Source organism: Pimephales promelas, chromosome 20, assembly GCF_988280905.1.
Source record: "Pimephales promelas chromosome 20, fPimPro1.hap1.1, whole genome shotgun sequence".
Taxonomy (NCBI): Eukaryota; Metazoa; Chordata; class Actinopteri; order Cypriniformes; family Leuciscidae; genus Pimephales; species Pimephales promelas.
The window spans coordinates 15,295,510-15,539,302 of NC_142788.1; the positions used below are offsets into that span (position 1 = coordinate 15,295,510).

Genomic DNA, 243,793 nt, shown 5'->3' on the forward strand with positions numbered 1-243,793 from the left:
CGACTGATGCTGTCTATTTGTGTGTTTGGTTGTAGTTTTTAACCTCCGTAATAATTTGCACCATCACACTGGAATGTCTGAAACCACAATTCCAGTTGCTGTAGGTTCATTTGGGGTTTTGTCATATAATCTCTTCTAAGTTGCCATTTCCCAGCAAGTGGACTGCACAAGTTCTTACCAAATAATCACTCATTACCAATGGCCATGTGTGTAAAGAAACAGATGATCAACATACCAGCAGTGAAAGCAGTGCCTGATACAAACAGATGTATTTCTCTCTCTATTCACCTCATCCCTTTGGGTAAATCTGTTCTGTGCGTGTAGTGAATGTGAATATCTCACAAACAGGAAAGACAGTAGAAAGGTAAAAAGCGAAACTATGACAAAACAATATTATGCTGCTCTGGAAACATTTTAAACTGCAAATGATCATTTAGCCGAAAACATGCACAGTAGTACACGAGAACTGTTTGTCCGTTTTCTCCGTTTTTTTCAGCTGCTTTGATTCGAATGAACATTTTATGAAAAGGGTCTGAAAAGAGACGCAAAGAAGTCACCAGCCTGGTCTTTGACATTCAAAGCATGGGACATTTGATTGGGATATTGCCTAGTCGTTTTGTCATTATATTATTTTCTGTTTGTTGAAACAGGACCTCAAAACAGCACAACGCATCACCTCATTTATTTGTTTTTCATACCAAAAACCTGGGGAGAAGAAACTTGTTTTTGCACAACTGACATTAAAGAGTAATCAAGTACGTTTTATACTGTAAGAATGATTTCTTAAAATAATTGTTTCATAACAAAGCCAAAAATATTAAGTTGTCCCTACACTCTGCTCCATTTGTAGGCATTAATGGACTTTTGGACACAATTTTTAAAATCTATAAAAGTAACTTCCTTTAAAATGGATCGAATTGAACATTATGAATGTGTACAGAGTACAGACACATTTGTAAAAATTGGAATTCAAAGCTTAAAGAGATAGTTCACTTTGAAATACATTTTTGATATGTTTTAGCTTACCTCAGGGCATCCAAGATGTAGCTGTCTTTGTTTCCACAGTATTTTGATATTTTTAGGTCAAGCCGTTCTTGTCTGTCAGTCATAATGGAGGTTTCTGGGGTTCACCCTACCTGAAAAAGCATGCACAGAGAAGTCCAAATTAAACATGATTTAATGATTCGTAAATGTAAGTACACATTGATGCCCTAAGTCATGAAACCAGCGGTTTGTGTGAGAAAACGAACAGTAACGTTATTTGTATCGTTTTTACCTCTTGTAATCACAGTCACGTTGTGATCTGGAGGCACGGGCGCTTCGGTCTGCGCATGCGCCGGGAGTGATCGCTCTCTCTCGCGCGCGCGTTTACGTCACTCATTGTTTACACAGAGATTTCGGAAGTTTTACCTTTCACTGTGAAGATCTAAACATATTTAGATATACAGGGAATCGCAATGGAATACGATTTCTATATTTAGATTTTCACAGTGAAAGGTAAAACTTCCCTTCCCAAAAATCTCTGTGTAAACAGTATGTGACGTACACGCGCGAGCGATCACTTCTGGCGCATGCGCAGACCGAAGCGCCCGACTGTACCTTCAGACCATTTACTGTCTATGCTTCAGACGTGTCTGTGATTACAAGAGGTAAAACGATACTGTTTTTTTTTTTTCTTACACAAACCGCTTATTTCGTGTCTTAGGCCATCGATGTGTACTTACATTTACGAGTCATTAAATAATGTTTAATATGGACTTCTCTGTGCATGCTCTTTGAGGTGGACCCACCACGGGTGAACTCCATAAAGCTCCATTATATGACTGACAGACAAGAACAGTTTGACTTTGACCTAAAAATATAAAAATTGAAAACACTGTGGAAAAAAAGACACCTATATCTTGGATGCCCTTGATGTAAGCTAAAACATCAAAAATTAATTTCAAAGTGAATTATCTATTTAAGCTGTCAAAGCATTTATTTAAAAAAAAAAGGTAATTTATTTTTAAGAAATGAAATATTAATATAAAAAGGTAGATATGTTTATCAGAATGAAATATGGCTTTTGGCAATTTTTGAGTTTGTCCTCCCCGGGTTTTCTGTGAGCTGATCTGAATTCTAGCACTTTTAAACCTTTAAAAAGAGTATTTTTCAGCCTTGTATGTTTGTATGTTTTTAATTTTGTATTTGATCTTGTATGTGCCATTAGTTTGATGTGTAGAGTTTATTCATCTTTATGTAATTGTTGTTTTTTCTCCTTTCTCCAAGAGTAACAGTATTTTAGATAGATTTTCACTAATATTAACTGCATCGGCCATTTTCCCCATGTTCTCTTGTCATGCATTTGAGGAAGTCATGTAATGTTAAAATAGATTTTGTTAGAGTAACATGCTTAGAAATGATTCTCAGTGCCTGGCAAAATCATCATCACCACAAACCAACGAAAAAGCTCCATCTATGACTGAGGTGTTTTCAATCAACATTAATAATAATAGCAAACTGGCAGGTTTGACTGGTGGGAAATTTCCTCCAGCTCTCTGCACCTCCCCCCAAAAAAGCACTTTTGGTTTAAATGAAGTTTTATATAATAACTGCCTGGATAGGTGGAGCTCAGCATCCGATTGTAGTTTTTTTTTTTTTTTTCTTTCTTCAAAATACCAGCAATATTCTGCAACAGAATTAGTCAGATTTTCCTCTTTTGTAGCAATGCACTTGTCCTTTATTCCCAAAATACTAGTCGGTTCCTATAACAAAAATATTGAGGGAAATTATGAGGTAACCAAGCTAGGGCAAAACAAAACAACTGACTTTTAAGAAAAGGAAAAAATGATTCAATACAACGCTCTTCCGGCTTTTAGCGAGAAAATGGGTACATCCGCAGAGGACAAAATCCACTTGTAGTTTGATGTATTTTAGCTTAATGTAAGTCTTGCATTCCAAGCTTTTTATGTAACTTGTTTAGCAATATAGTCGTTTTATTTTTAGTACTTGCTTATTACCACGACTTCTGGAAAAAAAAGGTGAAAACTAAAAAAAATGGAATATTCATCCTTACACTATTTTATATAACATGGAGATGATGATTGACAGGACGAATTGTACAAAAGAAATGCATAACAGAGATAAACAGTGCGCTTTTTTTGTTACACAGCTCACCTGCGGTCAGTTGCTGCATTGTAAAGTTGACAGATTTGTATATTGGTTGATCCAAAGAGATGACATTACAACAAACCTATTTACTTATTGTACAGTACATTGTACCATTTGACTTGTAATGTGTTATGTTAAAATGATTAAAAGACAAACCCACGGTTTCATATTTCTGGTGTCCTTTTTTTTAAGCGTTTGAGTTCCTGTCTGCGGCGGTGGGAAAGGGTGCGAGAAGAAACGGGCTGGTTATGGCTGAAAACTGCCATTCGCATACTATACAGCCAGAACAGGAAACCACACCATAGCGTACAAATGAAAAGACAAGAACGCCACAATTCCAAGTAATAAAAATCTGAGCTATAGCCAGGCTTAATTATAACGCATATCTCAAGCCTATACTTTTACATCTCAAAGAGTTGTTTTAGGCCCAAAATTCCCACCAACAATACATAATTTCACTGTGAAAAGGACTTAAATCTGGAGGAATTTGAGGTTTTACAGTCTTTTCTTGCATTCCATGAACAGATAGGACTCGGACTTCCTAGAAATTCTTCAGAGAAAAAAAACGAATTTCGAGAAAAAAGGTCCTATGTAACAATGTTCTCAACAAAACCTGGAAGGCATTTCAAATGTCAACATATTGGCACTTTTATTGTTTTCTACATTATAAATGGACATTCTTAGAGAAAGGGAAAGAAAAATGAACATGCTTCTGCCTAAAACAAAAACAAAACAAAACTAAAATGCAACAATACAAAGCACCGTATTTACACCATTAACATACACAGACCCATCGACCCCACGCAACAGGAAGAATAAAGTACTTCTGTAGAAAATATATTCTGTAGTCCTTGCATTTATTCATAAAGTCACTGGTGAATTCAGAATCCACCAAACCAAAAACTGACCAAAGTGTACACTGTAAAAAATAATCCTGTAAAAATATGGCAAACTACTGGCAGCTGCGGTTGCCAGCAGGATACTGTAAAAATACGGTGTGTTACTGTTTTTGTGTTAGAGCATATAGCTTTTAAATTAAAGTTTTATACTGTAGCTGACAATACGGTATTTAGCTGTTAATTTCAAAAAGAGTAACACACCGTATTTTTACGGTATGATGCTGGCAACCACAGCTGGATTTTTACAGGATTATTTTTTTACAGTGATGATGATGATGATGTTTGAAGACGATATAAAGACTTTGCTATGATGTTTTAAATTACTGAATCTTGCAGCTGCTTCACTTTAGGTCAGAATTTGGGGGACCTAAAAATTATATAACCATTTAAAAATAAAGCTAAAAAAGCACCATGGATGCAAGAAAATATACTGCTACCTGCTGGGCACTGTACACATTTGTGTTGATACCCTTGCATTTTGGGGTAAATCCACCAAGATACATCCGTTTGTGGCTACAGCAATAGTCCATAGGTGAAACACCACCATCAAGGCATGAGGAAAAAGAGGTTTAAAAGAAAAATGCCATGTCGAAAAATGTATTATTCCATGTTGCGAAGTGGGAATATGCTTATAAATTGTAGATTCGAAATGGAGCTGTTGAAATGAAATATCCAATTAATGCGTGACCATAAAAAGCAGACCTATTTTTTCAATGGCAAGGAACAAATGAACAGAAATAAAGTGATACTGCATCATTATAAGAGTATTTTAGGTCTAATGACCAGCAAGCACAAGGAAACAAGGAAATCTACTTCTTTTTTTTAATGTCCCTGCATCATCATGTCTTCACATCCCATAATTCCAATCCATGCCAACACAATGACCACACATTCACTCTCACACACACACACACACACACCTCAAGACAACAAGCATTCAAGAACTCAGTTCTGAATCAAAGACATGGGAACAAGTTGAAAATAAATGTTATATTAAAAGGACACAAAGTTAATTTGTAAAATGATATAATATGCAATCAACACTCAATGTCTTCAAAATGAAAGACCCAGCCCAAAAATCCAACATCCCCACCAAAACAAAGAGAAAGTCAATCGACACACTTTGGCCCGTGTTGTGTGTGCAAAAGGATATACAGACATTAAAAATGGAACTGTTCATGTTGTTTCTCTACATCTTTGCAGAGGCAGAGAGCAGGACAGAAAGGTTTTGAAAACGGTGTACAAAACACATCGCTGTTCATTCCTCCAATCCATAGGGTGGCACTGCTGCGCCTCACGCCAGCAAATCACACACGTCAGTGCTTGCTTCACAAAACAGAAAGAAAAAAAAACTGAAAAAAACAACTGAAAGACATATTTCAGTCGATTTTGACTGCGGCGTAAATTTTCCTTATGAACACGTATGCGGCGTAGAAACCAATCGTTCCCGTTAGCAGCCAGAAAGACAAAACCATCAGGGTTGTGTAACCAAAATACAGCAGAGAGGGAATGAACTCCACAATGTCCAGCTGAAGGAGGAAGAAAGAGACAACCACGTAAATGCCGAGTACAACAAAACAATGAGATGAGTGTGCAATTGGAAACTCAATCTTCCACTTAATTTAACTAATAAATATCCAACTATTTTAATTGACACTGGCTGATTGAAAAAAAAAAGCTAAATACAAAAACAGAATTTTTGCAATGTTAAAATGTATTTGTCCTTTTCAGATCACATAAAATGTAAATAAGCCCCCAATTAATTAATTTATTACTCAATTACATTATTCATAGACACGACTTCCATAAAATCCCCATTGTGTGTGTGTGTTTGTGCGATTGTGTGATAGGAAAACTTTAAGCTTAAAATGATGTTGTAGATTCCCTCTGCCATTAAAAATGCTTAAAGGGATACTCCATTTTTTGGAAATAGGCTCATTTTACAACTCCTCCAGAGTTAAACAGTTCGGTTTCACTTTTTTCGAATCCATTCAGTTGATTTTCTGATATTTAGAAGAATATCAGTAACCAGACCGTTTCTGGTCTCATTGACTTCCATAGTATATATTTTTTCCTACTATGAAAGTCAATGGGGCCAGAAACCATCTGGTTACTGATATTCTTCTAGTTCTAAACGTTAGAAAATCGGCTGAATGGATTCGAAAATGGTAAAACTCGACTGTTTAACTCTGAGGGAGTTGTAAAATGAGCCTATTTCCAAAAAGAGTGGAGTATCCCATTAAGGTGCTACACAGGAAAGACACTGCAGTAAATAAGAGGTCTACTGTAACATGCTTAAGTAAAGATAGTTACCTTATTGACAAAATAGAAAACAGCATAGACTAGGACATAGAAGGCAGAACCTCCGGACACGAGAAACGTCCTCCACCACCATCGATAGTCCTGTAGGGGGAGGAGCCACGATGATTGACAGGTGTTTATTATTCAATTTCTACTGACAGTGAGTGAGCTCTACTCAAGTTCTACTGGACTAAGTGTGGACACCATTGGCCTTTTTTAAGAGATGATTTAGCATGCATGGTGGCCATTCAAATGAAGTGACCTTTGCTTTTGTTATCATAACTCTTAACATTTGCCTATTTATCTTCTGTAGGGGTGAGTGTATTTGTGTGGACAGTGTGTCAAAGATCATAGACCGCAATCGATACAACAGGAACACCAAATAAAGGCACAGAGCAGCACTTTGACACACAAGGTGGCCAAAACGTTCTCTAGGGAAGTTCTTAGAGTGTATTTATGGTAATGTAAGAATCACAACTGAACTGTATTACACCTGTGGTATAACTATACATAACAATCGGCATATATTTACAGCTAGAAGTACTAAACGGCTCAGTTCCATTTTGTTCTAGGATACACCCACCTCTGCACAAAGCTGGAAGTACACCATCACGATGCTGATTTGAGAGCAGGAAACAACAAGAATTATGAAGACAAGGAAGAGGAAGCCAAACAGGTAATAAAACTGGTTTTCCCAGATAGCCTATAAGAGAGTATAACACACAACAATGAGCTGATATTCATAGACTCGCTGAAAAACACCAATACACAAGTACATTTAATATGTCGTACTGGATGTATGCACTTGTAAACGGTGTAGGTTTGATTCAACTTACACTAAAGATGAAGAAAAGCTCGATAAACATGGCGCCGAACGGCAGAATTCCCGCCATCAGGATGCTAAAGGGAGAGAGCAATACAATCCCATTAGCATGCACTGCTAATCAACTATTCACATACTAACAAAGACAATACAACTTACCCGACAAACTTGTTCATGTACCAGCGCTGCTCAGGGACCTGACGGGGGATCTGATTGGTACGAACTGGATTGTCATACGGTTGTTTCCGGAAACCGAAATAGTAGCCCAGGTACACGAGAGGCATAGAAATACCAAACCACATACACAACAGAGCCAGCATTGTAGTGAAAGGCACCTGAAATATGTGAAAACACAATGGCAGTCAGTTTAAAAGAACATTCAAGCTGAATAAGAGGAAATGGTTGAAGGCAGCCATCGACGTCCATAGTAGAAGAAAAAATACATTGCAAGTCAATGGACACCGTCAAATGTCTGGTTACCAGCAATCTTTAAAATATCTTATTTTGTGTTCAACAGAAGAAACACACGTGTACAACTTAAAAAAAAAAAGTAAAACTAAATTTTTCGGTGAACTATCCCTTTAAATCAGCAATTACTAACGTATACTACAGTTTAATAGTTTGTGGATCAAGATTTATTTATTTATTTATTTAAAGAAATCAATCATTTTTTGCAGCAAAGATGCATTAAATTGACTGAAAGTGACAGTTAAGACTTTATATTGTCACAAAAAATTTATATTTTAAATTAATGCTGTTCTTTTGAACAATTCTACTCATTAAAGGATCCCAGGGGAAAAAAATTATTGTTGCTTTTACAAAAATATTGAGCTGCACAACTGTTTTTTTAACATTTATAATAAGAAATGTTTCTTGCACAGCAAATCAGGATATTAGAATGAAGATACTTACAGCGCCAGAAGAGTGCTCTCCCCAGATGAAACAGTTCAAAACAAAACAGATGCTAAAGACGGCAGCTGGGTACAGAGTTGCCGTCTAGAAGGACACACATACACAATGTCTTTAATTTCTTATTCTTCCAGCAGGTGTAGTCTCCAAGCTCAACTATTTTGATGCAACAAATGTTTCAAGAGTTTGTACTCACACAGAAAGCCCCTTTCTTCCATCTGTGGCCTTTAAGAGTGCGGTAGAGTCTTCCTGCGAAGTATCCTCCGAACAAACTGCAGGACAAGACATGACGCCGACAGTTTAGAGCCGCACATGAAATTAGTTCGAAAATTAGAAAAAGTTGTTGGTGTTGTGCAATTTACCCCATGAACATGAAGAGGAAGCAGGCTGTTGTCATGAGAGCTCCTCGGCTGGATGGAGACAACATCCCCAGCATAGCCACAACTACAACACACACGCACAGTTTCATTGTATTTAGAAGTCATGAAACAAATGTTTAATGAATGAACATTCAACAAGAAAGGGATACATGATAGCACTTTATCAAAAGCATTCGAATTCTGTGGAAACCTGCCGTTTTATGGAGTTGTGTGGCCCAGGATTGTGATAGTACCAAAATTTCAGTAGTTGGTACCAACACCAGTAATATTTTGTGGTTCTCTGAACACATTTCCATACTAAAAGTACTGAAGTAGTTTAGAAAAAATGTTTTGCTTTCGCGGTCAATCATCACAGTTTCCGATTCAATCGCGCAGATAAACATGGTTGTCAATCCAGAAACTTCGCAGTTTACTTAGTAATGATGTAAAGATTCAATCAACTCAACTCACAATCAATGCGATATGATTCACAAAACCGGTTTCACGATACGATTTTCTCACGATTTTTAATCGTTAAAAATGAAAAAGTATCCCTTTTATTATTTCTCAGAAAAAAGGCTACACATTTATTTTTAATTTTAAAATATATTTGACTACAATAAAAAAACTACATAAAGATTTTAATTTTGTTATAATGTGTATCATTAACTAGCAAGAGTTTTTTTTTTTTTTTTTTAAACACATATAGAAAAATATGCCATAACCATAAATACACATTTAGAGAAAGAGATAGTAAAATAAATACAACACCTGGTTGCCACGAATGCGACTTGTGATCTCCGTGGCTCTCGCACTTGACGTATTAATGCCTTTTACATGAAAACGGAGGTGACTGGTGCTTCTCGGTGGTGTTAATTATTAGTCTATGGAAAGTCAAAATGCCGCCACACCTCCGATTTGATTGAGTCAACAAATTTTGCAACCGGCTATTCAAATAATCTTACCCTAATTAAGTCTAACCCCAATTAATTATAAAATATAACATTAACATGACATTAATTTAAATGTAGCCTTGGTAAAAATAGCAAAACACTAAATGTGTAAAAAAAACAAAAAAAGTAAGTGACTGGTATTTCTAAGTCGACTAGCAGCAGCAGCATCCATTCATTGACTAGCGGTGCGTTTAACAATAGAGTGGATGCAGAGTCATTAGCAATTAGCTAAACCAACACAAAAAAACATAATACTCACCGATAACAATGAGAATCATGCAGAAGAGCTGGATGCCAGATCCTAACAGGGAGCTAAGTATCATGGGATACTGAGGTGGGCGGAACACATCACCATGGACGTTCTTCCAACCAGATTCCTCCATTGTGTCCTCCTAGTAACAACAAAAAAAGAGAGCAAGAAAGCACTGAGGTAACATTATACAATAGATGAATATCAGAGGGCAAGCAACCAATCAGAAAGTAACATCTTACAATGTCATCTTCTCTGTTGTAATTGGCAATGTCCTTCCTCAGGGTCCTGATGATGATCATACTCAGGATGCCTGCAGGAAAACACTTACTTAGATGCCATTGCAATCGAAAAGTGCTTCGAAATAAACAGGATGAAGATGAAATCAGTCACACCTGACAGAAAAAACACCACGACTACAGAGTTGACGATGGAGAACCAGTGGATCTGCACGTCGCTCATGGTGAGGTACGTGTCCCAGCGAGACGCCCATTTCACTTCACTCTCCTACAATGAAGAAGAGAGCAGCAACTTATGAAGCCAAACAAAACACGTAAACCACAGGAAGATGTCTTGGAGGCGGCGACGCGTCTCACCTCCCAGCGCACAGAGTAAGTGAAGAGAATGCTGTTCTCTTTGGATGGGTCGATCTCCTGTGGGACGGGGGCAACCGTTTCAGGTAATGTGCATGTACCTCGCTCATCTGCTTTTATATCTAGAACATGTGAGAGAAGAAGTCATTTAATGGTCGTAAACAAAGAAAATACTGTATGTAATGGTGACAGTGTTTTTAGATGTATACAGTACAATATTTTCATAATAAATTAAATTAATAAATATTATTTTCAAATTAAATTAGTTTAAATATAATTATCTAAACACACTTCAGATAATTCAAGTTTCTTCTGCCCACCAATATCTAAAAACACGGCAAATACAGGAAAAACAGTAGCATTGAGAAATGTTATTACAATTTAAAATAGCTCTTTTCTATTTTAATATAATCTAAAACGCATCATTACATCATTTTCAGCATCATTACTCCAGTGTCACATGATCCTTGCGAAATCATTCTAATATGCTCATTTGCTGCTCAAGACATTTCTTGTTATTATCAATGTTGCATTTATAATCAATGTTATAACAGTCATGCTGCCTATAATATTATTAAGAACACTTAAATAATTTTTTTCAGGATTTAGAACATTCAAACGAACAGCGTTTATTTCTATTTTTAATAGAAATCTTATATAACATTACAAATTATGTTACTTTCACTTTTGATCCAATTTATGTGTACTTGCTGAATAAAAGTTCTGACCCCAAACTTTTGAATGGTAGCGTAAAAATAGAAACAAATAAAGAAAGTAAACATGCGTGTATTTATATATACTGTAGTTTATATATATATATAACTTCAAGGAAGAACTGTGTAATCCTAACTGAAATATAATAAAAATAAAAACAGAAATCTAAAAGTTATTCTAAAGAAAAGCTAGTAGCACTTAGGGTTGGGTATCGAGAATCGAGTATCGATTGGAACCGGGACTAACTTTTCATTTTTCCCGGAATCGTTCAAAAGTTAAAATTTCGATTCCTAGTTTCGATATTCACAGTCCGCCGAGCGGAAGAAGAAACCACTGAACAACACCAAAGAAGAAGCGTCTACCGGAAGTGTTGGCATAATCGCGTGAGTCGAACATGAGTAGCTTACGTCGGTGGTCCAAAGTGTGGCTTCACTTTTCTAAAAATAACAAAATCTCGGCAAAATGCAAAATTTGTGACAAAAGGAGTATTTCCTTCAAAAAGAATTATTTCCTTCAGAAAGACCATTGGTTAGCAAGGTTAGCTAAACTTTTTTGACCCCGCCTCTTAAAAGAATCGCAATCGAGAATCGTTAGGAACCGAAATCGAAACAAGGAATCGGAATCGGAATCGTTGAAATTCAAACGATACCCAACCCTGGTAGCACTTTACAATAAGGTCTCATTTGTTAACATACAATGAGCTATATATTTGTTGCAGTAATTATTCATCTTTGTTAACATTAGTTAATAAAAATACAACTGTTCAGTGTTTGTACTTGTTAGGTTCACAGTGCATTAACTGTTAGTAAATACAACATTTTATATTTAACAATGTATTAGTAAATGTCGAAATTAACATTAACCAAGGTCAATAAATGCTGTAGAAGTATTGTTCATTGTTAGTTCATGTTAATTTATGTAAACAAAGGAAACCTTATAGTAAAGTGATACCGAAAAGCTTTTTTTCTGTTGTTGGACCAATCTATCCAGATTTTTTGATTTGTGCAATTTTAAATTTCACTGCATTACTAGTCGTGACTTACCTTCTAATTTGACGCTCTTTGGCATCACCTCGAAACGTACAACTCTGTAATTGTGTTCCACATCCTCCTCCACCTTTTCTTTGTGGTAGTACAGGATGAATGACAGATGGTTGTGCAAATAGAACTGCAGAAGGGAACCAATCATGAAAAAGAACAAATAATGACATCACCAAAAACAATACGATTTTTTTTTTTTAAAGAAACCCACAGCCATTTGTATTTATATTAAGTTGATAGACACAGTTTTCTGTTATTGAAAGCAATGTTAATAAATAAAATATGATAAGTGGTTGAGGTAACAAAACTAATTTCTTACTGTAGTGTCAACAAATTTAAACTGGGATAACATTGAGCTAGTGGGAAAGGATGCCCTTCACGTTTACCTTGTTATTTTCAGAAAAGCCGAGCCTGTAGCCATGCTCGAACTGAATATCCTTCAATGTGTCCTTCTTCTGTTCTTCTTCCGTTCCCTCCTCTTTGTTGGGATAAAGCTCCAGCCGTGTGGCCACAGGGAGGTTATCTGCAATGCTGTTCATATGCATGACCTGTTAATCAAACTACTACTGACAGTTTTAACTTTACAGGATAGGTGAAATATGCATACATTAGAATATACAGCATAAAACATATTTATTTATATTCAAAAGCTTGGTGTATATAAGCTTTTTAATGCTTTTGATAGAAGTATCTTATGCTCACCAAGGCTGCATTTATTTGATCAAAAGTGAAATATTGAGAAATATTATTACAATATAAAATAGCCATTTTCTATTTTAACCTAGTGCAAAATCTAATTTATTCCTATGATGTAAAAGCTGAATTTTCAGCATCATTACATTCCTTCAGAAATCATTCAAATATATGTTAATATATTGATTTGCAGCTCAATAAACATTTCTAAATATTATTTATGTTGAAAACAGTTGTTCTGATTAATCTCTTTGGAGACCTTGATAGATTTTTTTTCATGATTCTTCAATGAATACAATGTTAAAGTATTTACTGTAATTTTCAATTAATTTAATGCCAAATAAAAGTATTAACTTCTTTTAAAAAAAACAAACATTTTTTTTGAATGGTAGTGTATATATTTGTTTTTTTAAATTACATTGTTCATGCCAATCACACTGGTTTAAAATAAACGTATTGCACTTTTGAAAAGTGCAAATTTTACTTTTGAAAAGTAAAAAAAAAATAATTCAGCACTTTGTATTGGGCTTCTTTCAAGGAACATGAGCAGAAATAAAATGTGTAAACTGATGCATTGCAAGAGACTAAGAAAAATGGCGTCAAGAGAGGAAGGACTCACAGGTGGATATAGTACTCTTCTTGGATGCGCTCGGCTAGCAGCTTGCTCTCCTCCACGGTGAGTTTGATGGGATCATCTGGCTTTTTACACAACACTTCACATTTCTTGTCCAGGTTCATGAGAACCGTGTAGAGTGTGTTTACAATACGGTCCCCTCGCAACACCTCACCTGGTCACATATCATCATCATCAAAATGAGAAGCATGCCACACAGTAACTAATAAGTCAACCTTCTAACTGCAAGGCGTGGGTTTTCTATCACCTAGCTACACTTAAAAAACGTCAGATGTGTGACTGCAGTGAAACTTCAACTTACCGAGGTTCTCTGCCTTGTAGACGATGTTATCAGGCTTACAGAAAGGAAGTGAATAGTACTCATAGGGCAGCTGGGTTCTGGAGCTTGTCAATTTCACAGCCTGGTAATTAAAAATAGGTATTTGTTAGGAACACCAAAGCACAAATCTAGAAACCTTTGGAGAAGGAATCTGTGGAATGAAGGATAATGTTTGTGCCAAACACAGATTCATGGATCTCTAGATTGATAAGAGCTGGGCAGCTAGTCTGAGGAAAACAGGTGGTCAATACAAGAGTAAATGGCTCTAAAACCAGCAAATGTCTAGGGTCATAGAGTAAAAACAGCAATGAACAGGAACAATAATGTCAGAGTAAAAAAGTGTCGGAGTTTTTTGCAACTCAAATAGGAAAAAAGAAAGAAAAAGAGGCCTCACCTTTATTTCAACAGGGCTGTTTTGTTGGAAATTCATGGGCGCAACCCCTGGTACATAAAAGGGTGTTACTAAAGGCAGCGTGGACACCAGTAACAGTGTCCACATCTCCTACAAACACAAAAAAGACACACAAAGTCAAATATCTTTAGTTACCTATCTTTAACCTTGTTGCAGTGAAAAACAGAACACTGACAGTCAACTTGTTTACATAAAAATAATATACATCCACATGGAACCGTAACTAGGGTCAGTCAGTGCAGTGCTGAAAAAGAAAATCCATATTATTGAGCTCTGTTGTTCAATCAGATAATGAATGATCCATAAACCACCTCAACAGTTAAACAAGGTGAATCTGAAACAACCTCTAAACAATATTAATACGAACAGTCCAACTTTTACCCAAATAAGCAATTTGAGGTTGTTATTATCTATTACACAGTTAAAGTCCTCAAAATTAATTGGCCGAGCATTGTTTTAACAGATAAAGTGAGCTATGTGGAGTGGACACGTAGTGGAGTTTGCCATATTAAATGCATAGCCTACAAGTTGGTGTTTTATTGCGTGCTTTTCAGTAAAACATTTTCAAAAAAAAAGTAAAAACTGTGTGTGGGGACTACTATCAGATTTTGAGATGTGGTCACTGCAGATGTGATCGTAAGAAAGGGGCGGGGTTTAAGCAGACTTGATGATTGGAGAAGTCCTGCTTGCGTCACTAGAGAGTAGTTCGCAGTTTCACTGAGTCTAGTTATTACACTCGGACTAACCATTACCAATACCAGGTCAAAAAGAGTCGTTCACATTATGACTTACGAGCAAATAGACACACTCAAACATCATCTTATCACAAAAGGAGTACAATTTACAATCAAAATTAATGACCCAATTGGTGCCCATTTAATAATTTGTAAGTTGTCGTGTAATAAGCAGTATAATGTGCCGTATTGTTTTGCGTCCTGAATAAAATGGCGGAGTTATTTTACGATGGTGACCCATTATTTCTTACAATAATACAGTAATAGATAAATTCACACATGAATCTTCTTGTTAAGTTGAAACTCCAGTTAACTGTCCACAAGTGTCAAAGTACACAATCACAGTGTCATCCGGCAAGAGTAAAACATTAATATATTCTGGAGAACATTAAGATAACAACTCTGATTTAATCATTTTATCATCATCATCATCATCATCACATTTGCTTTGATTGCGATAGGCAGTGAATGCTAAAGCAGCGCAAACGCATTAGCCTGACTGGCAGACTCCATCGTGTGAAGCTGTTTACCATGAAACACAGTCGCGTATGTTCGATTAAAGAGATATGTCTGCTTCATATGGCTTAGGTGTTAGATTGGATGGGGACATTAACTCTCACTCTTCACAAACACTCGATAATTAGCTGCCTGCTAAGTGTTTAGGCTAGCCGGCTACTTCTCAATCGGCATCCACTGAGCGAAAATTGTAAATCATATCATAAGGCACACTCACAAGAAGCAACATAAAACAAAGTGGTTTAAAGCAAGTCATCTCTATCCGTGTAGAATTAACATTTGTGTGCATTACAGCAACAGAAAAGACTTTAGCATTGGTACTCACCATCGCCGCCGCCATCTTGAATACACGTGTCATTGCGGACGTCACAGGCAGGATGTCAATGCGTCATCATGCTGCTGTCAATCATTCTCAAAGCTTACAAGGAAATTGACATTACAAGTTTCAGATTTTTAAAATGTTATTTCCTATTACGAAGTATTTATATTTTTATATATATATATATATATATACATATATATATATATATATATATATATATATATATATATATATATATATATATATATATATATATATATATCTGTATATTTACCCATGATTTAATTTTCTTATTTTGTTATCAGGCCCGGATCTGGGCCGACACTATTCTGCTGTCTGGGTCACTTTTTCTTTTCATTAATGGTCTTTAATTCTTTTTCATTAGTAATACAATAAGCAAGCAATGGTAATTAATGCATCTTCGTAAGTTTCTCCCCCCAGTAACAATAGGCCTATATGCCTAAGCAAAATGTACGTTTTTGTAAGTCAGCAACATAGGCTATGAGAGTAAATTAGATTTTCCCTCTATGCCAGACTCAAAATTAAATACATTTATTTGTTTTGTGGACTAATTGTATTTGTAACAACATACAAAAATAGCAACAGGATCATTGTGCTCCTTTTTATGGGGAACTCTGCAGAAGCCATTACATCAGGGTAAAGTATATTGAAAATCATCTGCATAATCAGCATCATTTTTATTTTATTTTTATACAAATGAGATTAATGTTAATGAAGCAACAAATGAGGTGCCTCAATCCGCTTGCAGGAAAACCGAATGAAATAAAAGACTGTTACATTTCCTATTCTATTATTGCACAAAAGTTCAAACAAATATCAACAAAACCAAAGACGTGAAAGCAAGACACATATCAAACATTAAATTGAATAGCTTCAAGCTTGTAAAAGTACCAAAGCAACCTAAAAATCTCAAAAACCAAGCATAATTTACAAATGCATACAATCACAATACACAAAGACCTTTAATACAAGTTCAAACTGTACTTTTTAAATCAGGGCTAAAGAGATATTCATAACTACCTTAAGCATAGATGTTTTTCTAAAATGTTTGGAGCAATGATTCAAAATCGATTCAATATCCTTTTGCTGGACTAATATATTTCTATACATTTAATAATCCAGAATAACTTATTTGAAACCTAATGTAGGTTGAAGTTTTAGAATTAATCTTCTCATAAACAATCAAAACTACAATTTATTTTAATGCCCTTAATGTGTATTCTCAATGGCAATACGCATAAACAAATAGTTTTAAAATACATCAGACATAAGGTTTTTACAAATAAATCAGAAAAATGGTTTTATATTAAAATAATAACTTCATATAGCTTTTGTTGTGCAACGCGCAGAGTAAGGCAAAGGGCTCTGCGTGATAGGAATAAAACTGCAATGAGATTTTGAAATTATATTAATTTACATGTCATTTAAATAACAGACAATAACATTTCACATATGTATAAAGTCAACGGGTTGGGAGGGATATGATATATATGTCTACATTTCTTTGAAAGCTCCTGATATGAGGGATTTATGCAAGATGTCATGACAAAGTGTGTGTGTGTGTGTGTGTGTGTGTGTCTCAAGGCTGTTGCTGATACTGGCTCTCAGTGGCCGTGTAAAAGTCCTCCAGTACACTCTGCAGGTACTCAAAGGTGGGCCTGTCCTCCGGCTTGTTCTTCCAGCACTCCAGCATGATGTCGTAGAGCTCCTGAGGGCAGGAGTCCAGACGCTGCATACGGTATCCTCTCTCCAGAGCACGGATCACCTCTGGATTTGTCATACCTGAACACCGTAAACAGGTAGAAAAAGGAGTTTGCTAAGTTTCTAGCATCTGCTGTTACCAGAAAGTTAGTTTTGGTTCTGGGTTTTCCCCAGTAAATAATACTCTTAAAATGATTATTTATGCAATTTCAAGGAATTAGACTTTCTCACTTCAAGACCATATAGCCAACTAATATTATGTCATCAGCGTCTTATGCCACTGAAGCGGATTGACAACAGAACCGGAAGAGAATATAATGTTAAATAAAGTCGTAGTTTTTCTTATTTTTGGACAAAAATGTATTTTTGATGCTTTGAAACATTGTAACTAACCCACTGATGTCATATGGGCAACTTTGATGATGTCTTTATTTCCTTTCTGGACAAGGACAGTTTACCGTACACACATTTTCAATGGAGGGACATACAACTCTCAGACTAAATCTAAAATATCTTAAATTGTGTTCCGAAGATGAACCGAGCTCTTACGGGCTTGGAACGACATGAGGGGGTGAGTCATTAATGACATCATTTTCATTTTTGGGTGAACTAACCCCTTTAAGCGTACTTATGTTTGAAACAGGTGGTCATTAATAGGTTACTTCTTCAAATATAATGACAGTAAAATCAAACTTTTAGAATTAGTTTGAAAAGTTACTGTAAACGTTGGACAGAACTTTTCTTATTCTATATATTCCAAATGTAGTGATGATGACAGGGGACATGCAGATTAGATAATATTCCATTATTTCCATAAAAAACAAATAATATTCCATAAAAAAAACAAAGATTTAAAAATACACTGAAAAGTGAAATTCATTAAATATACTACTGTATGCTCAAATGTTTGTGGTCAGAATATTTCATTTTTGAAAGAAATAAATACTTTTATTTAGCATGGGTGACAGTAAATATTTGTATATTGTTAAAAAAATTATTTATATATATATATATATATATATATATATATATATATATATTTAAAGTAAATGCTGTTTGTTTGAACTTTCTATCCATAAAATAAAATAATTGTGCAGATGGTATTGTAAAGTGAGTGTGTTTCACTCAAATAAAGGTCAATAAACAGTTATATGAACTCAATTGATTACATTAAGCAGAATTTAAACAGATTTAGTTGCTAGAATTTGCTAATTAAATGCAAGAGATGTGCGTAAGATGATGTCTAATTAATGTTTTCTTTACTAAGTTATGTTTTATCGATTTTGTAAGTTAAGTCACAATTTTGAGCAGTTTAATTTAATGTCAAAAATGCGAATCTGACTTTTGTGGAAAGTATAGTATATTTTATAATTCTAAATGATTTAAGACATTCGGTTTCCTCAAATTATTTGAGTCGAGTTAACTTGAGTTTGTCAATGTAAAATCAATAAAATAAAAGTTCAGGATCCTGTTAACTGTATAAATAGTAATAATAGAGACACAAAAAGAAGGCACGAATGGCACCATTACCGGAAAATGAAGCTTTTAGCATATTCACTGTGCACTGAGGTGTCCACTAACCTGGGTACGGTGTGCGACCATAGCTGTTGATTTCAGTGAGCAGAATACCAAAGGACCACACATCTGATTTAATGGTGAAGGAACCATAGTTTATGGCCTCCGGAGCGGTCCACTTTATAGGGAACTTAGCACCTTAGGTTAAAACAAAAACAAAATATTAACACAACTTCTGCTGACAATAACCTATATTATAAAATTTACCAACTTATATTAAATCTATTTCTCTGTTGGTCAGACTAACCTTCTCTCGCAGTGTATTCGTTGTCCTCTATGATACGGGCCAGTCCAAAATCAGCGATTTTACACACTAAACTCTTGTTGACCAGGATGTTGGCAGCACGAAGGTCTCTGTGAATGTAGTTTCTCTGCTCAATGTAAGCCATGCCTTCTGCTATCTAAAGTCAGGAAAAAGATCCAGGTTTTAGCTACTTTTAATGTGTATGTACTGAGTTTGTGTAACAGAGATCAAGAGAACATAGATTGGTCAGCAACAGGTGGTACAATAAATATGAGTGTGTGTGTGCGCGTGTATGTGTGCGTGTGTGGTCCTGGTAAACCCATGTTGTGTGGACCAAATGTCATCACAAGGATAGTAATACCAGAAATATTTGACCTAGTGGGGATATTTTAGGTCCCAATGGGGAAAACAGCTTATTAATTATACGGAATGAAGATTTTTGAAAATGTCAAAATGCAGAAAGTTTTGTTTGTAGGTTTAGGGGATAGAATATACAATTTATAAAGTGTAAAAACTATGTCTGTGGAAAGTCCCCATAAAATATGGAAAACAGTATTATGTGTGTGTGTGTGTGTGTCCTCTTATCGGTCAGTTCAGATTCACATCAGTCTTGTTAAGTGCTTGCAATTCGCTTCCTCTTTCCAACCTAGCGTCGCACCCTTTTTTTGCAAACATTACACTTGCTTGAATGAAACATGACTATTCTTATGTCGTGCTTCCTCAACCCCAATATTTCTTATAAATCTTTTAGTATAATTTTCTTATTACCTGATTCTGAATATATATTTGACTGTTTTAAAGAATCACTTGCACAATAGAGAGAACAAACAGATATTATCTTGGATTATCAGTGACAAAGAGAAAAGGGAATAGATTGTCATGTTAATGACCGTCCACCCTCTCTCACTCGCACACCCCTGTACACAAATATTACTGTCTGTCGGTTATCAAATTTGAATATTGAAATCTAGTAGGACAAACCTGTTCTCCATGACAAGGGAACATGTGATACTATATGGGGGAGGAAAGCACGTTGACTGAGCAAATGAGACCTTTAAAGCGTCTCACCTGAGCTGAGAAGTCAATCAGCTTGGGCAACTGGACACGATTCCCTTCATCGCTTTTAATAAAGTCCAGTAAACTGCCTGAAAAACACATACACACAAACAGATACATAATAAAGATATGTAAGGCTATGCAATATGCATTTCACACTGAAGTGGCTAAAGTCACACACACACACACCTTTCTCCATGAACTCTGTAATGATGTATATGGGCTCTTCTTTGGTGACCACAGCGTTGAGACGGACCAGTTTGTCGTGCTGGAGGGATTTCATTAAGTTGGCCTCCATGAGGAAAGCTTCCACAGACATACTGCCAGGCTTCATAGTCTTCACTGCCACTTTTGTGTGCTTGTTGTATGTTGCTGAGAAGCAAACAGAGACGGGTTTCACTACTAGTATTCTTCATTTTCACTTATTAGTGTTTGATACCTGCTCAAAGTCTGACAGAACCCTGTGTCAGGGTTTCAGATAAAGTTTAAAAAAAAATAGGTGCAGCTTTGGGTTTGTGTTTTTTCTGAGGCTTGTAATAAATGAAAAAATAATTTGTTACTGTCTTTGTATTCGGTATTCATTTATAGAATACTTGAATTTTAAGGCAACACCAAGGAACTTTTCCTCTGCGGTCGCCCTACAGGTTAGAAGCGGAATTGTCCTCATTAGAACTACAGAAACGCAACCCGATCTGGCAATCTTTCAAAGCGTGGATATACTAGATAAAGGAGCGCAAAGCATTGGCATAAGTGCATTTCACCACGCCACAACTTGATGAACCACTGAAACGATTTTGGAAACATTATTTGAAGGTAAAAAAGAAATCTTCTTAATCCATGTTCTGTTAATAAAGCAATACGACATCATTGTTTAATGTTTTATTTATAATCTATTTCCAAAATATATTAATATATAAATAAATGTGATCAAACATGATAAGACATCAAGTTTGTATTTATTTATAATACATATTGAACATAAATTAATAAATATAACATATACTAATATACTAATGTATTTTTATTTATGTATAATACATTATAAAAAGTTAACATATATTAATAAATAATTCATCAAAATGACACCAATGTGTTTTAATTACTTATATATGAAATATTAATCATATCTTAAATATTAGAGTAAATACTGTATGAATAAAGACACCAATGGAACATCTTCAGGTGCATTTGAAAAATGTGTACAATATAAAATGGATATATTAAAATAATATAGGTAATGTTTATATGTACAGAGTATTTATTAAAATCTAGTATTAACATATTTTAAATAATAATTATATTAATGTTTTATAATGAACAATTCCTTCACCAAGTAATATAGTTCATTACATAACGTACATAGTGTAGCAATGTATGAAGTAAGTCACTTTCAAACCAAGCAACTTTCTGTTGGTCAATCTGGAAATTCACTTTACCAACTTGAACATGATGCGAAATATGTGTGGGGAATTTATCAGCAAACGACATTCCTAAATCATAGTTTTCACGTTTCACGTCACAGTCGTCGCATACGTCACACAGGGCAAAACTAGGCTTTCCTCAATTACCCTCCAATCATTTTTGCCAGGTTGGTATTAAGGACCAATCAGGTAAAACGGTGAAATTGGAGACGGGGTTTAGCGTACACCTCGTTAATGATGTGTGCCATAGACCAGCAGGCGGATGAACCCACAATATAAATGCAACAAGCGTTTGTCCATAGAAACCCATTATAAAGAAAACAACCATTTAGCAAGTTGCGTTCATATTCTGGGCTCCATCTGCTCGCATGTAGTGTGTATCGCTATGAGGTGTGTACCGAGTTTGATCTTTTATAGTCACTGTTTTAGTACATTAAAGCACTTTAAAGTGTTTTTAATAGTTGTTTTCAGTGATTGAAATACTGCAGCAGGTGCTGTATATAAATCTCAAGTCCCCAAAACGTGCATTTTGTTCAAACATTTGAGTTTTTCTTCTTTTTTGAGAGGGGATCTATCTAAATATGTGTGGCTTAAAACGTTGTGTGGATGTTTTGCCCTCCAGGGTATTCACGCCGATCATGTGACTGAAAACTATTAATTGCATGGATTCCTATTGAAATTACTGTAGTCCGCCCACGAAATGTCACTGAATAATGGAAAATATGACTGTACATTAACTGTATTAATATAGAATGTGAGTCCTAACCATTCATTTTATTCCTGTATTTTTCCCCTGGTCAAACCTAGAAAAGCTATCAGACCCTTGTAAACAACCCACACTGCACGACATCATTTGTCAGGGTAGACAGACACATAAGACACATGTAACAGCAAGCTGTATGCGTCTTACCCAACCAGACTTCACCAAACTGGCCGGCTCCCAGACGTTTATCCAGTTTCAGGGACTCGCGTGGGATCTCCCAGGCATCTTTCTCCCAAGGTTTCTGAGGTTTGGGACTCAGACAGGGAGTGGTGAGACATTGGCACAGCCCATCGCTCTGCTCTGTAGATGTAAATGTTAAATGTAAACCAATTGAGAGAACAATCCTTCAAGAAAAAGGTTGATAAAATGATCACCTATTACAAAAAATAAAAAATGATGTCTATAATCCAATGAAATGTGATATTATGAATGTTACAGTAGCCCACATCTTTGCATTTCGAACTTACTCTTGTAGTGGGCAACCAGATCCTGCAGGGTGTTGAAGGTGATGCGTGGGGAGATATAGAAACCGCCATTATCCAGTGTGCGGATCTTATAATGCTTGCAGGCGTCTCCAGATTGAGGGTCGCAGTCTTTGACAGACAGAGAGTAGCTTCCTGAGAGGAAGAGGTACATGTGTTTTTAAGAGCAGATAAAAGCAGGGTGGATCAGCAGCTGAAGTAAAAATGTTACCGATATAAGAAAACAACACTGCTAACGCTTCAAGATTACAGCTTTAACACTCTGGATGTACCTTGGGTGGTCTCACTGTCTCTGATCATAAAGGATCCTGTCTTGTTTCCAGAGGCCAGCAACTGTCTCTCTGCATCCTTTCTGCTGACACCTTTAAAAAACCACCTGAAGACACAGAAGTCACCAAACAGAAGTGACAAACATATGGAGAGATTGATTACAGTGGCCAGATGTAAAAAAAAAAAAAAAAGACAAATCATTTCCTCAGCCACTGTATTACACACATGCTATTACGAGTGGTAAACACCCACGCAGCTGCGATACCTTGTTTTCTGAAATGCCATGCCAAAGTAATGTAACCCAGTGTGCCATTAGTATACTTCTTTTAAACTAAAAATAAGAAAGTATACTTTTAGTTTATTTTTCCTGTACTTCTCAGAAATATACTTCAAATTACACTTAAGTGTACTTGATTTATACTGAGAGAAAAGCAAGTATATTTTTCATGTTCTTGTACTCAATCTTTTGATCCAGAAATACTTAAAAGTATAATTAAGTATTCAAAGTATACTTGTTTAAGTATTACAGTAAAAAAGTAAACTACTAGTATACCCATAAATTCACTTGCAGTACACATGAGATACATTATTATGAACTAGTTGTGCACTTACTGTTACACTTATAGTACACTTAAACATATACTTTTATGTACTAAAAGTGGGCCAATTTAGTCACAAGCGGTATTAAAATAGTACGCTTACAAGTTTACTACTAGTACATAGTGACATTAGTATACTTACTTACTACATAATGTATACTTAAAAATATACTTGAACATTACTTAATTATACTACATAAAATGAACTTGAAATATACTTCTTTTTCATAAGGGAACACAAGTTTCCTTTTTTGTTAAATGAAAGGATCCACACTGTGAAATATTTTCACTACATAAAATGGCTGTTTTCTGTTTTAATATATTTTAAGATGTACTTTATTCCTTTAAAGGGTCATGAAACCCCAAACCAAATTTTCTAAGATTTTAACAGAGGTATGTGTGTTAAACACCATTGAAGACAATGTTAGCATCTGTTAGATTTAATAGTAGGGTTAAAAAGGTTCAATTTGAGGGTTTTTTCCCCCGCTTTTTTAGTCTTCTGGGTTTAAAATCTTCATCGTGTCCACGTCATAAGCTGTGACGTAGCCGTGCACTGTGAGTGCTTGATGACTCATTGGTGTCTCATAATTATTCAGAAGACTGAGTTTTCATTTCCAATAAGAAGACACTGTCCACCACGTGAATATTTACAAAGACAGACATGTAAAACTAAGAGAGGCAATCATGGGACACAAGTGTTTGTTTTCATGGTGCAAAAGTCCAAGTGCGTTGAATATGTTTCCATGTGATGCTGACAGGGCTAGACTCCGGGAGACTCCACAGACACATCTAAACAGTCCATGATCTAAACTATAATGTGTGCCGCAAGCATTTTCGAAGTGGAGAATGGTGGACTTCGTCTTGTTGACAACCAATTCAAGTTGCGTCTTGCGAGTGACGCGGTATCCTGAGGACTTTTCTATCCATTCAGATGTGTGTATGTGTGTTTGTGTGTCTAAAATGAGAAGTCCTACACCTCCACAGAGCCATCTTTATTATGGGGGTTCAGGGGGCGCGTAGATCTAGGCTATGCACGGAACGATTTTTTAAGCGGAAAATTAATCATTTTCAAATGCATTTATAGTGTCTATATATTTTAAAATGACATTATAATTATACATGCAGCCAACATTAATATGTTTTAAATAGAATTATGATTACTGTAGGCTAATATATGTAGCAGGGCATTCAAGGGAGATATTTCACTTTGAAATTAATTTTTGATATGTTTTAGTTTACCTCAAGGGCATCCAAGATGTAGGCGTCTTTGTTTCCACAGTATTTTCATTTTTATATGGGGTCATCCTCAAAGAGCATGCACAGAGAAGTCCAAATTAAACATGATTTAATAATGACTTGTAAATGTAAGTACACATTGATGGCAACCGCGCAAGAGATCACTTTCGGCGCTTTCCGGCGCTTTCCCATGCCTTCAGATCACTTGGACATGGCTGTGGCTTTTACAAGACGTAAAAACGATATAAATACAGTTCGTTTTCTCACACAAACCGCTCGTTTCGTGTCTTAGGCCATCAGTGTGTACTTACATTTACGAGTCATTGAATCATGTTTAATTTGGATCTCACTGTGCATGCTCTTTGAGGTGGACCCCATATACCTCCATTATATGACTGACCGACAAAAAATATCAAAATTGAAAATACTGTGGAAACAAAGACACCTACATCTTGGAATCCCGCCTTGAGGTAAGCTAAAACATATCAAAAAATTATTTCAAAGTGAACTATCCCTTTGAGTTACTTTTGAAAGGAAAATAATAAAGTGTCAGTGTATTTCGGTAATATCTCGGTCTTATCATTGACCATAAATTAACTTGGGATCAATGTGCTGATGCTGTTTTTAAAAAGGGCCAACAAAGGTTATATTTTCTAAGGAAACTTAATTATTTTAATGTTGATAACAAAATTCTGACTCTTTTTTATAAATCTTTTATTGAAAGTATTCTCTCTTACTGCATAGTATGCTGGTACGGACATTCAAAAACTACCCACAGGAATAAATTGGGGAAGATTGTTAAAACCTCTGGAAAAATCATAGGTAAACAACAGGCAGACCTGTACAAACTATATCTGACCAGATTGGTACAGAAGGCAGACAAGGTTTGTAGGGATACAACCCATCCACTTTCATCTGAGTTCAAGCTGCTACCTTCTGGTCGTAGATATAGATATCCGAAAGTTAGAACAAATCGAGCAAAAAACTCATTTATTCTGATGGCAATAACCCAATCAAATAAGGCGGGGGGAGGGGTATGATTGGAGAATACATGTGAAGTAATGTGAAGTGGTTTTATTTTGTATTTTTACCTATTTATTTATGACATTGTGTATGTGGAAATGTTTGTGTTGTGGATTATGTGTGAGTATGTGTCAATATGCCTGTATTGCACAACAAATTGCCTTTCGAAGTTCTAAGTCTAAGTCTAAGTTCATAAGACTTTAACTTTGCCAGATATACACAAAAATCTAGCATTTCCTCACGTTTTACCACTGCTTTTTAGTGACAGTCGATATGCATGGGACATTGGCGATGATGGCCATACCACACCCACTCCCCTCCCTTCTTTTCACAGCTATCCACGCCCGTTTAAGTTGCACTTTTCAAAAAGATTGTGAGCTAGACTTGAGCTGAAAGTGCGGGGTTTCATGACTCTTTAATGACAAAGCATCATTACTTATGTCTTCAGTGTCACATGATCACAGAAATCATTATCATATTATATATATCAATTCTCACAACTTTACAGTGAGATCAATGGGACTACTACGAATGTACACAAACTATATTTACTCACTCTTCAGTTTCCAGAGTATCTTTGGCAACATAGTTACTGGGGATGAAGCCCTCTTGACCACTGCTGAGAGACGCTGCTTTCCACCACTCACCTGACCTAAACACAACAGACAGTTCTTCAATCAATCAAAGCGGCGAGATATTCAATCAGATCAGAATCAGAGTCCTACTTACTCCAGAAGGATTCTGAGTCTGTCTCCTTTCTTGAAGCCCAGGTCACCCTCATGCATTGCTTCATAGTCATACAGAGCTATGGCAATGTTCTCAGAAGCTAAAGACAAATGGAATATTCAGCGTGAAAGAGCTGTGATCACACATTCACAACAATTCTGCTCTTCACACTCTTTTTTTAAAATTATTTTTATACCAAGCAGTGAGCCTCATTAGGTTAACCATAGTAGGAGTGTATTTTTTAACAATTATTTTCTAATGTTGTGCTAATCTTACTTTCTGAATGAAATCTCATAACAATGTTCTCAAAGATACTTTCACTTACTTTCTGTTCCAGGATTCCCTGGTTTGGGAGGCAATCTGCTCTGTAGATGGAAAAATAGAGGTGCAGCATTTAAGACACCAAACTAGACATTTCAGTTCTCTTTTCTGTGTAAAAACAGACTAAGTTTTACTCTTTCCAAACAGAGGATGTGTGTTCAAACAAATAAACACTTCAAACTCTTTTTATGGTTGATATGCAAATCAGGTAGAAGCAGGTGGAAACCATCCAAGTGCAGAGCGGCATGATAACTGATGCATATTTAAACATATAACCACTAAATAGGCTATAGCCTGTTAACCGTCATTGTTTTTTTTTCCTATCACATATTTTAAGAATTCATTTGAAATATTCTATTTCATTCATAAAGCTTAAACACTTCAAATTCAAACATTTTGCATTGCGATACAATGGAAAGTATTTTAAAAAGCTTTTAGCAGGCTTAATTTCTGATATCAATTTCAAGTTTGGAGCACAACTTGGTTAGACATTTTAGGGTCCAAATCATTTGTCAAAATATGTATTTTGTATGAAATACAAAAAGTTTATTGCAGTACATTTGCTTTACAGTAAACTGCTTTCACTTCTGCACAAATCTGCTGAAGTTTAAGTTTAAGATTCTTTAAAAAGAGACCAACCGTTGGTCCGTATTCCAAAGCATTCATGAATTACAACCATTTAAGTTCAGATCTGTGCTCAAAAAGGGGGGTTGCGATAAAAAAAGGCATATTATGCAAAGTCAAGATGATATTGTTAAGCTGTACTTTAAAGATATGTTCACTCTGCTCTGAGAAAGTGGAAGTGCACTATGGAAAAGCACAAAATATGCTGAAACAACCGTTACTCACCAGTAATAGCTCACCTCAGCATTTTTTTCAGTAAAGTCATGCTCAGGAATTACCCGAAAATATGTATTTTAATATAACCGAAAACTCCACAATGCTTCTACTTACATCCTTCCCAGTCGTGGGGTCTTTGGAATAATGTGTCGTCAGGTTGCGGTTGTCATCATTGCCCATCGATTTGCCAATAGGATCCGGGTCCGGTTTGGTCCCCACACAGCCCATGTTGAGGCCTAAAGAGTTCACCACACAGGACACTAATGCAGGTTATTCTTGAACATGTAAAAACAACACAGCCATTCAGAAAGAGAAAACAATATGCAAATCATGAGCTGTTCCATCCAAAACAACGCCCGTTTTTGTTGCTAAAAAAGCATCTATGGTAGAGATTGTGATGGGAAAGAGTCTGTAATGTGCAATACAAGGCTTATTTTGTATTAAACATATAGCTAACAAGCAAAGTGGTAAGTGGTGAGATGATTAGATTAGAATTTCCAATGCTAAATGGAAATCATTTGTCATAATCATCATAAGCAATCATACAGTAAGTAGATTGTAGAGACCATCCCTGTCGCTACAATCTACTTAAGCTTAAGATTATTTTGGGAAATGCAGCCATGACCGATAAAGTAGTGAAAGTCGGAATAAAAGTCAGTTTCTCACACTGACTTCCACGTTGTAGGCTGCAGTTCTCACTCGCCTGTGGTTTTGTCATTAACTCGCTTACACACGCACATGCGGAAGCTGCTCAGTGGAAACTGTGGTTGGTTAAGGCCTAATGTTCAAAGCTGATTTAAATCAGCTAGCCTTAACACCCCAACATATTTTTGAGTAGCAGAACTTACAAATGAGAAATTTAACCAAACAAAACCCACAGAACTGCCTCCATCACAAACAGATTTCCAGCTGGGTTCATAGTTGGAAGAAAAAAGCAACTTTTAAATGTGAGGTGAACGGAAAGCGCACGTTTCTGAGCTCTTCGGCCTCTTTATTTTCGAGTCAAACGGCAGCAGCAATGTGCTGTTCTAGTGATGTCGGTTTATGTCCTTTCCGGTTTGATGATTAACTCATTGCACCTTATGCAGGACACACATGACCTTCCACAAAACCACAACCAAAACACCATATTTCATATTAATGGCCAGTCTGTTTGTCCTGACGTTAAGCAGGATAAAGACGTAAATAGATGTTATTTGAGGGTCATTGTAGCTGAGTTCTGTCAAACACTGAATTGTAATTCATGAACAGCCTAGTAAAGTTGCGTCCTCCATTAGACGCAATTAGTTTAAGAAATATGTGATGCATTTCGAACTTGTTTCCCTAAGCTCGTTCACCCGTGTTCTGCTTTCTCTTTATTTGGAGTGGTACTTTGGGGTTGTTTTTAATTTCAAATGCTTTTTTAATCCAACTCTTTAATAGGGGCAGGGCCCTTGTGACAAAGAAGGGCACTTAATTGTATTGAATGTACTCTTTTAGTGTACTTCAAATCTTTTAAATGTGTATTTTCAAAAAACTGTACTTGTGGATAATATAATTATTTTGATGTGTTGACTAACATACTTTAATATTATAGTAACTTCTAGTTTTTGTTTTTACGTACTATGGAAGTCAACGAGGCCCATCTACTGTCTGGTTACCCATATTCTTCAAAATATATTCTGTTGTGTTCAGCGGAAGAAAGAAATTCATACAGGTTTGGAAGCAAATAGTTATGGCTTCAGTTCTACCTTTCGGATTCAAATGAGACCAATCTATATTCTTATAAAGTCGTCAAATAAATTAGAGACTAACTTGCAATCGAAGCAGTTAGTCGAAGCAACTATAGGCCACATTTTCTAGTTGACAGAGAAATGTCAAAAACAGTCCGGGAAAGTATCGAGTACCTTATTAAGGTAGGCCTATATAAGATATAAAATATAGGATATTATTTAATATTAAATTCTAGTAGCTAAGTTGGGTATGAACGAGGCCCATCTACTGTCTGGTTACCCATATTCTTCAAAATATCTTCTTTTGTGTTCAGCGGAAGAAAGAAATTCATACGGGTTTGGAAGTTGAGGGTGAGTAATTGATGACAGAATTTTCATTTCTGGGTGAACTATCCCTAGGCGTATTCGTTTAACCCTGGTTTCACAGACAAGGATTAAGCAGTCCCAGACTAAAATGCACGCTGGAGCTGTTTTAACCGACAGCAACTTGCACTGACATTTCTTAAAATATATCAGTGCCATTGCTTTGTCTCAACACAGCCGGTAATGTTTTTTACATTACCACACATTTATAAAAGCTACTTAATTGGCCTAATTGAACTAAGGCTTAATCCTGGCTTAATCTAAACCCTGTCTGTGACACCAGGCTTTAAAGTATATTAGTTCTGAACTAAAACTTTTCACAAGAGGGGTGATAATACTTCAGGCCTTTAGTCAGGTTGTTTCCCTTTTAACTTGCTTAATTGCTGGCTTAATCACAAGTACATTTCCTTCTTCCGTCTCAGAATCCGATAACCGATCATTCCCGGAGGAAATTTTCAGATTTGCCTTTCAACAGTGTCGCCCATTCCATCCGAATAATGTTTTGTCCCTCAAAGGCCCAGAGCTCAGACGAACCACCTCCACTTATTATCCCGAGGAGCGTGAGGAGACTACAGAACTACAGGTCTTTCCTTTAACCACACACATGCAAATTATGAGATATGTCAGTTCCAATTTCCTTCTCATTGTTTTTTGTTTTCTCTCCCAGAAACATACTGTAGGCTAGCCTATGTGCAGCAAACTGCCATGGCATACCGCAAGCTTATTTACTTCAGCAGGCAAACAGCCAATAGAGATGTCAAATGTAACTGTAAAGAGGGTTTAGTGTCGTTTTACATGAGGAGATTGATCCTCTGAGGAGGAAGCTAAATATTAAAATGTGTCCTCTGATATTGATATGTATGTTCTGTAAAACTATAGTGAACTACGGAAGTAGCAGTATAACTAAGATAAAGCCTGGTTTTATTTCAAAGAAACATTGGGGTTCCTCAAACACATGTGACTGCGTTTAAATAAAACATGTTACCTATTCGAATATGACAGTTAATTTTTACATTAGAAATTGATCCATAAAGAATTTAGAAAAATATTAAACAAAAACGATTATGGCGTAGCCTATAAGTCCGACTGAAACAAGATAGGCTATCAAAAGAAGAGAAGAGGCACCAGGGGCTATTTGCATAAACATAGGTTAAGACTGAAGCAAATAGTTATGGCTTTATTAGTTCTAGCTTTCGGATTAAAATGAGACCAATCTATATACTTATGTCGTCAAATAAATAAGAGACTAACTTGCAATAGTTAGTCGAAGCAACAATAGGCCACATATTCTAGTTTAGCCTACATAAACGTCAAAAACAGTCCGGAAAAGTATCGAATACCTTATGACAATCAACATTAAGGTAGGCCTATATAAGATATAAAATATAGGATATTATTTAATATTAAATACTAGGCCTATGGGGTCTACTATTTAGCCTAAACTTGTTGGATATGAAAAGTAGAAATCTCATTTAAAAAAAAAAAAAAAAAAAAACGAAAATGGGAAATTCAAATGAAAGGATATAGCCTACACGTTAGAAAAAAAGTATGCTAACTAAAAATAATAATAATAAAAACTAAATATAGATATAAAATCGAAATAAATAATAAAATGAAGTAAAATGATCAAATATACTTGAAGCGAACTCACCACTTCAGTCGCAATCCAGTCAAAAGGTATTTTCTTTATTCACAAAGTTTCTCCAATGAAGAGATGTAGAAATGAGTCGCTTCACACCGGCTATTCCATCAGTGATGCGCATCAGTGCCTCAGTTAGTGAGACCGATACTGTCGCGCTGTCACTTGCTGTCCGAAAGGAAGTTAGCGGCCGCGCCTCAAATACTACTGAGATGCCTGCGTAGACAACAAGCTTAGGGTATCAGACGTGTCCTGAGTGAGCTCAAGCTGCTCAACTCATTCATACACACTGAGCTCACAAGACACATAGCGAATTTATGACGGACAGAATGTCGCAAGCGCCGGTTTGAACTAGAATGCTGTCTAGGTAGGGAGCTAAGTGAATATTTAGACACATTCTGTAGTCAGAGGAAATCTGTCATGAATATTCCGCTTCAATATCCGCATGCCCTATTCACGCAATTGTCTTTAGTACAACACTGCGAAACAAGTGGTTTGTGTGTATGTGTGAAGGTTGCAAAAAAAGTTGTTCAAAAATTATTTTGTAATATAAAAACGCCCTTAGGCTAAGCAGCACTGTTCACTCGGCCAAATAAATTAAGGCACAAATAAGTGTGTGCGTTTGAAAATATATATATGAAGAGTTCAGATGCAAAAGCCTCTAAATGCCATTTGAAATTTTCTTCTTTAATGATGATTTTTATCAAACTTGTACATTTAAGTTCAGTAATTTCACTTAAATAACCATTAATAGGTAATTATCATTGCCATTTAGGCTAAGTGAAATCACTGAACTTAAATATACAAGCTTGATAAAAATTATCATTCTAGAAGAACATTTCAAATGGCACTTAGAGGCTTTTGCATCTGAACTCTTCATATATAGCTATAATATGGGCAGATTTAGACCGTGTTTGCTTGTCAGATCTGTGTGAAGCTATTAGTACACACACCGAGATAGAGAGAAGTATTATTGGATTGGAAATAGAAACAGTTGGTCTGGCCTCGCAGTTACATAATGACATTGAAAAACAGTGAGCCTCTAATAATCCCCTATCAGATTGTGGGATTAAACACACTCTTCTTTTGAAAGAAACCAAGAAAGAGAGACATAAAAACAAGGGAATGGATAAATCTACTGATTCTGTAATAATACTAACATGCACTAAACTCAAAATACTTTATCTTATAGGTCCAAAAAATTTCAAATATGCTAATAATCCTAAAAGAAAGAGTAAATCTGGACACCTAAGTATTAACCAAGGCATGTCCATAGATCAAATTTACAATTAAAACATTCACATTCAAATTTGAAAACTTCACAGAAATTTCACAGGCTTTTAGCTTTGTAATTTTACTCCTTTCAGTATAGTAAACAAGCTAAATACTGTGGTAATTGGCATGTAAAATTGAAAATTATAAATTATTCCAATGATGGAAAGCAAGCATGTTCTTCACAGTGAAACGTGCAGCACTGTAGGTGTTTCCCACATCCTAAACCATTTACAGGATGATAGTTCGCATGATATGACCACAGCCATTGATAAAAAAAAAACGACGTCTATGGGAATCATGGTAAGCCATCAAAATACCTTTATTTGTGTGTCCATTTTTTAACAACAAATTGAAGCTTATCTAATATCTCCAAAATAGTTTCACCTCAGATAATAGCAAAAGGTATAGTAATGGTACAGAAAGTTTTTTTTTTTTTAAAAAGTATACTTTGTTCTTCACAGTTTTACCTTCCTCCTTTTACACTCGGAAAGCTTTTACAGCTGCAAGTGGAAAATTCACTATTACAAAATATATGCTTGACATCTCAAAAAACAAAAAAAACAAAAGGGGAAGCCGAGGGTTTTTCTTTTTGTCACATCTACAAGAAGCAGGCCATGGTGCTCAGACAGACAAAAATAGATGAGATGTGACTCTCGTACGGAAGAGAGAATGAACACAAACTCAGGGTAGGCATGAGAAATGTATAAACACAAGAAAGCAAGCAATTATATGTACAGTCTTAATAACGCATGGTATAAATGAAGAAAGAAGAAGAGGAAACCAAAAAAAAAAAAAATCTAGCTGATACATTTATTGACAGCCCCCCTGACAGCTGGCTTCCTGTTGTGGTACAGCTAAATATTACTGGATAATCTACCCTTTGAAGGAACATATTCTGTATTTGTGAGCTGAAGGTTTGAGGCTTATATACACAAACTATTTGCACACAATAATACTATTTCTAATTGAATTGCAGTGAGTATTATGTTGATAGATGTGCAGTTAAAGTCTAGAGTTGTTGTTTTTTTTCTGGGAAACTAAGGTGAACACCAGTGATTTGGACTGATTTGGGCTGGTGATGAAGGGTGAAATAAAATGGATAGAATCCATTGCCTGTAAAAAATAAAAATAAAATTAAATATTTGAAGCAAACTGAAAAAGAAAACACTAAGGGCAGACAATTTACATAAAACATGGAAAAATAATAAAAAGAGACCTTCATCCTTGATCTGGGGCTGCATGGTTTCCTTGAGGTCCTCTGCTCAGCCGTATTTTCTTCTCCTTTAGCGAGCGCAGGAAAAGAGCTAAGACGGAACAATGAGTCGAAAGTGAAATTTCGGAAGAAGCTTAATGTATTCATTGAATGAATGAAAGATGACCTCTCACCATCAGTGTCCAGCCCAGGTCTTTTTCTGCTTGTTTCAAGGTTGTTGTTTTCCTTCTCCTCTTGTTCTATTGGTCTGCTCCCAAGATCAGTGATCTTCAAAAAAGATCAGTGACCACAAAAAAAGTCACCACTGATCTCAAGTAAAGCTGCATGCCATATAATGAGATATAACACAAATTCAGTGCTGAGTTTACCTGTCCTCCAGCTTTAAGCGGTTCCATGACCACAACTGGAGAGAAAAACAGATCCATTAAAGACAGTCGAATTAAACTTAAACTGACCAATGAGAGTGAAGCTTTACCTGGTTGGAGGGAAAGGGTTAGTGACGGGATTTTCTTGATCTCTGAGCTGAAAGAGGTTTCAGCGGCTTGAGATGTTTCACCCTCCTTTACCTCTTCCTGTTCTTTACATCTTTCCTGTGCTTCCTCCAGCTGTGTAAACATCACAGTCTGTTTTATTTTTATACTCATTAATACAAACATATATGCACATGGTATTTCAAATGATTTGTTCCCAAAAGTAATTAATTTGTTCATTTTAGGCAAATTGTGGGCATGTAAAATTAAAACATCATGGCTACAAACCATGTTTGAACTAAAATGAGGGAACAAATGAATAAAATGTGGCCTCTAATTTTTAATTTGTGGTGACAGTCTAAGTTTTTTCCTATATTTCATGTGCGGGGCTCCCTGAACAAGCACAGCTTGCTAATAATGAGTAACTGACATTTTAGAAATGTAGTTTCTTTGTTCTGAATAGTTCTAAACCAAGCCAAAGCAGAAGTAAACTTTTCACATTAGCGAGCAGGGAACACTAGTCGTGCAAGACCTTAAACATGTCTCTTCCTCAATGCCTGATACAGTGAGTTACTGCCATCTTGTTCTGATCAGCTTTTCTTAATCAGTTAGCACTGTGCTAAGCTGTTAGGCTACGGTGTTAGCTTGCTTCCAGAAAGAAAACTGAAGACCCAAAGAAAGAGAAATGTTTCATGTGATATTGTGGTTTAGCTGAGCTTGTTAGCTTGCAAACAGAAGACAGAAAGAAAACATTCACAGTCTTTAGCTTTGGTAATATAATGTGATGTGCAATTTATGATTTTTTTTTTTTTGTTCAAGTATGATTAAAGGAGTAGTTCACTTTTGAAAAAACTTTTGCTGATAATTTACTCACCCCCATGTCATCCAAGATGTCCGTCATTCTTTCTTCAGTCGAAAAAAAATTAAGGTTTTTGATGAAAACATTCCATATAATGGACTTCAATGGGAACCAAACGGTTCAAGGTCCAAAAGACACTTTCAGTACAAACTGCAAACTGTTCAAAGGGCTTTAAACGATTCCAGACAATGAATAAGGGTCTTATCAAGCGAAACGATCGCTCATTAAAATAAAGAATAACAAAGTTTAAGTTTTATAAGCTCAAATGGTCGCTTTGCTCTGTACTGCGATGCACGTTCGTGACTTTCCTGTTCAATCTTGTTCATCAAAATGAATGAATCTTTTTCCGAGTCAATTCGTTCATTTTGCTCGTTAAATGAACCAAATGACTCGGAAAAAGATTCGTTCGTTTTGAACAATAGAATCCCGAACGTGCATCGCAGTACAGAGCAAAGCAAGCATTTGTGCTTATAAAACTTAAACTTTGTTTTTTATTTATTAAATGAGCGATCGTTTCGTTTGATAAGACCCTTATTCATCATCTGGAATCGTTTAAAGCCCTTTGAACAGTTTCCAGTTTGTACTGAAACTGTCTTTTGGACCTTGAACCTTTTGGATCCCACTGAAGTGTTTCGACTGAAGAAAGAATGACATGGACATCTTGGATGACATGGGGGCAAATGTTTTTTCAAAAGTGAACTACTCCTTTAATATTTTTTCATTATTTAAAAATCATGTTACCATGATAATCATTTTTAATCAGGTTCAGCCAATGGAATGGCTTTATTGATGAGGTTTGAAGTGTACCTGTGTATTATTATCTGATGTCTGCTGGTCACTTTGAGGGCTCGATGGACATTGAGATGACGATGAAAGTGTAGCAGGTGGTGAGGAAGTCAGGGACGAAGATGCGTCGCTCTGTGAGTGCGTTTTCTCTTTCTCTTGGCTTTTTGAGCGTCCTGACTCGGACAGGTCCAGCGGCGCTTCCTCTTCCTCCTCTCTTAAATTCTCGCCAAAAATCCTCTCTGACTGGGGAGGCGCTATAACGACTTCTGTCACTTTCTTTTCGCTACTCTCTACATGCTCTGAGAGGTTTCTGCGGGACAAGGGCCGCGGGCCGCCAGGCGTTGAGCCGTGCTTGCGAGAGTGGAGGGCGCTGCTTGGTGGGACCAGTTTAGGGAAACGTAGTATACTTGAGCTTAAAAATGGGCTCTGGCTTATCCCACTACTAAAACCAGAGCCGGCTGCTTCTACTGTTACCCAGTCAGTGGATTCAGAAAGCGGCCATGGGATAGACAGGCCACCAGTCTTGATCGGAAGCGGCCGGTAGGGGACGGGAGCGTGGATCTGTTGCCGGCAACTACGTTCCTCAGAGGCAGCAGAAGAAAAAATGGAATTATTTTTCAGTAGTCTAAGAGGAGATGTGACATGAGGAGACAAAGGGGAATGCCGGTGCTCCACCAAGTCCACGCTGGCAGGTCTGTGGACACATGAGGAGAAGCATTAACATGGGTCACACTCTTTTGTCTGTTTTCAGTGTCAATGCGTCGGTCTCGTCTGCCTGTCTCACCTCCTTTCAGTGCCGTGTTCGTTCCCCCATCTCACGGGGCCTGAGGTGGGCAACAATGTCTTATTAGATTCCTGAGAGAAACACACATTTCAGCAACCAATGAGACACAAGGGAACAGAAAGAAATGAGAGTTTCGATGAAACAGTATTTAAAAAACACATTTTTTGCTTACAAATGAAAACGCCTTGCCCCAGCGTTGCATGAAACTGTGTTCAGATGGCTTTTCTGAATAGAAAAATGATATTACAGATGTTTTCATTAGTACATTTGGGAACGTGCAAAGAATGTTTGCCAGTACCAGGCAAACTTCCTACACTGTATACAGCCAAACCAAAATGTATTCAGACACCTTCAACATTTCACACATTATCACAGTTTATTCGCTATAGTTTAGAATATGATAATAAAATATATGACAAGAACTCAGACTTATCAAATCACTTGATATTTCACTGGTTTTGGCCATCCTTCTGTTAGATTGTCTCACAAATGAATTACACTGTAAAAATGAATATGTTTATCTAATCAATAGAATTAGTAACTAACCCTAACTAACCCTAACCCTAACAGATTACAAGCAATATTATTAATTAAATTTAACAAATTAGAATTGAGTAATAATTAATCAAATTATTCCTTAAAAGTTAATCATTTAAAATGAGTAAAGTTTACACCAAAAAAATGTGACAAAAATATCTCACTAACAGACAGACGTCAACGATTAATTAAGAGCTCTTTATTTTATATTGCCAACATTAAAGACACCTGATGTTAACAAGTAGAATCACTGAAGGAGAAAACTGTAATTTTAAAACAAGCCTAAAACAAACACCGATCACCATAATGGTGACTTAAATTTATGTTTTGTTTGGTTGTTGTTGTAAGTTTTACTCATTTTAAATGGTTAGCTTTTAAGTAATTGATTTGATTAATTATTTCTCAATTCTAATTTGTTACATTTAATTAATAATATTGCTTGTAATCTGATGCCACAATTTTTTTGATTAGATAAAGTATGTTCATTTTTACAGTGCAGGTTGAATAGCTGTTAAATTTAAGTACACAATTAGATAATACCAATTTAGGTCAACTAATTACCAAGCAATGCTAAATTTTGTTCAGTCTGTGGTGTAAAAAGGTCACATTTGCAATTAAAAACATGGTCAGGTCAAAGTGTCCCAAAAAGATTTACTAAGAATAGTAATGTTTCCAAACTTTTGACCGGTACTGTTTAGTATATAGCACTGGTTTTCATATATTTCAGAAATCAATGTTTACTGTGACTTACCCTGACTGTCGGTCGGGCTGTTGACCATCTCTCTTTTGACAGTCGCTACAGGTACAGTGGCGTCCCCTGGTGGAGGTTTGCTGGACTTCAGCCCTGAGGTCAATAGAGTCACGGCAGCCGCTGCTGTGTCAGGTGACATCTTGATCTCTGGGGTGATTTTGTCCTCTGAATGACCATTCTGCTGACTGAAAGGTAAAGGAGGAAGTTTGCATTTTCATGCATGACTATTAAATCCAATACATGATCGCAAGCCAAAGTGACCATTCGGTGCAGACCGCAATATGTTGGCCAATGTCGCATAACTACAGTTACGGTAAATCAGATTGTGCCACTGTGTGACAGGACCTGACCTTTCCCATGATAATAAACAACAGAACAACAATTCTTGCACACAAATGTCAAAGAAACATGCCAAGAACTTACTCCGATAGATCCCTCATGCCCTTCAGCTCTTCTCTTAGTCTGTCATTTTCTTTCTTTAAAGCATTCATCTCACTCACTGCAGCAGTGAACAAACAGGAATATCTTTAATATTCATATATTTCTCTGTTAAGAACATCATATTTCACCAAATATCATTTGTGATATTTTTTTTTACTAATGGGTGCAGGATATTATAGTTCATTTATGTAAGTGAGGATAGCAAAATAAAGTAAACTATGACATATTATGCCCAAACATTATTCATAGAGTGGACTACCAGTAAAATTTGGGTCCAAAAATGATTCAGACACTTTGACATGACCATGTTTTGCTTAAGTGTTTTTTCTTTAATTGCAGATGCGACCATTTAATACGGAAGCCCTGAACCGCAACCTAAAAAAAAAAAAAAAAGTCAGTAAAAAAAAAAAAATCTGTAAAAAAAAAAAAATCTAGCATTTCGAGATTAAAGTCGAAATGTTTCGAGATTAAAGTCGAAATGTTTCGAGATTAAAGTCGGAATGTTTCGAGATTAAAGTCGAAATGTTTCGCAGTGCGCGTCCACTGGCTCAGAGCGCGCGCGTGTGTGTGAAGTCGAACTGCCATGGATAAACACAAAATAGTAGCTTTTTACTTTTATCTGGGCTTTCAACAAAATTCTACACACGTCACACGTGCTACTGAGGTGTTTTCGTGCTCGTCTAGTCAACACTATCTGGGTCGAGAACACAACAGTAACTGTTCGGTCTCCTCTTCCCCGTAAATACGCTCTGGATACATTTTAAGTGCATCATTCTGTATCCAATCATTTGGCCGGATCCTGTGATTTCCTAAGATTTAATAACCACTTATGGTTGAGGAGAGATTCTGTGATATGATTGTAAAGCACTTTGAGTGTAGGCATATATGAAAGCGCTATAAATGCCCTATTCATTCATTCATTCATTCATTCATTCATTCATTCATTCATAAAGCTGGATTTCTCCATCCAGTCTGAAAAGTGTTTTCCGTGTTGGTTTTCCTATAGGCTAAAGTCTATTCCGGCGCAGTATATTTTATAACGTCCTATAATGGTAGCCTAATGCTGGTAGATTGGCACCTGTTGAATTTCCTTTGATGAAACAAAACACACACACACACATACACAGTGTGAAACTCGCTATCGCGTAGAAGCTGCGCGTGTGTGCTTTCCATTGTCTCACATTGCCGCACACACAGGCATTCATAATGGCCAATAGCGAGTTTCACACACTGTGTGTGTGTGTGTGTGTGTGTGTGTGTGTGTTTTGTTTCATCAAAGGAGACCGAAAAGCTACTATTTTGGGTTTATCCATGGCAGTTCAACTTCACACACACACACGCGCGCGCGCTCTGAGCCAGTGGACGCGCACTGTTATGAATGCACAATGTTTCGACTTTAATCTCGAAACATTTCGACTTTAATCTCGAAACATTTCGACTTTAATCTCGAAACATTTCGACTTTAATCTCGAAACATTCCGACTTTAATCTCGAAACATTCCGACTTTAATCTCGAAACATTTCGACTTTAATCTCGAAACATTTCGACTTTAATCTCGAAATGCTAGATTTTTTTTTTTTTTTTACAGATTTTTTTTTTTACAGATTTTTTTTTTTTTAAGATTTTTTTTTTTTTTTACTGACTTTTTTTTTTTTTTAGGTTGCGGTTCAGGGCTTCCGTAATTTTACACCACAGACTAAATAAAATTAAGCATTGCTCTGTAATTGGTATTATCTAATTATGTACTTAAATTTAACAGCTGACAGCTATTCAATCTTTCTTGTCATATTTTATTACAATTTTCTAAACTGTAGCGAATAAACTGATAATGTGAGAATTGTTGAAGGTGTGTGAATAAATTTTGGTTTGACTGTATATACAGTTGGGCCCAAAAGTCTGACCTTTTGTGTAAAAGGAATTAACATGGTCAATGCAGTGTTATTTTAGTATTGCAACTCCTTTTTCATCTAATATTTATGTTTGATTTTCATTTCACAAAACATTTTAATAGTTTTAGTTAAAAATTACAACACTATTTCTTCTTCACATAAAGGCTCTATTTATAGCTCACCCAGTAAAGAGATGTGCTGTAGACTCTGGAGCTGAGAGTTTTCATACTCCTGTTGTCTTTTTTTAGCCACGTCCTGAGTGACTGTACACCTGTCACACAACCCGGCCCGCAACCTGAGGATCGACAAGACACGTCCAGTGTGCGCAGCGGTATGTGAGATTACATTTATGAATGAACCCTTACAAACCTGTTCTCCAGTTGTTTGATGTTCTCAGTGAGAATGCGCTGCTGTTCTCTCATCTGCTGGTTCCTGTTGTAAAGTTCTTCCATGCGCTTTGTATCACTACAACAGTACGCACATAAAACATTGATGTCAAATTGATGTCAATCGATTTTAGCTTGAAAAATATGGTACTCACACTCACATATTCTTTTTATTTGTCAGCTCCAGTACTTTCTCCTGCCACACTGTAGAGAGAGAGATAAGCATAAATAGTGAATGTGGACAACTGGAGTGTGAAGCTCTGGATGGCACAAAGGGAAGCAGTGTTCAAAAAAGTTTTAAAAGAAGTGCCAATTTCATACTAAGCAATGTCGCGTATTTATTAAAGAGTTTGCGAGCTCATAGCATGCATTGCAGAAAGAATAAATTATGTTGTTTATTGTTTCTGTTTTTTGCAAATATTGTTGTGTTTTCGTTTGCTGTTGTGTTGCTCTCTATAAAACTAATAGCGTTAGTTACTTTTTATGGAAACGTTACTTTTATGAGCCTTTTTCCCACCTGGGCTGGGCTTGCATGTTTGTTTTTTTAACAACAACAACAACAACAACAGAAAATCTATTTTTTGAAAATGTAAAGACCCTATCAGACCAAAAGTGTAGTGAAGCATCAGGCTGAAGGAAATGCAAAATCACGGCAGTACAGTAGATGGCGCAGCTTAAACAAACCTAAATAAACTGCTGCTATTCTGGATTAAAGAAGAACATGAGGTTGGAGAAGAAAGTTCAAAACTCTTACTTCAGAAAAATAACATTTAAATAATAATAACTAAACAAATGTGATGTAGTTAATTTTTGCTTATAAGTAGGCCTATGGTTGAAGTGGATCATCAAAGGTCAGCAGCAAAGACATTGGTTACCAAAGTGAGATTCACAAGTTCACACTTATATACAATTAGAGGGAGTAAAGTTGAATGTGTATTTGGTGTGCCGTCCAGGGGAGGGCTCCAAGCTCGGAATTTCGCCAGAACCCAGAGTATCCCCCCCGTATGTAAATGGTTAGGACTAGAAGGGGTGGAGAAGGGATGCTGCAAAACTGTCAATGGATTGATGTGAGACTGCACAATCTATATAGGCTACACCACTTATTGTTGATTGCTGAGTGCTCTCCACCCGTGTTAATTATCTGAACATGCTCCTCTCAAACTTTGTTAATAAAACATCAATCAAATACATAAAATAGCTATATTTGTATAATTGAACATATTCAATTATTGCAGGTTCGCGTAACAATTTGCAGTCACATTTTTTATTAATCTTGAGGAACAATGGATCTGCTTTTTCGTTAGGCTTGTTTGAGATGATCAAAATCTGTGCAGAACCGATCACCGCAAGATGCATTCCGGTTAAAAATATGTCCGAGTGTAGTATTTTATGTGCCTTATAATCCAGTGCGCCCTATATATGAAAAATTTTCTAAAATAGGTCATTCATTGAAGGTGCGCCATTAAGTGCGGTAAATACAGCTATATTTTACCCACGTTCTGCTTTCTATCATATATCGTGCTATAATTTTTTGCTCCATATCGCCCAGCCCTAGTAGATATAAAAACTTTTCTGGTAAGGAAAAAAGTCAATATCAGGAAACAATGTGTAATCACCATCACATCCAGCCGGCTACCTGACACAGCTCCCATGAGTGGGTCTCGAATTTGTGTCTCTATGGTGTGAGAGGCGGACACGCTAACCTCCATTTTATTGGTTGTTGATTGTTTTACATCACTAGGACTACGCTAGGACTTACGATAATATCAAACATGTTTGATATGAAAGACTAGAGAAAGACTGGCGTAAATCAGGTCATCGACTGCAGATTATCACCTCACATTTAAAGATCTAGACGACGGGAGCGCACCGAGACTCCAGTGAGATTCCTACAGACTGCCGGTCTTTAGTCGGGGACTGTGAAAAACCTTTGGTGTAAGCCCAGCATCAGACTTCAGTGATAAAGACTTCAGACTTGACTCAGACTTCAGTGATAAAGACTTCAGACTTGACACAGACTTCAGTGATAAAGACTTCAGACTTGACTCAGACTTCAGAGATAAAGACTCCAGATTTGACTCAGACTTCAGTGATAAAGACTCCAGACTTGACTCAGACTTCAGTGATAAAGACTTTAGACTTGACTCAGACTCCAGTGATAAAGACTTCAGACTTGACACAGACTTCAGTGATAAAGAGTCCAGACTTGACTCAGACTCCAGTGATAAAGACTTCAGACTTGACTCAGACTTCAGAGATAAAGACTCCAGATTTGACTCAGACTTCAGTGATAAAGACTCCAGACTTGACTCAGACTTCAGTGATAAAGACTTTAGACTTGACTCAGACTCCAGACTTGATTCAGACTCCAGCTTAAAGACTTCAGACTTGACTCGGACTCCAGTGATAAAGACTTCAGACTTGACTCGGACTCTAGATTAAAAACTCCAGACTTGACTCAGACTCCAGTGATAAAGACTTCAAACTTGACTCGGACTCCAGCTTAAATACTCAAGACTTGACTCAGACTCCAGTGATAAAGACTTCAGACTTGACTCAGACGCCAGCTTAAAGACTTCAGACTTGACTCGGACTCCAGCTTAAAGACTTCAGACTTGACCCGGACACCAGCTTAAAGACTCCAGACTTGACTCGGACTCCAGCTTAAAGACTTCAGACTTGACCCGGACTCCAGCTTAAAGACTCCAGACTTGACTCAGACTCCAGTGATAAAGACTCCAGACTTGATTCAGACTCCAGCTTAAAGACTTCAGACTTGACTCAGACTCCAGTGATAAAGACTTCAGACTTGACCCGGACTCCAGCTTAAAGACTCCAGACTTGACTCAGACTCCAGTGATAAAGACTTCAGACTTGACTCGGACTCTAGATTAAAAACTCCAGACTTGACTCAGACTCCAGTGATAAAGACTTCAAACTTGACTCGGACTCCAGCTTAAATACTCAAGACTTGACTCAGACTCCAGTGATAAAGACTTCAGACTTGACTCGGACTCCAGCTTAAAGACTTCAGACTTGACCCGGACACCAGCTTAAAGACTCCAGACTTGACTCGGACTCCAGCTTAAAGACTTCAGACTTGACCCGGACTCCAGCTTAAAGACTCCAGACTTGACTCAGACTCCAGTGATAAAGACTTCAGACTTGACTCAGACTCCAGCTTAAAGACTTCAGACTTAACTCAGACTCCAGATTAAAGACTCCAGACTTGACTCAGACTCCAGTGATAAAGACTTCAGACTTGACTCAGACTCCAGTGATAAAAACTTCAGACTTGACCGGGACTCCAGCTTAAAGACTTCAGACTTGACCCGGACTTCAGCTTAAAGACTCCAGACTTGACTCAGACTCCAGTGATGAAGACTTCAGACATGACTCGGACTTCAGCTTAAAGACTCCAGACTTGACTCAGACTCCAGTGATGAAGACTTCAGACTTGACTCAGACTTCAGATTAAAGACTCCAGACTTGACTCAGACTCCAGTGATAAAGACTTCAGACAACTCGGACTCCAGATGAAAGACTTGTGAACATCTCTGGAAGCAACACTCTCATAGAAGTTACTGTTGAACTAAGAAGCTTTCTATGGGTCTATAATTTGAACACAAGCATAATCTGCATTGAACACTTTTTCACCCTCACAAGAAACTACCAATTGCGTAAAAAAAATTGCTTTTGCAAAAACTGTATTTGGCAGAGAACTGTAAAAGACACCTTATCTTTTTAGTAGTTGATGTAATGATATTTTTACTGTTGATTGTTGCTGTTAATGAAGTTTGGGAAATGTGCATCTACATTAAACCGAGTTTTTGACATATTTTGTGTCAGTAATACAGATACAGTCATACATGCTTTGGTGTAATCTCAGTCAAGATTGTTCAAGACAAAAAAAAAGGAGGGTGGTCTTACCCTCTAACTCATGGTCATGGACCTCCCGCAGTTTCTGCAGGAGCTCAGAGAAGCTCTCCACAGCCATGCTGGTGTTCCAACACACCAGCCACTCGTCTTCCTACGGATAGGGAGGATTTTTTTTTTTGAAAACTGTAAAAAAGATGCAGATTTGTTCAATTAAATCTTGATTAGAGAAAAATTTGTGCCAGTTCACGTTTTGCTGTTGCACTAGGTGAACTTTGGAATTTCTTCACTCATACTATACCAAGGCTATTAAAGGCTGGTCTTGCTAAACCGGTTTTGCAAGGTGAGAACTGAGCGGCCTAACTTTATTTGTGTATGCATTTATGAGTGTGTGTAAATGAGAGAGTGAGAGAGTAAGAAACAAGGAGAGATGGCTTTTTCACAACGTGTGTGTGCTAAAACTTAAAAAACAAACATGATCTGGAAGGTTATTTATGACCCATGTAATGCGCCGAAGGGTTCAATTCGACACATACTACACTAACATCTACATATGACATTCACCTTATTTTTCTTGACCTGTGCTATCTACAAACATCCACTTGTTCGTCTTATAAATGACTGCTTCAAAAACCCTTACCGGAGCACTGAAACTAAACGATTCCTGACGATTGTCATGATTGACGTAAAAGCTTAGTCACATAGAATGATTGCAATGCGCTGAAATGAGAATACATCATTGATATATACACTATTGTTCAAAAGATTGGGGTCAGTACATGACCCATCAAAGTGACATTTATAATGCTGCAAAAGATTTCAAATTAAAATAAATGCTGTTTTACGAAACTTTATTTATTTATCAAAGACTCCAGAAAAAAAAAAGTATGGTTTCAAATCAGCATATTAGAATGATTTCTGAAGGATCCTGTGACAGTGAAGACTGGAGTAATGATGCTGAAAATTCAGCTTTGCATCACAGGAATAAATTACATTTTTAAATATGTTCAAACATATTTGAACAAAAAAATCAAAAAATCAGTTCTTTTTTAAATTGTAATAATATTTACATTTATTCATTTAGCTGACGCTTTTATCCAAAGTGACTTACAATTGCTATATATATGTCAGAGGTCGCACGCCTCTGGAGCAACTAGGGGTTAAGTGTCTTGCTCAGGGACACATTGGTGTCTCACAGTGGATTCGAACCCGGGTCTCTCACACCAAATGCACGTGTCTTATCCACTGCGCCATCACCACCCCAAATATTTTGAATATTTCAAAATATTGATGTTTTTACTGTATTTTTAATCAAATAAATGCAGCCTTGATGAGCATAAGAGACTATCAGAAACATTTAAAAACCCTACCAACCCCAAACTTTTGAATGGCACTATTTATAAATTCTGTGACAATTAAAACAGACACTCAGTTTAGGCTAGGCACTGTAAATTGTGCCAGATACAAATGTTTTCCTGCACAGTCAATTTTAAGTATCAACTTGCAAGTAATTTCAACTTAAATGACATTTAAACTGACTTCTTGTATAACTTATTTTGATGAGTTAAAGCAATGTAAAAGCATACGTTGTCATAACTTATCGATCATATCATTTTTTACAGTGATATTTTTACTTGTGTTAAAGCTGATGGCAAATGAACACATTTTCAGGGTGCAGAGTGTTTAATTCCGAATACAAAGTGGGAAATGTGCTGCAAAGCTTCATATAAGCAAGACTTCTGCCTGCAGAGATACACAGCCTGCTGCTGAGGGCTCTTGAGAGGGTGTGGTTACACTCCCCCCCTCCACCCTTCCCCCATACAATCGTTTTTGCATTTTGATCTGAGTGATTTTCGGCTGCTCCTTCACTCTCTCTACATGTCAGGATATGTTAGCTAACAGTTGTGAACGTTACAGCAGCGGGAGCAAGAGGGAACCTGTCTCTCAGATCTGCAAACTTCACATTTCACACACAACTACACACACACACACACACACACACACACACACACACTAATGTTTTAAACCGACTGCTTTGAGCTGACTTTGCAAATATGATTACAGATTTTGCAAACACAAACAGGTGATAAAGATTATATCTGAGCTCTCAGATCTAATCAGACATTTTGGGGTCAGAGGTCATACATGCCGTCACTAAAAAGTGGAATACTACATAATACATGCAATTGATCTAAAACATACAAAATCAGTCAGTTAGTCAGCGAGATGTAAAGGTGGATTCTGAGCAGGCCTGGGGCATAATTACAATTTTATCAATGTTAATGAGACTATGCTTCTGAAATAGATTTGTGGATCAGGTTTGGCATTACAAAATCCCTTCCTATGATTTAGCTTGTTTTTTGTCATTTGATGGATGTTTGTGTTGTACATGTTTTACATGCTGAAGTCAAGAGGAATATCAGTTTAATATCACTTGGTATATTACCATGGGCATGACCATTAAAATAGGAGAGAGAGAGAGAGAGAGAGAGAGAGAGAGAGAGAGAGAGAGAGAGAGAGAGAGAGAGAGAGAGAGAGAGAGAGAGAGAGAGAGAGAGAGAGAGAGAGAGAGAGAGAGAGAGAGAGAGAGAGAGAGAGAGAGAGAGAGAGAGAGAGAGAGAGAGAGAGAAGCAAGCAAGTGTAAGGGAGGAAGTTGCAAGCAAATATTTAACTTGAAAATGTGAACATGTACTGAAACTTATGATACAAAGTTAACCGACACATTCTTATTAGCATCCAATAATTACTTTTTAATAGTTTGGTTGAATAAAAGAGTATTGTTTATTATAAAATACCTGTGTTTATTAATATGCTCAATATTCTAGGTAATTTAAAAACATAAAAACGCATGAAACAATAATGTCAATAAGAAAAATAGATAGACGCAATGGAATTAAATGCAATACTACAAGCAGATGAATTCATATCACTGATCAAATAAAGAAGAAATATTAAGTCACTCCACCCAAATGAAATAGCTTGAATGGGTGATTGTGTTTAATCTGGAAATGTATGAGTGAGAATTTGAGTTGCGTTATTGATAATTGATCGCATTATGCAATCGCTCAATACATATCTACCAAAAACACATGACACCTGATCAATACAGAGTGTTCAGGTGAAATGAGTTTCACTCACCCCGTGCCACCTTGTGGACGTGAATCACGTCACCTGCCAATCACGCGATGCTGTCGGTCTCCTCGTCACACCAGTGTCCTCCGGAGCCCCTTGGAGAGTTAAATCGGATGGAAAACTATTGGGAATGAGAAAGACATACAGAGGAAAGGTAAAGAAGAGTTTTTAATACGCCCTACGCTCCTCTCCTCCCGCTCCTCCTCCCCACTGACGAGGAGAACAGGTTTGAGCAGTTCCTCTCGGCAGCACACAAACACCAGTTCTCCCCTGGATAAACCGGTCCTGCTGAAATCCCACTAAACCTGCCTGACCACAAAGGGGAAAAAAAAAAATCCTCAGAAGGATATAGAGAACCTTTAGACACACAAAGCCGCTTTATTCTGCTTTGATTTGCTCTTTCAATCTCAAGGAACCAGAGGCCTTTATTCAGCTTCATTGCAGGGGCATGGGACAATTGTATGCGTTTATTTACTATGTACGTTCCCTGGTGTCTTTTTAAATCCTCACATTTTATGATAATAATTATCAAACTGAATGACCTTTATCAAGACGTCATACGTTGCTTTGCAAAACCTTGAAGCAGCATTTGAGGTTCCTCCGATTGCCCACACAGGGCAACCTCCATACGCTCTTTTTAAGGTGAATAATCTCACTTTTGGCAACTGTAGAAAAATGAATGCTGGTTTTATTATACAGTAGTAGCTAGTGTAAAAACAATGATATTTGGAGTAAAAGCAAAGTAACCACACATTTAACCATGGTTTTACCAGTTAATTTACACTCACTGGCCATTTTATTAGGTGAACCCGTTGAACTGCTAGTTAACACACATCTAATCAGCCAATCACATGGAAGCATTTCAATAGATTTAGATCAGGATTTTAGGTCGGGATGATCTGCTGAAGTTGAAACTAAGCAGAGGTGAATTAAGTGACTTTTAAAACTAAGAAAGGTGATTTAAGTGACTTTGAACGTTGGTGTCAGATAGGCTGGTTATTTCAAAACCTGCTGAGCTTTTCACACACAACCATCACAAGGGTTTGAAAGAGAAGGGTCAGAGAAAAAGAAAATATCCAATGAGTGACAGGTTTGTGGGAAACCAGAGGTCAAAGGAGAATGGGGAGACTGGTTCCGACTGATAGAAAGGCAACAGTAACTCAAATAACCGCTAGTAACAACCGAGGTCTGCAGAAAAGCATCTCTGAACACACAACACGTCAAACCTTGAAGCAGATGGACATCAGTAGAAGATGCCACTTCGGTAAGCTAAGAACAGGAAACTAAGGCTACACTCTAAAAAATGCTGGGTTGTTTTAACCCAACTTTGGGTCAAATATGGACTAACCCAGCCATTGGGTTAAATTTTTACATTACATTTTTAACCCAACATTTCGGGTTTGTCCATATTTGACCCAAAATTGGGTTAAAACAACCCAGCATTTTTTAGAGTGTACACAATGACTCACCAAAATAGGACAATAGAAGACTGGAAAAACGTTGCCTGGTCTGAGTCTCGATTTAGATAGTAGACAGACATTCAGACTGAATTTGGCCTGAACAACATGAAAAAATGAATCCATCCTTCCTTGCATCAATGGTTCAGGCTTCTGGTGGTGTAATGGTGTGAGGATATTTTCTTGGCACACTTTGGGCCTCTTAGTACCAATTGAGGATTGTTTAAATGCCACAGCCAGAGTATTTTGGCTGTCTATGTCCATCCCTTTAATACCACAGTGTACACATCTTATGATGGCTGCTTCCAGCCAGCCTCTCATACTGGTTTCTTACCTAAATGGCCTCTACAATCTCCAGATCTCAATACAATTGTGAGTGCATGTTTGTAACAAGGTATGATGGTTCAGGAAAGAAGGTTGCGGGAACCGGTGAACATTTAAAGACGAATTATAAAACAAACAAACGCAAAATGAAAGTAAGAGGCAGCCCCTCGTGGACTACTGCCGCACACACAAACAAAACATAACATAAAGTCTAGGCCTGGTTCTCTCTCGTCCTTCACTTTATGCCTCCGTAGCTCCTCTGTGAGATACAAGGCCGGTGCGGCACGCAGGTAACGCTCATTATCAACCGCCACTGGCCCCACACCCTTCTCTCACGGGCTTCGGCCCTGCCCTGCTTGCCACAATGTTATTTGGAATAAAACCATATTAACTACATTTCCATAATGGTTTTACTGAAGTAACCTTAGATCAATTATGGTATTTGTTCTAAAACCATAGTAATAATATTGAAAACCGCAAGGTTAGACTGAAAGCATGGTTAATCGTGGAATGTATACCATGTGCCAAAAACCTGTTTTACAACAGTATGCAAAGCCATTGTTATGTTTTGTAAAGGTATACTCAGGGAAACAATACATATTTTAAGAAGGCATGAAACTAAATTTCAGCTTCTATATTTGTAACTGCATGTTACTGATCTTAGACATTTTCATTTAAGTACCTAGACCTTCTCTCTGGTGAAGCATGTTAGACTTCTCCAATCATTAGTCCAATCATTAGTCCTTTCTCACAATTGACTAAGCTCACATTTTGATCAACCTCCATCCAACCAACAATCCATTGATAGAACCCTGTCCTTTACAGGTTATCGGATTCCTATAGCAGTTCCATCTACCCCTGTTTAAACCCCTTAGTTTACACAGATTTCCCAACCAAGATTTGTCGCTGCGCAACTTCAAGATAGAGCCACTTTATGTCTCCTGGCCGATGCATTTAAAATTAGGGCTCATAACTCTCAATCCTCCAAAACAAAGAGTCTGGAGTGTTGAGGCTGATATAAACTTGGGTCTATGGGAGAATTAACGGACCAGGTCACCTTTATGCTTATTAAATATGATGAACCAGGAGGGTTCTGGCCCAGCATGAGCTATTCATTAATGCAGCAAGATCCTGGTAATGTCTGTCGGTCCATTGATTTCTGATTCCTCAGTAGACCAAGTCAGAGCGCTGTGGGTCTCCTCCTGACTGAGGACACAAAGAGGACAGCAATAGACTCATGTGCTGCTCATAGCACACTTTTTCACAATATAGTCCCTTCCCTGTTTACTGAAGTCAGCCGGATCCCAGCCGTATCCTGAACAGATGGTGGACCTGTGCCTGGACCCATCCACAACGCATCCCTGAAGTTCCAGCCTCATCAGCCATGTGAAGGCCTCATGGACACGACAGACATCGGCACTGATCCTCAACAAACTCGTCTCCATACTGGCGTGATGACTCCGACCTCCAACGATATGGAACTGGATAAATATTCGGAATGTTCTGATCCAATCTGACTTCTTTTGACCTGTAATGCTGCCTGGATCATAATCATACACTCTTCGTTCGTTGGCCAGAGAACTGAGCCTGGCTTCTCCCAAGGTTTTTCTCTCCATTCTGTCAACTGATGGAGTTTTGGTTCCTTGCCACTGTTGCCTTGGCTTTTGGCTTGCTTAGTTGGGGACATTTAACATTATTTAATATTATTGATCTGCCTTACTTAAGGTGGATGATGACGCAGTTTTATTTTATTTAAGGCACCTTTCAAATCACTCGAGGTCACCATCATGTAGCAGCAACAATAACAATATTAAAATAAGAGATAACAGTAAATAACAATGGCAATAAAGTAAACGATAAATTAGGGGAGAGCAACAATTAAAAACATGGATTTGTTGGATTGGACATGGATTTGACATCTATTTTATATCATTTGGAGAATATAACAAACCATAACAACATAACTTAGGCAAATGACTTTGATCGCATATATTAATGATTTATAGAGGGCCATATAGAGAGCAATAGGCTATACCTTCAAAGCAAATGGTGACCTATCTATGTAGAGCAATAAAATATGCTACAGAACATAACTAGAGCTCAGAGATGTGATCCGCTTTATGTCCACTGTGGGGTGTAATAGCGCATGTTTTAAAAGTCTATTGGCCTACGGGATTTACCCGGGAACCATTCATCATTCTTCACATATGATATAAGATAAGGGATTGCCTTTAAATATCACAGATGCAGTTGAATTATGAATGGCTTTCAATACTAATAATAAAAGAGTGTACAATTACAGCAAATTACTGGGTGTGTAATTACTTGTCATGACTTGACGTTGAGTTGTGCGTTCAAAAATGCAACGGCTTTTAAATAAATAAATGAATACCCTTTCCTGCTAATTTCCTTTGCTACAAATAATAGTTCATCACTGATAATAGAGTGATGCCCCTTAACGAAACAATTCAAATTTCTCAATTACTTTTAAATGACTGATTAATGTCCGTCATGTACAAATTCAAATGACTACAAATTTAGTTTTTACATTTTATATTTGATTAATGACATGACAATCACTCAGCAGTAAAATAGGGTCTCCTGGGGCCCCTCGTAGTGTAGGAACACACACACAGACTCACACACAGAGGCCTGGGATTCCATAGGATCACTCCACCATCAATGTCTCGAGCCAGATAAGACTTCAAAGAATGAGACAGATTTACAAGACATGGTGAATCTCCCTTTAAAAAATACTGCTGCATAAATGTTTATGTAACTCAAAAGACATCCAACACTGCAGAAACAAGCTCAGTCATCATAAAATGCCAACTCGCATGAAAGAACAATGGGCTACCTGTGTTTTGTGAACAAAGCAAAAATGGGATCCAAGCTTCTCAGTCCACCAGTGAAAACGCTTACATTTTGCATCATACAAATGTAATAAAAAATTCGTATTGACTATTATTTGAGTGAAGTAAATATTAATATTAGTACAAAAAACATACCATATATACTATTAATGACGTAAAATTAGATTCATCTTCATTTTGTTTTCAAAAAACTCAAGCTACATGAACTTCATAAGATTGTACAGAGTACAAAAGATCTGTAGAGTCACACGATCAATATCACTAGTGTGTAATCTGAAACATTTACTGCTCCTTTTACATCACAATGTTTCTTTGGTTTCAAATCCTAAAGATTATTTTCTTTATTTGATTCTGAATCACAGATTTTCCATGTGGTCTCAGACTTTTATTCACAGAAGTTGATTTTTTTTTTTTTTAAATGAAGAAAAAAAAAATTGATTTTTGACAAACCAGTCCAAATTCTTTCTTTAAATCACAGTGCAAGTGATAAAAAAAAAACCTGAATCAGCAATTCTTGCAAGAGTAGTCACTGGTTGTGGCTGTACCTTGGCAGTTTTAACGCAATTCTGTAGTCAGTCACTAGAGGGCGCTGTGTAATTGACCTCTATAGTAATTCACCTGTACAGAAATCACACATCCTTGTCGACCAAAACAAATGGCCAATCTAAACTCAAAATGAATGCGTCTTAACATTTTTATCACGTACTGTGGAGATGCTGGATATAAACAAACACACTCACACACAAAAATGATTTCCCATTGGAAGCTGGGAAGTTGTTTCTGCTCTTAAAACTACTTTTGATAATCTCAACAGTTTGTCTTTAAACCTGCCAGTACAGGAGGGATGGAAACCAGGACCATTGCCGTTTAACAGCATATGGCATATCCAGATCGCTCTGTTCCGCTACAGAGCAAAGGAATGGATGTGTCTTGATCATTTGTCTGTAGTGTTGCCAGAAAACAACATGATGGAGCAGTCAGTCAGTCCAAGACCCGATACCGTCCAAGCCCACCCAGAGACTCCACTTACAGTGACATCAAACAAGAACGAGAGAGGAAGGGGAGAGCGAAAGAAAGATACAGGACCGGGGTCGGGAACAGGGGAGCTTTGGTTTCCAATCCCCAAAGAATACTGTAATCTTAACACAGAGATTCACAAGTCACAATTTCTTCGTTTCTAATGATGGAAAATTACCGTAGCATAAATAGATATATTTCACGTTATGTGTAAATGTAAGCCCATATCCTAAATCATTACAACTTTTGTTTGGACATGCCATAGATTTAAAATCTTTTAATCTGTCACATGCTTGAGCAAAATTCAGTGCGTTTTCCAGGTCACAGGTGACCTCAGCGATCCAGACGGTGTGTGTTTGCCCTTCAGAGGCTGTGCTCGAGGATCATGTGCTGTGTGGAAGCCATAATGACAGAAAATAGTGTGAACCAAAAATATCTAGCGCAAACCATGTGCTAAGATCTTAGAAAATGTAAGCTTTGTATTTCTTTTGGTTTCATATGGTTTGATACCACTTTCGAGAAAAGTTTCAATTTAATAATCTAAAAACGTTATTTGGTTTTGAAGTAATAACACATATCGGATATCCTCAGATGTTGAATACATGCGAGTGTACACATCTTAATAATTATTTTCAAAAATGTTTTTAGATATATTGCTGAAGATAAAAAGTATTATTTAGAAATATCATGAATTATTAATTTAAAAATATCACTAAATATCTGCAGAGATGTACCACATGACATCTTACATCCTGAATACATGTGAGTGTACACATCTTAATAATAATTTCAAAAAATGTTTTAAAATTTATTTTAATATATTTTATATTTTTTTTCTCGTTTTGATATCAAGATAGTTTCACCCTGGCATTGTTTTACTTTATCTTGATTAAATATTAAAATGAATTTTAATTACTTAAAATAATAATAAACATATGTTAATCATAGACTGCATTTTTAATGTATTTTTGAATAAATTAACAAGTTGGCATGTCAAAAAAAAAATCGTATCATTGACCCATACACGTTTGCCCAACTTGCCAAGCATTGGTACCCAAACTCCACTGAACATAATAAAGTGACTACATTTTAACAGTGACACCCTGTAGGCAAACACTGAAGCGGCCTAAATGACTACAGCCTGTAGAGAGAGAGAGAGAGAGAGAGAGAGAGAGAGAGAGAGAGAGAGAGAGAATGCTGAAGTGTGGCAGGTGGCAATAACTTACGCTATGCAAGATGTGCACATCCATACACTCAATCCGGTTTAGATGTGGGGGGGAAGCTGGTGGGTCTCTTTTCACGGAACTGACACAGGATGTTCTGTGGCATAGAGAGGAAGTTGATTAAAACAGAACACAAAAACACCCCCTCCTGATTCCTGTGTCCCAGGACGTGTGTCTACCCACACGACAGGTCACTACGTCCATCTCCGCCCCATAGACCACTGGACACGTCATCTCTCAGTGTGCGTGCGACTTTGTATGCTTGCGCAAAAGGAATAATTCACCCAAATGTTTTTCAATTTTCCTTCCATGGAACAAAAAAGGAGATTGTATGCCCAAGTTTTAAGGTCAAAGATAAAAGAACTGTAGAAAAATAATTTTCAAATATAATAGCACAACAGGTAATGTGAAAAATGCCCAGGACATTAACGAATGGCCCTAATCCATAAATAACTGACTGTCCACATCCATCTTCATCTGGACTAATAGGGATGACGAGAGATGGTCTGATGAGCACAGAAAGGTAGACTGAGAAAGAGGGAGGTTTACAGATTTACATCCATCACAGTGTATTTTCAGCACTCCTGTAGGAGCGCTAGATGGAGTGGTGAGGGGAGGCTGAGCAGAGGGCAGCTTGTGACCTTTGACCCCAGAACATCTTCAATATAAACTTTATTAGCTTGCTGCAACATGTGTGCGTGTGTTTGATTCTGTTGAGGCTTGTCTTGGTTCCTCCTGCAATTGAACTCTTGAAACAAACTGATTCACTCACTGGCAAAAAAACCCTCACACTTGAGGATTTATACAGATGTCCATGAATATGATTCATCACGAGCACAAAAATGCATAAAGACTAATGAAGGGAAATCAACAAACATAACACATACCCATCAGTGAAAGCTCATAAGATTTGATTAGTGCTCAAGAATGCGGCGTCCCATATCTCACCCGGCTCACCCTCATCTGGCCCCATTGGTTGTCAGCATGGCCATTCATCCTCAGCCCAGCCAATGGGATGCGGTGCCAGTGCAGCCCTCAGCCAATCGCAGTTCAGGAAGCCTTGACAGTGAGGGAGATGCTCATATGTGTTTATGGCCTCCTGCCTCTATGACACAACGCAGAACCCTTTAGAGAAAAATAAAGCAATTAGCCAATTACACCACACAGGCCTATTAAAAACCAAACATCCCAGTGTTTTCTTACCCTTTGTACACAGCGATAAGACAGAGCGAACGTATCATGTCCCATGGAGAGAGGGAAAAGTGATGGTTATGAAAAGAGCGGTAGGGAAGATTAGACGTATTTGCAGGGAGTCTCTCTTTATTTGAGAGAAGACAAATGAACTGAACTCTCAGTAACTCTTCGACTCCTGAGAAAGAGATGTGAAAAATTAAGTGGAAAAGACAGTGCTGTATCTGGATTATTAATCTAAAACCAATAAAAAGCACTGTTTATCTAAGGACAGACTGATCCATCACATTACCTCATCGAATTCCCTCGAAATACTGTTCAATAGAGCTTAAAATAAAACAAAACGCTGTCCAAAACATCTTCTGAAAAAAGAACCCTTCATCAGTGAGGACACTGGGATGTCCCAATCACAAATATATCAAATACACACTTGTAAATGGAGCAAGTTTAAGGTCATTTTTTGGTAGTTTGTGTATTTTTCAGACTGTAGAGATGGAGACAGACTGTCCCATTTATGTTCTCAGTGCCTCGTTGTCCTGACATACTGCTGTGATGGATTTATGCATAACTGTACTGGTTACATAATGCGGTTTTGCTAAATCAGAGTATGCATTGGTCTTTTCGTGATATCGAGATCTTTCTAAAAACCTTCTAGAAAAATATAGATAACATATTATATTGATATTAAACTGATCCAAATTGTAATAAAATGCTCTTAGTACATGTACATGTTTTATGACAGCCTCTGGAGGAAGCAGCTGCAATGCAGTTGTGATCTTATTTCCTGATTTTAGAAAGACAGAGACAAAAAAAGAACCTGCAGTAATAATTTTAGCAATTTCAACTTTAAGTGACTTCTCACAACAAATTATTAATAATAGCATTGTGCTGGTTCCTTTAAAAGAGAGAGAGAGACTATATTAGTCATGGGGATTCATTTGTGTCTATAATGTACGTCATGTAAAATAATTTGAATGTGATTGCTTGATATAAATGACTATTGCTAGAATATGATTGCCCGCATAGAAATGCATAAGATGGGCAGGAGATGCCAGGCTGTATATTGTATTAGAATATATATTTCAAAATAAAATGAAACAATATGAATGTCTTTGTCCTGTTACAAATAATTTCCCTCTTGTCACCTCCAGAGTACACACAGTCGTGTGGAAAAAAAAACTACAACGAAAAATGGATGAAAAGAAACATGTATAAGATATTTTTAATGATTTTCACATTTTTCAGAGAATGTTTCTTTAAGTATAGTATATGACCATTTTTTTTTTTACTTTAACATTAATAAATATCTTCCAATACAGCAATTGAAAAAAATGTCAACTTGGAAGCCAGCAAATATGTTCCAAAACACAGCAACCTGTTTAAGGTGAATTATCCAGATTTCTGTGAATTATGTTTACCTCAAATCATTTTTTCAAAGATTTGCCCAGTATTTAACTGCTTTGTCGTGCTGTCCCTTTGCATAAATGTCAGTTTCCTAATGCTCTTGAGGCGTTTATGCAGCACTCTCTTAGCACTTCCACGGGACACTCAAAAACCTCTCACAACCAGTAACCATTGCTATAAATCTCACACACAATGAGCTCTTAAAAGACCAGGGTGGTCTTCTCCCTGGTCTCTGTCTTCTACTGTGCTCCTCTGTGACCATCTCAAACTTTCTCTAGCTCTTACTGAAACATTCACCCTATCCATTACTCCATCTTTCAAACTCCCTACCCCAGCAGTCCTGAGTCTCCTTTTAAACTCTAAAGGTCTCTGTGACTCACTGTCATGGGTCCAGCTCCTGAGGAGGAGGGTTTCGGGTGAGTTTTGAATCGCCCTCTCCTCAAAAGCGACCATCTCAGAGAGTCTGATGTCCACTAAAGCCGTTTCAAAACTAATAAACAATTGTCAAGCGAGAGGTAAAGCAGAGAGCTGTATGGCCATTCTAAAAGCACATCAAAGGGTGCACACTAAGAGCCGTGTAGACGAGAGATGTGGATGACCTCTCCACCGCACACATGCACACATACACAAATCACATATGCACCTCACAAATATCACAAGCATACATAGCAGACACTGGGATGAAAGTATTTTTTTAAAATTACACACAGAACAATGACACATAAGTGGAGCTGGATCTGGAGCTGGAGTTACTGTGTGAGTCACTGGATGGAGGAAATGACATATTTGGTGCCTGATGACTCTGGTCATAGTTAAGGGGCAAAGATTCAGACTCAAAGAATGGAATAAAGAAAAGAATACAGCCCTCTTCACATATCATTGGATAGGATAAGTCATGGTAGGACAGGACAGGACAGGATAGGATAGGATAGGATAGGATAGGATAGGACAGGACAGGATAGGATAGGATAGGACAGGACAGGATAGGATAGGATAGGACAAGACAGGACAAGACAGGACAGGATAGGACAGGATAGGATAGGATAGGACAGGACAGGATAGGATAGGATAGGATAGGACAAGACAGGACAGGATAGGATAGGATAGGACAGGACAGGACAGGATAGGATAGGATAGGACAGGATAGGATAGGATAGGATAGGATAGGATAGGACAAGACAGGACAGGATAGGACAGGACAGGATAGGATAGGATAGGATAGGACAGGATAGGATAGGACAGGACAGGACAGGACAGGATAGGATAGGATAGGATAGGACAAGACAGGACAGGATAGGATAGGATAGGACAGGATAGGACAGGATAGGATAGGATAGGATAAGACAGGACAAGACAGGACAGGATAGGATAGGACAGGACAGGATAGGACAGGATAGGACAAGACAGGACAGGATAGGATAGTATAGGATAGGACAGGACAAGACAGGTTAGGACAGGATAGGACAGGATAGGATAGGATAGGACAGGACAGGACAGGACAGGATAGGATAGGATAGGACAAGACAGGACAGGATAGGACAGGATAGGACAGGATAGGATAGGATAGGATAAGACAGGACAAGACAGGACAGGATAGGATAGGACAGGACAGGATAGGACAGGATAGGACAAGACAGGACAGGATAGGATAGTATAGGATAGGACAGGACAAGACAGGTTAGGACAGGATAGGACAGGATAGGATAGGACAGGACAGGACAGGACAGGATAGGACAGGACAGGACAGGATAGGATAGGACAGGCCATCAAAGGACGTGATAGGACAGGATAGGATAGGACAGGACAGGATAGGACAGGATAGGACAAGACAGGACGTGATAGGACAGGATAGGATAGGATAGGACAGGACAGGGTAGGATAGGACAGAATAGGACAAGACAGGATAGGGTAGGATAGGATAGGTTAGGATAGGATAAGTCAGGACAGGACAGGACAGGACAGGATAAGATACATCAGGATAGGGTATGGTATAATATGACAGTAAATGATATATCAGGACAGGGCAAAATTGGGAAAGGATAGGATAGGCCAGGATAAGATAGGATATGATAGGCCAGGATATGAGAGCCCAAGGTAGGATATATGCAGTAGGCCAGGACATGATAGGTTAGGCCAGGATAGGATAGATCACGACCAGGTAGGATTGGGAAAAGATAGGACAGGCCAGGATAGCATAGGATAGATCACGACTGGATATTGGGAAAAGATAGAATTGGCCAGGTTAGGATAGGCCAAGCTAGGAAGGGATAGGATAGGCCAGGAAATAATAGAATTGACCAGGATATGATAGGGTTGACACGGATAATATAGGATAGGCAAGGCTAGGACAGGCCAGAGAAGGAATGGATTTGGAAGAAAATGTATAGTTTCATGACTGACAGAACATACATCACTATCTTTGAATGTCCACTAGATAACGGCCATCTCATTTGAGACCCTCCCACTTTTTGCTGCCACAAACAACACACCCTGCTTACTCACTCTGGCCGGGTCTGGATGTTGGGCGGCAGAGGAGCCAGGTTGGCTGAGCCTTAGAAAGTGGGAGCCATCTCCTTAGTGTGTTTGTGTGTGTGTGTGTGTGTGTGTGCATGCATGAGAGACAGAGAGTGAGAGAGAGAGAGAGAGAGAGAGAGAGAGAGAGAGTGTGTGTAGGGGGAGGAGATAAGTAAACTTCACAGCCCATGACATAAATCACATCAAGACATGACAGTAGGACACTGAGCAGGACCACTGATAAAACCAGCAGGAGGGAGGGGGAGAGACAGAGAGAGAATGGAGAGAAAGTAAGTGGGAAGAACAAGGGTCATCGTAATGGGCGAGGGGGTAGAGCCAATGGAAAGAGAGATATAAAGAAAGTCTGAATGTGTTTGTGTCAGTTTGTGTATGTGTGTGAGAAACAGAGAACCAAAAACAAAAAAAGAACGAGAGATGGACAGAGTGGGGGGAGTGAGAGAAGGATAGTAGGGCGTTTTTAGATTCCCAGTCCTCCCGAAGGTGTAGATTATCCAAAGAGCACAAGCTAATTTCCAGGTTCGTGAATACATTCCCCCATTTCAAACAGCTGTCTACCTAAATCTTCACTGGCTGAGAAAGGATGCACCCCCACTGTATGTGTTATGATTCACATTGATCCAAGAACACTTTTAAACTAAATTTACTGTTTTCCCCCCATTTTTGCAAGTGCTAGCTCTTCATAACTAAGATGGCAGGTGATACATCATTTGATATACTGATCTTTCATTGACATGCTAACAAGGCCATTAAAACAGCTGAACTAATGTTACTGCTATTTAGCAGCTCACACAAATCAAGGACTGTGTATCATTAACCGAGCCACTTTGGACGTCTCGGACAATTTGACACGATGTTCGTCGTACTTATTAGCTGTTGGCTGAATCAGACTTGACCGTACATGAATGAAGTCTCCGTAAACTATCTGACATCTCTGCTCCACAACCTAACCTCTGTGTTTATTCTACAGCCCAATTATGGAGAAAAACAAAACGTCTAACTGTGTACGGAGAGGGTTCGCTGCTTGTGTATGGCGAGAACACGTCAATGCCAGCACTTCATTGTGTAGCTGACGTCTGCGGTTGAATTTATGATCTCCTATTTGTGTAAAATGTAGGCCATAATTTTAATATGTGTGAAAGTAAGAAGTAAACGGAAAGTGGGAAGTTTATGAATTTTCAGGGCTCATTTGTCTGTATTGAAACTGGTTGAAGGAGACTGTGCTGGGTTGACCTTTAAAAGAATCACTGTGGCTGTACAGTCCGCATGATGTTATCAGATGGCAACACCATGACACCTTGATACCAAGGTATTGAATGATTATAAAAATTATGCACCATCGCAACTTAAAGACAATTCAAAGATACACAGGGTATTAACATGGTGCATGTCAAAGAATCATGGTATTTACTTAGTCCATATACTGTAAAAAAAGAAATATGATCAATAAGTTATGACAAAATGTGTTTCTTACATTGCTTTAACTCATCAAAATAAGTTAAGCAATTTTCAAATTTTTCAAGTTTTACAAAATTAAACTTATTTTTTTAAGATAGTTTAATGTAGTTTAAGTTGAAATGACTTAAAGGGTTAGTTCACCCAAAAATGAAAATTAAGTCATTAATTACTCACCCCCATGCTGTACCAACCCCGTAAGACCTTCGTTCATCTTCGGAACACAAATAAAGATATTTTTGATTGAATCTGAGGGCTGGATGACTCTTCCATAGACAGCCTGAGGGACTGCCTCTTGACGGCCCAGAAAGTCATTAAAAGAAAAGGTTTAAATATTCCATGTGCCTACAGTGGCTCAACTATAACTTTATCAAGCGACGAGAATACTTTTTGTGCGAAAAAAAACGTAAATAACGACTTTATTCGACTTTCCATTACTTCCTTATGGGCGCATGCGCGAGAACTGAGACGAGACCGTTCTTCTTCGACTACTTTTTGTTACCGGCTGCTCACCGCTTAGGAGTTTTACCGCCCCCTACCGTATAAGATGACGTACTGATATAGCCGGAGGCGCAAAACGTTCTGTTTACAAGCAGTACGTCATCTTATACGGTAGGGGGCGGTAAAACTCCTAAGCGGTGAGCAGCCGGTAACAAAAAGTAGTCGAAGAAGAACGGTCTCGTCTCAGTTCTCGCGCATGCGCCAATAAGGAAGTAATGGAAGTCGAATAAAGTCGTTATTTACGTTTTTTTTCCGCACAAAAAGTAGTCTCGTCGCTTGATAAAGTTATAGTTTTATAGTTGAGCCACTGTAGGCACATGGAATATTTAAACCTTTTCTTTTAATGACTTTCTGGGCCGTCAAGAGGCAGTCCCTCAGGCTGTCTATGGAAGAGTCATCCAGCCCTCAGATTCAATCAAAAATATCTTTATTTGTGTTCCGAAGATGAACGAAGGTCTTACGGGGTTGGTACAGCATGGGGGTGAGTAATTAATGACTTAATTTTCATTTTTGGGTGAACTAACCCTTTAAACATCCAAGTTGATTGAACTTAAAAAATTACGGCAGCAACTTTCTTTACATTGTATCCAAAAAGCACTAAAGTGATCCTTTTATGGTACTCTGCCTCAGAAAACATGATAATAGTAAGTGACATGGCTTTTTTGTATTTGTAGGCCCACCTTCAGTTCACAAGCTGTCATGAATTGACATAAAATGACACTAAATGATGCTTTACTAAGTAATGACCGCAATGTAGTCCAACTGACTAATGCTACACACCCTCCAAAAAAACGAACATGACACAGTGACATTCACACAAGCACAGGTACAGGCCCTCCTCTCTTATCAGACCACTATAGCTTGTTTTTAAAGTAGGAAAAACTAAGCAGATCACATTAAAGAAAATAGGAGTGAGTGTGTGTGTGTGTGAGTCTGTTTTCCTGGCCAGACTTTTAGTCTTGTAGCTGGAGATAGCAGCTGGAACAGCCATGCAAAGCAAGTCTCCACCATTCCCCTCCCACTGCCTTATGCTACCTAAAACACAATACTGCTATGTGTTACACACAATCTCTCTCTCATACACACACAAAGAAACTTCTCTGCCTTTATACAACCATGTTCACTGCAGTTAGATCACTCAAACCTGTTATGCACTGTTACGTCTGTTCTTAAAAAAAAAAAAAAAAACAAGGATAACATATCTTTGTATCTTTGCGCTATAATTTAAAGGAAGCAAAAGGATATACTAGACTCTTATACTAGATATGTTTTGGTCAAACTCAAACATTTAAACTTTAACAATTATAACCTTGTTTTAGAAAATGTAGAGGATGGATTTTTTTTATAAACTGTAATGTCATAATTTAAAAAAAAAAAAATTAAATTGAATTCAGAAAACCCATTGCTAACACTAACTGATGTTTATGTTGTTATTTTCCACCAAAACTGATGTCACTTCCTGGAAGATGATGCAAAGTCAAGATCTGCTTTTGTTAAAAGGATACTGCAAAAGATGAATAGGATTTTAAAAAGTGAAGTTAAAGGAGTAGTTCACTTTTGAAAAAACTTTTGCTGATATTTTACTCACCCCCATGTCATCCAAGATGTCCATGTATTTCTTATTCAGTCGAAAAGAAATTAAGGTTTTTGATAAAAACATTCCAGGATTTTTTTTTTCATATTATAATGGACTTCAATGGGAACCAAACGGTTCAAGGTCCAAATGAGTTTCAGTGCAGCTTCAAAGGGCTTTAAACAACACCAGACAATGAATAAGGGTCTTATCAAGCGGAACGATCGGTCATTTCAAAAAAGTAAATAAAAAGTTTAAGTTTTATAAGCACAAATGGTCGCCTTGCTCTGTTCTGTGATGAGCGTTCGTGACTCTCCTGTTCAAACGCATTCGTCAAAATGAACAAATCTTTTTCCTAGATCTTAGATAAGACCCTTATTCATCGTCTGATGTTGTTTGAAGCCCTTTTGAAGCTGCACTGAAACTGTCGTTTGGTTCCCAATGAAGTCCATTATATGGAGAAAATCCTGGAATGTTTTCATCAAAAACCTTCATTTCTTTTCAACTGAAGAAAGAAAGACATGGACATCTTGGATGACATGGGGGTGAGTAAATTATCTGCAAAAGTTTTTTTAAAAAAGTGAACTACTCCTTTAAGAACACAGGAAAACCCTATACATGATTATGAATTAAAACAATATGCAAAAGAAAAGATGTTCAATAGATTTTGATTAGAGTCAAATGAAGTCAATGCTTAGCAGCCAGTGAGCAAAAATCATCTCAATCCACAGTACTGAATAAAATAAAATTATATATTTATATTTAATTCCACATTAACATATATGATGAGGATATGAAACCGTAATATAAGATGTTGGCGACTTTATAACAAAACTGTACACACAGTCGTGGTGATAGAATAGAGAGATGAAGTAATCCTTAGAGAGAGAGAAAATTTGAAATTGAGTAAGAGGCAAAAGTGAGGAGGAGTGTTTGTGTGTGCGTGTGTGTGTGTGTGTGTATCTGGCCGTAGTGGAGCCCGGTCCCTAAAGTCTGCATGCTGTCAGTGTGAGTGGCCTTATCTTCCCCAAACATTTACTTAACCCTTTGTCTTACAGGGTCCAGCACAATGAGACACAGCCAGAGGAATCCCAGCGGGACTTCAGATGGACAGGCCTGCCGCTCACTGATACACTCACAGTCACACTGACTGCAGTCTAATCGGCACATATTAAAGTGACATCACAGCGATAACTACAGCTCACCAACCTCGCTTCTCTTTTAATGACATCATTGAAATCTTGCTTTATCCTCATCCTTTTCATTTAAATGATAACAGCAGCTGACAGACAGAAAAGTCTTGCCAATCAACTCCGGCACATAAAACAATTTCCGTACAATGAACTAAAAGAACTATTGCGTAAATGCTCTTCTGTCGTTTAATGCAGCATTAGTGAATAAGGTCTAGATTCAGGCCGTTTTTCTGAGGTAACAGTGAAGTGTGCTGTAAATACCTTCCTGTTATCTGAGCATGTGTTAAACCCTAGGTTCAGAAGAATGCAGCAGTCGGCCTTTGTCTCTGCGTCCACATCATCAGGACAGGAGGCCGTCAGAGAGGAGCTTATCAAACCCTACAAATACCATTACAGTGAGAGAGAGAGAGAGAGAGAGAGAGAGAGAGAGAGAGAGAGAGAGAGAGATCCATACCTTTCAGACAAACATTTCTCCATGAGACTTTCAACCTTCCTTTTCCCTAAGCCTAATCTGAGAATGTTTTAAAATATTTTCTCAGTCCATTTTGACGGAAAATGTTCATTGTTCGTTCATGTCAGTTCACTGTGAATGAACTGATGTATACAACTTTTGACTTTAAAAATGTATTAGTAAATGTTGAAAATAACATTAAAGGAGTAGTTCACCCAGATTAAAGGAGTAGCTCACAGTAGCCCCCCATGTCATCCAAGATGTCCATGTCTTTCTTTCTTCAGTCGAAAAGAAATTAAGATTTTTGATGAAAACATTCCAGGATTTTTCTCCATATAATGGTCTTCAATGGGAACCAAACGGTTCAAGGTCCAAAAGAGAGTTTCAGTGCAAACTGTTCAAAGGGCTTTAAACGATTCCAGACGATGAATAAGGGTCTTATCGAGCGAAACGATCGCTCATTTAAAAAAAAAAAGAATAACAAAGTTTAAGTTTTATAAGCTCAAATGCTCAGCAGCAGCTTGCTCTGTTCTGTGATACACATTCGTGAATCTCCTGTTCGAAATCTTTTTCCGAGTCAATTCGTTCATTTCATTCGTTGAATGAACCAAATGACTTAAGAAAAGATTTGTTTTTTTGATTTTGATAAACGAGTTCAAACAGGAGAGTCACACAGAACAGAGCAAGGTGAGCATTTGAGCTTATAAAACTTCCAAGACTAAATGAGCGATCGTTTTGCTTGATAAGACCCTTATTCTTCATCTGGAAAAGCCCTTTGAACAGTTTGCACTGAAACTGTCTTTTGGACCTTGAACCGTTTGGTTCCCAATGAGGTCCATTATATGGTTAAAATCCTGGAATGTTTTCATCAAAAACCTTTTTTTTTTTTTTGCTTTTTTTTTTTTTTTGCTTTTAGTTTTTGCTAAATCACCTGAAATAAGGTCTGTGGTGAACAAAGCCTCTAAATATTTTCACGTTTTGATCTAAGACATAGAACACAGTTATAACCTGCTTGTGGTTTTTTTAAACTTTATTGTGTCTGATTGTGTTTGTTTTAAAAAAGCTTTATATAGGCTTCAAAATGTATAAATTTTGTATACATTTTGCGATTTTACAAAAGTGTATGGGGAAAATGCATAGCTTTTCGATTGAGGGATCCCATGCGCCGCTAACTTCCGAGTTGTCCTACAAAGTGACGTAATCACTTCGGCACTCTATACACTGTAAGAGCTCGAATCGGTACGATAGGCAGTGATGTAGTGTTTGTGTGTTAGGGGTTGGGTTGTGTGTTATATGTGTGTGTGTGTGTGTGTGTGTGGGGGGGGGGGGTAGTGAGAGACAAAGAGACAGAGGACAGAGAGAGAATTCAGTATTAAAGTACTTCCAGCTCTCTATCCACTCCCCCACATAATCAAACAAATCATGATTACAAATATTTCAAGGTCTAGAGTCACTTCTATAAATCTGGAGGGCTCTCTTGAAGATGTAGACACACACACACTTACTTTCAGCCAACTTCTTTTGGATTTAACCCACCAGAATATATGTGTCTTTGGCTTTCTCTCTGGCTCCCTGTGTCTGCCGTGTTCTTACAGTAAAATAAATAGGCTGCATCTATCTGCAAAGTGCAGCGGAGGTTCTGAAAACAGGGTTATCCAAAGTGCATGTTCAGAAGCAGCGAGAGAGAGAGAGAGACAACAGTATGAGAAAGGGTGAGAGATTAACCCGAATGGAGGAACATGAGAAACAGACAGACAAAGAGAAAAGAAATAGATAGACAGACAGAGACAGGAACATAAGGAAATCCTGCGTGGAGACGATGAAGAGGGGAGAGGGGAGATAATGAAAGAGAAGGCAAAAAAAGAGAGAGAAAAGAATTCCACATGTGCAGCAGGCCCTTGTCTTTACGATGGCTATGATTATAATTTAGTGCTGCTGTTTCAGGGCTGACATCATCAGTGCCGCACCAATCAGATGGCACAGAGTCTATAAATTAATGAGTGGGCTAGAGTTCAGCTGACCGGGGCAGGGTCAAAGTTCATTCCACTCATGAAAACCTTTCTAATGGAATGTGACTATGCAAAAATCAGCCCTGACAAAACGTGCTTTGTGATCGTGTTTGTATGTTTGTAGCTTTCACGTGTCTTGTGATCATGGATATTTGACTAGCAAGTCATTATACCCATAACACACACGCACAAACACATTAACCACAATTGGTACATATAATATTTAAAGGGTCCATCATGAATGTATAATTAATCATTTTATTTAGCAATGAAAAGTGACGATGAAGGGATTTATACTGTAATTTAAATAAATGATCTATTTCTATTCATCAAAGAATCCAGAAAAAAAAATTGTATCTCAGTTTCCCGGAAATATTACGCAGCACAACCATTTTTTTAAGATTAATAATAAAAGAAAATGTTTTTAAGCACCAAATCATCATATTAGAATCATGTGACACTGAAGACAGGAGTAATGATGCTGAAAATTCAGGTTTGATCACAGGAATAAAATACATTTTAAAATGCATCACAATAAAAAAACAGTTGTTTTAAATTGTAATACTTTGTCACAATATTACTGTTTTATTTTTTTATATACGGAAACTATTTACTGACTTCAGACTTTTGAACGGTAGGTTATATAACATTATTTTTGTTTGGTTGATAATTAATAAATCAGGGATTGAATGGCTGTATTATTAACGTAAATTATTTGATTTGCTTATTGATTGACACATTTACTGTATTATTTACTAGATACACAGAGACATTGAAGATTATAATTTATGTTTTTTATGAAGTGTGCGTGAATGTGTGGTATCTTTTGGCATACTCAGTCACTGATTGCCCAAATGGTTATTATCTCCAGATTTATTAAGCAGTAAAATAATGAGGCAGGAATGAAAGTGCTCAGAGTACAGGAAACATTGATGAACTCTAATGAGGTGTATATATACATCACATTTACATTAGAGGTGCCTTATGTGTGAAACTAGTACATACTGTATGTTTGAGTGTGCATGTGAGATCATGAACCCATAGGGGGTGTGCTTACCTGACTTGATTGACAGGCTGATGGTGTTGTGTATGTTACTAGCTGTGTTGACTCCTGCTCCCCGCTGGAGGCCGACATCAAGAATAACACACACCTCGGCAACGTCTCTCACCCTGCATGAAATGCCTGGCACTTTGGAGACGAGAAGGCGAGAGAGAGAGAGCAGTCCTGGGCCTCATCACTCCACACTTCACCTGAGGAGACAGAAAAGAAGACAGACAGACAGACGGACACACACTGAGAGGGCGACACAGAGGACATTACTTACAACAGGGTCATAGTGTGGCACAGGGTCTCAACAGCCTAATGAACACAACTTAGACACTATAATATGCAAATGCGTAAGAATGATTGGAAACCGAGCATATTCAGGTTCGAATGCACTTAGAATTGAATGCAATTATGTTCCAACTAAGATTGTTTGAAGATTAAAAATTCTGTGAACGTTCTGGAAAAGATGCTGGATGCTGTCTCCCTAACAATTATGCAAAATACAGTCTTTGCCATCAGAACTGACATGTAAAATTAAGACTCGCAACCATAAAATCATAAACATTCAACTTACAAAAAAACCCAGATGCAGAAGCCAAACATGTTGGCTACAAAATGTAAAAGTAAACTGTTTTTTGTCCATAATATCCGTTCCCACTGTTCATCATCTAAAGCATCAATCTATCACTTCAGGCTCATGTCCTCTCCTCCCCATCCCTTCACGCCTCTCCCTGATTCTGTCCATCTCTCTGGAGCGGAGGAGAGCGGGAGGGATGCTGGGGGCTGGGAAAACCTGGACTTGACCCCTGAGTTCTGGGCTCCACGGAGTCTCCTTACCAAACCTCCCTGATGACAGATGAATAGACACACACACACACACACACACACACACCACATAGCTTATACACACACAATACCACAACTTTGGGTTTTTTTTTTTTGGGTATTTATCTCACTGGCTTGTTACAAGCAGATTCAATGGGTCTTTTTTTGCCAAGTACTTATTCAGGGTTCAAAGTTGAAGGGGGGGTGAAGCTACTAGCCTCGAGGAAACATCGAGGCTATTTAGAAATGTAAAAACAGAGAGATGTCAATTTCATAAACACATCACAATAAATTGAGACTTCGCCATTAACATGCCACCTTTTCGTGACAAAACACAATAAATACACGGTTTGCATACAATATACCTGCAAAGCGAGCTGCCAAAGTGTGAAGTCTGTTAACGGAGCTTTACCGGGAGGTGTGAGCCAAATAAACAGCGAGGCATCGTAAATTACGGCCTGAGAGATGGCAGTGACATGGGGGAGGAGGGGTGCATTGATTGTAGACGTAGATGGAGTTTTTTCTTTCTCTTTACCTACCCCTCAACTTTTTTCCCCTTCCTGACTCTTTTTCCACGGCAAGGAAACGATCTTGCTCCCGGCCACGGAAGTCATCGCTCTCAGACGTCTCCGTCTCGTTTACAATGCTATTTTCCTTCTTATTTTGGCATTTTCCTCGTCGGTCAGGTTATTTGTTGCCACTTATTTTTTGTCCATTCACGGACAAACTTAGAGAATGAATAACTTGTCTTAGAGAATGAAGCTAAGTTTAGTAACGCCCACCTCTAATAATACCCATGTGAAATGGCATTAATTCCCATAACAGGAAAAATCCACGAGGACACACACGCGCACAGCCCCTCCCAAATATTCCACTTAACGTCACCTTCACACACACACACACACACACACACACACACACACACACACACTCAAGAAATGGCAAGCTAAAAGTTATGGCACTCAAGTTAGTAGGCCTACTAACTAGCCGACTAGTAGCCTAACTTGTTTTCTTTGTACCACCAATTTAATTTACGGGTAGGACTAAGTAATAAAAGCGTCACTATATGACGCCCCAGGATGATAATGCGTTGTAAGACCAGTAGGCTAACCAACATTTTTTTCAATTTCTCTAGTAGCCTAAATCTTCATTAGTAGTATGAATATAACTCATTCATTGGATGAAAGCTACTTATCGAATTGTGACTAGGCTATATTGTTTTGCTATTGGTCATTTAAAATATCATGTGCACAATGGAGAATTGTACTTGAAAATATTTATTAAAAATGTTATTATAAATAATTAGAATGTAAAATACAAATATTAATATTTTTATAGACTAGTAGGCATAGTGATCTGCAGCAAAATGAATAGTTGGAAGAAAAATATTCAGTTAGTTATAGTGAAATCGAATATACTGTAGTCACTACACATTCATTTACAATTAAAAATATAAATGTTAAAATCACTTTCCATATTCAAGACAGGGATAATTGGTAAAACATATACCCATGCTTGTGGACATTAGGGTTTAAATGGCCTAAAGTTAATACAGATTTGTATTTTTGAGCTTATTTTGCTTATTTTGAGCTTATTCGCAAATTTTGCTCATAGCTTCCATTTTACATTGTCTTGCAATCTGTTGCAAAATAAATAAATAATTAAAACAGAGAAAAGCTGGCAAAACTGATTTTAATAATATTAGCTAAAATGACATGCACCATATGCAAACATCCAAGCAATGAACTTCACATATTTTCTTTAATAAATCATAAATTTAATGTCATTTATGATTTCAAACATGTTAATGAGTAACTCACTGTTGACTGTGACCGTGTCACAGGCAGTGAGTATTTGATGCCTCTAATGAAGCTGACTATTAGCCAGGTGTGTGTCCGGAAAAGTGTGTGTGCACGTGTGTGTGTGTGTGTGTGTGTGCAAACACCAAAACTGAACACCTGCCCTACTTTGTAAATGTGAACAGTGTAGTTGCAGTAGCTTGTGAGCATGTTCTTGCATTAGATTTGAGTGTGTGTGCATGTGCCATTTTGCTGTGATAATTATGTACATAGATGTACTTTGTTTTATGGGCCTTTGGTTGTAACACAACCTTTGGCCTGTGCACACCTTGACCTTTGGATGGGCGGGGTCACCCTCTTGTTTTCGTGAGTGCATGAGGGGAGAGGGACTCTCCTTTAATCACCCTGTCTTCTAGGACACATCCAAACAGGGACTGGAAATTATTTATTTATTTTTACTACATTGACAAAGTTCACCCAAAAATGAAAATGTACCATGATTTACTCACCCTGATGTAATCTCAAACCTGTATGACTTCTGTTCTTTCTTTTACATACCTAAACTTAGTGATTTGTTTTGTTTTGTTTTGTTTGGGATTTGAATTTTGGGGTGAAATATAAGTAATAATATTGAGCATGCTGTTATTTCATCTGAGATTAGGGTTAATTCAAATTATTAGTATTATTATGGTTGCCCCATAAAGAATGGAATCATTATCCTCTGATTTGGACCATTTGTCCCAGTTACTCTGTATTCTTCCAGAATGCAAAAGGTGGGGCCATATTCAAGAACAGAGTCCTCAATTACAATATAATAGGAGTCCTGTGGTGAACCCCCAAGAGCTACTAACACAAACACACTAGTGCCAGTGACAGTGTGTGTCTTAGGGAATTCAGGGGTGTTTTTTTTAGTTGCAGGGGGCCTATAAGGCAGTCAGTTGTTGTAATGCTGTGAAGAAAGAGAGACAGCAAGAGAAAGAAAGCTTTGGCAGTCCTAATAGTTCACATATAGCTTAAAGTACACAGGGCACCTCTAAGGTCATTTTACTGATAGTGCGTTCTGAGAGCCAGAGGCGTTGGTGTTCTTTGAGAACTGCAGACTGGCAAAAATAATGACGCAATGAGAACACCGCTGCTTGATCCTTTTTGTTCACCTCTAGTAGTACACAACGACAGAGTTTGAGAAAAATCCTCTCTTGAGCATTTCCGAATGAAGACATAAGCTGGATACACCTTTGGAGCAAGACTCATTATTATTGCTGCATTATTGTTGATTCTCTCTTTCTCCCCCACACTTGGCTTGTTCTCTGGCCCAGGCCTTTTAGTGGGGTCATTTGAGAACACATTGCAGTTTTAGTGTGTCCCGGCACTGGCATCTCTGGCAGCTTTGCTATCTGACGGCTCATTCTGAGGAAATCCCCAACACAAACTGCACTGACTTGTACACAAGTGCACACAGGTGAACAAAAACGAAGCAGGCTCAGATAATTTTTAATCAAAATTTCTAGTTTTAAATCTTGATCTCAGTGGATGCAGTCATTTGAAATGATTCACAGAGATGTTGTAATACGTGTAAGAATATAATGTACCTCATATACCACTGAGGTTTATCAGTGGTATATGAGGTACATTATATTCTACCACTGAGGTTTATGATTGACAGCATTGTAGCCAATTAATTTTATCTTGCGTACTATTGAGTGTGTTTGTGCAGGCAGAACTCGGTGGTTAAAAAAAGTTATGTTTTAAATCTGTAATTTAAATTTTTATTTTATATGTGTTAGACCCTGGACCACAAAACCAGTCACAAGTCGCAATGTATATTTGTGGCAATAGCCAACACATTGTATGGGTCAAAATGATCTATTTTTTCTTTTATGCTAGAAATCATTAGGATATTGAAGTAAAAGATTATATCCTATAAAGCTATTTTGTAAATGTGTACACATTTTTATAAAAAAAATATATATTTGTGAGTGGAAGCAGCAAAATTGTGAAAATGAATGGACAACTTTAAACGTGATTTTCTCAATGTTTAGATTTGTTTGCACCCTCACCTCAGATTCCACATTTTCTCGGGCAAATATTATCCTTTCCTAACAAACCACACATCAACGGAAAGCTTATTCAGTCAGCTTTCAGATTATGTATAAATCTCATGTTCAAAAAATTGACCCATGTGACTGTTTTTTTGGTCCAGGGCCACACACACACACACATATATATATGGTATATATTAATTATTTTATTAAGCAAGGACAAATTTGTAGCATAGGCTACATAATAAAAAAAATAATATAAAATACACCAGTTTCCAAACAAAATAATAATAATAATAATAATCAGCCATGAAAAAAATGGCTGCTGAAAATTTAGCTTTGTCACCACAAGAATATTTAGAAAATGTTCATATTTTTACATATAAAACAGTTTGTATTTGTGTTTTTGTAAATTGTAATTATATTTCACACTTTTACTGTTTTACTGTATTTAGATCGAATAAATACATGCAGTTCAGAAACAGTCACTGTAAAAAAATATTTTCATGATTTGTAATCACATCATTTTTTCTTTTGTCAAATCAACTTAAATAATTTATGTAGTTCAGATAACATAATATTTTGAGTTTCTGATGATTAAATCATTCTCCTTCATTGTATTAACTCAATTTTTCCAGTTCAATGAACTTAAATTTTTAAGGCAACCAGGTTACTTAATTTTTTAAGTTAAACCAACAATATTTTTTTTTACAGTGATTCATAAAAATATATATATTTATTTGGAAAACAAATCAATACTGATAAAGAAAGTGATCTTTAGCAATCTAAAGTTTAAAATAAAGCCTGGGTTTTATAGCCATTTTAAAGGCAGGTTGGAGCCAACCCCAGAACTCCCAGAAGCCAATATTCTGGTGATTTTTGCAGCATGTCAGATGCGGTTACAGACACAGTCCCAAATCTGTACAGCCATTCATCACGTTGTGACATGCACACTTTTACATTCACAAAGCAACAATCCTTCAGTCCACTGTCACGCTGAAGGATGAATCGTCACCCCCTCCATAACTTCCTTCATGGTCAGAACTGCTCTACAATATCCTGTTGTTTAGCGCAATGCAGAGAAAATGAATGGAGGGTGACCCTGGGAAAAATCTGTCTTTGCCTCAGAAACGCTCAAATGAAAGAGAAAATGTTGAAAATGGAAAACTGTCTTAACCTCAAGCATTTCTGAAACCATCACGGTCTGTCCGTGACCTTTGGAGATGTGAAATTATCTTTAAATAATGATGGAAAATCATGGAATCTCCATATCATTGCCAGACATATTTGAAATATTTAATCACAAACACAATAGCCAGTCACTTGTTAACTTTTTAATGTCAGAGCAGGCTCTTTTCCTATCGCTTGCCCCTCTGATGAAGACTGTCTGAGGAGAACTGGATGCGTTTCAATGATTCAGAGTGATAACTTTCTTACAAAGCATACTTGCTCTGCCCAAGCTCACCACACCTTCATTTCAGAAGAGACAATTATTCGGCGAGTTGTGGGATGTGATGATGATGATGATGGTATGGCCGTATAAAATCAGTCAATGAAATACTGCTTATAATGCATTACTCATGAGGCTGAGGTTGTGAACCTGATGCAACAGTTTCTTAGTTTCTTGAACCAGCACCTCATCACCTGGGCAACAAAACTAAGACACCAAGAGATAAAGCCAGCTAATTCGGCCAATAGCAATAAAGAGGGATGGCGGTGCCTCTCTGTCGCCATGAGGCTGTAAAGCGGGTGGGCTTCATGCTGACGCGCCTGCCAAGAGCCAACATGTTCAAGCCCAACCCAAAACCTTAGCACCATAAAGCCAAGCTGGAACGCAACCTTTGATCGCCAACACTCTGCGGAGAGAGGTACGCTCAGACACCGAGAGTCATTCTGGCAAACACTCAGCAACACCTAGGAGGATACAGGTTGTACAAAGGAACTATATAAAGTCATAAACATCAAAACCTTCAAATGCAATGTCTATATATGGCCCAAGTCTTGGCATTATAAAGTCAGGACATTTTAAAAATTAACAAACCACCTTTGAAAACAAAACAAGTCATGTTTTGTGGGAATGAAGCACAAAAAATAAAACAAACCCAGCTCAAATATTCTGAGATAATCAAGTCAAACAATGTGTATATATCCAACCTGATCTCATGAGGAAATGTGAATTCGTATGATGCGATTCATATGAAAACCTAATTATTAGCTAGTTTGTTAAAATAGTAGTTAATTGCTATAGGATTGTGTTGGTAGGTCAGATTAAAGTTCACAGACACACACTGAAACCATGAATATAAATCCATTGATATCACCCCTCAGCCCCTCAGTATTATACTTCTGCTGAACACAAAAGTAATTTTAAAGAATATATGAGTAAACAAACAGTTGACTTCCATAGTATTTTGTTCTCCAAAACTGTCTGGTTACCCCTATTCTATTTGTGTCCAGCCGAAGAAATACATTCATACAGGTTTGAAACAACATGACATTTCATTTTTGGGCGTACTGTCCCTTTAAGGAGAATTTCTACAAACACATGCAGAAACAAAGCAAATGTTTGGCAATTTTATATGCAATAAAACAATGATATAATTCCAATATATATCAACAAAATACAGCAAAATAAATTTAGGTTAACATATTCTGACAAAACAAAACGCAAAATTTCGAACAATTAAAATAAATGTGTGCCTTTTCAAAAATCTTGCTGGAAAGTGAGGGTCATTGCACTTCGGATCATCGGAGGAATACGATACAGCATTAAACAGAGTCTGGAATCAGCAAAAACAACAAGGAAACTTTTAAAAGCCTCATCCAGGCAAAGTATGCGATCTAAAGTCATAGCGACCATAAAGACGCATTCCCTGAAGGATTATGAGGGGAATTATGAGAAAGACTTGTGTGCCTCCACCATCCTTATCTCAACATAAATAATGTATCTTAAAAGTTAATCATTAACATCTAAGCCATGAAACATGTTCAGAAGCCATAAAAAGCATGTTTTTGTGTCCTCCCGATCATCGCTTAAGGAACTTGAGAACTGCGGCTGAGTCGCTGCTTGTCGTCCGCAGTGTTTTGGTGCGGAACTGCATGAATCGGCCGTGTCTCAGACAGATATGCCACGATAAATGGTAGCTCAGATTACAGTCGATCTCTTGCATTCCTAAGCTCCGTCTGTCTACATTTAGGTAAATGTTCTATTAGGTAGATCTTGTTAAAAGTCTTTTCTCCCAGAATGCACTGGGAAGGTTTAGAGAAGGTAGTAGCTCTCAGATCACGCTTGGGACAGCGCGCACCAGGAATTCTGTGGGGCGATTGACGTCGGGGTGTATGTGTAGTCCTCATATTTGATGTCCACATGTGCTGAACTGGCACTGTCCAACTGTGTTGATGACTTAAACAGAACAAAGACAAACACTGTTAGTTGACAAACGCCAAATCTACAGTAAACGATGACAGAATTTTGATCTCGTTTATTTTTAATGTCAATAACTTTGGTGCATTTAAGTCAATAACTGTCATTCTATGGACCAAACAGCTTAAAGGAGTAGTTCACTTTTATAAAAACTTTTGCTGATAATTTACTCACCCCATCATGTCATCCAAGATGTCCACGTATTTCTTTCTTCAGTCGAAAAGAAATTAAGGTTTTTGACGAAAACATTCCAGGATTTTTCTCCATATAATGGACTTTAATGGGAACCAAACAGTTCAAGGTCAAAAAGAGAGTTTCAGTGCAAACTGTTCAAAGGGCTTTAAACGATTCCAGACGATGAATAAGTGTCTTATCAAGCGAAAAATCATTAAAAAAAAAGTTGAAGTTTTATAAGCACAAATGGTCACCTTGCTCTGTTCTGTGATGCGTGTTCGTGACTCTCCTGTTCGAACTCGTTTATCAAAATGAACAAATCTTTTTTTCGTGTCATTTGGTTCATTCAACGAACAAAATGAACGAATTGACTCGGGAAAAGATTCGTTCATTTTGATAAACGAGTTCGAATAGGAGAAATCACAGAAGAGCAAGGCGAGCATTTGAGCTTATAAAACTTAAACTTTTTTTTTTTTAATGAGTGATCATTTCACTTGATAAGACACTTATTCACCGTCTGGAATCGTTTAAAGCCCTTTGAACAGTTTGTACTGAAACTGTCTTTTGGACCTTGAACCGTTTGGTTACCAGTAAAGTGCATTATATAGAGAAAAATCCTGGAATGTTTTCATCAAAAGCCTTAATTTCTTTTCAACTGAAGAAAGAAAGACATGGACACCTTGGATGACATGGGGGTGAGTAAATTATCAGCAAAAGTTTTTAGAAAAGTGAACTACCATTTTTCAAAATATCTTATTTTGTGTTCCACATAAGAAAGTAAGTCATACAGGTTTGGAACGACAGGAGGGCTAGGGCTAGTAATGATTTACGTGAATGATCCTTTTAAATCAATGTTCCAAATGGGGATTTTCTTAAAATAACTTTTTTTTCCCATTAGTGTGAAGAACATTTTAATAGTCTGAAGAATCTATTTTCCAATATAAATAACCTATTGTGCAATGGAAAGGTTCTATGGAGCCATTGATGCCAATAAAGAATGTTTCTTTTTAAGAGTGAACTTAAACTCCGGAATCAATCATTTAGCCAACCCAAATTTAATAACTGGCTTTCATTGATGGTGACATCTACAAAGAAAAAACACACTCCTATCAATCACTTGAGTGCATACCTGTGTGATTGAGACAACAGTTTGGCCCGCATACGGAGAAGCTGCGATATTGGGTTCGCTCTTTATTGTAGAGGCGTTCTCTGACACAGGCAATGAAGTGGGAGACGTAGCGCCAGACACTGTTGACCCTGAAGACAAATAGAACAAATTGTGAATGACAGACACAATAAAAGATCAGCAAACTCGACATGCTGGTTATTGCAAATGACAATTAATGGTGTTAAACATCCATTTGTGTTTGTGCTGGTGCCACATCCGCACCACATGTGCATTGATAACAGAAAAAAGTGCTGTTACTGCTCTCTCTCTCTCTCTTTCACTCCCTTCCCCTCCCTTTACTCTCTCGCTCACCCCATATTTCTCTCCACACATTCTCTGACTCACTCACTCCCACACTTCCATCCAAATCATTCATGTCCGCTTTTGTCTAAAAATCTTTTTCAAAAATGTCTCTTTTAAAATGCTTTACTCCACTCTTACCTGAGGATGCTTTGGTTTTGGGCATCTTTGGTTTGCGTTTCCTTGTCTGAATGCTTTCTTTCTTCATTGCTAATGGCCTTGGTACCTAAAACAAGAGTAAAGGAAAAAAAAGAATCGAATTTAACGACTGATTATTCATTTACCATTCAAGAGTCGCAAAGAGTTAAAAATGAGTTGGTGGTTCAGGCACTCTTTAAAAATAAAGGTTCATAACTGGCATCAATGGTTCCATGAAGAACACCTTTTCTTTGCGCAAACGGTTCTTTACAGAGGAAAAAGGTTCAATTTTGTTCCTCACTCTAATAAAAAAAGGTTCTTTTAAGAAATGATCACTGAAAAGTTTTTTTGGTGAAACCAAAGATGGTTATTCAAAGGCATCACTGCAAAAAAAAAAAAAAAGTTTCAAGAGTGAATGAAGACTATTATAATGGTGATTGAACTCAGTTGGGAATATGGGTCTTGTTGTTTAAAAAAATGTAACTATAAATTGTAAATAGATATTTTTTACCGTGAGTTTTTTACCGTTTAAGTTTACAGAACAAAGATTATTTAAACGACTCCCCTTCCTCTCTTCATTCACATTCTCTTCCGATAAAACACACCTATGACCTCTGCATCACGTGGACTCACACAAGCAAACATGCACACGCACCCTCCCAAATGGAGCTGTGGTTAGAAACAGCGGTCTGAATCCCACACTCACCCCGTGAAGCTTCATGTACAGTCCGCAGGCGTTGCAGACGGGCTCTCCCTCTGCATTTCTCCTCCACAGTGTGGTTGTACTGGTGTGGCAGTTAGTGCAGCAAAGACCTGCTCGTCGCGACGTGCTTTGCTGCAGAGAAAAATAGTTGAGAAAGCGGTTAAATTGGCGGACATTGAAAGAATCTTACAGAGTAGTAGTCTTAAAGAGAGAGGGAATGAGAGAAAAATACATGTTCTTGCTTATGTTCATTTAGTGGTACATGTTGTAATACAAATATTTTGCTGTTAAAAATATAATGCAGTAGCTAAGTTTAGTGTAAACATGCACTGTAAAAATTATGTATATATGATCAATAAGTTTTGACAACATATGTTTTTGCATTGCTTTAACTCTTCATAAGTTAAGCAATTTTAAGCAAATTTGATTAGATATACAAGATTTAACTCATTTTTTAAGTCAGTTTAATGTACTTTAAGTTGAAATGAATTTGACATCCATGTTGAACGTACTTAAAAATTTAAGGCAGCAACTTTTCACTGCGGTAAAAGACAAAAAAAAAAAAAAACTCTGCGAGCAGGTCTTCCAAGCATCACTTTATGAATTCAAATTAGGATTTTACTGGCACATATTACTATTCTTCTAGAGTAAGAATGAAACTCAAAGCTCCATAAAGTTTGGTGTTGTTTTGAGTTTTTGCGCTGCTTGGGCTAAAAACAGTCCGACCCAAGGACAAGGTCATGAAAGCAAAAATGAAAACAGAGAGGTAGAGTCGAGTGAGAAGATTGTGTGTGAGAGAGTATAAAAAGAGAATGAGTGAGAGAGAGAGAGAGAGAGAGAGATTCCTGGGAAAAAGGACAGCAGTGAAGGCTTGCTCAATTGGCCTTCCCAGTCCTGACCCTGAAATCAACCCACTACCTCTCCTATATATAAGCAAAAATAATTTCATTTTATGAGACTATTTTGTAAAAGTAACTACAAAAAACCTGCAAAAAAAAAAAAGTGTTTATATATTGTCTGGGAACATCAGGATATTTTGTATACTAGTATATTCATGATAAAAAAATCTGGTAACACTTTTTTAAATTACATATTTAATTGCAGAGTAATATTAATTAACATAATGTACTATTACTATAGGGTCAGGGTAGGATTAGGGTTTGGTTAAGGGTTAGTTACATGTAATTATGCATATTTTACTGTTATTACCATGGTAATTACATGTAACATGACAAGGAAACTGTAAAATAAAGTGTTACCAAAAATCTAAATCGACTGCTAACATTGAAGTAAAAAAACGTTATTTGATATGATTGAATCAATCTGATTATTTCAGGCCAAACCAAAGAAAGTAATTTAATTAAGGGTCCATAGGTCAGGTAGAAAAAAAAAATTGGTTAGGTAGCGTCTACAGGTGTCCATGCATTTAAAAGTGTTGGTTTTGAAATGGGCCTTTAAAAACAAATAACTAACAATAATTAAGAAATGTGCATGTACCAGGCGTTTCTGTGGTTTGATTAGAGGTCGGTTGATGCCGTTCATCTTGTGGTAGAGTCCGCAGGCGTTGCACAGGTAATGTCCGGTCCCGTCTCTCCTCCACAGCGGCGTCGAGATGGAGCCACAGTTCACACATTCGCGCCCTTCACACGGCAGGTCGTCCAGCATGTCTGAAAGGACATGTAGTTCGTTTTCAATTCATTGGCCAAGAGTTTCTTCAAGGTTCAAAGTGATTTATGAAGGGACAATGTTCGTTAAAATCATAAAATAAAGCGCGAGACGAAATAGGCTAGTCGTTAAATTTTAAATGAAGGGAACACTGATGAGGTGCGTTCAATTTTGTCATTTCTGCAATGTCGCCATGTCTCATTTTTCTAAGGCAAATACAATAACCTTAACTGAATAAAACGTCGAAAGTCTTAATGTTTCAGTTGAATGTCAAAAAAGCTGGGATCAGAAATCCGTTTCAATTTTAAAGCAATGACTATAGCAACATTTTCAAATATGTTGAAGCCTTTCAAAAGGTATCACTCACTGTATTTTAAAATACATTCTCTAAAATACAAATATAGCCTAAAGAGATATTCAAAGTTATTATTTTCACATTCAAAATGTTTGTTTGCTAACAGAGCAAGAAAATAACGAAATGAAATAATAAAGTAGAATAGTTCTAAATTAGAAAAATAAAATGATTGGAATTTGAATGATGTGTCAAGAAAAGGCCAACACAATTATAGTAGTTTTTATTGGTAAAGCCCTGGAAAAACTCAGCACTTTGGATGGATGCAAATAGACCCTTAGGTGAGGCCTGGTGTTTTCTTGAAAATCAGCGGTATGGAATGTGACAAAACACTAGACGGAATGAAGAATGGATTAATACGAGCATATCCAGGGTCACTGGAGTCTCTATTAGGGCCTCTGACGAGGCACGAGGGCCTCAAGCGAACGGAATGTCAATGGAGCTCTTATCAGTGTTAAAGATCCAGGGGTCACCAGTCAATCAAGATCTGACACGTGACGCCCTCCAACAATTTATTTCAAATAAGACGTGGCATTAATAATCACTGTAATAATATTCAGTGTTTTTGTTGTTTCAATTTAATATCATATATTAATATAATAAAATATAACTTATACGTTGTTTAGGCCTATCTCTGATGGACTGTTGTAATATAGATTTAGGCTACATGTTTATTAAACAATTGTGGAATACGCAACTGCTCAATATCAAACGCCCGAGCCCTTATGGACGCCCGAATAAATCGTCCACAGTTGAAGAACGAAATGTGACATTTTATGGACTATCAAAGAAAATGTGTCCGCCTAAAGCACTGATCTTCAAAGGGAACGGCCGTTAATGTGTATCTGACTGTAATGGTCTGTTTAGAAAAGTTTGATCAAGGTGACAGTAGCTTGGATAGTTCTCACAATTATGAGGTGCGCACGGGACCCTTTTATCAATCGACATGTGGACAGACAATAGCAGGGAATTAAATTATCATTTAAATTAAAGCGATTGCATTGCCCATTAAAGGATGTGTATTAGTGGAATAAGATCAAGTTTTGTTTTGATTAGCATTTGCAATGTGCCCGTGTAGCCGAACCCAAACTAACTATGCCGTATAACAACGAAGGGTCTAACATAAACACCAAGGCAGCAATAAATAACCCTCAACACCGCCGCAATAAATTGTGAGATCACAGCATCAAACGAAACCCCCTCCATTCCAACCATTTTTGCCTGCTGACTTGAAAGATGGATTTTAAACTATTGCCAAACTAACGACCCAAATGTAATATGGTAGATTTCACTTTAACATGCACTTGTGCAAAAGGATAGTGGCACAGAATCAAAGGCGACAATACATCTTAAATAAAGCGTTAAATAAAGCGGCGCAGACAAAATGACCGTGAAGGTGTTGTTATTTTAGTATGCATACATGTCCCATCAAGGAGAATGGGCAATTCTTTTTACCTAAACTGGACCTCCTTCCCGGTAGACTTCCCTGGCGTCCCTGAAGACCGATCATGCCGCCATCGAAGGGCCCTGGCGTCCATGAGGTGGCCATCTCCGGGCTCATGTAGGCCGCGTATGGGCTGGAGTAGGAACCCCCGACGGAGCGCACTAGAGCACTTCCATACTGATCTGCCCGGCCGCTATTACTCAACATAAGCGAATTCTGGTACGCGGCGTCCCTGCCGGTGCTGCTGCTCACCGGAGGGCTGTGCGAATAAGAGAAACCGGGCGGAGGATGAGGGCTACCAGGGTTAAAAGAGGAATTCTCCGTGCCAGTCTGTGGCCAGGCGTGGTGACTGCCGAGCCCGTGGGCCTGGTGTGTGGACTCGCAGGTCTGTAGGTAGGGCAAGGTCTGGAGCATGGCAGGTACACGGGTGGTGGGCACGTACACAGGTGAGCTCGCGGACGGGTGGATGTAGTTCCCGGAATCGTGTGCGTATGGGGACGGGTTGGAGGATAAAGCCAGGCTCGAATACATATTGTATCCAATGACTAGGCTATCCTTTCAGATTTTGAAATCTTGAAATTCGCCCAGATTGTAGTAAAAGCCTCGATAACGTCCAAAATCTCCAATGCAACGGTTTCTTGAGCAGCGGCCTCAGGGAAGAAAATAAATTCACTCCTGGTGACAAAACAAAAATAAACCAAATTATTTTTTCAGTATTAGATTAGGGAAAAATAATAAAGTCTATAGCCAATAACAAAAAAAAAGTAATGGTAATACTTTTAAATTTAGAATTCGAGAAATTCTTAGCCTACATTTTCCACAGACACACCAACACACACATAATATAGGCTAAAAATAAAAAAAGTTGTTTATTGATATTGATGGATCCATTAAGAACTTTTAACATCCAAAGTTTCTTTATATTATTGTTATTTAGCCTATTATGTTGAAAAATGGCTCATTGAAAAGTTGCGAAAACACCTTGGAACGTTTATTTTTGGAGTGTATTTGAACGATGCACTAATAATGCGAGCGTTTATAGACTATATAGACTATATATATGCAATTGGAAACAATCAAGATGGACAACCCGTCCAATTGTCATGATTTTTCGATTATCTGTATCTTATTTGTATTTAATAGACTAAAATGACATTAATTACTTTCCATATCTTTACATAGGCATATAAATAATTATCAGCAGCAGTCTCAGATATCTTGGGAAAACACTATACTGAACCCATTAAATCATCTACGGGGATCGAATCAAGCTGGACTGTAATCTCTCCAACATCTATATTTTATCATTGAAAACGCAGATTACATAAAAACGTTGATAGCTGTAAGCAAAGGGCTTAAACAATTTAATCCAAGAGCTCTCGTTGTATTATCTCACCAGATAAGGACGTCTAGAGATAAAGTCAGGAACCCTCTTTTCCAACTGACTTGATTGAATATCGCTGTAGAAGTTCCCCCTCTCTTCTTTCCGTCTTGATTTTAGCCCAGAATTCAAACTTCAACGAGTATGCGATTGACGAAAAAAAGTGTTGTCCTCTGCGTTTCGAGTTGTCACTGTGCCTTGTCTGTATCTGGAGGTATAGCTGCTGCTGCTGCAGATAATGCCTAATATAACTGTTCTCTGATTTGCTCTCTACTTTACTGCGAGTTATTTGTAAGAGCAGAACCACGTGACGCACTCCAAAGGTAGGACCCATGGAGGAGGAGAAGAATGAGAGGGATAGACGGAGGAGGGGTGTTCTCCTACCTGAAGATCTATATTTGCTGAGTCCACTGTATTTTAAACGATTGCATTTAGTCGATGAAAGTTAAATTTTAAGAGACATTAAAAGCAGTTGGGAAATTGCTTTGGTAGAGACACACATCAAACAAGAAAGGTGTAGTATAGAAAAGTCACATATGAGTGGTGTAAAACAGTATGCCATTTTATTTATTTAAAATAAATTTCAAAAGTTTGAAATAAAGGTATTTGGTAGCCTATACTGGGTTAATAGGCACACATGTTTTTGTTGCGCAACTGTAGCTAATAGCTTTTGATTTTGTTTTTACTTTATTGTAAAATAAAAATGTTGCAGTAAAATAACCTTGCTGTCTGTGCGAGAACGTAAAGCTCGATTTTATGACCCGATAAATCTGGATGTGTTCTCTATAAAAGCTGTAGAGAGATAAGAGATACGAGCGACAGCTTAGTATGATGATACAACAATAATCACACTCATTATACTCAGTTGGAAATATTGTTATCTTAGCGGTATTGTTTGAGTTATTATCACCCCTCCCTTTTTTCGGATAAAAATAGCTATTAATGTTTTAAAGATGTAAACAACAATACTTGCAGAAGCTAATGTAAAGATAATCAATTCTAAATTCTTTAAAAAATAATATGGGATGAATGTGACGCACGCTTTAGATTATTTTTAAGGGGAATGATATATTCTGCACAATGAAAATGGCTAAACAATATCGAATAGGGGTTTTACTTCTGTGATAGGCCTATTTAGAAATAAATTTAAGTAGGTAATCAACTGTTGAAAAATTCTCATACATTTTAGAAAGGTGGTCGCCAATCAGTCTCCTCGACAGGCCGCTGATAATGAGATTAATAGTGATGTTGCGACCTGTGATCTCATTGCTCGCGCCACAAGCGCGTGTAGAGGGGGACAGTTGAGCACACACACACACACACACACACACACACACACACCCTAGGCCAGCGACTGTTTGATCACCGGGAACTTACAAGGCTACAGGGGTTAAATAAATCCTCCTTTACCTCTCAGGCATTTCATTTAGGCTAATCAATGCCGCCTTTACTTGAGTAAATCAGGATTTTCAACTGAAGCCGTTTCGTTTTGTCAATAAATGTGCAAAATTTGGTCATCATCACAAACTTAAAATAAAAAATAAAAATAATTTTTTTTTTAATTATTGAGTTAGGTTACAGTAGCCTATATTGTTCTTTTTTTTTTTAATCTAGCTATTTTGCCTATCAACTGACATCTATTGGAATATTGTGAACGATCATGCCACACGCAGTCGCCTTGACAAACAACCAAAGCACCTAATGATGCAGAGAAGAACTGTAAATTCTGTTCTGCGTGAACGGCCACTCGCAATGCCAAGTCTTTTAGTGTGTGTGTGTGTGTGCGCGCGCGAGCGCCTGTGTAATTGAAATCTCTAGTGTTGTCAAATGTATGTCATGCAGGCTATAGGCTATGTGAAACATTTGGCTAAGGATGATCAGAAGCAACCCGTTCTGTTACAGAACGGGTTGCTTCTGATATTGCATTGTGTAGGCTATTGCATCACACTATGCGTCTTTATAGCACGCAGTGTGTTTATCTTGCAATTTATCCGCTAAAGTGAGTTATTACGATATACGCATGCTGGTTCAGTATTGGTGTGGGGTGCGTGTGTATTATACGTTTGGGTAGAATTAGTGGTGTGGGGTGCATAGAGATGCTTTTACGTGAGAACAGGCTGGTGTATGCCTATATTTAATATGAGGCCTGGGAATATAAATGTAAAGACGCGAGAAAACAGCAAATAAAGTGTCATTAATGTGTAGGCTAATTACACACGAACGATGACTAACAATAAATACAATAAAATACGTTGTATTTTCTGGAATTCATTCAAAAACATGAATAGTAGCTATAGCCTACAGTTAAAAATGTTTATAAAAAATGTTTAAAACGCGGATTAAAAATAGATAAATCTGTAGGCCATTAGCTAAACAAAATAAACAATTGTCTCAGTATACAAATGTGTTTGTAAGTAATAATTCGATTGATTATTCTGAGATAAAGAAAGATTGTCTGACAAGTGATACCGAATTAAGTCAGACACTGGAGGACTGTGACGAGAGGATGAGGATGGAAACTTGAGTTATGATTTCACCAAAGACCAATTAGCCTACTTTTATTAATTGACGAATGACTGCTATCCTAATTGATTCAGCATTTCATATTCAGTTAGAGGGCCTTCTTCAACTCAATTTATGTTAAAAGGAAAATAAACTTGCCAGGATCCGTCGAGACCTTGATCAGTCTTTCAGTTCAAAGTAATGTTGGTAGCCTATAAAAATCGTTAGTTTTTGATTTAAAAACAAAACAAAACAAAAACAAAAAAACATTCTGACCCGTTTGCAACATGGCTGACTTTATGAGGTAGAGATCTTGCAACTAATTACACTTGATCCCCTGACACTTTTCTGTCATAACATTTTATTATTAACATGATTTTTATTATTAACATGAAAATTTATCATTAACATATGGAATATTATTATTATCATTATGGCAATTAGAGCAGCACAGGGAGTATCGAAATGTAGGCTATACATCAACATACGAATTGAATAGTCAAATAATAATAATAATAATAATAATAATAAGGGCAACAATTGAACAATTCTTAAATATTTAGACGGGAAAAAAATAATGTAGGCTATAATTTCAAAGAACAAAGACTAATCAAACGTAATTAGAATTTGTTTTGCATGGTACTGTAAAAAAAAAAAAAAAAGCTATAGCCTACTTCAGATCTTCAAAATAAGTTAAGCATGAAATGAAATGACATCCAATTTGATTGCAGTTAGAAATTTTACAGTGTTTCCTTACAAATATCTTACTATCCGTTAGCATATTTTTCACCAAAATAACATCATTTTTGTATTAGCCTACAGTTTTCATTACATTATTACAACATTGTGGTCACTATTATATCGCTTTAAAAGTTACCATGGTAATTTCGGTAAGGATTATTTACATAACCAGAGACTGACCGGGGGGAAGCTCGCGCTGGCGTGATGGACAGCTAATGAGGCTCGCGCGGAGAGGGCCTCACGAGGCACCTCATTCATAAGCGCGCGGTATCAGTCCTCGTGAGAGACAGGCATTAAAGCAAGCCTTAACCCCCAGCGTTTAGTAGCCGCTGAAACACTCACGATGAACCTATTCCAAATCATGAAGGGATCAGCAGGCTTTTATTAATGCTCAATGCGTCTTAACGACTGCGTACAGGAGACAGTTGATGTGCTAGTCTTACCTTTATAATTAGACAAGCCCCAAGAGTGATTGTGACGACCAACACCATTAATCTTTATATAATATCGGTTTAAGCCTACAGCATATACGTCAAAGTTGTGAAGCAATTAGGGAAAGTGCTCACATGCCCTGCAATATTTAAAAGAAACAATGTCTTCTTCTAAAGGAGATTATAGTTTCAAACTATTTAGTGCGTCTTTATCTAATTTTTAAGTTTCAACTTGATCTCTATCATCAATAACTGAATTTAAAGTGGTTGAATGAAGCTAATCACCGCAGGTCCTCCTTTGATTTTATTTAACGACAGCAATCAAACGCACGTTTTCAATTTTAGTGCAGTCGACTTTGACGGAGTCGTGCATTCCTTCAAGGTAAACGGAATTTAGTCTTCAAGTTTAGAAGCAATCTGCGATAACTCAAGAATGCTTAGAGGTATTTACTGTCTATATATGGTGCTTCTCGACTAATTTGACTAGCACTGGGACTTTACATTGTGTTTGCACAGTAGCCTCATTTATTTCCCCATCTCACTGTAAAAAATAAATAAATAATAAAATCGTAATTTTATGTAAATTAATTTATGACAGATTGTGAACTGAAGGTGGGCCGACAAAAAAAAAAAAAAACATTGTATCCTACGTATTCCTACAAATAGCTCTAATTCCAGCTAACATCATATTTCACACACACTATAGGCTACAATTCCTACACTCTAAAAATACTGTTATTTCAACCCAAATTTGGGTTAAAAATGTAATTAAAAAATGCACAGTTGAAAGTGAAAGTTGAAGTTGGGTTAAAATTTTAAATGCCAACATTTGGGTTTGTCCATATTTTATGGGTTAAAACAACCCAGCATTGTTTAGAGTATGTATAAGTTATGTATAGATGATTTTATATATATTAATTATGTAAATAACATATAGGCCTAACTTTAAAATGAATTAGAACTTTTGAGATTATATATTATCTCAGGCCTATATCTGTCCTTTATTTTCTTGACATTTGTTTAATCAAATTTGTATGACGTGAATGAAGCGTTTTTGTTTTATTGTTTTAGTAATTCATATTTATTTATCAAACAATAAATAGATTAAATGAAATATTGTCCTTGATCAGGTCAGATTTTAGGAACGGTTCAGATCACAGCTATAAGACCCAGCAGCCATAATCAAAGTTTATGATACAGTGTGTGAGTGTTTTGACGTTGTGTGTGTGATAATGTGGTTTTAGCACCGAGATTATGAGCTTCTGAAGTAATGTCATGACTTGTTTGAGATCGTAAGTGATTTGAGTTTGACGCTTGTGTATTTTGCACATTGTGATTAGATCAAACAATCATGATGAAATTGAACGTTCTGATTTGGGAACTGTGATTGACTGATGGCGGGTGCGTTGGCGCTGTTGGTGTGTGGTTTGGGGAATGTGGAGCTGGAGTCATGCTAATCTGTGTGAGCAGAGAGACTGGCTCCTGTCTGCCTGTCTGCCATGCCTCTATCTGTGTGTCTCAGTTCACACCCTCCCTCCCTATCTCTACTGCAGCGCTGGGGCACAGCATGGGATTCAACATGGCCGGGGACTACCAGTGAGAACACACACACAAATGCAAACCATCTCCTCTGCCATGAAGAACATCCAACATTTACATTATCACGAGTTGTACATCCTCTGTACCATTAGGCAGTCGCACATACACTGAACAAATACAACACAAACTTCACATAACTAACATTTGTGTGTTCCATCTAATTATGTGGATTGAAGAGTTGATTCTCATTAAAAAGCCCAATACACAAGCAGGCAGTGAATGTGAATATAATCATCACACACAGAGACTAAGATTATTGGCTTCCCAATAATGTGTTGAAAATAACACCTCTGGGAATCCAGGGGTGGTCCTGAAGTATATTGTGGGGCTCAAAATCTTGCACTGTAAAATAATATTGTTGATTGTTAATTGAAATTTGATTGAGTTGGAAAAATTGATTGATTTAATCATCAGAAACTCAAAATAATAAGTCATCTGAACTAAATAAATGATTTAAGTTGATTTGACAACAGAGAAAATGTTGTGATAAATCTTGAAAATATTTTTTTTACAGTGAAATATTTTGCATTCTTTTCTAATATTTGTTATATCATTAATATAAATGTTTAGTGTTCATTAATTAGAGAATGCTTTCTAGTTTGGTACAACCATTCATTTTTTAGAGAAATTAAAACTTTTATTAAGCAAGATGCATTAAATTGATCAAACAATTTATAATGTTACAAATTTTTTATATTTCAAATAAACGCTGCTCTTTTAAGCTTTCCATTCATCGAAAAAAAAAAAAATCAACGTATTACGGTTTCCACAAAGAAGCAACACAAAAAAACAGCATAATAATAACATTTCTTATTATTATCAATGTTGAAAACAGTTGTGCTGCTTTTTTTGTATCATATCATCATTTTAGAGTGAGTTCTGAAAGATCATGTGACACTGAACAGTGGAGTAAAGATGCTGAAAATTCAGCTTTGACATCATAGGAATAAATTATATTTTTAAAAATGTAGAATTTTTTAAAATTGTATTTAAATGTTTTTAAATGTTATCCAGCATGACTTGATAATGATCCAATGGAAACAAGAACACCAAGATCAGTTTACAAACTGACTGCATATTAAATATTTATTTATTTTATGTAAAAATCACGAGACTTTCTGTTTGCTTCCGGGTTTAAATGATAAGTCCGATTTTAATGAGGACTTTTGGAGGTGGTAAAGGAACCTTACCTGTCACCATCAGACATGTGGGTCAAAAAAGAGACAGATAACATTAAATCTGTGCATTTCATCAAGAGGGAAACTGGCTTTGTAAAGCTCCACCAATGGTGACTATAAATGCAATTGTAGCAAAAGTGCAAGTTAAGAGAATGTCTGACATCTTTCCAAGCCCACTCACTCGTTCCACTAAAAACTGGAAAACTGCTTGTTAAAATCAGCACCCCCGCCAATGTGTTAACTACTAAATGCCAAACTTTCAATTAAGATCAAGGAAGCTCATGTGTTAATGGGTGGTTAATGCATTAGTGTATTGGCACAACATCAAGGCTGCTTCATTCAGTGGCTCAATAGGATTAAGTAATGCAGTATACGGTGTGTAGTCTGTGTATAGAGGAAGTTCCTCTCCCTTTCTAAACAATTAGAAATGTGTAACTGAATAGCACACTGAAGCTGCTCTTCTGGGTGTGAGGGAGGAAGGAGGCTAGTGATTGTGAGGTCAGCGTCAGGTGATTCGGTGTCAGACAGGTACGGCTGAGTCAGAGAGGTGGCACAGGAGTCACTGGGGCACAGGTCACATGAGCATATCCCAGCCAAAGAATGTCACTCTTAACTGTGTCTTTATGCTCTATTTGTAGTATTGAGTGGCGAGTACACACTCACAGTCTCAGACCAAACGCTTTGTGTGTGTGTGTGCAAGGTAAAAGAGTCAAACATGACATTTATTCAGTCATACAAACATTTAACATGGTTCCTTGTTTCACCTAGTCTGCTTATTCATTTCTTTCTTCTTTTGTCAATGCAATCAGCCAGAATCACGTGAAGGAGATAAGCCTGTGTAAACCGGACGTAGGGGTGAACAGATATGATCATGAATGGATATGAAGTATACAACCTCTCTAAAATACGACTAGCCTCCCATAATCCTCAATGTAACCAACCACAAATTATCAAACATTCTCTACTATATATATACAGTATATATACACACACACACACACACACACACACACACACACACACACACACACACACACACACACACACACACACACACACACACACACACACACACACACACACACACACAAGATATGTATATAGCATAATGCTGACCTGTGAATGTCCAAATGTTTTGTAACTGTACATTGTCTAATACAATCATACTAAAATACTACAATTTTTAAATAAATACAAAAAACTAAAAACAATTATTTTAAATGCTACATTTCAGCATTATGATGTGCAGTATTAAAAATGGATAAAAGTGTAAATAAATGGTTCGTGCTTTAAAGAATAACTTTGAGTGAGAGATAAAGGTTGATATTGAATATTGCTATTATAAAATTGTAATGTAATATCTCCACACTGTAAAAAAAATATGATCAATAAGTTATGACGACGCATTTTTGCATTGCTTTAACTCATCAAAATAAGTTAAGCAATTTTTAACTTTTTTAATACAAGATTCTACATTTTCAAGTCAGTTAATGTAATTTAAGTTGAAATTACTTAAAAATCCAAGTTGATTGTACTTAAAAATTGAAAACAGCAACTTTTTTCAGTGTAATATTGGCCAATAACCAATATTGCACAACTCTGATGAAAACCATATGAATATATAAAATATCCTCACCAAAATAAGTTATAAAAGATAAGTATAATGTTGTGACAAAACAGAGACGCCGTGCAGCCGTGAAAGTGTTTAACGTTGCTTAAATTCTGTGAGAATCCTTTGAGGTTTCCGTTCTCTGAGCATTCAGATAACTCGCGTTATCTAATGCAACTGAATGACAAGAAGGAAAACAGACTCGAGCACACAAAACGAAAGCCATCTTAAGAGTCTAAAGGAGTGAGGTAAGAGGCATTTGAACAATGAGCTCACCAAGAATAGCTCTGGACCACAACGTCCACACCAAATGCAATGACCAAACTCTTGTAAAATTGTGTTTTACGCTCAAAAAATACATGTCTATAATAGGGCAAAAATGTATGAAGCTGAACAGTGTAGATGGTTAAGCTCATTTTCCCAGTAATCATTAGTTTCAGGAACTGTCTTTGTTCTGCTTTATGTGCTGTAGATTAATGCGCTCTGTCGTGAACATTTCACTGCATAATTGTCCAAACACTGCATAGTGACCAGCTGTAATGAACAGTTAAATAGGGTGTGAAATATCTCCCCCGGAGGCACTATAAAAAACAACTTATACACACCATTTAACCCAACACACACCAAAACCAGCAGTCAAAAGCCAACTACTTATCACTAACTAATAGCGTTGGAGAAACGAAAATGTGTGTGGGGACACTGACAGGTCTATAAATCTTCACAGATAAAATACATGGGTTTACCAGAATCTGCCCATTTAGCACTATTAGTACTGTTTTAGGAGTAATGAAGATCTGTTTTTCATCCTTCATGCCAGCCTTTCTTTAGGTCCACCAAATGGAAATATGGCAGAGCAGAACATAAAAAGTTTCTAGATGATTCTGTGACAACTTGTGAAAAGAGTTTTGGGAAGGTCACTGTCCCGGAGATGGGTGTGTGTTTTCCTCCGCAGAACCCAATATGAACGCACTAAACAAATGGTGATGGCCAGCAAGATCTCAATGCAGAAATTCAACATTCATCTAGAGGGATATTCTGCAGCAAAATAGACATAAGATTGGTTAAAGTCAGAAGACGAAATATATCGGAACTAACTAAATTCAAAAGAACAGCATTTATTTGAAACCTTTTGTAACATTATAAATGTCTTTACTGTCTTGCTGAATAAAAATATTAATCCCTTTAAAACGAAAATCTTACTACTTTTGAGCAGTACAAAACTCATGAACTTGTATAAGCGGTAGAGTTTTAATGCTATAACATGAAAAAAAAAAAATCAGAGAGCAGTTCAGTATGTTTATATTTAAGCATAATTTAAAACTTTAATAAAATGCCATTTTACGAGTTGTAACAATTCTGACTGTAAAATGGCCTTTGATGTCGGTGATATATTACTGCCATAGATCATGTCCAGGTTTTTTCCAGATGAATGCAGTCACATTTCTCTCTCTCTCTCTGTGTGTGTGTGTGTGTGTGTGTGTGTGAGAGAGAGAGAGAGAGAGAGATAAATAAATAATTTGATTTACGCACATATACTTTGATACTATAGGCTTAGATTTGTATAGAACAAGAACAACTATCAAGATTGTAGAATTGCTAAACTTGTTGACAAAATGAGATCATTCATTATTAAAATGGGGGACATACGGGGTATTAGTTCATTAGATTAAAAAAAAAAAACATCAAACATGGACATCATAATTCAGGAAACCTGGCACAGAACCCTCAGGATACTGTGAAACATCTCTATCCTCTAGAGAGAAGGAAGGACTCACATGTGGGACAGACTCAGGGGGAAACATAATCTGGCACAAAGAAGAAATTAATAAATACATCTGTTAAACAGTTAATTAATTAAAAATCACACATCTAGCTCAAAATCAACAAGCACCTTCTCCAAACAACAAAACATACAGTGGGGCCAAAACGTATTTAGTCAGCCACTGATTGTGCAAGTTCTCCTATTTAGAATAATAAAAGAGAGGTCTGTAATTTTCATCATAGGTACACTTTAACTACGAGAGACATAATGAAAAAATATATATATATTAATATTTGTAAATTATGGTGGAAAATAAGTATTTGGTCAATAACAAAAGTTCAACTCAGTACTTTGTAACATAACCTTTGTTGGCAATGACAGAGGTCAAACGTTTCCTGTAAGTCTTCACTAGGTTTGCACACACTGTAGCTGGTATTTTGGCCCATTCCTCCATGCAGATCTCCTCTAGAGCAGGGATGTTTCGGGGCAACTCCACAAATTTTCAATGGGGTTGAGGTCTGGAGACTGGCTAGGCCACTCCAGGACCTTGAAATGCTTTTTTTACGGAGCCATCCCTTCGTTGCCCGGGCTGTTTTTGAGATCATTGTCATGCAGGAAGATCCAGCCACGTTTCATCGTCAATGCTCTCACTGATGGAAGGAGGTTTTGGCTTAAAATCTCACGATACATGGCCCCGTTCATTCTTCCCTCAACATGGATCAGTTTTCCTGTCTTCTTTGCAGAAAAACATCCCCAAAGCATGATGTTTCCTCCCCCATGCTTCACAGTAGGTATGGTGTTCTTGGGATACAACTCTGCATTCTTCCTCCTCCAAACACGACGAGTTGAGTTTTTACCAAAAGTTCTATTCTCCCAATCCTCTTATCGATCATCCATATGCTCTCTGACAAACTTCCGACGGGCCTGGACATGTACTGGCTTAAGCAGGGGGACACGCCTGGCACTGCAGTATTTGAGTCCCTCTCGGTGTAGTGTGTTACTTATGGTAGCCTTCGTTACTTTGGTCCCAGCTCTCTGCAGGTCATTCATCAGGTCCTTCCGTGTAGTTCTGGGATTTTTGCTCACCGTTCTCATGATCATTTTGACCCCACGGGATGAGATCTTTCGTGGAGCCCCAGATCAAGGGAGATTATCAGTGGTCTTGTATGTCTTCCATTTTTTTATACAATTGCTCCCACAGTTGATTTTTTTCACACCAAACTGCTTGCCTATTGTAGATTCCCTCTTCCCAGCCTGGTGCAGGTCTACAATTTTCTTCCTGGTGTCCTTCGACAACTCTTTGGTCTTGGCCATGGTTGAGTTTGGAGTGTGACTGTTTGGGGCTGTGGACAGGTGTCTTTTATTCAGATAATGGGTTCAAACAGTGCCAATAACACAGGTAACGAGTGGAGGACAGAAAAGCTTCTTATAGAAGAAGTTACAGGTCTGTGAGAGCCAGAAATCTTGCTGGTTTGTGGGTGACCAAATACTTGGGCCACCAAAATTTACAAATAAATTCTTTAAAAATCCTACAATGTGATTTCCTGGATTTTTTTTTTCTAATTTGGTCTCTCATAGTTCATACACTCTCATAGAAGTGTACCTATGTACCTATCTCATAGAAGTGTACCTAGTTCATACTCTCATAGAAGTGTACCTATGATGAAAATTACAGACCTCTTTCATTATTCTAAGTAGGAGAACTTGCACAATCAGTGGCTGACTAAATATTTTTTGGCCAAACTGTATGTTCTAATGTTCATCTGAATCTCCATAGTAATGAAGACATCTTTGAATCTCTCAGCAGTCAAATGAACCCCTTCCAGGGAAGTGTGTTCATCTGTGGGGATCTCAATGCCAGAACAGGATCCCTTCCAGACTACACAACAGATAATGGGAATAACTATATTTTTGGATAGAACTTCACACAAAACATTGTAAACTTCCCATGGTATAATTCTGATGCCCAAGTGAATAAAAAGGAGTCCTGATTGAGCCCTGCCAAAGCCTCTGTCTGTACCTCTTCAATGGCAGGGTGTGGGTAGATTCTCTAGGAAGATCATTGGTTATTCAACAGTTGACTACTTGATCACAGATTTAGATCTATTCTATTTCAGAGCATTCACGGTCAAAACCACTAACGCCCCTATCGATTTATATGAAAAGGACATAAATTCAATTGAACTGTAAAACGACGAGGACAAAACTAAGACAATTATCATATCAAAAACACAGACAAGCAAACGATTCTGATTTGTGCCATCAATACTGTGAGGAACTTAAACGGTATAAAAATACTCTCAGAAAAAGAGAGAGAACAATACAGGCAAAATCAGTTAAGAAGGATCTGTTCACACACAAATGTGTCTCTATAACACGCATTGTGTATTGTCGTTCAATTTATACGCGTAAATGAGTTTTTACCTGCATATGATACGCAGTTTTCGCGTGCATTTGATACGCGGTTAATTTGCATGTAATACACACACACCCCACACCACTAAACCTACCCTAACCAACCCATGCATATCAAAAACTCACTTTAGCATATAAATTGCATGATAAACACACTGCGCTCATTTAGTGTGATTGGGTTGGAAGATTCTAACAAATTCTGGGACAATTGGAATTCCCTTGAATAAAAAACAACAACAACATCATGATCAAACAGCCATACAAAATGGAGACACCTGGAGAAATCTTATTGAAAGTACATTCTAGAAAAGACCCAGATGTCAATTTCACCCTTGGTATGATCAAAACTATAATCATGCCACAAACTACACCTTGAAATTCAGTGTGAATGGAAACCTCAACTCCGTGAAAGAACTGAAAGAGAAAGCAAGAAAGGCTTTCATTAAAAAATCTATCCAGTTTAAAATACCAATTAGAGTCTGGCTCAACATATTCCAATCATTAGAACCTATATGACAGCGAGAAAAAAAAGACCAAGCTTTTATTGCAATGAAACAACACAAAAACAAAGTAAACAATGTTATTCGGCTCTTAACAGACATTACATGAGAGCAGAATACCTGAGCACAGTCAAAGACCTCAAACTGAGGAAAAACATGACGAGGTACAGACTCCGGATGGTGATGCTCCTGCTGTATTGGTCAAATAGTTCACGGTGAAAAGCTGGTTAATGCTTTGGAGATTAGGAAAATATCGCAGAATGGCTTGCTTCCCACAAATGAGAAGTTATCTAAAGAGGAATGATCAGATGTTATTTTTCAACAAGACAATCTGCACAAATTACAGAGACAACCAAGAAGTGGCTCGAGAACAAGTCCATCAGGCTCATGTTCGGCCTGCTCAGAGTCCAGATTTGAACCCTATTGTGAATATTTGGACTCACATTAAAATCAAACGAACTGGGAGACATTTTCGAACTGTTTGAAGCCATTAACATTAAGTGGAACAACACTTTAAAATCTTTACATACACGGTTTAAACATTTGAAGAAAACAAAGGGGAAGATTATTCTGTGCTAAGTTACTTTACAGTATTTCTTGATAACTTCCTCAACAGTCATTTGTGACTAAAATGGTTAAGACCATTAAAAGACCACTAAATGTTTTTGACTTGGCCCTTTTTTCCCTCTTTGGCCAAGAGTCTGTATGTGTGTGTGATCTCAGCTCTCAAGCAGAAAACAGGGGAATCCAATGAAGGAAGTCAGCACTACGGTCAGAGACCCTATGGTCAGAAACTTTCCAGATACAGAGAAAAGAATGTAAGCATAAACTACATACATGTATAAAAGAGAAGCACTGAACTGCTCCAAACTACCAAAATGATCCGATTTCTAAACCAACATGCCAGAGCTGGTCATTTTCATCTCCCTCAGTGAATGAAACCATTACTACGAATGACAGCTGACTGACTTGTGATAGTGTTATCTTCATCAGATGTTTTATCTGTTAACCATGATGTACGGGAATGTATCCAAAACGAACGTGTCCTCCTGAGATTGGAAGGAAAATGAATCAGGAAAAGCATGTAAAGAGTTACAGACTTGTATGGGGTAAATGATTGGGGTCAGTTAGATAAGTAATACTTTTATTTAGAAATTAAATTGATCAAAAGTGAAAATAAAGACATATAATGTCACAAAAGACTTATATTTTAAATGAATGATGTCTATTCATCAAAGAATCCTGACAAAACATTTAACATGGTTTCCAGAACAATATTAAACAACAAAACTTATTTGGACATTTATAATGATAATGTTTCTTGAACATCAAATCATCACATTAGAATGATTTCTAAAGGAGTAATGATGCTGGAAATTCAGCTGGTTAAATTTAAAGTTAAATTTTAAAAATTGTATAGAATTTTACAATATTACTGTTTTCACCGTATTTTGATCAAATAAACAGCTTTGGTAAGCATTAAAAAAAATCGTAAAAAAACGGTAGTGTATAAATACTTAAAAAAATGCTATTATTCCATTAATTCAGTCTATTTATTGATAGACATTTAATTACAAAAATAAATTATATGTATAAGTCTCAATACAAAAGACAAAATGTCAAAGTTCACTCCATGTTTTCTCAGTTCTTCTGGTTAATTGATGTGACAATAGTGACTCATTAACAGAGAGAAGTGAATTTGCATTGAATGGAACTAGAATGGTGTCCTTCCCCACTGGTGCTTTAAATATCCTCTCATCTGTTTACTTTCCCATCCATGACTCTGAGAGAGAGAGAGAGAGAGAGAGAGAGAGAGAGAGAGAGAGAGAGAGAGGGAGGGAGGGAGAGGGGGTCATCTTTAACTGAAATGAAAAGGTGTATATATGAAGAGTTCAGATGCAAAAGCCTCTAAATGCCATTTGAAATGTTCTTCTTTAATGATGATTTTTATCAAACTTGTATATTTAAGTTCAGTAATTTCACTTAAATAACAATTAATAGGTAATCATCATTGCCATTTAAGTGAAATCACTGAACTTAAATATACAAGCTTGATAAAAATGATCATTCTAGAAGAAAATTTCAAATGGCACTTAGAGGCTTTTGCATCTGAACTCTTCATATGTATCTGTTATAAATGCCATTCACACTCCCCATGTAGATTTCTCTTGATTTGTGGCATGAGGAGTTCCGCAAGTGTCACTGGGCCTGAGTTGGCAACTTACCTAAGTCATTCTGCTGAGGGGTCACATTTCTTATCACACACACACACACTTCAAAAATTATGCTGTACGCAGGTCTGTACACGTGTAATATTTGTTAAGTTTTGGACCCTGCACAGTCATATATCATTCAAGAGACAGAGAAATAACCACAACTAATAGTGCTGACTAATAATGAAATAGCATTGTCCTGTCACAATACAAAATACTTAATGAACTGAACCAAAGATGTAAATAAATCCCAATAAATCCCAGTGGCCACGGCACTATAGCCTACGTCACCTCACAAAAACACATTAATATGAACATAAATCTGTGGATAGTGTTACACTCCGATCATCATGAATTTGCAGAAGGGTTTACAAAGAGTCAGATTTATCATGCTTAAAACTACAACATGACTCTATGCTGAAACAATTTAGCCAAAATGTCCAAAAGTTTGATTTCCACCAAAGGTTACTCGTCATCGTGTGGTTTTAAGGCTGAAAGTAATTAACCAAAATATGTCTACATGAACAAAATAGCCTGAATAAATATGGCTTTGGTTAAAAGAGCTTTGCTACTGACACTACAGGCTGTGCAGTTACTTTTAGCTTACAATTCTGCTCCTTTAAAGGACACTTTAGTAGCTTTTTTTTAGTTGGTTGAGAAAAAAAAAAGGTAGCCTACCTGGTTGACTTAAAATTTTGTGTTCATTGACATAAAGGGTTAGTTTACCCAAAAATGAAAATTATGTCATTAATGTCTCACCCTCATGTCGTTCCAACCCTGTAAGACCTCCGTTCATTTTCAGAACACAGTTTAAGATATTTTAGATTTAGTACGAGAGTTTTCTGTCCCTGCATTGGAAATGTGTATGGTATCCTTGTCCAGAAAAGAAATAAAGACATCATCAAAGTAGTCCATGTGACATCAGTGGGTTAGTTTGAATGTTTTAAAGAATCAAACATATATTTTGGTGCAAAAAATAACAAAAACTACTACTTAATTCAGCATTGTATTTACAATTTTTAATTTTTTTTAAATTTTGAGTTCGTTGACATACAAACTGAATTAGTGATTAGTTAAATAGTGATTGGTTTATTCAACAGAAACTCGAAATATAATGTTATCTGAACTAGGCCTACATTTATTTGTACAAAAGAAAAAATGTTGTAATAACAAATCATGATTTTATTTATTTATTTATTTATTTTTTGCCTCATCTTGTAAAAAAGTTAATCAGATTACAATATTATTTCCGGTTTGACGCAAAAAATATAAAGCACCCTGTTAATGTCACAGAGCAGGTCATTCTCTGGTCATTCACACGCTTATCACCGCAGTGAATGAGTTTATTCACCTTTCAAGCAGTCTGTCATTAACTTAACATTTTCCACGAACATCTTATTTTAAAAGCGCAAAAAAAAACAAAAAAACGTTTACTTTCGCATTTTTATACTGCAATGTTTCAATCATAGCCCTATTTGCTTCATTTATTTTTATTAAAAACAAAACAAAATTAACTTATAATTTAATTGACTCCTGACAATAATGTGTCAGTTTAAAACATAGGCAATTCTTTATCATTGTTTGATAAGTAGCTTTTTCTCAACTCACTCCAGTCGCAGCCACGCCCTTGCATCATTAGCTCTATCTGCTTCAGTAATATCAAGCAGCCGTTTCTTTCTTTGTCCACTAGGTGGCGCACTTTCATAGTATTTCCCGAGCATTGCTCGTGCAGGCGCAGGTTCCGCAGAATACGCCATCCTTCACTCTGAGTTAGGAATTAGACGAAATTGAACTCATGTGCAGTTATATATGTCGTCCCCACAGGAAACACAATTTTTCTCATTCATTCAAAGAAAGTTTATCGTGAACTGCAAGGAAGGGAGAAACGTTTCATATTTCCATGCAATAATAATGCCACATCTTGTAAAGTTCAACTAAAGATCGTTTTGAAAAGTTGCTCTCATTTAACTCAATATTGGACACAATTAAAAGTGGTAATTGATGAGGTGATCGAAACGGAAATACCAGTCTTGAAATTATGTATCTTGGGAGAACGGAGACAATTAAAAAGAAAGGATGATTATAAATTGCTTTGAATTATGTTGTTGTCTAATAGGAAAGTAATAACCAGTAGATGGCAAAGTGATTTGGTGCCTAAAGTGTAAGAATGGGTAGATGTAATGCTAGCTTTTACAATATGGAAAAGCTAACTGTGTCCATAAGATTGGAAGTCAGTACATTTGACAATATCTGGAAAGGATGGCTCAAATATATTAGGCAACATAGAACAGATTTTGTTTAGAGACTTGTAAGGTCTGAATGTTTTTGAATACCTCTCAAATTTACTATGTAGATGGTTGAAGAAAGCAAATTTTACTATGCAAGGATTGTCACTGAGAAAAATAAATACCATACCCTGGTTCTAAGCTACAGTTTTATTTTATTTTATATATATATATACTTTTTTGAGTTTTGTGTTTTTCTTTGGTTTATGTTTCAAAAATGAATGTCTTATCATTAAGGGCTTGATGTGATTCTAAGTTTGCTTTAATCTGACTTTACTGGGATAAACAATAACCGTTTTCCATTATTGTCCTCTACTGTTTGGGCTAAAAAGAAAAGGAAGAGAAAAAAAAGCAAACTCTAAGATGTGTCAAATTCAGAGACCTTCACTGCCACCATTCATCCATTCATCCATCTCTCTCTCTCTCTCTCTCTCTCTCTGGTCACAGGGGACTGATTAAATAGTTGTGTGTGTGAAGAGCTGAGACAGGCAAACAGGGTGCTTTAGTGAATGCTCTGTAATCATATTAGCTAGCACTTCAGCAGATAAAGCGGAGGGAGCAAATCACCACCAACACATAATGGACCTCAGAAACCTCATCAAACACAAGGGATAGATAAGTCTTCCATTGATTTCCATCATCCTAGTACAGTACATATACAGTACCTCTAAGTCAAATACACACATAGACATGCAGGCACACACACTCGCATGCCGCATTTTGAAGAGCAGCTCTTTCAGATGGTGATGTAGATCAAATACTGGCACAGGCACCGGCATGGACACTAGTAAGGACACAGGCACCGACACTGGCACGACAAACTGGCATGGACACTCCGACATGGTCACCGGCAGGGACACCGGCACAGACACGCGTCTGACACATCGACAGTGGCACCGACATGGACAATGGCACCAACAAGGGCACAGGCACCGACATGAGCTGAACCAAACCAACCACCTCCAAGTAGTCTCAACTACAATACAACATTTGTATAACAAAAGTCAGGAAAAGTTAATGTACACTTTTTTTGGGCATAATATAAACCTTTGAACCAACACATAAACAAACAAAGCCACACACACATTCTCTAATGTTTCTGTATAGCAATGGAGTCATTATATTAGTGTGTGACATGTGAAAGTAACCCATACTCAGAATCTGCATTTAACCCATCCAAGTTAGTGCGCACACATTAGGAGCAGTGAGTAAGCGAATAACCAATAGGCCTAAACTGCCCTGTTTATTTTTTTGAGAAGAAACATTGACCCCGACCTGATTTTAAAGTTGATATGCAGTTGTTTATCAAGTAACCACATGCAAAGAAAGGCAGCTGGAACAATGTCCAGAGGGAAACACGGTCTGAATAGAGTGGAAAAGCGGTGCGTATGCAGTTTGTCAGAGATCCCGGTGGTCTTTATCAGACCGCTGGTGCGTGTGTGTGGGTTGAGGGAGTTCTCTCTCTCCTGATCTATTTTGGGGCACCACCTTAGTAAGCACAACTGCAGAGACACATCACACACAAGTGTATCCCTCACACACAGCATATCATAACAACAGTTGAGCTGTGGGCACATGCCAACGTTACTCATTTACATAAGTTTACAGGAGTTTTCATTGAGTCTCTGGACTATAATGAAAAAAGATAGAATAAATAGTCTCAGGCAGAGTCTGTTTGAGATTGAAAAACATTAACAGGCCACTAACTTCACTGAGGAAAACTGAATCATTCACTCATACAGTGTGAGTGACAAATGTCCACTGTTACGCTGATCAACCTTTTCCAGAAATCACAGCAGAACAATCTTGTTTGTAGTCAGTCATGATGAGTATAAAATAAGTGGACTGGGCATTTCCTGGAAGAAGTCATTATAATCAATGTGTGAAAGGGTCAGTGTTTGTTCAGAGTAATGCAATCTCTAGTGTCCACATTCATCAGATGCCACTGGAGAGTATCGACCTTCAAACATATGTTTATGTTATATATATATAAAACATTCACACACAACCTGTAAAGATCCCGGAAAGACACATGACGTCAGGATGAGACGTGTAACGTACGCGGCAAAAACGTGTACACATCCGCGCTGAAGCGGAGATCGTTCACCAGCTTTGTAGCTTTGTGGATGTTCCACAAAGCTGGTGAATGATCTCCGCTTCACCGCGGATAGTGAGGAGCTCCTGGTCTCTGCTTTGTTCCAGTTTACAGACATTTGTTCGTCCTTTCTTTGTTGATGACTAACGCAAACTTTCTTCAAAAAGTGTTGTGCGATGGCACGAGCGTCATCACTATGACACACACGTTACGGCATTGGTCCTTGCTTTTGTTCATACAGCGCGCGTTCTGGGCAAGGGGGTAATCCATCGACTGGAAGTTGAAGCTGGCCGGGTGCCACCATCTTGTAGCAGAACTTCACTTGAGTTAGCATTTCCATTGACTCCCATTCATTTTGGCGTCACTTTGACAGCGAATAACTTTACATCTGAGGCGTTTGAAGACTCCATTTGTCCATCATTTATTTCTAAAGAAACACGACAATGTATAAAATGCTCCATTACCTTGTAGCTTATGTTATGGCCCCGTAGAAGCAGTTTTTTGTAAAAGTAGGCTAGCGATTGCGTCATACCCACGCGACTCTCTGTCGCACAGTAGAGAGATTACCGTATGGACAGGAGGAGAAGCTCACACGCAATCGGGGAAACGTGGAGGCAAAATGACAAAATAATTAATCAGAATAGCTAGCAAAAGTTTCTCCTGCTCCTAGCTCATGGACAGCTCCTTCTCACACTCTCCGCCTCTGCAAGTTTCGGAAGGGAATGATTCAGATTTCTCATGCCACAGCCACTGGAAGACAGACGGGTTGCTCCAGCGCAGTCTCATCCCAAGACGTCATACAACTGACGCTTTTGACCATACGTCAACATCCGCCGTCTAGGGTACCCTTAAACGTTGGTTAGATGACGTTCTCGAATCCTAACCCTACCCCAGACCTAAACCTACCCCGTCACCTAACTGACGTTAAAGGTAAAGCGTCGGTTGAATGACGCCTCAGGATCGTAATCTAACTGACTGGTACCCTAAAAAGGCGGATGTTGACGTATGGTCAAAAGCGTCAGTTATATGACGTCTTGGGATGAGACTGTGTTAGTTGCTCACGTCACATCTACGTCGTCACAGCCCATTCTCACTCCCAAGGCGTCACCTAACTGACGCCTTGGGAAGCATTTGGACATGCTTCAATATCTGACGCTTTAGGCGCCCTTTAGCGTCAGTTAGATGACGCCCTAGGATCGCGTGTACCCTACCCCCACCCCACACCTAAACCTAACCGCGTCCTCTAACTGACGCTTTCCTTTAGCGTCAGTTAGATGACGCCGTAGGATCGCGTCATGTAAGTGACGCTAAAGGGCGCCTAAAACGTCAAATATTGAAGCATGGTCAAAGGTGACGCCTTGGGGTGAGAATGCGTTGGTCGTCAAGCTCTGTTTGAGTTGGTTCAGGAACGCAAGTCCTAAAAAAAAAAAGATCGCTAAAAATGGGCTTCACTTGTCTCAATTGAGTTCCAATGAGATGGCTCTGTCCACTTCTTATAGGCTACTGTCTATGGTTCCGGGACTGATTCCGGCAATGTTACTAGGTCCCCAACCGGACATCGATGCCAGTATCAATCCCGGATCGTGTTTGCATTCACACAGAAGGCGTTCTGGCCATTTCCCGGGATCAAAGCGCTGTGTGAAAGGGGCTCTATGGAAGCACGTATAATCATTTAACAACCTCAGAGCTCAATGCAGGTCAGTTTTGAAAAGTTTTTTAAGGTCAGTATTTTAAAAATCAATGTCACTATTGAGAAAATGAATTTGATTTGTATAGTTAGAACCCCGCAATAATGAGCAATCTTTGCATTAACCTTTAGCACTGGTGGAGTCCTAAATGAGGTTTCTGAAGAACAAATCCTGTATATAGAAGAGAAATACTCCAAAATCGCAGATCACTTTCAACAGATCATCGCTTCTCGCGGACAACAACGACTTCTCGTGATAGTTCATGATTTTGCCAAAAGCGAGGCATCAGCATGCTCAGTGCGCGGGCGGAGAGGACTGACAGAGGGACGCGTTGTAAGTCGACACAAGAAGACAAACTCACTGTCTCTATAATGAACGCTTTACTTGAAATAAGAAGGACCTCGCTGTCTTGATCTCGGTCCCAGCGGCCCGTGAAATGAGCGTGTGTGCGGGGTGCGAGGTGACGGCCGAGTGGCAGCGCGCGCTGTAAGCACATTTTCAGCGCGAGGCTAATTAAACCTCCACAGAATAAGTGGCGTCCTATTAGCGCTTCAGAAGCACGCCCCGTTAATAAAGCAACCTGGATCGATGCCCTTCATTACCTTGTGTACGGTTCCTCTCTAAAGAAATGCTTAAAATACAGGATATTCCAAAGCTGTTGCTGATGAAATGGCTTTCTAAAAAGATATGCAAGAGCACACAGCTATTCATTCAGTTTACGTCCCATTTGAATGAGTTCCTGACATGGCACATGCCAAAACTGTTCTAACGAAGAGATAACTTATATAAATGATATATAAGCAAATAAAAATGTAATTTATAAAATAAATAGTGCTAATAGAAGAGCTGATGTAGGCTTATAGCGATAAGAAAGGCTTGTACATTTCCCTATAGTAGGTGTATGACCCTCTCGGGTAATATTTTGCACTACAGTCTATCTAAGAAGGATTGTAAGCAAAAAATGTATAGAAGAAATTAATAACACACAATGTCATCAGGGAATAACATTGTGTTAACACGGGCACCATGCGCATTTTCTTTTTAATGCCCTCCGCATCAAAAGAATAATTTATTCATTGAGAATGAATTTACCAGAGTACAGGCAAGAACCTTATTTTCCCAAGCTCCCCTGAGGCCGTCATGGCTGACTTGTGTCATATTTACTGTGTAATTGATTTTTAAATGCATTCTTCATCTTGTTTGCCTCCCGTTTCCCCACCCAGAGCAATTGATCTCCCTGCACTCATCTGCCTCGCTCCTTTCTTTTTCATAAAGGAGAGGAGTTTGATAAAGAGCAATTTTGCTCTCCTTTTCATTATCACTTGCCCTCTCTACCTCATTTGCCACTGCCGAGAGGACACTCTTAGGGACCCGGAGCTGAAAGGGAACTAAAGAAGGGAGGTCAGTAGAAAGCAGGCACAGCCTTCTCACCCCTGGGAGAGATCGCATGAGATCAGAAAAAGCCGGCATGCACAGTACTTCCTGTAAGAGGTGAAGGGGTGCACAGAGAGAAAGAGAGAGAGGCATTGCTAATCAATCCATGGATGCATTGTAAAATCAATGCACTGTATAATTAGGGCAATCCAAGGGTAAAAAAAAAATTGCTGCTCTGCAGTTTAGTCTCTGCAGTCACAGGCCTCTCTCTTGAGGTGGACGCCACACTTTACCTAGAGCATGCTTTGTGATATCTCAGATATTTACAGATATATCTATATTTTTGCTGAAATATTTGTCCCTTCATTGCTTGAGCCTCTTACCTGGAATCAAACATTTTGCATATCCAGAGGCAGTCCAGATGTGGCCTGCAGTGAGATTTTTTTGGAAGTGCAAACATATGGTATATATATGTGGTTCCAAGCCTATTTTTTTTCTCTGTAGAACACCAAAGATTTTTTAGACTTTTTTAGTGTCCGAACTTCAACGATTTTAGTGTTGTATTTTTATTCTATTTTATGTCCGTACAATGAAAATGTATAGCATCACAAAATTCACTTCTAGATTTTGTTCTTCAAACTTAAGGTTTTGTTTCCAAAGCGTCAACAAATAACTTGTGTCTGCTGCAAATGTTCTAAAGAATGTGGGAGTACATTTTTGCTGAAGGGGAGCAGAAATGAGATTCTCTGTAGTGCATCAGTCATTGTACTTTTGTACTTAAAAAAATGTACTTTTTTTATGTGGGGGTGCTTTCACACTGGCAGTTTAATTCGGAACGGGGCACGATTTGCAAGGATCAATCGCTCTCGGGCTCACTCCGCAGCAAATAAGCCCAGTGAGAAAGCACCCTCATGTACGGTTTGTGGGTGCGCACTTGAGTTCAGAAAACAGTGTTCACCGAATTCTGATGTCAATCAAACCTGGGTGCACAACAAAAGTGCTTAGTCCTTTAGGGCGTGTTCACACTTGGCATGTTTGGTTCAATAAAATTGAACACTGGTGTGATTGCTCTGATAGAGCAGTTCACTTGATTAAGGGTGCTATCACATCTGTAGTTTGGTTCATTTGGTCTGGACCAAGGGCGAAAAAAGATTGCTTTGGTCTGAATCAGTTGATGAGATGATGAAATGAACCAAAAATGCTGTCAAGTGACAACATCCACATTACTCGTTGGCCAGATGTGTCTTTGATTGGTCAGAATTAACGTGCGGGAAAATTCCGATCAATGAAACCCCCTTCGTTTGCTAAACAAAGCGAAGATTTCGCTGCTCTTGTGAGTTTTTGAGAGCTGCGACTTAATGTGGTCATCAGACCAAATTTCTATGACAACTCCAAGTTTGTCTGCGAGCTGCCATGCTAAAAGTGCAAACTGTCAACAAACATTAGTCCTCATCCCATAATGCACAGCGCAGCTGACTACGGCAGCTGGTTTAGTCCAGAAATGCGCACTTCTTTGGCAATTGGTTCTGTTCATGGTTGGATCACGTTCTCACCACAAACAAACCACTCCAGTTGGTTTGGTCCGCTTTTGAGGCGGTTGCTGTATTTACAACTGCCCAAACAAACCGCACCAAGGGGGACAACAAACTCTAGTGCGATTCAACCAAAATGAGGCGGGTGTGAAAGCACAACAAAGTGTGAACACTTCCATCCGAACCCTGATGCGCACCAAACAAGCGGACGAAGCAAACTCTGGTGCGGTTCGACTGAACTTTGAAAGTAAATTGGACCAAAGACATCTAAATGAACCCTAAAAGGATAGGGTAAAAATGACCCTAAAAGGATAGAATGCTGAATCACCTGTTTTTCCTCATCATAGTTCAGTACAAGTGTCAGAACTTGCAGCAGATCTTCATTGGAGTGACAGAGCGATTCCTGCCTCTGTTTTGACTCCTTTACATATTTTATAAGCTCTTTTCACGATTTCTCAGCTGGTCAAAATATCATCATATGCAGACAACACACATGCAACGAGTGCATTTAGCCCCAACACAACATTGTTTTGGATGTTCGTTAAGTTAGGCCTTCTTGTCATCTTAGAAATGACAGTTTGAGTGAAAAGTGAACCAGGACAAAATTTGGATGCAGTCGAAAATGTGGTTTTACACATTTTACACAAATTTACTCAGTAAATTTGTTGCATGTATGAAATTACTATTTTTTTGGCATGTACACAATACCATAGTATTGTACAATGTGAATGTAACAATTGAGGATACAACACCTTCATGAATCAAATAAATCAAAAACAAAAACACACCTGGCCATGCATTCTTTTTTCGTCATTTTGTAGAAGCAGTGTTAAAACACATTGCTTTATTTTTGTAGAAAATGTCTACCACCATCTTGCTTTGACCAAAGTTTGAACACCTCTGGTGTCATAATTAAGACTTTCCAACAAGAAAACACAATTTTGTTCTCATTTATGCCATTCTTTGACCACATTAAAGCTAAATGAAAATCAACCGGGAAATTTGAAGTTTCTCATTTCTTTTAATGCGTCAGATTTAACACAAACCCATGCAACTTATGTTCAATATTGACTGTACAATATAAACATGAATTGAGATCTCAAGGACAGGTTCTTTAGCTGGCATAACCACCTCTATCATTCTGAACACATGCTTTAGCTCTCCTTGACTCAAACTGAGCTCAATGCAGTGGTGACCAGCGACTTTCTCAATGAATTCCCCTATAGAGGTCCATTAGCAAGACATTTTGCTCATATTAAAAACAGGGCCAGCTGACTTAATCCAGGGGCTCTTCAGGGATTTCTTCTCCAAACTGTTATCCACCCCTTTCCTCCCAATCTTCCACACTCTAACGCTTCCTTTCCTCCTCTTTTACCTCTGTCTATGGTCTCATTTCTATTTTCAGGTTCTATATAAGTAGGGCTGCTATAGTGAGATTCAAGTCTCAGGTCTCTAATATTCAGTTTAACCTTGTACAGGACAGTGCAGATTCAGATTTCTAGTAGGTCAAACCTAAATTGACATGCCTTGTTAAACAAATTGTACCATTAACTGTTATAATCTGAAGTAATCAGATGTTCAGTAAAATCAGAAGTTTTTTTTTTTTGTTCAAATTAGGAACGTGTGAATTTTTCTATACATTTTCTCACACATAGAAAGCAGGATGTACAAAGCTTGGCACAAGAATGTTTACTAATTTATATAAATTAATAGAAAATAGAATTTAGAAATAGTATTTTTGCCTAAATTTTTAATTTTGCCACTCGATTAAGTTTGATTCTTTTCCTCCACCTCAGTGGCTTTTATCTCACATTCAGTATTTTTTTTTTCATTTTCATTTTTTTTTGTCATAAATTCAAATAAAGTTTAGTATAAACTATACATCATTTGAAAAGTTTAGGGTCAGTATGGGGGAAAAATGCAACAAAAAAAAAGAAAAGAAAAAGAAATTCACTAAAAGTGACAGGAAAAACTACAGGAAAAACTGCATCAGGATTTCGAAAAAAAAAAAAAAGAAAAAAAAAACTATTTTCAACATTGATAATAATGAGAAATGTCATATTAGAACCATCATATTAGAATGATTTATGAAGGATCATGTGACACTGAAGGCTGGTGAAATGATACTGAAAATTGCATCAGAAGAATTAAGTACATTTAAAGAGAAAACAGTTATTTTAAATTGCTAAAAAAATATGTTTCACAATATTACTGTTATTAACCCATACTGTTAGGCTGAGTAGGATGTTGATGATTAATTAGGGTCTGATCCATTAGTAGAACCAGAATTAGTGGGGTTTTTTTTAACTATTAGATTCCACCTTTAATATATTTGTTAGACAAAATGTCATTTTCTAGCTTAGACGCATTCACGTGCTGTTCATAAGTCTATAAATTAAATATAAGAGATGTGTGAAGCATCATTGTATTATTTACAGAATAATTTCCAGGCTGGATATATAACTTATTTATTAAACAAATAACTAAAATTGTCATTTTGATTAATTTTATGGACACATTTTTATTGTAACAATTTGTAGGGTTTATGGAGAAGACAGAGAAGAAGTGACCACTGATTGGTCGGCAAAAGCATTTTGTCAATGTAAGCAGGTTACAGTGTTTGCAAAGGCATGAGTGACATCATCATCTAGTGTGGTGTATTGCGGAGCTCCCGTGTAAAGGAGTTTTGCTGCAGTGTTCTCCATACTGTTGTGAAAAAGCCTTTAATGCAGGCGATCCCTGCCAATGCAGCAAGACACAGCAGTTCACCTACTGGGATGTATGTAATGTTTCCGTCTAATAGCATACCCTCACCCCAATGCACAGAGCGAGTGAGAACAGCAAACAGCATACACGCGCACTATACCAACAGATAGGAAATCACAATATAAATACTCTATATATTCTGTTCGGTGCATCCCACTCCCTTTTGTGGATGTGTGTTTATTTATTTCTTCACTCTGTACATTAGACACTACACTGACTGTGTCTCCCAATGATGCAAGACCTCGCGCTTGCAATGTGAAGTGATGACCAGCAGAGGGAGACTGCCATCAACCTCAAACCCTCTGAAGAGTGCAGAAGAACAGTTTGAATCGATTGTAATTATCTAGTCATGATGTCTTACAGGTATATTGGCTTTCCACACAATCGGAAGCATATAATACAAGAACAGCAGATTTTGCACTTGAATGAACGTGGACACAACCGTCCCGTCACCAAAAAACTGCAGGAAGTGAGATAAAGAGGGTGGAATTGAAAAGATGTGCTATTAACTTCAGTGAATGAAATGAAATGAATTGGAAAAATAAGGAGAAATAGGTTAATGGTAGTGTTTCAGTGGAAGATGGTGATGCAGTGGAGGATCATGGTAAAGAGGAGGGTGGAAAGAGTGCTGACTCCGGCCTCCTCTCTCTCTGCCTCTTTCTTAATTACTGCATTGATTGCTAAAGCTTAAGGCTGAAGACCTGTCGTAGAGAGAGAGAGAGAGAGAGAGGTAGGAGGTGGATATGGGTTGATCGGAGGGTAAGCAAATGTGTGTCAGTCCCATCATGCAACCCGCTGTCTTCATCTGAGGGCATCTGTGCGTCTGTCCTGGGCCTTTTCCCCCCTGTGATTTCTAGAGGTTAATGTCCTGCCATTTTTACAGTATAAATAAACTCATTCTCCTCCATTAAACAATTACAATCAATATGTATCAACAAGGAACCTAATTAGTTTTAAGAGACAACCAATTAAATATTAGTGCCCTCTATAAACATATTTACCGTCCTAATTCAATAACACTAAATTATCAAAGGCGATTCACGTTCAGAAACGTTCACTGTTCAAAACTGATTTGCTCTAGCACACACATACAGTTCCAAAGCGGCAACATAGGCACATTGGAAAAACATACTTCCACCTATGTGTTTTTTGTACTTACCAATTCCAAAAATGTACAGTCTCTATTATATGCTGTCAAACGATTAATCCCGATTAATCGCATCCAAAACAAACGTTTGTGTTTACATAATATATGTGGGTGCACTGTGTATTATTATTTTATATATATATAAATGCACACACATGCTTGTATATATTTAAGAAATGTTTTCATGTATACTGTATATAGATTTATATATAATTTATATTATATAGAAATATAAATATTTTATATATAAATCATATTTTTTTCTTAAATATACATGCATGTGTGTGTATTTATATATATAAAATAATTATACAAAGTGAACCCACATATATTATGTAAACACAAACTTTTATTTTGGATGCGATTGATTGCGATTAATCGTTTGACAGCCCTATCTATACATACAAGTCACTGCGGTTTTCAGTTTATAATCTTTTCACTGCAGATTATAAGATACACTCTTAAAAGCTTCTAAAGCGCTACGTATTTGGAACCCCTAAAATGCAATGCATGTGAATGATCACAAAATTCAAGATATAGTGGTTAAACATGTAATTAATATCACAGGAAGAGTGCCATTTCAGTTTTTATTCTCCAAAAAATCTGCATGATTAAAATGTGATATTAAGTTACTACAACAGTTTAATAAACAATAATTTCATTACAACAACAAAATGCTGCAGAATAATGTAATATATGAATGAATAATAGCCTTTAAAGAACTTTTGTGCCAAAAGTGTTCTTTCTTGTCATTATTGAAACTTTTTTAGCATACAATGTCATTTGGAGTTGAGTAAAGAACCATATGCTACATATACCCTTTTTTCTAAGAGTGTACATTACTTTGACATCAAAATATTTTTACCTTAGTGCATTATTAAAGTAATAGTGCATTATTGCATAGTGCAGGGGTGGTGATGGCGCAGTGGATAAGACACATGCCTTTAGTGTGAGAGACCCAGGTTCGACCTCCAGAGGCGTACGACCTCTGACATACAGTATATAGCAATTGTAAGTCGGTTTGGATAAAAGCGTCAGCTAAATGAATGTAAATGTAAACTATTACATGTTGATGTTTACATCACATAATCCTCCCCATTTTATGGATTTTTGATGTAATAAACTTGCTCTGCTCACCTGCACATGTCACACGAAACACAAATCAAAATTAAAAAAGTACTCACCATTATTGTTACCATTATTGTTACCATTATCGGTTAGGTTTAGTGTAGATGCGCTACGATATTTTCAAACATTAACGGCCGAATTGCCGCAAAATGTACAACCAACCAACGTATTCGTTGACAGATTTACGCTAATCTGTTACGCTTTAGCTCCACTCAATCGATATTTATTTCACTTTGAAAGTGCTGCTAAATCTGTAAGAAGTAATGTAATATCTTCAAAATTTGGCCACAGGCACATTTTCCCAATGAGCCGGTCGGGAAATAATTTATTAAAAGCTATCCTTGATAATAAATACACCTATTTTCCATTTACTTAAGGGAATTTAAATGAGTGTTGTGGTAGGTCATTAATTAGATGGTCCCTTTGGGTAGAGAATCAGGTTTGACAGTTTGACCTCTGACCTGTTCAATAGCCACCTGAATGATTATACATCAAGCTGCCTAATGTTATTCTCGGCGGATTTCTAAAAGCACAATCAATTCCGGGATGTCCGAAATGCACAAACTCAAACATACGGTGCACTTTTACCTATAATTGTAATATTTTATCTGAAGGGAAAACTGAAACACTCCCAGTAAAACTACAATAGGCTTGTCAGTAATGCATCCAAAATACCACTGCATGCTGAACTAAAACAAACACTTGACATTTGACTGTAAGACAAAGTGCCGTACAGCTCTGAGAACTGAAAGTCAATAACTCATGCTCCAATGACTTCATCTTACAGGCTGCTTTAGTATTCAATTGGGCTGCCCCTGACATTTGGGTTGCCCGTAACAGTCCCCTCCCTGTGTGGGTCTTATATTCTCTCTCATGAAGAGAATGCCTGACATGCTCCATCAAACAGGCATAAATTTAGCATGTTCCCCAAATAAACCGCCGGCTACAGACGCTCTCAGTTGTGTACTTTGTATTAAAAGGCTAAGTTTCAGTGTTAAACTTTCACATTTTAAAGCTTAATGTATAGAGACAAAGTAATTTGTAGACCGATTCCCCAGAAAAGTCACTTTTTTTTTTGTTTGAAAATCCGACCACCAACAGCTTAGCCAATTGAGTGAGTTTAGGCTTCGCTCTGCACACCCAGAAAGGGTGGTCTTTCTGACTATTGAATGTGGAGTGCAACAGTGCCCAGTGCCCACCCACCTTTTCAGTGGAATAGCTATTTGCTATTCCATTAATTTCCCCTAAAGGTATTTTAAAAAGTATTTTTTTAAAGCACTATGCCATGAACCAAGCCAACCAGCTAAGAGGTGACTGATAACATTACAAACTTTGATCTAAAGCAAGAGTAATTGAAAATCAGTCAAAAATACAACGAAGCATTGCGAACAGAATAATCAAATTAAAAAACGATAGAGAAAGATAAAACTACTCATTTAAAAATGTTGATATTAACAATATATTTTAAGTTTATTGTAAATATGCATACAAATATTGAAGCATTTTGGGAGCTCAAGAAGTCATTGATTCGTCATTTGCAGTGCTTCATTGAAGTGGGTGGAGCCAAAGAAAAGCTAATGCTCTTTTGGTGACTGATTGGTGGAATGTTTGTACAGCATCATGGGTAATGTAGTTTTTCACCAGGAATTCTGTTGTTAAACAATTATTTTAAAAAATAAGGTGAAATAATGCAGGCTGATGGCTTCAATAGAAGCAATATTATCGATTAAGAATTTCGCAGCCCACAGTTGTCTGTTTATAAGTTATCGTTAAAAATCTGGCTCTGTGGGCATTATTGTCCAACTCCGGGTCGAAATGAACACCGATACTGAGAGTTTCTGTTTTGATATTATAAGATGAGATTAACCTGACCATAGACCAGGGGTGGGCAACAGTTTTAGTCTGAGGGCCACAGTTACTTTGGCAAAGAAAAGAGAGGGCCACACTTTGGACAATTGCAATTAAACATAGTTACATGATGAAATGGTACAAATTAATTACAAATTAAGGGAGACACACTAAAACGCGTTTTTCTGAGCCCCAAAAAGTGAAAATTTAAACATCCTGTAAACGTCTGTTAGGTTTTTTTTTAAGCTAAAACTTCACATATGCAATCTGGGGACAGTACTAAGTCATTACTTTCCATTTGCCGATTTTTTTTTTAAGAAGGTTAACCAAGGCAGGCTGCATTTATTTGATCAAAACTACTGTAAAAACAGTAATATTGTGAAATAATACGATTTAATTTTTTTTTCTGTTTTTCTGTATTTTAAAATGTAATTTCTTCCTGTGATGTGAAACTGAATTTTCAGCACCATTACTCCAGTTTTCAGTGTCACATGATCCTTCAGAAATTATTCTAATATGCAGATTTTCTGCTAAAGAAACATTTCTTATTATTATCAATGCTGTTGTGCTGCTTAATGTTTTTTTTTATTTTTTTATTTTTTTATTTTTTGTGAAACTATAATTCATTTTTTCAGGTCTCACTGATGAACATCAATTTAAAGGAACAATTTATTAAAAACAAAAATCTTTCATAACATTATGCCCTTACTGACTCTTTTGATCAATTTAATGCATACTTATTGTTTCTTTCACAAGAAAAAAAAGCTTACTGATCACAGATTTGAATGGTAGTGTAACTTGACAATTCGTTCCAATATGTGACAGCCATAGGCTGAAATATTTATTCAATAGAGCAGCACAATGAGTGTGAAAGTATAAATGTACATGGGGACAGAGAGCAGAGAGGGAGAGCACATGGGACTGAGTGACCTGAAAATCTCAAACAGAACTCACAGGTAAAACTGCAGGCTCGCACGCAAATGTCAGGCAATAGGAAAGGGGTGGCGGTTAGGAGACAGAAAAAAAGAAAGTGATGCATTGTGCCTGATTGTTTTTTGTTAAACGATTCAAGGGGCCAGTTGCCCCTAAGATAGCCACTAAGTTAAGACGATCTTAAAAAACTAATCTGACCAACTAACAATAAATAGGGATAATTAGTCTTACATTTCAGACCATTTTATGTAACTGACTTAAAAAGTTATGATCAGTCTTGAAGAGAAACATTAAATGACTAACTTGTAAGACAAGCCACAGGAGATGGGACACAACACAGTGTCTTTCTATCTGTTTATTAGTTAGTATATATTAAGGAAATAGTTGACAGGTGAAACTTCTATTTATAGGAATAATCAGACAAGACAGGGAAACGATGGGAGGAAAAGAGGGCGGGCGGAAGCACAGCTTCACCCACATGACCAGTGTTGTGCTAAAAAAAAATGCTAGGCCACAGCTCTATAAAACAATTCTGTCAACAGTTCGATCCTGTATCCTTTCCTTTTTAACATAATTTCTCTATATTTATAAATACATTTCCGAAAGCTTTCATAATATCATCACAGACAGTCCTTCACTTCTCTGCATCATCTTTTCTAATTACACACACACAGCCTTAAAAAACACTGCCATAAATAAAGCTAAACTGCAGCCTAATGCGAAAGCGAGAGAATGAGAGGAAATGAAAGTGTCTTCCCCTCCCAAATAAATGCTAGCTGTTGTCCTGCTAATTTGTATCTAGCCATCCTCTGGCCTGATGGGATACAGTGATAGATCCATACTACTGTACATTAACTACAGTTGTGTTCAGCAGATATTGTCCCACTGTAATTTCCAGTGATTTAATGCTGACGACTCAATATGCTGAAGAATGGGGCTGCAGACACAGTCAGTCAATCAGTTTAGCATTAGCATGCAGTGAACATGATAAAAATAAGCATTATTTTTCATCATCTTCAAAAAACTGGACTGTGACACTTTCTACATGGCAAGCAAGAAATGCAACAAAACCCACTGTTTACAATCAATGAAATCAAGCATGCGGCTTGTATGTTTTTGGATCGAATGATTTTGTTGCAAAGGAGAGTGTAAAGGAGACGTTTTCTCTTACTCTTGGCTAACTAAGTCATGTAACCCCTAGAACGTGAACTTTTGATTTTATTTATTAATCAATCACATTCATTTGACATAATCGATTTATGCGAATCAATACAAACAACCACATCGGTGGCTAATTAACATAAATAAATGAATCAGAGATTTGAGCTCAGGTGAGTCAGTGTGAATCTGGTTTATACTGCTGCTGTCCTTAATGGCGACACTGCAGCAGGTCACGCTGTGCCGTATGTACACCACAGAGGCCTCAGCGGGGCCAAGGGCTGGATTTAGACGCTTTCCCCGCTGGAGGGTTCCCTGGTCAGACAGCGCTTGGATTCACTGGCAGGCATGCCCTGCAACATTCCTCAAGGGCCTAGTTTGGCCATGTTAAGAGCGACCTTGAAATGCGACACGGAACAATAAACTATAAAATGGCATCCAAGCGTGTGGAGCAAAGGAGGGAAAAGAAGGAGGGACGGAGGGAGGGGAAATTGGGTGACACCTGTCATTCTGCGTTTGTATTATAGATGTCAGTGGGCAGTTGGTTCGCTGGGTTTCTACAGTTTTTTATTTCTACACCCCCCCTCATTCTCCCTCTTTGGTTGGAGTTTGGCAGACTCAGCAGAACAGGAGTAATGCTTCAGGCAGTGACCTTCAGGGGCGAGAGAGGGAGGCGGGGCCAGACAGAAGGGTAAGAGAGAGATAGAGATAGATAGAGATGCCATTGGCAGCTGCAAGGAAATGCTTTACACGAATGCTAGGGCACAGGCCACAGAGGTTCAACAACAGATAATGTGATCTACTGCTGCCCTCACTATTTTACTTTACTTACTTTTTTTTCTCTCTTTCATTCTTTCTCTTTAACCTCTGCCTGTACTTCTATGACCCCATAAAAAAAAAAAAGATCTGTATAAATAAAACCAAGGACAACACACACAGAATATTCAGGAAATGTACATACTTGAATGAGGGACCACAATGACAAATTCATTCAGATTTCTGTCTTTACAAAAACATTAAATGACAATATTGGCAATGACTTTATATTGTGCTATAGTTACATAAATGGATATACTCATTTTGCTTTGGTTTCATGAGGGATCTACAGAATATTTATTATTTGGGTAATGAAACAAACATTTGTAAATAAAATATTACCTGCATGGACTTTGCCCATGAGTAACTAATTACCAACAATAACAGTCATAAGGCATTAATATAATGAATGCACATTTACACACTCATTTCCACAGATATCTAAAATGTATATTAATATTTAATCATTTTTTAAGACACCTTTTTCCAAAGTAGAAAAGTACCAGCAATTTATCATACAAGAGTCACCAATATAAGCAGTGCTGCAATATCGTAATTCGTAAACCATATAATACAAAGCTGGAGAAGTTTAAATTAAGAAAAAAGTGGGGAAACGCACAGGAAAGAGGGGGAAACAAGGTTTCCAGGATAGGCTATTAAAAACCTGAAACTGGGCAAACTGTGTAATAGAGCAGCAAGCTGAATTAAATTAGTTACAATGGGGGGGAAACAGATATGGATTAATCAGGGTTTTGTATTTATAAAAAAAATAAAATGGTATTTTACATGTATACTATTTAAATAAGCAAAACAGTTATTTTAACACATTTGTGATATTGTAGGTCTGACATTATTGGAAATTGACATTTTCAGTAGCTTGTTCCATCATGTTTCCATAAAAATGTGTAAGATTATTGTGATGAAATATTTTGCTTGTTATACCATATCCAACCCAAAATACATAAAAGCATAAAAGCACAAATATATTATGAGGTAAAAAAAAAACAAAAACAAAGGTCCACCCCTAAACATACCCCTCAATGGGACGGGAGCAGATAGAAGAAAAACATACAAATAAATTCATATGATTGTCACCACACATAAGGGAAAAGTTGTTTGAACGTGATTTCACAAAGTACACCATGTTCCCGGATCAACATCAGATTTGAGGGACAAGTTAACAGTTTATGGCCTTGTTTTGTTAGTAGACCAGAAGAGGAGTGAGTATGAGGCATTTTTTTTTTTTTTGCCTTCGTTGAGAGGTCTAAGGAAAGTAAGAGTGTGTAAAGAAGGGAGGGAGTTAGAGGTGATAAATCTCCTACAGGAACAAGCATGTAAGAAGCTGCCATGTTTTATGAAACGCAGTCATAAGCAACACTAAGTGAAATGCATTAAAGTGGCTTGAGTTTGCCACTGCAGCCATTAATAAGCAGAAATACACGCGTGGCTAATTTATTAAGACTCCATGCCTGACATTCATTATGAGCCTCAGCGCTCTCTCTGGGCATATAAAAAGAGAACAAGATTAAAAAATGAAAGGAAGCATTTGGAATGGGAAAAATTTGGCAGAAGGACATGCAAGGGTGTCAGCGATCTCGTCTGATTCACGCACGGTTATGGTGGAACTTAAATCAATGCGAGACCCCCGAAAAGACAAATTGGATGGTGGCCAAATTACAGATGGCGTGCTCTTAAAAATGTGGAAGTTTTTAGGTGCTTAAACATAAATTAGTACTGATGGGTGGGAAAGGGAGAGGGAAAGCTGGGGCAAAAGTAGCTGACAGAACAGAAGTTGAAAAGTGTAACAGATCAGGGGTCAGAGAGCACACGGTTTGCTTGACTGATTGTCAGTCTCATTATTACAGTTTCATTTGGGAAGATGGAATTGGAAACTCCCCGAACCCATTTGATGTCTAAAGTGGAGTTATGAAAGGTGCTTCAGTTAGGATAAATCACTGATTTATCGAAATAAATCTGAGCCAATAAGAAAATCTTTTATTTTTTATTTCCCATCGCACTGTGCATCTTCGTGCTGAAGACGTGTTAATATCAATCAGCTGAAACCATATTCAAGGGCTTTCCTCATTCTACCCAATGAAGCAAATCTGTTCAAAGCTTAAAAAATAGCCAGACTAAACTGCTGACAGCTGATACAGATAGCATCACGTCACAGGCCACACACACACACACTGATTTACAGCACAACACGGGGTCACTATGTCAACTTCCGTATGTAATTTCCGCTCACACAAATTTCTGTTTTGTAATATGCTAACACACAATTTAAAGCAGTGGTAGCTGTTTTTTTAATGTATTTTTTAAAATTTTTTTACAAAAAATATTCTGTATATTCTTGTCACAGTTTCTGACTTTTATTAAAATATCTCTTTATTGAAAAACTTTTTTAACAAAAACTCTTTGAAAATCAAGCCTTTAAAGGGGACATAACATGCAAAATCCACTTTTTTAGCTCTTAAATACATTCTGTTGTATATTTGGAGTGTTTATAAGTACAGAAAAGATGAAATAATTCTCTTCAGGTGCTTCATTTATATTTATATTCTGTTTTGGTCATATTTTTCAACCTGTTCAGATTTTTCTGTTCTCTTTGACGCTTTTTGAACAATTATACGTCACCGTATTTGCAGCCGAACTGACAAATAAGGACACTGACTACTGGCCCATCACTTTGAGCAATCCGCCATTATTATTTTTCGCTCTGATTTTGTAGTCCAAGCTCAAGGATGCAGAATTTACGAGAGGATAAGTCAAAATGTTCGGTTGTTGGATGTAGTGACCTGAAACACTTCAAGGATTCTAACTTCAACAACCTCCGCCAGTATAAAGAAGGGTTTGCCGATGGACTTCGTCTGAATGAGGGGTAAATTCCTTCTATATTTGGAGACGACGAACAGAGCATTTCGATAAGCTGTAAATATCGTTAATAAAAATAGTACTTTACTTTCTTAAAACACATGGTGGCCATGGTATAGCAGTACCTTTGTCTTTCTTTGTTTTTGTTTTGAAGTAACGTTACACGTCTGCAGTATTATTGTTCTTGAGTTTCATCAATGGTCATTTAGCTGCTGTGTTTTCTGATGCTTTTATAAACGTATCATAATGTTCTTTGAAGCTATAGTATATAATCGTATATCTCTAATGAAACTACAAAAATGGCCGAACGGGGTGGAGTTGAACTGACTGTGAACTCAGCGCCCTGGAGAGCTGGCGGGGTGTGACACATCTCCTTTTTATTTAAAGGGGCCGCTTCAAAACGAGTTGCTCACAGACGCACATCAGAAAAGGGGCTTGTGGAACCATAATAATGAGGAAATCAGACCCAAGCATTGCAGTTATGCTTTATATAGACCACAAATGTATGATTTATATGTAAAAATGAATGATTTAAAAGCATGATATGTACCTTTTAATGTTGTTTATCTGGTGTTTTTATTTTTTTTAGACCAGTGGTTCTCAAACTATTAAGAAAGATTTTTTAGAAATATATCTTTATCGTTAACGTCCATTGCAAACACTATTTAAATTTTTTTTTTTTTTTTTTTTACAAAATAAACCAGAAACGTAAATTATTTATGTTGCTAAATAACAAAATGTCACAAATTCTTTCTTAAGACTAGGGCACTATATATATAACTTGGAATATTTCTTCAGGTCAAACCCAAAGGACCAGGCCTGCAGTTTTAAAACCACTGCAAACACTCACATTTTCATGTCCAACAAACTGGATTCACTAATACATGACAAACCACAATAGCTCATACTCTAGAACAATCCCATAACCCCTTTGTGCTAAAACATAATACATCTGAGCTCCAGTCAGATGGGTTATCACTGCACAGTTCAGGGTTACAATCAGGTAATGCATTATAAATCTGCTACATCAAATTCTATTGAATTTTTTAAGGTTCCAAAGTGGCAGAGAGCAGCTCCGAAGCAGTGAAGAACATGCACAAAAGCCGTCTATAAAACACCAGTGTGTGAACTTTAAAGCTGAGTTGATATGCCAGTCTCATAAATTTGGACCACATGACATTTCTAAGCGAAGAAAAAAAAAATCCCCATCCGTTCTTTGTACTCACTTGCCAAGCGTGTTATTGATATTGCTTAACCCAACAAGAGCACAATATGAGGATGAGGCTTTAATGACTAGAGTATCTGCTGTCATTTAACTTTAAAAAAAAAAAAAATAATAATAATATGGTTGAGTGCTTTACAACCAACTACTGGGAATATGTAAGAAAATGAGAGCGAGAGACATATCTCTACAGAAAACTTTAGCTGTGTTGCTCCACTACAATTTGAAGGCCATAGGGAACACCTGAAACGCAAATTAGATAAAGAAAATATAAAAAATTACAGAGTATTTTAAGTCACGGTATAGGTGCTAATGTAGGCAACATAGACTACATTCACTAGGGAGCAGGTAAGTTAAAGGGATAGTCCACTTTTTTGGAAATAGGCTCATTTTACCACTCTCCAGAGTTAAACAGTTGGATTTTTACCATTTTCAAATGTATTCAGACGATTTTCTTATATTTAGAAGAAAGGTTGCAGTAACCAGACATTTTCTGGTCTCATTGACTTCCATAGTGGGAAAAAAATATATATATACTATGGAAGTCAATGAGACCAGAAACTGTCTGGTTACTGATATTCTTGTAAATATCAGAAAGTTGGCTGAATGGATTCAAAAACGGTAAAACTCAACTGTTTAACTCTGGGGGAGTTGTAAAATGATCCTATTTCCAAAAAAGTGGAGTATCTCTTTAAGCAGCTCATTGTAAGCGAGTGGCTAACTAAAAATATAAATGCTTAGTAGACAATTACTACAACAAACTAATGTATATTTTCATTTTTTAACTTTCACTACTTTTTAAAATTATGAAAAGCTTATATTTTGGCATGCTCTGATTTTAAAGCAGCATCCACAAAATGTCTATGCTTATATTTACATCCTCACCTGAAATATCACCTGATATATCAAACATGAGATGGTTGTTGATTGGCCCCATTGACTTCCAAAGAGTATTTTTCCCTATCCTATGGAAGTCAGAGGGGTCCATCAATAGTTTGGTTACCCATATTCTTAAAGGTATGTGTGTTCAGCAGAAGAGAGACATTCATACAGTTTCGGAACAACTTGAGGGTAAGTTAATGATGACAATTTTCATTTTGAGGTAACTTATACCTTGGCACTAGCAACAATATATTATTACATTTATTAAATGTGACTTAACACATTTAAAAAAAGTAAATACTTTTTAATTGTAACAAACAATTTCAATTTCAATTAAATGCTATTCTATTCATCAAAGTATCTAGAAACCATGGTTTCTTAAAAAATGTTAAGCAGTACAACTTTTTTCAACATTGATAGAAGAAATGTTGCTTGAGCAGCAAATCAGTATATTATAATGATTTCTGAAGGATCATGTGAAACTGAAAACTGGGGTAATGATGGCAAAAAATCAGCTTTGCCATCACAGGAATAAAATACATTCAGATAGAAAACAGTTATTTCATAATATAACTATTTACTGTATTTTTGATCAAATAATGGCAGCCTCTGAGTTTAAGAGACGTCTTTCAAAACATTTAAAAGATCTTACAGACTCCAAACGTTTGAAAAGTACTGTATTTTGACTGATATCGTATAAAGGTATATTTGAATGACAAAGTGCAAGAATAGTACAAAAATTGTGATTACCCTCAATGGGAAAAATTGATATAGATTGATCTTAAGAAATATACAAAGTCATGATACTCTTGGGAACATCCTCTTTGCTGTAATTTTCAGAAATAAAGTGGCCCATTCATATTCAATACAGTACTGTAGATTTTCTAGTCGATGACGTCACAGCTCTAATAAAAAGTTTCCCCCCATGGAGAGAGATTCCCACCTCATTATATAGCTCCTCATGGACAACTGCTTCCACATTAAAAAAATCTATCAGTATTCCACATCCTGCTTAAACAAGAAACTTACATAAAATGACATTTTCATTGTTCCCAGTGGGATGCTTTGGTTACCCGTGCAAGACACACACTCACACTCGCATATGCAAAGCTATCATCAGCAATTCACACCAAACTCTTTTTTTTTTTTTCAGCACATCTCATTTCATGTCATGCTCCAGGACCAAACACTGGCAGCAGGGTGAGGTGGTAAAAAATGACTCGAGAGAGAGACAAGAAAACAGACAATGGACCCCTGGCCTCAGTTTTCTTAAATTTGTATAAAATACAAATATACCAGATCGCATAGTATATATAAAGCCCATGAAATGCAATTTTTACAAACCCAATCCAAACCACACTCATATTAAATCGAATTTCAAGTATTTTTTTCATTGTTGCAGAGGCAATGGGCAAATGGGTATATAATCGAATTCACAAGAGCTGTCGTGTCTTCAAATCATTTATTCACTCACATGTGTAATCCACTGTATATTGAACGGTGAAATGAACAAACCAGTGAGCATTTTTGGACACAGTATGAGCAGGTTTTACTTAGGTTGCTTTACACTTGTCTCAGACCCATAATTAAATCTTAAGCATTAAAAAAATGCTTTAAAACTATGATGCTGTAAACATAGCTAAATTTGTAATATGAATGTAAATGTCATGGAAATGGAAATGTAATATGTATTGTGTAAAACATCCATTTAAACTTAAAAAGACTTTCCCATAGTTTATTCCCATAGCCATTATTTCCACCAAAGTTTTTTTCTTTAAAAAGTGTACTTAGAAGATGTCACGTTACAACCAGACACAGGTAGATCCAAAAGCAGCGTGAGTTTATTACAGGTCACAGACAGCAAACACAGCATTGGAGACAAGTCAATCCTCAAGATCAGAAACTGTACCAGGTGAGCTCCTGAGCAAGTTAAATTGAAAAACACCGTACGGGCAAGAACATAATGACCCAGGCCTGGTCCTGGTCCTAGACTGTTGTCACTCCTCTTTTTATGCCTCTATATCTCCTCCGTGAGAGATTCGAGGCCAGTGTGGTGCGCAGATGACACTCATCAAGCATGCCACCAGCCTTGCGCCATTCTCACGGCTCTCTGCCCCGCCCTGCTTGCAACAGTTAAGAACATCTTAAAGAATTAAGAAAATTAGACTAACTTGTGAAACTAACTTTTAATGTGGAAGTCATGCACCTTGGTGTATGGGATCATGACAATTTTGTGCAAGGGATCACGCAAAAATAAGTCCTTATTAATCAATATAGTCCCATAAAAAGAATAATGTAATTTATTTTTGTTGCTATTTTATTGTCTGATATAATCACTTACAGATTTATTCCTACTGATCAGATTTAATCAATAAACTGGAGTTAGGTGCAGTGTCACAAAACCAAAACCAAAAATTTTATTTTCAAGTTCCATATTTCAGAGCAGATCAACTTTTATCAGAATTAATTGCGAATCCTGCCTTTTTGACAGTTTCACGGCTGAGAATCGCTATTGATTTTTGCTTTCCAACTCTCTAAATCTTTAGAGGCTTTTTCACATTAAGTCCTGGGCAGTAGATTCCAATGCGCCCAACATATAATTAACCTCAAGGCCCATTTGGGCTCTTAGAGTGACAAATAAGTCAATTAATAGTCAGATAATTGGCTGATGTTAATAGCATTAACTATGATTTCTGCAAGTGTCTGCTGCCAAAAACCTAGTGATAGATCCGAGTGAGAATGCAGCGAAATGATTCAACACACACAGGAATTTCACGTCAAAGAGAAAAAGAGGAGAAACTGTGAGAAGGGGGAGGGGGTGCTAGTGTAGTGGAAGTAGTTGTAGCAGTTCATCATCAGTGTCTAGAGGAGGAACACGGCGTAAATGAAAGACAAAGAGGCGTAAACAGCTGGCATGCTGCTGCAGCGTCGCAATGCCAAAGAAAAGAAACTTGCCTGCCAACATCCAAAATCAGGGCTAAAGAAAGACACCGCCAGAGGAGAGCCAAAGGATTGTGGGATCCTGGCGTAGTCAATAGGGCCAATCCTCAGGGACATCCTGCTAATTACAAAGTCAGACAAAAGTCAGGTGACCAACTCCTGCTTTTCTTACACTCTTCCACCAATTAACTTCCCTCTATCACTACCTTTTCCTTCTGAGTTTGTCCTGCTTGCTCTTGCTCCTCAAGCACTCTGGACGATTCCTCGGCGGTTCTTGTCATTATTCATGTTTTCTTTCGTAAACAGCTTCTGGCACAGTTGCGTCATCATTTGGACTCTGCTTGCTGAACCGGTGTGGTGCAGTGGCAGACGCGGAGGCCCATCCCGGGGCAGATGCACTGCGACTGGAGAGATGAATGAAAACCACTTGGATTAATGAAGCAAATTCAGAACAGTTTAAGTTACTGACAGCTTCCCTAAACTTCTCACCCTGCCTTCTTTACCATGAGTAATAGTCTCACACAGTTGCTGATACTTAAGATTACTGCAGTAAATGCTGATTCACACACACCCGTGCACAGACAGAGAGCTGTTCAATAAGGAATGCATCATCTATTATTGGTATTATTATAACTAAAAATTATTCATAATTTATTATAAATAAATATCAATACTTTACTAGCTTTACTTTCAAATGTTAAAATACTATTGGGAGACCTTAAGCGGGTGGTAAATAGCGATTTCACTTTTTTCATTTTAAATAGTGTGTAATGTTGCTGATGGTGCATGAATAGTATCTGCAAAGTTGCTGCGCTGAAAGGTCAACATAAGCCGACATATCGTCTTTTAAAAATCAGGAAGTTTAATGCCTACAAAAACGACTCAAAAGGGACTAAAACAAGATACTTCCCGGGTTTTATATGTAACTAACCCATGAATTTACATCAACCCTCCCTCCGGATTCGTAATATGCAAAAAAGGGGGCATGGCCATATTTCTGCGGCTTTGTCGAAAGAGTTATAGCGGAGAGCTGTAGCCATGCCGTCGAAACTGTGTTAGTTTCAGCCAGCTGTTCGGGCTTTCCACTGACGCTGTAGTTCATCAACAATGGCTCTTGGCTAAAATTTATGTTTGATTATGTTCCTGAAAATTACAATAGCAAGACAGCTTCCAGAATCTCCTCAAATTCAATGCCGGGTTCAACAAGAAACTGTTACTAAAACATGAAGCAGTACCAACTTTAAAACCAGAGGCAGCAGTTGCTGGGCCACAACCTGTGAGTAAGACTTAATCATTTTAAATGTATTTGCATGTATAATTTCAGATGTAATGTTTTAGTCTGTAATGTTTTATCAAGGACGTAAACAAATGCCAGCACTGGCATATTATGTACTTATTATATATTTTCATTGATCATCTAATAATTTTGTAAATGTATTTTCCATTTATACTTTTGGACGATATTACTTTTGGACGAAATTTTTCGAATTGATGAAGAACGTAATGCCAACACTGTTTGGGTTCTACTTGACTCTCTTCATCGCCGCTTTCTGGATCTGATTCTGGCTCAAACTGGCAGTATTGACAGACACCATTATTTACATTTGACTGGAGAACATGCAACTTTCGCCCGTAAAGGTAATGGGCGTGAAGTTTCCGAAAAACGTGCACTATGTAGTTTAGCCAATTACAACACACCGGCCTTACTAACCGATCTGAGCCCATTGCCTGTTTCTGAGGGAGTGGTTTCATAGAATCAGGATGTAAACCGGTCGTTCAAATGACAGAGGAGAAAGTGGCTTACAATAAAGGTGAAATTTATGAAAAATAAGGCTTAAAAAAAAGCCACGAAGACATGTTATATTGCACCCCATAAACATAATCATGCAAAGAAAAAAAGCAGTAAACCACCCCTTTAAAGTTGGCATGAAACTAAAATTGTGATCATTGTTCTTTCCAATTGTGACATATATTACTGAACAAAACAGCTTCTCAAACATGAGATAAAATGTAAGATTGGACTTGATTTTGTCCATTGGGGATTGATTGGTTCATTGTCGTTTTTTTTTTTTTTTTAATTGCTGGGATTGCTGCACTAACGTGCAGTATAGTTTTAGTAAAAGATAATGTTTTGGTGAAAGATAGCAACATGCTAATTTTAAATGCTATTAAAATAAGTTGAGTCTGATGTGTGGAATGCTATTTGTGTGGCATCTGCAGTTACTGCCTACAGAATGCCTATGAAGCAGCTCATTATGCCAACAAAGTACAGCACTACAAAAGCAGCTATTATAGAACTAAAAGAGCTCTATATATTTAATATGGCACTGCGTATATGTGTGTTTGTGGGTGGGTGTGATCACTCCTGTCTGAATCTTCTCCACTGTCTGTTTACTGCAATGCAGGAGTTGTTCTTTGACTGTATTCAGCGCACCAGGGAATTTCACTGAGACCTTTGTCAGTTCCTACTGGTGCGTGAGAAACATCATTGCTTGTTATCTCCACTGTTATTTACAAACTCTGTTCATTGATAAATGACTTTAGAGAGGCTTGAACAGAAGTGACAACATTGAAACACTAATTTGTCCTCATTCCTTGCCTTTCTTTCTCTCCCTTCCTGTTTGTCACTCTCTCTGTGCCACTCTCTACAGAATTACCAACATGGTGTTTTTTGAAACCATAGCTCCAAAGTACATTCACAAATAGCATCACAAACTTGTGTGGTTGGAACTACTGCTGTATAATCTGATTATTCATTTTATATCAAACCAATTAATTAGCAGACGTTATTACTCCACCACCTGCGTGACGTCATTAACAACAGTTCTATATTGTTAAAATGATGAATGTGCGAAAAAGTACTGATGTTTCTGGAAATAGTTGTGACAAGCTAGTTGATTTCTCCAATGATACATCATACTATGATAGTTAAATGCTCCGTGGGTGGTTGCAAGGGTGCTGTTAGGTGGAACCGTAAGGTGTTCTGTGTGGTTGTTCGGTTTTTCCATTACAGTACCTATTTATGGTTACGTCTATGTACTTTTAACATATGTTATCATCCACCAAATTAAACATTGTAAGTCTCTTATGCCTGGTTCAGATTACACTTTTTTTTTTTGTCTGTTACGATAGTCATTGTGTCAGATTATGCGGTTTTGACTCCTAAAATCTTGTCGTGTCATGGACAAAACACATGTCAGACTACACGTTGCTTCCTGACCAGTCATCGCACGCCGTCTTTAACGGCGCGCGTGATGTCATCGAGAAGGCGAAACTAGTAGCGAGTGACTTCCAGAAATGAACATAAACAATGAATTACGCGGTGAGTGTTGTATTGGCTGTCCTGTGTTCAGAAAAAATAAAATAAAAGAAAGAAAACCCGACAATGGACACGTTCCTGGATTGCTCGAAGAAGACAGTATGGGCTGTCAATCCTCCAAAGAGAACTTGAGGTAAAATATTTCTTTCTTATATATTTTTACTTTTATATATGTTTAGTTTTAACATTAGCACCATCGTCTCTCTTTCGTTTCGCCATTTTTGAAAGTTGTGTACGGAAAAGCTTGTGCTCCTATTAGTCAACTTCATACATGTGACGGAACCGTCGTGGACGACCGTTAAAAAAATAAAACATGCTAGTCTTTTTGTCATGATGTCGTGAAGCATCACAGACGCAACGTAGGTTGTCGCCCACTATACGAGATGATACGATCGAATCTTGCGTCCTGACGCCCGTTGTCGTTTACGAATCCCCACGACACCCTACGTCAAACGGATCGTGCCAAAATCGGGCTAAAATCGTGTAATCAGAACCAGGCATTCGAAAGTCTCTAAGATCTCTTAGAAAAGGAACAACTTTAGTCAATAAGCCACATGATTTGTATCATTGATGTCTGCAGCAGAAATGCCGTTAGAGGAGCAACGTGCCAAATTTGAATACATTTAAGTAATTAAATCCCTAACTCACACAATCCACAATAATAATACTGTAGTCAGGCTTGCCTTAGCAAGCACCACTAATAAAAAGAATGTAATAAATTGAGGGACATTAAGCGTGTTGAACAGGAGAGAATACTGTGGTGCAGCACTGCGTGTCAGTGTTAGGGTGGGGACTCGGGACTGCTGCTGGAATGGTGAGAGATATTAGCTGAGGATGCGAAGGCTCTATAGAGGAAATGCTTTGGAGGTAGAGGGTGAACGAGCAAGTGCCACGGCAAGGTCTTATATTGTGCACTTAGCACTAAAAAGGCAATGTGCAGCAAGGTATAAAATTGACCTCATCAACTTAAAGATCAATGTACATCTGTTTTGTGTATGCTAGAATATGGTCATAGAGCACATGGCGTAAATTTCATCATCAGCATAATACACGCACACAATCGGATCTTTCTAACCGAACGTAAGCTGTATGCTCAGTTTGCCCATGTGCCTTTTTTTTGCACAAATAAGTTGGCCAAGTTAATAAGTTGGGGTTACTTTGGTGCATCTTTTTGTTCCATCTTGTCAATTGCTTGATTTCTATTTCTGTTGTTTTGCACCGAATAGCCCCTCCAACTTTAAAAATGCTCCAGTCCAATTTTGAAAATACTTAAAGGGGTGATGAACTGGGAAATCAAATTTTCTTGAGCTTTTGACATCTAAGAGGTCATCATGTTATAAGAATATCTTGTAAGTTTCAGAACTGAAAACATCCTTGTTAGTCCAATAAAAGCTCTTATTGACACCAGCCTAAGAAAACGACTCGTTTTTCAAAGTGACGTCAAAGTAGGGCTGGGCGATATATCGAGTTTGTACGATGTATCTCGTGTATCTCGTTGTATCAAGTGAATCTCCGCTAAAATTCATGCTTCCTCGAACGAGCGCCGGCGCGCGCATGCGCGTGCATAGTACTACGTAGTACGCAATAATTCTGACTAAAATAAACATATTGCTAAAATATTTGTTGTTGGAGAAAATAAATGTGCCATATGTGGAATTTTAAACCTACAAGTATATATTTTTAATGAAAGTGAAAGTAATTATAATGGGGTAATCAAATGCAGGCTAATATAATAGTTTGTGCTTTTGTTTTTATTTTCATTTTTAGTTTAGCCTTTAGTCAATATAAAAACAAAAGCTTTTTGCACATAATATATTGCATAGCCTATATTATATTTGTTTCCATATCCTTCAATATCAACATTGTTTGTAGGATATCATTGGGCCGAATGTGAATATATATATATATATATTTTTTTTTTTTTAAATATAAAGATTTTCTTTATCTAAATAGAAAACGTAGAAAGTACCGAGATATACGTATATCGTATATCGCCATTTGACCAAAAAATATCGAGATATGATTTTTTGGCCATATCGCCCAGCCCTACGTCAAAGAGGATAAAACACCACTCCTGCAGAAGAAGATCAACGCCTACTTCAACATGGCCGGCTTAGCCCGGCCCACTGATTCGCACATTACACGCATAGCTAAATAACATAGGCCTGCCTACCTCGTGATGACAAACCGGATCGAGCTACCGAGCAATACAGAATATTGTGCAGTACCTGGTTGTGGAAGAACACAGTGGCTGCAAAAGCTTCCTCTGGATTCCAATAGGACCGCATGGATAAACTCTATTTTTAATGACGTTTCAGCTGATGAGGAAAAACATTGTCCGTCTGTTCGCTTCATTTCATTGAGGATTGTTTTGTAAACAAGACTGGATTTGTAGACTGATTAAGAGTAAAGAACGGTGTTGTGCCGTCTATTTTGGATCTAACAGGAATGGTGCAACACACAAACTCTGGGTCGAACATGTATGGGCGAATCATTCCGGTTGCCATTTTACAACATTGGAAGTTTTCAAAACAATTTTCCCCAAGTGCATCGACGGGTGAGTTGAAACTCATTATAATATGTAAAACTGTTATCCACTCACAGCAGTGGGCGTTTAATTCCAAGTCTTTAGTCGAGACGCCAATAAAAACCCACCGTTTTTCAGCTAGGCTCAAAACTAGGGTACAAAATAGCCTATTACTTATTCATTTTGATGTTTTTGAATGCAAAAACCAAGCGAACGTCATAAGTTGACCTCAGACAACAATATAATAAAATTTAAAAAGCCAGTTCATGACCCCTTTAAAATGAAATTGAGAAGACAAAATTGTATGGAAAACCTACAAACCGAACCTAAACTCAACGAAGCCCTAAACCTAACCCATAAGGTTCAGCTCCATACCCTAACCCTAAACCTAACCAAGATGGGGACCAAAGCCTGCTTACACCAAGACAAACATTTGGGTTGTACAATAAACATTTTCAGATCATATTGAAATGAGCATTTGCATGCTTTCAGTGGTTTTTTTTTTTCTTTTCCATAACACTCAAACATAACTGGCTATCTGATTAGATTTGGCCTTTGGTTGCATGCCCAGAGCAGCTGCTGTTACATTAAACCATGACTTGCTGCTCACAAACGACTATTTTGCTAACTGAATAGCAGTGGAAGAATCTGGAACCAGCTCTTTTGTCTCTGTACTCTTGTATTTAGTGTTGTTTGATATAAACCATAGTGAATACAAAAATCTGAACGGCTGTTTGAAAACATTCAACCTCCTTTCTTCTTGGTGACAAGCGGGTGTAAAAAACGCTTTCCTGAAAGTGTATTCATTCAGCTGTTGGTTCAGCTGCATTGGTCAGAAGTTGAACAGACAAATCAAAGGCAAAAATCGGACTGAATTTCTGTCAAACATTCACATTGGTGTGAGCAGGCCTTAAAATCCATTCGGTTTCGTACTTGACTTAAGCATATATCTTTCGATTTGAGCAAATATAATCTAAATATATTTTATATTTAGATGTAGTAGGAGGTGCCAAATACAGTTTGGATCACGCCAAACCTCAACAGTTTTTTCGCACTGCTAAAGGTGTGTACGTTGGTGTTCAGTATAGTCACTGAAGTTGAGAATTGAAGATATTAATATTCTAGTGTGCATGAGAGTCTATGAAGGTCTGGTATCAGTCAAGCTGCCCTTTTCAAGCCTGAATGACCGGGCAGTGGCAGAGGAGGTCCCACGAGAGAGAGGGAGGGACACCCACACACTTTCCTGCGACAGCCCGCTGAAGAGGAAGAGTCAATTTAACAGCAATCATCCCCCTTGATCACAGCCCATCTGTAACCTGCCACCTCAGCAATGATTTTATCATCTTTTCTCCCTCACACGTTATCTCCGTTGTTTCCATTTGGCTTTGAAAGTCCCCCTTTTCACTGCAATATCAGTGGAATAGAGAGGCCTTTTAGTTTTGCTGTTTTATCAATTGTTTCATAATACTGAACACTCTATAATAGCCTGTTTTTAATTTGACATCTTACATTTTCAACAGCTTTTTTTGAAAGCCAAGAATTGTTGATGTGCATATACAGAAATATTCACAGACTAAACTAGCTAACACATTGGAGTTAAAGTATGACAACTAGCCCCAGTCTCCCATATTTCTATAGGCTCACACATAGGAGCTATTTTGGTCCCCTGTGAAGTTTAGTAAACCCAGCTGGCCCCCTGGCCCATATCCTGCAGGTCTGTGGCAGTGTGAGAAGCGAGAGCTAAATCATAGGCTGACAGGGACCTTTCCTTTAATAGATGCCCCTGTGTTACCAGCCCAGAAAAGGGAAGAGAACAGCAGCCATTGCTACGCACATATACAAGCATTTGCTTGTATCTATAGACAGGTACAGGCTCATATGTGCATGCTTACCTGTGTGCACATACGTGCCTAAAAGTGGTAACTGGGGCTTGTTGTCCCTTTTTAGTCTAGTTGATATTTCTGAGGGTATTAGTGCATGCAATGAACTGGCTTTTGAAAGCCAATTGCTGTATAGACACACACCTAAAGGTCTCGACTTATAAATAGAAAGCAAATTATAATATAACTTACTACTGCTAATTAATGTACAGAAATGATGCGGTGAGTATGTAAGATATGCGGCTGCTGCATAAATAGACATACATAAATCCAGGCAGATCTAGTATCAGTAGCAGACATCAGTATGACTTGTGCTATGAAGTATGCAGTATTTATATTAATGGCATTTTTATGAAATATTTAAATTATTAACTTAAACTATTAACAAACAAAAAACATTGCAATTAAATAAACAAGACAGGCAGGAGAGGAGACTGTAAAGTTTACACACAAACACTTCATCCATGACTCAGACACTGAGATAAATATAAAACTTTACACACACACACACACACACACACACACACACACACACTCTCACAAATGATCTCTGGGTTCCCAGTATAGTCTCAAACAGAGAAAAGCAATGATTTATCTTTTCCTTGGTGTTCCTGCTGCTGGCAGTGGAGTTAAACAGTTATAGAGGCAGTATTTATAATTGTTATCATCTCGATATGCATTATAGTGCAGTTTCCCATATACTGTAGATTTGACTGTAATGCTTTGGGCATGTTATGATGATTCAGAAGCATTTCATGTCCTCTTGGTCTGCAGGAAAGATGAGTTAAACCACTTTTTAAGGAACAAAATTAAAGTGCCCTGGGACGAGCACCTCTGTTTTATGTGCAAAGGAAGCTTTGACATTTGCATAGCACTGAGTATGTGAGTGTGTGTAAAGGTCTAGGTGCATTTCAAATAGACAGCAACAGGTGATTGAGAAGTTACAGAAGTGCACACACAGAGACACACACATTGGTACTCCTATCATTATGAGGACATCCCATAAGCTTAATGATTTTTATACTGAGCTAATAACATTTTCTAGCCCCTAACCCTAACCACACACCTACCCATCACAGATAACTTTCTACATTTTTAGCTTTTCTATAAAAAATAGTTTAATATGTTTATTTAGCAGTTTTAATTTCAAGGACATCGGCATGTCCCCATAATGTAGGGTCATTGCCTGAAACCTGAATACACTGCAGCTCCATAGAGACCAGTCACATGACATTACATAAAATGTGGATGATAGATGGCACCCAGGTCTAAAAAATTATTGACAGGGCTGAACAATGTGTGGGAAAAAAAAAAAATCAAATTGTGATTGTTCTGATACAAATTGTAATTATGATTAAAGAAAATGTAAGTTTGCAGTGCTTGACTGCAAGGTTGCACATTTAGTCAATCATTTATATATCAATATGACAATTATAAACAATAATAATAATAAAAATATGAAACAAAAAATTAAATATTACTATTATAGCATTTCACAACTAAATAAAACATGTCAGAAAAATAATATATTATGTCACAGTACAACTGTAAAAGTACTTTGCTAATATTTATGGCTGTCTATGTCTTAAATGTTAAAGCTTAATTTTGGCTGCTTTTATTTTTGCGTAGTATAGCGCCGTTTTGTCATATAGCGTCACGCTATATGACAAAATGGCGCTATACTACGCACATGGCACCTTTTATCGTTAATATAACATGCAAACCCAAGGCGTCGTAAATCCTTTAGCCTAATATGAGACTACCCTACCCTACCCCACACCTAAACCTACCCATCACAGAGCGTGTTATATTAACGATAACGGGTGCCATGTGCGTATATAGCGCCGTTTTTTCATATAGCTTCACCTATATGACACTAAAGCATGATAATGCGTTGGAAACACACACTGCATACATTTAATTCAATTTCAGCTTTTGCGATCAGTTAAATTTGTTTGGGATTAACCTAGCAACACAGTTATAATCACTGTGAAAAACACTGATCTAAGCCTTCAGGATTGACTGGCATTATGGATGCAGAATGGAGTTTGGCAATTACACCTCTTGGATAAAATATCGAGGTCACAATACCTTGATAGTGTCCGTGTCAACAGATCATTTTTCATTTCCCCAACCGTGTCCCCATAGGGTCAAATGCATCTGAAGTCCATTTGTTACCCTTAAAGTGTTGGTGACTTGAGGGAGGGGTTTAAAAATGATGGAGATGTAAGAGGGGGTGAAAATAAGAAGAGATAGACAGTGACATCCTGTCACTTCCTCTAATGGAGCGTCTCTCTCTATGTCGTGCGGTTGGAGGAAAGGAAAGTGTGCGGGACAGAAAATCCACATAAACTCAATTTTTTCTCACTGTCAATACACATTAGAGAAAGAACAACACTGCTCCACCGCTATACGGGCACAATAACATTCTATATTAAAAGATAAAAAAAAAAAAACAATGGTTATGCAGGGGATCATATCCAAATAGGTTTTGAAATTTATATAGGAGAGCTTAATTTCTTTTCATCAAGTGGACTTATCCAATACCAATCTAAAGGTGAGATGAGAGCTGCATTCAAAGATTTATTCACAATAGATTCAAGAAAAATTGTAAATCAGTTACAAAAAGGGATCACGACATGTTTTTTTTGTTTCATTATGTTCCCTTATGCCGAGTTCAGACTGCATGATTTTAGCCACGATTTTGGCTCGCCGACAAGTTTTGAGAAATTGCCGACAAATGCCGAAATCACAGGTGTGAATGAGCAAAGACGCGATCTGAGAGAATCGCTGACGAGTCGCCGACGCCAGTGAGATATTTGGCATGCTAAGTATCTGGACCTGTCAGCAATTCAAAATCCTGCTGTGTGAAAAGTGTTCTGACTGAAAACTACATTTGAGATTTTAAAGATTTGACTTAGTTATAGAAGTTACCAGTGTGATTACTGAAATGCATTCTTTAATGTCTGTATTTGATATTTGAATGCAGTAAATGTGCTTGCTCATTTAGCCCGGCTTCCAGAAATGAAAAAGGGACGTGTTTTTGTGTTTGAGAAAGGTCTTAAATGTGTTAAAACATATAGGGGTCATTGAAGCCAATAGTTTAAGGCGCCAATCCTTTGTTAAAGCCTTACTTTCCAGTTAGACTGAAGTGTAGCTCTCCTTGAGAGAAAGAACGCATTATCTTGATGTTTTGAGAGGACTCTCCTGTTTACAGTTAGAGCTGGCCAAATCCAACCTTAGAAAATCTGTGTGTCGTTGTGCGTGTTAGTCTTTTTGGATACAGGTTAAGAAACCACTGGCATTATTCGAGATTTACTATAAAAAAATACTATGTTTATCTATTTCTTAGCCAATGAGAATCATTCAACCTGTAAGCAAGGAGCTTAGACCTTGGAAATGGTATAACTGCTGTGATCTTTGTAACAGTAAGAGTAACAGTAACTCCTGTGTGAGTCTTGAAGTTGGCTTCTGTTGATGAAACTGCAAACAATTTAAATTAATTTATTATAATTCTGACTCCCGGTCTTCATTCATCATACCTGGTTCTGGGTCTTTTAATGTTTACCCCAAACACAACAATGAACACCCAGAACATAACCTCCATTCATTTGATTGGATGAGTTGACAGGCTGACTTACTACAATCATCTACCGGTTTGTTTGGAAAGGGCTCTGTAATGAAGTGCAACCATTAATATACTAATATTCAAAAATGGTTAGTGAGGAGAATGAGGTTAGAGGTCAGGATGTTCCCTGTTCTCACACTTATTCATCTGGTAAAGTAGTGGAGATCATTTGATAGAGAGGTAGATGTGTGCTGACCGCCTGTCCTGTCCCACCACATCATGGGAAAATGTTGTGAGCAGCCCAGCAGAGACGGAGAAAGAAAGAGGGACACATAGTATCGCTGACTAAGCTCAGCCCTGAGCTAGGAGGGTTCCACTGGCACACATAAAAGTCAAGGAGATCCCTTTGACAGATCAAGAGAGAGATTTAGAAAAGGCTCACTGTATTGAGCAAAGGGCAAAAGGATAGATCAAACCACAGCTGCCCTCTTGAGTGTGAAATGCAGGTCTCTGAAGCTTTCCAACAGAAAGTGAGAGAGTGAACACTTTCTCTCCTCCAAATATGCAGTAAACGATAAAATGGGAAGTCAGGGCAGAGCAAGAGAAGATATAAAGAGGTGGTAGCAAGGGCAGAGCGATAGAGAGGCGGCGAGAACAAATAGGAGGAGGAATAGGTGCTTTCTGAAAGATTCTCCTCTCCATTTTTATATCCATTTTTTGTAGCGATAAGAAGACAAGATGAGGGTTGGTGCTTAAACGGAGGCAGCTCATGCCATTACTAATGAGATGGAGGCAGCCTGTCCTTCACATGTGACCATGGGTTTTGTGCCTGCTATTACGTCACGTCTATACGCACGCAAAGGATTGCATTGTTTTAATTGAGTAAACTTACTCAATTTCTTAAGTGTGTCTTTAATAATATTGTACTAGTCTTAGTTAAAATTAGTAATATTTGTTAGCCTGGGTTTCCCCATACTGCCTTGCCGCAGTGCGTAGTTAGGTAATCTGGATACAATGGACCAAATTTTCGCCGCCTCTAGGGAACCAATCACAGAACAGGGAGGGAGCAGCAAGACGATGACGACGTCTATGCGACACACCGAAGCAGTTTGTTTATACCTATTGACGCGAAGTTACCTTTCGATGCAGCCTCATGGCGCGAGCGGCACTTGAGCAGCGTGTCAACGTAACTACATCGTCACTGCAGCTGCAGACGCGCGAGAGTATTCACACTGGCAGCGTTTGTACGGTGCACAGCAGCGGCTTCAAAGCTACAAATATAAGCGAGCAATTCTTTACAAAGACAACTATACATTTGTTTTTAGAAGTTGGTCATTTATAACATTGATAGTCTGGAAAGTTTGTAATGGGGAGGTGTACAACATTCGCATATAAATGTTGAACAACAAAACAACCCAGAAAATGGCTCCAATCTATTAGTTTCAGTTATACTTTCGATATGTTTACAAGACTGCAACTCCGCGGATAAAAAACAAAACACACAAATAAACCACACGTTCAGGTTTGATTTGGGTTGTGCTAGCCTATGTAGCAGTCAGTGTGTTACATAAACTAAAACAACATTTATATATAATATTTTCTAGCTAGTTTACTTTAGTTTTTTTTTTAATATATAATACATATCTTTCACCCAAACTGAATAATTAAAAACAAGTTTTTAGGTAACCTAAATATTCTATCAATATTTTTGAGTCTTTATTTTCTTTTATTTGCCTACAAAGTTCTTGTTAAAACTCACTAGACATGCTTATGCTGTGCATTTTGGGCACTTTTTGTGTGAAATCATATTTCTTTTTATCCATCAAATGTGTGCTTTCACTTTAAATGAGCGTGAGCAGCGCAGCAAAAACAAACTCAATGCTGAAACCACCGCTTCACTGCTGCTCACGCGCGGTGTGAATGCACTCATTGATTAACATGCACGCCAAAAAAAATAAGTGCCACTCACGCATGCGATACACGCCATCGTGTACACATAAATCTCTGACCCATCATCTTCATCCTCGTCTAATTTCTGTCGCTCTATATACGTCATCTGGTATAATTAAAACGATTGGCTTATGATGAGCTACGTACAGGCGCATTTGATAGACATTATTAGCACCCTATAAAGGGAGCTGGGCATTCGTAAACCACACCTCAAATACGAGAAAATGAACGTGGTTCCCAGACCCAAGTCTTAATGAAACTTGGGTCTGACGTTAACCAGGCTAAATATTTGTGGTTCTTGAAACAGATCAGATTAATTCCCCATTCTCAGATACTTTTATAGAAATTTCACAGATATATTAAGTGTATTTTAAATAAATAATTGGTTAGTCAAATACTAAATGCTTTTAGGGAAGAAAAAAAAAGAAAGAAAACCCTTACTTATAACTAACATTAAAAATTAACATTAACTATTGGATTTTTAGTCAGGTACGTGTAACTCAAACCATCAAGTAAATGATATTCAGAGATTTTATAAGTTAATAAAGTTAATTATTACTGTGATATTTGCTAAGCCATTGAATATTTTTAGAGTGTAGCCTTTAGTACCTATTTTAATTTTTTTTACTAGAACAAATCTTTTAAAAAATTCACTCAACCTAAATGGTTTTAAACTCCAAAAGATTTCAAAGAAGTCAATTTTCTTCTTCTGGCCTGCCTCCATCCACCCTCTGCATTATTATGTATGCTTTCTCTGCAAGGGCCCATGGGTCTGATCCGGTTATGGTGACGACAGATAGGGAGAGTGGCTGATATTGGATTGTGTTTCTGTGTAATCCCTTCCCCAATCATAGTCTATAAAACGCCTCCCTGCCCGATAGTCCTTCTCAGAGGAAGCGCACTAATGCTGATACTACATCTATTCTTTCATATTTTCCACACCTGGGTAGTCTTCTTTGAGTGGAGAGTAAATTCAAACGTAACAATCCTTCCTTCTTATAGAGATTTTACAGTCCTCTAGAGTTTTGTGAGATTTGTCTCTTCTGTGCACTGCTATCATCTAACATTGGCAGTTTTCTTCAGCTCAGGACACTGATCAGAATATTCATAAGCGATCGATCCACTTGGATCTTGCTCTCATTGCACCCTCTAGACTGTAATTCCCTTCCCCCTCTCATTTTTCCCACCCTCACTCTTTCTCTTTTGGAGCAAAGGTTAACTAATGAAAAAGATAAAAACGATGAACAAACGGTCCATAAATCACAGTTCAAAAGGGAAAAAGGGGATTTTGAAAGGGAGAAATTGAAGGGTTTGTACATAATATACTGTTATAGTGTAACATCCTTTTGCTTTTCCTGCTCAGATCTTAAAGTTTTGCACTTCCAGTTAGTATCTGTGTTGCAGTTAAAATCTCATGCAATAAGAATATGTTCTTAATTTGTTTATAGCTGCCCCTAGTTTATAAGCAACAAGCCAATATTTAACACATTTGCAGCTCACTATAGAAATTGATTGGAAGAAAGGAAACGGCTATAGGGTCCAAATAAGATCACCAATGAAATTCAAATGACAAATCTTATTATCAGATAATAATTTGATTAAAGAAAAACAAAATGAAGGTATGTATAGTTTTGTACAGGGATACATATTATATCGGTCAACATATCAGTATTGGCCGATCCGTTTTTAATGTTATCGTTATTGACCCGATAAGAAAATTTGGCCAATATATTAAAGTTGATAAATAATGGATTATTTCCTTCAGCTGAGACACTTCAGATACGCACTCTTCACCATGGAAGTTTTAAATTGCTTAAAATGTGATTGGAATAACTTCAAAAAAGGAAAATACAGTTAAGTGCTACATGAGCTGTCATATACGCTACATAAAACTATAATGAGAACATTGTAATTGTGTGCTTGAGACATGGCTTTTAATGGTGGGACACTTTCTACTGTAAACATATTTAAAAAAAAAAAAGGTTCTCCCCCTTTTGTCGTCCTAAACCTGTGTGACTGTTTTCAATACTTTGAAATAAAACAATGACTGCTAGATAGATGAAGTGACAACGGAACTGAATCAACACTGAACTGACTTGCATAATTTCCTTGTTATCACTGTAAAGATGCTTTGAAACAATCTGTATTGTATAAAGCGCTGTACAAAGGTAACTTGACCTGACATTATTTTGCAGTTTTCACAGATCCAAAAACAAAACAAAAAACATATCATGCGCATTGTGACATAACCAACAGTGTTCACATTTTCCCCTTGAATTTCTGTGGACAGTTGCAATAAATCAATAAAGTCGGCGTGAAACGGAAGTTGAGATTGTCATTTTTTCCTTGTTGTGATGTATATCCGAGTGAAACAGCCAACACATTCTCATCCTTTGGCGTCATATAGGTGACGCCATATGACATTTCGTCGAAATACTACGCACATGGCATGGCACCCTTTAGCGTCAATATAACATGCACTGTTATGGGTAGGTTTAGGTCTGGGGTAGGGTCTGCGTCTCATATTGACGCTAAAGGATGCCAGTCACCTATATGACGCCTTGGGTTCTGCGTGTTATATACACGCTAATGCTACGTTCACACCGGATGTGAATCGAGTGTCAAATTCGCGTCTACCGCGCCTAGTTCGACGCTTGACCACTTTGTGTTAATTCACGCGTCAAGAGCAAAACTGATGCGGGTAAAATAAAAGTTTGAAGCAAAATTTACGCACATCTCGCGCGTCAAAACCGAAACCCGTTGACGGTCATCTTTGTTTATGTTGATCGAGCATTCATCGAGAAATTCGCCGCACTGTATTTGTTCTGGAGAGCTAGCGCGTGAATGAGGCGTATCCGCGTCTTCCGTGCCGCGCTCCACGCCTCATTCGCGCCGCAGGAATTTTTCACGCGCGTAACGGTAGTATTATGGTAGTTTTATGGTATTATTTATGGTAGTATTTCAACAAAATGTCATATGGTGTCACCTATATGACGCCAAAGGATGAGAACGGGCTCAAACAGCTTCTGAAACTAGAAAAAAAATGAAGGGCATGGCTTGATTTCTTCCTTCGGGAATTGGTTGGGCGTTGCAAACAAAATGGAGGCAGATTTGAATGCGATTCTCTGAGAGGCCGCACCCGATAGCCTCATCGGATCTGGCCACACCGTTTCGCAATTGCACGTGACCGAAATAGAAGAGAGGTTGTTTCAATGGGGGAGGGAAGGGTAATGTATTTGATTAAAGATTATAAGGGTACATGAATTTGAAAAAAATAATGAAGTGCACAGATAAATGATTTATAATAAACACTACAATATTACATATAAAAAGAAGATTTGTCAAATTTGATTTCATGCCAACTTTAACTTCTATTGTTCCTTCCTTCCTTCCTTCCTTCCTTCCTTCCTTCCTTCCTTCCTTCCTTCCTTTCTTCCTTTCTTTCTTTCTTTCTTTCTTTCTTTCTTTCTTTCTTTCTTTCTTTCTTTCTTTCTTTCTTTCTTTCTTGTTCCACAGAAGAAAGCAAGGCATACAAGTCTGGAATGACATGAGGGTGGCTATCCCTTTAAAACTTTTATAGAGCCCATTCTATATTGGAGGAGTATTCAAAGACATCAGTTAAAATGTGAATTCAAATGCCTTTGGATACTAGGATTCTCAAAAAAACAAAACAACAAAAAACAAAAAACAAAATATATATATATTTCTATGACATCTGTTCACAGTGAAACACTGAGTGAGATATTTCTAAATACACAATCTCACTCTTAATGTGTCACTAAAGTCTAAAAAACGGCTTCATAAACTAAATGATCCTCCTCTACAGACTCTGGTATTCCAGGGAAGAGTTTAGAGGTATCATTGCTATTTCACACAGGAATAAAAGTCAATCAAAGACAGACCAATGAGCATGAAATATGAAAAGGAGACATTCCTGTTTTAAACAGTGGAATCACATAATAACTGTAAATGCACCACTAGCCCAGACTCTCACCTCGTACTACACACACACTCATTGAACACACTCTACAGAAACCCTCCCGTCGATTAGACATGTCTAATCCTGCGTAATGAATTGGAATCCTTTTCTTTCTCAGTCAAGTAAAAAGGGATTAACTGTAATTAAATGTGTAATATTATAGAGTATAAATGTCTCGCACTGAAAGAGGAATGTGTTTAATGGTGTGGAGTAAAAGAATTATACTAAACAGTTGCTCTTGTGAAAACAGAACTGAATCTAATACGTTGTCCAGAGGCCTTTAAAACAAAAACAAATGGAGATTTTTATTGATCATATTGGTTCGTTAAGAATGAAGTGCGTATTTTATGTGGTACTTTCCCAGAAACACTGTGAGTAAGGTTTATTGTTGCTGGTTGTGTTAGGAAACCCTAACTGAAGTGTTCAAACTATAATATTTAATGCATACCTTCAGAATTATCGTCCTCTCTCACTTGTTTATACTGGCATAATGTTTTATGGTCATTCTCTGCTGTGTAAACTGGATAAATTGGAGTCTTTGTTTAAGAAGATCAGGTTATAGGTGCATTTATACTAATTCATAATGTAACAGGTGGAAAATATTTACATTGTCATTTATGGCACCGTGAGTCAAATAACCAAAGGTATTTTTTTTTTCAATGTCTAATAATGTTCATTGTTCATATATTATTTCATCTACACCTTTTATGCATTTCAAATTTATTAAGTCTCTAGCCACACTATGAAACTACCTCCCTGATGTCAATCTTTGTCTATGCATAAATGGAATTAAATCAGTGCTACTAATGAAATATAATAAATGTGTTATATATATATATATATATATATACACATACACCATAAGATTGATAGATTTGAAAATAACTCTGAACATGACTCCCATTCTTCATTTTGATTATTATGATTAAAATGTGTAAAATAGTAATTTGAATTCTAGTGTGTGAAGAAAAGAGCATTGCATTGACACTTTGGGAATGTATCAGTAAGATGATTAAGAGAGAGACCGAAATGTGAAGACAGTAAAGTGTTCAGAAGCATCAAAGATCTAAGAGTGGTGACCTTGTAACTGTGCTCAGTTTGCAAACACTGCAGGAGCAATGACAGGTTGACCAGAAAGACAGAGTAAAGGAAACAGGGAGTGTGTGTGTGCGTGCGTGTGTTCAAGAGGATCAGCATATAGTGAAGGCAATGAAATGTGACAGGCTCAACTGTTAGAGGCCATGCAGAAAATAGTTGCCATACGGCCGCAACAAGCACAGGGTGACAGAGCTACAGTTACACTTCTGACAGCTCTCAGTTTCTCTGTATGTGTGTGTGATCAGAAGGGGAACAGGCAGAGAAGAGTGTGCATGCGTGCACAAAATGAAGAATAATATGGGTGTTTCTTGGCCACTTGAACCTTTAGACTTTCACACTTTACTTTTTAGTTTAATTAATTTGTCTATTAAAGTAGTTCACTTTTAAAAAAAAAACTTTTGCTGATATTTTACTCACCCCCATGTCCATGTCATTCGTTCTTCAGTCAAAAAGAAACTAAGGTTTTTGATGAAAACATTCCAGGATTTTTCTCCATATAACGGACTTCAATATGGGAACCAAATGGTTCAAGGTCCAAAAGACAGTTTCAGTGCAAACTGCACTGTCGTTTAAAGCCCTTGAAAGTGTTCAAAGGGCTTTAAACGATTCTAGACGATGAATAAGGGTCTTATCAAGCGAAACGATCGCTCATTTAAAAAAATAAATAACAAAGTTTAAGTTTTATAAGCTCAAATGGTCGCCTTGCTCTGTTGGGTGACGCACGTTTGTGACTCTCCTGTTCGAACTCATTTATCAAAATGAACAAATCTTTTCCCGAGTCAACTCGTTCATTTCGTTCGTTGGCTCGAAAAAAGATTCGTTCATTTTGATGAACGAGTTCCAACAGGAGAGTCACAAACGCGCATCACCCAACAGAGCAAGGCGACCATTTGAGCTTATAAAACTTAAACTTTGTAATTTTTTTAAATGAGCGATCGTTTCGCTTGATAAGACCCTTATTCATCGTCTGGAATCGTTTAAAGCCCTTTGAATAGTTTGCACTGAAACTGTCTTTTGGACCTTGAACCGTTTGGTTCCAATTGATGTCCATTACATGGAGAAAAATCCTGGAATGTTTTCATCAAAAACCTTAATTTCTTTTCGACTGAAGAAAGAATGACATGGACATCTTGGATGACATGGGGGTGAGTAAATTATCAGCAAATGTTTTTTTTTTTTTTTTTAAAGTGAACTACTCCTTTAACAATGTCCCTTCGTGAACATGTAAAATGTTTTGTTTTTCTGAAAGTATTGATCATGTCCACCAGTGTCATTCCCATCACATCTCATGTGTTTTGTTTCCTAGCAAAACACATTCAGTGGTGGAAATAATGAAAATTACATTTTAAACTTTTTTTCAACCTTACATAAATTAATATGATCAATATTTTGCATAATTTTTCAAAATTAAAGTTTAATTGGAAAGCATGCAGAGAAATATTCTACTCACAAGCCCTGAGACAAAAGTGTTAATATTTGAAGACACATCTATGACCAGTCTAACGGCAGGGGGAGGAAAGTGGAGAGAAAGAAAGAAAGACTTAGGGCAGAGCAAGAGGATTAGAGGCGTCCAAATACGATTATCTAGATGGCAGTAGCTGCATAATTGCATTTATTGACAAGTCTCTTCTTTATGTCCACGTCTTTCCAGCATGCAGCATGGATGATGAAATTGCTAAATGTGTAGTCAGCTACTTCAGATGAACAAAGTGTAACAAGTGAAGCAGAAAAAAAAAATCGAGTCCATCTTGTATCTTCTCCTCCAGGGAAAACAATTACTCTTTCTCTCCAATAGCATTCAGCTTTTATAAACATTTCTAAGCTCACATGGAAATAATACACACATTTTCTGGACCGATTGTGTGGAAAAATACATTTAATTATTTAATGTTTTAAATTAGTTTGCACATCACTTTTTTTCCCCCTGAAAAATAAAAAGGAGCAACTTCAAAAAATGTTCATGCTAACTTTTTCCATGTACAGACTTCTGTTTTTCCATTCTACAGTTCACCAAGTACAAAAGACTTCGGAATGGGAAGCAGATCGTAAGACTGGTTACAGATTAAATCAATATATAAATTAAAAAAGAAGAGTGATTAGCATCCTGTTTCCCCCGATGTGAGTGCAGTGGTCTTTTTTATATTTCCTTTAGTCAGGACTTATTCTGTGAGAGAGTGATTACACAACTGCTCAGGCTGTAATGTGTTTCGGTGCATTGGCTGATGTTTAATGCATGATGGAGATTACAGGCTGCTCCTCTGCTTTGGGTTGTTAGTTGAACATTATGTTAGGTTAATAACTGTAGTGCTGGGGCAATATGCTCTTCCTCTCTCTCAAATAACATATTCTGCTTGTTATGCATTTGTGAATGTGTGCGTGCATTTGTGTAACTACATTTGAGCATATAACACTAATAATTTAAAACAGGGTTCACCAAACCCTGGCGAGGCAACTGTGCGTCGGTTGATAAAAAAGTTAATAATTAACTCATTCATTTTTTTTTGAATTAAATAAATAATTGTAAAATAGAAAAAAAATCTCAGTTTCAGTATAAGTGGGTGTATGTAGCAAAAAGAGTGTATATTTGTTCAATCATAAAGATTCAGAAAGTGTATCTTGACCAATACTTGACCATCATAAAAACAGTTGTGTTGCTACATTCTGGATAAGTCATGTCAAAGCCATAATACCACTACAGTCTTGTACAGCACAAATAACTAGGTCAACATCACAAACTAGTAGTTCGTAATTAACCATTTAATTCATGCACAGTCACACAAGGTAACGCCGGGTTTGTTTGTTTTTATGGGAAATAAGCAGCATTTCTGAACTAACTGCGAGTTTGGCTAATCGGAAACGCATATATTAAAGCATATTAGAGCAAAGTAAATGAACTGTTTAATCCACATCTGCTACAACATAACGAGCTGAGCACATTTTTCTAATTTGCTAAATGTTCATAAAATGGACATGATCCTGCCTTGCATATACAGCATTACACGGGTATGGCCATTAACTTACTCATTAATGAATCCTGATAATTTTTTATTGGTTTTCACAAAGTTACTGTTTTCAACATTGATAGTAAGAAATCATGGTCCCACTTTACAGTTTATCAGGTGTCGTTGTGTATTAAAGAGCCCCTATCATGGATTTTTGAAAATGACTGTTCATGTAGTGACTATAGCTCTAAGGGAATGAAAACATCCTGCAAAGATTTATATCTGAAAGTGCACCGTATATAAAGTTATTGTCTTTCAAAAGTGAGAGTCGACTCTGAGTCTATGAAATGAATTGTTTTTGAAACGAGTCATTAGCTGTTACATCGTGACGTAGAGAGGTCATTGGCCGCTCCCAACAACTGCGCGCGCAGACTTGAAGTGACGTCTAGAACACATTCAAATACTTCAGCTGAATCGCATCATGTCGAGAAGACGCTGTTTTCTACATTGCAAAGACAGTTCAGCCACTTGTTTCCATTGTCCAGGGATGAGCATGTGAAGAATCAGTGGTCAGAATTTTTATTTGCAACGAGTAATATTTGCAATCCAGTGTATATGGATCAGGTTCGTCCTCCTCCGAATCACAATCTGTAAGTATTATTAATAATGTTTGCTGTTATGTTTTATATGTTTATTACTAAGAGTAACCAAAATGTTTCTAGAGCAGCAAATCTAGAATCTAGAAACATATTACAATGATTTCTAAAGGATCATTTGACACTGAAGACTGGAGTAGTGATGCTGAAAATTGCTGTATCACAAGAAGAAATTACATTTTAAAATATTCAAATAAAACAGTTCAATTGTAATAATATTTCACAATATTACCGTTCCAAATAAATGCAGCTTTGGAGAGTATAAAAGACTTGTTTTGAATGTATGTTCCTTCACCATGGTATGTGCAAACAACCAAACATATTCACAAAAGAACTCACAAACAGAACTCAAATCTTTGAATCACAAGTGTAAAACTACGAAAAGCTGGTTAAAGAAGATAAAGAAGTACAGAGATTTTCTGTAAGATCCTGCGAAAAAACACGTCACCGGAGAAATCTAACCATTCTTTGTTCTGTAGCTTCAGGAAAGAGCTTGAGGCCAAAACACACACACACACACACTCTCTCTCTCTCTCTCACTCTCTAGCGAGTCCCACTTGAGTCATTCCTCTATATATGTAACACTGTACATGGTCTCTGACATGCACAGACTACAGTATAAACTCTCCTGATACAGACATCATTGGACATTATAAGCTTGTTCTCATACTTCCATCTTTCTTTAGCTGTCTGTACCCTCAGCCCAATCTCTGAGACACCGTGTGCTTGTTTTCTCAGACCTACAGGGGCTGTGATCTCCGGGAAGTGTCATAGAGAGCATCATTTTAGCAGTGCTCTTCCGGGCCGTTCCCTCTCTACGGCAGAGCTCTCGCCACTACCCTGGATCATTAATCATATTGGTATATCCAGACACCTGAGATTAAAGAACAGAAATAAAATGGAAATATATCTAAAAAAATAATGAAATACACATTACGTTTGCTCAATATCAGCAACTCCTGCGGCCCCTTTTTCCGTTTCTCTCTCTCTTTTTTGTGCTGTTTTCCCTCTCTGTCTGTAGTTTCTATCTTGAGCTGCATCTCACTAATTTCAGGACCTTGAATAAAATGTTGGTGATAAATCAAAGCTGCCACGGCAAAAACACACACAGATTCATCATAGGATTAGCGCTCCACTTTTATTCATTTTTCTTTTATCCCCCTCCTTCCTCCACTCTCAATCTCTTTGCTCCAACAGTACAGAAAACACACACACACATGCTGTAAAGTACACACATACAGACTCTATGCTGCTCGCTGCTGTTCAACTGTAAATGTGCATTCACAATGACAGCGATGAAATCACTGGGGGTCACACAGTCACTGTACTATTAGTTTCCGGCAGAGGATGTGAGCGGATTGGAGCGACAGAGATTTCCCTTTCATGTTCAAAGTGTTGGAATCACTCCACTCCAAAGCCACTTTTACATGTCCTGCTTTGTATATTATATGGCAAGACATACAATAATTTCATTTCCTAATGAAAAGCAACATGTTTTTTTGCCCATTCAGCATGTATATAGACCTTTTGTATGCCGGTCACTTTTCAGCGCTGTGGTCGTTGCGTTCTTTTTTCGAGTTTGTATTTCCACAGCATGAAGGTCTTACAGATTTATGAATTGTTTTAAAATCTTCCCGGTCCACTGACATTTGTTATGAAATCCGCTTCGAACATTTCAATGGTCATGATAACGTTCCTTAACTCTACAATAAATAAATCCACCAATATTGTTATTTAAATTATAAATTAAACATCAAAGGAATATAATTATATATACACACGGATGCTTAATATATTCATATGGTCGACCGATATTGTTTTTCGATGGCCGATATCTTAGAGAGCAGGGTGGCCGATGGCCGATACAAAGCCGATATTTTTACATATATTTAATCAAGCATAGATTTTATTAAATTATGAATTCATCAGAAAACACACCTTTAAAATAAACATTACACTTTACAATACTATAAGAGTATTTTCACAAATAAATTAATTGTTTAAAAATATATGAATATGTGGCAATCAAATTATTTTTTTTCAAATAAAGACAATGTAACGCTAATTTTTCATAAAGCACACAGTGAAAACGATATGAATATGACACAGTGGGCAACTGTTTTTGAAATTAAATGTTTATTATACTTGCAAAATACAAAAGTCCCGCTTCCAACACGTCGGCCAATTAGAAAAACTAGCCGATATTTTAAAAATACCAAATATCGGCCGATATATCGGTAGACCACTATACTAATACTGCAATAATACCAGTATGCACAGTAGCATTATACTGAGAATAATACTGTACTATAATACTATATATACTGTATGATTATTATTAATCAATTGAAGGCGGCAAGTGCAAATGTCCAGTTTTAATTTATTTAACAAAAACCGACTCATTTTGCATTTCAATATTAGATTTAACTTTATTTTAAGGTGTCCTTGTTACAGTGTAACCATACATTTAAGTAATGAGTAATAATAATTACCTAGATCTACTTACTATAGGGTTATTTACTTAAGGGGTTAGCTGCATAATTATGCATATTTTATAGTTATTACTTCAGTATAACTACATGTAGTGTGTAACAAGGTCACTGTAGAATAAAGTGTTCTCCAAGTTCATTTTAATTCAGATAACCAAAAGTTATTAGGTCCAAGTTTTTACATTGTAAGAATTTTTTTTGTGCCAATTTGTGCAGCTGTTATAAATATGATAAACTTTATCAAATCGACAGTGTAATCAGCTAATCATTTTTTTAATCACTGGGCTATTACATTTTTGTATTGATATAATACGGTATATAGGCCACTGCAGTTTACTGCCCCTTTTTATCATGCATGCGTGAGAAAGACACTGAGAATACTAGACCAGGCAGAAGGATATTAAGAGCTCTGTGTGAACACACTGCAGCCTTTTTTATTTGTTTCATCACATGCACGCATACACCACACACTCATAGACCTTTCTTGCTTCTCCACATTTCTTTTACCCAACTGTATTTCCATTTACCATATCACATAATACTCCCTGTGCATCCTGTTCCTCTTCCTTTTGACATTCTTCTTCACTATATTTGCAGATAAGATATGAACAGCATCTTAAAAAGGTGATTACTTGCAAGACTGATGTTTACCTTCCTCATCTCCCATTCAACCATCCAGATCATTGTAGCATACCCACCACTACCCAACCACACAGCACAAAAGCCTTTTGCTACCACATAGCAACACCATAAAACTCTGATTAAAGGTGAGTTTACATAATCAAGTGACGCTTTCTTTATAAACCATTCAGGTCTAGTCCAATCTACTCTGTAGGGAGATACAAAATTTGAGAAGAAGACAACACCTCCTTGTCAAAACCAGCAGTAAGAGAGAGTTGCTGCATGCATTGAGTTACTAGAGGGAACAGAAGTCTGCTGAAACCTTCAGGAAAGGAGAAGCCCTGGGGCCGTATTCACAAAGAATTTTATCTTACCACTAGGAGAACTCCTAAATCGCACTAAAATATTGTAGCTAGGAGTTTTCTAGTTATTCTAAGTTATTTTATCTAAGTTCTTCATAGCGCCCTTCAGACCCACTCTTAGTAAGTAAAAATGACAACTCCTAAACTAAGAATGAGTCTTCGTTGCTACTGTATGGATGACGTCAATTCTCATGCAAGAGCTTCCTCGCAATGATCACGGTGATTGGTTGCTAGATGATTGGGCCATCATGAGGAACAGAACACAGATGCAACGAATCATGGAATTACGACATCTAAATAATATGTCTGTGTCCTACACAAAATAAAAATAGTTGTAGAAGAGGAGGTCAGAGGCGCCATCTGCTGTAAAACTTTATTATCCATTCAACAAATATACAAACAGGCCGACATACAGTAGTGATCATGCCCTGATCATGCTGAAGGACAGCCAATCTAACCACAGCATTGGTCGGGTGACTGTGTGCTGAACTTTTTTAGTTTCGTTTCGCTTTATCTTGAGAGATGGTTCGTGTGTTGTTTTTCTTCCTAATTCCTGCCTGAGTTGTGTGCATTAATGACTAAAAGTAAGTATTTATTCATCTTATACTGTATTGCTGCTGTCGCTGCTAATCTATATTAGTCTCGGAGTTGTTTATATGTAATATAAAGAGATTCACGGAAGAGCCACAGCTCTGCATAAGCGAATGTTTGTAACAGAAGCGCCTAAACGGAATACATTTATTTGGAATCGTTTTATGTGAACCCGTTAGGCCATTGTGGCATATTTCCGCCTAATAGAAATGTTAGTTTGATTATGTGTATAATGAATCTCTCAAATGTACACTCAATATATATTGACCTATGCATATGTATGCATGTGTATTTGGTTCATGAAGCTAATAAGTTTAAGGATGCACATTATTTATCTATATTGTTTTACAGTGCTTTGTACAGCTTTACATCTGTTATTTGGTAATTTACATGTGGTAATGTTATGTTACTCTAGACTCATTTCATTCACGTAATGTATTTCTTCTTTCCTTTGTTTAGACCACACACATTCTCACACGCATATAAGCTACCATCCATTCCAATGTAACCAGTGAACTTGATGGACATTAAAGTACTTTAAAAGGGTTTCCTGTCTCCGTGTCTTTACCGACACACCATGGCGATGACCAAGTCTACCTAAGAACCAGTGCACCTTCAGTGCAAAATTGGTCCTTCAAGCTGGAGCCAAGTCATTACCATGGCAACCCCAGAGTCTGCGATGTCAAAGTCTAACCCTGCCTCATCCCGACATCCACAAAGAGCAATTCAGAGGCCTGTCTACCTAGATGACTATGTGGTTGACTATGTTGAGAACCCGTCAGGACAGGCTGTTAGACCTAAAGAGAATGGTGACCCAATCTCATCTCACCACCCATCCGAAACAGCTGGATGATCTGAGGACGTTATGTTGCAAATAATGGAAATTAACAAACAGAGCAAGACAGCTAGGCAACATTCTCTTGGAGAAAGTCCTGCAACACAGCACTCCTCAAGCATCTGCTTAGTCCTCAAGAGCATCATCCCGACATCAGACACCTAGAATCCAGAACCAGAAATCAGTGGAGAAGGGACAGTTGAAATCCGATGTTAGCCCTGATGATGTCTGCTCAAACCGTCATCCTTGGCCACAGCCAGCCAGCCAAACCCCAAACCCCTTTCTTTGAGGAGCTTTCACAAGTATTGAGGATAACCCAAATCAGAGACATCATTTCCAGTCAACACCTCCTGTAAGCAGAGAGAGTACCCTTTCGGAACACCAGTATGCCTCACCATGACATTGTCCATTGTCATCTTATCATGAGGTAACAATGAGAGAAATATACCAGGTCCTTGCCAGCCAGTACGACCCCTTGGGATACCTTTCAAAAACCAGAACCAAATTCCAAGTAAGACAATTGTGGACAATTGCCTTCTGAGCAGCTGCAGTCCTGGCATAAATGGGAAGCAGAACTGGAACACCTACCATTAATCACTATACCCCGGTGTTATGTCACAGCCACACTAGATGTCCCAGGGGTGGAACGAGAACTTCACATCTTCTGCAATGCCTCTGAGGCAGCCTATGGGTCAGTAGCATACCTCAGTACTGAACACCAAGGTCAAGTTGAGCTGGCATTTGTCCATGCCAGATCCAGAGTATCTCCAAAAAGGCAACAATTAATACCTAGGCTTGAACTTTGCAATTCAAAGTTTTGTAGGAACCAGAGTAACGGAAATACAAGAACTCACTGAAGGTCATTGTTGGCCCTATGTAGATTCAGAAAGGAACGCTGCAGATGACATTACACGTGGAAAAATCTTGCTTGAATTAACCTAACCCAATCGATGGTGTAAGGGGCCTTGACTTCCTCTACCTACCACCTGAATCATGGTCAGAAAGTCCTGCCATTGGACTGAATGAGGACCTTTTTGAGCTTCCTAAAGCAAAATGTTGTGGCCTCACTGCGACGATCCTGTAACACCACAGCCAGATGCGATTCAGTTCTCGACCTTTGAGGAACTCCTGGAAGCTACCTCTAGCTCAATGCATGGGGCGGAGGGGAATGCAGGTGACCCAAGATCACCGAAGCACCAGCAAACTGAAACAAACCTATTAAGGAGAGCCTAATTAGACTGTTTTCCAACAGCATATCAGGTTCTTACAACTGGTGAGCCAATCCCTTCATCTAGTTGTTTGCTAACATTGTCACTAGAGTAAGACGAAACAACTGCAGTCACCCGCGTAGGAGGGCGACAACGTCAAGCTACCCACTTAAGTTATAGAATTGTACATCCCATTGTCTTGGACCCAAAACACCCTATAACACGCCTCCTCATTAAGCAATTCGACACCAAACTCTGTCATCCTGGTCCAGAAAGGGTATTTGCAGAAATGCGAAGATATTACTGGATCCTCAGAGGAAGAGAAGCAATAAACCGCCATCAACATTCCTGTGTCGAATGTCAAAGATGGAGAGCCAAACCTAATATACCAAAGATGGCAGAACTTTCTCCCGCCAGAGTCCGCCTACTGAAACTGGCCTTCTTTTCTCAAAAGTATCCACATTTGTGCTTTTCGCACATATATTCTCAATTTATGTAATATGAGTGAAAAGAGAGAGAGATGTCAGTTGTTTTCTTTTTTCTTTTCAGCTCATTAAGTGCTAATGTGAACACGTCCACGGAGAGTCCACGAGTGCTATTCAAACATAAATGATCTGAGGCAAGCCATGCTAACGCCCATATCAGCTGGATAAAATACATTAAGTTTAATAAGAATAATGTACTTTATGTCATCTTGCTATGCTGTGAGGAATAATACTATCTAATAATCCTGGAAAACTTACCTCAGAAGTGCTGGTAGTTTCATTTCAAGCTGATGTGAATCATTATTTATTAAGAGTTATTTATTCTTAAGTGCTTTGTTCTAATCGTATATGGAATAATGTCTGTAAACTGCAAAAAGACTGTTCAAATATGTATGCCACTGGACGATTGGGACAAACCCCAAAACACCTTAGACCCCAGAGCGTTAACAAAGTTTGTTGTAGATGTCAAAGGCCAAGCATGTAATCAATCTATCACATGGAATCAGCTATCAAGCAGTAGGCAAACGCTAACATGGACAGTTACTTAACACACAAATGTTTTAGACATAACAAACATGAACAAAACACACAACGTAAAGTACATACAATCCAAACAACATTAAATACCAGAACTATTTTACAAGTTTGCAATTTCATGTGAATTCCATACAATTTGATTTGTGCAAAAACAGGCACATTTTAGAAGAAAATAAACTTAGCACGGAAGTGCACCCCTAAAACTAACTTTCAGTGTTGCATAATCGGATTATACAAAACATACAAATGAGATTGAATGAATTCCTACAAAATCACTACCAATTCATCAATGAAAAATAATTACATGTGTTGTATACAGGTTCCCTTGCAGCAAAAATTCTGAAAGCACATTGAAAATCAAGAAACAAGGTTATCAGGTTTCATATTCAGCATGTCATGTTAATAATTTTGCATATTGTTGAGCTTATGTAGGATACAATTCATCTTTTGTTTTTTTTTGGTAACATTTTGGTTTACTTTTGTACGGTTTTCGATGTGTTGGGTTGCCATTTTATGTCCTACTGTATGAGATATCTTGATTTAACTAAAAACAACTGATGTAGAGTGGATATGGATTCAGAAAGGATTTAAAGGGAGGCCTGGTAGATTATGATTTGGTGGGATGAATCGAGGTGAACCCTTGTACGGGGTTTGGGTGATACATGTGCTGCCCCAGAGAAACCAGAGAGGCCCAGTGATTGAGCCTGAGAGATGCAGTCTGCTGCATTACAGCAGCTGTTTCCCTCACACACGCACACACACACACACACACTGCTGTTACTGTCATTTACTGCTCTTTGATTTATACACTCACAAACTGTCACATCTGAGACATACACAACAAAATATCAGATAACACACATTTTTCACCACAAACAGTTTACAGTACCTCACGATTCCTGTTGTGTACTTTGAATTGACATTCATAGAAAAATCTATTTCTTTGCTCTGTTACAGAAGGCAAGACTATATTTAGCTGTCTTTATTGATTCAGGTCTGACACATTACACTGTGCTATTCTCCATATCTCAAATACACAGCAAGAGTCCAGACACACAAAAAAAAAGAGAAAGAGAAAAATTGTTACAAAACGTATCGGTTACCTAACGTAACCTCGGTTCTCTCTAGAAGAGTTATTGCGTTAGTTAGCTTACTCTACGGGAAAAATTCATCTTTTCGAGATATTGAAGCCAAAACATTATCCATAATTTTTGTATTCATTGTCAACGCAGAGGAGCAGCTAGCAGACCTAGGTTACACAATACTCGTTCCCTCTTCTAGAGAGAATTGAAGTTACGTTAGGTAACACATCAACCAGGAGAGCTAAGTCACATTAGAGTAGCCTGCGCAAGATCAGATCTGGACAGAACATGCATATCACTTGTACTGACAGAACTTTAGCCTGCAGGGCTGGGACTTCCAGGTTATAGAAACTAACAAAGGTGAATGGGGAGGCCCAGCCCGCCGCCACACATATGTCATGAATTAAAATTCCACTGGACCATGCCCACGACGAGGCCATGCTTCTAGTGGAATGAGCCCTGATGCATTGCAGACCTTTTGACACATAGGCTAGCATCCACTATCCATCTTGACAGGTTTTGTTTCGAGGCGGCGAGACCTTTGGTGAGCCCACCAAACGAAACGAAAAGCTGCTCCGAGCGCCTGAACGGGGCAGAGCGCATAAAATAATCCCTCAGAGCCCTGACCGGACCACCAGATTGCTCTCGCTATCGGATGCTGGCAGAGCCAATAGAGAAATGGGTCTGGATTCATCCTCTTGACTCCTCTAAGGAAGTGGATGACAAGCTCGTTCCTTCCTAGTGATCGGCCGTGCGTCGACTCTACGAACGCTGCAACGGCAGCCACATAGACTTTAAGCGTGGAGGAGGACCTCCCCTTATCCAACAGCTCTTGAAGGAAACTAAGCAACCGCAAGACACCACACAGCTCCGGAAACCAAGTTTGGTTCTCCCACCGCTGGGCTATAAGGAGCACAGAGAGGCGCATTTCTCTGATTACCTTGATCACCTGTGGCAAAAGTGAGACCAGAGGGAAAGCATACAGTGGGCGGCTGAGCCAGATTTGGGCTTGTGGTACCAATTTTATGGCCCCTTTGCACAGCAGCTTTGCTATTTCTGCGCGGAGCACATGTGCTACTTCCACATTCACTGTCGCCGCCATCTGCGCTCGAGAGTGCGGCTGACGGAGATCGAACTGTAGCGAATAGCCCTGTCTTATTGTGCTTAGCACCCACTCTGATACCCCAGGAATCACTTCCCACACTTTCATACGTGTAGCTAGCGGCAGAATGACCTCTGGGTTCTGATCACCGCACTGTGTGGGCTCGAAAAAATTAACCTGAGGTTTAGGTGCGGTACGCGAGCCCTCAGTGCTTGAATACGGCAGCTCACTGACAGTGGTGGTCTCCTGTGGCTTGCCCTTCCGCCTCGTCATCTGAAGCGACGGCAGTGCGGACAGTGCGTAGCCTTTAAAAAGATGTCTCGCTGCTCTTTTAGAAGGGTGGTGTCACAGCGACGAACACGCACAGAAATAGAGCTCAGAGAAAAGGATGATACATTTTAAATTTATAAATTAAGCATACATTTTTGGGATAATTTTTTTGTCTTGATGTCTCGAAAAGATGAATCTTTCCCATAGCGTATCTTACGTAATACGGACATAGCTCAACGGACATAGCTCAAATGCCTCTGGGCGCAATTGGATAGACCTAAAGCCAATCAGAGCGATGAAAGAAATGACATATGCAGAGAGACCCATTTCAATAACTGCTTGTCCATTTGTGAAAATGTATGCGTAATTACGTAAGAGAACAGCATAGCGTTATTAATTCAATTTGCAATTGGAAGGAGATTTCGGTAAGAGAGTGTACTTTTTTCTTTCGGTCTCTCCTTCACTATTTCATATGGTTATCACCTCCATCCATGTGTCAGGGTGACATGTTTGGCCACTGAAAAGCTTTGAGCTATGCTAGTGTAGCTGAGATTTATGGAGCTGATCAGAAAGCAATTTGTGACAGGAATTCGTGAATCTATGGCTGTTTGGGCCGTCCATCACACTACGGCAATTTACTGCTTGATCAACAAAAGAATGGTAAATATTATCACAGCAGCAAACATAGCACACGTTCTTGAAACTGACATATTTACAGCCGATCAGTGCAGTCTTCTGCTAAGCTATATTAGGGCTTACACACTTGGGTCCCTGGTTATCTTGCTTCATGTTTCACACTGGTCATACTTTATCCTTAACTAGTGATTTATCTTGGGCAGTCTGGTTTCAAGATTTCACACTGCACATTTGAAAACCAATCTTGCTGTAACTGTTTCTTTTTGTCATTTTCCCAGATAGATTTTTGCTTTTGGTAACATTCATTACGGTTCCAAAATTTGGGCTCAGTACGTTTAAAAAAAAAAAAAAAAAGAAATTAATACTTTCGTTCAGCAAGGATCCAATAAATTAAAGTGACAGTAAAGACATTTATAATCACATATTACTTGTGCTTTTTCTATTCAAAGAATATATATACTGTATATATATATATATATATATATATATATTACGATTTCCGCAGAACAACTGTTTTTAGCATTAATTAAAAACAGTTTTGAGCAGCAAATGAGCATAAAATAATTTCTGAAGGATCATGTGACACAGAAGACTGATGCTGAAATTCAGCATGGCAAGACAGGAATAAATTACACATTGTAATAATATTTCACAATTGTATCTTTGATCAAATAAATGCATAAGAGCATAAGATACATTAGTGTACAATAGTGTACAGTATGATTATGAAGGATATGTGTGTGGATCGTTTTATCAAAATAACCCAAAGATATTCAAAAGTTACGTTTAAGTAAAAAATATTGAACCAAAGATTGTTTATGGAAATCACTAGTTTATTCCTAAGGGATGATGCATTGCATAAAGCTTGTTTGAGTTTCTTGCTGTCAAATGTAGCACAGCAACAGCCAATGTAAAAGATCAAGCAACACGCATTAAAATGGTGCCACAACACTTTGTTGAAATGTTGCTTTATCAAGGGCAACTAGATATTTCACTCAAAAATGAAAATTCGTTCTTTTGTTCCTCACTCAATGACTTGGTTTCTTCTAATGAACACAAAATAAGATATTGGGCCCTATATCTTGCACCAGGCGCAAAGGACTTCGGACACGCATGTATCATTCCTATTTTGAACCCTTGCAAAGCGGGCACAGACGCACGTCCCTGGGCAGGTCGCGCTAAAAAAAACAATTATGCCACTGACCAGAAAAAAAAAACGTCAAAAGTCAGTGGCGAGAACATATAACAGCAGTCCTGTGTTGTGTTGTTCTCAGTGGTAATTCCTTGCTCGACTGTGTCCTCCGGTTCTGGATCATGCCCAGTTTGGAAAGGCCCCTGCCCAAACCTCACTAAAGGGTGGTGAGACTCACAGAGCAGCCAGAGGCCATTTAACCTCTACTGTACACAGAAACACTCCTACTTGACACACCAGCTGTTTCCTCAGGATCACATGCTCTGACAGGAGTCTGGTGGATTCTTTAATTAAAGTTTTACTAGAAGTGAAAGACCCATCCCTTGCCTGCTGCACAAATTACAGCATATTCTCCTATCAGACCAGTTTCTGTCATGTGTAATCAGTCATCATAGACCCCACTAAAATCAAATGACCTTTGTTTCCCATTGAAACAGCATGTTTGGCTGGAATTTTAGCTTGTGTTATTTATTTATTTACCTTTCAAAGACAATCGTTTTTTAGTAACAGCCATGAGTCATACATTTTGGGGGAGTAGCGTCCTCATTCAATAAAGCTTTTGATTGGGTAAAAATCTGTATATTGTAGCATGACTTATATTTTTTTCTACAGAAAATGTCAATCGTTCTTTGTAAAATTAACATTCAATTCATAAAAAAGAAAGAGGAAAAGCACATACAGTACATAATGACTGAACAGAATACCTTGTGCTACAAATATCTGCTTTGAAGCATCTGTTAACTTTGATATACGCAGATCTTTTTCAATGCTTGGTTTTTGATCCGGAGATGCTATACTCTTTCAGAGCGCTATTAAGCGCCTCCTATCATATAACAGTGAGAACATAGAAAGCCAGAAAAAATTGTTAATGACGATGAAGCATCAAGTCTCAAACTGTTTTCAACATTTAAAAGAAATGTTTCTTGAGCACCAAAATTATTCAAAATGAATAGCATTTCAAACTATTGCTGTTTATCCTGTATATTTGATAAAATAAATGCAGTCTTGGTGAATAAATTTAAATAACGTACTGACCCGAAACTTTTGATCAGTTATGTACTGTATATATAAATGAATAAATGCAAGCCTGGAAAATGCTAAGGCTAGCCTTACTACCAGACTAGAGCCCGATCGATAAAGGATTTTGAAGGCTGATATCGATACAAATACTTGTTGGTTTTAAAATCCGACATTCCGATATATCGGCCGATATTTTAACTAATGGTTAATGATATGATAATGGATTTTAAAAAGAAACTTGTTTCTTTTATTGTCACAACAGAACAGAGGAACATCAAAATATATAGTTCTGATAAATAAAATAATAATTAGTCCCTACATTGCCTTATAAGCTACCTGCAACCTGGATCAGCAGGATGTGTGGCGCGTTATACACGAGTGTTGCCAACAGGGACGGTGTAGAGTGCCCTCTGGTGGACAAACTTTACAACTCCAACACTCATGACATGGTTGAAGCGTGTTACGTCCGTTTTTATTTTATTTTTGAAATATTCATTTCTCGGCCATTATAACTGCCGATACCGATAGTTTGGAAAATGCCTAATATCGGCCGATAATATCGGCCAGTCGATAAATCGGTCTGGCTCTATACCAGACCATTCTCAGTTGTAAGTGAGTTATGGTCTCGCAAAGCTTCCTAGACAAATCATTTCAAAAGGGGCGTCACCAACGGACATAGCTCAAATGCCTCTGGGCGCAATTGGATAGACCTAAAGCCAATCAGAGCGATGAAAGAAATGACATATGCAGAGAGACCCATTTCAATAACTGCTTGTCCATTTGCGAAAATTTATGCAATGCAAATTCAGTCCAGCCATTTTAAGTCACCTGAACCTCGTCATTGTTCAACTTCAATTAATTATTTAATTTCGGAAAAGCCTGCACCGCCTGGGAACTGACACACAGAGTTTAGTTCAGATCTTTTTGGCACCGAGCAGTAATGAAAGTGACAACTTGTGTATGAAATCTCTGCCGCAGAAACACACAAACCTCTCTCTCAGATTAGCCCAGAGGTGTGTGTGTGTGTGTTTGAGAAAGAGTGAATGCGTGTATCCGCACTGTAAGAGAGAGCATTCATCTCTTAGACCATTACACACAGTCACTAAAGCGACATTCCCCTGGGAGAGTTAACTGCACCCTGTGCAGAAACACGCTACCGTACTACACACACACACTCAAGCATGTTGAAAAACACTGTGTGCTTCAGTCTCTGTAGTTTGTTGCTCTCGCTCCGAGAGGCAGCAGCTCGAAAGCTTTTAGCATATCTCACCTTCACACTCTCCTTCAGAGTCACCTGTTTAGAAGACATGCGTACACGCGTGCAATCATGCATACACAAGAGTCAACTGGAGCTTGTACTGTGTTCACATGCAACAAGATAAAATACAAGCATGCAACAGCGTCATAGAGAAAAAATAAGAGACATTCCAATCCTTTACACCACACAGCTCGAGAACCATTGGTGGTCATAGTTAGTGTATTCCTGAAGTCCTGTATGTGCTTGACTGAATGAGGTGCTAAAATGCATTTGAGACAATCACCATTTTGACTCACTGAATAAATGTGTTCTACTTTATTTGTAAAAGGGGTGGTTCACTACTTTTTTTCATTGCATGATTGTGTTTATGGGGTGCAATATAACATGTATTTGTGTTTTTTCTTTTTTAAAAAAGTCTTAAGCAGCTTTCTACCCTGTCATTTGAACTACCGGTTTACATCCTGAGTCTATGAAACCACTCCCTCAGAAACAGGCTATGGGCTCAGATTGGTTAGTTTGGGCCAGTGTGTTGTAATTGGCTACGTAGTGCACGTTGTCCGGTAACTTCACGTCCATTACCTTTACGGGTGAATGTTTCATGTGCTCCGGTCAATGTAAATAATTGTGTCGAAACTGCCGTATTAGTTTGAGCCAGAATCAGACCTAGAAAGTGGCGATGAATAGAGTCAAGCTGAACCTCCCCAAACACACTCCAACAAAACATTTCTGGTAATTTTTTTAAAAAATTATTATTATTACATTCTTTAACTACTATTATTATAAGAATTTCGATATGTTGTTACTTAATAAATGCTAGTGCTGCTTGTTAGCTTTTGAGATACGGTTTTCTCCTGATAAAACAGTTAATATAACTGAATACATGTTTTCTAAAGTTATTTTATCGATAAAATGAACAACATCTATTCACAAAACTTAGTTTACTGAGTGTATCGTTTTATTTAGGTGTAGCCTACATGTGGCAACTGAGTTAAAACCACCCTGTACACTGATAACACAGCTGAAGTTTGCTGCGATTACATAGCCTATAATTTTTTTTTTAATTTTATACACGTTTGTCTTACACAAAATAGCATCGAACTTAGTGGCTACAGCGTTGCCATTGGTTTACGTCATAAAGTATATATAGGCTACATGAAAAATACATTTACAAAATTGGTACAAATCAGGTCCAAAATGTTTGTACGCGTTTGTCGTAGACACGAAATAGCATAACCAAGTGGCTATAAAGCCAGTGCTTTACGTCTGAAATTATACATGCAAATACATTTAAAATGATTAAGTCTTACTTACAGATTGTGGCCCAACAACGGCTACATCTGGTTTTAAAGTTGAAACTGCTTCATGTTTTAGTAACAGTTTCTTTTTGAATCCGGTGTTGAATTCGTGGAGATTCTGGAAGCTGTCTTTTGTAAAATGCGCAGCACAGAGCTAAATTACGATTGTAATTTTCAGGAACATAATGAAAAATAAATTGTATCCATTGTTGGCGAACTACAACGTCCGTGGGAAGCTCGAACACAGAAGACCTGACAGATGACTGAAAATAACACACTTTCGATGAGCCACAGAAATATGGCCATGCCCTTTTTTGCATATTCCGGAGGGAGGGTTGATGCAAATGTATGGGTTAGTTACGTATAAAACCCGTTGTAGTCCCATTCGAGACGCTTTTGTAGGCATTAAACTTCCTGATTTTTAAAAGACGATATCTCTGCTTACATTGACCTTTCAGCGATGCAACTTTGCAGATACTATTCATGCACCAACAGCAACATTACACATTATTTAAAATGAAAAAAAGTGAAATCGCAATCAACCACCCCTTTAAAAACATTACCGACCAACCGTAGCTTGACATTTACTTTGCTTTTTCTCTTTTCCAATGTAAATCTATGGAGGATCTGTGTGTTTACTTTGGTTTAATAGTTTAGTTTAATTTTGTAGAAATTATCCAAAAATATGGTAAAATGTTAATGAGAACAAAAATAACAGTAAAAATACATTTTATGGCCACATTTTATGACAATGTAATTATTCAAAAATATTCAATTCATTGATATCAAATGTCCTGTAAAGGAGGTAGTAGCCATACAGTGGGAAGCAGGGCTTAATAAAGGGTCAATTGTGGTTGTACATAAATATTTCAAGAGGACATCAACTTCACTTTGTGCATCTCAATTAACAACAAATCAGAATATGTACACAAAAGCCAAAGAAGATACAGTCTGAAAGTGGACTGATATTTCTTTATATTTCTATCTTTATATTTCATCATTTACAACAACACTGAGGGGCGGGGTGGCATATATTTTCTGCCATTTTCCTCTTTCAGACAAAAACTGAAAATTCCATCGCAATTTCTAATTACCTAATTTCTTTTCTCTTTCGTTGACCTTATGCCACAGACAAGTTCTCTCAAATAGTAGCATTTGAATGTTAACTGCACTGCAGTGCTTTTCAATAATCTCTTTTCCACAGTGCACAAGGAACAAATACTGAGAACTGAGCAAAATTTGATTAACTTTATTATTATAGAAATGAACGGTGTGAAAAATGCCATGCACAGAAAATATACAAATTTCTGAGCTGCTGATTTGGTTACTCATTTAACCCAGCCTTTTATTCAATCCGACTAACAGGACACTAATTACATAGACAGTCACCCCAGAGCAAACCAGGATTGAAAGCCTCGCTCAAGGGCACAACCGCGACAACAATCCTTTGGTAACTCTCCAATTCATGAGTCACTCCCACCTGGGATCGAACTTACGATATTTGCATTTCAAGCCCAGAGCTTTAACCACCAGTCTATCACTATCTAAGACACTGAGCTTAAGTGCCCAGAGAAGAATAAAATCAAGGAAATAAACTTGTGTACACCTTTAATGACACTTGGTGTTGTAATTTAAGACCGGTGACTACATTGGCCAGGAACAGAAGAGACATGCTGTGTAATAACAAGAGTAAGAATAGATATGGGCATTGATACCCCTCCATCTCCCTTTCTCTGTCACTCTTTCTCTCAGTGCGTGTATGGTATTATTAGATGTTACTCTAGGTCTGAGTCATGCTACAGACAGAACGAGCGAACAATAAAGAGATATATATATAAAAAAACATTCTAGTAAATTATACTAGAATGAAAACAGAAAAAGATAGCTGATAAAAGATAGAAAATTAGCTTCCTTCTCTTATTAGACAGAAAGACAAAAAACCCAAAAAACTATTGAACGTAAGATACGAATGAAATGTACAATCACACAATCAACAGATAGAGTCGGGCTGATAGGAACACTTTGAGATAAATAAAACGATAGATAAAATGACAGTGATAGATAAAGCATTAGAGCAACAGTCGACAGACAGAGAGATAAGACTTAGAAAGAAAGAAAGAAAGAAAGAAAGAAAGAAAGAAAGAAAGAAAGAAAGAAAGAAAGAAAGAAAGAAAGAAAGAAAGAAAGAAAGATAGATGTTTTATTTTAAAGAAAGAAAGAACAATAAATAGAATGACAGAGATGACCAATAGAACATTGTCCATGGGAAGACTAAGGCAGCAGGTTTTCACTAACTCTTTCATAACACTCAAATATCTTCACACACACTAAGACATGCAGATAGTGCCTCTCACACTGTCTTTTTCCCCCAGAGCACTTGTTTCGAGATTGCCTTTTTAAGGTGGAAATCAATAATTTTCTTTTCTTTACCTGCTCATGCTGCCCCCTCAGTAGTGCGAGACTCAGTTCTCCTTTCATTTTTCCCATTCTCTTTCTTCATTTCCCTCTTAGTTGTCAGTCAACTCTTCTCATTACACTGTAGAAACAATTAAATTCAAGTTTAAATTATGTATAATGTTTTTTTTACAGTACAAATTGTTCCAAAGTATAGTGCATTATAATGGTTAACTCCCTAAAAGCCCAGTGCACACAGTATTTAACATTCACTCAGCAGCAGAATACAGTTGTCAGTCCTTGATTACGGTTACGTTAACACACAATTCAATTATTTACGCTAGTGACAACCACATTCTTTTACCAAACTCACAACCGCAAATTTTCAGGACTCACAACCGCATTCTTGGAAAATCCTGCAGTGTGAAAAGAACTGTTCAACTACCGTAAAACTTCAAATATAAGCCGAGTCCCAAATAGACGCCTGTCTTTTTTACAAGCCTGGTGTGGCAGCAGGTTTGGGTAAATAAAGGTCGGTCCCGAATAGAAGCCGGGTCTGTTTTTTAGTTTTGGGTTGTATTTAAACTACTAAAACGTTAGACATCTCAGACTCTCACGTCTTCAAAAAACACAAGCGCTGTCTTGGTCTCTCTCTTGGTCTCTCTCCCAGGCGCATATTAACAGGGTTCCCACACTTCGGTTAACTCCAAATTCAACGACCATTCAAGGACTTTCCAGGTCCAACACCCTCAAATTCAAGGACTTAATGTGGGGACAACATAGTGTAGATCAAATACATTATAAAATATTCCAAATATCTTGAAACTTGCATTTTCCAGGCATCACGTTTCAGTGGTTTCAGGCTATTTTTGCAATGTTTCACGGTGTGTCTGTGAAACGTTGAGGTACCATCGTAGTCGTTTTGTGTGTGCGTGAATGTCATGGCAACGTATAACCAAGTACCTCACACAGGAAACACTTAATGTAACGCGTAAATGCGTGTAACTAACGTAAATCAAGCAAGCTTGTGTGCATTGGCCACAAAGTGTTGGCAAAATAACACATTAGCGGACAGGGGAGATTTTTTTTCCCAGAAAAGTTCTTGCACTAAATATATTCAAGCACTTTCAAGGACCTGTATCTATTTTCAAAAACTTTCCAGGGCCTTCAATTTTGTTTTTTCAGATTCATAAACTTTCAATGATTTCAAGGACCCGTGGGAACCCAAAATCGACGCGATTGACGCGATAGTAGAAGACAAGCAGTTTAACGTGGAGCATTTGGAGATTATTAGAGATTGGACTCTAGGCCTGCACTCAATAAACAACATCTCAACACTAAATTAAGGCCTGTCTCATATAGACACCTGTCTCAAATACAAGGCAGTGCAGTCCGACGATTTGGGAAAATAAAAGCAACTAATGGAAGTTTTACGGTAGTTGTCCGTCACATCATACAGTGCGAGAGAGCTGCTCTGTACTGCGCAAAAGTGGGTCTACTGTGTGTTGAGGGTTTTCATGTGTGGTTTCGGTTTAGGTAACATAGCGATGGAGAAATGAGCATCTGAACGTTATAGATCCAGTAACTTTTGTCCAACAGTTTTGTGTTCTTTGTGCAACTCAAATGCTCCGCTCTCCACCCGGATAAGAGAGAGACTCCTGTAAGTAAATACATTTGTCAATCCCAAAAAACTAAAAGTGTGAACCTAGGCTAACACCGTGGCCTAACTATATGCAACGCGACGCGATAAAAGGTCTCTTTTCCACGTTAATCAGCGTTTTTGTCCTAATCAGACGCAACGGTGAAACGCCAAGTTTCTAATTTAGAAACGGTTCCTATTTCTGCGACGTTGCGGCTGACAGAATGAATAAATTACACTGGTTATAAGTACACATTATTTATTTTCAGTTAAAAATAAGTCATTGTGCCATAAGCGATAACAGATAATTTACCTCAGATTTTGAAAGCATATACAGTAATATAGCGTAACTGTACTTCATAACAAAATTAGTCAATGAGTATATTTTGTTAATGTTTTGATTTTTAATAATGTTATTTCTTGATTCGATTATGTCCTTACCCATTTCCAATGCGAGTGCGGGCCAGCAGTGCGCTTTCACGCTGTTCTGAATGGCTGTGATTTTTGATTGACGCGTGGCGTCTCACAGTCGCATTGCGTCTAGTGTGGACAGACACACTTGCTGTCGCTAGAATTTTATCGCGTCACGTGTAGTTAGGACACGGTGTTAGACAGCTAGGCCCAGGCATACCAAACCGACATAAAAAAAATAACAGTGATGGAAAGTCGTCAAAGATGGCTCCACTACCAATTCAATATGTTCAATCCGGCCTAATAGACATTGACAGAGGGTCCGACTAGTACCAACACACCACAAAAATACTAGGCCGACAGACGGCCAAAAACAGACCATCAATGGTCAATGGCCGACAATTGGCTTGGTGTGTCAGAACCTTGAGAGTGACTTGCTTTCCAAGTGTTAGAAATATTGCTGCAGTGTAACTGCTCCTATATGCCACCATAATGACATGTAAAAGGGAGAAAAAGGTACCAGAATGTCGATACTAGCTTGTCAATATTACGCTACAAACATCTTGTTATTATTCAGCATGTCATTCATGTTGTAATACTACTGAATTTACCACAAGTTTGCTGTTGAACATTGGTCCAGCGACAAAAGATTTCATTAATCAGTTTATTATAGGTTTAAACATTCACTTCACATTCAATTCACATGTATTTGTATAGTGCATTTCACAATACATACTGTTTCAAAGCAGCTTTACAAAAAATGCTCTACATTTTCTGTTTCTACATTACAATTTAGAGTAATCTCCTGTTATCAGAGGTGACTGTGAAAATAATGTCCATATCAGAAATGTACAGTTCTAAGACAATACACATGCCCAATTCCCTATAGTACAGAAGGTGAAAAGTATGTGAAAAAAGACTGTCTGAATTCACAGTACTCATAAAACAGGAGGTGAAAAGTACCTAGATGACTTCTCCTGCAGAGATTCCAAAATGTGCATCTGATGTTTCACTATCCCATGTGGCCAGTGGAGAGGATTTGTGAATGACAGTGAATTGAAGTAACCGTTGCTGGAAAGTCAGGTGACAATACCAACATGGCGGATGCAGTGAATCTGGATTTCATTCATACTACACACATTCATTCAACAGAGAACACACTTTTTCACAATCGAGAAGTTTGGGTAACGCTTCCTTTTACAGTCCAGTTACCCATGTAAATACTATGTACTTATTTTAGTAACTACAATTACGGGGTAATAACTAGTACTACCCCTAAACCTACCCCTGTTCCATGTACTTACCTTATTAGCCAGTACTTTCTAGGTAAGTACACTGTAAGTATACTGTAAGTATGGTACTGTAAAAGGAAGCGTTACCGAAGTTTGTTCATCGTCAAATGTAGTAGCCACTATGTATGCGATTTCAAATGCAGCTTGCTATCCGGATGACCTTGATGAGCTAGTTCAAAGACAGTTTATGTCGTGCAGGGTGTCTCTGGGGTCATGTTGTACAATCTGACAAGCAACAAGGATTCATAGGGACAGAAATATCACGCAGTGAGATCTGAGTTTAGGACGATAAGGAAAGTTGATGGGAAAAAAAACCTTGGAAGGAACCAAATCTTCAAAGCATGCACATCACTGCTCTGTTACAGCAAATAACACACTAGTACAGACTACAAACATCACTGTGCAAACAATTAAACACTACATCAATCAATTATTCAATGACTAAATTAATAAACAAACAAACTAGATTCAGTGGGGGAAACCAACTGAGATAACAAAAACTCAATTCCAAATTTCATCAATCCAAAAAGCAATGCAGCGCAGTGACTCTTTACATCTGCGGCTCTGTCTTCAATCTCAGTGGCTCTGACCATAGATAGCACAGTGTTGCCGAACTACTGGGTGGTGCAGGGTAGGGCAAGGCAGGAACTGAACGTACCTCTTTATTTGGCCTGCCTAAAAATACCTCCAGAGGCTGAGCTGAAAGCCTGGAGGTGAGGGCAGATGGCATAAGGGACTTAGGGTGTGCTAACGGAAGGACAGGGTGGGGAATGAATTATATTAGCAGATGGGTTTTTTTTTGTTTGTTTGTTTTTTTTAGGACAGGGACAAAAGAATACAACGTAAGAAGGTGTCTGAGTGACAGAAGATGATACGCAATTCTCATTTGAAAAGTAGCCCCTCCCCCAGTACAGGCCCCGCCCCCTCCAGATCAGAGCAGGCCAGCAGCACTTGAAGGGCTATTTTTTACCCTGCTTCACTAAATAAGGCCAGGCAGAGAAGGGGAGTGGGTGCAGGGCCAGGGGGGCTCCTCTTTGCCTTGACCCTTGGGGTATAAAAGCTTTGGAGCAGTGCGGGGCTCTTCCGACAGCCCCTCAGCACACTTCCCGTCTGTCCCGTTCGCATGTTCGGCATAAAATATGTTCGAAGTCAACTTTATGACGTTTAACGATTTTTTTAAGCTAATATTTGTCGTTTTCGGTGGCGTGGACGTGTATCGTGACGTAATTTTTGCCCTTAATGGCTGCTTTCTCTCATGTGAAAGGACAAGGACGTTTATTGGACAAAGTATGGACAGAATTGTCTGGCAGGACGGATTATACAGTAAGGGCAAACAGAGATGGTGGTGTCGGGTGGCTAATATATATTTTGTACTTCTGTTTAACAAACAATCTTTCGCTCTTCACATTGACTCTCTCTCTCTCTCTCTCTGGCCGCCAGTCTCTCATTTAAAACTGTCAGCATACTGTCCATACATTCTCCTACTCCTGTTTCAGCCGGTATTGGGGCGTAGTTCTATACGTAGCTCTCTTTCTCTCTCAGGGCAGGTGGGGAGGTGTTACTGAGATAAACATAGATCTTTTAGGCCATATTATCCGACTTGGTCACTTTTGTCCAATATTTTGGTAATTCACTCCTTTTTTTGTGCCGTGAAGATCCAAGAACACTCCAGTATTGATGGCAACCCTCTGCATTTCTTTTCATCCTCATCTCTTTCTCATCTGTCCACCCCTCCACCCCCTCTCTCTCTCTCTCTCTCTCTCTTTCCTCTCATCCTCAAATTCTCAAACGCTGAATCAGCTGCTTGGGAATGGACGCTCTCCCTGCCTCTTTGCTCCACACACAAGCTGCCTCTCCCTGGTGAGTATGTGTGTGTGTGTTTGTGAGTAAATATGATGCGTGTACACACGCATGCTCGTACTGTAAGTGTGTTTCACCACGTTTCAGCCTGTATGCGTCTCTGCATTTCTGTTGATGTATCAGCGCGTGCATGAGGATGAAAGGGGAACAATCATAGGCGGCATCTGTCAAAGTAGTTTTAGCAGTAGTGTTAGCATGCAAAGCTAGCAACTCCTTACTGCATCACGCAGAGAGCTGCGACCTTAGCAGATTTGTTCTCCATTTAAGGACTGAAATCTTTTTTTTTTTTTTGTTTATTGAATTTTTTTTTGGAAAATACTTGAAAGTACACTGTAGCGCATCCACCACTGTTGGCCCCTGACATTGATATTTAGCCGTGCGGTGGCCCAGGGAGATGCTTCGTTTTCTTTTTCTAATTTTACTTTGATGGCTCGAGGACAGGCATTAGCCCCTGGGCTGTCAGTCATGTTTAAATGTGGAGCGGACAGGAGCTGGAATGGATCAGGTGACATCAGGATGGCAGCAGCTGTTGCTTGTGAAGCTCTGGATGTTCAGTTAGACTCAGGAATGGTACACCTGCTTCTGTGTGTGTGTGTGTGTTGATGCGAGCCTATTTCCTGGTAATGCTGCTATCTATGGCGTTGAGCTGCCGGGGCAGCAACTTCTATGAGGAGCAGGTCATGACTCATGTGTTGGTGTGGGGTCATAGGGGTCGATTTACAAAAACCACAGTCTGATATCCTGTAAGGAAGGGACAGTGACAGAGGTGGTTGAAAACAGGAGTGGGTTTGATTTATGACGAGTACTTTTAGTTTAATTACTCGGAGGGTAGTGCTGATGCAGAAAGAAGAGCCACGATTTACTTGGCTATTAGCCGTTAGCAACCGATGACTGCCTCTGGCAAAGAGCTGTTAATGCACCCAAACAGAAAATGAATTTCTAAACAAAATGTTTACTCAACTGTAATTGACTAAGTGCATTACCGAGATTTTGTTACTTATTACGTTGTCCAATTTTGAAGTCACACTCTTTCTAAGTCTAAATAGAATTGAATTAATGAATTGTAAAATAAAATAAATGACTACATTTTAATTGCATTAAAATAGTTTATACTCTTCTATTAATCTTTTTTTTCTTCACAATTGATTAACAGGCTAAAATGAAACGCAATGGAATGTTATTTGGATTGAGCCTAAAATATAAGAGCAAATGCTCTAATCAATTCAAATTTGGTGTAAATTAAATGAATTAAACTTGAACAAAACAAAAGTGTCATTGTATTAAAGTCAGAGTCGTTTTAGTAGCCTATAGTTTAAACCAAACTGAAATAAAAATGAACTACCTCAGTACAAACTGACCTGAATTATATGTAACGGATAACAATGAATGCTCTTAAATAAAATTATATTGAGTTCTCTTCACTAGATTATAATAGTCAAAGTACATTAGAAGGGTTGATGCTTTTAACAGTGTAAATTGAATCAAAATAAACCACACTGAACTGAATTATATGTAATGGATAAGAACAAATGAACTCTGAATCATCTTGTTGATGATTTATTGCTCCTATTAAAATAAGGGTATTTCCAACACTCTAAACTGGACTAAACATTTTAGTTTGAAAATGCTCCCAGTCCAGTGACAAAACAAACGTACTGTCAGTGCTCAAGCAGCATATAGTGTTCACATTGAAGCGACTATGTGTGAGCATAACTCAGACAGTGTTGGATTGTGGGACATGTGGAGTGTGATGGGAGAGGCTTCTCTGATCACATGCATAAATATGTCCTGCTCTGTATGCGCGCTATGACTCGCAGTGCGTCTTTGAATTCTCATCTACAGCGCACGCAGCATGTAGGCTAGTGTGTTTAAGATAGCATCAGATCACTCACCCATTCTTTCTTGCTTTTTTTATTGTAACCATTCATTTTGAATCACTTTTGCTTATCATTGATCAAAAGTAATTAACGCTTGTTTCAGAAAACATCCAGCCGCACGGTGTTACGGTATAAACCATAGGGTGGCATTGGATCAGAGACATTGTCTGTTCCTCCTCTGACTGCCCTCTGCTGTAATTATCAATCACATATCATTCACACCATTTCTCCCTCTTGCTCTCACACACACTCACTGAGTACAACTGCAGCCATCATATATTCTTAGAGTCTCACTCTTTTCCTCATAGTTATCTTTCTTTTTATACGCAGGGTGGACTGGTTTCCTCTAAAATCACACACAGACATATGCAAACTAACCCTCTGCTAGTTTGCTTAACACTCCTGAGAAGGGCTTCATTAGTTGAGTGACATCAGCGACGGTCTAATTCATTAAACGGGAGAGTCAGCTGAGCAGCATTTGCTTATAAATTGGTATTGATCAGAGTAGGATGGAGAGCAAAGGGGGTTTTCAGGTAAAAGATGCTTGGCCAACACACACACATACATACTGTATATATTTCCCTGGACATGCCATAGACTTCTATTGCTTTATATAAAACTAAAAAGACAAAAGACTAACCTTAAAAAAATTAAAACTACACTTGTGAATGTATTAAGTGAAGTTCTGAAATAAAAAAGTCATTTTTATATGAAATATCCCCAGATTTAGTTCACTACTAGGAAAAATGGTCTTCATAAACTGTGTAAAAGTAAATACACAGTCTTTATAGAATATAGAATAGTTTTGTTCCATACCTGTTAATCACTTTTTGAGTATAACCCCTTGAAAATTAAATTTTCAAACTTAAACTGTCGTAAATCTTGCACGCTTTTTAAAGAAGACACTTGGCAGATTATTGCTGAAGGTGAAAAATATATTACAATACATTATATTTGAAATACATATTTTCCAAAAAACGTGAGAAAATTTTCTTCTAAACAAGTCGTGTTCCAAATTTAAAGGTTGTCATCTCAAAAAATAAGCTTTCTAGCAAGATTTGGTTTAGGCACAGTACCAAACATTTCCACTAGATGAAATTTGCTTCCTTTTTTTTTTCTTTTTCTTTTTTTTATGTTTACATAGCAAGTGCCAAAACTTTTTTAGGTAAAAATATTAAGGTAAAAAAAAGACATTTCTATTTATATAGAACCTTTTTGGCATAAAGGTTTTTTTTTTAAATTGAGTCTTTTTCAAGAGTTCTTCTTCTGCATAAAGCTTAGTTCACTTCTAGAGACAACTGTGTTGCTAGCTACATAAATGAGGATATATAATAGACATCTACTGTTTATTTCATAAAAAAATAATGATAATAACCACCCATAACCATATTCCATACCATATAATTTGCAATTACCTCAAGGTGCAATACATATCCTTTAGGAGTAGATGTAGCACAAACATTTTGCTGTTGCAGCCTTAGAAAACTATTTTTGCACATTTATTTTAGTGTACATTGTTCCACACATTTTTTACAACACACCAATCTAAACTGAAATTACTTAAGCAATACAATGATGCCAATAAAGCACTTTAAACTAAAAGTGAGACAGTGTAAGAGTAAGAGACATGGTGAATGCTTGCATGTGTCAGGGGTCAGGAAGAGAGAGAGAGAGGGGATGGGTAAAGGTAGAGTGAATTAGGAGGAGGAGGAGGAGTGTACTGGCTCTATAGGCTGTGCATTATGGATGATGAGAGAAAGAGCAGAACAGGAGAAATGTAGAGAGAGGGCAGGTCAGGCACATTTATTCCCCATTCATTTGCAGACATCATAAGATCAGGGTGCACAGCAGTCCTCCGCAAGACAAACTTTCTCACTACATGCATGCATGTGTGTGTGTGTGCGTGTGAGAGAGAGAGACAGAGAGAGGGGGGCAGAAAGAGTGTAAGATAGAATGAGTGAATGTGAGGTAGAGAGAAATAGACTCAGATAGCAGAACAGAGAGAGAGAGAGAGAGAGAGACTGCAGAGGCAGCACCTGGGACACTGAGAGAGGAAAGCTAGAGCACTTCTTCCTGTTTGCCCTTTATTGTTTTATTCCTCTTTGTGGTGCATTGGTCCATCTGAAGCTGGGGGAATCTACCTGACAGCTACCCAATAGGTAAGAACCAAATCTCTCTCTATCCCTCTATCTCTCTTTCTCTCCTCTCGCTGCAGCTGTACCTCTCAGATTGACAGTCAAGGTGAATCGTGTTTGGCTGCGCTCTGCGTAGACTAAGTGAAAAACTGCTCTTCCAGTAAAACTAGCACATGCTGCCTGGTGTGGGTGTGTGTACAGCAATGCAGTTTTTGCAGGATGAAGAGGACAGAAGAAAAAAATTGTATGAATCTATTAAAAAGAAGTGTAAACGCATTTTCTGGAGTGTCAAAACGGAGAGAGAGCTCCTCCTGATGTTATTTTTACGGACTTCAGCTGGCTTATTGAAGTGAAATGATGTGTAAAAGCCCTCAACGTTTTTTAGTGACCTGACCTGTAAAGTCACAGGATCATGCAATTTCCGGGATATAATTGGCAAAAAAAAGAAAAAAGACTGGTGTGGCACAAAACCAACTGTGCCGTCCCGTGACGTTTTGAGCGTAAAGTTTTAAAAGTGCAAAGCGTTGTGTGTTTATGTGTGCTGTAGGACTGTGTTTATTTAGTAAAAGAATAATTCATTACCTCTGTGGTTTGGCTCTTAACCGCCTATATTTGTGGAATATTAGGGCGGAAAGATGTCCATTCTTCCATGTGCCCACATATCCTGCTTGGTAGACATACTTCTTTATATGCCCATATGAACAAGAGCAGCTATGGAATGTAAAGAAGTATGTATCCCAGGTGAGGGGAAAAACGGGGCTGAGGAACACACATACACGTTCTTAAGCAATTACTGAATATCTATGAGGACAAGTGGTTTTTCAATAGATTTGAATGGTACATTTGTTGTGTGAATAGCGTAGGTGTGTTTAAGCACGGATGTATAACTGAAATTGAAATTTTTATTATGCAGCGATAAAAGACTATTCTTGGCCTGATAGTGACCATGTTACTGTTAAATTGGCTATTAACTAATGGTGCACTGGGTGACGTGATGCAAGAATCGCAAAAACGCTTGGGTTTCTATGGAGTAATCAAACTGTGGTCGCCTCATGTCGAAAACACACAGACAGCAGTTCAGGTGGTGCAGTGAACAAATGCTTACTAATGAATAAAATCAGGGAGGAAGAGAGAGACAGTTAAGAAGAGAGAGAGGGAGAGAGAGAGCTTTCACGTAACATCAGAGTGATACTTATGAAGTCAATGAGATGAAGAGTCTTCGAAATAATTTATGACAAAGTCCAGTTGCTTTGAATGTTGAACGTTTACGTCTCTGTGGTCCTGCTGAACTTGATCGTCCCAGTTTTGACACAACTGGTTATGATGACCTCTCTTCACTGGGAACAGATTGGCCAATGTAGTGAGTTAGATGGAAAGGATATTCACAAGTTTCATATTGTTTCTACAGGAGACGTGATGCTACGTGATGCTAACTATTTTTTTATTTTATCCACGCGTAACCTAAATACGCATCTGAGTAAATGCTGCAAAGCAAAAACTGTGTGATTGAAATCTGGTAATAAAGAATTGTGGTGTATTTTTTTTTTTTTTGGTATCTTTTAAAAACATATATTTACAGAACTATTTGAAAAAAAAATGGTTTACGCAATTAAATTGGCTTTAAATTGGTACTATAACTAATACATAATGATTTTATAATATGCGTAATATATTTTATACAATTACAAACTAAATATTTTTGATATAAAAAGTAAAAAAGAAACATTAAAAGTAAATAGAGTTTAAATAGAGTTTATAAAAATATATTTTAATGTGTATATAATTAAAATATATTTTCAATGTTATATATATATATTACATAAAAAATATATAAAATATATCATAAATATATCAAGTATTAAATAATATTTTTTATAAAATACCTAAATATACTTATAAATATTTTTCTAAAGCCTTAATTTGGAGTTAAACTCAATCCAATAATGATGATTTTATAAAATAAACTAAATCGTTATGATTTTACCAATAAAATATAAAAGCAAAACATTAATTTATATTTTATTATAGAATAAACTATATTATACTACACACACACTATTATTTTATTTTGTTATATTTATATATATATATATATATATATCCATGTTGTTTTAGGATTTTATATATATATATAATCCTAAAACAACATGGAGATCATCTGAGAAGGTTACACAGGCACCTTCACTTCACAGGCACAATTTTGTCCTCTTAGCTTCTGGCAGTCTTGACGCTTCATTAATAAATGTATAGGTTTTATCTCCACAGAGTCTCTGTACTCACAGAGGGACTAAGTACATAGATGAACTTTTGGAAAGACAGGCCCAGCTGTCCCGCTTTTGAGTCGAGCGAGTGTGTGTGTCAGCACTGCTGGGGAATATTCTCTCAGCCTTTAGCAGCAGGGCAGTGCAGAGTCTTGATGTCTGTGGACTGTGTTACGGGAAGCTGTGTGATGGTCAGAACCCGATAAAGTACGTCCACTGAGACCAACAATCCCATCAGAGGATGCACTGGCTACACCAATACCCAGCTAAGCAGTGCCTGACTTGATCTGATGAGTCTGTATGTGTGTGGATTAGAGTCTAGGAATGATTTGAAAAAAGAGATGTTGAAGATTGTGTAGGCAGGACATAACTAAAAAAAAAGTTATAACGGTCGCTATGCGTTAGTAGTTTTAAGGCCTTCGGTGGGCTAGTGTAGGAGAAAGTTAAGCGAGACATTACAAATCAGAAAGAATGGTCAAAGGAAGAAGCGAATGAAAGTGGGATAAGCCTCCCATGGGACGACTGGAGAGAGAGTGACCGAGATGAGAGAATGGACGATATGTACATAGACGCGTAAATCACAGGAGGAGAATCATGGGATAGACAGAAGATAGGTCAGGCTGTGAAGTGTGTGAATGTGAAATAGCCTGCATGAGAGAAAGGCTGGATTGATGATGGCGGTGTTCCCGGCAGACGGGCTGTGGAGCTGCTGGACGGCGGGATGGAGGGGGCTGGGAGGTGTATTGTTCTGTCACTTTTCCTGTGTCAGCAGGTGGAAGCGTTCATCAGGACATTAAATATGCAACAATGCTGACTGAGCCAGTGAGCTGAGACAGTCAAAGCCCAGCAGTGAGGGGACTGTAGGGGCCCACTAGAATCCCCACACACTTGCTAGCCCCAGCGTATATACAGGACAAATCCAGCCCGCCATCCAAACTAGGTTTCCAACAAGCTATTTGTCTGTGCCACAACCTCAGCCAAAGATATTTGACGTTTACTATACAGTCATGAAGGGTGTGATTTGGGACCGATGAGTTATAGGAGCATCCAGCACGACACTTGGGCTGTGAATCTGCACAAAATTCACGGTATTGTGATATGATGTAGTTCACGATACAGGTCTGCACTAAATTTAATCTCAGTAGAATTTAGTATAACAGCTCTTTATTAAACACTGGATAAAAAATAGGCAGAGCAGGAAGTGTCCCTCTGCATTATGAAGGGCGTCTGTAACACTGTATAACAATATAGGCAATAGGTTTCGTGTTAAAATTTGCCACTGTTTTTTAAGCATGTCAATAATATATAATAATGTATTTCACATTCTGTGATTAAAAAATCGAACCAGAGATCGCTAAAACACAAGCTTACTTGTGTTTTGCCAGGTTGAGATAAAATAAGTAAAACACTTTGCAGATATTTCCGTATCATGCAAGTGTGAAGCTCTGATTGGGGAATTACATCTCTTGATATCAGGCAACCCCAGTTATGTTCCTCTGCGGAACAGATTAAACCTTGTTCTAGCCTATAATTTATATTCTTTTAATTAATTTCAGCACATTTCCACTTCGTTTAAAATGTTGTTCTTGTGTTGTATTCAAATGAAGCATGGTCCACTGCTGCGGAATCGATACAGAAGCTGCCGTATCAATACTCATATCGACTACTAATCATCGTATCATTGTATTGAACGCAGCCCTACACGAGACTGTAAAAAAAAAAGGAAAAAAAAGCAAGTGAATGACAAAATGTTTAATCACTCATTGCATTGCAGACACTTTCACCACACTCTCATGTTTCTCCAAACCTTCTGCTGAACACAAACAGGTTGAACACCAAACAGTCTTGACTTCCATAGTATCCCCCCCCCCCCCCCCATATATAGAAGTCAACGGTTTCCATCAACTGTCTGGTTACTAAAATATCTTCTTTTGTGAAAAGATTTGGAAAAACTTGAGGTCAACAATTTTAGGTGACTTAAAAGTATAGATTTATATGGAAGAAATAAACGTATCACATACTAGTCGACATTATAGGCCATGACATAGTATTGGATATCCCAAAAGAAAGGACTGTGAATTCTCAAAAAAGCATATTTAGACCAGCTAATATTAGTTTAAAGTTTTAAATGGCTAATTTTGACACTTCAGTTTAAAAGGGAAGAGAGGAGTGGAAATGATGGACGAAGACATAACAATTACCAGATAGGGTTTACTAATTTATATATACATCATCATTTTCGTGGAAAGCTGGAGCACTGAAGACTGGAGTAATGGCTGCTGCAAATTCAGCTTTTCCGTCACAGGAATAAATCAAAACTTACTTCTATTTCAATATTTTCAATTATTTTAGAGCATGCCAACCACTAAGCCACAGACCCAAGCTAAATTACCTCAGAGATGTCAAATGAAATCAAGTCATTAAATATAAAGGGTTGTGTATAATGATATGATTATACACAACTAATATTTATCTACAAGCAGTAATATCCCATTAGAAATAGGCTTGAGTGTAAATCATATGTCCTGTAAATCGCAGTATGTGATGAAATCATTTCAGAGAATGAATCACTTGTCACGTGTGCCAAGCAGAGAGAAGCAATAATGGAGGAGATAAAAAGAAATATTTCCAGGGAGGGATTTGGGATTTGTTCAATCATAAATCGGTGTCTGATTTGTGAGATTATCAAAAATACGTTGGCTGATGGTGTCAGGTCGAGAGCAGTGATTAAGTGCAGTGCAGTCTGGAAGTGATGCGGGTGCGGGCAGATAAATCAAGCACAGTTTATCAAGGTGGGCAATAAGGAGGCAGGTTACAGAGCATAACATTATTAGTCTTCCTAACACAAGTGCACTGAAGGGTTGGGATACTGACACATAATGAAAGGAAACCATTGTACAGGATGTGACGCTTTTGTGAATTTAATACAGCACAGCATTTCTGATGGACACTAAGTGTTGGGGTGTACTGGGACAGGACCATCACAACAGAGCATATTATCCCTGACTATACTGTATATATGCATTTTAATATGCAAATAACGTTCGCACATCACATACAGTAGTGGCCAAAAGTAATGTCCGGCGTAGGAAAATTGCTATCTTCGACCCTTACACAAATAGTATAACACCTTTTATAAGCGTATTGTATAGTTGTGCTTTGAGTCAATTCCTTTCTTAGAGATAAAGCAATGAAACATGCCAGACATTATTTTTGGTCAAGCTGCCGTACAAAGAAACTATGAACATGCAAAAACAAGAGAAAACCAATTAAATGAATAACTGATGATTATGATGTAGTAATTGCAATGTACGCTTTTATCCTGTGAGCCTTTTTTTTTTTTTTGCGTAGTAATACAATCTTTAGCAATAGTTTACCTTTTTCTGTCAGTCTTTTGTACTTCCCTCATATTTGGAAAAAAAAAAGTAGTTTTTTGGTAATTGGTAACACTTTACTTAAAGCCTTTAAGTATAATGCATTATAAAGCTATTCATAATGTACTATGTTTTTCCATAAATTATCATTGTTAAAGTTAAAATTACTTTTAATATTTGCAGATTACTTGTTACATCAGAAATTGGTTGTTTGTCATCTGTTTTAATGCATTATACTTTCTAAAGGTATAGCAATGAATAGCCAAGTGTTATGTATTATAACTGTGGTTACAATTAATCATGAAACTAACAATGCATTGTAAAATGCATTACAACGCATAATGTATTAAAAATACTTTTATAATCCATTATACTGTAAGCAAGTTTTTCAAGTCATGCACAAAGAGTCTTATTAATGATTATTATTTGACTGTTAATAAAATCATTAATTTATGCAAAATAATTGACCTAAAACAACAACTTTTTATTTTATTTTTACATTGAAAAGGCAACAGCATTAAGTTGCACAATAAATAATGTTAAATCAGTCCATAATTAGGTGGTCGCAAGAAGATGGAGAAAATGAGAAACCCATAAACTTTCAGGCTGGCTTTAATTGCATTTGTTCTATGATTTAACTGACTTAATTAATTTGACCTGTAACATACATTCATACTGTACCCAACCATGTTCGTACTCTAGTAAGTGAAGGAACTCAGCAGGCTTAAATAGGTGGCCTAATGATGGTGGAAATTTTATTCCCAGTCCATCCATCCCTGTTTGGGTGTGTGTTGATAATATATGAAGTAAGTTTCCAGGAAAAACACCAAATAAATCTGTGCTCTTTAATCTCACTAAATTTATCAATGCTTATTTTGGAAAAAAATCTAACTGTACAGCCATTTAAATTTTAAAGCGAGAGTGTGTGACACTTTAAAGAGCATTTTTTAGCCTGTAAATCAGCAGCAGGTATTCTGAGAGGTGGAGCTGGGGACAAAAGTCTCGTCTCAAGGATGAGATCAGTGTTTGATCCAAATCTTCTGTCCCTTTAGCCAACCTCCATGTCCTTAACTACTACTCGGGCCTCATCACGCTGTCAATCAAGCGCTGTGTCAGTGTGTCAATGTACTCTGTTTGAAAACCTAGCAAGCTTCCTCGCTGCCTAGTGAAGCAGCATCCTGACTGGAACATAACCTGGGTGACTAATTTTGAGTACTCGATGTAAACCGAAACTTCATCATACGACGCAGTGCTTCACACATAAAACACATAGGAAACTCATCAACTTGATTACAGTACACTACTATGTAAAGTGGCATGATGCTAAACACTAATATCATACAACAGTTCAAAAGTTTGGTCAGTAAGATTGTTTTAAAGAAATTAGTTCATTAGCAAGAATGGATTAAATGTATCAAAAGTGATAGTAAAGGTACATTTACAATTTTACAAAAGATTTCTATATCAAGTAAATGCTATATCCTTTCAATTTTAGAACTTTGAAAAACATTTTAAAATATATTCAAATAGAAAACTTTTGTAAATTGCAAACTTTACTAAACTTTAAAATTGCAATATTTCTTAATATTACAGTTTTTACTGTATTTTGGATCAAATAAATGCAGCCTTGGTGAGCACACTGTAAAAAAATATTGTTGGTTTAACTTAAAAAATGAAGTAACCTGGTTGCCTTAAAATTTTAAGTTGATTGAACTGGAAAAATTTAGTTAATACAATGAAGGAGATTGATTTAATCATCAGAAACTTAAAATAATAAGTCTGAACTAAATAAATTATTTAAGTTGATTTGACAAAAGAAAAAATGTTGTGATAACAAATCTTGGAAATATTTTTTTTTTTACAGTGCATAAGATATAAAATCTTATACAGTTTACAAACATATAAATGATACAGTCACAAAATTGGGATAAATTGGGCCTTATTTGAACAAATATATTTTCAGTACTTTTCAGTATTGAAATAAATGAAGAGTTCAGATGCAAAAGCCTCTAAATGCCATTTGAAATTTTCTTCTTTAATGATGATTTTTATCAAACTTGTATATTTAAGTTCAGTAATTTCACTTAAATGGCAATGATAATTACCTATTAATTGTTAAAGTGAAATTACTGAACATAAATATACAAGTTTGATAAAAATCATCATTAAAGAAGGAAATTTCAAATGGCATTTAGAGGCTTTTGCATCTGAACTCTTCAAATATAAATAATTTAATATGAAAATATTAAAGGTGAGCAGTGACAAGGTCTCAGTAAAAAATCTGCCATTTTGACCAGCCATTAAAACTACATAACCAATTATTCAGCTGCAACTGACTATAAATGAACAAAAGTTTGAATAAACCTCGAGAATAGAATCGAGCTTTGAAATCTTTTCCACACGCCAAAGCCCTGCGTCAGCGTACGCAGAGCGCCGCTCCTCCATGAACCGGAACAATTCCTTTGCGGCACACACACCTCGCTTCAGTGCCACTCATATGGAACACTCTCAAACCGAGGATCAATGCGTTGGTAATTTGTTTCAATCAATTAAAGCAACATCTGCAAGCATTTAAATCCCAATAACAGTCAGCCTTATCTAAAACATGCTCCCACTGCAGAAAAACAGAGAGAAGGAAATTGAAAGACATGCTTTAATGTCCTGCGAATATAATAACAGTATAGCTGTGCATCACAGATATAGGCTGTAATTTTTCTTTTAGCTGAGCTGAAGGAATTTTCTCAGTAGGACGTTTGCCGTACGACATCATGATTACATTCTCCCCATCACACGAGAGTTGTTGGAAGAGCTCAACGTTTCCGAACACCAGCAAAATCAACCGGAGATGAGCGTGCGGTTGTTTCCTTCCAAGTGCAGTTACATCCAACTCTCCCAAAACGGCCCCGAAAGCAAATGGATGTTCTTCCCAAAAATTAGCATATTGGATAATTAAAATTCACTGGAGCTGTAAACCAGGAGGAAGTAATTAAAATAACAAGGGCGCTTCGACGCAAAGCTTCATTCCATCAGCGACGAGGAAAACATGAATTCCTATACTTTCTCTCTTTCTCTTACCATTCTGATATGAAATGGGAGTTGTTCACTGCTGCAGACTGCATGCAGCAATGTGGCTCACGCTCAGCTCGAGGCATCTTCTTAATTGAAATCAGATCATATTAACAGCAAATTTATTACAAACACTAACTACAATGCTACTACATGGTCGTAATAACCATGTAATTGGCATAATAATATCATAAAGCGCCCTGAACACCGTATTATCTGAGAGTGGTGGGTGTGTGTGAGAATGATAAAAACTCCTGCAGTGGTCTATCTTTTCTCTCCCAGGGCACCCGCTCCTGCAGAGTCAAATTCACTACCTGAGAGTCCAACGCGCATTCAGCAATACTCGCCGCCATAAAAAACACATTCTGTACTTTTCTTATACTAGCAGGGACAGAGGAAATATTTACAGTCTGAATAAAAAGTAAACATAAAAATCATGTGTGGAATAAAAAAGTATATGAGCATTTGTAAACTCAGAGGAGACTATGGACAACTGTATTTTTTCCCCTACATTAATGTTAACCCACTCCATCTCAAATAATTAAAATATAAATCTCAACATTAAAATATAATTAACCAATAATTAATATTAAAAGTTTACACCTTCATTACAATTACTATTTTTTTAAAGCAAAAGCCATCTATATATATATATATATATATATATATATGGTCCAAAATACTTTTTTAAACAAACTGTAACAATTACATTGATAATGAATTAACCTGTCGATAATTTCTTCGATTCGTCAATTAATCAGGTAAAATTTGTATTTATATTTTAAAACATTTATATTTTTATGTTAAAAATTGCCTACACTTAATCCTTAATCCCAAAAAAAAATCCTCTAAACAATGTTTATTATAAAGGCTATGAAAACACATAGTAGAGTGAATGTATCTATGTAGGCTCTGCATTGTGTGAAAAAAGGGGTAAAAAAAAATATTTTCTAAAACAAAAAAAACCAACTGATCGCTTACCGTTTTTTTAAGTAGACGTTAAAATGACTTAGACTAAAACAAAGGCACAAAATGTTAACTTGTACGAGGTGAGGAACACACACACACTGTCAGTCATCTGAAATAGTAATTATATGACATTAATGGGCTTTTCCAATAATATTCCCTTGATACTACTCTAATAAATATGATTAATTTTGTCACATATAGAATTTTAAACCCACACTTAATATTACACACACAAAAAAAAAAACATTCCATGCATTCAACACGAACTGAAGCTCAGTTATTGAAGTCTGTGAAGTTTAACGAGACTCGCTTGTCAGAATATGCACAATGGATGTACTCGTGGGACTTTCTAAAATTTACAGGTAAGGATATAACCGTAAAGTTTTACACTGAGGAAAACACGTCTCAAAGGCACTAAAGAGCACATGCATAACACGACAGTGCTTGCCACTGTGAACACATATTCTTAAGCAATATATTTAATGTATATGTAAAATTTATGTTAAATGCAAAACATTCTCATGTTTCGGACAACTTACATCATGTATAGTTGCTACTGTATAACCACAATAAATTAATATTCATACTCACTGTAAAAAAAAAATAATCATGATTTGTAATCACAACATTTTTTCTTTTGTAAAATCAACTTAGATAATTTAGGTAGTTCAGATAACTTAATATTTTGAGTTTCTGATGATTAAATCAATCAAACTCAAATTTCCCAATTCAATGAACTTAAAATTTTAAAGCAACCATTACTTATTTCTTTAAGTTAAACCAACAATATTTTTTTACAGTGTAGATTTCAAACATAAAAGTATAACGTCAATGTCTGTGCATTTTGATGACAGTGATTCATGCCAAAAATTAAGTTTTAAAAAATGAACAATTACTAACTGCTATTTTGTGCAAATCTATGGTCACCATTGAAAATGTGTTTGAGTCTAGTAGTGGGTAACTGGTGCAGAATGGAAGTTTAAGCACAGGTGAGCAGACAGTACTCGCATATATAAGGAGCATTTGTGATCACACAGCCCTTTAAGTGAACATATATTTCAGAGGCGCAGCGTCAGGAAGAACCTAGTTAACATTCCAGCATCGCCGCACAGGGTGTTAGCCAAGTGCTGAGAACATTACTGAAAGAAAGAGAGAAATGAGGAGATTGAGTGATAGAATTCAGGGTACTAAGGAAGGACATTGGGGAAAGAAGGGTAAGATGATTCTGAAGCAGTTCAGTATGAAGAGCGCTCAAAAGAGTTCTCCGAGCTGATCTGTGTATTCGTCATTTGCATTGCAGAGTTTCACCGTCTGCTGCTGTGACACTACACCGACCTCATTGCATTTGCAATAGAGCTGAAAATAGAGCCATAAAAATAACAAGAGCCTGTGTTTGAATTAAAAGTAAATACGGAAGCTTAATATAAATGGAAGGTTAAAAATATAAATCAGCATGCCTCTCACTGAGAAACAGCAACATGATATGAACAATTATATGAACTTTGTACAAACTTTTTTTTTTATCATTTCGCAATTTAACTTTTTACTCACACTGTTATGCTGATAATATATTTGTAAAGAAAAAAAAGTAAAGAGAGAGAGAGAGAATGCACTGTATGCATTTGTCACTACTTTGATTTGATTTACTTTAAGGCAGCAATTATACTCATGTTTTCAAATGTACTTTATAGTGCATGAGCAGAGTACATTTACAGCACATGCTTCGATGTGACTTCAGACAGCACACGTTCAGAGACTCTCACAACATATGACCTCAGCTCTGAGTGTGTGTTTAAACTTACAGGCGAGCTTAGCCCTCATCCGTTCACTAGGCAGGCACACACACACAACCCTTTCCACAAGCCCCTGGCCCCATTCTCTCGGTCATTGTTTCAGGTGGACACACATTTAAACAGTCTCTGTAACACCAGGTTTTTCTCTTTGAACGCAGAGGGAGGAGGGGGACACAGCTGGGCAACAGTACAAATCGTTTCAGTCAGATCACTTTTCCACTTCAGTTCCTCTCCATTTCTTTTCTTCACTTTTTATTATTCTGTCCTTCACTGGTGGACTTTTATTGTAAGTAAGTGTGTGAATCTAAAGCTCTTCTAGTGCTGTTTTCACATACCTATAAGTTGTGTTTGTATAAGTAGCTACTAATGAAGAGGTGGACAGATAAAGAAGCAAAGAGAGTTAGAGATGCAATGAAACGGCCGGATATTTGACATACACTACTGTTTAAGGGTTTGGTGTTTTCTTTGAGCAGCAAATCAGCACATTAGAGACACATGAGACACATGAGAATAGAATAAAAGTTCTTTTACAAGTATTTTTTAAAATTATTTCGCAAACGGTGGTGTATCTATTCAAACATAAACTTGATGTGGGACACTTTAAAATGGCTTTTTTTTAGCTATAAGTTGTTTTTTTTAGCTTTCAGGCATTATTTACTAGTTGGTTGCAGGTAGTTAGGACTCTTATTTTACAAAGTATTTGATTGGACAAAAATATGTGTCGTGCAGGACGAGTCATCAATATTTTAGTTTTCCTAAAAATACTAATTTAAACATGGATATAACACTCTTGGACTAAAAGCCACAAACATTGCATTTAAAGAGAATGGAAGGTGAGAGAGAAAGAGCAAACAAGAAGGAAGTGGGAAAGCGCATTTCTGTTGTAAGAAAGAATACAATCCAAACATACTACATCCGCTTGTCATGTATCCGTCATGTGACCTATAACATCTACTTTATCAGTTTACCATGCCATACATAAGAAGTGTACAATCCTGGTCCTGGAGTTTTACAACCTGGGTGAACACACCTTTAGCGACTTTAGGTGTCCTTAATTAGGGTTGAAGCAAAACTCTGCCAAGTAATGACCCTCCAGGAGCAGGATTGAACAACCCCTGCTATTAATGAATATGACAATGACTTTCCCATGGCCTCAGAGTTTGGGTATTAGGACATAATACTTATTCGACAGTGTTTTAACTGAACTTTTATCATATCATTCCATGGTGCATCTTGCTCAGTGTTCTTTTACTATTATTTATATACTATTATAGTGTATTAATATTTTGAATAAGCTTTTTTATTGTTATTTTCATAGTATTTAATAAGGATAAGTATTTAAGTATTTAATAAGAATCATTTTTTGAATAAGATTTTATTATATTTCAGTTTTCATTTTAATTTAAGTTTTAATAATTTTATTATCTGATGTTTTTGTCATTTTTATGTTTCTATTTAGATTTCTCTTATTTTTATTTTAGTTTTTGTTTTACTAATTTTAGTACTTAAACTCATTTCAGTTAGTTTCATATCAAACATATTTACCCAGACGTCAATCTCAGTGACATCACAAATATTTGATAGAAAAGACATTTTCTGTTGATGATTCTCAAATCATTTTCTGTTTCCTTTGACTCTTGAGTCAAACCTCCAAGACATAAATGAAGGTCATTAGGCCATGAGAAACAACATCAGTATCTGTGGGTGTACAGAGGCCTTCAATGTGTTGGAGACCCCTCAAAAACAGTATGTGAACTTGCTTTAGCAGGCACTTCTCCTTCAGCAGCTGTAAAGATTTTAAAGCTGATCCATTCCATATATCTCTTGGTGGACAGACAATGTGATAAAAGAGAGAGAGAGGGAGAGAGAGAGAGCAGAAATAACAGTGCTGCAAATTAGAGTGGATAAGAACTTCAACGCAACCACAATTTAGATGCTGCAATTAGATGAAAATGTTACACCCCGGAGTAGAAGCCTGCATTAAACCAGATTACAGTGGCCCAAAGGCAATAAGAATTTTAGACCCCTTACAGTAACCGAGGAGCAAATGATCTAGATGATTCCCACTGATCCAACATCTGCAGAGAGAGAAGCACAAGAAAAAGTTGAAGAAAAAAAATATCTAAATTGCTATTGATTTCCTTAAAAGGTGTTCCCCTTAGATTAAAAGGTTAAGAAATAAACCCGCTTTGGGGATTACATCATTCTGAAATTAAAGCAAAGATACAAAACTCAGATGCCCAGTAATCTCAGAGTAACCAAAACAGGATAAAAAGACGTTTAATTAAATTAAACTGTCGGAGCATATTGAGCTGTGGTGCCCTTATGTGGCCACGTTTTAATCCTTCTAATTCTATTAATAATACAAAAAATAAAAAGCTAAGAATTGTTGGTACTCAGAACATTCTGATACTGTTATTGTCATTTAAAAAAAAATAAAACCTAAAAGCTTAATGTATAGAACGTTGTGAACTGGTGCATGTGTTCGGAAGCTGCACAGCGGCACTTTTTGACAGGGACACCAATCTTCCTATCATTTGCTGCCTCTGTTGTTATAAATGGCCCAACGAAAAAATATATAAACCGATGTGTGAATAAGTGATTTAACAGGCCCACAGCACACAACATACAACAAAAGGCAGCTTCAAAACCAAAAACCAAGTTCAATGACCGGTGAATCGACCAAAATTCGGACACTTTGTTCCGACAAAGGAGAGTCAAAAAGCTGACTACTGTCTACTTTATTTGTAGCGGTCTGATGCATGGATCAGCCAATCAGGGCCAGAAATAATGCTGAGTAAGGGCCTACGCAAGTGCTCACGTCCGAATGCAGAGGAAAGGAAAGAAGCCAGGTCTGCAAACACACTGCAGCACGCTCAGCACCTCTTCCCACATCTGCTGCTCTATCTGAGGGCACCTCCAAAACTCTAGCCCCAGGCTTTTGCGCAAAGTCAGGCCCAAATCACCAGTGTTTGGGGTCGCTAGTTGCGCCACAACAATTCATCTCTTCTTTGAGATCTCTTCTAAAGGCCTTTCTAAAGTTCATAGCAAAACACACTGATCAGTTCAATGTACTGCTGCAAAGTGAATTAGCTCAGTTAGCAGGCCAGCTAATTAAAATGTCCACAGAGGCTCTGCTGTGGTGTGTATCTGATGGGGTCAGGTCTGCTAAACAATCATGGCTTTTAAGAGCACTCTATTAAGCACAGACTCACACAGGGTGGAAGGTGTACAGAGCAGTAAACTCCTTTTTGTTTTGTTTTTCTGTGTGTCCAACAGTTAGCATCTGTTAAATAAAAGTGTCTGGTAGTGATGAAATGGTACAGGTGCTGCAGTCATATTTTAAAGTGTTGATCATTTTTTCACCCTCATGTCATTCCTAACCTGCATGACCTTTTTTTAATCTGTAAAACATAAGAAATGCTTTTTTTGTCCATAAAGTTAAATCAATGGGAACCAAAACTCTTTGTGTTCTGCAAAAAAGTCAAACACGTTTGGAATGACATGAAGGTATATAAATTAGACATTAGATTTCTCGATGAACCATCGCTTTAACATCTCAGTTTCTGTTTGGGAAGCGAAGGTCACTCAGGTGGGCAACTAAGAACCCCTTTTATCCGACTATGGAGACAGAGAGAGAGAGAGAAAGGAGGAGGGAGAAAAGGGAAAGAGAGAAAAAGTCATAAAAACGTTATCTTTTTGTCTTTAAAAAAAATATGATGGGATAAAAACTATTCTGGGAAAAACACATTGTGCCTGTAAGCGGCTGAGTGTATGGATTGGTATTAAAATCTGTGATGAAACATGCCTTGATTCAGCACTGTCTCTTTATATCCTTTCACTTTGTCCTCTACAGTACAGTATGTGAGAGCTGATCCACAGACAAAGCTGAAATGGACATAAAGGACATTCACCGTTATACATACAAAGTATTATTGTTGGTATTTAGATGCTAATATTAGTAATTAGACTTAAATGGAAGGTTGTGTATTTATTATTACACACAAAAAAGGAAAGAAAACAATTACACGGTATTCTGCAACGGGGTCACCCTGCCTTGTTCTACTTCCTGTTTTCTTGTCCTCCTCTTTTCTCCTACACTGTGTCCTAACTAGGAATGGGGATAACTTTTTTTTTCCCTTTCTCCACACCGAAAGCAAAAATCTTGTCAAATGGTTAGGGGACAGTGTTAGACAGAAAGTGTTGTAATGGTCACACTGTAAAAAATATTTTCAAGATTTGTTATCACAACATATTTTCTTTTGTCAAATCAACTTTATAATAAATCATTTAGTTGAGTTAACTTATTATTTTGAGTTTGTGCTGGTTAAATTAATCTACTTCATTGTATTAACTCACTTTTTCCAGTTCAATCAACTTAAAATTTGAAGGCAACCCATGTTACTTACTTTTTTAAGTTAAAGCAACAATATTTTTTTACAGTGTAGTAATCACAACATTTTTTCTTTTGTCAAATCAACTTAAATAATTTATTTAGTTCAGATAACATGTAATTTTGAGTTTCGGATGGTTAAATTAATCTACTTCATTGTATTAACTCACTTTTTCCAGTTCAATCAACTTAAAATTTTAAGGCAACCCAGGTTACTTACTTTTTTAAGTTAAACCATCAATATTTTTTTTACAGTGTACACTTTACATCAATGATCCACATTAGACATTATACTAACTACATGTCAACTAACTCTCATTAGAGTATTAGTACATTGACTGTTAGGTTAAGGTTAGGGTTCATGTTAGTAGAATAAGTTGGCATGTAGCTGCTGCAAATTTACTTATAGTCAGAATGTCTATTTGGGAAGCATCAAAATACATTTTAAGCAGACAAAAATCTACTAATACTCTAATGAGAGTTAGTTGACATGTAGTAAAGTTATTTAATAGAATGTCTAATAATAATTAATTGATTTTAATGAGATAGACAAATCTAAATACTGCACAAAACATGCATTTTAATGTTGGGAAATAATCTGTGCAGCCCTAAAAAAAAAACATTTTGTGATATTGTGGCCATCCTGACCTTACATGCGTCACTTGTCCTCAAATATGAATTGCAGAGAAGTGGAGGAAGAGCATATTGGAGAGAGGGGGGGGGGGGGGGTAGTGCACTGGCTATGTGGGTTGCTCAGAGGTATACTGCAAAACTGAAGTGGATGCGGGAAAGATTTAACAAATAGTCTATCATAAAAAAAATATAATGTCACTGTTTCCTTGAGCCAGATCAAACACACACTTACACTATGAATACATGCTTTTCTCTTCAGGCTGTCTAGGGAGAATTGCAGGCAGCTTCCCTAATGGCAAAATTATTAGCTCTTGCTAATTTAAAGATCCAGCAAAGGAGCCTGAAGGACAAACATAAAGAACCGAACACAATGAGTCGGCCTAAACTGCAAAGAGCCGCCTTGTAAAAGCACAGACTTCAGAAAGAAAGAGAAAACAGACAGAGAGAGGGCTTAAAAGGTAACGAGGGAAAATGAGATATATAAAAAAGACAAAGGAAGAGTGGAAAGTGAGGGGGGTAAATGGTTGTTAATTCTAGCTGTGTGTTGTCTTCTGGCTTCATTAACCATATCGACAGGCATGTGATGAATTCATTTTCGCAAGATTGTCCGCAGCCATCATTTACACTGATTCCTCTGTAATCAGTGGTCACTCCTATTTTCCACTATAACCTCTTTAATTCATTGCATGATGCATCCACCTCCATTCTACATTCGTACACCACTGTTATCTTGATCCTGACTGCATTAATTCTTGTTTGTGTGCGTTGTCGAACCTGATACAAGCTGTAATTGATTCTCTAAAACAGAGGTGTCAACTTCATTCTTGGTTCTGGGTCGGATTGGACTAAAACGCCTTCACAACTGGCAAACTCGGACAGTGCATGGATAGTAACGTCAGAAAGTCATTTAAAAATAAAGTCAGATCTATTGTGTTTTTCTACTTTAGAAACATTCTCACATGATGCTATTTGCAATTTTAAAATGCATTGCAAAGTTCAAAATCGCTTCATGCTGCTTTAACAATATTGGAGAAAAACCCATCCTTCAAACACTCTCTGACATTACACACACTGCATGTGCAACTGCTCCGCAGACCTTTAGTGGGGATGACAAAACCCATAACCATAATGACATATTACTTAACAATTAGTTAATAGTCACGTGCCTCAACAAGTAAAGTCATAACATAATGATACCATTGCAAATTATTAGCTAATGATTAATTAAAGCAGACAACTGGAAGTTGAAGTGCATAGCGTTGACTAATTGTGGTAATTAACACATTCATTAACACTATTAGCTAATAAAATGTTATTGAGGAATTATTAATCAATTCACACATGATGACACCTTTAATTAATAGCAATTCATGCATTACATAATCTATTAATCATATAGACTCTTTATTAGTTGATGATGCGGTAATAATTAGTTTAGTTCTTCATGAATCACACATCAACTCATGATTATCTGTGCATTAGTTAATCATCATGAATTAATATATATTAGTGTGCCCATATTGTAAAGTGTTACTGAATTTCTATTATTTCTACTTTTTTTCTATTTTAAGTTTTCATTTTGTTTTTAATTTAGGTTTAGACCAATAATTTTATGTGTTTTTGTCATATATATATATATATATATATATATATATATTTTTTTTTTTAAATTAGTTTTAATTGATTTTTATTTAATTTTTAGTTGAGCTGTCAAACGATTCATCGCAATTAATCGCATCCAAAAATAAAAGTTTGTGTTTACATAATATATGTGGGTGCACTGTGTATTATTATTTTGTGTGTATATATATATATATATATATATATATATATATTATACACACACACACACACACATGCATGTTTGTTTAAGAAATAACATTATTTATATATAAAATATTTATATTTATATGTAATATAAATTATATAGAAATCTATATACAGTATGAAAATGCTTCTTAAATATATACAAGCATGCGTGTGTATTCATATATATAAAATAATAATTAAAATAATTATACACAGTGCACCAACATATATTATGTAAACACAAACTTTTATTTTAGATTCGATTAATTGCGATTAATCGTTTGACAGCCCAAATTTTTAGGTTTAGTAATTGACCTTTCGCCGACCCCTCCCCCAAAACAGCTATTGTCCAATCACACATCATTGCAACCGTTACTATGCGAGCACGTCCGTCAAACATTGACTCCAAGCAAGATGGTGAAGCGGTGCGCCCACGGCGTTTGTAAATCGGACACTAGGTACCCCGAAAAATTGTCTGGAGGAGTTGTGTTCTTTCCGTTTCCAAAGCCGAAAACACAACATGAGCAATAATGGATAAAATAGTGTCGAACATGGTTAACTCTTGTGCAGTGTGTGAGAGACACTGAGATTAGTCAAAGAAACATGGAGAAAGCAGATCGAGAGGATCCACAAAGGAATTACTTTTTCTAAAGGGTTGTTGTTAACATGATATGCTCGGGGGGGGAAATGAGCAGCAGTCACTTGCAGTGCAGCACCCATAGACTACAGTTTAGAGGAGTGCACGCTCGCAACAGGGAAAGCATGAAGCTTACTTGACAACATCAGTTCATATATCAATATCATAACTAATAGAAATAACCTTAAATAATGTATGGTGATCTGTATCTTTCGTCTCTTTTGTATAGTAACTTTTTAAACACGAAAATCGCATTCAGCATGACACGCAAGCGGTTGCCGTGGTAATGAAAAACCATGTATAATGCAGTATCTGAGGCAAAATGACTAAGTTATATATTTCTAACTCCAAACAAGCCACTGAACCAGCTTATAAAATCTTCTTCAAGGCTGTGCTGGTTGCATTTGAGGTCATGGGATTGTCAGATTTCGCTTGAGACCGGTAAGCATTCGCCTCGATAGTAGTCGTGTCTCCATTGCGTATTTTTATCTTTTGAAAAGATCCCTCCACTGCATACTGTTACCCCTTTGCCTCGATCTAGAGGATATTGCTGAGGTATTGCTCCAAAAAAGGTCACTAACACGCACAGGTATACCTCATCCCGTCATGGCAATCTGTGGCGCTGGTTGTGTTTGACCATTTATTTGATGGGCGTAGTAACAATTACTAGGGGGCGTGGCTTTTGCGAACAGTCAGTTGTAGTACTTCAACTGTATTTCAGTTTATTTAAGTTTTAACAGACGTTAACTAAACTAACAGAAATCTTTTTGCACCTCAGTTGTTCAATGAACTACATTGCTATGGGCCAGCTGTGTCACCCACCGTAGATTCAGTTTTAGCTGAAAAGTGCACATTTGTGCATGTGCCCAAGTGCCAAATTCTGCACCAAAACACATACAGCTTTAAGATGGAAACATAAATTAAAGTTAATTTATCGTGCTTTAGCTATACTCAATACATGACTAACTCTAATAACCTAATTTAATTAGCTATTTTTTGTCCTCAACCACGTATTAGACGGAGGTGTCCAATATATCCAGTGGGACAAAAAAGGCCTGCAAATGTGTTTGCTCTACCATTGCTCTATGCTGTTTCTGTGTGATGGAGTACAAATCTGTGTTGCTGCTTCTTGTAAACATTAAAGAAGTTGTGATTGACTTTAAAAGAGGAAACTCCACTCAACTTTTCTGTTCTTCTTCTACAGGTTCTGTGGTGTCCTTCCCCAGTCCTGTTTGAGATTCTGGTCTTGCCCTAAAATGCTTTGCTAAAGCTGGTAAAATGGAACCAAATCAACTGTTTTATGGATTTGGTCCCCTTCAACCAGCTGTAGCTGTGCATTGATCACCCCGTAGAGCTGTGATGAAGAAAGAGAGGTGTTCAAAAGCACAACGTACAATAATTGCTCTGTGTGGATCTAAGTTCGCAGTGCGGGACCGGCTGTTGAATGAATGTTCCTTCAAGCACTAATATCATGATTAAACACTCTTTGTCCTCTTAAAACCCAGGCGAGTATTATATATGTCATTTATTATTTATGAGCTATAAGTGTTGATTATGTATTCAAGCCAAATCACTATCATTGGAAAGAAGGCTCTGGGGTCTTTACGGTCGCCCATTGATTTCTTGTCTCTCTGCTGAAAGAGTGAAGGCGTGGGGTGGAAGGATGCAGGGAACGGGGGAGGTGGGTGTGTGTCAAGCTGTTGAATAAGTAAAACAGTCGTTCCTTTTCTCTCTCTCTCTTCCTTCTACACTTTTCGTGATTCTTAATGCACATGCTTGATCAATAAAAGCTCATCCTGAAGTTCATAAACTGCTGAAGTGGTTTTTGCTTTTTAAGTGAAACAGACTATTTAGCGGGGGCGGGGGACATGATTTTATCCATAGGGATTTGATTGGACTGAAACGCACAACACTACGATATTATTGTTTAGTTAGTATTATTTTTCTCTACTCACATAGTCAAAAAAACTGCAGAAAAGTCTTTTCAAAGACGTAAAATTTAATTATTAACAGATTTCAATTAGATTCTATGGTGATAGTGCATTTTTTTCCTTTAAAGGGTGAAATGTATATTTTTCATCAATGTTAAAATACCATCTTCATTATTTTAAATGTTTGCTTGTGTAATATGTATTTTTGCTGGATGTTTTTTTTTATTCCGTAACAAATTTTACTAAAACCATGTGATCCAAACAGGCCTATCAAATCACCATAGTTTGATGGGCTGTAAGAGACTCTCAAAGACTGGAAGAGATCCCTTTATGGATGAGATATTTTAAATATTTCTTTATGGCAGTATAAAAATAAGCTATTTAATAATAACTGTGTGTGCAATCAAAGATAAATGTACTCACTTCTGAGGATGTGCTGGAAGAGATGTGTAAAGGCCTGTATGTTTCTGTAAAGGTGCAGAGTGAGATTTCTTTTTCACATTTCACCAAACAAGACTGCAAAAACAAAGTCTATGCAAACATCATATTATATTAATTACATTAAATTATATATACACTACTGTATTTAATTCTACATATTTTTGTGTAATCCGTGATATATTTTATTCAGCATTCTTTGATGAAAAAAATGTAAAAGAACATCGTAAAGAGTCACTTTTAATCAGTTTAATACACCATGAATACATTTATTTTAATAAAGAAAAATCTTACTAACTATGTACTGATTTTTCAAGGCCAGTTCTGATTTAGATGATCCTGGCTGATCCTGACACAAGTTACACATTTTTTTTTAATATAAATTATATTAAAAAGTAAATATATTTGTTGTTTATTTGCTCTATCACAGCCCAAACTGACACACTACACCTCTAAAATGTCAAACACATAACCTCATCCAAAATGCACTTGAGTGAAACTACAATCTCTACTACATTCTATATGCAACAGGTAAACATGCATACAAACATGTACACACCCACCATAGACTCTTAACTAACAAAACAAAATTCCTCTCATTGCAGAGCATATTTTTCATTATTTGCATGATCAAGACTGTAGCCATAAAGATCAAAATAGCTCTCTTTAACCTCACCATGCAACCAGACACCACACTTGCACACACTCACAAACACAGCAACTCAGCCAAAATACTGTATAATATGATAAGGCTGCTCTGCAGAACATGGATTTATGTCGCAGGTGACATTGAAGAAGCCGGGAGCTCTGTGCCAAGCAACATAAAACAATAGCAGACATTTTAATATTGAGATTGAGAGGGAGGATAGGGTGGAACGGGACATGGCGGAGAAAAACAAAAACGTCAACATGGCAGACAGAAGAGTCCAGCCTCGTTACTCACACCATATTGATGTTTGAACACATTCATCACCTGTATTACAGCACGGACCAGTGAACTACGCAAGCTAACGTACACACATACATACTGTCCCTCTGTGGTCTCAGAATTCCGCATATTCTCTATTTCATGACCGGTTGTGTAAAAACATAAATGTTTCATGCCCATATAAATGAATATTCTGGGTTCAGTACAAGTTATGCTAAATAGATTTGTGGCATAATGTTCATTACTACAAAAAACTTGTCCCTCATTTACTTGCAATGGCAATGGCAGACTGGGGCCAAATCACCGATCCAGAACATCCCAAACATGCTCAATGGGTGACATGTCCGGTGAGCTGGCCATAAGAACCGGGATGTTTTCAGGTGATGGTCATGGATGAATGGTACAGGATCTCGTCACGTTATCTCTGTGCATTCAAAATGCCATCAATAAAATGCAACTGTGTTCTTAATCCATTACATACACCTGCCCATACTATAACACCCGCCACCATGGGCCTCTTAATCCACAACGTTGACAAACTGCTCACCCACGACGCCATACACGCTGTCTGCCATCTGCCCTGTACAGTGAAAACCGGGAATAATCCATGAAGAGAACACCTCTCCAAAGTGCTAGACGCCCTCGAATGTGAGCATTTGCCCACTCAAGTCGGTTACGACGACGAACTGCAGTCAGGTCGAGACCCCGATGAGGACGGCGAGCATGCAGATGAGCTTCCCTGAGATAGTTTCTTACAGTTTTTGCAGAAATTGTTTGGTTATGCAAACCGATTGTTGCAGCAGCTGTGTGGGTGGCTGGTCTCAGACGATTTTGGAGGTGAAGATGCTGGATGTGGAGGTCCTGGCCTGGTGTGGTTACAGGTGGTCTGTTTTTTTTTTTTTTTTTTTTAATGCAAATAGAAATATAAAACTAGTCCTAATTGAAAGAAAACAAGTTGACAAAAAGATTGAATTCAATATTGGGTGGTGATAAAGCACATTTATAAGCAATTTTTTATCAGCTGGTCATCATTTTTGACCGGTAACATCACAAGAATTTCATGGTTTTGAACACAACACAAGGGTTAAACTTTTTCTGTGTATAGTTTTATCCATATTTACAACTTTATTGCCTTTTAAATGCAATGCAATAAACCTTAAAATGACCCAGCAAAAGAAGAATTAATGCATTTTCATAAAATTAAGCTTCACATTTCTGCTTTTAAATTCCACAAAACTGGCCAAATTTAAGCGCCATTGTAAATTCCTCAACCTAAAACCTTTCTTACTTTTTTTATTTGGTAAATCAACATTAATGTTATGCTACAAATGCTGTTGATTCAGCTTAACATTGAGGCAGGTTTGACACTGGTCTGTCTTCCATTACTTCCCCAATAATTTCTTTACCATGTATCTGTCAAAATAAGATGGCAGGAGCGCATCTTCATGGAGAATTGTAACCGTCATCAGGATCTGATGCAAGAACTCAATTATCTAGAAGTCTCTCTCTCTTCCCCACATCTTCCTCAACAACTTTAAGAACAGTGTTTCCACTATCATAAAAACACGTCTGCTAGAGACCTGATCGACTGCTGAACTGACATACCAAAGCAAGAGAAATCAACGAAGTCAACGTTGTCAGAAGATCTTCTGTCTGTGTCAGCCCTCACACTCTCTCACACACATAGTCAATGTCTCTATGCATACTTTCTCTATTGTATGTTTGGCTGCATACAATGGAGTTTTTTCTTTGAAAGAGAAAGATTTGCACATAATTTGCAAGAAATCACATAAATATTCCAAAAAATGAAGACATAAGAAAATCAAGTTTTTACATGTGAACAAAAGAGCATTGAGGAGATAACAATATCTGAAAATTCTGGGCAGAAACCGAAACCACAGGATGCACTCGGCTGATAACCGAAATCGAAAAAAAGAGTTTTATAAATGTATTTTTATTTTATTTAAATTTAGATTTAGGGGTGGGGCGGGGCGGAGCATAGATTTTCAGACAAAAACCGAAAATACCATTTTCCAAAACTCCGGTGCATCCCTAATGCTCTGTAAGCACAACTCTGTAAAATAAAGAAAATCAAACCACAAAGCATTTTGGTAAATCTAAAAAGATAGGAGCACATCATACAGACAGATATGCATTGGATAATGTTTACTGTGCCCATCATGCAAAAAAAAATTGTTTTGATCAAAATCTATGCTTTTGGGTCCCTCAAAACTTTGGATGGTGCAGGCAAGTGTTCGCATTTACTGCAACTCAAATATCTTGAGGTGCATTTCCCGTTCTATCAAAATAACTTTTCCGATTCGCCATCACATCACTGGGTCTACTGGGAAACATGAAGGGAAAGAATTTTGAGTTTGGTCAATGAAATAGGGCTAAGTTGCTGATGTGGCAATGGTCAAACGCTCCAGTCATCATTGCAACAGCATGGGCAATTTGAATTGCATTGGGGTCCTCTGATATTTTAAGGAAAGAACATAGTGGTTTCATAACTCTGTCACTTCAGGACAGGGAAACTTCCCTATGTTCACTTTTTTGCTATTCAGCAGAAAATGTACAGCATTACAGTAGATACATGGAGTCATGTAGGTTGGTTTATTGAAATAATAAATCTGTGTGCAACTCAGTGGTTCTTAAAGTGCCCCTATTATGCCATTTTAACGGTTACTCATTTTGTTTTGGAGGTCACCAATAGGTTTCCATGCATGAAAGGTCAAAAAATTGTTTAATTTTCTCATAATCTACATTGCACATCACCACATTTTTCAATGGTTCTCAAACGACTTGTCGAAAGTTACATGTTAATTAATTTCATGACAGCTTCTTGCTGATTCTGAAGACATCTGTAAGCTATAAACAAACATTTACAAGTGTTACAGGGGTTTATAGAGTCTTACATTACCCTGCAGTCCTTTGGGCTTAAGTATTGTACCCATGAGACTGTTAACTGTCCCAGTGCCCAGACTTCAAGAACATGGTGCTGATTTTCTAAACAGTCTCCTGTGGTCTCATGTTAATAGCAGGTAAAACAAAAAGACTACTAGTGTGTAAATTGTGTGTTTGAAACAGAAGTAAACACAAAAATGACTTTCTCTTTGCCTGCTTTAATTACTATCATTAACGTTTCCCTCAGACTATTACTGTGATTAACCTCAGGTAGCCTTTCATTGTGGTCTGCATAATGCTGCAGTGTAAATTAGTACCACAACGTACAGTTTTTTTTTCATGCTAGAGTAATTGAATAGCAATTGGAGTCCATATTAATTAATTAGGCATTAGCTTAATGTGAAAATAAAGGAGATTTAGGGGAGACTGGATACAGCTTCTAACTAACTTTGAATAAAAGCACAAAGCAAAAAAACAAACAAACAAAGAAAATAACTATATAGTACTTTTAATTTCAGTATCAAAAACGTTTGTGGTCATTAAGATTTTTTTTTTTTTTTTTGAAAGAAGAAAAATATTTTATTTAACAAGGATGCAATAAATTGATCAAAAGTGCCATACATTCATGTTACAAAATATTTCCATTTCAAATAAATGCTGTTCTCTTTTGAACGTTCTATTAAAGGGGTTGTATAATGCCCCTTTTTACAATATGTCCAAGTCTCCAAAGTGTGTATGTGAAATTTTAGTTCAAAACACCCCACGGCTAATTTTTTTACAAAATTGAGGGTCAGTTAAAAACGCATTGTTTTGTGTGTGTCCCTTTAAATGCAAATGAGCTGCTGCTCCCGGAACAGAGGGCGGAGCTTCAAGAGCTTCTGTGAGTTAGCAGCTCTAATTACCTCAATCAGACAAGCACTAAAATGTCAGAAACTGTTCTGTGTAAACTGGAGTCAGGCAATGATGTAGAGGCTCAAGAAGAAATGACAACATGTAGAATGCAACAAGAAGTTTGTGAAAGGTTAGTTGATGAATTTATGATGCTGATGTGGAGTTATCAATCGTCAAGTCTTTGATTAGCATATTCTGTAATGACATGAATAAAATCACTTGTGTGGGAAAGGGAACTGTTGTAAGATGCCTCCAGAGCGACATGCCATTGCATTTATTATGTACGTGGATTGCATGTGAAAAGATGGATGCGACAGCTTGAGCAGACTCACAAATGTGGTCGACTACTACAACTCTTCCTCTTCTCAAGATGGACTGCATGTTCCCTGGGGTGGGGTTTATGTAAATTCTAGGGTTCGTGATGTCACTAACCCAGGAGGAATATCGTGAAGTCCTTACAGGCTGATTTCTTTAAAAGCAAATTCTATTGCTATGAACTATGCAGATGTTGTTTATGCTCAAACAGCAACATTATACATTAACTACAGTTAGAAAAGCGAAAACATAGTAATAATCCACCCTTTCAAAACAATCCTGGGGGAAAACATGTTCATGATTTCTACAAAATTTAAAAAAAAAACTTTTATTTGAATATATTTTAAAATGTAACTTATTCCTGTGATGGTAAAGCTGAATTTTCAGCATCATTACTCTAAATGCTCAAGAAACATTTATTATTATCAATGTTGAAAACAGCCTACTTTTTTCAGGATTCTTTGATGAATAGAAAGTTCAAAAGAACAGCATCTGTCTGAAACAGAAAGCTTTTGTAACATTATAAACTACCGGGATAAAAGAAATTAAAACTTTTATTCAGCTAGGATACAATAAATTGATCAAAAGTTACAGTAAAGACATTTATAATGTTACAAAAGATTATAGGCCTATTTCAAATAAATAAAATAGAACTTCCTATTCATCAAAGAATCCTGAAAAAAAAAAATGTCCACAACAGTTATTAATACACAACACAAACTAATGACAGGACAAGGGACACCTGTGAAAAAACAGATGATTAACCAATCACATGACAAACAGGGAATCACATGACAGACATGGAACACAACATGAACAAACCAAAACGTGACAAAGACATGACCAAATGGTGACATAATGAAAGTTTTTTGAGCTATTCACTAATTTATTTTTATTTTACATATTTAATGAAGTAAATCCAGCCTTGGTGATTAAAAACATTAAAAATCTTACCGACACAGTAGATGCACATACAAACATACTTTTATAGAGAGGATAATTTCCTCCTATTTGCCCCCACCCTCTTGTGTTTGTGTCCCTTGTTCCAACAAAAATAACTTTTTTTTATCCCTAATAAAAATTCAACCACCTACTGAGGTCAACACCACACTTCCGTGCAACTTTGAGACAACAGCACCTGACAACATAAGGCTCTTCAAATGCCGACATCTCAATAGCATGCGCACACACACACACACAAACTTGCTGCTGAGCCAGTGTTTACTGCCTGTCACATCACAACAACACGCACAGCTGAAAACAAACCCTCTTGACTATGTCTAATGCAATCATGAAGTTGTACATACAGCTGGTCTTGACAGAGCAGAAAATCATGCATGACTCTCTCTCTCTCACACACACCCCCCCCCACACACACACACACACAGCTCCTCCAGACTCCAGAAAAGAGAGAGCAGAGCACCACGTTACGTCCTTCAGCCGACCGCCACCGACAAAGCATCCCATGAGACCGAGTGGGACAGAGAGAGAGAGAGAGAGAGAGAGAGAGAGAGAGAGAACGCTAAAGAACTGAACAGTGACATTGGCAGGAACACAGGGTGAACTAAGCTGCACCCAAACGACAATACTGAGAAAAAAGATACAGAGAATGAGAGAACAGAGTGATAGAGACTGAGGAAGATAAATCCCCCCAAAAAAGAGGTTCTGGACACTTTCTGGTTGCCAATGGCAAGGCAAGTTGTTCTTTCAGCGCGCCTAAGAAATCTATTGGACGTCTCAGATGGACCCGATTTTTCCCTAAAATTGGACAGGGGGAGCTCTAGGACAGACTCACGAGGTATCCTCGGGTTCACTGCCTCATCAGTCCGCACCCCAAAGTCTGGATTTGAATAGAGTGAACCATTTGTATTTCTAGCTGATGTGATTCTAATGATCGGAGTGATCTGTTAGGTTTTTATTTAGTTAGCATACTTGCAATTTATTGACTGGTATCAAACCAAATGTCTAGTATCAACAACTACACCACTTGCCAGTTGCCACTTACTTTGATACATTTTTTCCTGATTAAATGACTAATTTTGACACCCAAGTGTGAATAAACTGTTCAAATAACTTTTGCCATCTGTGTATGCATACAAAGGTAGTGGTGGCCAAAAGTGATGTCCAGAGGGGCAATATACACAATATTTGCTTTTTCAATCCAGGTTCTAATAAACAAATCCAAATATGAGTAGTATGTTATATTGGGAAGAAGAATACACCAAACTTGGTTAAGGTATTAAAATTAAAAAAAAAAAAATTATTTGGCAACAAAGGCAAATCCCAGGATATTATAAAATATGGAGTTTATTGTATTATAAAAAAGGCATATTAAAAATGTAACAAAGTATTGACTACAATGTAATAATGTGTTATTAATATGTTGTTGTGTTGGTTCCCCTTGTTTTGATTGAACTAAACTTTGTTAGTTATGTGTATATGTGTATTGCTCAACTTCTTCCCAAAATTTTGCTTCATTGGAACACACCGACATGACATATCACAACTGAGGTTTATAATTTCCCAAAGGTTTTCAATGGCTTTAAGGTCAGGAGACTGAGGTGTTCACTTAAAGGGGCAGTTCGCCCAAAAATGACAATGTTGTCATCATTTACTCACTCTCAAGTTTTTCCAAACCTGTATGAATTTTCTTCTGCTGAACAGAAAAGAAGACATTTTGAAGAATGTCAGTAACCAAACATCTGATGTACCCCATTGACTTCCATATATCTTTCCCATCAACTCTTCGGTTATTGACATTCTTCAAATTATCCTCAGTGTATGTGTAAGGATCATGCTATGTGTAACAACAACAATCACAAGGCCATCGACGGCGACGCCCTCTACAGGCAGTTGGAATAATGTACATTAGTTGATTATATTTATATTAAGTATTTTACATTATGAATTTTAACAGTGTAGTTCAATAAAACCATATGATTACTTGCTTTTCATTCTTTATTTGAACCAATTATTATTGCCTCATTGTTATTATGCATTTTAAGTCATGTTGATGCTCATTGTTTACGGGTCTATTTTTATTACCACAAATATCCGGTTACTCGATTAATTGCAAAATAATCAACCGATGACTCAAATACCAAATTAATTGTTAGACACAGCCCTAATTAAATTATAGCTTTGGAATAATGAGTTCAAGCTTGGGCAAAAATGACGTCCACACAATTCAGTATATTTCTAATTGGAATGTGAAAGGTTTACATAAGTTTTACACTTCAGGAGGCCACACACACACACACAATAACTAAATAAAGTATCAATAGATTGACTTCTGTAACAACGTAAACTTGTTTCTGATTGGCCTTTGTCTAGTAAATCTCCTGAAGGTTTTGGAGGTGCATGGTTAAGCTCTATAAACTGCAATTACACAGTGCTGCATTATTGAGGTTGGGAACTGTAAAAAAAAAAAAAAACTGGATCGGCACTGCTCTCACTCTCTCTTTGAGGAAGAGAACAGGACCCTAAAGGAACGAGCAGCAGAGAGAGAGAGAGAGAGAGAGAGAGAGAGAGAGAGAGAGAGAGCTAGTGAAGTAACCAAGCACTAAATTCTGCCGCTCCACTCCTCTAATGCTGCCTATCCTCTGTCTCCGTCCTCCTTCACACACCAGCTGCTCTCTGCCACTGACAGGAGCGAACACACACAGACACACACACACACACACACACACACACACACACACACACACACACACACTACTTAAATCTGACATTGAATCGTAATAGACTAGGTACTACAGGTACATGACAAGTATGTGTGCATAACAGGCATTGAGAGAGTATGTGTGAGGATAGAGGATAGAGCTGCTTCTCATATGTGCTGTTTATGCTTTCAGGATGAAACAAACCTTACACATACAATCTAAGGCCCATTAAGCAAGGACAATGAAATAAAGGACAAGACTGAGGGCCACAGAGACCAAACACAGACAGCAGTTCACACGCACACATAAACACCTTGACAATCTCATCAGACAAAAAACGTGTAAAGAGACATTTTCTCATCTGTAAAGATATCAGTTCCTTTACACCAGCACAGGTGAATTATGAGAGGAACACCGTCACAAAAAACAACACACTGTGAGAGAGAAAATGTGGAAGACAACAACAACAAAAAAACAGAAGGAGACAAGCGTTTATAAACAATTCTGAAGACTTGTTTTGAAAATCATAATTAAATGGCATTTTTTTTCTGTTTAAACTATATTGCCGTTTTCTTATGTGTTACACTAGGGTGCAAACAGCCAATCATGTTGGCAAAGCAACTTTTCTCCACCCACAACTGCTCAGATATTACTTCTATTTACACTTTGTGTGAATGACATCTATCACTATTTGCACATACTGCAAACAAGATGCTATTTTTATATACACTAAGATTATAAAAGTATATAAAAGTTTATAAAAGATTATTTAAGTAAGCTTGTATAATGTTTTTGAAAGAAGTCTGCAATTATTTGATCCGCAATTCAGTAAAATATGGTAACATTGTTAAACATTATTTCAATCAATAATGTGTTTTATGCATTTCGTAACAAATGATATAGAAAATAGTAAGTAAAATTTCTGTTTGCTTTAATGGATTTTAACATGTCCTTTTAATTACTTGGAGAACAAAAAAAGTGAACATAATATGATTTTAAATGTTAATGTTTTCAGCATTTGATTTTCAAAAACGATATTTCTGTAATATTGTAATATTTAATAACAGAAACAAGTGACATAAACACCATTTTCCTAACAAAAAGCCTTTCCAAAAATAACTACTATGTCAAGAGAGGAGCTTTTTTTTTTCACAGAGTGATAAAGTATGATACTGACAAAGCAGATTTGACGATTGCCGTCTAGTATTGCAAAATAATATTTAACAAGTACTTTACTATAGCAGTGTCAGTCTTAGAATCCCAAGAGAGAAAATCTCACAAAATAGTCCTTTATAGGAAACTCGAATACTCAGGAAGGTAGCAGGTAAAATAAACACAACTAACATTGATGACGACTGACACCAAACTGAACCAAAGTATTTAGACACCGAGAAATGACTAATCAGATGAACTGAGAAACTAAGTCAAGACAGACAAACTAAGAACAAAGTAAGCTGATGACAAGGAAACATGACAAGCAGGGTTACTCATTCCTGGATGTCATTTTCCAAGTAAACAGAAAGAACTTGATTAGTTGATTCAGATGCTTTTAATTAGACTTAGAGGTAAAATGTGTATATACGGTCTCGTAGAGCTTGTGATTACAACTTGTAAGTTACCAATTTTCTGAGAGCACCTACTTGTACTACCTGACTGCCGCAGATTCATTTAGACGTTGATAGTTGCTAAAGAAATGCATAATTCTGCTCAGAGTAGAACATCAAGTTGTCATCTTAAATTTATGGTAATTATGACGCGGCAAAACTCTGCAGGAAAATGTCTCTCTAGGATCAGGAGTGAGGAACTCTGGGATTTCGAGTTTGACAAAAAGGGTCATGGTTCAAGCCAAGTAAAGCCAAACTGTTTAATCCCAACCCAAGGCTACGGGTTGATAACCCAAATTTAAAAGTAAAAAGTAAGTCTGTGGATCCTGAACAGAGATTGGCAGTAAGCAGCGAGCGAGTAGGCGTCGTATTTAAACGGGTTTTATGACGAGGTCGGTGAGGATGGGAAAAATCTTACATTTTTGTGCAAACTTTGCCCGTCTAAAAAAATAATTGTTGTCTGTGGCAATAAAAAAATAAAAAAAGCTCGCAACATATGGAAAAAAGAACTATGAATGAACTAGCTCATTTTTTGAAGTATGAACTATGAACTGGACTAGTTCATTTTAACTGAACTTTGAACTAGTTGATGTAGAAAGTGAACTTTCCCAACATTTGCTACAGGTTACATATTATACCCAAATAATACATTAGTTATCAAATTGGCTGCTCAATCACACCTTAATTGATCTGAAATTTCGACCTGATTGAAAGGGGAGGTTTATTCCTTTTCTAATCCAATCGAGAGAACATATAAACACTTGATTGAATTGAAAACTGAAACTGAAAGGACTGCGCATGTGCAATGATGTCAAAAAACCTCTCAAAATGCTGGCTGTGGATGAGAAAAACGCAGAAAATCAAACCCAATTAATTTTTTTAAGACAGACGAAAGTTTCAGAGGCAGTGTGCAAGCGTGATTGACATAACGTGAGGTCGAACGTGAGGTTTTTTAACGTGCAAAGATTTCGGATGTGAATTTCAGACTCAGTGGGCAATGGCCTTAACACGGTAACATTGACTATCGCAGCAAGCCTAGTAGCCATATACCCTCTTTCCTAATATATCCTTACCTTCAAGAAAACATCAGGATCAAGAGGTCTGCACTTTTTCCTTCAGATTCCTCGGCGTAATGACTTTGAGAACTGCTGATTTTATTAGCTGTGATCGGCTCACCCACTCTGAAAATTACCAATTGAGTTTCTCCAGACCTGGGCAGGGATTCAACCCCACAGTGGGTCACAGTGTGCGTTTAAACTTTGTCACCCATGCGCATCACACTCCCTAATCTAATGATAAATTAATCATGATTTTAGACTGACCCACTATTTTAACAGTTTTACAACAAGACTGCTGACACGGGAGCTTTAACAGGCTCCACTTTCTTCCGTCGGACAAAAGGCCCGAGTTACCTCACAGCTGTTGTGTGAGAAGATATGACTGGCCCTTTTATTTTTGAAACAATTAACACGATAAATTAACCTAATGCTCAAGTCAGCCAGTTTTACAACTTCCTTACAGCCTCATTGTCTTTCCCTTCCGCTCTTGTCAACACACGTCTAACCAGAAAACGTCTTGTATGTTAGTGGTTTTCTTGCCTTGCGACTTTGAGAGGACAGGGAAAGGAGAGAAGAAGAAATCAATAGGGAACCAAATTGGAGAAATTCTTCCCATTACTCTCCCTGTTTCCCATTCCACACACCACATCACAGATCCAGCAGCTGCCGCCGCTCTGGTCGCAGCTCATCCTCTTCAGACACACACAAACACACACTCACTGACAGGTGGTACACACACAAACAGGCAGTTTGCACTGATATGTTGTCTCTTTTCTTGTACTGTGATCGCTTTTAGTTTTTTTATGTTTGGGTGACACAAAACATCATGATTTACTTTTATCATAGTTCTCTCTTTCTCTCTCCAACAGACATCAATTGAGTTTGAATCCGTCGTAAAGCCACAATGATGTGATTCATACTGAGATTTATGACTGCAGCTTGTCCACACGCTCACCCACAGCAGTTTGACTCCATCCGTCAGCCAGAACAATTCTGAAGCTCATCAATTTCAATCTGGTTAGATCTCCAGCATCAAAATTTAATACATTATGCGAGTTCGATAATGCAGAGACTCCAACTTCACATTAACATGGACCTAATGATACTGATGCATCATCCTCAAATTTAGCGAACACACAAACAATACGAAGGGAGGAATCAGTGTTTAAATTAAGGAGGCTTCTATTATGTGCTGATGGCTGATGCACAAGTTAAGGGCTTTAACACCATGTTATTATTGCAGCGCACAGTGTTTAACCCCAGGTTTTCGTTGTTCTAAAACTCACTTTTAACCTCTGGGTAAAGGAACTTTTCACACTAATTTAGAAGTGGAGTTAGCACTGATATTACCCAGGGGTTATGAAACTCTGCTCCGGCCCCAGACTGCGACCAAATGGTTGCATTTTTCTACCTCTAAATTTGTTTAGAGGTCGCACTGGTGCAAACACCATGTTGCCCAACTTATAAGAGCTGCAATTTCACATATGAAAAACATCAAATGAAACGAAAGTGGTATGAAACTGCACTTCTTGTTTGAGCTACGTACGTAGCAAGGACAGTTTATCAGCTCAGACCAATATTAAAGATGCCATATGTAATAATTGAGGTAGAAATATCCAAAAAAATGAGCTACACGCATCAAAAGAATGAGAAGAAATAAGTGCAATGATGTCATTAAAAAACTGAGAAGTTATAGTGCTGCCGAGATATAAACCTAAATTAGCATGCTAAATTACTAGCCCCGGCCCGGCAGGTGTCGTAATACCAGTTTCGGCCATGGGAGGCGGTATTGAATTTGTGAGAGTTGGCAGCTCTGAATGGCGCTAGCTTGATCAACATCAGCGAATGCTGTCTGTCATCAAACTAACAATAAAAGTGTAATATGAACAAAACGAATACCGTAAACTTAAAATAATAGCCCAGGCTTTTATTTTCCCATATCGTCGAAATGCACCAGCTTGTTTTTGAGACAGGCGTCTATGAGACGGTCTTCATCATTTAGTTTAGTGTCAACCTTTTACTATCGTGTCAAATGATTTGAATAATATGTGCGAGAAAGAGAGAGCAAAAAAAACAGCACTCGTTTGTGTTGTTTGAAGATGTGAGAGTGCGCGCATTCGCGGCACAACTCACTTTCTGGAGGTATACTGCCCCCATCTGCTATGAAATATGGAATATGATTTGATTTTATGTGCCAGATGGCACCTTTAAACAGTGCAACACCAGCTCAGAAAAGGTTTACTCACGGGCCGATCTTGAGCACGCAACACAGTTACTACACAGTGCTGAGCGATTCGGTGAGAAAGCGTTTGAATTTGCTGCATTAGTAAGTGGCACACTTACCCCATTATCCCTCTATGCCGTGTTTGAGAGCAGCCACTTCCACTCAACCATCCGGGAGTCTGATCGTGGAGAGATTGTGGCCATCTGCCTATTAGTTCAGCCTGAGGACAAGAACAACAAAAGAAAAGAAAAGGAGTTAATATAGAATTTGCAACTCCTACAAACACATTGTAAATACAGTTGCAAATATGCAAATAAGTTCATGTTTATTTAACAAAATATGATATGAATAGCACAGAGCAATTATGCTCTATTTGTGTTTTGCTATAAAGTCTCAGGAACAGGATCAACCCTTTTTGTGAAGCTTTCTATTGATGTTGAGAGGAATGTCACATCAATCGTGCCATTTCAAAGAACTGCTCCACTGGGGAATCCAAACTACTTCTAAAAATAATGTGCCCACTGGAACAAAGTGAGCAGGGTTTCCCAATTCCTTCTCTATGGGAGCTAGGCATACAGTAAGGCCTAAAGAAGGGGACTGTGGGATTGGAAGCGGAGTAGAGAAAACAGCGTGAGCTTCTTCTACAGCAGGTACTTCTCAAAACAGAACAAAACCACCATTTCAGAAGAATGTCAGTATTTTATGAAATACCGGAAGAGAAAGAGAAATGACAATACTGTCTTGACCAGTGTTGTGTTACGCTCGTGTGTGATAATTCAACATAAGTACAGTACATCTTCATGGTACACTGCATCCTCCACAAGAGGCTTACAAGATATATTGTGCAGTGCAACCTGAATTCAGTTCTAAGTTTCTGGTCATGTTTACAGCTGATTTACGTGCTGAACCAACAGGGACATCACAAATAAACAACGCTCAGTGGGCACAATTCATTCTTAGCGATTTACCCGACTGAACGTCAAAGACAGAAAGAAAAGAGGTTAAATAAAGGGGAAGGGGGGAAAAGAGACAACTGGATTATGGAAAATTGTGCAAGAGAGGCTAATTTTAGAAACACTTGATGGTAAAATCACTCGGCACTGATCCAAAGTCACAACAACACTGCCAACGAGACGACAAAGTGCTCTATTCCTGTCCATTCTTTGACTATTTTTCTCTCTCTTTCTTTCTAAAAAAACAATGAAAGAATTATACAGTGCTAAATACAATTTAAAGCACACAGAATATAATTTCAAACTTTAAAACCTATTAAAAATGTTTACTATGGGAAATGTGTACGCCAATAATATTAGGTTTAATAACAGAAATGTAAAGAAAAAACACTTCAATTACATTCCTTTCGAGGTGCTTGTGGTGGAACAGTTCGTATTATATACAAAAGTTACACAAAAAAAAGGACTTCTAAGACTAAGATAATTAAGAATGTACAACATCTACAGTAAGTTATTGCAGTTAGTGTTAATTTCAACATTTACAATACATTTTTAAAATCAGAGATGTATAGTAACGAAGTAGAACTACTGTACTTAAGTACTAAAATGCTATGTACTCTACAATTGTTTTTTTACTTCTACTTTTACTTCAGTAGATATTTTCGATAAATTTAATACTTTTACTTCGATATTTTTTTAATGTTATGCTAGTTACTCGTCGTTACAATTATAAAAAATTTACGAATCATTCGTTGCAAGTTGGCTTTCATGCTGCCTAAATCACACGCCAGTTTTATAGGGTAATGATATTGATTGACACACATTGACAACTAATGCAGGGGTTGTCCTGAAATGGCATTTTTTTTGGCGGCCGCCAAAGCAAATTTGTATCCCGCCAAAGCGCCTTATTTGATTGCTAGTTCAAACTTTTGACTGCTTTCTTTAATAATTACATGACACAATACTTGTAATTTTAGTACTTAAATAATGAATTTTATAATAAACTACTTGCAATACTTAACTACAAAAAATGTTGAATACTTTAGTACTTCTACTTAAGTGTGGTGCTTAAAGAGCACTTCGACTTCTACTCAAGTCACTTTTTTGATAGAGCACTTGTACTTTTACTCAAGTCCGGGTTTCTAGTACTTTATACATCTCTGTTTAAAATCAAACATTGTACTATGAACGGACATGAACAATCTTGAAGATGACAAAGTATTCATGTATTTTGACATGTAACATGAAGAATTGTATTTTTAACATAAACATTTGCATTTAAGTAACATATTTATGTCATAGTTCAGCTCACACACAACAAAACGCACAGAAAGTAGAATCTGTAATAAAATCATTTAGTAATAATTGTTTCATTTGTACTATCGGCAGGCACATAAATATGTGAGCACAGACTTGAATTAGCACAGGATCAATGAGCCAGGACATTGAATTAACTAAACCAGCTCAGCCAACATTCACACACACACACACACACACACACACCTAATAGACGGACAGTTATAGAATTACAAGACACACACGTGCTACACAGCGTCCTTCAAACAGCACTCGGGGTGTAACACATTAGTTTAAGGAAATGACAGGAGCAATAATCAGACAGGTGGATGTTAGTGCTGACGGCGCTGTCCTAAAGGTCACAGTGTACTCACTCACACACTCAGACTAATCAACATGCTGTTAGTGTCTCTATAGAGAGAAGTATAACAGTCAAATATTGTGGTTAATTTATAAAACGAATAGTTTCAACTAAAGATGTTTGAGCCATGTTCATGTTTAGCCACATACACACCTGTGATTTGGATATGTCTTGTCTAATCATTCTTCTGCTTCTTAGACACCTGATCATTTATGTTCAGGGTCATTCGATTGAACAATGGTGTTACCGTTTCACTACATCTGCACAAATTCACAACTGGTACAGTACACTACTGGCAATGCAATGCATAGCCACCAAACGCATTATTCACTTTGTCTATCAGTGTTTAGTGTTTGCATGTGTGAGTATGTTTGTGTCATCCTGCTCTTTATAAAGCCTGGTGTAATCTTCTTGATTTGCTGGATTGACCCCACTTAATTCAATGGAACAGAATTGCTGTGACAGCAGCACTGAATGGATTTTCAATGCACTGCACCTGCACTAATAAGTTTAAGGATAACCTCCTTCCTTCAGCATAGAGACTGAAAAAGACAGAGAGAGAGAAAGAGCGACAGCGGGACAAGACAAATTAGCTCACAAGTCACTAACACACTTTACATAAACAAGGGTAACACATGCTTCAAAGAGAAACAATAAAATGTATCCATGCAAAGACACCCTCACACATACACTGGTCAACATACCCTTCTAGAGGCTAGGACATAAATTCTGATGTAAAGGCACTGAATATGTGGCCTATACTGCAGCAGAGCTCTGGATCAATGTGTGCTTTTAACGGCCTGTCTGCATAGGGTCTGGCCTGGGAGAGGACAATGTATGCTTCTAGCACACCCGCATATAGTAGTCTGTAAATGAGAAAGCGACAGACAGCCAAATACAACAGCCGAGTTGAGCACAGGCAATGCAATCTGAACACAAAAACATGTGATGTGTCATAGTAGCCTACGATGTCATTCCCCAATATTACCATATATACAGTAACAGTAATATTTTTATTAGCACCTCACAGACTCGAATATGGCACGCAGGTTGGGCTGACACAATTATTAAATCACGATTAATCGTCTGAAAAATAATTGTGATTATGCAGATTAATTGTCATTTTTAGGGCTGTATCATACATTTTTGTGTGCTTCATTCAGTAAATAATTGTGATGAATTTAATCATTTGTAAGTTATTATTTTTCAGTGTAAGATACAACAATTGACAACAGAACCGGAAGAGAATACAATGCTGTAAAAAATATTTTTGCACCAAAATGTATTTTCAATGCTTTTCAAATCATTCTAACATGGGCTACTTTGATGATGTCTTTATTTCCTTTCTGGGGAAGGACAGTACCGTACACACATGTTCAATGGAGGGACAGAAAACTCTCAGACTAAATCTAAAATATCTTGAACTGTGTTCCGAAGATGAACGGAGGTCTTACAGGCTTGAGATGACATGAGGGTGAGTCATTAATGACATCTTAGGAGGGGTGGTTCGGAATTTTGGACATCGGGCCTCATTTCCAAGTGAGCCTTAGTGTTATTTATCAGTGGAGACAGAAAATTTCATCCCAGTTGCCGGTTCTAGGCTAGTTGCCGGTTATAGGATAGACTGCTGGTGCTAGGCTAGCGCGAGTCAACGGTAACTTTTAGCATGCCATTAAAAACAGTTTTACCCACTCCACAGTACACCAAAAGCAAATCAATGGGCTCTATGCACGGCGGTATTTCCGGTGAAGGATTAAGGATGCTCGATAACTTCCGCCGATCGTAGAGTCCAATGCAATACCGAGAATTTATATTGAATTTTATACTCCATGGTTATAATAAAGAAACGTTAGTCACAAAAACAGATAAAACAGACACCCCTTGTTGTGTTTATGCTTCTTTTAAAAATTATATTAAATAAACATAACTATATATAAAATTACATCTAAACGTATGTACGTTTCGTTTCAAAGACGGGAGGACAGTAAATTTTGAAGACTCTGCCATAAACCCGTTTTCCTCTGTTCTCCTCCGCTTAAATCTCCACAACCGGAAATGGACGAGCATCCTTGCGTCAAATGCGGAACTTATGCGTGCATATAGCCCATTGACCTTATGCACAGCAGCACTATACTTCCTGAACTTAAGCCAGCTCCTTGTTTCCTGTCTGTCATTATTGGCCAAATTGATTAATCCAGCTGTGAGAGTAGTCACGGCAACAATAATCAGACACACCTGAATTAATCAAGGTCGGCTAATAATGGCAGACAGGAAACAAGGAGCTGGCTTAAGTTCAGGAAGTAGTGCTGCTGTGCATAAGGTCAATTATAACGCCAGACTATCGGTAAGTGTCTATTGAGAGAATAATGTTAGAAATCAAACTTTCCTTTTCATCTCATTGCATTACATTTACAGGAACTACTGTAGTTTCTCAGCAGCGGCGTAGCTAATTTTTACTTCACTCCGGTTAGTAGTAGCCTAACGTTACTACTAACCGGAGTGAAGTAAAAATTAGCTACGCCGCTGCTGAGAAACTACAGTAGTACGTCACTGCGTCAAAAAGTAAACACAGAACAGAAGTGCATGATTTAAATCAAACAGCAACTTTTTTGTGAGTGTTCTCATACATATAGTGATGAAGATACATACAGACATACACATATATTAACATAATTAATCTTATAGGTCGATAGTTTGTAACCTACCTGTAAACAAATGAGCAGTCTATAATCAGTAAATAAACGTCACAGAAGCTGAGGCGTTACTTTCCAGCAGGTGAAAATCCACTGCGAACGCATCATTCATAAAGTTTAAAACGCTTTGAGAGTCTGTGTAACTGAACTTTGGCATTCAATTGGTGTTAAGCAGGAGTTTATTCTCAAATATCTATTAGTTTGTCACATGACCTGGGTTCATTTCGACTTCTAGTATAAGGCTATCCAGCCACTTTCTTTTTACACAGATCAAATCCACAACACTGCTCCTTCTAATCAACAGTGCACGTGTGCACTTCTATTATGGCGTGTCATTCTGTGCGTAACTTCCAGTAGAGTTATAGGGCAACGGAGTCTGCCCTCTAGTGGTGACTAGAAAATATTACACAACAGGGTCACAGGCTGAAAAAGCCCACTGTTGCTGAAAAAGCCAAAGCTGTCATTCATTCATTCATTCATTATATATTTGATGGCCGTGGAGCAGAGAGGATACAGCAATCTGCGACCATTGATCACAAAGACAAGCGGGAAAATCCAGATCAGAGAGTTTGTGTTTAAACTGTCTTGTTCAAGAAAACAAACAAACAAATAAATGAATATTAAATCGCAAGCCCTTCTTATTGTCCTTAATAACATATTGAGCACACAAAGTAACATTCAAGACCATTAGACCAGTTCTAATTATATGCTCCCAATTCCTGGCTCTTATTCCAGAATCCAAATATTATTCATTCAAGTAATACACATTAATTACAGTTTTTCTGAATTGCACCAATTTTTCAGAAATAATTGCAACAATTTAAAATATAACTTGTGCACTTAGTGGATACGTAACTGTCTGGTCCTTCCGGTATCGGGTCGCCACCTCCAATTTATTTTCGAGACATGGAAAAAGTTGTAACAACTGCCTTGTTTATCAGAGCGGGGAAATATTTAGACTGTACAAAACTGTCTGGGTGTCGCGACTCAACAGGTCCCACTCTGTGCGACACAGTCACTCCTGTTCGGTGCCGATAAGCTTCACAATGTCTGCAGGTACACCACTAGTTTGCCGAAGTACGAGGCTGTGTCCGTTAGTTGTATTAACTAGCGATTTTTATTTTTCAATACTCTATGCCCTAGAGATAAAAGAGTTTTTAGAGATCCAACTCTTTATATTCGATTATCATGAAAAATCTCAGAGAACAGTTACCAATGTGTTATTAGACCAATGGTTCATTTTGCACCGGAGTTGTATTTTAAGTGCAACATTTTGAGTCCATTTTGGCTCTAAATTGACTTATTATGTCCTATAGGCTACAGTTGGTTTGGTCCCTAAGGTTTGGTCACATCATAGGAAATAAGAGTGAACATTTTTGAGTTGTTGTGTGTAAACGATGACAACTGTATTGTAGCCTAGTTGTGTTTAATTTGTGCCTGCCTGTGTTAAGCGTTTTGAAACACTCGTGCATCACGGTTTTTAAGTGAGGATGTGTTAAAGAGTTTTACAAAAGAGTGCATGAGATTTGCAAAGTGTTTTGACCCGAACTTGTTTAATGATTTACAGGAATAGAGATTTAATCGACAAACTGGTTTAAGCTATTGGGAATTTGGTTCACATGGGATTAACTGTTTTAGCAATTCAGAGAAAGTGTAAAACACTTCGGCTATTCCAAAAGAACACATGACGTTCGTTACCTCATAGGCCATAGGCTACCAGCACTAGCCAACCGACAATCCTGACCGTGCTTATAACACCCTCTAGTGATGAATAGGTGAAGCGCAATTTCACTCATCTAAAACTCGTCTCAAACATCAAAAAACAGTTTTTAACCTTACGTGTTTCATAGTTACGTTTAAACGAGGTAAGATTCAGCTACCTATAGGCTACATGAGCTCGGCCTTTTTTAATCCAAATGTCAACACATATCACGAAATGAGACAAACAGATAATCTCCACAAAAAGAATCAAAACGCTCCATGAGGGCAAAGTATGTTCATTAGCAAAAGTTTTGTTGTGAGCAATACATGAGAAAGTTGAATAGATGTTTTAGAATAAATATTACCGTTTGTTTGGTGATATGAGTTTCTAAAGTCGATTGGTCGAGCTGGCTCGCGGATTGATTGACGATGATGTCATAGAGACCTAACTCGCTAAAAATTTCCGCCAAATTTACTTACCAGTTAATACGCCAAAAACGACGAAAAACCAATGTCTATATATATATATACACACACATAACATAAAAATAATAAATTTCCTAGCTTATTTAACTGACGGAGTCCATTACTGTTTTTATTTACATTTATCCGAAATTAATTTATTTTGCTTTTATCATGCAGCATGGCCTATCAAATAAATTTTGATTTTGTTTTCTATTCTATAAGGCTCTCCAAACTGCTGTGCTGCCTTCTATTTCAGCTAGTAGGCTACTACCAATAGACAGTCAGTCTGTTACTTCAACAATCACAAAGTAGGCTATTCGTTCACAATAATAATAATCTTAAACTTGCACTTTGCTCACCAACAACAACAAAAACTGTATAAGGTAAGTGTGTCTCTCTCTTTTTGTGACAGTCTTGAATTAATAAAAAAAACACTTAACAAAAAAACTGGCCATACCCTTACCGGACTGGACCCCCTTTTGCCTTTAGAACTGCCTTAATTATTCATGGCATAATATTTTGGTCCATATTGGCATGATAGTATCAAACAGTTGCTGCAGATGTTGGCTGCACATCCATGATTCGAATCTTCCGTTTCGCCACATCCCAAAGATGCTTTGAGATCTGGAGACTGTGGAGGCCATTTGGGTAACCAGTTTTAAGAAACCAGTTTGAGATGATTTGAGCTTAATGATGGTGTGGAATCCTGCTGGAACTAGCCATCAGAAGATGTGTACACTGTGGTCATAAAGGGATGGACATGGACAGCAATAATATTCAGTTCAATACTGGCTGTGGCGTTTAAATTATGCTCAGTGCTCAGAGGGCCAAAGTGTGCCAAGAAAATATCCTCACACCATTTAAACCACCAGCAGCCTGAACCATTGATGCAAGTCAGGATGGATCCATGTTTTCATGTTGTTCAGGCCAAATTCTGACCCTGCATTCTGAATGTCGCAGCAGAAATTGACACTTAGACAACCTAATATTTTTCCAATCTTCTATTGTCCAATTTTGGTCAGCCTGTTCAAGGTTTGATGTGTTGGGTGTTCAGAGATGCTCTTCTGCAGACCTCGGTTGTAACAAGGTTGTTTTCTATCAGCTGGAAGTGGAACCAGTCTACCCATTCTCTTCTGAAACAAGGCAGTTTTGGGATTTCTTTTTTGGGCCATTTTCTGTAAACCTAGGTTATTTGTGAAAATCCCAGTAGATCAGCAGTTTCTGACCCAGAGGGATGCATATGGAGAATACTGGGGTGTCCAGCCGCAGGTGGAATATTTCAACCCCAGGGGTGGCAAGGTGGCTTGCCAAGGGAAAGACACATGCTCAGAGAGACTTACAGTGGAAATACACATGTGGGGGTCACCCAGAGGGGGGACCATGCACACGGAGGCACCTAGCCAACGCACAGGCAATAGACACTGGCTTCGACGTCAGCAGTTCTGGAGAAACTCAGAGCTTGAGGAGGAAGCTCACCTGAGGAAAATATTGCACGTATCCAGTCCGTGGAGTGGAATGGCGAGCAAGCGAAGACACCTGAGCGGGTGCAGTACTAGCTGGTTGAAGATTGTAGAATCTGGCGAATGTGTTGGGTGTCGCCCAGCCTGCAGCTCTGCAGATGTCTGTTAGCGAGGCGTCATGCGGTAGAGCCCAAGAGGACGTCACACTCCGGTTGGAGTGGGCAGTCACACCAATGGGGCACAGACCTTGCTACTAGTATGCCAAAGCAATGACATCCACTATTCAGTGAGACAGCCTTTGCTTGGATAGAGGCTTTCCCTTCAGCTTCCCACCATAACAAAGAGCTGGCCTGAGGTTCTGAAACACTGCGTTCTGTCTACATAGGCGCGGAGGGCGCATACAGTGCCAAGGCTAGGTCTGCCTCCTCTAGGGGCAGCACTTGCAGATTCACCACCTGGTCCTGAAAGGGAGTGGTGGGAACCTTGGTCACCTCCAGGCCGGGGTCTCAAGATCACGTGAGAGTAAGCCGGCCCAAATTCCAGGCACGCTTGCAGGTCCCCTACCCTCTTGATGGAGGCCAGTGCAACCAGCAAAGCTGTCTTCATAGACAGGAATTTATTCTCCACTGATTGCAGAGGCTCAAATGGCAGTTAAAACCACTGAGAGGTCCCAAGAGGGAACGAGAGGAGGACGAGAGGATTTAGTGGCCTCACTCCTCCAAGGAAAAGAAGGAAATGAAGGAAAGGAAAGGAAAGGAAATGGATGATAATGGATGATCGTTCCTTCCCAGTGACTGGTCATGCAAAGGTTCTGTGAACACTGCTATGGCTGCAACATATACTTTGAGCATGGAGGGGGACCTGCCCTTGTCCAGAAGCTCTTGTAAGAAGGAGAGAATCTCCGTAACGCCACAGTGTTATGAGAGCGACAGAGGGTGGCCCTTATTGATGTTTACTGTATGTCACAATCAGTCCATCAATAGGTTGCAGCATTTGCCGCAGAGCAACCAATAGGCATGCAAGTCGCCTCGATATTCGATATTATTATAAATAACAGCAGAACCCACTTTTGTTCTTTGACAGTTTATCAGCATCCCACCTCCACCCCATCTCCTCACTTTTAGTTCCATCTCCAGTTCCATCTACTCTCACCAACGGGGGATTTGGTTCGGGCAGAAATTCCGAGCTTGGAGCCCTCCGCCCGGACAGCACGCCAAATACGCAAAACCTTTACCATAATAATTATTTGTAGATGTGAACTTGTGAATTGGTTTTAGTTTTTGTTTGTTTGATTATATTAATGTTAATGGTCATGGGTCCATATGCCTTTCAAATAACAATTTGCATGTCCTGTATTTATATTTTGCAGCCCCGCCTGTCAGTGGTACAATGAAATAGCAATTGGTAGTAAAACGAAAGTCCCTTACATTCCACCCCCCACCCCTCTGTAATGCAAACTAGATATTGATGGGAAAAACTCAGACAACATTCTCCAACCAGTCAAAACTTCATCTGCTTGCATCAAGTCACACCGGTCATATAAACACTGCAATAGCTCACTTCCTGATGAAAGCAAGAGACGGAAGCAGTGGAACCACTAAAAACTATGTCGTGGTTAGACATAAACAGGCCATAACCCTAAGAAAATAAGCAACAACATCATTTGAGTTCATTTCATCATCATCATTTGAGTTCAACACTCAAATTAACAGCAATCAGAGAACACCGATGTGAAACAAGTGGAAAATAATTATACGCATCACATGACATGGTAACAGGCAATAGATTTGCTACTGCAAAGTAATAAATGAATAAAATCATTAAATGGTGTAGATTAGCATACTTTTCAAATGAGGATACAAAAATGATATAAGGAGCCTTTCAGATATTAAAGCTGCAGTCTGCAGTTATTCTTTTTGGAAGTATGACCAACATAATAATTTTCACTGGAAAATGTCATCTGAACTAATAACACTTTTGTCTTGGTTCTATTGCAGTAAATCACGCTGATTAAATATAACAATCGCTCATAATCGTTTATTGTTCCATTCTGCCTACTACAGTATATTTCTGTATATCTGCACATACTGTATCCTCTTCATCTAGATAAATCTATAATTGTCATCTAATCAAAGCTGATGAATAAATAACACCGTGATATTACTGTATTATAACTCGGGCCCGGGGACAGTTGCAACATCTGACTTACATTCAAATGCAAATTGTGAAAAATGTAGATTCTGTTTATCTTTAAATGGTTTAGGCTAGAGTCTAGACTATTAACAGACAGATGTAAGATTATTGTAAACAATTGGTTTGTCTAATCCAAACCGTCTCTTCTCTCTTGAGTAGTAACAGAGCCAAATTCCAAAAGTGTTGCAACTGTTCCCGGTCTCCCCTACATGACATAACGATGCAAAGATGCTCGAATCTCCAGCAGAAATCCACCAGTAGCTACCGCTGGAATTAAAAACATTATTACAAGCTTACCACTTTGAATCGAGCTAGATAGTTTTGAACACTGGCTGGTTATGTATTTTCTAAAATATGTATTTGGATAATTTGTAACCCCAAAAAAGCTACGGACAGCAGCTTTAATGTAGCTACAGCATATCGTTTGAATACAGTTCAAATATCCATTAACTGCAGCCAGTAATAATGCAACACAATTAAGACATAAAAAACATTGACTTGAATGTAAAATTTAAATCACAGCTTAAAATATAAGTGAATATAATACATTAGCATAGCAAATTGTCATAGCGATTTATAAATTCTAATAATAGGCCTATAGTTTTCCAAATGCATAATGTCATTATATTTGTGTCCTCTATCTTTTTATTTTTAATAAAGTGTGTTTAACCTTTTTAATTCAACATTTAAAAACATGAATGATATAGAAACTGCGTGCCTCAGAGTCAAACCAAACCTGCTGGTTGGTTAACCGAGGATGCTGCTACTTGTGCTCACAAGCGCGGTAAAGACAGTTGTCAGACGAGCAGCCGTTTGGGCGGATGACACCTATTGGTCCAGCAGCATAACGCCATGGGGGGCGCATTTTCATTGGGTGAAAGCTGCTTAATCCGAGAGCTAAACGTTTATAACATCTTCAACCTAAGCGTTTATTTGTGGATTCACGGATGTAGAAACAATGCTCGCGAACGTGAAATGCACTGACAGATCTGTCTGAAATGGAGAAGTCGTCTAAATCCTCAGTAGCGTTTTAACGTGAGTAGCTTTCATGACATTTCCATGTTGAGACAGGGATGAATGATCAACACCATGTGAGAGTAATGATGATAACTGGGTGAATGGATACAGTAAAGCAGCACTGGCCAGACAGTGTCCCAAACAGCGAGCCATATGGTTGATAAAACGCTCACTTATACGTGCTGGACTGAACGCTCAGACATTAGTGCAGTGCAGACGACTCGTAAATGAGTCTGCTGGACTGTGTATTTCCTCCACATGTTTCAAGTATGCCAGTGCGGAGGCACAAACACAAACCGCAGGTCACTTCTTCATGAGACATATGGGCATCCTAAAATATAGCTATTGTTTATTATCGCTTAACAACATATATTTTTTTGCAATCGACCGGTGATTTGCTGATTTCTGAAGTGTTATGTCGAAACCTACAGTGAATGGCAAATTGTCTACATTAATAGCGTGATGTTTGATCAACAAGCTTTACTAAGGGCGCGCCTAACGTTATAGGCTATACAATGCATTTCTAACCGATCCCTCTGAACAGCGCAAACATGCTCAGATATTTGAGGACAAAATCCGGAGTGGAACAAAACGTTATTTTATGTCGAATCTTGGCTCGTTTAGAATGGACTACGTTGGTGACGTATATTCCGTTTAATCGTTTTTAAACGAACTGTTCGAAAGAATCGATTCGCCGAGATGAGCCGGAATTCCCATCACTATGCAATGCTGTCTTGTGTTATCGAACAACGATGCAACGTCGTGAACACCTCCGTGTTATGGCTATGTGTCTGATATTAAAACGTCACACTCTAGCGCAGTAGTGTGTTACACGAATGACTTGTAATTGGGATTAAGATAAATATTTAAATCTACTAATTTTCCAGTCCTGGAAACACATGGGAAATGAGAAAACTACCGGTAATTTAAAGTACCAATTGGTACCAAGTCGGTAGTGAAAATTATTATTATTATTATTAACCAATCTTTCTGCAGTAGTTATCATTTTTTTTAAAGGCTACATGGTAAGCTAATATTTTAATGTAGCCTATTATATACTTGTATATCTATTATTAGCATTAATAATTCATTGGGTTTATTTAATATTTTATTTTCATATTATACATTTGCCTATTTAAATGACTCATATTAATAAAGTGGTTTTATAGTTAATGGTTATTAATAGTAATGGTCTTATGGCCACTAACTGTGTGTATTTTAAATATTTAATGGAAAGAGGAATATATATGGCAATCCTTCTTCTATTCCCAATGTTGTGATTGAAAATGTCCTGGAAAAGTTTTTGAAAATGATAACTGAAAAAAAATGAGAACTGGGAATGTTCTTGGAACTAATATTAGCTGGTACATTATCAAAATTCAAAATGACTTAAAATCGGTTTTGAGCATTGTGTTAAAGTTTCAGAAATGTGACTTGTTTAATTGTACAAAGAATTTAAAATATTTGGAAATATTTCTAGTTAGTAAAATGTTACAGCACTCTCCTTTCTACAGACAAATTTTGATGTTTATAAATAGTTCAGTTCATAATCAGTTATATGATGATTACCCTTTCACTCCTTGGAGTGAGGAGTGAAAGGACTGAGATAGTCACTCCTTGTGTTGTGGTTAAGCCTTGAACACACTCTTCTCCTCCAGAGACCATTCAACAGTAATGATTAAGTGAAATATGAATCGCCTGACATATTGCTAATGTGATGCAACTCAAAGAGAACAAAGAGGTTAAATTAATTTCAAATCCCTATAGACTCTTTGTGCCCCTCCTCCTCCCACTATACTACGTCCTCTGCTAATCTGTAAGCCAATTTAGACTGTATATTATGACCACTGGTAATTAGCTTTTAACTTTCAGCCTTTTAGTCATTATGAAAAGACACTGGCCGTTTCTCAATATGAGTTCTTGACTGTACATGTCTTCTTGTGGACTTGTAAAACGTCATCAGTCACTGCACAAGTACTGTTCCAATTCAAAGTTCACATCTTATCTAGCCAAGTCGTTCAAATCCCCGGATGTGTTCTTGATCCGCCCCGTTTACCGAGGATGCATCGAGAGGTGACTTTTGAGAGGTGATATATATATAATTTCTACTAGGAAGGAAAAAAAGTATTTCTGTATTAAACATTTTAATAAATAAAAAATGTAATTTTTCCAGAGTAGACTTTATGTTACTGTCCGGGTCAAAGGCTGGAATTTAATGTAGTATAAGCAAATGTTGCATTGTTATGACAGTTTGTTAACCCACATTGCCCAGTGCCAGAGGCGAAACCTGGAGTGCAGAGAAGCTGATTGGCTGCTACTGTAGGTCATTCATTCCACTTTGTTGCACCTACAAGATTACAGCTAAATGAGTAGACAAGCCCCTAGAGATATAGGACATTTAGTCTGCTGCACACATGATACTAAAAGCTCAACATACAACACATGTAGTAAATGAAAATCATGTATCTGTATATCCAACCAAACAAACAGGTTCAGGTCAGTTTGTATGGTTTTGTACCTAATAATTCAACATGGTTTCCTGGTTTGCATGCATGATTTTATATTTGCAATTGTGGTCAATATATGATATAAATGGTACCCTTATCTATGCAGGAAGTAGTGAGATCAGCAGTCACTGCTGTGTCAGAAACTTCCCTTGTCTGGCCCTATCACATCATCACTTCATCCCACAAGGTAATGCAGCAAAGCTCTGGTGAGACAGGGCTCAGTGAATGCTAGAAAGATTATGGAAAAAGATGCAGAAAAAAGGGGGCATATTGACTTGGTGGCTGATTTCTAGAAAACCACATTCTGGTTAAGTTGTTAGACTGGCTAACTTACAAAATTTCCACTTGTTTTTCTAGCATCTGATTCATAGGCTGTTTAACTGTCATCTCCTTACTGATATTGAGTTTTGTATTGAGCCTCAGTATGGGCTAGTTTTTATAGCTTCCAGCCAGTGATACTGTAGTTCAGGATTACAGTAACTCTGATAGGTTGACCTGCTTTGCCATCATTTCAGAGAGATGAACCTCTTGTATGTTCGCTGGAGAAAACAAGCTTGCGATTTCTGTTATCAGGTTGCACGTAATTGTGCATAAAGCACATGATCATTGGAGAATAATATATTGGTGATTGGAGAATGTAATACACCATCTTTATTTACAGGTAACACTCCGGAGATCACTAGGGGTATAACACATAACCAAGTATAATATAGATGCATTGCAAATACAAATGATGTCGGACCAAGAACAGAATGAACTGAATGTTTGCAATGGCGTAATCAAAGGAAAACAGAACAGATGGGGTACTAAATTAACAACCATTGAAACTAACTAGGAACACAACTGAAAACCGAACCAAAACACAATGAAACTAAACCGAACATCCAGCAGCTGAATCACCCATTACACAACTTATAAAAATAGACGTTTTTGTGAATGCTTTACAGATAACGCTTCCTTCCCAGAAAGCCTTAGTAAAAATGCTGTTCTTGTGGTCTTGCTTTGTTTCCTTGTTTTTTTTTTTTTCTCTGTAATTCATCTCACCATATGACCATCCAGCATAGTTCAAAGAAAAGGGAAGGAACCTGCACTCCACAACAAACACATGTTCCCACCCTGAGACTTTCACTGATGTTATCATTCTCTCTGTTTGATCACACGTTTAAAATTAGAAATGAAAGAGTTCCTAGAATTCGATAACAAATAACTACGCTTTTTTAAATTAATCTCATTGTAACAAAGCATGAACTACAGACTCTTTTGAAGACGACTGAAAAATGATTCACTCACAGCCTCAGCTGCACTACCAATACTCTTAATGCCACACCAACACTTTTCAACCACGTGTGCATTATTCATAGATGCATGCAAATGAGTCAGATATGAAAATCAGGGATTGCAATGACTTGGTCATTCGTTTTGCTGATGCTAAACTTGAAGATTTCTAAACTAACTGAAAGCTTAACCAATAAACTGTGATGACACCCATCTGCTCCATTCTAATGTTTGGCTTCACTGCGTGATTTAGGCCAGTGTTTCCCAACCCTGTTCCTGGCGGCACACCAACACTGCGTGTATTCTTTGTCTCCCTTATCAAACACACCTGATTCAACCCATCAGCTAATAATCAGGTGGGTTAATGAGCTGATGGGTTGAATCGGGTGTGTTTGATTAGGGAGACAAAGAAAACACGCAGTGTTGGTGTGCCGCCTGGAACAGGGTTGGGAAACACTGTCATAGGCCACATTACAACACGAAAATAGCGTTTATCAAATGTATGCACTTGGGAGAGAATTTTCAAAAAGCTCAGTCTTCGTTGACCCAAAACGCCATCTCAATGTGGACGGAAGGCCAATACAAAGAGAAAAACATGCACTGTCATACGAAAACGTATTAGTGTGGACAAGGATATGAAGAGCTTGAACTCTGAACAAACTCTGATCTCATTGTATCAATAATTGCAATGTCTCTCTATATGTGGAGTGTTAATGGAAAAAAACCCTGAATGTATCAAGGCTGTAGCTTTCCCATTCGTCTATATTCTCGGCTGGCACAAGACTCATGGACGCTCGGTTCCACATCCTGGTTGTGTGTGTGTGTGTGTGTGTTTTTTTTTTTTTTAGCCAATCACCTGAAACATAAGACAAATTATTATATTTGTGGTAGGGTAAGTTGTGTTAGCAAAGCAAGTACAGTGAATGAAGTGGAATGAGTTACGAAGAGACATCCGTGATGCTTGAGGTGCTAATCACCATGTCAGGTAGATGCAGTGGACTGGACTGTGTCAGTGCTGCTACAGTCATAGATGTGAAGGAGAGGCTGGAGTAACGCCCATTTGGGACTGTCTTGCTTGCTCCTAGTCTTGAGCTTCTTGTTCTCTTCTCTTTTATTCTCTTTTGCACAATCAAACTCTCAGATCCTTTAAGACCAATGAAGACCATCTGAGGCACAGAGGTAGGCAAAGTGACTTTTTTGTTATTATTTCAGTGTGACAATTGTAATGCAGTTCTGGGCTGTGATATATTTGTGAACAAATCTGAAGTTTTTTTAACATTCAGGTCATGAGTTTTATTTCCAGGGAATGCAGGTACTGATAAAACTTTATTGCTCTGGGATGTACTTTAGATAAAAGTGTCTGCCAAGTTTGCATTTCTCTCTCTCTTTCTGCACGGATGCAATTTTATAGACTAGAGTGATCTTTGTGCAATCATTTTACAATCTCATTGCTTGAACTCAAAGCTGCTGGTAAATATCTAAATCTGAGTAGACTGGCCAGGTTCATTTGCACTTACAGGAACTTTTTAGTCAATGCATTGTTCACATTATCTATGCAAAACTAAAATGTTAATATATTACAATATAACATTTAATTTATACCTGTTGCAAAATAATAAAATATGATGTCTAATGGAATGCTGCGTGCATGTACTATAACCAACACACAGGCAGGTCTAGATATAAATTTGACTATAATGTGGAATGAAATACATTGTAAAATTATATATACTTGTATAATAGTGTGTGTTTTCATGAAGTATTTTAAGAATCAGGATGAGAACTTAAATTGAGCTTAGGGTTAAAGACAAAGAAGATAGAAAATCTCTTAATGGTTTTACGCAGGTAAAACTTTCCTAAAATAGCACACACTACGTTTGTACACCTGCACGTTTTAATGCACTGGTGCATTCTCAGCATCGTTTCTTTTGTTAACACTCAAGCCAAGGATAAAGATAAGCATATTGAGTTGATGTAATTAGATTTTTTTTTCCTTCTAATTCTTTAATTTGAACTTTTAAGTCTGGCTCTTAAAGACAACAAGGCCAAATATGAGCTTGTGGTATCCTTCCACATACTTTATCACATGTTAAAGTTTTTGTATCATATATATGCATGATTCTCAGATTTAAAAAATGCTATCTTTTGCAAGCAAATGACTGTTGTCCATCTTTTTTTCCCTCTCATTTGCACAAAGCAGAGGATTTCTTGATTCTTTAGAACCACTTAGGTTAGGTGTCCATTCCACAATCCCCTATGTAAATATGCAACTTAAAGAATGAACCGAAAATGCCCAATCATATGAATATTTGGTATGGGTCTTTAGGTTCGGCATACATGTCTACCCAATGAATGCAGCACACGTACCACTGCATGTGTAGAATGTAATTTGAACGTAATTCCCCCCGGTTGGGACAACACAGTTTATAGGTTTTCTTTAATGTTGTGAATGTATCTGAAAAATAATGAAGGACGCAGAGTTAGCTGCTGTGAGAAAATTGCAGCTAAGGGGAACAAATGGATTTATAAGAATACAGGTTAATGCATTTGAGACGGGGTTTTTTCAGCACATAACTTGCTTCTTTCAGTTGTATCCTTATCTGTAAACTACAAACAAAACAAAAACATTGATGTGTCCACAAATAACTAATTTACAAATAGACACAAAAAACTTTGATATTCAACATAATACACATTGTAAATATAAAATATTCAGATATTATAAGTTGATTGAAAAATAATAATTCAACAACTTTAAAGTTGAATTGAATCCATGAGTTGTGTTTAATATCAATCAATTTGTGACAGGTTTTCTTACAGTATGAGGGGGCTTCAAGAACAGTTAATTAAATAATGTTCAAGTTTAGAATCAAATTGAAATTTTCAAAATGGATATTCTATATTTTATCAAATAGTGACGCTAGGAAACTATTTTTAATTTTTTTATTTTTAATCTTTTAATTTTTATTTTTTTATCGAATGGTAGCCGCAAGAATTGTTTTTTATTGAATCGTGATCACAAGAATACATTTTAATCGAATCGTGACCCCAAGAAATGAATTGTATTGAATCACGGCCCCCAGAATCGTTTTTATTATTATTATTATTGAATCATGATCCCAAGAATAGATTTTTAATAGACACGTGACACCAAGACATTATTTTTAATCTAATTGTGAGCCTAAGAATCGATTAACCTGTGGTAAATGTAACGTTACGTGACACAGCTATTGTTTACAAGCTGGATGTTTACAAGTTTAAGGATGTCTTATCGCGGCTGAAACACTGATTGAGGGATTACATGAGACATAATAGGCTACATTTCAGTAAGTAATACTGTATCTTTCAACATACCTTCTAATGTTCATTCAGGTTTGTTTCATGAACTGGTAGTAAAGAGGAAGAGATGATCGGTTTATATGCCGCTTGAACTGAGCCGTTCTGTCACGCCACATTATAGAGACACAAAACTGCATTTTTATTTATTTCATCATACAATTGACAGAATTTGAGACTTTGGTTCATATTAAAAGTAACATGCTTCTGTCATTTTTGATCCGCAAAGTTTTTTCACTGTGTGAGAATATAGATGTGTGGTGTCAAAATTGTGTCAATTGCGTGGGTTTCACGCTGAAGGCTTTACTTTACATCTCTAGTTTGCATAGTTCTACTCAGCTCAAGTTTGAATAAGGATTATTCAAAATCTCCTAACCGGCCTGAGGGCTACTGTAGGTCATTGCACTCTGAAGAAGGTGAAGGAAAAGCTCTGCCAAAAAACAGGAGTGCAGTGTGAGTCTGGCATGTTGGGTGTTTGTCCCCAAAACCGTACGTTCACACTGGCGCTGGCGAGAGCGGCAAAATTCGCTCTCGCCGCCCTGCCAGCGACGTCATGGAAAGATTCGCGGACAGTCTGATGCTCTGACGAAGATCGAATGCGTGGTCTTTTTTTAAACTGTATATAAAGGGGCCGTAAAGCAAACAAGCATGTTGCTTGTCGATCGATTTTAAACTAATTAAAAGCCATTTGTGGGGTGTGCCTTTTGTGTTTATGGTTAAGTGCTATTATAATTTACATTCCCACTGAGTGTGTTCTAGCATGAAAATCTTCCCAATAAATAGTGTTGCACGCCTTCTTATCCAATTTAAATTATCAACCTCCTCTGTTTTTCCTGGGGACTAATGTGGTGGGAACCAAAATGTACAGGACTGCGCTCTCTGGAATTCTCTCAAACGGAGCACTTCTACATTCCGATTTGTTGCTGCCGAACCGCGTCATTCCAAGACGCGCCGCCCTCGCCGGAGCTTGCCACCGGCTCTCATTTTAATGCTCTCGCTGGCAGAAGTGTGAACACACAGAGAGTGTTTACTGGAATAAGGATGGCATGTAGAACTAATCCCATGTCATTAGAGCGTTTTGGGGTCTGCTTGGACACCACAGTTCACTTCACTGAATAAAGAGAAATGTTTTTGGAGCTTAACAAGTTGATGATTTACAGAGGATTTACTGATGTTGGCTACAAACTTATTGAGTGTCTCTTTCTCCCTCTTCTTTGCAGAATTAAGTTTTCCAAGATCTGTCTGACTTCACAACTCTAAGAAACTCTGTAAAGGAATTATTGTCCAAACACTGCCGTCGTAACACTGTAAAACTACACATAGCATAGAAACAGTGTTTCCTGTGGAAAAGTTTTGCTTTCTTATTCTTCACAAAGTCTGTCACAGCGCCCCCTTTTGGGGCCATGCCCCACCTGTTAAACAATGACACTTCCTTCAGCTCCAAGCAAGAGCTTTTGGTCCTACATGACAGTCCATTGGGACCCGGTCCAGACAATCCCAGTCCCGTGGAGTCCCGGGACTCTGTGCCGGGCAGCCCATCTGGAGATGCACTCACTGTGTTCCACAATACAGGCAAACTGGGGCTTGAGCTCACAGAGCCACCTATTGGGCTAAAGTTTGTCCCAACGGACTCCGAGAATCTGTGTGGATGGGGAGCACTGAGCCCACAGTGTATCCAGACCTTTAACACCCCACGCTGGTTTCTCTTCTTCCTCTGTGTGGCCTCCTTCCTCCAGGGCATGATCATCAACGGCTTCATCAACACCGTCATCACCTCCATCGAGAGACGTTTTGACCTGCGCAGCTACCAGGTCCGTTTGTTTGTAAAAATAAATGTCAAGTTAGTGTGGCATAAAGTATTGGTGCCATATTACTTGCATTCATTATATTATTTTATAATGCATGCAAGTTTCTATGCATGATATTTTTTAATGTATTAGTATCGATTGATTGAATATTGAATAATTATCAACTATGAAATATTACTGTTGTCTTGGCCATTCACTGTTTTAAAGGATGTTCAGTCAACATTTTAATATATTGATTTGACATGCAACACTTTTGTAGTATAGTACTTTCTGTATGAAAAACATTCCTTAGGTCAAATCTCAATTTCATACTTCTACTAATTGTGCTAATGATAATAAAGTGAACTGAAGTTATCCATTGCTAGATTGAAATTGTACATCACAGCATTATTAACACAATGTGTTATTTGTTTTGCCATTATAGGCGGGACTCATCGCGAGCTCCTACGACATTGCTGCTTGTGTGTGCCTGACATTCGTGAGCTACTTTGGTGGTACGGGTCATAAGCCTCGATGGCTGGGCTGGGGTGTGCTCATCATGGCACTGGGGTCTCTGGTCTTTGCCCTGCCCCATTTCACCACACCACCCTATGAGGTGAGAGTACCGCAGCGCATGGGATTGTGCTCGGCCAATCACACAGAGGCATGTGTAGACGAGGAAGGTGGGCTGTCAGCGTACCGCTACGTCTTTATGCTGGGCCAGTTTCTTCATGGGGTCGGGGCAACCCCTTTGTACACCCTCGGGGTCACCTACCTCGATGAAAATGTCAAGTCAAACTACGCACCTGTATACATAGGTGAGTGTGATGATGCCAAAAAAACCCATAAAACACACACACACGCACACACACACACACACATATATATATATATATATATATACTGATATATATATATATACTGATATTAGATATCCTATTTAACCTATTTTAAAATTTAGATTACCCTTTTCTGTCATCTAAAATTAGCTTATAACAAAATATTAAAACACTGTTAAATGTAATCTTTAGCAATTCTTCAAAAGAATTGTCTCGGTTACGTATGGTAACTCTCGCTCCCTGAGGAGGGAACAGAGATGTCACGTCGGAGGAGTTTCCAACGAATTGGGATCACGCTAGGGAGACGAATTTCCTTCAAGTGAATTAAAACGAGCCAATGAATATATTGGCATGCAGGATTTGCATTCCGCGCCCTGCCTGCCAGTACTGGTATAAAGCGGAAGCGAGAAAAAACACGTATCCTTTATGCTGAGGAGCAGAACGGTGTCCAGTACTCCGTGAAGGTACAGCAAGCATGGCGATGGGACGAGACATCTCCGTTCCCTCCTCAGGGAACGAGAGTTATCATATGTAACCGAGACGTTTCCTTTCGTTCGGGAGCTCCTACGTCTCGTCGGAGGAGTTTTCAACGAATTGGGATCCTTAATAAAACACCATGGTGCTGGCCCCTTCCAGCGCCGAGTTTAGCTTCCCGCCAAAGCAGTTACTTACACTGCTGTTCTGCAAGACCCACTCAGTGGATTTGGATAACACTGGGGATCCCTGAGTGCTGTGGTGCCCCTGCCCGCCCGAAGGGAGGCACTGGAATACACGTATGTACTAACCCGTGGGGGTAGTAAACATGTGGGCAGTCCCTGAGGTAGTCCCAGCCCGAGGCGTGGAAGCGTACTCAGCAGGGATGACAGAACGTGTCTGTCGAGGGAAAGACACTGTGCTAACCCGGAGGGTAGCTGGAATGTGGAAGAAATGGGCCACCGTAGGGACCACTGTTAAAGCCACCCAGTATAATAACAACTCCTACAAGATGGAATAGACCTTGCGCCGGGTGTTCCGCCTCGCCTGGTGTCGGAGGGGTGAAGGAGGAACTCACGAGGTTACCCGTTTATTGGGGAACCAACGGAGCAAAAAGTCACGCGTATCCAGGCCATGGTAGGTGGGCAAGGCAGGTCCTGGGACTCATAAGCCCAGATGATAGAATCCATTAACCAGTGGGCTAACCTCTGCTTGGAGACAGCCTTCCCCTTCTGCTGGCCTCCGTAATAGATGAAGAGCTGATCTGAGGTCCTGAAGCTTTACGTACTGTCCAGATCACAATGTAGAGCGTGGACAAGACAGAGGAAACTAGGGGTGGGTCTGCCTCCTCTGGGGGCAGTGCTTGCAGGTTCAGTACCTGATCTAGAAGCGGAGTGGTAGGAACCTTGGGCACATACCCGGGGTCTCAGAACAACATAAGAAATACCCAGTCTGAACTCTTGGCACGATTCATTGACCAAAAATGCCTACAGATCCCCAATTGACGAACAGGTTCCACTTCGAAGCACCCCATAGAGGGGGCTCTAGTGGAAGTGATGGTGTCTACCACAGCCTGTGGTAGGCCACCTAGAACCTCCGTGTCCTGTCCAGGGACCAGATATGGAGGTCTGGGCGCAGGTCCTTCCTCAGAGGAATGGGCCAAGGAGGTGCTGTTGCGAGGAGCATAAATTCTGGGAAGCAGAATTCCGGTTGGGTCAGTACGGCGCAACTAGCAAGACCTGCTCCTCATCCTTCCTGACCTTGCACAGAGTCTGTCTGAGAAGGCTCACTGGGGGAAACGCATATTTGCGAAGGCCCTGGGACCAGCTGTGCATCAGTGCATCCATGCAGAGGGATCCTCCAGTCAGGGAATAAAACAACTGGCAATGGGTCGTATCCCAAGAAGCAAACAGATCTATCTGAGCGGCTCCGAAGATTCCCCATATCAGCTGAACTTGGCTGCCGTGAGAGCTTGTCGGCTGCACGGTTGAGCACATCAGGGATGTTAATGACCCGAAGTGACCTCAGATGCTTTTGACTCCATATGAGGAGATGGCAGGCGAGTCGTGAAGCCAAGTCTCATATGCAGCAGGCCGAGCGGTGTTACTGTGGAGTGGGAAACCTGCAGGGGTCTTTCACCCGGCAGGTCATTTTTTATCACAATTTTAAAATTGTAATAAAATTATTAATTCAGTTGATTAGACATGCTTTTTGATTATTTCAAATTAAATAAAAGCATTAAAGCGGAATCCAAAGATTCAGAAAAAAGTACAGTGGCAATCAGAATTTGGAAAGAAATAACGCAGAATTTTCTAATATTGGTGCATGCCCATTAATTGATTGGACATGATTTCATCAGAGGGTGTGATTGTAAATGCGTAGCTAAAATGTATTCAAGCACTCAGATCGATATTCTTTAAAAAAAAAAAAAAAAGAAAAAAAATCAATTGTCTTATAGTTTACATGGAAAAACACTCAACAATTCATATTTGCCCTCACTGAACTATTTGCCCTCACTGAACCCAGTCATTTTATATAACTCAGGCTTTGACACACCTACTCACTTTTCTTTTGTTGTTATCAGTGAGCCTCACTAGTTTCCACCTCAGACATAAATAAAACCTCCTTCCATTGTTTTTTCTCCCCACCGAACAGTTATCAAAGGCCATTGCATTGAGGACAATCGCTACCCTGCTTGCCCCTCACTCCAGACTGAGGCACTGGAACTTTCAAACTGCATCTTACTGTGTCTTTTGATTGAAAACATGAATCAGTGTGAAGTCTGTGAACTAAGACTAGCTTTTATATGACTCAAGGGGCAATGGAGCCACAGAGACCTGATGTGCTGCTTTTGTTTTCTCAGGGATCTTCTACACAGCCGCCATTGTAGGACCTGCGGCCGGATACTTGCTGGGTGGATTCTTTCTCAACATTTACACAGAGATCGACCAAACGTAAGTTGTTAAGTAGTAGTTCACCCAGAAAAGAATTACAATATACTCATCCTCATGACTTTCTAGTAGAACCCCCCAAAGGCCAAAAGGCTATTCATTTTTGTCCCACGGCTGATAACTGTTCAATATTAAAACTGTATACTATTGTGTCTAAATAAATTTAAAATGAAAAGCTAGAAACTAAAATCAATCATCAATCAATTTTTTAAATGCTAAAAATTAATTTAGGACTCACAAATGTATGCTGTATGTGTATAGTGTATGAAAATTGCATTTTCATTTGGAAGTTTGAGGGGGGGGAAACGATTTTAAGATTAAACTATATAGGCAAGCAAAAAAAAAAAGTTTAGTAAGGGTTAAATTTACATTTCTTCAACAGACTAGGATTGATTTGGATCTTATGACTTCCATGATGCACAATACAAACTGAAATCTTGCATGAAAAAACAAACAAACATATTTTTCTACAGTCTTATGGCGCTTTTCCACTGCATAGTACGGTACGGTTCGGCGCAGTACGCTTCGACTCGGAGCGGAACAGTTCGGTTCCCTTTGCGTTTCCACTGCAGGAGTACCCCTTCAAAGTGTGTGGGACTGATCGTTATTTGCGCGCGCCTCTACTGCCATGACATCATCTTAAAAGCGCCACATTTTCAAACCCACAACACAGGAACAATGGAGACTATTGAGGGGATGGTGTTCCTGTAACTGCTAGACGGAAAAATGTGTTTAAAATGAGGCTGATGGCAGCAAAACAAAAATACTGCTAAAAAAGTGTCTCGTGTCGCAAATCCAATGACGCTAGTAGTGACGCTGGTAGTGACGATTCTGTCTGACCAATCAGTGATCTGCAGTGTTTCACGTCACATTTTAGTACCGGTACGGTACGCTTGGAACCTCAACAGACCAGGTACCATTTAAAGCGTCCTGAAGCGAACCGTACTGTACCGTACCATGCAGTGGAAAAGCACCACAAGTGAGCCGTACCGAACCGTACCGTACTATGCAGTGGAAAAGCGCCTTTATTAGCAGTAAAAACTTTCTAATGCTAAAATCTCTCTCTTACCCTCAGGACAGAGCTGACTCCTGAAAACCCACTGTGGGTGGGAGCTTGGTGGATTGGTTTCCTGGCAGGAGGAGCAGCCGCTCTGGTTATCGCTCTGCCTATACTGGGTTACCCTAGGCAGCTACCAGGTGCTACCCATAAGCACAGAAGTCAAGTGACTGCAGTACATTATACTATTAGTGTGAATAACTGTCTCACTTCCTTTATCTTGCAGGCTCTCAGCGATATGTGGCCATGCGTGTCTCAGAGGCCCACCAGCTGAAGGATGGCAGTCAAGTCACTGCATCTGATCCTCAGTTTGGAAAAACAGTAAAGGACATGCCCAGGTATGAACGCATGAGAGGAGAGAGGAAGTGAGCTAAAAGGGGTTTCCCCTGATGGTCACCACTTTTTAACATAAGTATACTACCCTGTTTATATTTAGAAATGTGGTTGATGGGAAGGAGCTGAGGCTGTAGTTTTCTAGTTTGCCGAGATCAGCGAATTCAGATGGGCAATGGGTCCCTAGATAATTTTCTTGAGATTGAGTATTAGCACTTTTTCAAATTAGCACTTTTCACTGTCACTTTACTCTTAAAGAGCCAACAAACTGCCACACACAAGTTATCGGGCTGTCGTTTTTTCACTTGGTGTGCTAGTTTTTATTTGGCCACAAGTTTCACTAGAGATCATTAAAACCTCCTTCAATTGTTATCCTGTCTTCAATTCCGTTTTAAAAGGCCATTGAAAGACAATTGCACCAATGAGTCTTTCGAAAGAAATAAAAGATAAAAGCACAAATCAATGCTATATCAATAGATGCGGTTGTATGTTATCCATAAATGGTCATCCAAAGAATTGAAATAATGTGTAATTGCTACACTATTTATTAGCACCAGTGGATTTTGTTTTTAAAGCGCTCAGGTCACTCGCACTTGCGCATCCATGCTGTCACAAAAATTGGGCTGCATGCGATAAGTCTGCGGTCCGTCTTGATGACAAAAATTACGTCTCGCAGACGTTTTTTTTTTTTTAGAAAATACTGCTGTAAAAGTTTCAAACGACATACTATTGACTGTTGATTTTGGCAAGTCTATTGTGCACAGCAGTGCAGCATTTGACATATTTGGCTACACTGTTCTTATCCCATGTTTGGAGCACCTTCATTTAAATTATGTAGATTTTTTATACTGGTGAAGTCTCAGCTCCTCTCACTTTTGGTGTCCCTCAAGGCTCCGTTCTTGGTCCGATTTTATTCTCCTTGTGTGTGCTTCCTTTAGGGTCTATATTTAAAACATTGCAAAGAGAGATACAGTTTCTTAATGACACTCAAGTCTATCTGTCCCTGGGATCCAACAAAAGGGCTTTGAATATTCTTTTGGCTCGTCTTGCCGATGTCCACTTGTTTCATGTTTCTATCCCATTCCTCCTTGCTCTACCTATAAAATTCACTGTGACAACAGAATGAGTAGAATAGTATTTTTTTCTCTCTCCCTCTTTTTTTCTATAGGTCAATGCTGTTTCTTTTGAAAAACCCTACCTTCATCTTTTTGTGTCTTGCTGGTGCCACAGAGGCCACTCTCATAGCTGGGATGTCCACGTTTGGCCCCAAATTTCTGGAGTCTCAGTTTAGTCTGAGTGCTTCAGAGGCAGCAACCTGGTTTGGTAAAAATCACAATTAAACGCAATGCCATACCCTCTTGCTCAAATTGCTCTTAGAATATAACCAATAACTACATACATTGAGATGTATTTAACTCCGTCTTCTCATTCCAGGGTATATGGTGGTACCAGCTGGTGGAGGTGGCACATTCCTGGGCGGCTTCATTGTAAAGAAGCTGAACCTTCGTTGCCGTGGGATCATCCGTTTCTGCATGCTGTGCGCACTGGTCAGCCTAACGGCTATCTTCATATTTTTGGTACACTGTCCTAATGTGCCCATGGCAGGAGTAACTACCCCATACTACAGCAACGTCCCACACAACAACTACAGCGCCCCCTACCTGCAGACAGAAATCCACAAAAGCAGGTACTGAACACTTTGAACTCATTCCAAATCTGCAAACAATATAAACTGCAATAAAAAAAACGTAATATTTGTATCTATTACAGCAAGAGATCAAAATCATACTTAAATAAATGCATCAACAAAATTAACTACTTCATGCTAATTTAGCACATTTATTATTGAATGAAAAAATGCACCCTGTCCCGTTTCCCATTAGTCTTGCTTTCCTGACTGCAGTCTACTGTCCTATAAAGTGAAAAGGGGAAAATAAAATTAATGAATTGATGTAAAATATACGTCTTATGATTTATTCCGTTTTTATCAATAAAGATAAAGTGGCTTGACAGATATGTTATTATTGATTTGTTGAGTCAAGTCTGTAAATGTCAGATTAATAATACAATACAAAGAAAGAAAAAGAAAAGATGATTTTAGAAAAGAAAAACAAAAAAGAGTTACGTCTCCATGATATTAAAATAATGACAATCTGTTTGTCATTTATTATTAATTAATTCACCTTATAGGTAGGGCTGCATGGTAAATCATATTTTATTCATGATTTCTGCTTCTCTAGATTGATTAAGAACAATTGTCTCCCGCTGGTTATATATATTTCATTTGACAATTGTGTTATCTTGCATTTGCATTAGCTTAAAGGTGCAGTATGAGATTTCTCGAAATCAACCCAAACAAACATCCTTTCATTGCTCCACCCCTCAAATTGCTCCGCCCTCCAAATGCATTAACACGCAATGCAAGAGTTTCTCTGTTATCATAGCAGAAGCAAAGCAAAATAATGCTTTGCGAAAAATAAACCGAAGATGTCAAACGAACAATAAGGAAGCACAAAAAATTAACATACAGTACACAAGAGTACAAGCAAGAGTCACACTCAAAACCAATGTTACTCACATACTGAGCTGAAACAACGCAACCTCGTTGTCAGATTTCAGGCCTACCCAATTCGGTTTCTTCAGTGCTGGAAAGATTTTCTAATATTAACGCGAGTCCTAAAGCTCTTGCCTGACCATATCCTCTTCTATTTCCAGTGATATTCCTCTTATCTTTTCTCTTTTGTAATGTCTCTCAGCCATCTCTCTCTTCTTCAGATCTCCCTCTTGCTTAGTTCTCTCTCTTCTCCCTATCATTAGTGAACACGCCCCCTACTGCCGATTGGCTACAAGTTTGTTGTGCATGGGCAAATGCACTTTCAAGAGCATTTTTCAAAAACTGCTTACGGCACCTTTAAAGACTTAAAATATACCAAGACTTTGCACTTGTATTACTATGAATGGGAGAAAGTGCGGTAACCTGTTACCCATGTACATACTATGTACTTATTGTAGTAGTTACAATTACTGGGTAATAACTAGGAACTAACCCTAAACCTACCCCTAACCCAAGTACTTACCTTATATTAGCAAGTACTTTCTAGGTAAGTACACTGTAAGTACTGTACTGTAAAAGGAAGCGAAAGTACCGAAAGTGCAGTATCCCTCCTTCTAAAATTGCCAAGATTTTGCTGTGACTAAATCTGTGATCAAACCTCAGTGATTAACTGTAATAAATCATTGAATAATCAAACTGTTTTTATTAGGAATTTCACTTGATTAGCTTTTAAGAGAAGCTTCTTGTTGTACCAGTTTTTTTAAAATGTACAGTTAAAAGTGTGTTAATTTATTGGCCAACAGGGCACTATGCCGTTCGATTTTCTTGATTTGTGCTAATGTAAAAGTGCAATAATCTTCTGAATTTCTAAAATGACAATATTCATGATTATAATTTTTAACACAATAATCATGATTGTCAGTTTTACCATTATCATGCAGCCCTGCCTGTAGATATTAACCTTTTCAATCAACTCTAATATGGCACCATGGGAGTGATTTATTACACACATAATGGTGTAAATTAATATCCAGAGCAGGAAAGAGGGGATTGACTGACAGTGTTTTATTGATTGGTTGAGGTGAAACATTAAACATTTTCTCTCTCCCTTCAGCTTCTCAGATCTGGGCAATCTGACCGTAAGCTGTAACATTGGATGTCACTGTGTTAAGGAGTTGTTTAACCCAGTGTGTGGTGCGAATGGAGTGATGTATTTCTCTCCCTGCCACGCCGGCTGCAGCTCCCTCAACCACACGAACAGCCCCAGAGGTAGACAGGTACTCAAACCTCACGTTCTACACGATCGCTCAATTAACTCGACATAACTGCATATGTTTAGTAAGGTAATTTAATTAAAGGGGTCTTATCCTTGTACTATGAAGGAATACTGCAAGTTTCAAAACAACACTAAACTGAAATGTTAAAACTAAGATGCAAAAATGTTTTTTGCTCTTAGATAAAATTAGTCACGATAACTAGATTTGGCACAACATTTGTTACATATAAGAGGATCTCAGAATAAAATATGAGTCTTATTCTTGATTATGAATTTTTCCCTGTTGGTGTGTGTGTGTCTACACATTTGTAGGTGTTCTCTGGGTGCAGCTGTGTGGTAGGGAATATATCATGGGGAGAACAAGGTTTTGCTGAAGAAGGGAGGTGTGTGTCATCCTGCAATCACATGCCAGCCTTTCTCACGTTCCTCTTCGTCGTCATCCTCTTCACTTTCCTCTGCAGCATTCCTGCACTTACTGCCACACTCAGGTATGACACTGCATATACACTACCATTCAAAAGTTTGGGGTCAGTAAGATTTTTTTGGATGGAATACTTTTATTTAAGGATGCCTTAAATGTTACAGAATATTTCAATTTCAAATAAATATTGTTATTTTGAACTTTCTGTTCATGAAAGAATCCTGAAAAAAAATATCTCTGCTTCCACAAAAATATGAAGCTGCACAACTGTTTTCAATGCTGAATCTGATGATAATAAATGTTTCTTGAGCATCAAATCATCATATTAGTATGAATACTGGAGTAATGATGCTGAAAATTCAGCTTTGATCACAGGAATAAAATACATTTTTAAATATATTAAAACAGAAAACAGTTATATTAAAATGTAATAATATTTCATGATATTACTGTTTTTACTTTATTTTTTATCAAATAAATGCCACCTTGATGAGCATAAGAAAAAAAAATCTATTGGCTTTTCAACAGTAGTTTAGATAAAAATGCACAATAAACATTATTAGGTCATGTGACCATAATGCATCATACTACTGTTTCAAATGTATTGTGCAATAATGCCTACTCTTTCTAATTTTTCATTCCAAATAGACAGTCGGATCTCTAATCTGGCATACATTATAATCCAGATGTTGTAATGTAACTGACTTCTCCTGCAGGTGTGTTCCTGACAGTCAGAGATCGTTTGGGCTTGGGATCCAGTGGATCGTAGTAAGGACTCTCGGTGGGATCCCAGGCCCCATAGCGTTCGGCTCCGTAATTGACATCTCCTGTCTGCTGTGGGAAGAGCAGTGTGGGGAATACGGCTCCTGTTATCTGTACCACAACTCAGCCATGAGCCAGTACTCGCTCATTGCAGGCATCATCTACAAGGTAGAGGAAAAACACTTAAAAATGTGTGGAAATGATTAAAATAAGGTTCCCTGAGAAAGCAGTGCTGATTCATTTCATATTCAATACACTTTAGCTTGTATGAAACTCTTTTCACTGTACCACAGGAGGCCATTTATTTTTCAGCACTAAATAGCCTTCAGTGGTACATTTACAGTAAGAGACAAAGAGATTTTTGGTCCCCACTTGAGAAAAACTCTTAGTCTCGTCAATGCTCTACCGGAGGCCATTTAATCTGAAAATTATATTCAAATATTTTTGAATCTTTACAAATCATATTATCAGCTTAACGATTTGATTGAAAGGTTGAATTGAAAATGTAACATAAATGCCATAATGTCTTAATATATGTCGCCATTTTTATGACATAGAAGTGGTCTAGAAAAAAATGTGTTTAAAAAACAACTATATATGCAGTAAACTACCGTTCAAAAGTTTGGGGTCTGTATGATTTTGAAATGTTTTTGAAAGAAGTGTCTTATTTTCACCAGTGCATTTATACATATATATATGTATATAAAAAAGCTATTTATTCCTACCCTGATTTTTCATCATTACTCCTGTCTTTAGTGTCCCATGATCCTTCAGAAATCATTCTAAAATGTTGATTTGCTGCTCAATAAACATTTTTGATTATTATCAATGTTGTAAATAGATGTATAGAAAGTTAAAAAAAAAGAACCGCATTTATTTGAAATATTAATTTTTTTTTGTTATTTTAAATGTTACTGTCTCATCGGATTTTAAAACCCAGATTTTTAATGCGGCCTCACCATTGAAGCAATAATCAATAGCTGTTGACCTTTAGATCAGGTTCACATCAATCGCATAAACCTTTTCAAATGAACCTAACGGCAATCTAATCTTAACTCTATCTCTCTTTTTCTCAGGTTTTAGGGACTTTTTTCTTCTTTCTGGCCAGCATGCTCTACCAGCCGCCCCCCGAGTCTCCTCAGAGCAGCTGTGAGAGCACAGATGTGGGAGGCCATGACAGTGGGGGGAAGAACAGAGACCTGCCAATCAAAGACATCCCCCCTGAGATCATCTCAAACCCGCATGCCAAATTATGACCTCAGTCGAGTCTACAAAATACACCTCACCTCAAATTGTGCGTGTATGCTTCTGTGTGTGTGTATAAGGTCAGCACCATCTCTGTTCACTGTGCCCCATCCCAACATGCATCTATGATTTATTCTCATATACTCTCATAGCCCACCAGTTTAAACTCCTGAAAACTGAAAGCATCTGTCACAATGAACGACCAAAGGGTCAGAGGTGAAATCAGAGCATACAGTATGAGTTACATAAACAGAACCTACCAAAAGCAAACATAATCTTGATTTGAGAATAGATTATGCATATAAACTAGAATTATTTGTATAATTTAAGTAGAAAAATTAGAGCCTTTTTGCAAGGAAAAAGCCATGGACAATATATGAAAAGAGCACTTAATATAAATGTAACGGTAAGAGAGAATTACAGCAAATGTGGAGAAATGACGACAAAGTCGACTAAAGAATGCTGCTCAGTTATACATAAAGAAAAACTGACCATTAGTTACAAACTGTGCCTTTAAAGTTTTGTTTTGCATAATTCAGCACAGTTAGAAAGATATTGCAGAATCCCTTAAATCTCTCTAAATTGCACTTTAAACTAACTTCACTGACAGAAATATACATCCGAAGCATTTACAGTAGTGTTATTAAACCAAGTGTTGTCCCGCAACACCATTCTACGCAGTTCTAGTCCAAAGTAACGCATGTGAAACTTGTGATTCTTGTATTCATATATTCAGAATATTTGTACCATTTTAAAATGTGCCAAAATACTGTAGCGCAGGACAGGGAGACTTCGAAGTGTGAGGTCTCAGAGATGCAAGTGAGAATTGATGGGGGAGCAGGTTTACAAAATTGACTTTTTGCAAATGAATGCCATGTTGCGAAATACCACCCGAGATGTGAAATTCCTTTGAGATTCCACTAAAAATTATTCTTGCACTGATTTTCTGGATGACATATTGTCAAACATTAAAAGACAATTTCTTGGTTGTTCATAAGGTAACAGAACAAGCAGGATTTTTTTTTTTTTTTTTCTCTCTTTGTAAGTAGGATTTTTTTTTTCTGGTTGAACATTGAAGTACCACAAGCTGCTTAAATCCAAAAAAAAAAGAAGCATAACTAATATCTTATTTGCCTATATCAAGTGCTATTAAAGACATCTCGCCAATGATACTATATGTTGAGGTTTTTATTTGTTATTAAATGAATTTGTAAGGATTCATGTTGTATCAGAACTCTATTATTATTATTATTATTTTGCTTTCTCTGATGTTTGTGGATTTTGGTGGATTATTACATTGACTCTGATGGCAAATCCTGAATGACAATGATGCACTCAAAAATGTAAGATTTGCACAATGAAACTAAACATGCAACAACAAAGTGTAACATGATATTTGTATTGAATTTGTGTTGGTTCATGTGTACTTTTTTATCTCAATGACCGAAACAAATGTGTCTTGTCACTAAAGGAGTTTGTGTGTGGGCCTGTTTTTGTCTTCATTGATATTTATTTGATTTCCTTTTTTTACCACTGTGTTTCTAATCACTTGCAATGTAAGTAGTTTTGGTACTTTCTTTGTCAAGTAATTTTTAAGCTGAAGTTTCGATAAAAGTTTTGAATAACAACCAAAAAAAGCAAACTGTAATATTTTATTCCTGTCTATACCTGTATATGCATTGCACACATACTGTATGCTATGCAAAGTCTCATGCACTAATGACACAAATATTCTTATTTGATTGGTGAACTAGAAATCTGAAAGTGCACAAATTATAACATTTCTGTGTTTTAAAAAACTTAATACAAATGCTTAAAAATCCCTTTAAACATCGTTTTAACCTTTACTCTCCATATACAATATGGAAATGATGTGTATGAAGGCTAGCTAGTAAGAGCTGTGCATGTATGATAATAAAAATGATTCACATAGTCCAAACACAAAGGATACACTCTAAAAAATGCTGGGTTGTTTTAACCCAATTTTGGGTCAAATATGGACAAACCCGAAATGTTGGGTTAAAAATATAATGTAAAAATTTAACCCAACGGCTGGGTTAGTCCATATTTGACCCAAAGTTGGGTTAAAACAACCCAGCATTTTTTAGAGTGTACATTTGTAAAATGAAAAGTAGATTGAACATAATGAAAATAGAAAATGCTCAAGAATTGCGTTGCTTTTGCTCATTTAATTGAACAAACAGCGACGGTCACTTTAGAGCTTGCTCACATGCGTGTGGTCATTGTATTATTTGTTGGTGCCACTAGATGTCACTGGCTGTACATTGTAAATGCAACTGAAACAAGAAGCCATTCTTAGTAAAAAAATAAATAAATAAATGTTAGTAGGCTAATGATAATAATACAAGATAGGGTTAGTTCAGCAGCATGCAACATCACACTGTTAAAGACACTTAAACATTATGCTCTGAAGATATGTTCAAACGTGAGGATTTCTGCTGGGAAATGTCTTTGTGAAATGTCACAGGATGTGTCCCGAATTATCTTAATAGATTATCGAATCTACAATTTATATCTTGATTTGAGTTGTAGAACATAAATCAAAATGCCAAAGGAAAAGATCATAATTTACAGTGGAATATGGACAAACTGATTTTTATTTT

The 243,793-nt window shown here is 37.6% G+C and overlaps 5 protein-coding genes across 13 annotated transcripts; 1 reads left to right on the forward strand and 4 right to left on the reverse strand.

Moving 5' to 3' along the window:
- Positions 1-5,024: 5,024 nt before the first annotated feature.
- tm9sf4 (transmembrane 9 superfamily protein member 4) lies at positions 5,025-15,714 on the reverse strand. The gene is made up of 18 exons (XM_089124104.1): positions 15,625-15,714; positions 14,032-14,139; positions 13,620-13,719; positions 13,304-13,472; positions 12,378-12,522; positions 11,995-12,118; positions 10,241-10,359; positions 10,040-10,151; positions 9,887-9,957; positions 9,654-9,786; positions 8,445-8,526; positions 8,279-8,354; positions 8,086-8,169; positions 7,333-7,508; positions 7,187-7,250; positions 6,934-7,053; positions 6,363-6,452; positions 5,025-5,578 (listed from the first exon to the last, which is right to left on the reverse strand). The coding sequence occupies exons 1-18, from the start codon at positions 15,655-15,657 to the stop codon at positions 5,429-5,431; spliced, it is 1,956 nt and encodes a 651-aa protein (XP_088980230.1). The 5' UTR covers positions 15,658-15,714; the 3' UTR covers positions 5,025-5,428.
- A 1,384-nt stretch (positions 15,715-17,098) lies between these two features.
- Positions 17,099-31,744, reverse strand: hck (HCK proto-oncogene, Src family tyrosine kinase). Of its 2 annotated transcripts, none has more exons than XM_039652178.2 (13): positions 31,626-31,744; positions 28,014-28,135; positions 27,064-27,103; positions 26,742-26,838; positions 26,569-26,664; positions 23,157-23,260; positions 22,870-23,019; positions 22,550-22,702; positions 20,408-20,590; positions 20,231-20,307; positions 19,166-19,319; positions 18,925-19,056; positions 17,099-17,424 (listed from the first exon to the last, which is right to left on the reverse strand). In XM_039652178.2, exons 2-13 carry the CDS (start codon positions 28,125-28,127, stop codon positions 17,222-17,224), a joined length of 1,503 nt encoding a protein of 500 aa, XP_039508112.1. In that variant the 5' UTR covers positions 28,128-28,135; positions 31,626-31,744; the 3' UTR covers positions 17,099-17,221. The 2 variants fall into 2 exon arrangements, with proteins under 2 accessions (XP_039508112.1, XP_039508113.1); XM_039652179.2 differs by having other exon boundaries at positions 28,014-28,159; positions 31,626-31,741.
- A 1,439-nt stretch (positions 31,745-33,183) lies between these two features.
- On the reverse strand, positions 33,184-55,005 carry rbbp8nl (RBBP8 N-terminal like). Of its 3 annotated transcripts, none has more exons than XM_089124525.1 (16): positions 54,911-55,005; positions 48,020-48,134; positions 44,936-45,035; positions 41,167-41,209; positions 40,989-41,084; positions 40,802-40,914; positions 38,712-38,787; positions 38,289-38,473; positions 37,173-37,225; positions 37,001-37,071; positions 36,238-36,910; positions 34,577-34,706; positions 34,470-34,504; positions 34,275-34,368; positions 34,105-34,192; positions 33,184-34,001 (listed from the first exon to the last, which is right to left on the reverse strand). In XM_089124525.1, the coding sequence occupies exons 3-15, from the start codon at positions 45,000-45,002 to the stop codon at positions 34,107-34,109; spliced, it is 1,722 nt and encodes a 573-aa protein (XP_088980651.1). In that variant the 5' UTR covers positions 45,003-45,035; positions 48,020-48,134; positions 54,911-55,005; the 3' UTR covers positions 33,184-34,001; positions 34,105-34,106. The 3 variants fall into 3 exon arrangements, with proteins under 3 accessions (XP_088980651.1, XP_039508110.1, XP_088980650.1); XM_039652176.2 differs by having other exon boundaries at positions 44,936-45,067; XM_089124524.1 differs by lacking the exon at positions 54,911-55,005 and having other exon boundaries at positions 44,936-45,067; positions 48,020-48,210.
- A 20,482-nt stretch (positions 55,006-75,487) lies between these two features.
- Positions 75,488-214,340, reverse strand: gata5 (GATA binding protein 5). 3 transcript variants are annotated; one of them, XM_089124119.1, is made up of 11 exons: positions 214,030-214,340; positions 208,834-208,934; positions 164,647-164,752; positions 125,521-125,718; positions 125,330-125,435; positions 82,307-82,970; positions 80,332-80,501; positions 78,838-78,966; positions 78,135-78,219; positions 77,655-77,782; positions 75,488-76,330 (listed from the first exon to the last, which is right to left on the reverse strand). In XM_089124119.1, exons 6-11 carry the CDS (start codon positions 82,824-82,826, stop codon positions 76,211-76,213), a joined length of 1,152 nt encoding a protein of 383 aa, XP_088980245.1. In that variant the 5' UTR covers positions 82,827-82,970; positions 125,330-125,435; positions 125,521-125,718; positions 164,647-164,752; positions 208,834-208,934; positions 214,030-214,340; the 3' UTR covers positions 75,488-76,210. The 3 variants fall into 3 exon arrangements, with proteins under 3 accessions (XP_088980245.1, XP_088980246.1, XP_039507907.1); XM_089124120.1 differs by lacking the exon at positions 164,647-164,752; XM_039651973.2 differs by lacking the exons at positions 125,330-125,435; positions 125,521-125,718; positions 164,647-164,752; positions 208,834-208,934; positions 214,030-214,340 and adding an exon at positions 83,692-83,938.
- Positions 213,581-242,655, forward strand: slco4a1 (solute carrier organic anion transporter family, member 4A1). Of its 4 annotated transcripts, XM_039651960.2 has the most exons (13): positions 220,680-220,871; positions 225,777-225,814; positions 229,192-229,782; positions 230,204-230,576; positions 233,434-233,524; positions 234,597-234,718; positions 234,805-234,916; positions 236,080-236,234; positions 236,346-236,598; positions 238,580-238,742; positions 239,054-239,229; positions 239,879-240,092; positions 241,001-242,655. In XM_039651960.2, exons 3-13 carry the CDS (start codon positions 229,375-229,377, stop codon positions 241,178-241,180), a joined length of 2,247 nt encoding a protein of 748 aa, XP_039507894.1. In that variant the 5' UTR covers positions 220,680-220,871; positions 225,777-225,814; positions 229,192-229,374; the 3' UTR covers positions 241,181-242,655. The 4 variants fall into 4 exon arrangements, with proteins under 4 accessions (XP_039507897.1, XP_039507894.1, XP_039507893.1 ...); XM_039651963.2 differs by lacking the exons at positions 220,680-220,871; positions 225,777-225,814 and adding an exon at positions 213,581-213,668; XM_039651959.2 differs by lacking the exon at positions 225,777-225,814.
- Positions 242,656-243,793: the final 1,138 nt, after the last annotated feature.

What these genes read in the sequence shown, in the direction of transcription:
- tm9sf4 (XM_089124104.1), bottom strand. Translation starts at nt 15,657, where the DNA reads ATGACACGTGTATTCAAGATGGCGGCGGCGATG. An exon ending in CTACAAGGCAGAGAACCTCG is followed by an intron (nt 13,473 to 13,619) that starts GTAAGTTGAAGT and finishes ATATGTGACCAG; the next exon opens with GTGAGGTGTTGCGAGGGGAC. An exon ending in AGCTTTTCTTCATCTTTAGT is followed by an intron (nt 7,054 to 7,186) that starts GTAAGTTGAATC and finishes ACTCTCTTATAG; the next exon opens with GCTATCTGGGAAAACCAGTT.
- hck (XM_039652178.2), bottom strand. Translation starts at nt 28,127, where the DNA reads ATGGGCTGTGTGGGGACCAAACCGGACCCGGATCCTATTGGCAAATCG. An exon ending in AGACAGTGAGACCACCCAAG is followed by an intron (nt 23,020 to 23,156) that starts GTACATCCAGAG and finishes TCTTCCTCTCAG; the next exon opens with GAAGCTACTCTCTGTCTGTC. An exon ending in TGATTGACTTCTCAGCTCAG is followed by an intron (nt 19,320 to 20,230) that starts GTGAGACGCTTT and finishes TCCTGACTTTAG; the next exon opens with ATAGCAGAAGGCATGGCTTA.
- rbbp8nl (XM_089124525.1), bottom strand. Translation starts at nt 45,002, where the DNA reads ATGGCTGTGGAGAGCTTCTCTGAGCTCCTGCAGAAACTGCGGGAGGTC. An exon ending in CGCTTAAAGCTGGAGGACAG is followed by an intron (nt 34,369 to 34,469) that starts GTAAACTCAGCA and finishes TCTTTTTTGAAG; the next exon opens with ATCACTGATCTTGGGAGCAG. An exon ending in ACCTGGGCTGGACACTGATG is followed by an intron (nt 34,193 to 34,274) that starts GTGAGAGGTCAT and finishes GTTCCGTCTTAG; the next exon opens with CTCTTTTCCTGCGCTCGCTA.
- gata5 (XM_089124120.1), bottom strand. Translation starts at nt 82,826, where the DNA reads ATGTATTCGAGCCTGGCTTTATCCTCCAACCCGTCCCCATACGCACAC. An exon ending in CAAAACCAAAGCATCCTCAG is followed by an intron (nt 77,783 to 78,134) that starts GTAAGAGTGGAG and finishes ATTTGTCTTCAG; the next exon opens with GGTCAACAGTGTCTGGCGCT. An exon ending in CTGTTGTCTCAATCACACAG is followed by an intron (nt 76,331 to 77,654) that starts GTATGCACTCAA and finishes GTTCTGTTTAAG; the next exon opens with TCATCAACACAGTTGGACAG.
- slco4a1 (XM_039651963.2), top strand. Translation starts at nt 229,375, where the DNA reads ATGCCCCACCTGTTAAACAATGACACTTCCTTCAGCTCCAAGCAAGAG. An exon ending in TTGACCTGCGCAGCTACCAG is followed by an intron (nt 229,783 to 230,203) that starts GTCCGTTTGTTT and finishes TTGCCATTATAG; the next exon opens with GCGGGACTCATCGCGAGCTC. An exon ending in ACAGTAAAGGACATGCCCAG is followed by an intron (nt 234,917 to 236,079) that starts GTATGAACGCAT and finishes TTTTTTCTATAG; the next exon opens with GTCAATGCTGTTTCTTTTGA.